At 42.4% G+C, this 288,358-nt stretch overlaps 17 protein-coding genes and 1 pseudogene across 25 annotated transcripts in view; 11 read left to right on the top strand and 7 right to left on the bottom strand.

The window, feature by feature from the left end:
- Positions 1-6,225: 6,225 nt before the first annotated feature.
- On the top strand, positions 6,226-7,838 carry LOC143423140 (cytochrome P450 9e2 pseudogene; annotated as a pseudogene).
- Positions 7,839-8,506: 668 nt separating this feature from the next.
- Positions 8,507-9,162, top strand: LOC143422661 (putative cytochrome P450 9f2). Its single transcript, XM_076893463.1, has one exon. The coding sequence runs from the start codon at positions 8,779-8,781 to the stop codon at positions 9,160-9,162; it is 384 nt and encodes a 127-aa protein (XP_076749578.1). The 5' UTR covers positions 8,507-8,778.
- Positions 9,163-11,804: 2,642 nt separating this feature from the next.
- LOC143423141 (cytochrome P450 9e2-like) lies at positions 11,805-13,641 on the bottom strand. The gene has a single exon (XM_076894239.1). The coding sequence runs from the start codon at positions 13,624-13,626 to the stop codon at positions 12,058-12,060; it is 1,569 nt and encodes a 522-aa protein (XP_076750354.1). The 5' UTR covers positions 13,627-13,641; the 3' UTR covers positions 11,805-12,057.
- Positions 13,642-54,062: 40,421 nt separating this feature from the next.
- Positions 54,063-104,571, bottom strand: LOC143422922 (membralin). The gene is made up of 13 exons (XM_076893902.1): positions 104,396-104,571; positions 103,382-103,770; positions 103,036-103,271; positions 102,495-102,714; positions 102,287-102,410; positions 101,889-102,123; positions 101,710-101,800; positions 99,164-99,221; positions 94,035-94,118; positions 85,027-85,159; positions 60,583-60,682; positions 56,234-56,585; positions 54,063-54,601 (listed from the first exon to the last, which is right to left on the bottom strand). Exons 2-13 carry the CDS (start codon positions 103,643-103,645, stop codon positions 54,393-54,395), a joined length of 2,106 nt encoding a protein of 701 aa, XP_076750017.1. The 5' UTR covers positions 103,646-103,770; positions 104,396-104,571; the 3' UTR covers positions 54,063-54,392.
- LOC143422923 (cytochrome P450 9e2) lies at positions 96,732-98,590 on the bottom strand. The gene has a single exon (XM_076893903.1). The coding sequence runs from the start codon at positions 98,298-98,300 to the stop codon at positions 96,747-96,749; it is 1,554 nt and encodes a 517-aa protein (XP_076750018.1). The 5' UTR covers positions 98,301-98,590; the 3' UTR covers positions 96,732-96,746.
- Positions 104,572-104,966: 395 nt separating the features above from the next.
- On the top strand, positions 104,967-107,166 carry LOC143422925 (rac guanine nucleotide exchange factor JJ). The gene is made up of 8 exons (XM_076893904.1): positions 104,967-105,075; positions 105,160-105,290; positions 105,374-105,595; positions 105,660-105,846; positions 105,946-106,358; positions 106,461-106,598; positions 106,681-106,845; positions 106,931-107,166. The coding sequence occupies exons 1-8, from the start codon at positions 104,979-104,981 to the stop codon at positions 107,093-107,095; spliced, it is 1,518 nt and encodes a 505-aa protein (XP_076750019.1). The 5' UTR covers positions 104,967-104,978; the 3' UTR covers positions 107,096-107,166.
- A 121-nt stretch (positions 107,167-107,287) lies between these two features.
- Sl (small wing phospholipase C gamma 1) lies at positions 107,288-115,155 on the top strand. 2 transcript variants are annotated; one of them, XM_076893898.1, is made up of 20 exons: positions 107,288-107,786; positions 108,434-108,629; positions 109,571-109,720; positions 109,811-109,949; positions 110,021-110,183; positions 110,266-110,582; positions 110,660-110,866; positions 110,963-111,383; positions 111,446-111,757; positions 111,846-112,027; positions 112,113-112,290; positions 112,372-112,437; positions 112,502-112,693; positions 112,769-112,990; positions 113,114-113,320; positions 113,378-113,759; positions 113,833-113,972; positions 114,043-114,150; positions 114,230-114,311; positions 114,398-115,155. In XM_076893898.1, exons 1-19 carry the CDS (start codon positions 107,775-107,777, stop codon positions 114,248-114,250), a joined length of 3,615 nt encoding a protein of 1,204 aa, XP_076750013.1. In that variant the 5' UTR covers positions 107,288-107,774; the 3' UTR covers positions 114,251-114,311; positions 114,398-115,155. The 2 variants fall into 2 exon arrangements, with proteins under 2 accessions (XP_076750013.1, XP_076750014.1); XM_076893899.1 differs by lacking the exons at positions 107,288-107,786; positions 108,434-108,629 and adding an exon at positions 108,855-108,974.
- Positions 115,156-116,066: 911 nt separating this feature from the next.
- Positions 116,067-117,846, bottom strand: Fer2lch (ferritin 2 light chain). The gene is made up of 4 exons (XM_076893906.1): positions 117,693-117,846; positions 116,935-117,042; positions 116,572-116,858; positions 116,067-116,483 (listed from the first exon to the last, which is right to left on the bottom strand). The coding sequence occupies exons 2-4, from the start codon at positions 117,035-117,037 to the stop codon at positions 116,193-116,195; spliced, it is 681 nt and encodes a 226-aa protein (XP_076750021.1). The 5' UTR covers positions 117,038-117,042; positions 117,693-117,846; the 3' UTR covers positions 116,067-116,192.
- A 39-nt stretch (positions 117,847-117,885) lies between these two features.
- Fer1hch (ferritin 1 heavy chain) lies at positions 117,886-121,048 on the top strand. Its single transcript, XM_076893905.1, has 5 exons — positions 117,886-118,150; positions 120,063-120,181; positions 120,259-120,417; positions 120,509-120,646; positions 120,729-121,048. The coding sequence occupies exons 1-5, from the start codon at positions 118,081-118,083 to the stop codon at positions 120,882-120,884; spliced, it is 642 nt and encodes a 213-aa protein (XP_076750020.1). The 5' UTR covers positions 117,886-118,080; the 3' UTR covers positions 120,885-121,048.
- Positions 121,049-121,922: 874 nt separating this feature from the next.
- On the top strand, positions 121,923-123,917 carry LOC143422686 (aurora kinase C). Its single transcript, XM_076893490.1, has 3 exons — positions 121,923-122,552; positions 122,689-123,214; positions 123,316-123,917. Exons 1-3 carry the CDS (start codon positions 121,996-121,998, stop codon positions 123,412-123,414), a joined length of 1,182 nt encoding a protein of 393 aa, XP_076749605.1. The 5' UTR covers positions 121,923-121,995; the 3' UTR covers positions 123,415-123,917.
- A 480-nt stretch (positions 123,918-124,397) lies between these two features.
- On the bottom strand, positions 124,398-128,702 carry Smid (nuclear valosin-containing protein-like smid). Its single transcript, XM_076893488.1, has 11 exons — positions 128,364-128,702; positions 127,817-128,038; positions 127,488-127,742; positions 127,008-127,349; positions 126,709-126,928; positions 126,332-126,614; positions 125,795-126,245; positions 125,540-125,707; positions 125,137-125,463; positions 124,829-125,050; positions 124,398-124,750 (listed from the first exon to the last, which is right to left on the bottom strand). Exons 1-11 carry the CDS (start codon positions 128,538-128,540, stop codon positions 124,625-124,627), a joined length of 2,793 nt encoding a protein of 930 aa, XP_076749603.1. The 5' UTR covers positions 128,541-128,702; the 3' UTR covers positions 124,398-124,624.
- A 715-nt stretch (positions 128,703-129,417) lies between these two features.
- On the top strand, positions 129,418-133,830 carry LOC143422952 (uncharacterized). Of its 6 annotated transcripts, none has more exons than XM_076893944.1 (10): positions 129,418-129,719; positions 130,232-130,297; positions 131,038-131,205; positions 131,269-131,431; positions 131,707-131,778; positions 131,973-132,092; positions 132,349-132,453; positions 133,124-133,414; positions 133,490-133,582; positions 133,694-133,830. In XM_076893944.1, the coding sequence occupies exons 1-10, from the start codon at positions 129,640-129,642 to the stop codon at positions 133,727-133,729; spliced, it is 1,194 nt and encodes a 397-aa protein (XP_076750059.1). In that variant the 5' UTR covers positions 129,418-129,639; the 3' UTR covers positions 133,730-133,830. The 6 variants fall into 6 exon arrangements, with proteins under 6 accessions (XP_076750059.1, XP_076750057.1, XP_076750058.1 ...); XM_076893942.1 differs by having other exon boundaries at positions 133,660-133,790; XM_076893947.1 differs by lacking the exon at positions 129,418-129,719 and adding an exon at positions 129,859-130,037 and having other exon boundaries at positions 133,660-133,790.
- Positions 133,831-136,503: 2,673 nt separating this feature from the next.
- Positions 136,504-138,147, top strand: Oscp1 (Organic solute carrier partner 1). Its single transcript, XM_076893868.1, has 4 exons — positions 136,504-136,768; positions 136,883-137,202; positions 137,280-137,557; positions 137,626-138,147. Exons 1-4 carry the CDS (start codon positions 136,657-136,659, stop codon positions 137,999-138,001), a joined length of 1,086 nt encoding a protein of 361 aa, XP_076749983.1. The 5' UTR covers positions 136,504-136,656; the 3' UTR covers positions 138,002-138,147.
- Positions 138,148-138,202: 55 nt separating this feature from the next.
- On the bottom strand, positions 138,203-139,858 carry LOC143422894 (enoyl-[acyl-carrier-protein] reductase, mitochondrial). The gene is made up of 5 exons (XM_076893867.1): positions 139,606-139,858; positions 139,279-139,515; positions 138,983-139,204; positions 138,683-138,913; positions 138,203-138,571 (listed from the first exon to the last, which is right to left on the bottom strand). The coding sequence occupies exons 1-5, from the start codon at positions 139,798-139,800 to the stop codon at positions 138,341-138,343; spliced, it is 1,116 nt and encodes a 371-aa protein (XP_076749982.1). The 5' UTR covers positions 139,801-139,858; the 3' UTR covers positions 138,203-138,340.
- A 957-nt stretch (positions 139,859-140,815) lies between these two features.
- LOC143422794 (solute carrier family 12 member 9) lies at positions 140,816-145,199 on the top strand. 2 transcript variants are annotated; one of them, XM_076893717.1, is made up of 10 exons: positions 140,816-140,938; positions 141,178-141,457; positions 141,561-141,695; positions 141,786-142,123; positions 142,200-142,413; positions 142,501-142,770; positions 142,852-143,059; positions 143,149-143,937; positions 144,013-144,444; positions 144,539-145,199. In XM_076893717.1, exons 2-10 carry the CDS (start codon positions 141,190-141,192, stop codon positions 144,735-144,737), a joined length of 2,853 nt encoding a protein of 950 aa, XP_076749832.1. In that variant the 5' UTR covers positions 140,816-140,938; positions 141,178-141,189; the 3' UTR covers positions 144,738-145,199. The 2 variants fall into 2 exon arrangements, with proteins under 2 accessions (XP_076749832.1, XP_076749833.1); XM_076893718.1 differs by having other exon boundaries at positions 140,818-140,927; positions 141,166-141,457.
- Positions 145,200-159,558: 14,359 nt separating this feature from the next.
- Positions 159,559-288,358, bottom strand: part of LOC143422921 (furin-like protease 1) — a 167,524-nt gene continuing 38,724 nt past the window's right edge. Inside the window, exons 2-12 of one of the 2 annotated variants that reach the window (XM_076893901.1) lie at positions 185,651-185,872; positions 185,325-185,453; positions 184,148-184,313; positions 183,752-183,924; positions 181,510-181,927; positions 181,311-181,428; positions 180,766-180,847; positions 180,273-180,483; positions 177,469-178,203; positions 174,286-174,570; positions 159,559-160,516 (exon numbers count right to left, since the gene is read on the bottom strand). In XM_076893901.1, the coding sequence (XP_076750016.1) occupies positions 160,071-160,516; positions 174,286-174,570; positions 177,469-178,203; positions 180,273-180,483; positions 180,766-180,847; positions 181,311-181,428; positions 181,510-181,927; positions 183,752-183,924; positions 184,148-184,313; positions 185,325-185,453; positions 185,651-185,872 (2,985 nt within the window). In that variant the 3' untranslated portion in view covers positions 159,559-160,070. The remainder of the gene's footprint in view (positions 160,517-174,285; positions 174,571-177,468; positions 178,204-180,272; positions 180,484-180,765; positions 180,848-181,310; positions 181,429-181,509; positions 181,928-183,751; positions 183,925-184,147; positions 184,314-185,324; positions 185,454-185,650; positions 185,873-288,358) is intronic. The other variant, XM_076893900.1, reaches the window with a different exon arrangement.
- LOC143423173 (dynein axonemal intermediate chain 2-like) lies at positions 191,291-194,128 on the top strand. The gene is made up of 7 exons (XM_076894298.1): positions 191,291-191,473; positions 191,576-191,737; positions 191,882-191,982; positions 192,487-192,647; positions 192,999-193,176; positions 193,256-193,684; positions 193,804-194,128. The coding sequence occupies exons 1-7, from the start codon at positions 191,291-191,293 to the stop codon at positions 194,126-194,128; spliced, it is 1,539 nt and encodes a 512-aa protein (XP_076750413.1).
- On the top strand, positions 201,855-208,596 carry LOC143423174 (dynein axonemal intermediate chain 2-like; the record flags this gene model as incomplete). The annotated part of the gene is made up of 10 exons (XM_076894299.1): positions 201,855-202,040; positions 203,494-203,655; positions 203,897-203,997; positions 204,281-204,438; positions 204,832-205,009; positions 205,105-205,533; positions 206,062-206,347; positions 206,639-206,923; positions 207,069-207,712; positions 208,275-208,596. Coding segments are annotated over 10 exons (2,751 nt in total), but the record flags the coding sequence as incomplete, so codon positions are not given.

Raw genomic sequence — 288,358 nt, forward strand, 5'->3', positions numbered from 1 at the left:
CGAGCCGACGCGGAGCCGACCGGGGTGTCTATTTTTATTACGTGGTTTAACCCAAGGGTGATCACACGGCCCGGAGACTGATCACATTTTTATACACGCCTGCGAGGCGATAAGAAAAATAAAAATAAAAAAACAAAAAGCTTGGCCACGCGCTGAAAATTAATATGGATCGTTTACCCCGCGCGTCTTGCGCCTCTTTAAATTCATTTATTCGAAACTCCCCTCAGAAACATACGAACCGACCCACGATCCATAGTAATCAAGTCGAAACGCGAGCGAAAAAGTGAAATTCTCAAAAAAAGAAATTCAGAAACCGAACCCCCTCGACGTCTTTGAGCTAAACGAGAGGAGAAGAAGGCTGGTCTACATTTCGCGCAATTAAAATCCTCCGGTAGCTGACAATTAAACAGGATGGTAACGAGATCAAGGAGGAAGGTATAAAAGACAGCTTGCTGTCCGTTAGAAAGGCGGCAGAAATCTGTCTCGTTCAATTTCTCTCCAACGAGCAGATCGTCCTCCCTCCTTTCTATTAACTCTCGCGGAGGACAGTGAAATACAGTCGTGTGATCTTCCCGTCGCAAAGAGGCAATTGGCGCTTGAAACGTGGACGCGAACAAGGCGCGGGCTGCCTAAACGAGGGGAGAGCAGCGAGAAAAATGGACGATCGCGAGCAGAGTGTCTCGACGATTCGCGCGAGAGCGAAGATCGGCCCAGGCGAGGACAAGGAAGAAAAAGTTGGGCGGAATGTGTATACAGGGGCGGGCGGTAGTCACGCGTCGCGGAATAAGTATGCATGAAGTTAACCCGGGGTTGTCTGAAATATTAAGCAGCCAGACTGTTGGCCGACTGAAGACTGGAAACTGTTTACCGTAGGGGGGTGGCTGCACGTAGGACGGCGGGCCGCGTTAAAATCCCGGCCGGCCTCCGGGACGCTGCCTCCTGCGTTTGATAAATAATGCGGCTCGCATTTTGCGCGGGAAAACTTTTGGATTGCACCGCGGCGGTACCATCCGGTCGAAAGTGAGAGAAAGCCAAGCGGAGGGGGGGTAGTCGAGGCGGTAAGGTGTAGCGTAAGAGTCGGCCTGCGTAAGCAATTCAATTCAGAGGCACCCTCGAAGCGAATTCTCATTCGAAACTTTTGCCGGGCTTTTAATGAAAAGAAGGACCTGCGATGAGAGCTGGTGCGAAATGTCATTTCGCTTGGCCGCCGCCGTTTCCGCTAGCTATCCGCTACCGTCGATTGGCGGGGTTGTAGTTCCACGGGGCATCGCGAGGATTTGCGGCGATTTGTTGGAACACGTTTTCTTCTTTTCCGACAAGTGGCGGAGTATGGAAATTAATTTAGGTATTAACCGTAGGAACGTTAACTTGACGCTCGAGCGCTCTGGGCTGAACCTCGGGGTTACTTAAAACGCCCCCAAATGAAGTCCGCGGCGGGGAGGACTCGGAGGCGCTAGGTATCAGGTTAAATATTAAAAATACGTAGCCAGCGTAGTAGTATCGCGTGGCAAAGATTGCGAAGTTTCGCAAAGGATTCCTTACAAAGTCCTGACTTATTTAGCCCCGGTGCCGGGTGTCTGGCTGTTTCCAGGGTCCCGTCCGCCCCCGCCAACCTACTTTCCGGCTGGCGTTGGTCCACGGTTCGACGACGGGTGGCAAGGGGGCGAGGGGTCGGTGAAACGGGCCGGGAGGTTGCAGGAGCGCGATGAAAGGACGAAATGCTCTTTTGTGGCCGCCCTCCACACCGGGAACTTTATTAATTGCGCGTTTTGTTATGCAGATGCCTGCAGACCGAGCCCAGCCACCTCTCACACCTCGCTTCCCTTTCTTCTGTCTTCGACAGGGTGAGGGGGTGCGAGTTTTCTCTCTACGGCTCGTGTGTCCAGGACCTTTAAAAGATTACTTTCTCCCTTGCTCTCTTCCTCTCCCAGCCGGGTGGTTCCGTCCTGGTTCCACCGCTCCTCGAATTCGTCGCCTTCAATTCGGGGAAAGTTCTTCTCCGCCATTTAGGTGCGCGCGAAAGTTTTCGAGCCTCGCGTTTGGTGACGTCCGGCGGTTGGGGTGAGAGAGGTGAATTATTAGCCTTCGCGCGTCGAACAACGCATCTCGAGGTTCTCGATCGGACGAGACCGTGCGCGAAGCGATCGTCCTCTGAAAAAATCGAGGATCGATTTTCTGTTGCCGTTTTGCGCAACGTCGCGTGTCGTTGATCCAAGGCTTAGCTCTCGTACATTATGTCGGCGTTTAAGAAGCGGACAGTGAGAAAAGAAATCCAGCCTTTGTTGAGAAACTTTACCCTCGGGAATTCCGGGCTCGGAACGAGGCAACATCCAGCTGCTTTTAATTTCCAGCCGGGGGAGGGCAAAAAAAAAGAAAGAAAGAAGAAGGGGGAAGAGAGAAAAATAAAGAATAGATCCTCGCGTCTCCTGGCGACTATTCGCGAAAATTGAACGTCACTCTTCCACAAACGAGACATTTAGCTTTTTTACGGACCTTTAAATAAGCAGGGAATTGCTGAAACTTTTGGCGACGGCGTACCATTAATCTGAATAATTTATCTGCTGCAGTTGTGACGAATTACTTTTATAATCGCATCGCCGTTGCGCGCTACGCTACTTATAATTGTTTGGTCCCCTTAAAAAGCGACAACGGAACGTTTATTATTTCTGTGGAGGGTAGATTAATTTTCTATGAAAACGAGCAACGCGATTGGAATATTTCAAGTGTGTATCGTTACTTTTTTCTTTTTTGATTCTATTCGCGCGATTAAAAAAATTACTGAAAGTACGAACGATAGGTTGTAATTAATAAAGATTGAACGGAGGAAAAGTAAGAGAAGAAGAGACGGTTGGAAAACGAAGCACTTAAAAGGCGCAAGTAATGATCGAGAGGAAGAAAGAGGAACGCCTCGCTCTTAAGTCGTTATTAGGGAGTATTTCCCGGAGGGATGTGTTTCATTTTAGCTCGTCTGCATCAGACCAGAAACAAATTTCTACGAATACAACAGCGTCGTCTCGTTTTTATACTTTTTAGTACATTATTCGAAGAACGTAACGCGATTGCATTTAAATGAATACCATCAACCCTTCGCTCGGTATTACCATTTTTATACATTTTTCATATTTACGGTTACGTTAAAAATATTTAATTTCTTCGATATTCACACCAGCACCAAAGCCATGCATATTTATTACTAATTATAATTACGATTATACGTAACAATTATAGCCTAGCCTTCTAATTTTTGCACACTGTAACAGTTGATCGAGATCAGAACTTATACGAGGCAAACGAAAAAGAGGTACCAACGAATTGCAGGTAGATTTTCAGATAAGTTCGAGATAACACTTGGGAAAAGTTTCAGAAAAAAACAACGCGTCGTCGATGCTCGCTCGTTAGTCATCGATGATCGAACAGCTACTCGTTCGTTGTTTAAATCAGCCGTGGCGTATCGAATAAATTGCGCAACTTTGGCATTCATTATTTTCGAATGCAATGCACGGGCACGTACAAAATTATACAGTAGCCGGTTTCTCTTTTGCGTTCGATTTCTTGCATAAAATCGGTTTTACGCCTTCGTAAATAATTGCAACAGTTGCGCATCGGGAAACGATTTTATCAGAAGACGCGCAATAATCGTCGCCACTGAGAAGAATATAAAACGGGTAAATGAGATACCGTGCAAACTTTCGATACGATTCGCTGTTGAGGAATTGCAGAGAGTAATTTAGGATTCAACGAGAGAGAAAAAAATAGCAGAAGCTACAAGAGCGGAAAACGGCTGAAAATTAGCAGCATTGTACCGGCTACTTGTCATTCGATCGAACGGCGTTCACGATTAACACCAAGTTATCAGAAAAGCATTCCTTGGCTCGCCTCGCGAGCGCAGACTGTTAATGTTTTCTGCAGCTTGTCGTATCGCGAGACCAAAGGCGCCAATGTGTTCCCTACAGTGCCGCTCTATACCGCCCACTCGTCCCCTCGCTTGTTGTATATTAAATGGCGTTCATGGTTCGCCAGTCAAATTGAATCCCAGGGTATTGGCAGATTCTCAATAAGGTCTAACAATGGAGTCCGTTACACGAGCCTCGCAACTTTCCGCCACCCTTCACGGCTGGCCTGGGCGTCTCGCTTTCGGCGCGGGCAACACCTTAGCTGGCGAACCCCTCCGCTCGTTTCCTCCGTCCCCGTTGTTGGCCTCCTTCAATCTCCGCGGACAAGGAAAGCCACGAGCGCGCGAACCTCTCGGAAATTGAAAATAAATCGCGATGATCGCTAAATATAGAAACCACGTAACGTGCTAATCGTTGCACACGATGGGAAGAACCTCGCGATGCGAATAGTTTCCCGACAGAATTCTTGACCGAAGCGAGCGCGTCTCGGCTGCCACGCTTTACGTTCAACCTTCTTTCCTCCCTCGAACAAGAAGGAAAAGAAAAAAAGCGAGACGAAGAGGAGGAAGAAGGAGGAGGAGAGTCGAGGCACGGGATAATTAAGCGATTACCGGCGGTCGGGTAAGGATTTTTCGTCATAGCGGTGATTTAATTGGTCGAGATGTAGCGAGGAAGATAGGCGGTTGCATTGTCTGGTGGATGTTAAGAGGGTTAGCCCTGGGAAGTGTAGGGCGGTGGGTGTGCAAGGGTGCCGGTGTAATGAAGAGCGACAGTGGCGCCCGGAGCCATCGCTAATTTGCCGCTAAGTGGCTGGCTTTGTTTCCGTACGTTGATCCCATCGTTCGCAATATCCTGGATCTGAAGCGACGTCCCAAGCCGCTCAGGAGAGGCATCCAAATAACCCGCGGCCGTCTCCGCGTCGCAATCCATTGCTGGCTAATTTCGCCGACCGGACCCGAACGGGGAAAAAAAAGGGATCGGAAACGGTTTCCGATGGTTGCGCTTGAGAACCGTCCAAGGAACAGACGATTTTTCGACTTCGCGTTTCACTCGACTATTTCCTTCTTCTTCTTCTTTTTCTTCGTAATCTCATCGTACAGTTTGATTTAATAATTATTCGGCTCTGTTGTTTCTGTTTCTGGATAAGGGATGAAGACGAGCCATAATTTCTTTCCCTCTTCCTTTTGTGTTTGCACTGTAACAAGAGCGATTTTAGATTAAAACTTCGGGTAACTCGGGAATTTTATATAGGTTATAGGAATGCTTTGAGATCGGAACTTTAGCAGCTTGAAAATTTTATATAGGTTATTGTTTTAATAAGTTATAATAATTTATGATGGCAGCTGCTGATGTTGAAGCAAAACTTTCCGATCCAGCCTTCGGCCCTTTCAGCATTTCCTTTAGATTATTAAAAAAAAACGATGACGGCAGTGGAAAACGGAAATTCTCCAGAATATTATGATAAACACCGCGTTGCTATTTATTTTCTTTTTCTTTTTTCGATCGCGACAGAGGCCGATCGATGGACAATCGTTTGAATAAAATCGAATATATCGGTTCACGCACTCTGGGCGCGAGATAGGATTCCGTTCAATGTAGTGTAAAATAATACGGCCCTCGATAAGAAACTGTTTTATAGCTTCCCATAATCTTTATACCGCGCAACTTTTCTTACAGCGGCTTCTGTTAAAATATCTTTTCGAGTAACCCGTTTTCTAGGAGTAGACGAAAAATGACGTTGCGCTTTGGTACTCGAACAAACGAAACGACGCGAACTTGGCCAATTAATAGAAACGATTGCATGCCAACTAACGAGCGACCCTTATTTAGAAGTAACCAACAATTCTTATCTACTAAGTGCGCAAGAAAGGCCGTTGCACGTTACGTGGCAATATTTTGTAATCAGGATGTCTTATCGTCTTGAAGTATATGATAAATTACTCTTTCAGTGTTTGCCCACTTCATCTTTGTGGTAAACATCCAGCCTTTAATTATAAGCCATACACGGTATGCTAGAAAAAAATTGCTCCTCTATCTTCCATCTAGATTTCATTCTAACAACGACACTCGCAAACCTCAAAGATCGCATCGAGATCGAACAGATTAGACTATCTATTGACCGATTGTCTAGTCGAGTACCGATTGATACCGCGACACATCCAATCGCATCGTGATAACCAAATCTCCGAATTGCGTAAACACACGACAGAATTGCAGGAGAGTCTCGGGTGTTGAATGGCCTCGAACCGGTCCTGCGTGTGAGGTTTGCTGCATCCCCTCTACATAAAAACGACACGACCCAGCAAAGAGAGTCAGTTCCTCCGTTAATCGGGCACGGTGAGCCTCGTCGAGATGGACTACGTATCCACCGCGCTGTTGCTAGCGGCAGTGTCGGTAGCCGTTTACTACTATATCACAAGGAACAACGACCTGTTCAAGAAACATGGCATCCCGCACGTTCCGCCTTCGCCACTGTTGGGAAACATGGGACCGCTGGTCACCAACAGGAAGACCATCAAGGATCTGATCGACGACATCTACAACTTCGCGCCAGAGGCGAAGTACGTGGGCTTCTACGAGTTCCTCACACCGTTGGTAATACTTCGCGACCTGGACCTGATCAAGGCGATCACCATGAAGAACTTCGACCAGTTTCCGGATCACAGGCCGTTCGTCAACGACAACTCGAACCCTCTGTTCGCCAACATGCTGTTCACTCAGAGGGGCGACCAATGGCGAGAGGAGCGGGCGATGCTGTCGCCCACGTTCACCTCCAGCAAGATCAAGAACATGTTCAAGCTGATGTCCAGCTGCGCGGAGAGATTCACGGACTGGCTGGTTAGTCTTCCGGAGAACGAGCGCGAGCAGGAGATGAAGGGGCTGCTGTCGATGTACACGAACGACGTGATCGCGAGGTGCGTCTACGGTGTGAGCGTGAACACCAGGAAGGAGCCGAAGAACGTGTTCTACGTGTACGGCAGGATAGCCACTACGTTCACCACTTTCACGGTGATGTTGAAGCTGCTGTTGTACAGAAACGCGCCGCGGATCGCGCAGGCGCTTCGATTGAGGTTCATCGGCTCTCACATCGAGAAGTTCTTCATGGACATAGTGAGCGAGACGGTGGAGAACAGGGATAAAACAGGCGTCCAACAGCCGGACGTGCTCCAGCTGATGATGAACACGAAGAGTAAAAAGGGCGAAGGCAGAGCGTTCAGCATCGACAAAATGGCCTCCCACGCGTTCACGTTCTTCTTTGGCGGTTTCGACAGCGTGTCCACGCAGTTCTGTTTCGTGGCGCACATACTGGCAGAGCATCCGGACGTGCAGCGGAAACTGCAGGAGGAGATCGACGAGGCGTTGGAGCAGGGCGAAGGGCACATCAGCTACGAGGTGATGCACGACATGAAGTATTTGGACGCTGTGATCAACGAGACGATGAGGCTCTTCACGATCGTCCCGTTCTTGGATAGAGTCTGCACCACTGAGTACGAATTACCACCAGCGGTACCTGGCGCCAAACCCTTCGTCGTGCGACCAGGGATGAACGTCTGGATTCCAGCTGTCTCGTTGCAACAGGACCCGAAATACTTCGAGAATCCACAAGTATTCGACCCTGAAAGGTTCTTGCAGGACGGGAAGAAGATTCTGAGCTCAGGCACGTTCCTCGCGTTTGGTATTGGGCCCAGGATGTGCATTGGTAACCGTTTCGCCTTGACAGAGATCAAGGTGTTGCTCTGTCATTTTCTTGCTCGATGTAACGTGGAGATCGGGTCGAAAACGACGGTTCCGTTCAAGTACAAGAAGGGAACGCTGAATTTGACGGCCAGCGATGGGTTCTGGTTGAAGCTCGAGCCTAGGAAGAATTTGCATCCCTCTATTCAGGTGAACGGAACCAATGGGGTAGCTAACGGTGCCGTTCATGCTTGAACGTGAGATGTTTTACTACAAATATTATATTTTAGCTGCAATTTAATTATCGAGTTCACTTCTACATGCGAACGACGACGTTCGATTGTTTGTAATATAGTAATCTATAGCAAGATGTACCAAATAAATGTAAATTTTTTTACACGAAACATGGGACGTCCGTTTCACTGGGAGTTCGATCAGATATTTCAGAGAAGTCGATAGTTTAACTTCTTCGCGTGTCACACACGTTCCAATGGTGTGATTGTACAAATGAAATAGATACATGAATTTTCGATACAAATTGATAGGATTATCCACTCGAGGAACGATGAATGATATCTTACGTTTATCGATACGCATTCATTTCCGATTAATATATCTTTGCACGTACATGGATATACGTGTCTTCTCCTAACAAAGGTATATTTACTAATAAAGTGTACCTGCAATACCTCGCAATCATTTTGTTGTAAAATGGGATCTAACTGTTTTGCACAACACGATAACACTTGAAATGGTTAATGCGTAACGCCACATGGCAATTATCACATCGATAAAATGTATCGCTTCTTTTTTTTCTGATAAACAAACTACACAACGCTTGCGCGTCCTCTTCGATGAAGTCGTTTCGATAAGCGTTGGAAAATGTTGACCGGTAGTTTTTCGTGGCAACGATGGACATGGTGTAAATCCTTCCAATCACCACTTTTCATTGACTGCGCGCTCAATATGCACGAGCATAACATGCGCATTGGTGATAAGTGCCTAAGGGAAATGCGCACATAAATGCGCTCTGGTGATAGTTGCCAGACAAAATTCGCGCATATATGCGCTTACGATGCAAATGGGTTAAAGGAAAGAAGTGATTATTAGTCATGCAAAACGTATGTACGGACGTAACTAGTCAGATTGAATACTTTCCTTGTGCATTATCCTCATTTCTATTTAAACGAGTTTGCTGCACGGAATAGTTATGCTCCAAGAACTTGTAACATCATTTCAAGACAATGACGCGGAAAGATTCGTGGACTCGCTGGTGAACCTTCCGGAGAACGAGCGCGAGCAAGAGTTGAAGGAGCTGCTGTCGATGTACACGAACGACGTGATCGTCAGGTGCGTGTACGGTGTGGATGTGAACACCAGGAAAGGGCTGAAGAACGAATTCTACGTGTACGGCAGGATAGCCACTTCGTTCACCAGTTTGCTGATGCTGTTGAAGCTGCTGTTGTACAGAAACGCGTCAACGCTGACCAAGGCGCTTGGGTTGAACTTAATGGACCTGAACGTCCGGAAGTTCTTTCTGGAGGTAGTGGCTGAAATTGTGAGGGACAGGGATCGAACAGACGTTCAACAGTAGGACGTGATCCAGCTGATGATGAACGCGAAGAGTAAAAAGGGCGATGGTAGATGAATTTCCATCCCCCTCTTCTGGTTAACGGAACCGCCAGTGGAATCTGATGTGACGACAATTGTACTTTAACTTCGATCTTGTTACTGAATTCACTTTTAGATGCGAACGACGACGCTCGATTCTTTTTAATATACCACTGCAAAAGGCAGAGAATAAATGTATATTTGTTCACGAGCCATAGGACGTCCACTTCACTGGTGGATCGATTAGATATTTCCGTGAAGTCGATAATTTTGCAACTCACGATTTAAATAATGTACGTTAGGATATTTAATTGCGATTTTTTTCAGACCATTACAAAACGTGTAATGTCATCGCTTACATGTTGGATACGAGTCTATGATGTGGTATTTATTTCCACCTTCCCTGGTGTAGATAATAATGTTTGCCAAACGATAGTAGTTATCGTAACGATAATTTTCGTTCGTTTCTGCGCGTACCACAATAATTGATTAGCACGTGTGCACTTCTCGGCATTAATCGGGACGTTATCACAACATGTTATCAGCGTCGCTGTTTTACTACAGCTTCGTAGTACATAACACGTCCACACGTTCAGTACACATGTCACAAACGCGGAAAGATTGATGTATTAGCATAATTATAACGTCCTAATACTAAAACCAAACATGGTACATTAAACGTCAACTCCTTGACAGATATATATTTATGTAAACGTTCCATCAACTTTACTGAACTTCGACTCGTCCAATAGATTAGAAAAAAAAGCAGTCGAGATTCCTATTCACTTTCAGCATTTCCTTTGGTTTCGCGGCTCTTTCCATTAACGCAAGACACAAGACAATACACCGCGCGGATTCACCCTTACGATCCTCGGTTCATTAATTCTGACCAAAAGCCGGTCGTGATAGCGTCGGTTCGATCGCTAACCTCCGTTCTCCGAGCCCTCGAGTTCGCCCCGCACCCTCGCCACAGCCGAAGAGTGAATTACATTCCCCGTCGAGGGTGGGGATAGGACGGACGGGTAAGTTTTATCGAGTCAACCTGCCAGATATTTCCTAGGGCAGCCAAGGACTGCTGGGTCGGAGAAAAGGGAGCTTCAACAACACTGCGAGAGGAAGTTCGCGCGATAATCCGTGGCCAGCGCGGATTGCTTCTCGCCTCGACGAATACGACGATTACGAAAATCTTCCTCGCGTCCTTCCTTCGCTTACTACTATCATTATCGTTCACCTCACGAATTCTCGCTGTTGAGTTAACTCAACTCGCATTCCTTTATCAAAATAGGTTAAAACATTTCGATCGACGCGTTCGTTGATCGAACCACAACATCTCCCTCGATCGAGTCGTCGATCTCGCAACACGGAAGAACTCAAACTGTCGTTCGACTCGCGCGACAGTCTCTCGTTAGAGACGGATGTATTGGAAATAACGGGAGATCCACGGTTTCTTGCGCCATCGGTACCAACTAGGTCACAGCCTCCTCCGGTAGCATCTCCGCGCGTTATTCAACGGCGTGCAACCGGTTCGCAGGGAACGGTGGAACCGGGCTGGGCTCCCGACGCGCACGGAATTCGCTCATTAAAGCAACATTCACAAGGTCGTATCGCGTCTTCGCCACTGGCCGATCACGTACCGGAATATATTATACGGCTGTTATACGTACCGCGACTCCCTGCTACGTGCTGGCCATGCAGACGAACCACCGACGTATTCACCCGAGGATGATAATTGAGATGGACACGTAACACGCGTCCATTACTGGAGACCTAACCGAAACCCGCCTCGCGACCTCGCCTCCCTCGTTTTTCCCCTCCGTTTTCTTCGTCGCGTCTGAACGAAGCGCTCGAACCTCCTTTTCGAGAACTCGAATCGTTTTATTTCGGTAACGAGCGGCCACGTTCTATTCTTTCCATTCGACAGCGACGCGAGGGAACTATTTCGATCGAAGCGGAAGATTAGAGAGCATCGCGTGCGAAAAGGAGCACTGGACGATGGAAGCGAAACGGGGAAGCGCAAAGTAGCGTTACGTAACCGGGGAATAATCGTTTGAGCGGGAAAGACAAATATGAGAATAATTTAAGAACCGAGATGGGATCTCGTCTTTCGATTTGGACCTTTCAAAGGGATAGGTGAAACTTTTGGATTCCATGTTTGTCGGGTATTCCAGATATGTGTATCGAGAATCGCTTTGAAGCGAGCGCAAGAGGCTCGATTCAATCGAATATTTTATTTTCGCTCAACTTTTTCCTCGTTTTTGTACTTGAATTCAAGAAATCCGCGTCCAACGGCTGACTGTTAATCGGTTTCTCGATCGTACATGACGTTACAGTGTGTACACTCGTATAGACAGTAAAGAGTATTTGTATATATAATTCGTGCGTACAAGCTGTTCGATGGCGCGATAAAATGTGTAAAAAGTAACGAATATCGATGAAAGTGATCTAACGTTGGAAACACGCGAAAAGTATTGTACATTCGACGAGAGCACGCTCTCCTTGATCTTCGCTACTGTAAACTACTTAATGGCACCGGAGTCACACAACGCTCAAGTGTAATCAAAATAAATAGAGCCATAAAGCCAATTTCATCGCCGCTGTCTGCAAAATAGCGACGCTCAAGCGAGGTTCACAAGAACGATCTCCTTTATTAATTCCAATTGTACAGTTCCTTACCATTTACGCGAAAAATTAGTTACGGTTTAATGGAAATCTACGAAGCTACGTTTACCAGCTACTCCGTCTGCTAAGTTGAATAAAAAAATATAAAAACATTTTAATATCAGAACGCTTTGGAGTTACAAATTCCTATGCACCCTCGATAGGAGTGCCCGTCTACCCTCCGACTGAAAGAGCTCGACGATTTTCTAGCAACGAGAGGTTATCCGGAAAGCACAGGCGACTCCAGGAGCAAAACTTTCTCGGTGTTCGCCTTCTTCTCGGCTCTCGGCACGATATCGAACCAGAATCCGTTCTCAGCGGTCATCGCGAACCCTCTCTTGCTCAGTTTCATCGGTATAGAGGTCTTCGAGTTCGGGACCAGGTTGCATTTGGCGAAGATGTGGAACAGCAACACCTTCGTCTCCAAAAGTGCGAACCTGTTGCCGATGCACATCCTCGGGCCCATACCAAACGCGAGGAACATGCCAGAGTTGGTCATCTGTTTGACGTTGTCGTAGAACCGTTCGGGCTTGAACTTGTCCGGCTCCGGATAGTAACGAGGATCGTAATGGTAACCGTAAATGGGTATCCAGAGGAATTCACCCTCCTGGACGACGTGCGGTTTGCCACCTGGCACAGCTGGCGGCAGCTCGAACTGTTTCACGCATACCCTGTCGACGGCCACGATCGTCGGGTACATCCTGAGCGCCTCGTGGATCACCGCGTCCAGGTACTTCATGTCGTTTATCGCGTCGTAGGTGACCGTGCCGTTGCAGTTCTCCAGCACCTGATCGATCTCCTCCTGCAGCCTCGTCTGGACCTCCTTGTTCACCCCGATCTCGTGGGCAGCGAAGCACATCAGCGTCGAGGTGCTCTCGAAACCGCCGAAGAAGAAGATGAACGCCTGCGCGGTTATGTCCTCGATGGTGAACTCCTTGCCTGGTCCCAGTTTCCCCTCCGTCTCCATCATCAACTGAATCATGTCGGGCCGCACGATGCCCTTCTCCTTCCTGGTGTTAACCGTGGTCGCCACCAGCTCCGTGAAAAAGTTCACTATCTTCTTTCTGATCATCTTGATGCCCAGCATCCGACACAGCGACGGGCTGCTCCTTATCAGGAAGAACTTGAGGGACTGCAGCCTGCCGAAATTCGTCGCCTCTCTACCGTAAACGTAGAACTTGTTCTCCTTGTCCTTCATCGAGTTCACGTTGATGCCAAACGCGCACGTGGCGATCACGTCGTTCGTGTATCTGGTGAACGCTTCCTTCAGCTCGATCGTGTTCTCTCCAGGCTTGATCGAGGCCAGATAATCCCCGTACTCGTTGGCACAGTCGCGCATCAGCAAGAACATGGACTTCATCTTGCTCGAGGTGAACGCTGGACTCAACAAGCCGCGCACTTCCTTCCATCGTTCACCGCGAAGGCCAAAGAGGTTCTTCGCGAACAGAGGATCGACAGTGTCGTCGACGAAGCTTCTGTGGTCCGTGAAGTGGTCGAAGTTCTTCACTGTGATCGATTTCAACAGCTCCAGGTCACGAATGGTGATCACTGGCGTCATAAAGTCGAAGAAACCGATGTACTTCGCGTCAGGGAACTGATCGTACATCTGCCTGACCAGGTCGGCGAACGTGGCCCGCAGCATCACCGCCTTCCAAATGTTTCCCAGAATCGGGATTGGACGCGAGTGAGGGATCCCTTTTTCCTCGAAGTAGTCGTAGATTCGATAGGATCGGTACATAACTACCCCGAGTACGGCGATCACCGCCACGATTATCGTCCACCAATCCATCGCGACTGATTTCGCTAGGATGCTACGATTCTTTTCGTCTTCTGTCACACACCACTCTGAACGATCGCGATTGTTGTTGAACGTTGTCTCACTGACGCAGTGGAATAACTTGTTGCGTTTTTAACTCGCGAATGTTTTCTTCGAAACTCTCGAATGACTCTCAACTTGAAAGCTGACAGAGTCTCGCGATAGCGTATCGAGGAGCCTCGGTCCGGGACGCCGTCTGCGTCGCGACTGTCTGCGCTGGAATGACGAAATCCACTTTTAATATCCACGCGAGCGGAACGCGTTCACGCGCGCATAAAAAGGGGAATGTAGCTTATCGAGTTTAACCGTGGCTGACGTTACTCGTTGCTCGCGTTGCTACGAATCTTCCTCAATTTAGTCTCCCGTTTCGTAAATGTTGCTCGTTAGATCTGTCTTTTACCTTTTATCTGTCGACGTTATCGTTTATGGTCGATCGACTTCGAATTTTCTTCGAGATCCGTATTTTCGCGCGAGGACTGTGATCTGGGCGATGTATTTGAAGGTGACTGAAGCCAGGGAGAAGAGGACTATTAGGAACAATGAACTGCGACTCTGCTCTATCCATGGCGTAAGCCTCAGGCCAAGCCCGGCTATCCAAACCGGTTTCTACATTTTAGAATGATTGGCATAGTTCAAGGTCTTCCCAGTGTGTCATCGGGATCTGCGTCGTAAAATTTTGCCAACGCGATGATACCATCGATCCGTTATCTCGCATAAACCTCCATGCTTATTTTTTGATAAACCGTTTCTGGCTTTTCGTTCGTGAGAACTCGAAAATCCCGCCAATCTCTTTCTTGATTAATTAACAGATATACTCGCTTCTGAATAAACGATCGATCCCAACGCGAAGCGTTTCTTGCATCATTCGGTTCGTGGCGTCGAAGACAGTACCAACAGGTTTCTGAAGCCCACCAAAAAAAGAACGCGAGTGTCTAGGCGGTGCCCTTGTCGATCCATTCCTCGTCTAATTTTCTGGTCAACACTTCCTCGACTTCAATCGTCGCGACAGCTAAACCGCTCCATCATTCGAGTCCATCACGCGGCATTTCGACGCAGATATCAAATCGTTATTCAAAGTACGCGATGACCGTGGCAGCGGTTACGTTCTATCTGCTCTCCGCCCACGATTCGCCTCTTCGCACGATCAACAAAACGTGGGGAAAACGACATTCTCGTATCTGAAACCGTACCAGATATCCTTCCTCCGTGAGATGCTTCGGTTCGTTGCAAAGATCGCCGAGTATTTTTGTCTTTTATTATTTTCGGCTGCCTCTGACGTCAGTTTACACGTGAACATCCGTCTCGTCCGGTCGTGCGAGTTGAAATTAACTCCGTGGATCGGGTATCGCGAGGAAATCCTTCAGCCTCGAGACGAGCGTGCTAATTCTTTTTTTTCATCACCTGACATCTAAGCACTTGCATTCTCGTTTCGTAAACCTGTGCGACGCACGCATCGAGTGCAGTCGCGAACAACAAACACGGGAACTCGTGCGAGACCAAGGCGACTCACTATTTTCCGCGAATGCGCTCACGTAACCATTATCCGCATACGTACATACGTGCAATGCACCATTGTAGTATCTGTCAGCGCAGACTCGCTGTGCATAAGAAAATTTTTTAATCGATTGTTTCCTACCAGAGCGGAAATCGTTTCGTACGAGTTGTTCGTTTAACGATTCCTCTTATGTTTAAATTGCGCTGGAAGGGTAGTTAATTGTAGCGTGATCGCATCTGCATTGATAGTAAATAAATTTGGATATGTAGTTTTTCTTCTTAAATAAACAGTCGCACATTTTTCTCGTACGATCGTCGTTTGAACAATCGTCCGCGTCGTTAAAATTCTTTTCCATGGCGTATGTACGCAGCGACTCGTGCGCGGTCGTTTCGAGTAAATGATTATACAATCGCGAGAAACATGCGCAGCTTCAGATAATTACCAGTAAGTCAATAACCGTGCGGCGGAGTCTTCTTTGGTATTTTATTTTTCCGCGATTTCAGAGGAAATGTATATAACAATTTCGTGGAAGTTCGATTACGTATGCGATGCGTGGACGTTCTACTTACGTCAGTTGGAGATCAGAAAGCGAAAGAAGTTGATAAAAAATTGTTTAGTGATCGCTACTATGTATAATCTTCGAGGTTACGATGAAGATGTATAGTCGAAGTCGATTTTATCTTAATGTTCCACGTCCTTTTATATAAGGAATAATACACAGTATGAATTGCGAGTGAAAACGAACGCGAACATCTTTTCATATCAACGTCCCCGTAGTAGCTAAAATAAAGGAGAACCAATTAAGAGCGGAAAATCGTTTCCAGGATAAAATTTGAGACTTCATTACCGTTTAGACTAATTATATGCACAAAGGGAAGAAAAATGTGGCCAATTTAGCGTGGAATGATGTCTGGTATACTTGAAACGAATTGAAACATCCTACGAGAAACATATTTCCAGAACAATGGTAAAGTGGAATTTAGCGATATTAGAGAACGAGAGGGGGAGAGGGGGAGAGAGAACGAGCGGGGAAATACGGATTTAAGATAGAACCGACACAGTTTCAAACTTATTTCGCGCGTTATAGAATTTACATTAATTTCGCGGTAAGCCCGTATACAAATTTAGATTTCCATGGATTATGGCCAGCGCCGTTCACCACGGCATTTATTTACATTGAATGAAACTTGATGAATCTAGAACCGTGACGTATCTAATTAAAATATTTGCATAAAATTTTACGCTCAAATTAGGGAAGGTAGTGGCGTTATTAATTAAAGGATAAACTGGCGTCGAAAATTATAACTTTCCGCTTCGCCTGACCCGTCGTTTCCTTCGACGGAACCTCGTGACAATTTTCGAATCTGCACCCTTCATCGAGATACGTAGAAAAATTCTCGATATCTGCATCCCTCTGCGAGCGAAATCCGCGCGAGTACAGCTGTACAATGGCACGCGTAGTGCGCGCGTTCCTTTTCTATCCACGGTCTAAACAACCCCTGTCGGATTCTCCTACGGCGATTAATAGAACTGAACCCGACCGCAATTTAATCGTAGCATCAACATCGTACCCGAAATTTTCATCGCGTGCGCAAACAATGGGCACCGTCCGTTTCGAGATACACATAGACAGATCCATCCACATATTACTGGCGAGGGCGCGAGGGCGAGCCCAGGGGGTTGCGCGTACGCAGACATCGGATCGGTTGGATCCACGGCAGCGTATTCTAAACGCAAGACATAATCTCTGCCGGCTTGATTTAGGCACGTATTCGAAGGTGGTGGACACCTACTGATTTCGAACAGCACAAACGAACCGTCTGAATAGGGGATAATGTTGCACATAATCCGATTACGAAGTTGCCTTAACAATATGGATCGAATATACGCAGGATAATACCGAACCATCGGTTTTCACGTGTTTCGACGTTTCCACGAGCGGATGCTGCGGCGCGCCACTTCACTTTCCCGCCGTTTGCTTTCTAAATAACCGCATCCGACTCTAATGCTGTCGAACAATTCGATTCTTATCGTTCCAGGGACAAAGAGAAATAAATACGCGTTCGATCATTCGTCGGAGAGAAGAAATCGCTGGATTATTTGCGAATTGAAAAGTAAACCTACGCGATCGATTCCAAATGGTCGGAAGGAAAAGTGCACGATGTAAAAAGATTCGTATCCCGTTCCTTTCTCGTTATTTTTTCTCGTGCCACCGAAAAATGCAGACGCACCCCCTCTCTTGCGCGCGAGGGAACGAGCTTTCTGGTCCAAAGTTCAAGGCAAATCTCGCGCTCTGACTTCCCGGCGAACGAGGAAGGGCGATAGGCAGCCAGCCTGCACACGGGGGTGGAACGAGGAATAGACGCGGGGGATGAAGCGTAGGGGGGCAGGAAAACGTGAGAGGGCTGGCGGAACAAAATTCATTTGGCCAAATTAAACAGAGTTTAGCAATTTACGCTTAATCCATTTGTCGGGGATGGAGCGTCCGTCAGTCCGTCCGTCTGCCTCCATCCCCCTCCTATTCCTCCTAGTCCCTGCTCTTAACACGACCACCGCTGTGTACCCTTTCCTTGCCGGCCCTTCCAACGTTTCACCTTACTCCTGTCGATACTAATCCCTCTGTTCCTCTCTCCTTCGCCACCCCCTGCAACCTGCGCCCACCCAGCCTCCGTTCAAACCTACACCCTCCGCTGCTCGTTCTCTTTCGCACGGGTGCCACTTTGAAACCGGTGTCTCGTGAATTTCCGGTACACACAAGAGCTGTTAATAAATTACGACCGTGTTCTACGCGATGGCTGCTATCAGCCGACAACGTGTAAACGGAAGTTTCGTTTCCAGGAGAACAGGCACGGGGCCAGAGGGCGACGGACCGAACCCAGCGGCCAGTCGGAGATTTCGAAACGGGCACGGTACGTGTCTGCGGGGGTAAGGTGAGGATTAGATGTCGCTGCTTTTTCCACCCGCGGAGGATCGAGGTACGTCTCGAAATTACGGACACGCGCTATTCGATGATAATGGTTATCGTGTTGCCTCAGCGGAATGTTTATTTACGTGTTTTTCTTTTCTTTTTCTTTTTATTTTCTTTCATCGACGAAATAAAAATTGAAGTTTGTTCGATGTGAGACGAAGAATGTTATCGATCGATAGCGCAAAGGCTTACCGAGGAAAATGTTATTTACTAGTGGAGTGATTTTTTCAAATTCGTTTACTCGTTCGGGAAAACACGTTATCGCGCATTATCGGTGTACTTCGTACGACACTAATCGTTTATTCATTTTTTTTTTTAGAAGCCAACGACAACCATGCACACACACGGGTGTTTGCCGGAGAAAATTGTAGGGGCACGATTTAAAAGTAGATGCAGCGGTGAAATTTATAGCGATGGAAAATTAAACAGGGACTAAACTGATTCGAAGATTGACCCACGGATCGCGTCAGCCTAATTTCTCGAGTGGTTCGAGCGCAATAAATCTACAACCGGGACGTGAAGGTATATATCATTCCGTGTTTCTTTCCGATACGCATCAAGCTTTACCATTTTCAGCTCGCATCGAAACACTGTCTCTCTCGTTCCTCGCGTACACGGACTTCACCTAATTACTTTGCCTTCTTACCAGCTAAAATCCGAGCAATGATAATCTGACGAAGCGTCGTACATTTCCAGACGCGCTGCCTCTCGGTTCGTTCGATCGGTTCTAAATAATAAAATGTGCATTTTTCTATCGCTGCAATCATTTGGTCATCGAGAAAACTTCGATACTTTGTACAACATATTTATTTACCTTTCTATAACCGTTTACGATTAAGATTATCTACGTTCCCAGAACACTCTCAGCGTTAAAGCGAGAAACATTTTCAAGCGTATGAAAACAGTGACTCGAAGACTATAATAAACTGTGCGTTCATGTCGATATCTGAATTAGCTTGAAAATAAACGAACGTACAATTCTTTCAAGTAACTTTTTATCAGCTCTCAAGATGCGAGAAAGCGGAAGGGGCTGCGAACGAATACGCAAGATGACCTAGATTTCCACTTGGAAATGTCGCACCTGCGCGCACAGTGACAGTTTAGTAATAGCCAAGGGGAAAGAATGATGCTTACCCCGTGTGCGTAACGGACCTGTAATAAAAATAGAAATGTAAAATCTTGACCCATATGCGGGGTTGTTGGTTCGGCGAACAGTGGGCTGCACCGCCGCAGTAGATTGTGGTCAGTTTGGTCGGACGCACACAGCGTTATTCAAAACTCGCTAAGCACCGGTGGTATTTTCCCAGAAGAAACATCGTCCGCAATATCCGACTGTTTAAAATGTTTGTAATTTCAATAGACCTGAAAAGTATTTGAAACGTTCGTCTTTTCCCTTCCGATCCATTCGCTCCCTTCTACCTTTTCCAAAAGAGTATCTTTCGTATAATCGAGCGTGATTAAAATAATCTCGTAAAGAAACTGGCGATGCATCGAAGGGTGTTTGCGCTTCGTCGAGAGGCCACGAAAGGAGAAGGTAACACGCGGAGAAACGAATGAAAAGTCGAAACTCCTCGTTCCATAAAACACATTTTATTCCTCCCCATCTGCACCCTACGCGAATCGAGTCTTTTAGCTACTGGTTTACATCGCAGGAACCAGCTTCTATCTTATCATCACGGAATTGTTTTCAACCCTCGTTCCCTGTCCCCCTTTTTGCCCCACGTCCTCTCGCCGCCCGTTTCCCTCCACCTTTTCTCCCCTCTACCGCTGTCGCTGAATCCTAACCCGAGATCACACTGTCTTCCTCACCCCTATTTAGAAAGGCAACGGCGAAGCCAACTTAAGTGTATTGGCAGTTGTGTCCACCTTTTATTTTCATCCAATCGGGCGAGGACCTTTAAGATCACTCCGTTGGAAACCGTAGAGTGCTCTTCGAACCGAATGTTTCGCAGTTTCGGAGACTCGAGAGACTCCGTTCGACTCTTAAATGCGCTGGATTCCAGCTGATTTTAAACCACCGTCCAAACTATCGAGGAAGTCCTCCTGCTCGAGATCTTCCGGTTATCGTCCCCTACTCCACTTCGCGTCTCGTCGCGCGTCGAACATGCATATCGATCCTTGACAAGTTTTTTCTCCTCGAGTTTCCCCCGCCTTTTACTTCCGAAAATGTTCGTTCGAATTTCCTTTCGCCATGTGTTTCAGTGTGAATCGGTTTATTGGAGTTCGAAAAAAAAAATTGAATGCGAAATCAGACCTTCGAACGATTTCTTCTTGATGGAAGACTAAAATGTTTCCTGTAGATTCATCCTGTAGAACGATAAAGACAGGAAGAGAGTCGACTGATTTTCAATTTGGAAAATGCGTCTCAGACTGAAGTTCGAACTGGAATTCCTCCACCTTATCGTCGTTTCCTCTCTCGTCATTACCTACATCCGGTCGGGATTGGCAACGACGAAATTAACTTCCAGCATAACCACGGAATTTTTAACTATGTTAAATCGAAAAACTTTCCTCCTCGATTTTGATTACCTTCAACAAGTAGAACCGCGGAAACGTCATTTTGTCGCGTACGTAACCAATTCCGCTCGATTCAATTTTCCTCGAGCGTCGCCCTTTTATTTTCGAAGAATGCCACAATCAAGGATGACAATTTCAATTTCTTTGGACAAAGTTGCACGAGCGAACGGCGCGAATTCAGCTTCATCGGGTTCCCAAAAACACACTTCATTAACCCGATTTGCCGCGGTGAAAATGGCCGCCTCTCCTCCAGCGATCTGATCGCGATTTCCGCGGCGTTCAACGCGTACTCGAAGCGTCATCGAACAAATGGTCCACTTTGTTATCGCTCGCTCTGTACGACGAGGCCAGGCGATTCCATCGATACTGAAAATTAGTCGACACGCGACACGCGAATTCGCGGAACGCAACAACAGGTTCCGATTAATTTTTCGGCAGCCGGGATCGCGGCGTATGTAAAACGAGACGGGGCCCTTAACGCGCTCGTAACCGACTCTCGACCGTGCGTCCCATTATCGTAGCCGATTTCGCCGGAATTCACGAGGGCTTGTGTGACGTTCTATGATCAGTTTGCGCCCACGGGTAAATTGCACCCTTGGCCCAGCTCGTTCTGTGATCGCGCGCGTTCATTTGTAACGCGAGCAACCTGGGCCACCCCCCCAGTTCGGCTAATCGAACGGCGGATCCACGATGGGGAACGATCGACCAGAAAAACGCTAGCTCGTTTTCCTTGCGGTGGTACTCCACGATTTTTAAGTCGTTCTCGATCGTTTGTCGCGTCTCGCGGAGGTTTCCAAATGTACCTGATTCCTGACTTCTCCATCGAGAGACAAATTTGAATATCGTCGATCGAATCGAGAGTGTTGGTCGATGGAATGATCGAACGCTTTAACAGGGAACAGAGAGACGCGCATATGATTAATTACACTTGCCAGTGTACACCTCGAGCGACAAGACTCGCGCACGAATGGACAGTCGATAAAAAGCGAGGTTCGACCGGCGTGCACGAAACAAAGATTCGAAGAAGCTCGTAAAAGGCGTCGTGTCGCGATACCGTCGCTCGATGGTAATAATATTCACCTCGCCAGCTATAATACCGAAGACACGAGTCGTATCTCCATAGTTTAGCCGCGATTCGAAACGTGTCCTCGACGGTAGCAACAGTGTGGACGAAACGCACGCGTGCATCGTGGCCAGAGACCTTTCGAACGGGACAGAGTTCTGGTACAACGATATTCCATTAGTTTTATGCACGAACCGCGCGCGTTCGATGGCGAGGAAAAAGGAAAGGGCTTCGTCAAGATCGAACCTGTGACAAGGTAATTACGGTTCGACTATACGTGGGATTTATCGCGTACGGGTGTTGATTAATTATTTTGTAGTACGTCAGCCGCCTCGCATTGGCTCGCGTCGCGGAGATTCTTCTGGTGTGCGTGCACAGGATGATCCAGCAATTGCTTTGTCGACGTTGTTTTTAATTATATGGTAGATGTTAAGGTATTATCGCGAACGAAGAGAAGAAGAGAGGAGAAGAAACTGGCAAGAGAATTGAAGACGAGAAACATTGCGGAGCATTAACGATATCATAGGCCAGGTTGGTGACGCGTATTCTTGGGGAATTAACACACATTTGCGCTGTTATTGCTTGAGAATACACGTAGTTTGCCTGGTCGTTCGCTTCTCGATATCCCAACGATCATCGGGCGTCATCGACGGTTCTCCAACGCAGGAACAGGACTATCCGTTCGTGATATGGTAAACTGGAAAGCGAATCGAGCAACTTTGTGCGACGATCTCTAATTCATCGTGCGATTATGCGATATTAGAATGAAAATTTACTCAACACCCGCGTAACGATGCGTGTAAGTAGTATCGTGCGATGAAAATTTTGTTTTCAAGACGAACAGATCGTTGCCTCGGTCGTTCGATCTTATTCGAGCAAATTGTTTTATATCTCGTTATTGCGAGCAGACGGAGAACGTTTCTTGTAAGAAAGTTATTGTGTAAACGTAAAATGAATAGGAGAAAGCAGAGAGCGAGGTACCTGCCCGATATTGCTCCTTTAATATTCCCTTTGTTTAAAAATCCTCCCGCGATGCCTATCTCTGGAATGGTCACAATAAATGGCGAGCAGAAACGGCAACGACGGAGTAATACACGAATCTACCAGTAATTGCGTCGTTAACGTGACAAATTGACAATAAGATACAATTATTTTACTTGCTACGACGTGCTGAATTCTCTCTGCTGTTCATCCTCTCGAAATACAACTACTTCGTGTATTATAACACTCGTTACTGTTACTTGCGTTACTTACAACGTGGAGTTAAAAGATACCAAGAAGCTGTACTAAATTATTTTAAATTATTACAACAACAACAATCGTATTCGAATCGATGCGAAATGTAATTTAATATAATGACAAATGGATTTTCGAAACAGCAACTGTCTTGACGCTTAACAAGCCTCACAGTTTCCGGTGCGTCCAGTTTCATTTAAATATTGTTCGCACGGCACACGCGCAATATCCATAAATTGCACTTTATTCGTCAACTTGTTCTCATTTAAAGTTCATTCGTTCAAACGAACTAGCGGCGAAACCGTGGCGCGAATTTTTAATAGCCAATACAAACTTTCTTGGCCTTAATCACGCGTGCAATAAATATGCGAAGCGACTCGTTCGATTCCCGTCCCCGATGTGTGCCCGTTTAAATGCCCAACGAGTCCCGCTTGTAACGGAAATCCTGATGGAACCTGTTCTCGATCGATCGAAATACGCTTCGACTAAAATTGCACGGGAACTTATTAACCTCGAGTCGCCGTTTCTGTCGCAACGGTGACGCGATCCAGCGGAACACACGCAGAGAGACCGCAACCACCCCTCGCGGAGCACTTCCGCTTAGAACCGCGTTCGCCAGTGGGACAAGTTCGCCAAGAACGGAAATAAGAGAACTCTGAAGAGAACGGAATCACCGGTGAGAGCTGCGTTCGTTTTTACCAGTGGCATTCATATACAACAAGCTCGTTACTTAACATCCCTGGGCGAAGAACTGGGCGAGAGCATTAAGTAAAAGCGGTACGCGATGGTGTCGGGTACAAGCGGCAGAGAGAACACGGTCCTCATTCCTCCGCCTGTTAACTTTTCAACGAACCTTGCTGCCAGACTCAAAAGCTCTCGGTAAAGCGTGATTTACACGTCACGGAAACTTACCCCGTATTTTCTCCCTCTTTACATCCGTTCTCCTTCCCTGGCCACCGCGATTCTTTCATTTTTTTTTTTTTTCACTTCTCGCCAGAGAAACTCGTCCGACTCCCCCTGTTCCTTTCCACGGGACGCGGAATGATTCGTTACCGTAAGCGTTTCGCCAGCCTTTATATCCGTGAATACGGGGATGTGTAACGTTTGATAAGTCGGATATTAACCATCCGCTGCGAGCAGAACTTTTCTCACGATCAACGTAACGTACAAGAAAGTGGTTTAACATTATCGACGACACTTCGAGGCGAGCAACGATTCTTGAAGATTATCGTCGAGAATCTTGCTTGTCCGTCGCGCGATCGTGATAGGAAGGATCGCAGTCTGAGACGGTATGCATGGCAAAGTGAGGGGAGATACTCGAAAGGCAAAGAAGTTTATAGAAAAATAGAGATGGGTTCGGTGACGTGTGTCGCGATTTCCTTGGTATCGAACCGTTTTCCCAGGCTCGCCAGCGGATCAAACGAAAAACATTCCTGGCTCGGTAGAATCGCGGGCTACGTGCACATAGGATTTCCAAAGGATCTGCAGACGCGTCTCAACGGAAAGTATTCGAGACCCGATGAATCCCGAATAAAGAAAGCGCAGCCGGAATGTCGGGGACCTAGTACAGTCGCGAGACAACGAATGCAGCTGGAATTTCCGCCGCGACTTGTGCCCCACTCGCCTTTTACACGGCTCGAAATACTTGTGCTCTTAGTTGCTTTATCATCGATCTGATTTTAATGAATTCATTCTTCCTCCCTACTCGAGCATCGAAATTATTTCACGATCGTCTCTGCCTTTACTCGAATACTTAATCAGTATCAGCTACCTTCTACGAACGACGAAATTGTTGTCGAAGCGTACGAATGATCGATGGAAAATATCAGATCGTCGAGCAGTTCGCGTGAACGAACAAAACGCGAGGACAAAGTATCGCTCTGTGAAATCATACCATATGCACTTTGCATTCCAAAGGAAATTCCGAGCAAACTGTAGCTGGCCAACTGAAATTATCAAAGACAACGGTACGCGATACCGTTGTACTGTTACCCAACTACCAGATCACAGGCAAACGCGAGAAACGATCCGGGATGGGACCAAAACTTACAATGAGATCAGCGCACCCGCCGATTCTGCATTTAAGTTAGCCCATTCGCAAACGATAAACTGTTACGCTCGAAAATTTAAAGAATAAACGAACCACAAGCAAAGATGATAGTGTGAATTCATTCTTATCTGTGGCGTTACGAGAACCAATTAGAAGAGACAATCGGTCAATCTGGAGCGATAGGTCTGACTGAAATCGTCACACGCTACTGTGACGGTTTCGACCACTGCTGGTTGACCTGTCAGCATTGCAAACGAGTTTAAGGGTTTCGCAAGAAGCAGAAATGTAAATTGAAATAGTATCTCGGCTAGGACAATATCTTTGGCTACTATAAAAATATAGTTTAGAACTAGTGGTTTATTTAGAGAAATGAAACGAAACGGCGAAACAAAGTGAAACGACGAATAGGGATTTCTAAGAAAACGAAATAAATCGAGATTCCAGGTCAGAGAGTAAAATAGTAGGTAGTTAGAAACAGCTAATTGATTGGAAGAGATGAATATAATGGCACACATACTGCGGAGGTAGTCCTTATGGATATATCCTCAATTACAAATCATCAAAGGGATTTAGCAGCCAGACCCGATTAGTTTAGGCATCTTGTAGCAGCAGACCAGAGATAGAATTGAGAGAGACGTTGGCGAGAGAGCAAGGATGGTTAATACTGCATGCAATACCAAATTAGGGACTAATTAGAGCTGAGTAGTCCTAATTATAACTGTACGCGCGGTACGTTGTACGCGATATATTCAAATATATCTGTACAAAATATTAGTCCATTTACGATCGTTCGACGCTATTTATTGATGTATCGCTGAGATATCTGATATCTCAGATACCGGTGATCCCACTGAATCTCTTGAGTTTCGGTTTCCTGTGAAATGGTACGGTCGATTCTGACAATTCCATCGGATAAACGCGGATTCGATCCAATCGATCATTTCTGTTCTACGAAATTTCAAGATTACTACAAGTTCGTCGTAAAAACAATTCGCTAATATCAATATCGAGTGTAATATCATTAATTAAAAATCTGATCGAGTGACAACTTCGATCTCGTCGAACGATACCCCGAGCCTTGTATCGCGAGAAAGCCATAAGAGCGTGAAAAAAATTTTCGCTCTCGATCGAATCGATCGCAGTTATTCGAAAGAAGAAAAAAAAAAACAAGAAAAAGAAAAAAAAATGAGAACGAAACGACACTAGCTATCGCACGTCTGCCGGGCATCGGTAATCCATTGGAGCGATACGGTAATTCGTATGCACTTTTCGAGGTGGCTCGGTCACGCCCGTTACCGGATACGGGCCAGCGTCCTGTGTTTCCGGGTGCGCTTCGTAAACCGTACTTTGCATATTTATTACCTCAGACGGTGGCACACGTCCCACGGGAGGCATTCCGCTTTAAACGGACGTCCCTTCGCGCGCGCCTTATATTTGCCGTCGCGGTGCACCGGGCAGACCGATCGATTCGCGAGAAGAGCACCACCGACGACGCCGTGCACGCGTCCGATAATTATTGCCTACCCGTACAAACGGGGGAGGCTAATTTTCATAGGTACGAGGCGTTCCTTTCTGCCGTTCGCGAACGAGTAGACCGCCCGCTGCCGTGGAAATTCTCCACGTTTCGACGGGGCGGACGTCCCTGAGCGACGCGGTGGTTCGCGGAACGCGCGTACGACGGTAGTTAGCCGTTGGAGAACGAAATTGGTTAAAGGGACGTTATCGATTTCCAACGGTTTACCCGGAGACAAGGTTCGTTCGGTGAAAACTGTCGACGAGCCAAGCCAGACAAACAGCACTGGGGCTGTGTATAATTTGTCTTGTATCGACTCGCGTAAACCTTTCCTTCCACTCCCGCTATTATTACGTCCCATAATGACGTTGGCCAGGTAGCTGAAAGCAGCCGCGCCTCATTTAATAAGAGCAAGAAGTGCACGCGCTCGCGCTCCAGCTCGCGTCTCGCTACAAAGCCGAGCTGTTTACCTACCCGGTGTGCTGCAATTATAATTATAATGCCATTGTTCTTGCATCCGTCGTACACACGATGGCTCGCGAGCTTTTCGAACCACGCCAGCCAACAACCGACGTCGTCCTCGAAGACGGCCGACCGAGTGGGAGGGTCGAGGACGCGGAACGTGGACGCGGAGGCCAGGCAAACCGGTGGAAACCGATGTCAAATTAGCAAATCAAATTTCCACGGGAATTATTTCAGCGCTAGCTGCTAAACAGCCAGCGGCGACCAACCGGTGTATGGAGGCATGGAAAGTCGGTGAATTTAATTCCCGTTCGCTGAGCAAGAAAATAAATACCCTCGCTCTCTCCGCGGAGCCTTACCACCGCCGTCAAATCCCAGATCCGTCCAGGGTGTACCCTTCGTTCGTCTAATTAATCGAACGCAGCTCTGTTTCGATACGCTCGAGAATTCCTTCGAGTTTCTTAAGCAATATCTCTATCAGCACGCGAAGCGTGAAAGTTGTAGGGTTCGATGGTCGAAATGACATACTCGCGTTGAGGAGGATACGCGAGACTTCGCTCCCTTAATTATATCGATAATGCGACCGAATTCGCAGCGGACAGCGCACATCTAATCCCAAAGGAACTAGATTAACACCCCGCCATTTACTTTCGCGTCACGACAGTGTAGACGTTGCCGCTCGTCCGATGCTTAAAGTTCCGAATCGGATTAATGAAATTAATATATGCGGACGTTCCGCGAGGACGGGGGGCGAGCAGGAGGGCGGATAGGACACCGAATCACCGGTTCTGAAAATGCAGGCCTATTTACTTTCTGACACGTGAGATTACGCTAGACCCGTATTACGTCGATTACAAAGACGTTCATGAATATTTAAATAGGATAGTGCAGTTCAATATCTCACGGCGGGCTGATGCGCCTGAATAGATAATGACGCCTACAATTTTCGAGCCGTCCAGCCGCACGAAATGTTACGTGCGCCCGGCTCTCCGTGAAAACGATTTCCATATCGCCGCTGATTCCCCCTGGCTACCACGGATTTTCTCGATCCCAGCAACTTTTCCCGTCCGCGAGCCGTTTCTTTTCGAAGCGCGACCAAACGGAAGATGTGGAAGGATAACGACGTCGAGTTCCGGTTTAGGCTTAACGTTCGTCGCGATTAATAGACAATCGCAAACCTCAGAAGAACTTCTCTTCTGTTTTTCTGTTTCTTTTCTGCCTTTTTTTTTATTCTTGCGAAAAGTGGAAAAAACTCTCCGCTCCGAGCGGTTGTAATTTTCGTTGGCTATCAAATTGCTGTTAATTACTGGAAAAGTATAATTACAAGGTAGAATACGTTTTCAAGCAAACCTCCGCGCGCCGTTCCTCATTAATTTGTAACGATAAAAGTGGATGAAAAATTTCGGGGCCGCTCAGAAACACCGTACTTCGGTGAACAAATAGAATCGCGCGGGTATACGCGGATGGTAACGATTTTTTTCGTGGAATAACCCAACCGGTAAGGATAATTCATCCCGGTGTAAATCGCGAGTCGTTATCGCGTTTAATTTCCGCACGGTCGCTATCCTGGGCGCGATTTCAGTTTCGAAACTGCGTAATTCGATCCGCGAAAAATCATTCCGTTTCCTTCGCCCGCCCGCCGCCCGGTTTCCCCGGTCGGCGAACGAAACTGGCTAACATAAGTGGATTCAAACATGTCGAATTTAGCAAGTTTGCCAACGCGACCGTCTGCCGCTCCGATGTAAGCGCTAACAAAACTCTAATGAGAACGAGGCCTCGAATTAAGCGGAACTCGGCGTAATTGAAATTGAACGAAATTGAAATTATCGAGAATTCGATTAACAGCGAACTCGAATCCCACCCGTGTGCTACTTTGCATCGCGCACTGGCGCGAGGAAACGCGTTCCTCGAGGCATCGACGAAGAAGAAGAACGTTCGGGTAAAAATGTCGAAAATACGATCGAGCATTTTTAACAAATTTCGAAGGTACCATTTTTTTTTTCCTCTGAAAGAAAAAGACTCGAGGACTTTATAAAACGGATCGTTGTGGTGGAGAACGTTTCGCGGTCTCAAAAATGCGATTCAATTTACCGAATCGAGCGCGTGGGGCTGCGACTCCAGCCTGGCTCGCGGTCCACGAGAGGGAAACGTGCTTTCAATCAGCTTAACGGCTAGTTATTTATTACACGGCTGTTTATTCGACGTGGATCGGAGGGCGTAGTAATTTTTGCGATTATTCGCGGTCGTCAAAATCAGGAGATAATTTGTCAGGAATATATATCGACGGCCTCTGGCTCCGTTTAAGCTACTGTTTTCGCGGTAAATGCGCATTGATATGCGATTGTATTTTCCCGGCCGGCGAGCCGCCTAAAAGCTCGCTTGATTTCCGTCTGTTATAAATGCGTACCAATTCGATTCGTGCCGGCCATAAATTGCACGATATTTCGAGCTGTAATTGTGGACACTAATTCTGTATTCGATTCGCGATAGGTCGGAAACAAGGGGACAGAATTCCGTCAGAAATTTCGCTCTCTTTTCGTGGCGTTTTCATTCACCAGTCACACGATTTGCCCGCCCGCTACGATATACTTATTACCGGCAAATTATTTTCGCTTATGGCCCGGAATTTATGCGCTGCCTGTCCGCGCGGTTACGCGGGACGTTTCGCGGTACAAATTCGTAAGAAACAACGCGAAAGTACTCGAATGAAGAAAAAATCGAGGGAAGCGTTTTCTCTCGAAACGACACCTCGGTTGGATATACAACAGATTCGCATGAATCTGAAGTAAATCAATTTGGATAGGTTCTGGGGGTGGAATCGAGAGAAGAGATCGTAGGACGAAGCGGATAAGGAAGGGTGGCGAGCGGTGGATCAAGAAAGAGGACAGCCGAACCACGTGAAATCATCGTCCCTGAGGGATCGACCAATCGTCGGTATACCAGCTTCCAAGATAAACTCTTGGCACGTCTTCATTAGAGTTTTCTAGTCTATTTACGGGCGTGGAGGGAGTTCTCTTATTACTGGACCAGAAACAACACGCTGGCTCATCGGCGGCCGTTCGATCCGCGTACTTCCGCCCCGTCCACTCTCCTCTGTCTGTCCGTCCGTCTCTCACCCCGTCTGTTTGTCCACGAGGACCAGGAATTTCTTTCACCCCGTCCGCGCTGCGCCCCACGTGCTCCCCACGGTTCCCACGTCGTTATTTGTATTTTCAAGATCGTGCGGGCCCGCGACGCGCAACGAAACCACCCACCCCTGGTTTAATGGTACTTTAGCCGAAACCATTTGCGACGGAGACGATGGGAACGCTCGAGGAACGAGCCAATAAAAGCATTCGCTTTCTTTAAGTAATCGTCTTCGCGAGATGACCGTTCCCGATGGGATACCGGTGCCCCGTCGACGGACCAGCGAATTGTTTGTCCGATAAAGTTCGTCGGGACGTCGTTCGGTACTGCGGGACAACGGCGACGATTTCGAAACATTTTTCGAGGAACGTCATCGTTCTCCTTTATTTCTTTCGATATTCGTAAAAGCTGATACTCTCCGTGTATTCGTAACGATCGCCTACGGACGGGGTGGCATCGGCGATGCAATCGACAGACAATTTTTACCGTGCAAGGTTGCCGTTTCGAAACTGCCCCTGGACGAAATGCATACAGTATGACAAGACTTCATCGAATAACGTCTGGTAATTGCAAAATACGTAATAAACAGGCTGATCAAATTAATTTGAATATAAGGAGACACGCAATGCGGGTAAATATTTATATAACGAAGCGGAGTAATCATACTGCATTAACGAACCCGCTGTTTGTTATCAAGGAAATATAATTTACTCGCGTTTAAACAAGTTTACATCGCTCCACGCTTGTTATAGACATCTTGTAATCTTCCATCACTCGTATGGCAAAACGATGAACGATGTCTAATTAATCTCGCTTTAATTTAATTTTTCAAAGATACGTATGCTTCTCTAGATACGAAAGAGGAAATTGCTTCGAATCTATTGAACAAAATTCATCCCGTTTATTTACCACGATATAATTTCGATAACCGTAATGTAATTCCAAAGCGCGGTTTTAAGTTTCTTTCAATTTTAATCCACCCCTATGAGCGAGCCACGATTTAATCCTCCGTTGAACGGGGATACGGGGCGTGTTAGAGTGGAAAGCGCGCTCATTTCCGGTAAAAATAAATATGTATGCCGCGTGCACTGTTCCCCACGTAATAAGGACCGATTTGCTCTATATTATACCCCACATTACCCCTGCAACGAGGGTTCACCTAATAACCAGCAACCTATTCTTCCGCGTAATACTATTATAGATTAACGATGTTAGACTGCAAGCACTTTGTCACGAAACTTTCACCCCCCGTGCGAAAGAAAAATTTAGTACGCGACGTCGCAACAATTTTCCAACGCGAACGTAAAATCCAGCAACGCGTTCCATCGGAACTTTCGCTTTCATTTCTCAACGCTCTCCGAATCTTTCCCTTCCAAGGATACAAATGAATAATATTTCAAGTTGAAAAGTAGCCGAAAAGAAGGATCAAAGCTCGCTGAACGCGGTAAGAAGCAACCTGGACCAAAACAAAGAAAAAAAAAAAAAAGAAAAAGAATCGCGCAAACGATATTAGCGCACAATAATCCCTTAAAAAGCGTGGCTCTGTCTCGAGAAGGGAACACGGATAATTATCCAGCCAGTATAGTAACGCGACACCGAACAACCGGCGGAACGGTTCGGAAATGAAAAGAGTCCGGAATCGCGGCTGAAAGCTCTGCAAAGCGCAACCGCCCCCGTCATTATTATCAGGCCAGCCGCGCGGTCTCTTTCCGCGCCCGTCTCCCTCCCGTCCAGCCCCTAAAGCTACAATTCCCTAACGACTTTTAACCAACGGGAACGAAGCCAGAGGCCGCGGGAACGCCGCGAACTCCGGGAGATCGAGAGTACTTTAAAGTAGGGCAGAAAAGGTACGTGGGCGCGAGCCGCAGAAATTGAACAAGAAAAATACTTCTTCCACGGGAAATTTCAATATCCTGGTTTGTGCTCCTTTTCTCTTCCCCTTTCTTTTTTTTTTCCTACCTAGCTCTACGATCCACGCGGGAGAGACAACCGGGGCGCGAGTAAGACAGCAGCGGCGGAGGGAGCGAGAACGCGAGTGGACAGGGTAAGGGGAAAGAATCGTGGCCGTCATGACACTCTCGAGAGGTTCTCCTTCGTTCGTGACTCCAGTAGACATCGGGGGATCACTTCTCTCCCCGGCTACCCGGCGAGAGCCGTCCTTCGTGGCGGCTAATTTAATTCTTAAACCGAGAATAAGGGTGGCCGAGTATGACGAAAAAGGAAGAGGCCGCGAGGCGAGCACCGTGGAACGCCGTTGCCTTTTACGGCCCCGCGTACAGTCTATGCTCGATGATAATTGGTATAAGTGTTACTCTCGCCGAGGGATGCGCTCTTTTGAGCCGCGCTATTTTCGCTGATTCGCTTTTTTATGTCGCCAGACACAGGACGGCGGTGTCTCGTCTACCCGTTTCTCGTTCGCTACTCTTTCTTCCTTTTTTCCTTTCTTTTTTTTAACAGTTCGAAATTATCGCTCGCTCGTGTTTAATTAACACAGTGGAACGAGTGATACGTTCGATGGCAACGATTTTTTCGAATACGCGCAACGATTGAAAAATACGTGCGTATCGGTATTGTTCCAGTCTATTATTGTTCGAATGCGTCTCGGTATGCTTCGGGAAAAAAACAGAGAGCGGAAGCACCGCAGAGGCTGAAACTGGAACTGGTACGTGTCAAAAGCGCATACGCAAAGACGGTTTCGCTTTAACTCGCGCAACTTCAACCAGCTACACCAAAACAATTTCCCTTTGAGGAGGGTCTATTGATGAAAAACAATTCATAAACGATATTACTGTCGAGCGTGCGAAGCAAATTGTTTGCCTCTCAGTGGATCGTCCGTGAATGCAATCAGAAACCAAAAACCTTGCGGAACGCGCGACAAAGAGGACATCCGAACGTAAACTAATTTCGTTTACGCGATCTTTTCCCTTTACCGATATTTGCTCCTACGCAAAGAGAAGTAAACCGATTTACAAACACTGAAAGTTGTTTTAATCGATCGTTATGGGAATTAATTATACGGAATAAGTAGCGAGCGTCTAAGGGTAGTTCGCGTCTGACCAAACTCCCCATAATCCACTGCGTCTCACCCTCGCAAGACTGAAACCGTGGCGAACGGATTAATCACATTCTAAAGATTACAGTTACATCATCGACTGTCATTCGCAGATCACTATAATTTCCACTGGACTTCGCAATGGCCACGTCTCCCTTCGAACACGACGCGGTATTTACACTCGCAGCGTCGTATATCGGCGTTCCAGGGACTCGAGCTTGGTAAAAGCGCTAATTTCAGCGTCGCGGGTTACCAAAATACCCGATCAATTGTTTGGCGCGCACAAAAGCCAGGGCAAGAGAAAAATATCGCCCAGCAATCTCGCATTGTTTCCCATGTGCTCGCCAGTCGCGAGAGAGACGCGATGGGGTGGGCCAACCCCGTGGCGGAGGAACGAAACGATGACGATGACAGCGCGAGGTCGATGGCAAGAGCATCAACGACAAGCCCGACGTCTGTTGCCGTGGAGCACAACGGAGGGCACGGCGGCTGCAACGGAGCACACCCGGACGAGATATTCTCTAACAAAGGCGACATAAGTTACGTAAAGTGGCCCTATACGCCCTCGCGCGACTGGCTATTCTTTACTGACTACTATACAGACCGGGACACGGTCGCGTAGCTGGGCGAGAGCCGTGCACACGACGACGTAGAGGCATTGCTTTACTCTCTCTCTCTCTCTCTCTCTCTCTCTACCTCTTTACGTGGTAGAGGGTAGAGTGTACAGGTGAAACAGCAGAGCTCGATGCGACATACAGGCGCGCCTCCGTCGATGTGTGCCCTTTCAGGAACAAGCTGAAGCGGAGAACCGTACAGAGAGCGAGAAAGGGGCGAGAGAGAAGGGCGGGAGGGAGTAATCCGTGTATATGTATGCCCGTATACAGGGTGTAACGCGGGTAACGAATGTTATTGATGTCCAGCACGATAGTACAGGATGGCACGCCCTTATTGTCATTTTATACGATACCTGCCTCCATTTTCGGTCACAAATATCGGATAACGGCGCGCCACTGTCGTACGGGACGTCCCTTTTTTCGGTGCGTCGTGCACGACGACGGCTATTGGCTTCGTACGGCAAATTGGACGACGACGGATCGTTTCGCCGTAGGAAAATCTGTTCCCGCCGACAGAAGGTGGTAACCGTTTCCCTTTCGCCGTCTGGCTTCTCTCGTTTACTCTCGCCTCTTTTTCGCATGCTCTTTCTCCCTTCTCACCATTTTTTTCTCTTTTTTTTTTAACCCTCCCTTCGATTTCATTTATAATGTATTCGCATAATTACCCCGTTGAAGAAGTAATTAACGTCTCTTCGGGTTTAAACGCGAGGTCCTAACGAAGCGTTGAGAGGCGTGGAAGAGATCGCGTTTGGACGTATGAAACGTTTACTAATCATTTGGGGAGAAACGAAAATTATTAAATTCCAGGTTTGCCACAATCCGTTTTCAAAAAACCGCAAAAGTATTCTCTTCTTTGTTCATCGATTGCAGATAGCAACAAATAAGTGTTGAATACACAGCATTTTTTGTCTCCTCTTTTTAATGCAACAGCGACCATGTATGAAAAGCCAGATTAACGAGAAAAAGTAAACAAAAACAGCATAATCGCGCATGAAAATACTGGTATTCTTAAATGTCCCGATCCGATTGATTTCAACCGGAACATTGAATTTCTCGCACGGCACACTAGCACTATTTGCGTGCTAAAATCGATATAAGCCGCCGATTCAACCTGTAACGCGTCACACAAACGCAATAAAATCACTGTGGGAAAGGATTACAATAAAACAATATAAAAACCACGATATTTACTACTTTACGCGTAAACATTTGAAAAATATATGTACGTACGTATGAAAGAATGTTTTTAATTTTTTCTCCCTTTCTTCTTTATCGAATGTTAACAAAATTTCCAAAAAACGATTAAAACATTAACCGCGAGGCTTACCGCTCATCCGATTTATGAAACAACCCTCGACTTTTGGGGTTCGAAAATCTGCGCCACAGTTTGCTCGTCTGTTCATCGAATTTCCCTCTCTTTTTTCGTTACATACCCGAAAAGTGACAGCGCGTTTCGATCGGGACGAAATTCAAACATTACGCGATATTCGGGAAAACATCCGGATCAAAGTTGCAAGACAAATATCGCTCTCCGCGCGGAGATAATTGCGGAAGCGCGACACTGGACTCTCTCCGCTGTAACAGTGGAGAAAGCTATCGCGAAGGGCAGCAATTTTGAAATCCTCCACTTTCGCGGACGCTCGTTCGACGAGAACGTGGAAAAACCCTAGGAGATAGTTTAATTTCGGGTATCACGCGCCTCTTATCGACGCGTTTTCATCGCGGTAACATTTTTCCGGCGAACGATCCCACGGCGCGGGGAAGGTATCGCAGAAAATACCGTGAGACACGAGCGAAATTGGTTACACCGACAGAAAATTCGGCGACATTCGATGCCCGAGCTAAAGCGAATTCTCGTTGTCTCCGGTGGGAGTTGGGTTCCGGGCGGAAGTCCCTCTCGGCTTGTGAAATGAGAAAGCCGCCCAGTCCCCTGCAGCGATGCAGTCGATATCCGCCATCCATCAGCCTCGAGACACCAAAAACAACGACTATTGGGTTTCGCGCTACCGCACATAACAACCAATCACCCGCAAAACAATCGGTTGTATATACACGGGCATCGTACAATTGATCGATACGCGGAACAATAAAGTAATTAATAAAAATCCACCCGCTTCGAGGCGGCGGTGTCGCGCCGATGATGATCTTCTTCCCTCGATGCGATCGGGTATTACCGGCGAATAATCGATTTAAATGGCTGTAATTCGGGGCCACGAGCAAACCGGATACTAATTGAGACTAATTAGCGGATTATATTGTTGATGGTGCTTGGCTAATTAGAACACCGGCCGCTAGAAATGAAATCCGACGGCGCTTCTTTGGAGACGGCTCAAGTGGAGAGAATTTCTTGTCGAACAGTACGATTATTATAGACATGGAATATCTAGAATTATTAATCGATTTTTTTGTTCTGTTTTTTGGAAATTTTAAGTAAAGATTACAGATTACACTCGCCTATCTCCTATTGAAACTTACTTAAAAATTAGTATCCCGATTCGAAATAGTAACAGGAAACAAATTGTACGTTTCGTTCTAATATTTCGTTGGGAAGATCCACGACTGTACCTACGTCGAGACCAGCGATAAACTGAAATTCACCATTCGCCTCGTAGCGGAACTGATTTACCCATGGAAAACCTTCATAGCAGCGCCAAACTTTTCTACTCCCCGAGCACTTTAAAACAATACTACGCGACGTTGCCTGTTTATCGGGGCTAACGAAGGCAAACACTAATAAGCAGAAATCTTGGGTAGCGAGTCTCGTTGTATAATTAGATCCGTTTCGAACTTTCATATAACGAGAAAACTCGGGAATAAGTAGGCCATCCGTTTAGTGCACATCACGGGACATTTATTGGTTGATGAAGGGGAGCAGAACGGTTGTAACGCTTGTTTAAATGTTTCCTCTCGCTTGCGCAGCGTTACGATTCGAAAAAGTCCAACTATTCCTACTTCGATTAATTATTAACTGTAATTTATAGCCGTAATCGAGGAAATCTATATCAGATTTATGATTACAGGATGAAGATAAACCAATTCTATCATTTTCGTCTAGATATTACCTAATGTACGCATGGATCGTTATTTATAGCTGTTCAACTCTTCGATAGAACGTAGACACTTTTAAGGAAATTACAGAGACATTATTTGGACGTTATTCGGCACATTCATGAAGGGTGAGCGCATCGAGTGCAATTGCTGAGGGCGCCCCTTATACTGCTCTTTGGAATTCCTTCACGAAAGACACGTGGGATCATTCCGCTGCTTCGACAAAGGACCTTCAGACCTTCACGAATACTAGACTTCGAGCTTCATCCACTTTGATGATTCCTGCTGGATCCGAGAGTTACGATCGAATATGAATTTTACAAATTGTAACACGATTTTTCTCGATAGTAACGATTTTCTGATACCAATACGTTTTATACAATTCGAGTACACGATGATTGACGAGATGTTAGTGTTATTTATGTAAGTCGCTGTTTCGTATGCGAGTGAAACGTTCTGAGATCGCGAAAAAATATTGTTTCGTTATTCGAGGGGGAATTATAAAAATCAGCAAAGCAGCAAGGTTACGACGTATGTGTACCGACTTTATGGCTCTTTTATAACGGACGCATCAGCTTGAAATAATAAACATTTATAGACCGTAACAGATTCTTTGTTGAAGACGCATAAACGTCGTCGCAATTTATGACCAGAAATTAGTCAATCACCGTTTTTTAATACCCCCGTTTTCCATAATTCCGCCGACTTCCTACGAAAACGTAGGGATGTAAAAATAGTGTCTGTTGTTCGTACAAAATTATTTTCACTTTGAAGAATTTCGCGAAACTGCTCGAGTTAAAATTCGCGAAAGCATTTTCCGTGCTTGCACGTTGCTCCGAGAGATGTTCTACGAACGTTTTGGGTCCTTTTTTTAAACACTTCTCGCCACCGTTGGTAATTTTTGTACCGAGTCAAGATTTTCGTGGAATCTCGCGATACTAATTAAATTTCACGTGGCATTAACTTGGCGATGTGTATCGCGAAACGAAGATAACCGATACTGTAGTTGTCGCCGATCGATCGACGAGTCAAATTGCGAACGAACGATAAGGAAAGGCCGCGAGCAGATAGTTGATGTTGAAGCGATTATACTAATTAGAGTGACAAATTACTGGCGAGATAATAGGTGAGAGAACGAAAAGGGGAAAGAAAGTGGCGGGTCGGGGATTGGAACGGGGAAGATTAAATTAATAGATAAGATTGGCTGAAAGGTTTGAAAGATTGAACGCGAGAGCGAGAAACCCCCAAGATAAAAAGAACAATCTGCCCGATTCGAGAAACAACCGGGGGAGAACGAGTCTCGCGATCGGCTACGAGATTCGAAATAAAATGCTGAACGGCGAATAGAATTTTCACTTTTCTCCTTAAATTACGAGTATTATATTCTACGTGTTTGCGGGTCTAACAAGACGAGCAGAAAGCTCAACTAATGTAACAAGAGAGGGCAACATTTCCTTAAAATTACGATAAGAGATTTATGAATTCTGCACATTTCGTAGAATTATTTAGAACTCTATAAAATAATTAGTCCTTTGTGCGTAATAATGAGTAAAAAAATTTCGTTCGCTTCCAAGTTCCAAGGTAATTAAAATTGAGAAAGAAAGGAATTAATCCTCGGAGATACGTTAAACATCACCTCATGATTCGAACAATTTAATGCTTAAACGTGAAACAACCGATGACTAAAATGTCCAATGATTAATTTAAAAATTTATGAACAACAGCCCAAATGCGAGACTTCGAATCGACGAGTGTCCATGCGTACGCGTAATCAGAACGGTATCAAATTTTTAATTAAAAATCGCCTAGTACGCGTACATAAAAACGGGAGCATGAATAATCTGAAAATGGGAGGACGACGGGAACCGAGGAAGAGGAAGATCGAAAATTCGTAATGGAACAACGGCTTCATTTTTGTAAACATGGAATCCATCCGTCTCCTCCCTTAGGCTCGTCCATTATTCCATTCCCGTGTGTATACAAATATCCAACTGTAATTTCACGTTTCCTTCATATCGAACTGCCTCTTCCAGGGTCCTCGTAAGATCTGGGGATATCGTACCGCGACTGTGCACGCCATTAAACCGCCGGTTACATGGTTACGTAATACGTCGCTGTAAGCGAGTTACCTTTCCATTTCCAGTTTCGGTTTCATCGATTTTTACCCAGCAAACAATAACTTCCTTGCCCCAACGCGCAGCGACGTAATCTAGTTGGCTCGCGATGCGCAAACAGTGCTCTCTTTCTAATTAACATTAAACAGCCTCCGCTGTTCAACATTTTCAACGTGGATGGTCCTATGCAGAGTAGCGCGATCATTTATTTACAACAAGTGTCGAGCGTGCAGAATTCGCTGGTAACAATTTCGAGATTACACGATCGCACGAATCATCGAAAACGTTTGGTACGTCAGAATGGAATAATTTCCTCGGGACGAACGCGAACAAGTGGAGCAAGTCGATCGCGCGCGAAACGGCCAAGGGGCTGGAACCGGTTCGTAAGTATGCGCCTACAAGAGGAATGACGCAGAGAAGGTAATTCGTACACGGCTCTCTTACAGGCAGCTCTTTAATATCAACCGATACGTCTTCCTGGCGATTAAACGAAAGCAGTTGTTTCTCGTTCGCACTCAGTTCCGTCTAGTTTCTCAACCCGGTAACAGATTGGAATCTAGGGTTGCCAAATTGATTGTTGCCGATCGATCACCAAGTTCGCGCCAGATCGAGTGGCAAGATATTGGTACCAGCGACAAAATGCATCGCACTGCGGATACTTGGCGTCTTCGCGCGATCGATCATCGGGAACCAGATGATCGATACGTTCGCCGCCGCCGCCACCGCCGCCGCCTGCGTGAGGGAACTTCCGCGCGAGGCCGGATACGCCGTCCGTCTGGACGCGAGGTTGACACCAGCCGACCAAGTATTTGCCAAATGACGATAGATAATCCATAATAATACAAAGTCAAGCATCGAACGTTCCCTATACACCGTTCCAGAAGAACGCGTTCACCGTGTAAAACGTCCTGGTACAGTTTGACGGGACGCGATAAGAGATATGGAGATTGGAACAATTTACGCGAGACACCGTCGCGTAATCGGCCGTGGGGATGAGGAATCCTGTAATTGGGGAAAGCGTTGAAAAAAAAAGAGAGTAATTTTAAGAAAGTAGACGCCCCGCCGGAATGAATCCCGAGGATAAGATAATATATTGGAGGCGAATTGCAATGGACAGAATCACCCCTTCGCAATTTGCTTCGAGGCATCCGGCCGAACTCGATCTTTCTCTCTTCCTATCTCTCTCTCTCTCTCTCTCTCTCTCTCTCTCTCTCTCTCTCGTCCTGATAGAGAACCTTCTGACAACCAATTATCCATCCAAGACGAGGCGAAAAAGAGATGCAGGCTATGAGATCAGCGGAATACTACGTGAAACGTAATCTGATTAATAAAAGTCTAATATCACACAAAGGGATAGTTCTAATAACAATCTCTTGCTCCTGTTCGCTATCCCAATTTCAGACGTTAAATGTTATCAAAAATTGCAGAATTATTTCTTCGACGCCACTCTCTCAAGATCATTGTTGCTTGAGACAGAGGGCTATCATAGCGCCGGTACCTATCCCTATTAAACGCCCTCGTGGACATGCATACAAGCGTACTTGTCTCTGATACAGACGATATCCACGCAATTACGAATAGCAACACCGAGTTTCCGCCATTGAGTCCTATGCGCTCGGCCGTGATGATAATTCTAATTAACGCATAACAGTAACAACAGCTATTGGTTGCGTACTGTGTAGGCCGTCTACCCAGACACGCCGTCTAATTCCTTTGAGTTTCTACGAAGAGTACTTCCGCTGAAACGGAACATAGCTGAGAACCCGGTTATTAAATCCGCTCATATACATGTTAGATCGCTCTATTGTCCATGCAACGGTTGGTAACTTGGCTCGAAACACGGATCTCGTGGTACCCGAGCGAACCTTCCGACGAGTTGTTGCCTTTAATGGGCCAATTATTCCGTGTAAATTACAAATCGGATCAGGTGCAATAGCAGAATTAGCGTAACGAATCGCGAGCTCGCGAGCTTCAGATTAAAATTGGCTCGACTTTTCTCGGAACCAGCTAACATCCGCCATCTTTCGTGGCCTCTATTTTAAATGAAATAATTCTAAAATTACGACGATTTTTAATAGAAGAAAAACAAGAAGGAACGTGAAATACAAGAAAATGTATGGTCAAATATTCGCTATTTCCAATAGAAAAGATTTTTCTTCGGGACAACCGCATAGATTTTCATACCGCGCGTTAAACAGTCTCACACCGTGGAACAGCGTTATTTGGACGGAACGACAGGTTCGGTTCACAATAAAACAGAGGCAAAGCGTGGAGAGGGAGAGTAAAGAGAAAAGAGAATTAGGATGGCTCGCAGCTGAGCGGATTCCGGCTTTTAGGGCAGGACTTTTCCGACTTATTGGCACTGCCTGAATAAATTTAATTCCGCCATTCTCGGCGGACGTCGCTCTTCTATTCTTGTCTGCTTCGCTAAGAATTTCATCTTTCTGCCCCTTTCGATACCCCCGTTTCAACCCGTAGACAATGTCCTTGAATAGGCGGATTCTTGTACAACTTCCTATGCTCCTTTTCTAATAACTGCAAATTTTTCTTTTCCACACGCCTACCGCCTTCTTTCCTACCCTTAGCCATCCCCCACACACCCCTACCCTCTTCTCACCTTTCGTCCTCCCGTTTTTTCATTTTTCATTTCCCCATGAACAACCATGAATACGAGGAGACTTTAATATAGGCCAGCGCGAAAGAAGGAGCCGAGGACTGCGTTTCCTTCGACACGAACGATCACTCTAATTTCTATTTGTATATTCAGGCGCGATCGCTCGTGAAACGCGCTCGATGAGGTATATTAAGATAAGACGGGTATTCCATTGTGCGATTAATTAAAATTCCATCGACAGTTACGGCACTTGGGGACGAATTTCTTTCAGGTTCGATACAACGCGATTTTATTTTACCTCCAGCACATGTTCGCTGGCCAAATGTACACGCCTCTGTGCGCGATTCATATGACACACGATATCCCGTTCTTTCGCGAATCTAGGATAATATTTTAACGAGATGGATTAATAAAAACTCTACTCGTTGGTAAAAAGGATATTTTTAATCTAGAATTAAATTTTTCTTCATATAGCTTAATGAGAGGACAGATTAATAAAAATTACCGTAAAAATGTGAGACGATGATTTTCACTGAACATTCGGAAAGGACAGAAATGGAAAAGATTCTACGAAGAAGGGCTTTATAAAAGGCAATTAAAAAAACTTCTATTTGTACGAATACACCGAGTTTCCTGACTCTATAACGACCGTGAAAGTAGATACAGTAGTACAACCAGAACATAGTCAGACAACCTACGCTAAAACACGCGCAGAGCCAAACGCCCTCAAAATTTACATTTACGAAATCTAATAAACTTCATGAAACGTCCATCGATCGAGCTAAAACACGAAAAGAAACTCAACAATCCTTTGCCCTATCACCCACGACCACGGACACCGAATAATCCAACCAGCATCTGAAACGCCCCTGCGTTTCTCCTCTCGCAAAGGGATAGAACGATAACTCTTAGTGTACAACAAAAACGACGATAACCCAGTGTGCATTTCCCGCATCCTCGTATCCTGACCGATGTCGGTAGCACGCGTACATTGACGAAAATGGTGTGATATACGAAGCGGTGCCGCGGCTTAACGCGGTCTGGCACACGTTGGTCTCGCGGAAGTAACGGAAAGGCAGGAAAGGCAGGGACGAAGGAAGGAAGGAAGAATGGAAGGGACGTCGCGTTATAAATAAAGCGACACCAGCTGGTACACACTGATAAACCCGGAAGGCTAGCCATGCGCGAAACAAAGGTTAACTTTGACGACCGCCAACCCTATACAACCGTATAGGTTCAGGCGGCTGGCGGCGATGAAGCAGCCGCGGGAAAACAGCCCGCCGTGATACCGGATGTACCTTCCGATACGTATTATAGATGCGTTTCCGTTCCACTCGCCGGTAAAGTATCGCGGTTCAAGCCGTTGGGAAATCGCCCGTTCGCCACCGGTTCTCTGTGATTGACGAGTGACTGAGTCCTGATGCCCGGTTCGATCCTGATCGTAGGGACCATTTCTAGACGGATTTAAGTTATGCTCGCGCGATGGATTTCCCGTTGGGATTAATTCACGTGATTTTCCAATGATAGAGTTAAATTTGGAAAAGTTCAATTTATGGTGGATCGTTTGAGACTCGAGTGGAAGTGATCGACGATTTAGTGCATGGACGGATGTTAAATTGTAATTTTATAAACAAGAATTTGTTTCGTAATGGTACTGAATGTTTGATAGGTAGATTTGCATGAATAAATTATAAACCGTTTCCAACGATATACAAGTCTGATCCGTTTCGTTATCCCGTTTTACTTTCAAGGGGAACAGGGGGGCTAAGAAATCGCGTCGCTTGCCGGTACGAATGGCACGGAAGGAGGAGAAATCCAAGCTGGGCTGTGCAATAGTTTGCCATTGGTAACGAGATAGAAAATACTCCCCCGGTAGATGGGTAGGGAAACTGAACGAAATACGATTCTCACCATTTGTAAGCATAATTCCAATTCCAATTTTTGTTAGAAACATCGACAAGTAACGAGAGATGTTTCATTCATAACGAGGACCTCCCTCGCCGTGTCTAATTTCGCTCGCTAACAGCCGCGCGCACAGAGGCGGGCACGTCGATGCGGAGTCGAGGTTCCACGAAAATACTTTGTCCCCGGGAAAGTCGCGCAATCAAAAGAGGGTGGCGAAAGAGAGAGAGAGGGAGAGAGAGAGAGAGAGAGAGAGAGAGAGAGAGAGGAATCGCGGCGGGCTCTGGTATATGATACAGCGGTAATGCGGCTAAGTAATACCATTTTCCGCTCGAACGTACGAGTTAATGCACTGACAATGCATCCAATGCACACGACTGCTTGATTTTCCGATAAACGCGCATATGATGGATTTAACGCGTCTGACTGGAAAACGTTATAAATCGGAAGTTTACCGTTTCGCACACGCTCCGATTTCCCCGTGAACGGAAATTTTCCGAGAGCCGATAACTGCTCGCACGGTATCGTTATGGATCCCCCAACCCCTCTCCATTTCTATCTTCGACGGTTATATATACCGTGATCGAGAACGAACGAAATTCGCTATTCGGATTCTTCGTTCGAACTCGACTCGGGGGCGAGTGACGCGCGCGAAAACTGCGACCGGCTCTGATCAATCGAGTGGATCCGAAACGGCGGCTGGAGACGAAAAAAGGAGGAGGGCGCGCGCGTGAATTTCTACCGCCGCGGCGTGAAACAAATTCAGTTTTATCTGCACCGCCCGTCCCACGTCAGTCGATTACATTGGGCCGGGGGTATTGAAGAGCACCGGTAGGTGCAGCACGGATCGTGGTTTGGATGCAGCATGGCACACATAATCATATTGGCATTCTATTAGGCAGCGTCTTCTCCCTGGCAGTCTCGCAGCTTCATCCCCTTCCGCTTAACACTCCCTCCGCGACCCCCTTTTCAGCTTCCGTATACCAGACTGTGCACACGTCAATCGATAGTACAACGTGATTATAATATCCGGCTCATCCAATGAAATAAAGACTCAACCCTATCCAGCCACCCCTTTCGTTGCCGCCTTCGTGTCAATGTACAGTGGATGAAGGAATCGTTTCTGGACGGCAGTTGAAAATTCATTAAAATTATTTACGAGCTTAATGAGAATCGTTCGATTTTCTCTTGTAATCTGGAATTCGCCATTTTATTTTGATAATGGAACAAGGAGCAACGAGGAAATAAGAACGTAATGGTAGTTAGATTTTCCAGAACGAGTAAAGAATTTAATATTATTGAACCAGCATCACTGAAAATAAACCTGTACAAGAATCGTGATCGCCTTTGAGGCTGAGCGGGCGGCAAATAATTGATAAAACGTCAGGAATGCGACGGGCGATGAGGAACGAGTAAAAGTCGATGGAAAGCATTTAGCAAACCACACACGAGGCACGGATGGGTAGGCGAAAATTGGTGCAAACACGCAAGAGATCAAAAGTTCCGCGGCCGTTTCTGTTCCGAGTCGAAAATGGAGTAGGTGTGTGGCGAAGGTTACTCGTCTTCAGCGAATTTGTCAATATTAAACCCGCCTCCATCTCGCGTATCTTCCATTAAAGCGGGCCGGCGCGTGCACGCGTGGAATACGTTCCGCGCCCACCCTCAAACGTTAATAAATACCTTTAATTTCCGCGGAATGAATCCGGCTGGATATCGTTTAACCAAGATCCCGCATTAATTGAGAGCCAGCTGGAAAGCAATCAAGACTCCGATCGATTTAAAATCAACATTATATCCGACGGAGAAACAACGGACGGCGACGCCTGCCGGCCGGGCTGCCCGCCCTCAAAAGGCCATTTTTATCCATCAATGAAATCAATTTCCACTACGCGTCGCTCGCTCTTTCCGGTCTCATGGCCACGAAAATGGTACAATATTAACGACGCGCCGTGGAACTCTCGCGTACACCGGCTCGAAACGGTTCCACGCGATCCATAAACGTTCAACCACCGGCGTGAAAACTTGCGAAACTGGGTTTATAATGCTACCGAAGACCAGACAATTTTCCGTGTCCGTTTCGCGATCATCGGAGTAACTACCGACTCGAATTCGAGGCGCTGTGAATTAAATCGTGTCGAAAACAAGAAGGGGTAAATAAATGCCGCGATGGATACGAGGGTCGACGGGGGTGAATAAATGAGAAACTCCATAGGAATCGAGATAAGGAAAAGGGTAGCTATGAAGGTGACGGGGGTGAGAGGGTGAAGGGAGTTCGTGTGATCGGCAGCGCGTAAAATTATTCAAAAAGCATTATTCGCGTTGGCAATCGTCAACACGGTTATGGCAACAACCCGAAATATGGAGATTATTACGCGGGAAACGTCGGAGCGTAGAATTCTCGAGGTATTTTAAGTACCTAAAAATGTTCAGTTAATCGTTTCTGAACGGAGAAAAAGATTTAAAAAAATTCGTCGAAAAAATTGTCCGCTCTAGCAAGTCTAGTGAATAATCGTTCCAAGATGCGGCCGAACCCATAATGGATTATGAAAATAACGTTGCCCGCGGCACGAACGGAGTTCGGCGTCCCATTAAATATTGCGGGAAATGGCGAAGACAGGGGGATGATTATTAACCAGATCATAAATATGGAAAATGGATCACCCTTACGGGGGTTCCATCCGTTCTGATTCAAGGGCTTGGGATCGCGAAAAGTACAAAAATTTGTCGCGCAATTTTTAACACGATCGAAGCAACAGCTGAACGAGAAACGAGCATGAATAGAAGCGACGCGAATCGATAATGGAACGGTACAAGCGAAGCGTATAAAAATTGCATTATCCATCCCTTGACGAACACCTCGTCGGATTTAATAATTTGACATCGACGATACGAATTTATAATTTCATTGCACTGTCTCCGAGCCTGAAATTACCAACCGGAAAATATGTTTAAAAACCAGCACTGCACTCTCCCCCATAATTATTACTTTTTTCACTATTCGGCTCCTTAGAATCGCGAGGAACGTACCATTTTTGTTATTCTCTCCGCGCGTCAATTTGTTAGACTCGATTATAAAATTCCACCCTGATTACGCACGTCGTCGCACGAATCGTACGTTAATCGAGTTCTAGTCGGCGCGTTGCAAGATATTACGAAAGAAACACTTTCGACACTCGTAGGGATGAAAAGGGGGTAAAAAAAGGAAGAAAAAAAGAGGAAAAGAGGCGGCTGAACCGAACGCCTCCCTGAAACAAGGGAGACAAACGTTTAGCATGCGAAAGCAGTAAACGTCGTTCATAAAGGGCAGGAGGAATCCACAATGAACCAATAAGCGAATAATACCGCGAGAACAAGCGAGGGTTGTGACGTACCGAAGAGGGATCGACGGCCGCGATACCATATAATGAAATCACATTATATTCTTTACGTATCGAGGGATACTTAAACGTCCCGAATAGAAAGAAATGTCCTGTCTAAAGATTTCGTTCTCTGGAGCGATCTCGATTGGCACCGGTGGGAGGCTTGACGAGAGAAACAAGTCTCTCCAGGCTTACATAAGTAATTACAGCGATCGATGAGGACCGCTTATAGAGCATCTAGGCGCAGGCTGGCTGGGGAGGCAAGTCGATTTAAGTAGAAACCCGAGTGCTTCGCCTTTGCAGTATTTTTCCAGCGTTACCCTGAATAAGTAGAGACAGTTCTAACAACCTACTCAAACATCAAACGCCTCCCTTTCACGTTCACGTCGACGGTGCACCCTCCATCGGCAATCTCTCCGGCCTTTTTAGAGCCGCGCGCACACACACTCCTCCATTATTCCGCCGTTTCCTTTCGCGATCGAGCAATTATATTCGCACCTCCGCGCCCTCGCAAAAGGATAGAAACTCGAGGATCGTCGCAGTCCGGAGCGACAACTTTTTCCCTCCGTCAGAAAGCTTTAAATTCGACTTTCAGATCCGACGAAAACGGGGGCAGGGTTTCCTTTTCACGGACGATAGATCTGGCAAACTACCGACGTCACGCGCGCTACCGCGAGAAACGAGGGATGCTCAGAAATTGGAAACAAACAGCAAACATAAATATCAATCCCTCTTTAATGAAAAAAGAAGAAAAAAAAAGGTAACTCCTCGCGCCTAGAGTGAAATGGCGGCGAAAGGCAAACGAGGCGAGGCGCAAATTCGAAAAGGCTGGATTACGAGTGCGAAAGACGAAACCTCGCCGCAATTCACGGGTTTACGGAGGAAAACTTGCCCTCAGAGAAGCGTGCTAATCGGTTTGATGTCGCTGCGAAGTTAATTACCAACCGAGACGCAGATCGTGGCCCGCTAAATTTGTGTTAATCGACCATTTGATGTTGTAATTACAATATTGTTGAAACCTCTCCCGTGCGCCACGGAGGAGCCCGGCTACCACCGGCGTTTAGTTTCCAACTTCGAGAATTATCGAGGGCCCGGCTTTATCCCTCCCTCCGTTGATTCGTCCGATGCATTTCGCAGGTATCGCGGAGGGAAAATGTTGCAAAACCTATCGGAACGCGGGAAATTTATTCGTCACCGGGACGGAAATACCGGAAAATATCGAACTCGGAAATACGGACCGCTGAAACGTGGAACGCATTTAACGTACGTTTTCATGTAACGTTCCGTATGAAATGATAATTAAAAGTACGACGCGTGAAGGGAATTTTTCGTAGCCGATAAAATCCGGGAGCAGATATTTCAATCCGAGCACCGTACAGCGGGCTGGCTCCCTAGCTGTGATTTTCGAAAAATCAAATCGAATTTATTTCCTTTAACTAAAAGCTAACTCTTTGTAAATTGAAACGCCAGGCGATTGATTCGATTAATCAGAAACAATATCGAGTCCAGATTCCGCGATATGGAATCCGGGGTTCGAGACGAGCCGGCGCGGCGAGTGCATAAAACGAACGGTAAACACGTTCCAGCCAGCAGACCCGTCACCACATCCGCCCTCGTTCTTACGAGGAAAATCTATCAGCGCAAACGTTCCAAGTAATTGGGCGCTATTAGCGCGCACATGTGAACGAACGATTCGATACGGAAGTATCGGTAGAACGTGCGCAACGAAAACGGATCGTGTGTGAAATTAGACATTCACGCGATTTGATTAGATTGGGAATGGATTAATTCGATCAAGTGGAACCTAGTGCCAGGCGGGGAGGTACGAAGTTGGCAACCTCGAGTGGAAATCAAGGGGAAAACCGTTGTCATAGGCGTAACGAATAGCCGGGATATCGCACGGAAATTTCTTCGATCGCGTTTTAAACGCGGAACAACTGTTCGCCGTGGAACTACGTGGTACCTCGCCAATTCAAGGGGAGTTTATTGTTAAGCGAGTTTATTTATTCTCTTCTCCGTAAATTGGACAAGAGTGAGTTTGTTACGGCGTTCGTTCGTTCACGGGACGAGATGAATTTTAGTTACATTTTCAATGGATATTTTTCAAGTACACAATTTTCATGATCAACGCGTTGCTATTGGGAATTTTAGATGAATCCGTATGTTTCTGTGTTACTCGTTTTCGATGGACGAATTTGTTGAAAGGAGAAGACTGAGAGCGTTGGTTACGCCTATGAAGTCTGAACCGACCCTTCATCATGTAGGGCTTAAGCTAGGTCGTATTTCTACTTAGTTTCGAATAAAGATGGATCGCGGAAAACAGTATCGCCTCGATTCAAGGCCCCTCTGGCCCTCGCAATTATCGACTAACAATCAAAGCGAAGTCACGGCTTTCTGTCATCGATTACAGCGACTCAAGTTTGCGATAATATAATTTACCAAATTTTTGCGACGTCCTGTACTTCGTACTAACATTTAAGTGCAACGAAAAATATTCTACCCAGCGATTGAACGTTTCATTTTCTATCCAATATCTTCGTACACTGCGTCGAAAGAAATGAAAGAAATATTTCAAGCTCTACATACAATATTACCCGTACGAATTTCAGGTGTGCTTCTAATTTATACTTTGTTACGTTATAATACGCACGGGGACGCAAGGCAACCGTGCCAGCCATTAGCTAATTAACAAAATATCCTGCAGTGACGTTCGCGAAGCTTAAAACGCGAGGAGAAGCACGTTTAATTCCCGTCGATATAAAATAGCCAATGTTTCACGAGCTAAACTCTCCTCTGCTCCTCGAGTTTCAAGCGACACTCAAAAGAAAGGCATCAGGATGCGTTAATATGCTAAAACAGCACAACGTTATTATCGCAACGGGCGTAGGACAAGGTTAAATAGAAAAGGGCGGTGCTATAAAAAGTTGCACTATATTTAACGCCTACGAGACGTGCGCGTAGGAGACATACGCAGAAAAACATTTTCATGTCGCGGGGAAAAAGCTTTTTCTTAATAAAAGAAAAGGAAAATCTTGGAGTTTGCAATATTCGCGTTTAGCTTCGAAGAAAATTAAGAAAAGCTCTATCTTCTTCGAACATACGTAGAATAAATACTAAAAGACAGCTAGTTATACCAACGATTATCTAAGTAACCCCGAATGAACGCATTTTCGATTATTGTCGATGAACGAGTGAGAATAGAAAATAATTGGATAAATAAAAAATAAGAAGTAAGAAGATAAATCATCTCGTACCTTGCTCATCCAGAATCCAGCCAAGAAAGAGTTCTCAAGGACAGCGAAGCCAAGGGGATACGTCGTGAAAATCGCTTAATAACGAGTGGAGCAAAGTAGATAGGACCGAGTACTTTAGCCTGGTGGTCTCTGTGATGCGTGGTTAGACTTGTGCTGCGAGCGACAGTCCATTGTTTCGTGGATAAGCCGTTTTTATTAAACCGGATGATTATTCCGACATCAAGCATCGCCAATGGACGTCGAAGAAAAAAATCGATCATCGTGTTTCAGGCGCGATCATTAACTCTTTCATTAGTGCCCAGGTATTACTATCGCCCGAGGTTCTGCGCTTCGTTTACAGCGTGGTTAACTATAGCCACTCGCCAAAATTTGCAACACTTTGCCGCCTAAAATATCGTAGAAATGCATGAATATCCGAATTGTCGATAATAGTTGTTAAATAATAAAAATGTCCGACACTCTATTAACGATGTTCAAGTTGAATTTTTCACGATACCCATTTTAAAAACACGGATCACTTTGTAGCACTAATAGTATTTGCCCGTGTGAATTCAGAGACTGGTTGCTGGTTCGTAAATATCAAACAAAAGGTATAATTGCCCACGATATTCGTTTAAACGCGAAGCAAATATTTTATTTACACTCTGGATATGAATGCAAATATTAAGCAATAAAGCTGTACGATAAACACTGAACGCAATAATCTCTTATTCGAAATACTCTGTTCTCTCCTGCAGCTCTCTAATTAATTTTTCTAATTTTTTCGAATACTCGAAAATCAAATATTGTCGTGATTAAACCCCGCAGTTCGACGGAAACAGAGATAAGTCGACTAACTCGTTAACTAGCAGAAAAAGGAAACCATCCATTGATGTTTACACAGACGATCGAAGCCTCGAAGAGGTGTTGCAAAGATTGATGCTCGCGCTACCCTTTCGCGACGTAAATCCGTATCGAGATGCAGAAGAAAATGTCCTAAGAAGACTTAAAAGGTTGCAGTGTGGTCTGCTGCAACATGGACCGTTTTCCTGATACTGAGTGCGATAAAGAAGAGGAACACGCGATCAATCGGGAAATGATCAGATCGACGATGACCATACGTGTGTCGACGAAAAAAAAGTAGCGACGAAGCATAATGAACGAGGAAGACGGCTATTAGAAAAAGACGAGGAAGAGTTGAATAAAAGAGCGGAAGGGAAATACGAAAATGTACTTTCCTGTGGGCTTGCGGAGGTAGAAGGCAACGCTGCGGGCAGCCAATCAAATAAAGTAGTCTGAGGTTGCTTTGCCGGATGCAAATTCGACCCCCGTGGGCTTTCTGTTTTCCCCTATTTCCTTCTCTCTCTTCCTCTTTCTCTCCCTCTCCACTGTTCGCTGCGTTTCTCACCCCCCTAACCCTACCGGAATCTGTACACGAGCTCCCGAGACGTACGAAAATCCTGTAGCTGCCCACCGACACGATGTACTCCCCATCTGCGAGCCCTTTTCAATTTCGATCTAGGAAAAACCGTTCTGCCCCGACCTTTCCGATTTACCCAGGAAATCACTTAAAACGTGGTGTTAATTTCGCAGAAAATGGTTTGATGCGTACCAAAGGCCTAGTCTCCTAGGCGGCTAACAGACTACGGATACCTTCGATAGCTTCAACCGACGGGTGTCCGTCTTTAAATCGTAGCAGGCACGGGGAGGCGAAGTTCGAGAGACGTGAGAGAACCGAATATCGAATCGCGGCTCTCGTTTCTGATTAATTTCTAATGGAAATAGATAGTTACATTTGTACGACTGTCGTGTCTCTTCGGGCAGGACCGTTCTTCTTTCCTGTTTCACTCTTTTCCCCATCGAGGAAAGGATTCCTCCCTTTTCTTCTGTTCTTTTTTTCTTTTCCTTTTCTAACCGGAACACAAGGCGTCTTCTCTGGCTTCCGTCACGCCACCTGTTTGATTCTCTCCAAGGTACATCCCGCTATCTATTTGTCTATTTCGGCGTTTCCACGCTTCCCACCCTGTTTGGAAGCCTCGTCTTCGACGAGATTCAACCTCCGACTTGTAGCCGGCATTCAACCCCGCCGCGCTGTCTCGCTTGAACAATCAATTCCAATTTCACAGGATTCTCTTTTAAATCTTGCATTCCCGGTGTCTCGGCCGCGGATCGTCGCCTAGGGTTTTCGTGGCCAGAGGAATTCGACTGGTGGAACGATATAAACTGCCTCCGTTCCAGGCGAGCTGCGTGCTGCTTTCCTTCTAACGCTCTACAAACAGAATTTTGTTCGCTGCTGGCGTTAAAAAGAAGAGACCATTCACTGCTAAACACTGGGCATCGATAATGGGTTTGCAAATACATTTACGAGTTGACCACGGCGTGGATGCTGCGTCCCTATAAACCTGAGAAAGAAAGTTAACGTGAATATTACAATCTACAACAGCGGTTGTTGTACGGTTATGAGGTTGTCCGGGAGGGATCGGTAATTATCTGAATCGATCAGGGGGAAAACAACTGAGAGGTTGAAAACGCTTTGTTTGAACAAATTTTTATGCTAACAACAAAGAAAACGAGATGCCACGGCGAAAAATACAAAAGAAGAACCGGGCCAGGTGTGACTACACCCAATTGCAACATCTTTACGTTTATTTGTATTCTATCAGTAAGAGCAGCAGTAATACAATTGTAATAGTAATAATCGTAGTGCAGTATTATGTACAACCAAAAAACAGTCTCTTACGACCTAATTAGTTTTAGGAAAATATTTTACACACACAGATCCAATCCAAGACATTAAAACAATGAACAAGCTCTCTTTTTCTCTCTCTCTTTCTCTCTCTCTCTCTTTCTCACTTTACAGCTCACAAAAGATCTATTCACCGACCTTTACGCGGAATCATGCGAATTTTACTCGTAACCGAAAAGAACGGGCACTCATTCTCGTTTCGAGGCATATTTGCATGTACACACTGATAGAAGAACGTTGATAGTAAAGAATAAATATTATATGTGCAGTAAGTATCTCTTAACAAGTTCTGTCACCAGTTTTTAACTGTCACTAACGTCTTACCCTTTACGACTCTGCTACCCTTTTAAAATTCATCTCGACGTCCGGTGCTCACGAACGTTGAAAAATTCATGTTCATCCTCGGCAGAAACGTTTATTCGAAATAAAATGGGGACAAAGAGAGGGGGAGAGGAGAGGAGGATATAACGAAGCGATGTACACCTCGTGTCACACCTCGGACGCAACGTACACGGTGAAGCTTATCTTACAATCATCAGCGATTAGAAACTTTACATCGACGTTAAGTAAAAGATATCCTCTGTCGCAAGGTGTCCACACATTCTCCGCGCTTTCCACGATTTTCCTCGTCGTTTTCGCCTGCGCAACGGTGAGCGACGTTACGCGTAACCATTTTCTAGAAGAACAGTCTACAAGAATTCTGGCAGACAAAACGCGTTTAAAATTGCACTATTTTATAAAACGTTCAGCGGTCAAAAATCTAAAAGAAGATGAGAATAGTAAAGGAGACTGCGTTGAATGAAGAAATCGGTGAGATCGTACGAAATCTAAAAAGTTGCTGGACATTTTTGATCGATACTGCACATCAACCTTTCGAAAGACGCGTTGAAACTCGATCGTGTCTTTGATGTCGCTCGTATTTGTTCGAATTATCGTTTGGCCGCTCATGACCGGTCTCGGTCAACAGGCACAGGTCCTCCTACGTGACGCAGAGCGAGCAAACAACGGAGAAGAAGGAATATTCACCGAAGGCACTCCAACTTGTTGCGCTCAGGAACTGCAGCCTCGCTGTTTCGGCGATGTTGTTACGCGTAATCGTCGCGTCCGTAGAAAACGCACGGCGGACGAAACCGTCCGTTTAAAATTCAAACGCGACGCTAGGACGCTCTCGAACGTCTGAAAAAAGCTCGCGCGTAGCCGTCTCGGATCTGAATGAAAAGATTCGAACTTCGAAACCCATCCGCTCGTACTCTGCCCCGTCTCGTTCGCGCTCGTCGTTTCTTGGTTCCTTCGTTCGCGTCCCTGCCGATTCTGAATCGCTGGCTACTCGTTAAAACCCAACGCCTGGCCATCTGCCTTCGAACCGAGCTACGAATCCGTCTCTGCCACAGGATGAACATTAGCCAGAATATTCGCTATCGATCGGTTCTACAATAAACGTTTAACCCGACGGTATGGTCCACGCTGAACGATACGATCATCTCCTCCGTCCAATTGTCCGCGATCCTCGAGGTCTTCGGCCCGAGACGCTCTGCACGGAGACGCAGCCGCGCTGAAACGACAACCTCTTCTTCCCCGGACTCTACCCGCTGTGCAACTGGCATGGCTCGAGGCGTTTAGCGTTTCTCTACTTGTCCTGACAGGATGTCGGTTCCTTCCGCGTCGCCTCCGTGGCCTCGATCACCTCGAAGCCTTCCGACGTAGAAGTATCGGTGGATGATCCATTGTCTATCGGTTTCGAGGAGGAAGCGCCGCTGCCAGATATCACCGGATCTGTTTTCGGTCTCGCGCCCTCCTCTGTGCCCGCCTTCGACGCTGTTGACGCCGTCGGACTCTCTGCCGTTAAGATTCAAATCAACGTTGAAGCTGGTGGTACGAGGGGGTGGCGGGGCTTCTAGGTAAGAGAGCGAGCTAACGAGAAAGCAGGCACTAGGCGGGGGAAATAAAGTGGCTAATTAGGGAACGGAACCGTGGCCCGATCGAGGCAAGGGTGAATGGTGAAACGTGGCGATCTTCCGGAGCGGAAACCTCCCGGAGTTAGTTTTAATGATGTAATGTTAACGGATAATTTTCTTTAATATCTCGTTCGCGATTATACGAACGACGCCGTCAATTTTATGCTTCTCTGGTTTCCTTGATTGTGACAGAAATCTTGGTATCCGAATAATTTACATTTTGTTACATCGATTTTTAAAGCAGCGAGGATAAGTATGAAAGTATCGAGGGTGCGTTAAAAATATTGAGAATGAAATAGTTTGTGACATCTTTTTAATAAATTCGAAAGTTCGATTACGAGTATTCGGATACCATTTTAGTCGCGTAAGACGGTCCCCGCAAGCATATCAAAGACAAACGTAACAGGAGTACGAAAATCACAAAGCGATTATGAAAATTAATACAACTGAATCGATAGAATAAAAGTAAAGTACAATGGACGTTCATTAAATCTGTGCAGTGTAAAATAATTTCTATCTAAAAATCGGGAACCAGGAGATACGTCATGCGAAAATCATGTATCGATGATTTTAGGTAAAATTGAAAAGTCAAAAGTCGTGACGAATAAAATTGATAGTCGTCTCTGTAACTTGAATGCTGGGAAGAATTCTATACCAATTGGATACGTTCACGAAATTACACGCTCCTAACGAGGTTATTTGAAATTCGAAATTTAAAGCCAAAGATTGCTACAGATGGAATTAAAAGGGTGGAAAATGAACGGTGCCAAATGAAATTCGGTGAAAACTGAACACGATCGTAAGGTATCATGTGCCAAACACTGCAATCGTTTCGGATAAACAACTATTAGTAACACAGGATCCACAAAATGTATGTTCCACATTGTTAAACAGCTAAAGCCCTTTCCTTTTCCCTTTTCAACCAAAAATCAGCAACATCAAACGCGTTAATTCGCATCTGCATAATTATATACACGTTTGCGTCAGAATTGTGCAGGAAAAATTACAAAAAAATTGTAGGAAACAATATCTGATGATACATGTAATAGAAATGCTATCTGGAACATAGGTCTCAGCCAAATTAATCTAATGAATCAACTGCATGCAAAGGATGGTGAGATTAGTTCCAACGATTAGCAACATGTTATACAGGGTGTGCCTACTGTTATCTGCAAAACGATGCCAGCATATTCAATCAATGAAAGTAACAGGAAAATATCGTATAAACAGCCATATAGCATCTTCCATTCTATTACGCACTGCAAACGCAACACAGCAATTAAGTAGAAGCTACAATTAGTTGCTAAGCTGGAAACAGAATAACAAATTCTCCACTAACAAATTTTATACACACAGACACGTTACAAGGTATTAAAAGAAAAACACACACAGAGCCAATAAAACGTATGAAATGTGAATCAATAAAAAATGTAAAAAGCTCCAAAAATATGATAAAATAGATTTAAGCAGAGCAGATGGGAAAGAAATACAAACAGTCGTTATTTCCACGTACCTTCGTTAGTTTGTTCCTGGACCGAGCGGGGAGTTTCTGCAGTGTCTTCGGTTTGTTCCTCAGGCTGAACACCGGTAGCGGTCGAGTTCGACTCGGACTGCGGTGGACTCGACGGGGTTGTTTCTTGCGTCTGTTCGAGCTCCCTGACAACTGCTGGTTCCCGTGCCGGTGCAGGGTCAGGTGTTGGCGTGGTGGTGGTTGTAGTTAGCGCCCGATTTAGACTAGGCGATGGTTCGGGCGACGGGTCGGCCATGCCAGCCTGCGGATGATTCCGGAACAGAAGGTGCTGCAACTGCGCCTGCTGTAGAATCACGGGCAGCTCGTAGTGGTGGAAGAAGTACAGCATCGAGTGCTGAAATTATAACGGAACCTTATGAAAATTTGGCCATCTTTGCAAAAATTAGCCAGACATATTTCGCACGCTTCCGACGAATTACGATTTCAATGATACACGAATTAATGAGCACGTTTAACGGATCGTTGACACGACGATGCATCGACACGATTAAACTTAGTCTGGGAATTTGCAGCGACCACAGTGGCCGGTATTGAAAGTATTAGATAGAGCACAGGTACGGAGCACAACGGTCTCCTGATATTGCCTATTTCTGCAAACTGTACGGACGTGTGTGCGTGTCGCTCGTGCACAGCAAATTTATATGGAAATTTGCCAAATTTGTTCTATACCGTTTCTCTCGTTCTCTTCGCACCCTTCGAAACCCCTCCTGTGTCATTCTGTCCCTCTTTCTCCCTCGCCCCGGTTCACCGTCGCTTTCGAACACCGCTACCGATCGCAATACCCTTACTCACCGTGGTTGCAAACATTCCGCGCGTGCATATGGGGTATGAATAATTTTCCGTTACGATAAAACAAATAAGAAAATTTCCGCCGACAGTACAACAAAATTGGATGTTCCAGATTTATCGGAATTCAACGCTCGAGAGGGTGCAACTTGTTGAATTGGGGCAAATATAAGAGAATCGTTCGATTGAAATGTACTATTCTTGTAATTGTTCCATTCTTGTTTCGCGAAAATTGCCATTACTGTGTTTTCAACGAGCGAACTTAGCGAAGAGTTACGTTTAACTAAATAAAGTGCGTAATACGTTTGAAAGATCCATCGAATACACTGGCGGGGTTAAAAGAAGAGATGTCGAGATTAGATTCGGTCATCTTATCAAGCGGAATATTACACCGCTATCGTACTCGATGGTACCTACGCACATTGGGGTCGACGACTGATTCTTAAGATCGCCTCAGATAACTCAATAACGCTTAATAACGCTTTCGAGTTATCGAAAGTAACGATTATCAACTCCGATAACTGTGATCCCGAAAATGTACCGAGGCTCGGTGCTCCAAGCAATTAATTCGAACGAACGGAAACGAAAAACGGTGACTTCCTAGAAGCATCATTTTCCAGCGCCGTTCGCGAGCCATCCGTAATATCCGTCGATCGATTCGTTCGCGCTCGAAGCGACGTAAAAATCAAGCGAGGATTCCCTGCCAGGGGAAGAGCAGTCCGGCTTTGAAATAGATAAAAAGGAAAAAAAAACAACGTCAAAATGAAACGCGCGCAAAACCGATAGCTTAACAGAACACGGATAAGGAGCAGAGATAGCGGTGGTGGGAGGACGGAGAGAAAAATGGGGGTGGAGACGGGAAAGGGTGGAAGCCAGGGAAATGGTTTGAATATGGAGGAGCAGATATCTCGAGACCCGGGCACCTGTCGTCGACACGAAGGAAATGGTAGACAAGGTGATTCGTCGGGTAGAACGAAACGAGTCCGCGTCGTTTCAGGAAAGGAACCGGTTCAGAAGGCACGGTAACAACTCGGATGCGAACGAGCGGAGGGGTGGGAAAAGGTATAGCCACGGTTAAAACGGTAGCCAGGGCGTAACGGGTTACCGAGGAAATCGGATTTTCGTTTGCTGGCTAATCAACGCCGATGACATCGATATCGGCCGACATATAATCACGCCGTGGGGCTAATCGCCTCGACTCTCTCGTTTATAGAGAAAAGCAGCACGAGAGTACGGCGAGGGGTACGGGCAAGGCAGAACAATCCGGTTTAGCCAATCGTGGCCTGTTGCCCGCCGGCTTTTCGAATTTTCCCGCTGCACGCTATATCCGCTAAACTCGTTCCCAAGAAAATGATCATCGACCGCTGCTTGACCACCTGATTCGTTGTTCCTCGTTAAAAAACCAACATTGACGAATGTTAATCGTAACTGGGACAAGAGCGATTCGATTTTGTCGGTCGTGGAATACCGTCGAGATTCGGTATAATTGGATCCATTGGATATTAGAGTAGAACCCTGTGCGTACCTTCACCGCACGAAATCCCTCTGCTCTTTTAATGCGCGGCATTGGCGCATCGTAAAATGGACATTCTTTTCGTGCATAACAGTCGAATCCGTTATTTATCCGCATCTTCTACCGACTAATTAGTCGGTCCATTACACTTTAATGGTATTTCATTTTTCCACGCGAAATGTATGTATGTGCATATAATATGTATAGGACGTAGTCATTAACGCAACAGTTAGCTATTTTAACGCCATTATAATAATAAGTGTTAATACGCGCATCGTGATCATTTAATTACGATTCATTGGATTATCGAAGTACGTTATACAATCCGACTAGCTAGCTAAATCTCTCATATAAATGACGTAGAATTTATTTTCCTGTACGACACTTGGAATCCTGCAATAAAAGGCTTAAAAATATATTTTCATGAAAAAAAGAAAGAAAATTCCTAGATATATGAATATTACTTTAATCAACGTGGAAAAAAAAAGACAAAGACGAGTAAATCCGGTTCAGGATTGTTAAGACACGTTTAAAGATGGATTTTATACGACAAACTAAGACCGAATGGTATTTATGCCCGCTCATTGAAATCCTAAGTTGGCATTAAATTATTCCCATCGATTGAACTGTCAAGTGCATTGTCCTGGTTACGTTTACGTAACTTAAGTTTGAGCGATGGCGGGTCTCGACTGCAAAGCAACGGCTCTTCATTCGCTACCGTTACTGTCAATAACAGGGCTTTCACCCTTGTAAAATATTCGCTTTTCGTTTTACCTCGTTGAACTCAACGGGCATCCGACCTCGCGCAACTAATTATCAACTTCTTTTCAGGATAAACGAACTCGACAACATTGCTCGACGTATTATACACGCGGGGAATGATTCGATATTCGTTTTCAAAAATTCCAGGTACCTCGTGTATTCCATAAAATTACACGATAAATATTTAGAATCATTTTTTCTTTCGACACTAAAAAATATGAAATTTCAAGAAACACTTTTCGACGAATATTCGAAAAAAGTTGTTAATACTAGACGCCATTAGCGGCCACTCTCGCTATCCAGGCCAATTGATCAAATTTTCAAGCATCCGCGCGTATTAACTTTCTAACCTGATATCTAATTACAGGAGGGAACAAAACCAACAGATTTGCATTTAATTACACCGCCTTGCCACCGCTCGCATTTTCTCTCGTCAATAAAACGAATCCACCCCCGCAGCGTTCGTCATTACGTTCCCATCGATTTAATTCAACCGGGCCGAGCGTCCAATCGAACGAGCTCTAGCCGCACGAGAGAAAACATATTTTCACGCACGGCGAACATCCGGGGCTAAGCAATTTGAAAGGCAAACACATTTGCAGCCCTCTTGAGAAATTCCTGGCGATCGATGTCAAGAGAGATGATCGATCGGTAGGCGGAACGCGAAAAGGGGGGGTGGGGTGGAGGGGGGAAGAAAAAAAGGTACGTCGTGACATAATTTCGAAACGTACGCCCATTGTTTGAACAGAGTTCTTTGATAAGTGCCGGCTAGCACGAAGCGTTAACTTCGCCCAGGAACATATTTATGCATTCGCTACCACCGCTGAGCATTCTTAAGTAGGTCGGGAAATATTCCTGATTAATGCCCATTTTCCACCGCGAGCCACCGACGGTACCATCGTGGAAGCTTTTTATATTCCTGTTGGACCGCGTACACGAGGCAGGGACAATTATATCCGCCATCCCTTTTGAAGGACTGCCTCGCTATCGTCTTAATCCACCGAACATTTTTACCTAAGCACGCGTTTTACCGCATCTCGAAATGTCCTCGCATTTTTCATCCCTTAAACCGGACTATTTGTCCGCGTGACAAAAATTGTATACCCGGGATCATTTGCTGTTAATACGTTTTAATTCGCTTTAATGCGCAATGCGCGGTGGTACGGTTTTCGCGCCGTTTATTCGCCTGCTATGGATTCCATGAAATTTAGTGTAACTGTTTGGCATTTATTTGGAGCGAAAAGTTCACGAATATTTGACCGAGACTTACCTGTATGAAAAACCAGGACGTGACGAGGGCCAGACTGCTGTACTGTCCGTTAAATCGGTAATGATACGCGTAGAATGAGAAGTGATAGAGGTAGAAGAACCTGAAACAAGAATGATATTTTTTGAATTAGCAAAAGCGTAATTTTTTACAGATACTTGCAGCGGCATCGAAGTTACTTAACAGATTGCACAACCCCACGATATTTACGGTATACTGCACGATAACCGTGCAACAACATGGACGCTTTATCGATCAGATCGTATCAAGTTCCTACCTATTGAAATATCGAGGCTGACGCGTTACACGAGACGTAATTAGTACGTGTAAAAATTGTACGCGAGGCGAAGTGAACGATCTCCTATGATTTTGGGGAATGTAAAGAGCTGACCGAATATCTGTTTAAAATGAAAAATTGATTAATCTCCATGGAATGATAAAATATGCTCGATACAGATAGAGCATCGCGATTTCGTGTCTCGAAAAAGACATAAAGCTCCTCGCCGCGGCAAGAATTAATCCACGTCCGCGTTTTATTCCGCGGTAAATAAAACGCAGACATTTTACCCTTCAATCTTCTTGTAACTTAATTATATCTTGCGGCAATTCGTGCTTTCTCGTTCGACGAACAAAATCGAATGGATCAGCCTCCTTTGTAATCATCCCTTAATTATTGTTCAACAGAATATCTTTAATCTGCTGGTAGAATTTTACAGACTATAATTCATGAAAAATGATAGTCTACAAAGCGTTAGGCTGAAAAAGGTAAAAAATAAAAAATGCAGCGGGAGCATCGGGGATAATAGAAACTTTTATCATCCGAAATTCCGCGTTTCTCTCAACGTACATAAAAAAATCATGGAATGACTGTTTTTACTTTCCGGTTCATTTTGCGGAGGCCCTCAAGGTGATAAGGGAGGGGTTGTAATCAAGTGATTTTTACGAGTAGCTGTTACCGCGGTCGCCAATATTTGCGGAACAGGGTGGGGTTCAAACTGCAACACACCAGCCTTAAGTGAGGAAAGGGTGGTCCCCGTGGTACGCGTGGAAAATGCCAAGAAAAATGGCTATTGTGTATCTGCTCGATAAACAAGCTGACTAATTTCCTAAAATATATGTAGAAACTTTCTTCGCCTCAACTTCCGGTAGCTCTTCGAAGGAATCCACAAATATTCTAGTAAACGCCGAGGGGATAACGAGATACGTCGCGTCGGGCACACATTTTGCGGTTTCTTTAACAAATCCATTTTAACTTGACTCTCGCCCGATTATCGTTCGATCGACGCGCGTTATTTATTCTTGATAAGTAATACGTGAAAATGTCCGCTGATACGGTTATTCCGTTCAATCGATTACGTTACGCCTCGAGCGCACAATAATGGAAACTATGTGATAAATTTAATTCAGAAGTAACTAATTTTACATATTAATGAAACCGTGTTACGACGAAGCAGTTGCATAATTATGTTTGACGTTCTATATGAATATTAAATGTATTCATTTTAAATAGTTATAATTAAACGTATGCAACATGCCGTTAGGAAACGCGACGCGAAAACGCTGCAAGCTAAACACCTCGAAATAATGTTCGCTGCATTTGATACTGTTGCGTACAATACAAGTCACCGAACTCACTATCACTTTACACTGTTCGTAAACTTACGGTTATTTAAAATAACTCGTGGCAAAAACGATAGAAGCGTATAAAATATTTGATAACGCGATATAAAGGGGACAATAATGGAAATAAACAGCTAATATCGTAAGTTTGATCGTCGCTGATGGGAGATAAAATTTTCTGCATGTTCGAATTACGTTCATAGCCGTTGGTTAAACGCCGATGACGCTGTTTCTGCATAAACGATTCCGTCTGAGCGTATAACGCGCCCGAAATCTTACACAGTACGAATTTATGTACGTCAAGCAACGGTCCAAAAGCGTTCTGCATTACGTTTTACGACGCTGCCAGTCGTAAAATGCAGTTTAGACGTCCGCTCGATTCCGTTTTCGGTGTAGTATACGAGTTACGCGAGCATCCAGTAGATCGAGACGAGCTTTGATCAGGCTGACGATAGCTCAAACTGCATAGCATAATAGACGTAGAACTTTACTACTTTCCCCCCGAGTGTCAAAGCGCAACGAGGGCGACGAGGGAAAAAATTGTTTAAAACTTAAACGCTGCTTTATACCATTATAGTACTGCATCGAAAAATAAATAAATGTTATTCTCAATTCCTTCGGAACTGCGAGTACAACAGCTACAAGGGAACGCGTTTCGATACCAGTCTCCAATGGATACAGTCGGGCGTTGGTCAGACGTAGAAGAATTCGTCGAAACACAGGGCGATAAATTCACCGTTTGCATAACGGTATAATTCGATTTTAGCGTAAGCGCCGAAAAAGCGGCGGGGTAGGGGCATAAAAATAAGAGGATAGAGTGCAGAAGGAAGAAGGATGAGAAAGAATGCACGTTCAAAATCCCGAGTTACGTATTCCGGGGACATAGCCTCTAAAGTGTCCCACGCTCAGGGAACCGCAACCATCCGACGACGATTCATACGTCTTTCCCGAGAATGGAAAAGGTAAAGAGGGGACTAGAGACTCTCCAAACGCATTCTGAATTCAGTGAATAGCACTGTCCCTTTTACGAATCACGTGGAGGGATACTTTCAGACGTTGAACCGAGATCTTTACAAGTTACCAACTTCCGATCCTTGGCTAAAGACGTCTGCCACTGTACGCTAGACATGACGCGTAATTACCGGCTAACATGTAATTCCACGGAAAATTCTGGGCTTGAGGATTCAACGATTAATTCGATCGTTCTAAAGCTGGCATTGAAGCGATCGCGTCCTCGCGAGTTAAATGTTAACAAACGTATGAGGAAGGATTTGCAATTTTCGGTTCATCGTTTCGCCGCCGTAAAGATTTACGATGCAATATAGGAGCCTCTTGGCACAGCAGATCACACGAAATGGATTCGCCAGGGTATACTTTGTCTTTCGCTCGCTTTCTCCGAGGGCGCGATTCGTGATAGCCCAGCATACCTGCAACGGATTTGCGACGCGAACACTCCGGCGAGCGCCTAAAAAAATCGTCACCGCGAAATATTGGGACGCCCTCCGTTACATCCGCTCGAGTAATCCGAGAAACGCGAGACAAACAAACTTCTAAATACACGAACAACTTGGGACCGAGGGCAACGCGTTGCGTAACGCCGGGAGGAGGCAGAGTTAAAAGGAGACCAGCCAGTCAATGGACGAAACAGATACCCTTCTATGCGTCCGCCTATTCACCGTTCGAGAAAAGAGTCTCTCGTCCTTATGCCCGTTATATTGCCAGAAAATGGTCCACTTAGTAGGAACGAAGGACGAAAAAAAAAAAGAAATAACAGAAAACGAAAACCATGGAGAGAAGGAACAGAGTATCCCGCGGTGTTGGCCCGTTACGGGAAGGAGGATCGCGTTAGATAGAGCCAGGGGCCAAGAGAATAGGCAGAAAAATAAGAGAATAAGTAAGGGGGAAGAAAGGAGACGAGGAAGGAAGTGGAGGAGAACAGAATGGCTGGGGGGAATGTGGCCGTCTCCATAACTGTACGGTCCACTCGACTAACGTAAGTATATTGTCAATCAATCCACGGTATAAAAGCAATCTGAGGTTCGGTCGACGGGGTGGCAGGATCCCGTGGGGCGTGGACGGTCCGACCGAGCCACGGATCCAACGGACGGAGAAAGGAGAGTGGCCCTGGGAAGGAGAAAAGGCCGCGAAGGAAGAGGGTAAAGAGTGCAAACAATTCCCTCTCGCTTCTAACAGGAGGACCGAGCGAGATAAGAAAGTTGATAGAAAAGGAGAAGTCCTTTACTCCGGCCACTCGAAGGACCCTGCCCAACAAGTAGGATGAAACGAAACTCCTGCCTGGCCGGGCGTTACGTACACCTACACTACTTGGACGGCAGTGTGCGCGCGCGACGCGGAGAAGGATGCATTTAAGGATGTGATCGCGGATATATCGAACTCTGCGCGGACCAACGGATATGGCCTATGCTAGAATATATCTGAAAACGTCACTCGAACGCCGGGTGTCGTCTACGAGAAGGCGACGCGTCCTGTTCTCGGAAGAGTTCCGAGTGCTAGGAAAATATAACGGTGCGATCAGTGGATGAGACAATGACAGAGGTAAAGAGAGATCTCCGGGATTTGTAGACATTCTAAGCTGACCAGTTTAGAAATCTCTCTCTTTTTTGACAAAAAATGTCAAAGTTCAAAGGCAGGGTTCTACTTGTATAAATAAAAATGCAGAGACTGAGAATATTACTCGGTACATCGCGATCGCTCTCTTTCTTGCGGGAGACGATGATACTGGAAGAAATAATTCCTATCCAGACGTGATACCGTGTATGATTTGAACCAGGCAGCAGCAAATAAGGTTACGTGGTCCAGGTGATCCAACGCGAACGTTGTCCCCGCAACGTCCAACGAGGGTGGCCTAGGCTAGCGGAAAATGAAATAATATCGGCGCGAACACACGGGACTGAACGCCAAAAAGGCTATGGATAAATACGTAAGAGAGTTTATGGGTGTAACAGTGGTAAAGGGAGGGTCGGAGGGGGAGTAGAGAGAGGAGAAATTGGAAAGCAAGGAGCGGAGGAAAAGAAAAGATACCGTCGTGGGATCGTATCACGTGGCAAAGCTCTCCGGATACCGCAGATTTTTCGACGTTGAAACGGATAGCAAATCTGGATAATGTATTTACAGAATCTTACGCCGTGACCCGTTGTATCCACATGAAAATTGCCCGTCCCATCTTCTCTGCGACACACCTGTTATTCTGATCTCATGGCTCGCATATCAATCTTGCTACTCGAGGACCACCGCGAACGGCATTTGTTAACTTTAAATAGGAAACATTTTTCCAAAATTCTATCCGCGAGTATAGAAATTAGTACGACGATGTCAATGTTGAGAAATCGAAGAGAGTATCCGAGGTTATCAAAACTGGTACCAGAATCGTTAAAATAGGAACGCGGACCCCACGAAATCCGTTGAGCGTGATAGAATGATCTGTTTCGAACGTGTCGAGCAAGTAAGGCGCTAGTTAGGATCATTAATCATGCGGATGCCACCACGTGGACCATCACGGGCCATACCCGAGAAATTCGAAAGAGAAGGACGAATAAGAGCAGAGTGGTACTGAAGCAGTCCTCCAAAGCTCGCGCCAGTTATTGTACGGTTGGCAGGTTTATCCGGCCTTTAATGCGCCCCACTGCATTATACCAGTTATATACAAGGTTCACGCTGTAATAATATAGAATAGAACGCGAAAATTGTTGATTATTCCGCGACAGTCCACTGGATTACCGTAGACTATGGCGTTGAATGTTACATTATGCCTCTGGCTGTGAAAAAAGTATCAAAACGACTAACGTTACTGGTATTGTCGTATTCGATGACAACCACGCGTGTGCAGGATTACATAGCGATGATAATTAAATATATTTGCAAAATGTATCAAATTTTCTTGATTCTTTGCCTTCTACTCTAACGGTTTGTATGTTTGTATATTTGGAGTTAGATGATAGTCGATCGCAAATGGAAAATATTGGTGGCGTGTGTACGTCTAAGCGAGCTTCAAAATTGGTCGAATCGAAGTGGGCATTAGTAACGCCCAATGGAGGATCTAGTACGCGAGTCACGAAATTCAAAACTTTCTCTAAAATGTACGAGATGGTAATCAACCGTCCCAGAGGATCATCATATCGATTGCCAGAGAACGAGGAGTCCCTTACGCATTTACGAACTCGTGACGGTCGCAAAGCAGATTCGAGAAGACCGACGATACTGTGACCCGATACGCGGAAATATCGTTAATATTTCATCGTGGCTACGTCCAGAAACTTTGCGGTCAGACGTCCATTCCGTCAGTTAAAGTACTCGCATGCACGAGATGATCAAATGTATAACTTCCCCTTTATCTTTAATGGTTATCGTTATACAGAGCAACAGCAAGATTGTACGCGTAATAATCTTTGAAAAGTATCTTCTACCATGTTAAAATTAATTTGTCAAAGATACAATCACGTGGAGTGTATTACAGATAAATGCTTTTACTACGGATATAAAAAACAATTCGTGGTGGCATCGATTGCGAGTTGATCGCTTTCCATAGGTCGGCTTTTACATCACCGAATAAAGGTAAAATTGCTTATTTTCCTGGACCCGATGGCAATAGAACCATAAAACGCGTCTTTGTAAGCACCATAGTGACCACTTCGAAACGGTCGGGTATGGCTGAATTAGAGTTTAAGAGATCGCTAGCTATTGGCAAGCTGCTCGTGCAAACCGCCGATGGTCTCGATTGGGCGGGTTTCCATGTCCTCCTAAACGACTGTAAATACGTCCGAGCATTTGCACGAATTTAACGCGTTCGCACGTAAAACAGACTTGCGAGACTCCAGCTTTTCCAGAATGTTCACTGAAATTTTTAAGAAACAACCAAACGCACAAAATGTTTTTTCTTCAGAGCCATCTATTCAGACTTGGAAACGCTGGACACAATTTTGTACGCTTCCTATATTATCGTCCTTTTCTCTTTTTCGACGTTTTCGTAATAAAATTAATGGCGAGGCAATATAAGGCACCCTCTTGTTTTCTAAGTGCACTGAAAAAAGCCAATCGCTGGGTGGTATATAGAATGACACGAACGGTGCATTACGTTCCGCTACTGGGACTTCTCTTATCATTAGATGACTTTTACTGGGTGACATATAAAATCGATATTACGCCCTTCGCCCTCTTTGTAAGGGGGAAAAAGCACTTGTTCCGGCTAAATTAACAGCTGCTACATATTTCTAAGCGTAGAAAATAATCGCGCAAAACGAGACTAAGACTGAACATTTTACAAGGCTATAAATGTGGCCTGATAATAAATAATGAAATCAAATATTATCCTTTTTAATCAGCAAATTAATTCTACGTTTTTACGATAATGTCCGCGCGTTATTTAAACAAACATAATTCATTAGTTGATGATCGCGTTAAAAAGACAAACAACATCGACAAAATGAAAAGAAAAAATACGCTGCGTACCCTATAGATCGGTAGATAAGCTGTTTTCATGGTGGAGAAGCAGAGGCGAGCAGAGTCGACAACGGCTTTCGTTGCGACGCGATACCACTCCACTAATTAGACATTAGCGCAACAAACAACCCCAAGGTACCGTGCACCCTGCTTCCACCCTGTCAACCACCTCCAGAAACCGCCCCAATCTCCCTGACGGAATGCTCAAGTTACAAATTAACTTGCAGAGATCATCCGTTTCCACCTCGACGCCAACGGTTGCCTATTTGGTTCTCGCTGAGCTCGCTCCGTTGGAAATTCAAACACAGACGGAAAAAGGAAAGCATTACGAACTTACACCCTCGCGGTTAGTTCGCCCGCGGGAATGTATTTTAAATTTTCACCGTTCAAAGCGGGAAAAAATATATCCCGGTCTGAAATCGGTCTTTCCCAGGTACATACGCACGTGGGAGTTCAGGGTAGTTCTGTGATTTACAATCAATTCTCGAAACTATCCATTGTTACACCCTCTCACAGATTTCATCGTGCGTTATAAGTTGAAATTAACATTTTTCTCCTCTTTTCCAATCTGCCTTTTCGCGGAATAAAATTTTCGTAGAAGAAAAAACTCTTGGCAAATGATCAATTAGCGAGACGTTTGGATTACGCAAGAAGTCGCGAAGGTAACAAGGATTCTGTCGATACATGTGTATATATTGCAATCATAGAAACGCGGTTTCTAACAGCCTGGGGAGAAGAAGAACAAAAGAGGAAGAAGCGCTAAGAGCCAGAAAGCCGTGAGAAATTCGAGAAATAATGGCCAGATTGAACGTTACCAATTATGAGATATCACACCTGGTCGCGTTCAAAATGTGAATTGGTGCGTTGATAGCTGCAAGTGTACGAGTTCCGTAGTTTCAAGTCTCGTGACGACTGTTACATAAGAATCTACTAATCACGTGAGAAGAGAGAAACACGCGTGTAAATTCATCTTACGATCAAAATCGGTAGAAAAGATACTTCTATCGAAACATAAAAATAATAAAGTGAAAAATATTACCGATTACCATAAAAAAAGTTTCACGTTTATCACGAAAGATACCGTAAAAATTGGAGGGCAGAGGATAAACCGGATTCTTCTAATTGGAAGAAGCTTCGATCCTCTGGGTGTGACGGTACCCTGGCAACCGATCCGAGGCTTGCCTTCTCGCAGAACCTTAGAAGAGCTGCGAGAAATGCGAGAACGGTGGAAGGGATGAAATTAAAAAGGAGAGAACGAAAGAGGGTGGGAGTGTGAGAGAGAAATGAAGAAGAACCTTCAATGCTCTCTTTACTTCCACCGATCTTCCCTCTCCGCAATCACCCCTTCGTAATTAACCTCCATTACGGCAGTTTTCTGTTACCCACCCGTTCCTGTTCGAGCAACCCAGGTCTGCAACCACCCCCTGCTCGATCCGCGCGAGGGATAGAGTTGCCTGTTTCCTAGGAAGCAGTAGGTATCGGTGATAGTTTATTATTCTTCTAATGGAAAGCTGCAGACATCCTCCGTAGTCATTTCCTCCTTTATCCCACCGACTACCCTCCTCACCCCTTACTCGCCGCCTTCAACCATCTTCACCCCGTTCATCGTCTTCATCGTCATTGGTGTCTACGGCATTGCCGTGTCGTAATCGTCTTACGCTTTTCGAGCAAGCTCCTAATTATCGCCAACTCCGTCGCGAGATACATTTCCATGGATATCTCGTACGGAGCATCGCGGATTTTCGCGGGGAGTCAAAGGTGAACGAGATAATTAGGATTATAACGAATAATTGGGGATCGCGACTCGTTGCTCCGGTAAGATTTAAGTCCGTCTTTCGATTGTCTTCCAACTGAGGAACACCGGCGTCGGCTCACAATGAGCTCCTAATTATCGCCAGCGTCCACCATTTCGCGCTTGAATTTATGTAACTTTAACTTTTCGTCACAAGTATCATGTGTACACATTTCGACTGTTTGGCCGTAATCTTCGCCGATCGTAGCGCGCCACGAAAGTCTGATAACTCTTGTACAATCCGACGAGATCATGGAACGAACGGGAGAGACTTCCTTCGACTCGAAGGCTTCCGTATCGGTATTTATACGTTTAAAGGGCGGCGAGGCATAGCGGAAGAGGGAAGGAAGAGGGGCTGGGGTGTGTGGGGTGTTGGGAAGGAAGCACGGCGCCATTACTATGCAAATAGATTCGGAGTGACACGACGAGAATGGGCCATACCCCGGTGCACCTAACTGGCGCCCGTCAGGACACCATTTAATAGTGTAGTTTCGCCTGCACACGCCGCCGCACTCGCCAACCGAGCCCTCTGGTCGAGCCACCCACACGAGGCACCCTCTTTCCGCCATCACGACCACCGGGTCAGCATCACCGAGCCCCGATACAGGTAATGAAATTGTCCATGCATGAACCGGCGGCGGCGTGGCGCGAACGTTTGTTCTGCGATCGAGCGAATACGTCGTTGCGTGCCTTTTGCGCAGCGAACCAGATTCCCGAGGATTTGCAGGAATTTCAGGTACACAAATGAGTACCTATATGCCGCGTGCACGCGTCCGCGTCAGAAACGCGATCCGACGCCACGGGGTTTTGAAACGGGGACTGGCCTGCCGGGGGGTCATCACGGCGAAACAGAGGGTGAGATGAAGAGAGAGAGAGAGAGGACACGGCCTGGACACGTTCCACGTACATAGAATCCCAAAGGATGGGTGGAAATAGACGTGATAAAAATATAAACGAGATGATGAGAGACGAATCGCGCGAGCAACACGAAACATCACGAAATTCCTCCACGGTAGATTTCCACCCAGCTTTTATACATCCACTACCTTTGCTAATGGCTTTCGTTCCGTTCCGTTCCGTTTCGGTCGGTTCCTTCCTTCCTTCCTTCCTTCCTTCCTTCCTTCCTTCCTTCCTTTCTTTCTTCCTTCCTTCCTTCCTTCCTATCTTCCTTCCTCCCTTTCTTCCATGTTTCCTTCCTTCCTTTCTTCCTTCCTATTGCTAACAATCCGTGTGGATTTTTCATTTAACCATCGTTCCTGTTCGCGCATGCTAAGATTTCCTGCCCTTACAATTACAGCGGAAACGGTTGCTCATTGAAAATGATGCGTACAAATGTGTAAAGATGCTGCGAAATTTGTACGCGACGCAATCGTTGTTGGAAATAACAATGTTGCGTTTCTCGCATGCCATTTTGGTATAATATTACTACCGTTATCTTCGTATGCATATGCGTAAAATGAATCGCGTGTATGGTACAGAAATAAAACGTGAAAAAGCATACACAAGGTGATGAGAGATGGATCACGAGCAGCAACACAAACATCGCGGAGCTTCTCTATCGTAGATTTACAGTTTGTTTGCGCACGCGTATTGTATTCTCTGTCGGTTTGTTTTCTCTTTGTTTGACTACGTGCGATTTTTAATATAATGAATCCTTGCGCGAATGTTCTGTACAAATACGCATGTATCATTTCAAATATCACACACAGGGGGGGTACTATCGAAAACGTGATATAAAAACCATGCATCGTTTTCATGTAAAACGGTGCAGTTCATTTTACGAGATTAGACTGGAGAAAATTGAAGTTCAGACGTGCAATTCAATTTGTGCCTCGAAATATTTCCTGCCTTTAACGAACTTCGAATTCTTCAGGTATGAAAATCAATTTTTAGATACTTCTTGAAATATTTACCGTACACGCTGCAAGAAAGTAACATTAAGGGATTAAAGGGAAACCCTGGGATGACAATCTCGAATGCAATCACTTTTCAGAATGCCGCTGGAGGAGTGTCCGAAATAAGCGTTAAACAAGTATCCTAAATCATACGCGCAACGCTGTACGTCTTGTAGACGCATGAAAATGTATCTCGCAATGAACATTTATGGCCTCCCTCCGATGGAAGCGATGCCATTTTGAACCACGCATACCATGAATAAACAGGAATTTCATTTTGACGATGTCGTAAAACTTGGCCGAGGCGCACACGCGCATTTCCAAACCAGCCGTGCCGATGCTTTTAATGACATGAGGAATTAAATATGCAGAAACGCCGGGCAATACGCGTTTCGACTGCTCTTTTCGAGAAAATACTTTAAACCGGAGTATCCAGGATTTGTCAAACGGGATGTTTATCGACAAACGTATATCCCTCCTATTTAGGATTGATTAAACGTTAAAGAGACATACTCCATCGTCGAAAATCCCTACGAAATTTCTCGCAAATCAGGCTGATTTGCACCGGGCTCATCCCCGTACCGCAGCGAATTTAAGACCGTCGATCAAATTTTATTGTGCATTATTTACCTTATTTTATACGTACCGATGAATACGATATAAACGATCCGGAATAAACAGGATTATCAATTTTGTGCAATATTTACCTCCATGAATAATATGAAATAATTACGAAAATCATCTTAATTCTACGCGATGATCCTGCATTAGCGTAAACGGGAATTGAACCGGGCAGTGTTTTAAAAGTCAGAAAGCGTACGCTCGAGCGAAATATTAAAAGGCTGCGAAACGGTTCATAAAATTTAGTAATATCATTGCAAATCGATGCCTTTCTACCTCCCTCTCTCTCTCTCTTTCTCTCCCTGTTCTCTCTACTTCCCCGTTCCTCTCGGTCCTCCCAAGTTAATTTGTTACAAAATATTTCATCGATCTTGCTTATTTCATTTCATCTGTACCTGCTCCTCGAAATGATATTTGCACATTGCGGAGGTCGCCCCAGCAATATTAATATTCCGATATTAACTACTTTGTGTTACCGCACATACACACGCGCGTACACTCGCAGGATGCATTAAAAATGGGTATTCGAACGGTCCTAGTTATTTCCAGTTGCGTTGAAACGTATTAAAAGTTCCTCCCGAGGAAAGAGTTAAGAGCAGTTAAAGGTTTTCAGAAAAGTGACAAAGAATGCTTGAAATACGGGAGCCACCGAGAGTGCTTCACGAGTCTACGATGGCCGGTCTGAGTTTTCGCGTACAAGTACACGGAACTTTTGATACTGATCAAGTTACTCTGCTAGGCAATCTCAAAAATGAAGTAGCTCTCGCCGTAAAGAGCTGGCCCAAAATAGGCTGAACATTTATGATTAACACTGAACGAAATTAAAGGAATTTTATCGAAACGCTATATTATGTATCTACGTAAGAATAATTTTTGGACTATAAGAAATGAAGCCGAAAAAAGGACTAGAAGCTATAGCCATTTATTTCCAACATTTTTCTGCTTCACAATACGCATACCTTCTCGTTCTCGACCCTTATCCGCAGTTAAAACATTGCAGATCTGTATTCATTTCGAAGCTTCCCCATCAGCAACGTTGCCTCGATGGCACGCGGAAAATATCACGGCGTGAAGATTGCTATCGCATCGTCGTTAATTCTCATTACCCTTTAATTTTATGAACATAACACAACGAACTCGAGATCGAACATTCCTTCTTTCGACCGCGTGAAACGCACACGCATCTTAGAAGAAGATGATGGAAAAATTGAATTTTCTCAACGAACCACGAATTTCCAAAAAATTATAATTAATAAATCAGATGAATTTGACCACGATTCTATCAAAGACAATTCTTTAACAATTTGCGAACGATATTTAGAATAATACAAGTAGCATAGGATCAATTATTCTTCTTTTCTTTTTTTGGACGAAGGACTTTCCTGAACACAACCAACGGTCTCTGTTTAGTATTCCAAACGGTGCTCCCCGTAGCCAAGAAAATTAATTATGTTGGCTAATTATCTTAGGGGGACTAATTTTCCATCCACTGTTTACGATTAATCACGCGTCCAGTGCGGTAAATAACGTACCTACGTTTTCGTTTCGGGGGGGAACTGAACGATATTCAACACCTTACTGTAATGGTATTTTCCCGTGGCTTTGAATAATTCAGATTCCACGAGAAATAACACTGAATTATAATTAAAGTTACACTGAGAACCCTCCAAAAAATTAATTTGCGAGAAAACAAAAAAAAAACCGCCAACCATAACACGAACCGAATGGAGGGGAAGGAGATCGCGTAGCGCGAACCTTGTCGATTCCCTTCGAACAAGTTGAAAAGTCCCAAACAAGGGATCATGATCGTATTCTTCTCGGCGGAATTTTTCACGCGAGCCGATATCGGTTTCATATCCAGGGCTATCGATCTTCGTAGTGGGGTAAGACGTAAATCCATACGTCCAGAGGTAAAAGGAACCCCCTGTGGAGGGTGTTTCGGCACCCTGTCGCGTGGACAAAAGCGTTGACCGATCGTATATAGACGGAATGCGAAAGGGCGATCCGTGGAAAATGAAGTCAGCTCTTGGTTCCGTCAGCGTCGGAGCCAGAGTACCGTTCGGCTGGCGCCTGTCTGACGCTCCTCCGCCTCCATGCATCCCGTATCACCGTCCTATCCCGGGATACCCGAGACGAACGCGACACCCTGATTAAAACGCCAACTCCGTGTGTATCGAGCTCCATGCCTCGCCATTTCCTTCCGAAGTCCACCTCTAGGAGGTAAACATCGGGGTGGAGCGGGTACGGGGCGGAAAGTAATTATAGCTTCTTGCGGAGGCTGCGCTCTTCGGCCGAATAAATGGCCGTACGTGCGTTAGAAAATTTTATTCAACAATACACGGGGCTCGATAAAGAGCGGAGTGTTGAAAGTCGAACGTGAAATGTCCTCGAAATAGAACGACGACAGGTAATTCTCCGAGTTACGACGAGGGTGCTTTTTTTTCGTTCGATGATTCTTTTCTTTTAAGAAACTAGGTTTATAGGATCTGTAAAGAATAATCACTGAGCACAACGGAGGAATTACGAGGTACTGATGCTGTTTATTTTCCTTCCCCGTTGAATGAGAAACGATCCAAAGGAAGAAAATATATGTGGTGGATGACAAACTATTTTAATTTGATTGAATATTAATATGTCGTTAAGGGGATGAAAAATCGTTCTTAAGTTTGCACAAGCAAATTTGAGAATAGCGAATGCTATTAACGCTGCTCGCGAATTATTCGCAATTTCTACTTCAACGCTCTGAATAATAATTATTCATGAGAGTATACGTGAGTGCTATCAACAAACACATATCGACAGTTTAAACCACGCGAATGAAATGTGACGCCTGATATCCTACAGCTAGAGATTATTGTATTAACAGTATACCTTTAAATAATGAATAAAAGAAATGAATTTTCCATTCTCGAGAAATCAATATTGGAAATGAAATAGAAAGGAAGTTAAACGCAAACACGAACACACCAACAATTATCATCCAATTACAATGAAAATAATTATCGTTTCGCGTGCTTTCTACTAGCTATTACACTTCCTACTCAGCGCAGAAACACTCGACCCACTAAATCGTATAGTAACGCCTACTAAACAGCAGACATCCGAATCTCATTTTTCATCCCTCGCGAGAAATTAATCACACTCGAGCTACCATTTCGCAAAGAACCGTGAAGGATTAAACTTCAACCTACCCCTTCGACTATATAGACTCGAGCATCGCCTTACCACCACCCGCGAGCGGGAAAATATAACGTTCTAATCAATTCTTCCAGGGCTTAAGCGCAATCTCGACGATGCTCATGAATTTTTACGCACCGTGTCAAGAAAGTGTCCCAACGCTGGTAGAGGATGGTCGAAAGGAAAAGGTTGAAACGAAGGCAATTCGAAATCATCGGCCCCACCTAACGGCGTATGTACATCAACTCGATGTGCCGAGGGCTCGCGATATACAGGTAGCCCTCCTCTAACACGGTATCTTATAACACGGTTTCGCTATAACACGATTCGTAAATTGCGGGAAACCTCCTACAACACGGTATCCTACAACACGTTTTCGCTATAACGCGATGAGAAAACTGCAAATCCTTTGTACATACAACACTGTATGTACTTATACAGCCGCGGCGAGGCTTGCTGTCCTAAAGATACATCGTTGCGGAAATGTATGTAGGTCTGATGCGTATTAGGTATCCCAAGGCATGGACCAGCACTTGAGACGTTCACCAACGGAGACTGTTTAGTATAAGAGTTTTCCGTGCGGTCTTAGCCTTAGACTAATTTACGACCGGGTAAAGTGCCCGACGCGGCTCTGCTAGCCACGTGCACGATGTCACTTCCAAATTGCTGGAAGAGCAAGACGGTTGTTCCTCTTATCGGGCCCTATGTCCCCCGTAGGACATTGGGGTACGCCCAGTTAGGGTGGGAACACACGATTGCTGCTTAATAATTAGGCAACGCCTACGATAGTTCTGGTTTAAAATGCGTGTGTTTTTTCCTCGAAGAGTCAGTCAGTCAGTTTTCCGTGTGGTTTTCGTACGTTCTTTACTTTCATCTCCGTGGCCTGAAAACAAAAGTGTCTCACGCTGCTACTCGGTAGTCTACGTCGCGCCACGGTGTGTTAAAGAACAATTTTTTTATCTTTAAGACATTAAGCTTCAGCCCCAAGCAATGTCAGGTAAAGATAAAACAACGTTCAAGAGAAAATTCATTTCTTTAGAAGTAAAGATTCAAATCTTGGATCGTCTATCGAAAGGAGAAAAAGCATCCCACATTGGGAAAAACCTTAATTTGAACGAAGCAACAATTAGAACAATCAAGAAAAATGAAAAAGAAATCAGAAGTGCAGTTGCCGCAGGATCTTCGACATCCGCAAAACGTTCAGCCCGCCCCAGACCAGCAATAATTGAGAAAATGGAAAAGGCCCTCAGCATTTGGATTGACGATTGCTGTCAAAAAAAAATTCCATTAGATGGCAATATTATAAAACAAAAAGGATTAAAAATTTACAACCATCTCAAACAACAAGGAGAATCCTCTGTCAATCCAGATTTTGTGGCGAGTAAAGGTTGGTTCGAGAAATTCAAAAAGCGTTTTGCGATTCATAGCATAAGAATCCAAGGAGAGTCTGCGTCGGCTGATCATGAAGCTGCTAGGACGTATCCAGAAAAAATTCAAAACATTATAGCCGAGCAAGGATACACAGCAGATCAAGTTTTCAATGCCGACGAAACTGGGCTTTGGTGGAAAAAAATGCCCAGTAAAACTTTCATATCGAAGACAGAAAAAACTGCACCCGGATTTAAGGTGTCCAAAGATCGTTTAACGCTCCTTTTGTGCAGTAATGCATCGGGGGACTTCATGACAAAACCGATGCTAGTGTACAGATCTTTGAATCCTCGTGCACTAAAAAACGTGAATAAAAACACCTTGCCGGTATACTGGACAGCAAATTCGAGAGCTTGGGTAACAGGACATTTATTTAGAGATTGGTTTTTGAATTGTTTTGTGCCAAGCGTTGAGCGGTATTTAAAGCGAAAAAATTTGAGCTGCAAGGCGCTGTTGCTATTAGATAATGCTCCATGCCACCCACAAGATTTAACACATCCCAACATCAAAATAATGTTCTTACCACCGAACACTACTTCGTTGCTCCAACCACTGGATCAAGGTATTATTTACACCTTTAAAACATATTACATAAGAAGATCGTTACAGTGGATTTTAGACGCAACCGATTCGCAATCAATTAGCGTAATGGAAGCATGGAAGAAATTTTCCATCAAGCACTGCATCGATATCATATCTTTGTCACTGAATGAAATAAAAACATCAACATTAAATGCGTGTTGGAAGAAGATATGGCCCTCTGCAATTGAAACGGAAAACATACGTGAAACATTAGAAAATGAAATTGGTGCGATATTAGAAGTCGCTAAATCAATCGGAGGCGAAGGTTTTGTGGATATGGCTTCCAAAGACATTGAAGATTTATTAGTGGAAGAAGAAGTTGACGAAGCGGAATTAATCGAAATGGCATCCCTAGATGCAAATCAAATCGATTTTGAGGACGTTAGCTCTGACGAAGATTGTGCAGTCAAGAATTTAACATTAAAAAAATTACAAGAAGGCCTATGCTTAGCGGAAAATCTGGAATCATTTTTCTTGAATGAAGACCCTTCGACGGAAAGAAGTCGAAAATTCAAAAGGGAGCTGCAAAACTGTTTAGCTCCATACCGGGAAATTTACAATGATCTAATAAGAACCAGCAAGCAAAGTTCCATTACAGATTTTTTTAAGAGGGGAAAACATACAAAAACTTTAAATAACGAAAAAAGTTCAGAAAGTGAAGGCGATGTCGTTCCACCGAAAAAACGTTCTCGGTTGATTATACTGAGCAGTGACGACGAGTAAATTCATTAAATTATGGTTGCGTTAGATTAAAATATTTTTTTTATACTTTGTGTTGTACATACATTTATATTTTTAATAAAAATTACATTGTTTATGTCGAATTAAGAAAAATATTTGTTTTTAATAAGTTTTTGGAACGTAACCCCCCCTTTTTGCACTAGCTCTGGGTCTCATGCAACACGGTTTCACACAACACGGCATTTTCTAGGAACCTAACTACCGTGTTATAGGAGGGTTGCCTGTATAGGTACAGGTTATGTTTGCACTGTAATTTTCCACCCAACTCGCTGGCGCCCCGGCTCAACAGCAAGCCGAGAGAATGAGAGAATGAGAGGAAGGAGAGAGAGAGAGAGAGAGAGAGAGAGAGAGAACCAACCCGTGGAACGAGTCATACCCCTGCATACTCACCACCCATCATGCTGAAATAACACCCCAAGCAGTCCAGCCGTACTCGTGGTATGCGTTTATGGGGCACCCTGTTCCGTCGGTGCGCCGCCTGCGTCGGTGTCCGTAGTGTGCTTGTTATTTATATAATTGCTCAATAGCCTCAATTACGGGACTTATTCAATCATAATCATCCTCCGGTGTTATTTGCGGACAAGCCCAGCTGATTGTAAGCACTTGACGCACCACTTGCGACCCGTGACGACACACGCGGCGTCCGACGCCAGTAATGGCGCCATGGACGACACCCGCGGTGGACTGCCTCCTGCGAGAGAACGATGCCTTTCGCGGGGTTAATTCGCCGCCAGCGAAATGTAAATACAGGACGGAGAATGGGACGGAAATGACGCGGCATGGCGGAACCGTTGCTCGAACCCCGACACAGTGGAATTGAAATTCAGTTCGATCGGGAACAACGGCTTCGACTATCGTTCCTCAGACATTTTCCGTATAAACACCTTTCTTCTCCTTTTGGTTTCCACATCGTGATATATTTGATAAAAAAAAGTGACGGAAATTCGAATGCTCGATATTCTTCGAAGAATCTCGTAGAATTCTCAGATAATTTGTTTCCCTCTCGTACCGCGTAATGCGAGTGTAAAATGCACAATGGAATTATAGCCACGCGAAGTCACAGTTTACTACCACTTTGCACCGAAATATAAATTAGAACTAAGAAAGTTGCACGTACACACACCGGCAACTTGGGGAATTATTCAGAAAATCTGAACAGCGCTGGGACGGCGACCTTGCATTAAGTTATTAAATTTTACCGTAGTCTTAAACGCTATGATTATTACAACCTGTGTTATGGCTAGAAAGTTACTCACGCACAGGCACGCTAATGAATTTCCTTCCAAATTTAATATAATTTATGACATGTTGCGTTTGGGATAGTTTATAAATGCACGACTAAAGAGATTTCCATGGAAATTATGGAACGGGTAAAATACAAGATACCCTGCAGCGTACATTCTAAACACGAAATATTTCTGCAATTTTATCTGGATGAAAATTCCGAACAAATTATTTCATTTATTTTCACTGTATCCGAGTTGAAACGATTTACCATAAAAGAAAAAAGGACACAGCGTACTGTAAATAGTAGTCTGGCGTTAAATTTTAGACCAGCAGGACCTATTAGATCAATTTAACGTAACGACACAATTATAGGAACCATTGTTCATTTAGCAACACGAGTAGACTGTAAATGGCAAGCTAAAGGATTAAAGGAGAGTATTATCCACTCTACAGTTAATATCTGCATGAATTCAACCTCGAGAAGGAATATCGTGTCTCTACGTGCACGCAGAGGCCGAATAAGTCAGCCCAAGGAAGAATCAACCCTTCTAGGCTCGAATGGGACTGAACGTGCGTTATCTACGAGCTGCCAAGAATCCAGACCCAGGTTGCGGATCGAAAGTAAAGTGCACACCCTTCGTGACACCCTAATATCGTCGCGTATCGTGAAACTAAGGCCTCCAGATCACGTCCTATCTCTCTGCTCTTTCTTTCCTTCATACATATTACCCACGTCAACTGAAAGTAAACGCTGGCAGACAAGATGAAAACAACGAGACCAATGCGAAAAAGTAAAACAAATTTGGACGTTTAATGACGATCGTATACATGTAACGGCATTAATTAGATTCCTGGTTGGCTTTCGATGATGCAGTGCAATATTTTACTGGCGTATCGCGAGGATCGTGTTGACCGGTATCAAACTTGAAACCAGAATGCGACATAATTTCGGTAATTTGTATAAACAGAGAATATTACAAATATTTGTACTGCTCGAGACTTGGTTCATAATAATGGAACATTATACTGTTAGAAATGACAATTCACTCAAGGATCAGTAATCCGAGACCATCCACGCCCTCGCATCAATCATACTCATCGCCCACTATTTCTTCCTAATTCTTTGTAATGGATCGCGCGTAATTTCTGTTCGAAAACGTATGCAGACATCACGCACGTTACATTCCAACCGAACCAATGGATTATTAAATATCTAATGATATTACTGCTTGTAAGCGCACCAATTTAATGTTCATGGAGAAATGTAAAGTAGCAGCGTTACAATTTTTCGCTACCCCATTTGAGAGAATCAAATGCGTAGAATAAGCGCGAATATACATATTTGCCTATAAAAACAAATGAGAAAAATGAGTGAGAGAATCACCATGAGCAAACGATAACACTAAAATGGAGAAGATGGAAGAATGGAAGCAAAGGGCGAACTAAGACCGCGGAAGGACTACAATACTTTAGCAGAATGATATTAAAAGCACGTTTGTCCTTAATTACCCGAAATTTACACTCGAGCTTCTCTCGAATTATTTACTTACTCGCTGCGCACGGGGCTGTATTAATTTACGTTTTACATTATGAACGAACTCACGAAGAAATAACAAAACAATTATTAACATACTACAATATCAACTTCAATCGGTTTTGAATGCAACAAATATTTACTCGGAAGTTAAGCGTCCGCAATGATGATATTTATATTCTGTTGGAACTGCGTTTCAAACCGATATGTTTTCCACTTGTTTTTATACCCGGACGCGACAAACAACCGACCATTTTTTGCTTTGACGACCGCAGATCGGACAAGGTACGGCGATCTTTTTTCGAGAATATGCATAGACGAAACGAACAAGTTCTTTGCCCAGAAATCAAATGTTCGACGGATATAATCCAACTGCATTCCATGAAACGCTTCGACAAAGCACTTTTCTAATTGTTTTCGATAACAAACGCGTACACACGCAGCTACCCGCGTGTGTACGGTTAGTCTACGAACAGCCACCCTTTTTAAATCGTTGAACAAATGGATGAAACTCTTACTACAGGGGGTTGAGGTTTCAACCGGCCGAGCCTGTGAATCCAATTGCTTGATTGCATTTATCCTCGGGTGTTTAAAGGAAATAAAAGTCCGTCGCAGATCAGTTCTTATGACGATTGCCGCGCGCATGACGAGCAATCGAGGCACGATTTTCCCTAAAGATTATTCTTTCTGAAGAATTTTTGTTGCGCGATCAGATGCGAAAACTGGAAACAAACAAACGAGAAAGAAGGATACGCGTGCATCGAAAGTCTGTGACTCCAGTATGTAAGGAAGGTAAGAAACATGCGGAAACAGCTAACTTCGCGTAGAATAGATATCAGACGTGGCAATCATTGAACTTTCGATAGCTTCCACCTCCCAGCAGTCGCTATCCTTGTAACAAAACGAAACGTCACATTGTGCACAACCATGATTTCGTTTCTCGAGTTTTGGATGCATACCAAAAGCGTATGTATACACGCGTCCAGGGATTTGACGACAAGTTACACGAATTAATTCTATGAGAAAACGCGTACGTTGTTATATTTCTATGTAACAAGTACTCCATACAGTAAAACGCGCGAAATACTCCGTTAAGCTTGCATCGATCTTAAAAAAGACATTTAACTTAATTCTTCCGCTCCGGAGCAATTAGTTAAAAATATAATACTACCGTTCTCTAGCCCTTTGAACCGTGAGTGCATATTTTTCTGTATCCAAGACAAAGAAACGTTTAATAGCACAAAAATTTTAATTATCTAATTAAAAACTTCGCTGGAAAACGCTATTCATATTTGCATACTGCTAAACCTTTACTCGAGCCAGTCTAAGAGTGCAGTGAAATATTTTAACGATAAACTGACTGTCCGAGAGCGATACGCGCAACGATCGTTCGTATGCTAGTGTAATCTATCTAAAAAAAAAATGTTTGCAACAAAAATTCTTGTATCGATTCTATTCCTCGGTATTAACAATTTTCTTCGTTTCCACCTGTATTCCCCGATAAAGGCTTTAGATTACGAATAATGGGAAAATGGGGACGGGAACCGAACACGAAGTATCGGATAAACCGCGTGTAAGCGGAAGTCGAGTTTCTAATTAAAACCGGATGACCCGTAGAAACAGTCAGTCGACGCTGCTCGGTGTTAGCTGCATACCAACCGTAACCCAAAGTCAGGCAACCAGAACCCCAAGAACCGAAGATCGTAAAGCAGTAAATTGAACCACGCTTACGTCCGATCTGCGAAACGACTTCAAATAGAAAACGCTTTACGTAACCGGAACACCCTCCGATTACTTTCATGTTCCTCTCGAACACCGTGCTCGTTAGCACCTTTCGATTCTCAAGCATAATCTAATAACTAACAGAGATGATATTATTCCACTTTATAATAATCCCGTTGGTACTGGTAAAAAAATACACTCTCTATTAACTTTTCTTATGTAAACCGACATACAACTTCATTTTCTGCTTCCGTTCTAGTCAACTTACTATAAGGTGATGTACAAATGTAAGTTTCGAGAAATTAATTGAAGTCACACATTGCCTAAGCTCCGAAGGAAGTGTAAAGTGCCATTTTTCGGGTGAAAAGGCAATTTTTCTAAAAGGAGCTATCGTCCTCCGTTAAATCTATAATATTTGCCTCGCGTGACGCAAATCGAACCGAGAAGCGAAACAGCTTCAACGCAGAAAGGAGGTCAGACGAAATACTACATAATTCTCCGCCGCTTTGTGGAAACTAATTTCTACGGAGAAAAAGAAGACGATTATCGTTTGTCGAATGCGTCCTGTTAATTCCGCAGCCGACGACATAGATTCGATATAATGGAACACGTAATTCGGATACTTAGAGGCGATACTACAGGAGTATTACCAGCGTCAGATCTGCTTAATTATTGTCTAATACCGGTTGTTCTAATGCCTCGTGTCTAACCTCGAACCTGCGTAAAGGAAACCTAACTGCCCTTACGACCGAGTTTCGCCAGAGAGCAAGCTGTATGCGTCTATCATCTACCCTCGATTGTTTCAGATTAAATTGATATCAAGCTAAGGATTATACCGATTAGAAGATGAGTAGAATACCAAAATCAATATTTGCTATTTCTAATCAGCCAAAAATGATTCTTTCCCAATATTTCATACGACAAACGTATACGCGAATAGATGAAAGTCCAGATTTATTATTTTTAATTAACAGAGTTAGCTTAGGATCCTTACTTCGTCTCTCTCTTTACTTCCAGTTTACCATTGTCAATTACTTTCACTATAGACTAAAAATAAAAGATTTATATCTCTTTTCAGCAATTTCTTTCAAGTAATTCCGTATAAGATAGCAAGAAGTGTTAACTCCGCCGCTCGCTTCGTCCCCGTTTCCAAGAAGCTCTATTTCCGTTTTTAATCGCTGTAAATACTCCCTTGTTTGATTTGCCCGTCAAAGTTTCACGACAATTTAAAATGCTCCACGTTAAACGCGCCGTCCCTCTGGGTGCGAGCAATTTCGTTGACCGTTCACTTGCGCGTCACCGGTCTGTTCAAACATTCGAGGCGACAAGTAGGGCCATCACCGGCGACAATTTTGTTTAATCGCCGTCTAATGCCCCTAATGTCTCGTTCCATACCTCTGCCGGTCTAAGGAAATTACAACCTTGTCTCTGTCTCTCCCTCTCTCTCTCTCTCTCTCTCTCTCTCTCTCTCTCTCTGTACGGTGAGACACATCGAGCGTAAAACTCGATTCCTATTACAAGAGGGATTCCATCCTGATCCCACTTTGACATCTGTACACAACCCACCGACGGAAATGTCGAATAGCTCGGGAACGCGACAAATTCTCGGTAGGTCCAGGTTGATCAGAAGTATTTATGCCAATGGAGCAGTAACCGAACCGACACGGAAAGGCGGTTCGCGTTGAACACCGTCGGCCGGCGTATCCAGAAATGAATCAAATGATCTGGGAACGGGCATAAACATGCGGGTACACTTCGTAAGCTTATCGTAGTGTAAACCGCAGTGTTTAATTAAGATTTCACTGCGCATACCGCATTCATGATCTGCACGCGTGGCGCGTGTATTCCATGACAATCAATAAACACCAATAATTGCAGAAGGTACGTACTCGCGTTCGACTGCACTGATCTCTATTAACGAAGACGAATTCCAACGTAATCGCTTAATTGATTAACTAATAAGGACTGGTATTTCTGCTATCATTAGAGAAATATCTAATAATAGACACTAGTAATAAACTATGGTCTCTAATAAACTCCAAGAATAACATTTTCTACAAGCTTTTAACCGATTGAGATAAATATTGCGAAGAGTGTGATACGTTATGGTCAAGCTTCGATCGATTTTTGTCACGGTCTACATTCAAAAACAAAAGCATCAACGTCCTCGTTCCTTTTTTTTTTCGTTCACAATCGTTGCATATTAAACTTCTGTTAGTCCTTTCGTAAAGTTCCTGCGACAAGCAAGTCGTTTTATCGTCGCGCAACAAAGGCTACTCCGAGGCAGAATAGATACTTTGATCGTTTCAGTTTTAGCCGGAGGTGCGCGGACGGCAGACTAAAGAGGAAAGACTGGGTCTCCCCATGTGCCCAGGACTACGACTGACTCGCTACTTAATACCGCTTAATCCTTTTTAATTAAATGCTCTTTCGATCATCCTTATCCCCGATCTAAAATGCGCGAGACCAACAACCGTCAAGATTTGTACGAATAAACTTATTATGGTCGCGAGTAATATTCAAATGACGTTTAGTTTACCTTCATACTTATATCCATAACTGCAATATCATTTTTCCGCTCCCACCAGGAAGTAGCAGAGAAACGAATATTAAAAATCGCTTATCATTGTTATGTTAGCGCAAAAACTTACCGCAGCCAGTGCCTCTTCGTAACAGGTGTGTGACAGCAAATGAAGTCATACTGATCAGCGATCCACACGATCAGTATGATGTAAAACGCAGTCGTAGTGTCGTTGAAGAATTCTGACATGATCGCCTCCATTCCTGTAATGAAATATTTTACCACTGAGCAAATCATTTAAAACAGTTTTTAATTACTCGAAACTATTTTTATAAATTCCGTAACTATATGCGAAAATTTAAGGTAAAAACGTCTTATAAGGGAAAAACGGAACGTATATGTTCAGACACTTATGAGAATGTCTGAACATGAAATTCAACAATATTTCATTTCCAACGTGATGTATTAAATGTTCAATAAAGCAGTATTTTCACTTTTTTCTTCACGCACGTATACGTAGATGATAGACAATATATTGGACTGCATACTTTGTTGTATACACGAAATTCATAAATAAACGAACTAGTCTGCACGAAATCTTGGCCAATTTGTGCACTTCCTCCCAAGATATTCTGGTATAAACGTGCCATATGTAGTAGAATATTGTGAATCTTACACACGTGCACAGATATATTATGTACATATACGAGGATGTGCACTATGTCTTGCACGGACGTACACATACATTTAGATGCAGTGTATAGCGTCTAAAGCTGCCTTGGACGCGTACGTTCTCTATTATGCGGTGGAAATTCTAAACCGAATTATACTGACGCGTAATCATCTGTCTTAAGCGTAAAATAGCTCTTTACACTGATGCCTTTCACGTCCACTATTTTGTGCATGCAGAAGGAACATTACCAAACCGGTGCACAATAATTTTAATAAAATTTCTACTTCGGTCGGCGAGATATTCACGATTGTTATAGACTACATTAATGAAGATGAAATTGCTCTCTAAAACTTACGAACCACTAACTCGAATAAATTTAGAAAAATGAAATAATCTCTCGTTAAAACATTTTTTGATTCTTCTGATAAATAAAATCTTACGAAGACTTATCCTCAGCACGAATATAGCAATTTATTCGATTTATTATGTACCTTGAATAATAAATTTGCTATTTCTTAGGATAATGTAGTTCCTTCCATGAAATGGCGAGTCCAAGGTCTAAAATACTATTTCTACCACGGTATATTTTTCTGCAAACAATATTCGGATGACATCTACATTCTTTATAATATTATACAATGAACACCGCCTGTGGTATAATTAGTAACAGCTTTATTCGCGATCATTTTAAAGTTAATCCTTCAGACGATCGTGTCCTCCTTTTTCCTTCGTCAAAGAGCAGTGCGCGTAGTCATTAATTAAAGCAGTTGCGCTTGAAAATTTAATTCGAATCAAACAGCCATGTATAAAAAACGGAGCAGAAATTTTCTTTCTCCGAGGAACTTTAGCAAGGCCGGGTCGACGATGTTGTTCGAGGCCACGTAATTTGACAACGGACAGCAAAAGCATCACCTGTTATTATTATAATTCGCGACAGCGGCGAGGCGTGGGCATTCGAGCTGTTTTAAAAACGGCGAAACAACCCCGCGGAATCGATACTCGCAATCGTCTGCTATCAAACCCGCAGACTCGTTCTATTAATCGAATAGTTTCCGCACAATTAAAAGTTCGCGGCACAGCGTGCAAGTCTCGACCTACGTAAATTTAATACCCACCCATGAACCATTATACCAGCTAAAACGATACGTTCGCTACGTACCGGCGGTCGTTTTTATTGTTTCGCAGGCGTTCAACGGCTGAAAGATCGTTCGAGTTATTCCGTGTGAAACAACTTTCCGTCAAACTAGCCGTGAACGAGAATCCAGATAACCGGTGACGAACACTAGGACACGGAAATGGCGATTGTATCAGATTCGCGGCAATTTGTCCCGCGATGCTCAACATTTTTTTCTACGTCGCTCGTGTAACAGTTCCGATTAATTCGTAAGGCGAAGACGTGTTCAGATGAATCTCGATTGTGAGAATTCGATCGTTTCCTTCTGATCGAAAACAAAAGCATGCAGGAACAACGTACTCTCGTAACATACTTTCCAGTGATCCGTTAGGGAAGGGTTCATGGAATGTAGAAAATAGAGTTAATGTATTTCATAGGAAGTATAGAACAATGTTGCACAGCTAGCGTGTTTCCTAATGAATTGCAACGATATGAAAACCCCCCGGGGACCGAGCGGAAATAATAAAAGTATCCCAGGGTGTGTCGTGGCCAGGTCACGAAAGTGGAAACCGACCTAGCTGAAATACAAGCTGCGGTGATTAATGACAACGTTGGAAGTTTCCTGCTGAAAAATCGACACGATATTTTCTCGATTAATCCGCGACGGGTTAGACTGTCAATTAGCATCCTGTTGAATTTCAGAAACGCGTCCCTTTAATAGATGAAAATATTGGCAAATACAATTAACAAAGTGCACTTAAGTTAATTGTAAATCATCAGTCACAGGGAACACGAGTTGAATCATAAACTGTGATATTATTACAAATTGTGATTTTAATATCTGTAATATTGCAATTTTTTTTATATCCCTTAACCTGTTATTTTCTTTAACGCTTACAGTATCACGTGAGAATAATATACTTTCATTACAGTATGCTTATTTCTTGCGGACACAATCGTTCTTAATGGTTACTAATGATACGAATAACGTGGACATATACATTATAAGATATTGTTTACTCGAGGTGATAATATCACGTACTAAATCAAATAATGCGTATCATAGTAAATTGGTGGCGAGGGAACTTTCGGTGAATATTGAATTGACAAATCAATTTCTATCAGATTTGTTGTACGCGAATAATATACACGAGGAGAACTATCCTCTCTTTAAAATCATACAACTATTGTTTTGCATACTTTTTCGCACAATGGATGGTTTATGGGTAATTCTGAGTCGTCAAGTTAAATGGATTACGGTCGACCAACATTAGACGGAAAAAGGGCGACACTCGGTATATTAAACAAAAGGTGGCGGATGAATGCGCTTCGTAACGAAAAGGATGAATGGTTTGTGGAGTAAAGGAACGACCTCGGATAATTAGTTTCCTGATCGGACACAGCGCGACGAAACAAGAAGAAAACAATGTGTTGCAGACTGTTAATGAGTATCCTGCCAACAGTTTACATCCCAAATGTACGCGACGTGGAGAAATACAAATCGACGAGCAGGCAAAGTGTGATGTTTCTCTTGCACACTAAAAATAACGTTGGAAAGGAGAAATATTCGTCGACAATTTGGTCTTTTAATTAGTGCAATCGTTGAGTAAATTAAAAATTGTATCCGATATAACGAAAACGGCTTATCGCTATTCTAAAAGCGATATCTAAACAATTTTATCTCTTTCTACTGCTCGAAGCACAGAAAATGAGAACTGATTTTTTTTTTAATTATTCTCATGAAAAATAGTTGGAATTTTCAACTGAAAAAAATGAAATTCGAATATCGGGCATGTTTTATTAATTCGTACCGATGCATTATTGAAATAATATCTACGCATCGAAACGTAATAATGCAGTTCGAATAAGCAACATAATTATGCGTGTTCAATCATCGGATATCTACCGATAATAACAATGGGCAATGAGCATAATTAGATATTGAATGTTGCAGTTTGACAGACGGACTAATTGCTGCTGAAAATTTATAAATGCCGATACGAAGTAGTATCGAATGCACGAAACGATGAAAGCCAAAAGGAGCCCATACCTAAACGATGATGACACGTTTTACACGTAACGGTGCACAGTTTGCAATAAACAGGATAAACGAAATTGGTGAACGTGGTAAATAAAACTACCCCTTCAGACCAACAGAGATACGTGAACATATCTTTCCAACGATAAGCTACCCGTAAAAGCGTTGCACGAATGCGTTGCGATAGGTACGAGATCGAGAAGAGTGATGTGGCAAATATCGTTATTTGGATAGCGACTTCGAGACGCATGAATCAGTTACATACCAGGCCTAGGTCGAAATGATCTTAACGGCCGGATAATGCACTCGTTTAAATGCATACTAGCCGGACATTACCTCAGCTCGGTAAGCCCGCCGCGGAGGCCCTAACCGAGTGTGCAGCAGAACTACGTCTTCGACATTTTCCTCTTCCTCTTGACTTTTATAAAGACGTTAAAATTCCTCGAGCAACTACGACGAACGCCCGATAATCTCGCACGGCGCTGAAATTGCACGGGAACGGTCCAATTTATGTCGCCAGCATTTTTCCACTACGAAAAAAACCGATCAAGGAGAACCCTCGTTACTTGAGAAAAATTTCTCCGTGTTTCGGGGGACGGCGAATGGGATCACTTGAAATTGTTAACAGAGAGGATACGACTTCCAAATAACAGACTCTATTTCAGATAGGTTCGTTTTTGTCGTGATTCACGATTGTTTAACAAGATATTTCACATATAGGAAGGTATCCATCGTTCTTCGAATAAGTAATTGAGTCCTTCGTGGAAGAAACGATATTATTCTTGGAAGGATGATATGATTAATACATTTTTAGGTATGGATCGTTTTCGAGGAAAGTTGTCGGCACAAGGTGCTTCTTGGATTGTATAGAAGTAAAGTAACGTATAAGAAAATTAAATGGAATATCACAAGTAACGTCGTTTTTCTTATCCCTATCCCTCTGTCAATAAATGTGACCATAAACCCGATCCATTTGCGAGCATATGTGTACTTGATCGATCGGAGATGTACATACGCCCGCGTCAACTAGACAATTTCAAGTAAAACCACTTCAAAGAAACAGAACATCGAATAAAGAGCAGTGTTCTCGATGGGTGATGGCAAATGTCTCCATTAATTTCATCGTAAATCAAATATCAATACTGTGATTCCCTGTTTGCACTGAAATATAATCTAAAATCAGTTTTTTAAAGGTAAACTACTCTAAAAGCAAATAGTGGCGTAACACCTGCCTATGCAACTTAACGACCTCACCTACAATTGCATAATAGGTTATAGGATGATCTTGAGCAAAGAAAAAATGACGAGTCACAAACTGTTAAGCGAAAACTATCGTAACCTAGATTTGGTTCATCGACTTTCGTGTACAGAACGGCCTGACTCACCGGTGGATGAGTAAACTGCGAAACACGTTAATGCCAATGACCTCCGTATTGGGAAACGAAAGTAAAGGAGATAATAATGACTTCAGTGTATGAGTTTTAATAAATCAGCTCTGTTAAAATATGTATATATACATGTATAAGAAATTTTTGAAGATCCGAAAGCTAGTATAACAAAAACAGTAGAAAACGATTTCTATTAACATGTATGTAGGCACATGACTTCGATATGATACAAAATAACAAGCAATGAATAGTTTCTCAAAATCGATGAACAGCACTATGCTGGTATTACTGGTAGGCCACCCTTAGCCTCCCGACCTCACATCGCTACTGAAGAGCCAGTGTTTGCATCGATATGTTATGTGCCTCGAGACACTTATCTAACATACACAAATATTATCCGATAGCATAAGATGCAGGTATCTGCGAAAGGAAGTAACCGCAATAAACTTTAAGCGGCAGAAGTAATCGAATAAGAATTGGATATTCTACAAATCTTGTGCTGTACGTGGATGGTTAATGGGAGGTGTTACATCGACGATGTAAAATTCCGGGTACAAATAATTGCCCACGGAGGGTGCAATATGCATCGATAAAGTTCGGAATCTCGGAAGTTTATCGGCATCGATGTTCATGCATCATCGACCGACATCGTCGTTTCGTGTGCGTAAATGCAAGAGCGTGTAAAACGGATGCGTCGCGTCCAAATACGTATGTACGTGTCACATGTGCCACCGACTGTACATCTATCTTCTCAATCATGATTCCGAATTAGTTTTGATTCACGGGACCGTTGTGCATCCAACGTGGCAGAAGTTATAATTACGACCATGGCTACCGTATATGTTAAACATATAATTCGAGCAATGAACGATATTACATTCTTGCATTTACGTAAAAATATTGTTCCTTGGTTCGTTGAAAAATATAATAATATTTCTAATATTCTGAAAAATCAGTGCGCAAACATTTAAAGTAATTAACAGTATCGCGGAACTTTTATTAAATAACGACGATTGTACGAAAGCTTTGGAACAAAAATGATTGACGAGTTCGTTTATGGTTATTAATTTAACAACATGACAAAATATGTATCTAACTGATAGCCTTATTAAAGCAGTTTTCGCATCTATACGTGTAACCATGCGGTATTTCATCTCTCCATGTTGGGCGGAAATGCGCTATGGAATCTGGAGTTGAGCAATAGTTACTGAGCGAGTTGTTAGGGTTAGATACATAGTTGAATCAACATACAGAGCGTCATTGATCTGCTCGCGTTCATAGAGCCTGAAACCTGTGTGCAGTATGCCTATACGTATTTCGGATAAAACAAACATACACTTACATCGATTTTCTCTATTTCTAACTCCTTTGTCCGTGTCTAACTTTGATACAATTTTCATAATTTCCATACCGGCTGATAAGTGTCAAAGCGGTACAGGATAAGATCATTTCCTCAACAAATTTCTGCGAATAGTATGCTAAAACGTAGTTAACGTCATATTTGACAGAGATAATTTAATTCTTGTTGGTACGAAATTCGATTTAACGGAACCGCACCAATGAGAAGCGCGTGCATGTTACACAGAAAAGTAAAATGCAATTTAAACACAAAGTTATTTAAACGAGGTGGTATTCAAACTGGCGTTTAAATTGCATTTTACTTTTCTACACAACAGGTAATAAAAACTCAATATTCAACAACGTTTAAGTGCTCGCTTTTTGATCGAACCGTAGTAATTCATTTAAAAGTCGTGAAAAAGCTTTTGTAGTTAACGTACTTGCGACGCCTTTTCGAAGTTTTTCAAATTTTTTTTACACTCTTCATTTAAACCAATGTTTCAGAAAAACTATAATTTTTTTGCAAAATCCTGATATTCCGTTGTCACAGGCAAAGTTATCAAAGTACAATCCATAAACAATTGTTAACCCCACGAAAGCGTCCCTTGCCGTACTTGCACCCCGATACGTATAAAGGGAAGTTGTTTCGACGGGGTCATAAGCAGATAAACGAAACGGCAGTGAGTGCAACATGTTCTGACCGTGGCTGAAAATGTGTTTACAGCATGTTAGGCGGTCGATCATGCGTCACTGATGCGCAGGGGCGCCGGTGACTCCGTTCTTTGACGTTCCATTATGCAAAATCGTCTTCGTGGCCGTTCCCGACGCCAAATGCCGCGCGACGCGTGGTCGATTTCACGTGAATTCACGCCGATGATACACAGGTCGCGACAAAATCACGAGGGCAGCAGCCGTGAACGACGAATGGAACAACGAGAATTTTTAAGAGACCGTACAAAGGGCGCACCGTCGACTCCAATGAGCATCCTTTTACAACAGATTATCCTTCGCAGGAATGGCAAGCAACAGACTCAAAAAGAATAGATGAAAAATTCTTGCTTTATCATCGGGGAATGTTGAGATAAATTTTAGCGAAGGATGACCGAAGATTCATATGGCGTTTGAACAACCCTAAATTGCACCCTGGATAGTTAAATTTTGGCATTTTCGAGAACGTCCGAGCAAAACGATAGAAATAATCTTTTCTTTGTTGAGAAGAAAAAAGAAATAGGGGAAGAAAATATGCCACGGATAGGACAGAGGGCTAGATGCGAGCACGAGAAGCTGAGAAATCGTAGAAGTACTCGCCAGAGAGAGCTGCAGGATGACGGATGGAGGGTAGGAAGCGACACAGGAACCGGAACCCATTACTCCAGATAACAACTTCCCCAAGGCTTCCTTTCCTTCTTCTACATCCACCGATAAACCCGATATACACACAAGTGTAGCGCGCATGGTCCTTCAAGTACGTATCCGGAAATTTACCACTTCTGTTGCCAGTTTGCTCGGATACAGACCGTGCAACTGGTGGCCCCGTGATATTCCATAAGCGTGAACAGAGTGGACCTCGTTTTTTACAAAAAATTGACCGTTGCAGTCATTACGTCTACGTTCAATTGTTTATGGCTATTTATACTGACCATTTCGTCCGAATAAATTGAACTTAGAAACGTGCGATACCTTCTAGGGCAGCTCAACACTTTACGTAGCAATATTAATACAGCACCAAATGTCTCAAGTAACCATAAACAGTCTCCAGTGGACCATTCGCGGTAACTTCCTGACATTTCGTTCGAAATTCCGTACTATCTATTATCCTCATAACGCGACATTTGAGAGGCGATGAAAATAAAGTGGAAGAAGCACAGGACAGAGGAGAATGAGACGGTGGACTTAAAATCTCGATGCATTAAATTTGATCAATGTTTTTGGAATCGTTGGATAGCCTTGCGGGGGAATTAGCGATATCGCACTTTATGCAGATCAATTGGATGGCGCTGACGGACATGCGAAGCGTGAAGAGGAGATTCAGGTTGAAATGGAAATGGGCGTCGCGGTGGTAGGGAAACCACCGACGCCGCCACCGTTACTAAATGGGCTCCGAGCGGGTTACCCAACTGTTGCGCCTTCATCAGAAATTTATGCAGAATCCTGGGTTAACCGTCCCGGCCAATCAGCTTTGTAACGGAGCTAACGTCGTATCAGCGAGGGAACAAAACCGAGAGAGGCTCTGATTTAGTAAAAAGGCTTTAATATTTTGCGCTTTTATGCCGTGCCGACACACGCACTCAACTTGTACCAGCTAGTACCGAGGATCTGCTGGATCGACATATTGCCAACCGAATGAATTATATTTCTGAGTTTCTAACGATATTTCTATAAAAATCATTAGTTGAAGAATTATATTATGAGAATTTTTGGCATGCACTCTTAAAATAAGATTTTTCTTGTCCACGTTAGAAATTCAACAATTTTTACTAAAAAAAATTCGAAAATATTCGAACATTTGACGATACTAACAATTCTTCACGAACAAACTGTTCGATACTCAAATTAAAAAGTAAAAAATGAAACTGGTATAACTCACCGACAAGAGCCAGGAGCACTGTGAGCAGAGATGCGGCAGGAAACGTTACCGTTAAGTTGAACTCCAACATTTGAAGCAGATCCACTGAAACAAAGGGAAAAGAAGTATATTTCACGTGAAAAATAGATAAAGCCATTCGTGCAGGCAGCTATTCGACTGATTGGTATTTTCCTTCTAAGCTGAACAGAAAAAGAAGAGGACAAAAGAAAAAATGGAAGCGTTTCAAAAATTCATAAAAACACACACTTTGTACTCCGTGCTATAAATACAGGACAGTACGATATTGTATCGAGATCGTTATGCTCGACGACGAACGTTTCAAATTTAATATTTATTAGATACTCCGTGACGAAAAGTTCCTGAGCGAAAGGTTATTACATAAGTTGAGGGCCGTGAAGAAATCGTGTCGCGTTCGACGAGTCGGTTCAAAGCTCAATAAGAATTAATTTCAAAACTTTCTGGATCTCGATTTAAGTTCTCGCAAACTTTCGATCGGCGACCCGAGACGAGAAACAAGGTTTCGCTTTCCTTACTACATTCAATCCATACACAACCTTGTTCCATTCGCTCTTTTTTACACCGAGGGACAATTATTACATTGTGAATAAAAATTTCAAATTAATTAGCACACTTTGATCGTATCAATTGTGACTGATGAATTAAAGAAATTGCTACATGATCGAAATTCCATTGCCTCAAATAAGCACTATATTTATCGAACGTACGGTAAATGCTCCATTTATAATAGTGAATTACGGCAGTAGGATGAGACAAATCAAGTGTAAATAGAGGAAATGAATTTTTTAATCAGCTGTAGAAAAAATGCTCGGTGCACGTTTGATTATTCAAGAATAACTTTCGTAAGAACACTTTCTGCTGTAACTTAGTTGGAGCGTAGCAATGTAATTACAAAGTTCAGCTATTCCCAAATGACGACGCATGTCGCATCTTCTTTATAATAGCCAAAGTATCGCTGCTTACAAATTTCTCCACAACCTTGGTGTTTCGATTTAATGAATTTTAGATTTCAAGATCACCTACTAAAACCACTTCCGTTGCTTATTAAAACTCCTCGGTTCTCCATCTTCTCCTATATAATCTGAACTCTGTCTAGCAGCAAGTACATCACGAAATTATTTTTTCATGTTCAACGCCATGTCCATTGTACTCTCTTTTTTGCTAAACTAATTTAACAAACTTTTCTCACATAATTCAGATATTAAATTACAGCTAATTCTCTCTCCCTCGCTCTCTCTTCTCTCAGATAAAAATGCGTTACTAAACATTTGACAAAAAAAATGAAATAAAATGAGATTTAGAAGAACGATAGAAAAGAGAAACTATATAAGAAAAACAAAGGAGAGGAAAGGGTTAGATGTAACGAAAACAGACTGCCAGGATTAAATACGAACAGAAGTCAAAAGACGAGAACTTTGACAACCCTAAAGCTGCCTAAAATACTTGAAACTCACTCGTGGAAGGGTAGAAGGTAGAACTCACCCCTACAGTGTTTTTCTATGCAAATTTGTATTTCAAACGATTAACCTGAGAAAATAACTCATCCTCTTCGCCCCATAGTTTAAACTTTCAAATTGGCCCACCCTCCTTCTTTTTTCCTCGTTTACGTAACCCCCGGATCTCTTAATAAATCCAAAAGGATAATTTAACAAGGAAAATCGGAACGTTGGAAAAAGCATTTGTTAGTACAAACGGACGCGCAATAATGGTGAGTACGAGATAATTTTCTAGTTACCATGGATTCGTTCGTTACGCAATACTAATCAGTAGTTACGTGGTTAATTGGAAACACTTGAACGAGAAGCGCTCCCAGGTATTTGAAGCAACGGGTTTTTATTTATATCACAATCATAACAACTGTTTTCGAACGATATCCAAAACGATACTCGTTAGGGATAACTGAGCTCGGATTATTACGATGCGGATGTAGTCACTGTTATGTTTGAGTAAAAAGAACATCGTGACGTACAACTCCTTCGAGGAAATCCATTCAAGTTGACTAAACACTAGAGATTACTAATTATTTTTCACAATTTGATGTTTGCAGAAAAAATCTCGTATCATTTGTAAGTTATCACTTATCAGGCTTACGACAAGGTTAAGCTTACGACAATATCTCGTTATTAGGATTCCAGGATACGTTTGAATAATATATTTTCTCTACTGTATCGTACTCTGAGTTAACTGACGTAGGTAACCCGCAGCGGAAGGATTAATACAGTAATAAAGGAAAGAATATGTGAAGAGACTAAGTATATTATGCATTCGAAAAATCCGATTCATTTCTAGCCACTAGCTTCTACTCGGGCGCAGATATCACTCTATCTTTTCACTTGATATAAAATCGATTAACGGAGTTAAAAATCGCACGTTTCCATAGATTAATCACGTTTAATGCTGTAAAACGCATTGCCACACACAATTATATCATTCTCGCATCATGTTCACACTGTTCTCAAAAAAGTAAAATCAGGCATATTTCATAATGCATACTGAATAAAAAAGATAAGAAAATAGGATAAAGCAAACGGAAGTAGATGCAGAATTTTATTTAAATTCAAATAATCGTAATAACAAACAAGGGAAATCCATTCCCTTGATAATAAAATATAAACTGTAAAAACAAATAGATAATTAAAACATAACAGATTGAAATTAAAATAAAAGTAAAACAACAAAAGTAACGATCTCTTATTAATCCACAGTTAACGAATTTCTTTTCTCCAACGTAAACCAGAATCCATCTTGCGGTGCTAATGTAAAACTACCTTTCTTATATACAAGAGGAACCGACGTTCTTTCGTTAGGTTTAATAACAAATTTCTGTATCAGATGAACTAATAAAACCTTCACTTCCATCAACGCGAATCGATTGCCAATGCATTTTCGAGGGCCTACTCCGAAAGGTATATACGCGTACGGATCGATCTTATGCATGTTTTCTTTATTAAAACGCTCGGGATCAAATTTCTCCGGATCGGAGAAGTATTTTGGATCATGATGAAGTGTATATATGGGGAACCAAATATTTTCACCAGGATGTACTGTCACGCTATTATAGCCAGGCCCAGCTGGGGGCAATTGGAACTGTTGCGTGCAAAGTCGATCGGTCAACATAGTTGCGGGATGCATTCTAAGCGATTCGGATATTACCATTTCCATGTACTCCATTTTCGACAGAGACTCGTAAGAGATTTCCCCGTTTCCTTCAATTAAGTAGCGATCCACTTCTTCTCTTAACCGTTCCTGAATGTCCTGATGCAAAGCTAGCTCGTAAATCGTATGGCTCAACACGGTAGAAACTGTATCGAAACCAGCCAGGAAGAAGATGAACGCCTGAGCCACGATATAATCGATGCTCATCTCGGATGAAGTGATCTCATCCGAGTTCTTGGCTTGCATTAAAAGATGAATCATATCTGGTCTGATGATACGTTGTTTCCGCCTTGTTCTCACAGTTTCAGTGATCAGATCCCAGAAAAACTTGGACGTTGCTTGAGATAGAAACGTGAACCCAACCATTCTTGTCAGATGTGGATTCAATCGGAACAGCATGAATTTTATTAAACGAAATACACCACTAAACCTCGAGACATCGAGTCCTTTCTTGTACAATTCGTTGTCTGGATCCTTCATCGAGTTCACGCTTATCCCTAAGGCTACCGTGGCGATCACGTCGTTTGTGTATCTGGTGAAGATATTTTTCGCCTCCACCATTGAGCAACAATCTGGATGATCGTGCAAATAGTTAACGAAATCACGAGAACAATTGGACACCAAATTGAACATGAATTTAATTTTACTAGTCGTGAAGGATGGGCTCAGTATGTTCCTCATGATCTTCCAACGTTCATCCTTCAAAGAGAACAGATTCTTCCCGAAAATCGGGTCCATTTCCTCGGTAACGAAACTTCGATGATTTGGGAAGTGCTCGAAACTCTTTACACCGATTTCTCTGATCAATTCTGGGTCTTTTATGACCACGGTTGGCGTTGCAAAATCCATCACCCCGACGTATCTTACGTCCGAGTAGTAATTGTAAATGAACGTACAGTAATCTCGGAAACTAATGCGTTGAAAAAGAAGCCTCCAAGCGGTGCCGAACACGGGAAATGCCCAAACGTATGGAACTTTGCTGTTCTTCCAATAACTGCATTGTCGATACACCATTGAAATGAACTTTGCCGAACCGATGACGATCAGACCGATCAGCAATAACTCGAAAGTTGTCAGAGGTAATACCTCCATCGTCACGAAGACGTATTAGAAACGACTGTCGGATACTACTAAGGAATCTTGCGATATAGCAAATCTATCCTTATATAAAGGTAACGAACAAGTAGGGAGGGTACAAATTTTGCAGAAGTTTCAAGAACACGGATAAGAGGTTATTGATCCCAGATTTTCAGATAAAGAATCCTTTTTATGATCTTCAGCAGATAATATATTTTTGAAAACAGTATTAACTTGAATTTTGTACTGCGCTAGATACGGAAATCAATTAATTCTGTCACTTAAAATTATCAGATATAGAGGGCATTTACCTTTTCGTATCAGAGATCGAAAGAGTGATAATTTGTTGAAAGAAAAGTGATAAAACCGAGCAAAGTATTACGTGTTACTTTAGCAATGAATTATTCAAAGTTAACTAGCAATAGAACTTTATTTTCCTTTATATTTAAACGTGGAAATGCTTACGAACGTGCTATTTCTGTACGCTAATCGACGAATGCGCGCATTTGTAATACCCAGGCTAAGTCATTCGTCGAGCATTAATAAATACTAAAAATGATAGTTTACACACGCATGCATGATAGAATGAAAGAAAATGTTTCTATAAAAATATATATGTTTGCATCAGATTGGTATAAAAATCTAATTTATCGGTGATATACGATACGTATGATAAGTTTAAGTGTAATCACATGCACAAAAGCGATTAAAAGCATGACATAGCGTAAGTCAACCATTATATCAATATTAAGAATATAACGCGAGTGCAATTCACGCATACATATAGACATGCACATACACAATGAATTCAATCAATTACTAAATTCGATCAAATTCAATTTTATTTATTAAAGAAATTGTAAAATGCAGTTACTTACCAATGAAGATAAAGATCTGATGGTGTGAATACCGTAGTAACATCGAAATGGAAACTGTCTGGAAAAACCAAATTGGACGTTACATTTCATTAAATACATCAGAGATAAGTACTTATTCGGATCAACTTTTGCATTAGTTGCCCTATCAAAATGGTATTTTATTATATAAGACCCAAATATTAGAAGTGTATTCCAACAATTACAAAAAAAATTTCCCTTTTTTTTTTAAATAACGACAATTAATACGTATCGAGGCGATAAAATTGTGTATTATTTTGTGGAAGGAAACTGCGATAAAGACAGAATGAGAGATAAATTGCAAACCGATCGGTCGCACTCGGTTACCGGGTTGAGAACGAATAGTGCAATTGAATTGCGAACAGTTCAGATTGAACTGGCACCTGACACCCCCAAGATAATTCACTATTTGCTATGGGCAATCTTGGTAACGGAAACGTTTAATCGTACTTCGCAGATGTGTTGGTGTTATTTACGAGGAACGCATTGAAAAAATGTCCCGTAGACTAGTGAAATTCTTTCTAAATATTCCCAGTATCTTTTGTGTTCAAAGCGAAAATAGATCAATTACTTTTTTAATAATGTACACGCATTGCCCACTAAATTTGTTAAAAATCAGGAATCACTCAAGACACCATTCATTTAAACAAAATAATTCTTTGAATAATTTAGGATGAATAATTTGTAATAGTTAATTGGACTTGAGTATGTCAAACTCGGTGTACAAAACATTGGTCCTTCTAAGAATGCAAAGAAAAACAAATACACGTTCAAATAGAAGGGAAAGACTGAAAATAATAGTATTTCAAACTATAGTGTGTTGTAACGGAGTGTATGTACCCGACGTCGTGTGCACATGACAGAGGAGATAGGGGGTTCATACATAGATGACGACAGTCCTGTACACGTGACTTTACGGTGGGCTAACCGAGGGTGGTTCCAAGTAGCACCCCAAGCACTGAAGTAACATTCACGTGTTGTGGCACGGGCTTCATTCATCTCCCCTCTCAACCGCAGACGATATTCGAACGTTTCCAATGTTTAACATGAAACATTACAATGAATCTCAATGGAAGAATGGATAACATATTTAGTTTCGAGTCCAACGAGAATGATGAATATCGAGTAAACTGTATACGTAGCGAATATACACAACGAAACGTCAATAATTTAAATTGCTATGCGGTATGTGATTCAATTTATATTGTTCACGTGATAAAAAATCCTTTTATGTACAAATATACCGTTTAATATTAAAATTGAAGTAATAAAGCTATAATACTGCTAAAAAAATAGGCAAATATTGTGCAGTATCTAATTGATCGTTGTATAATTCGTATTTGAATGTACGAGACGAGAGAGTGACTTAATGAATAATAAATTCTGCAAATATTCCACCATATATCGTATTTGAACATTTCTTCTAGTTAAATTATTCATGCATAGAGTAATTGGCTTTTCACTACATCCATCGTGAATATCTAGGTATCAACTGTAGATGTAGAGTGCCACACAATCCATTGCATTTGAATCATGGTTAGTAGTATGCAATATTACTCATTTGTTCGCTCGACGTAAACCCATTAAACACGAGTGGAGCTATTCGTTGGTCCGTATATGATCCAATCACTTCCTAACACCCGAGGAATATCCCGAAATTTCACAATCTATCTGGCATACGTGTTGTTTATGTTGAAATCTAACTGCTGATAATGCATCGACACGAAACGCTCCTACGTTTACGAAGCAAAATTAATCCATTAACGAGTACTTTGTCCAAAACGACAATTATTTATAAAAGAGGAAGATAATTGTAGATTTAATTTATAATTTCTTAATTAATATTTCTTTTTCATATAGACTGGAACTAATATACACCTGTCGATAAAAGTAATAGTCACTAATCATTTAAATCAATCTAGAATTTCTGATACCCATTATGAACCCTTATTAAACGTGAAAAAACGCATTTGAGAACAATTTGATACAAAATTACCGACTTGGGGCTGCTGTAACGAATATGATGCCTCTAATAACGTTGATTTATGCCCACCGGTTCAACTCCAAGGGGATCATGGGAACGTGGGGATATCAAGGGGTTGGAGGGTTACTTCAGTGCGTGGTTACTTTGAATTGATTGCCGTATCCTTTTACATGTACGGGCCTGTCATGTGGATACGTGTGATATCATCCCCTTGACGGAGAGGAATATATCCGGATCGAAAACACATAGCACATGAAACTAAATCTAATTCACACTTCCAGAATATTCTGGAATCATATTTATTACACTTTGATGTAATATCTAATCTTAATGCGCAACCGTGTTATAAATAAAGCAGTTTTTCGAACGTGAAAATAAGAAATAATTTAAATAAGAATAAGTTAAAAATTTACCAATTTATAACTCGTAATTCAATGATCATTCAGTTTTGTACGAGAAAAAATAAATTTTAATTTATTTTTTACATTTAATTGCAATAAACATTTATAAAAGTGCGTAATTATTAATAAAACATTGTACTTACGAAAACTAGCATGATGAAAAATGCCGCAAGATATGTTGTTCTGGCCATCCACATGTTAACAAATCGATAATGTTCTCCAGTCACCACATTTCTGCAAAATAAAATCCATATATAATGTCCTAATGTTTATGTTAAATAATATTAGAAAATTATTTAATAATAAATTAATATTTACATACCGTAAAAAGCCTTGATTATCTTCATGTTCTGCCAATGTCTTAATACTCGCCATTAATAAGTCGTCATATCCTAAGAATTCATCAAGTATTAATCTTGAAAAATCATCACCAAAGCATTTATCGTTAACAGGATCCAAAGTAACAATTTTTACAGGAATGTTTAATCTTTGCCGTGCTACAGGCGACAACCTTAAGAAACCATATTCTAATGAATACTCCACGATATAACCATCACCTAAAAAAAATAATTCCTTTATAAGGAAAAAATTATGATTTCGTTTTCATTATTATTGTTATTATAAATATTGTTATTTATGCTATCACTATTGTTAACATTTTTATATAATTAAATATAAAGTACTAAGAGAAAAATTCCTGAAAAATGATGGTAACTGTACCTTGCCTAACTTCAGGATTTTGCTCTTTCAAAGGTTGAACATCTTCTTTGTTAGATTTATTTGCATCTTGGCCTATAGTATTGTTTTGTGCATTTGTTAAACCTGCTACTTTCTCATCCAATGTCTGAAATATCAAAATTACAAATACAATTTAATATAAATTACTTTGCATTATACATATAACATTTATTTAAACATTTATATTTACTTCTTTGTTATCTATATTCATTTCATTCCACAGTTTTGTAGATAAGGAAGGACTTGTTGTATTATCTATACTTAAATTTGGATCTTGCACTTCTCCAGACACAGTGGCACCAATAAGAGTTTCTTTCCCAGGTAATGTTAAACCCTCGTGATTTTCTTCATTTGATGTATTAGCTGTGTCACGTTCTTCATCAACAGCAGATGGTTCAATATTAATAAACCTAAAAATAAAAGACAAAAAAGAAGTATTAAAAGGTAATCAATGTATAATGTATACACCTGTACACTGAGAAATCTTTTATTCATTAGCAAAATAACAAGTTTAATGATAAGAAAAACATACATGCAAGAAAAATTTCTTTTCACATATATATTATTTCTCTCACACAAAACTGAACATGATAAGTAAGGGAGACAAGGTGAAAAAGCTAAGTACAAATGTTGATAAATAGAACACTAATCTATCAAGATTTATGATAAGGTTCTTAAAAGAGGTTAATTTGGAAATATATGACAAAACAATACATGATTTTAATACTTACCCATCTCTAGTTAATATTCCTAAAGCACTAGTTAAATCATCAACTTTTTCTTGCCGCAATTTCTCTTCCTTTGCATAACTTTTTTCTATACTATAATCCTCGCCTCCATTTCTAAGTATTTCAACTCTTAATATACCATCCCGAGGCCAGTCGTCTCTTATATGCTCCAAACAGTTAGTTGGTGCTCGTGAAAATACTATGTGAATGTATGCCAACACAAAAAATGCTACTATAGCCTGGAAATTTATAAGACATGCTTAAGTTATATTGTAATAATATATATTAAAAAGTTATGTTGTAATCAAATTTGGTAAACAAATTAATAATGTTGAAATTTTAATTATACCTTTAATAAAACTATAAATTCTATAAATCTTCTGACAGGCCTTGGAAATGTCTTTGCATAAGTTAATGCAGCCTTAATAAATATTGCATGAAACAATCTATCCCGTACATTAACTAACTGGTTTTGATTATTATTATTCCTAGTAGTGTTCATGTTGTTGCTACTTAAAGTTGACCGAGTTGAACTACTTGTATTATGATTATGTACAGCTGTACCGTTCTGATTATTCCTTATTGGTACTGTAGCACCATCGACTTCTGGCATTTTAAATATTATATATATGTTTTTAATGAATAGTGCTGGAGTTAATTTTTTCTTGTATAATATTCATGCATGAAATTTTAACAAAAATTCCAGTATACATGTTTCTATATAAATTCTTATATGCCCTGGAACAGATAATGGTTATATTTAATCAAAAATTGTTGTACATTATTTTGCCATTATAGTAAACCGTTTTGATTATTTATTTTCTAAGCATAATTCTAACGTACTGTGTTAACACAATTTACATATACTTCTCAATGTTTTATGATGTTATATTTTACAAAATTCATTTGAATACGTGTTTCGTATACTTTCTGTATACCAAATTTATTATTAACAATTTCAAATTGAACGTAAAACATAACCTACGGTTCAATCACTGCATGTACCATAACCTATGTGGCAACTGTGTCCTCGTAGTACATGAACGTATATTAATAGTTAAAAATTTCCTATATATTGTACGGATAAAGTTTGATTTTATTTATATTGCAAATGGATAATCAGTTTTCGACGTATAAAAGAATAAATTAACGAGAAACTACATATGTCGTTACGTAATTAAGTAATTGAAACGTATAACAATTACACATTTCGAACAAATCTGAATAATATCAGAGATATTTTGTCATTTTCATAGACGTGTGACTTTCAAAATTAATTATTATTCACAGAATGTATCACACTTCACAGCTGGCACATAAATTGGTACATTTTTTAGGTACAGACAGATCAACAGTAACGTACTTCCTTCAGAAATGAATATTACGTTGTATATTTGACGTATTATCGTTCCTTTACGTGTCACTGTAGATAATAATAACAGATTTGTAAAAATACACGTTGCGAATATTGAGAAATTCACTTCTCGTCAAATTGTCACTTCATCATCATATATATTTTGGTATTGTACAACTTGTATAATAGTTCCTAACTGTTACAATGCCGCCAACATTATAACGGAAATACAAAAATGCACTAATTTAAAAAGTCTCTATTCCATTTCAACACTAATGTATTCAATATTTATTTTTGATCAACGAAAAAGAACAAGTAGCAGAAGTAAATATTCATAGATGTGTTCTCTAATTTTATCTTCAAATAAAGTATTTAACTGGTAGAAAGCACTACAAATAAATGTAAAGGTTTTAATTTCAACAAGTATCTAAATGCACTGTATGTATACAATATTTTTTAAAGAAATATAAAGTTAATATGATACTGAAAGTTCATTACTGTGAAAAGTATATTGAGTGTAAGTATTCAAATAAATTCATGTTAAAATATGGAATTTAATGTTTAGAATTGATCGGAAATACCAGTGAAAATTATGAATACTCCAAGATCTCCACAAATTCTTCTAAGTTCTGAATTAAAGAAAGTAATAAACGATAGAAATGTTTTAAGTATGCGAAGCCGTATGAGAGGTATAACATTAACAAATTATTTACTTCATTCATAATTAAATAGTTTGTAAAACATGAAATCAAAATTAAAATCTGTACTTCCAGTTTTAAATAGTTTAAATGAAGACAATCAAAAACAATTTGAAGAGAAGGAGAAAAATTTAAGATTTCAAGCTATCCAAGAAATTTTAACAACAGAAGTTACTTACTTGAGGCAATTAGAAATCTTGATGGAGGTATTTTTCATAATTATAATATAGTATTACATATATATGTGTATGTATATATTTGTTGATAATAAAAATATTATCTTTTCCAGTTTTTTATACAGCCTCTGTTTGAGAGAAACTTATTAAATCACAGCTTACTTTCAACATTATCTGAAAATGTAAAAACATTATACAATGTTAGCGGAGAATTAGTAAAAGAATTAAAACGAGATCCACAAAATATTGCTGGTGCATTTCACAAACTTGCTCCATTTTTTAAATTATACTCTGTTTATGCTTATGATTACGAGCAAGTTTTATCATTGCTACAGGTATTATATTATACCTATATCTACTAACTGAATTTTATTCTTATAAAGCAAAATTTCCTTGCAGGCTAAACAAGAAAATGATTTTGTATTTAAAGATTTTATTAATGGGCAAGAAACAAGACCAGAAGTTGGTAAAAAATTACCTTCACTACTAATTACACCAATACAAAGGGTACCGAGGTATAAGTTACTCTTGCAGGAAGTTCTTCAACATACACCTGTTAAACATAAAGAATATAATCTCTTACAAGGTAGAATAATAATCAAATCAGTTTATAACATAAAATAATGCTATTTCATTTTTAAATATTCTACAGTGTATAAATTTATTTACTCCTCTTTTTTTTTAGTATGCTTAGTAGAAGTTGAGAAAGCTGCAAGGCACATAAATACCTTAATTGAGCAACACGAGGAGACACAGAAGTTATTGAAGCTTCAAAAATATATTGCGAATCCAATTAATTTGATAAAGCCTGGAAGAAAATTAATTAAGCAAGGAGCATTAATGAGAGTCTCAAGACGAGGAAGTTCTGCATACAGAAGATATTTTGTTCTTCTTAATGATACTTTATTGTACTGTAAAGGTGATCCAGAAAATACCTTGACCATTTGTTGTGTTTTACCATTAAACAAATGCAAGGTTGAATCTGTCCTGAGTGGTGGACTGTTTCGCGTTACTTGTTTAAATGAAACTCTCTTATTATATTCTGAAAAAGATGATAGCAATTTATGGATAGAAGCAATGCAGAGTGCTATAAAAAAGGTAGATGAAAATAAAATGAACAATATACTACTTTCAACAACATACTATTTTCTATTTCAATTTTATGTTCAACAAATAAACTAACTTACATTTTTAATTCAGTATGTAGAATGTAGACAAACATTAAGGAAAGACAGTAGCTCAAGAAAACCATTAAGGCATAGCAATCTCAATCTATTTCCATCTGACAGTATACCAGTAGTTGCTGGTAAAAGAAAAAGATCAAATGAAGAAACTGAGGTTTGTATGAAATTCTTATCGATTTACAAACTTGCAGGTTTTCTCCTCAAATAAATCTCTTGAAAAAATATTACATTAACAGGTCAATCTAGATGCGTCAAAAATTATGTATCTAAAGAAAGATAATGAAGCAGATGCAGATATTCAATCAGAAAACAGTTGTTTACTATTTTTACAAAAATTTAAAAGATTTAAAACTGATAACAGTTCTAATCACATTGAATGTTACAAACAAAATTTCAATTATGTAAGTTCGGCATCATCAGTACTGTTTGTCTATAAGTGAAAAGTGCTGAAAATACTATAATAATGCATGTTCATCTTTTTTCTAGAGAATTACAGATAAAGAAAATGTACATTTAACAAAATACAATGTACCATGTTTGTCTCCTACTACTTCCACAAGTTTTAAACAAGATTCATCAACGTTCAAATCTATCAGTGAGTTCTTTGTTTCTCTCGGTTCATCTTTGAAAGAATTCTTTAGGTTTAGATGATACAATTTTATTGGTGAATAGATAAATGATTTAATAAAATTGATAAAGAAAAGAAATATATAATTCAGAATTTAAATATTTCCTTAGTTAATAACTCCTATAGAGAGGTAATCTCTTGTATTCTGATGCTTCGTGTGGCGCTATATAAACGCGGTTCTATCTAGTAATATTATTTTTCATTGGTAAGTTGCGTTTATACAGCCAGTAATATTGCACGAGGCGCTGAAATCCACGCGTGGTACTATTGTCTGCGGCATAGAATCTTATAAAATAGATGGGAATACTATTTTTTGAAATGTCACTCGAGAGGCAGATGTGAGGTTGACAAGATCACTGAATAGCGGTGTACATACATACGTATGTACAAATGATAAGAAAATTGAATTTCTTATCGTACATGTAATTAAGAAAATATAATTTCTAAGCCAGGTATGATAGATCATTAAGTCTGTAACAAAAAATAAGGAGAATATAAGATCTCATAAGGAAGATAAATAATGTATAACACCAAATGATAAACCTGTTACTTACTTTTCATTAGAAGTTAGTTGCTAGAAGTAAGAAGAGATTACACTTTTTAAAAATCTTTTTAATTTAATTGAATATGTATCATATTGATGTCCTTTAATAATACTCATTGCTTTTAAAATTTATTCCCTAAAGTATATAAAAAATTCAAATGATTTTCACGGTAGGTTATGTTTATATTCTTTAATGAAAATATGATATGTATACATAATATTCTGACAAAAAATTACAATTGCTTTCAAATTCTATATGTTTTCTTCTATCTTAAAAGTAATTAAATAATAGTATGTTTCAAGAAAATGTAAGCAAAGTTAAAAAGATGTATATTTTTTTTTCTAAGTTGAAATCTGATACATATGGTAGAAAAATGTATTTCTATTAATGTAAGAGTAATATGTTACACAAATGTATGTAATTAATTTACACGTTATTAAGAAAATAATCAAATTCGACAGTTGTTAATTTTTATATAATTATAGCTTGTCTGTTCCTCTCTTTTTTTTATAAATTTTGCAAACTAGTATTTTGCATACAAACAAGTTAAAAATAGAAATTTCTATGTTTTAAACATATATCATACTCCTTGTATCATCTACTTATTATATGTGAAAAGTGTATATTTGTATATATATATTATAGTAATTATTTATAAATTTATTATACATTATTATATAGATTCATAATTTATTAAACTAGTACACGCGAATGAATGTAATATTTTGATCATATTTAAAAAATCTGAGAAATGTAATTTCAGAAAGAATAAAAATACTATATAGATTATGAATGAGAATATGTGGTTTATTATAGCATAAACATAATATTACAAACATGAATGGCATAATACCTGAAATGGAACAGATCATCAGTCAACTTGAAAGAGGGACTGTAGTAACAAAATTCTTTTCAAGAAAGAGACCTGAAAAAAAGACTCTTATGATACGAAGAGAGACTAGACAAATTGTATGGTCAAGAAGTGCAACATTCAGACCTTTTGATGGTTCAGGTAAAAGTACTTTAGACGTTAAACAAAATTACAATATAATCTATTATTACTGGAATGTATTATTCTATGTTCCAAAGGAAACATTAAGAAATTTTCATTTACTAATTATTAAACATCTAGTAGATGTACTGATTGAGAATATTAACAAATATATATATCTTAGTACATCCAAAAACATTTGGTTGACAGCAATGCAATTCAAATAAATTTACACCTAACATTTTTAGGCATGCATAACGTGGTTATGAAGATATATCTACAGCAAAAATGGGCAAAATGTTATCTGAGGATACTAGTTATAGGTCAAAAACCTGAAGGAAAGGTCCTTGTGAATAATGTATATGGGTGAGTTTATGATAAAGATACAATCTAAATCAGTTAATGACTTGCATTTATAGTAAGCTTTTATTTATGTTTTATATATTTGATATTTAATTAAATTATATTTTTTCTGGCCTGATTGTTGTGTACAATTTGTTCACATTGAATTAAATATATAGATATATATACATATCTTAGTGGACATTTCCTTCATTTTTGGTCTACAAACAAATGTGCCCATAGATACTGTTGATATATTGGATCAGCCCTATTGGAAATCATGGGTATTTGGTTAAAAACAAAACTATTGTACTAAATGTTATGCACTAATTGTACATATTATAGCGAAACATTCATATATAACACATTAATTGGAAAAATATACTTCCTAAAACTGCTTTTCTATTTCTTTAAATGCTTAATATTTGTAGCTATATTTTTGCACAATATGCTGTTATACAATTTTATACTATTGATACATATGCGCATACACATACACAAACATTTAAAATTCAATTTATAATACTATATTATGTTTCTGTTGTTGTTCATTAAATATATTACAGATAAATATATATCTACATATGCAATAAACGAAATTTTACATTTTTTAATTTTAGTTGAAATAAGAGAAATTAAAGAAATCAAAGTAGGAAAGCATTCTAAGGATTTTGAAAAATGGCCTGAAGATGCGAAGAGAATAGAAAATCTTAGGTGTTTCGTTGTATACTATGGTTCCGAATTTCGTCTTAAAACCCTGTCAATTTCTGGTAAATATATTCTTATATATTTTTATCATTCATGAAAATATCTTTTCTGCTATGATATTGTATGTGTTTGTTTTTATATATTTATTTTAGCTCTCAGTGAGAAAGAATGTGAGCTTTGGGTTAAAGGGTTACGCCGTTTAGTTCAAGACACTATAAAAGCACCTTATCCTTTACAAGTAGAGAGATGGCTGAGAAAAGAATTTTATGCAATGGAAAATTCGAGAGAAACGTAAAAATTCATATTTTATTTATAATTCCGAGCTTTTTCAAGACATTAATCTGATATCTCATATTTTTCAGAGTTACTCTAAAAGATATAAAAGCATTCTTACCTAGAATTAATTGTAAAGTAGCAACAAATAAACTTAGAGAAATTTTTCAAGAGATAGATACAAGAAACAAAAATGAACTTGGTTTCGACGATTTTGTTGTACTTTATCATAAGCTCATGTTTGATCAAAGTGTAAGTACAAATTCTAAATTCAGCAGTGCTACTAATATTTGTATATCTTTTTATTATGTATTATTTTTTTCTATTTCTGTAGAACTGTCTTGCAGATTGGAATATATTACTTACCTATTCTAAAACGGGGCAAATTGTCACCGTGAAAGATTTTCAAAATTTCTTAATAACTGAACAGCGCGATCCCTTGGGGAATAATGAAGTTGAAGTATCATGTTTTATTAGAGATTATCTGCAAGATCCTCAAAGAGATGTACAAGAACCACATTTCACCTTTTCGGAGTTCATCGATTACTTATTTTCAAAACAGAATTCTGTTTGGGATTCAAAGTACTCCCGAATATATCAAGACATGACTAAACCTCTTTCACATTATTGGATAGCTTCGTCGCATAATACGTAAATATATTTTACAGATTTTCATATAGAATTATAGATATAGATATGTTATTTAATTAAATAAAATACTCTTATAGGTATCTAATGGGAGATCAAATTAGTAGTGAAAGCAGTTGTCAAGCTTATGTTCGTGCACTGAGGGCAGGATGTAGATGTATAGAACTTGATTGTTGGGATGGACCAGATGGAATGCCCTTTATTTTCCATGGGCATACCCTCACTACAAAAATCAAATTTTTAGATGTTGTTAAAACCATTAAAGAACATGCTTTTGCCACATCTGAGTAAGTATCAAGAAGTACTTGCTTAACCTTTTTTCTTTTACTTTAATACAAATATTCAAATATATAAATATAATTCGATCTTTAATTTTTATGTAGCTACCCTGTTATTTTATCCATCGAAGATAATTGTACATTACCACAACAGCGTAAAATGGCAATTACAATGCAGGAAGTGTTTGGCGATATGTTATTAGTACAACCTGTAGATAAAAATGAAACTTGTTTGCCATCACCTCATGTGCTGAGGAGGAAAATTATATTAAAACACAAAAAATTGCCCGATGGAGTTGATGAAACATCATTTCTTATTCGAAATGATGAGAATAGGCCAGAGATGGACCTCAGGAATACGGTTAAAAACGGCATTCTATATCTCGAAGATCCTGTTGATAGAGAATGGAATCCACATTTTTTTGTATTAACGCAACAAAAATTGTTCTATACAGATACCTTTTCTAGAACACAAGAGACTGAACATGACGATGATGAGGAAGGTGTAGTTCGCCGACCAACTGATGTATGTATATACTAGTAAAATTTGCTTCATATTTTAGTAAATTATTAAATTTTGTGCTTTAGGGAATACCAAATGATGAATTGCATTTTGGAGAAAAATGGTTTCACGGGAAACTAGCGAGAGGAAGAGAGGAAGCGGAAGAATTGCTACGACGTTATTCACACCTCGGTGATGGTACCTTTTTGGTTAGGCAATGTGTTACTTTTGTAGGTGATTACTGCCTATCTTTTTGGCGTAAAGGAAAAGTAAATCATTGTCGTATTAAACTCAAGCAAGAAATGGGTCAAACGCAATATTATCTTATTGATACAAATTGCTTTGACAGTTTATACAGTTTAATTACACACTACCGTAATCATCCTTTAAGAAGTCAAGTAAGTATAAACAAAATTTTTGATTCTGATATTAAAAAATCCTTCTACTAACCGTTTACTTACTTCTTTCTTTTTATTGAACCAACAGGAATTTTTAATCACACTTCAAGAACCTGTTCCACAACCAAATAAACACGAAGAGAAAGAATGGTGGCATGCCGATTGCACACGGTCTTTAGCCGAGGAAATGTTAAAACGAATTCCCACAGATGGTGCATTTTTAGTAAGACCAAGCGAAAAAGAAAACAATTCTTATGCTATATCTTTTAGGTAAAGCACTACGAATTATTATTAATGTTAAATTGTCTCTTAGTTAGGTAGTTTAGACTTCTTTCTTATTCTCTCTTCATTTCAGAGCGGAGAAGAAAATTAAACATTGTAGAATTAAACAGGAAGGTCGTTTGTATACTATTGGTAGTGTACAGTTTGAAAGTTTAGTTGAATTAGTTAATTATTATGAAAGGCATCCATTATATAAAAAAATAAATCTAAGTTTTCCAGTAAATCAGGACATTATTAGAAGAATAGAATTGGTATGTACGATTGTTCCGAATATTTTTATTTTTTAACTGTTTTTTCATTTATATGTAATTAAAATATTGTATCATGTTCAGGATGTAGATGACGGGTCTGTATATGGCATTCCTGGTTATATGGATCCTACAAGTTTTACTTCAAAAGTAAGTTTTAATAATGAGATAATGAATTATGTATAATGTAAAAGAAATTTAATTTATTTTAAAGGTAACTGTAAAAGCTATATATGATTACAAAGCAAGAAGAGATGACGAATTGACATTGGTAAAACATGCTATAATAACAAATGTGCATCAGCAAAGCGGTGGATGGTGGCTGGGTGATTACGGCGGTAAAAAGCAACATTGGTTCCCAGCAAATTATGTTGAAGAAGTAGAACCACAAGATAACCAGGGAGATGTAAGTTGTTTTATTTATGTATTATATTTTTTTATCCGAAATATTAATCGTAATTGAATTTATTCTTGATTCCAGTCACCAGATTCTATGATGTTTGGTAGTCTACAAAAGGGTTCATTGGACATTATGGGTGCTGTTGTTGAATTAAGAGTAGGTGGAAGACCTGGATTAGAATGGATATTAAGAATACAAAATCCTAGTATGTGTTCAGTGTTTGAAGTAGCAACTTCTTCAAAAGATACAGCGCTAGAATGGATGTCTAGCATTAAAGAAACTGCCCAAAATGCTAGTGTTAGGGTAAAAATACAGTTTTTCATTGTTAAAAAACTATCTAGTAACATATAGACTTCATAACTATTTACTTTACACATTTCATCAAATCATTTTGTGTACTACTGTTTTTTTCTTTTGTCTTGCTAGGAAAATCAGCATAAAGAAATGGAACGAGCATGGAGAATAGCTAAAGAAATGTCGAATTTAATAGTTTACTGCAGATCCGTTGCATTTAACTTAGACAGAATAAAAACAAAAGGTTTTATATTTCATGAAATGAGCAGCTTTCCTGAAACGAAAGCTGAGAAACTTATGTGTCAGCAAGAAAACAGGTTTTTCATAAAATATCATCAGGTAAAAATAACGAAATTGACGATGTGAAGAGAAATACTTATAGTTATAACTTTTCAGGTTCAATTTAGTAGAGTATATCCGAAGGGACAACGTATCGATTCATCAAATTATAATCCCGTACCAATGTGGAATGCTGGCTGTCAGATGGTAGCATTAAATTATCAAACTGGTGATAAATCAATGCAACTTAATCAAGCAAGATTTAGAGAAAACGGAAATTGCGGTTATATTTTAAAACCCGAATTTATGCTAAGAGAAGATTTTAATCCATATGATAAAACTTGTTTACATGGAATAGAATCACTTAAATTCTCTTTAAAAGTTATTTGTGCAAGGCATTTAATTAGATCAGGAAGAGGTATAGCTAGCCCTTTCGTTGAAATTGAAATTATAGGAGCAGATTTTGATTCTGGTACAAAGCTAATAACAAGAACGATAAGTAAGTACGGGAATATGTTTTGTACTTTTATATGTTTTAGTAAACGGATATTAATTATATAAAAATTGCTTAGCTGATAACGGATTCAATCCCATGTGGAATGAATCTTGTGAATTCGAAATTTTTAATCCGTACTTCGCATTCATACGATTCGTAGTTCAGGATGAAGATATGTTCGGTGATAGTAATTTTATCGGACAAGCAACTTATCCTGTAAGTAGCCGATATTGTTTTTAAATTACTAATTAAATGTTTTAGTACTTTGAATAAATTTTATATTTAGGTCCGATGTTTAAGATCAGGATATAGAAGTGTTCCTTTAAAAAACAATTACAGTGAAGATCTTGAACTCGCATCATTATTAATACATCTTCGAATTACATCCTCGGGAGTAAGTGTAAAATATAATTACCATTAGATTTTTTACTTTTCTTAAACATATTTTTAATATTAAAAAATATATATTACAGGCTCATTCGCATAACTTATAAAACTAATTTCAAATTATATAGCATCCTTAAGATGTTTTATACATATCAGAATTGAAAGGAGGTAAATGTTACACTTTCTAAAATTATTCTTACTTTTATTTTCCTTTAGGCCCTTAATATTGTATAATTTAAACTTTATTATTTTAGATCACTATTTAGCATAAGTACCACTATATGAAATACTTTCATCAGAATTCAAAATTTAATAAATCTCAGTGTTATAGAAGACTGATAATCTACGAGGATTTAAGTCTTCAAACTAACTTCAACGATTATAAGAAGAAGTATGTCATTATTTGTGTCACTAGTTACATAGATTAGAAACATGTGAAGAACCTTAGATAGGTGTTAAATACAAAATATGCAATATCTTTAAAAACACAAGTGGTATATCGCGAACATTTATCACATAAGAAGATTTCAAAGAAATCTTGAACATATTCTTTTATTTAGTTAAGAGTTCTTATAAATCATTTAGGTTAAAGGAGTAAATGATATATCAATATCAATGAAGATCAATGTGATTTTGAGTAGATTATTTTCTTTTGATATACTTTAGATTAAATTTTTTTATATAAAAAAAGATAACATCAAATAATAACGTGTCAATATATGTTTATATTTAAGTTATACTTATATTTAGTAAAAGAAAAAAAGAAATAGATGCAAAATAGCAAGGCCTTAACCTATGATATATTTTAGACTGAAATAATATGCACAATACGCTTTCAATTCTTTTAATTAGAGACATATTTTCCATTCACTAATGCTATTTATTTATTATTGCAAAGATACATAGTTTAAGCTTAACCACATGGCATGAAAAAATATTGAAAGGCTGATTATTAAATTAAATGATACAATTATACACAAATCGTTGCTTTTTATATAAAAACGTAAATTTTGCGCTAATGCAGGACATAATATACATAATGTATAACAAAATTATATATCTATCGTGAAAACAGTAAAAGAAAAACTAGAGATTACTATTTAGGGTTAAACAATTTTTAGCATATATTACATCAGAATACTATTTACTATTTTTTATTTTCATTTAACTACATATTTTATATTTCATACTTTTTTTATCATTATTTTTATGAATACATATTTGTATAACAAAAATTAATATTACCATAAACTTTGTTCGATACCAGTTGTTTTATATACTCTATAATACACACTACTTACTTTCATCATAATGAATTTATATTTTGCATTGTAACAGATCAATTTTAATTTATTCTAATTGTAACAAAAAAATAACTAAATATAGCATTTTATGTAATTTAACTTCCTTTTTTTTTTATAAAAGTATTACACTTATATCAACTATCTTGCTACCATTATACTATTATGTCTTCAGTTTGTAATTGCCTACTTAAATATATTAAAGTAAACGTATTGATTGAGTGTATTTGCCTTTTGAAATGACATATGTCATTGGAATGATAAAGTGTTTTAATGCTACTATGCTATCAAAAATATTTACAGATGTATATTAAATATAATTACATATAATGTACATACGCAATATATGCATCAAAATAAAAAGGGAATATTACTAATATCTCTTTATTCGTTCTCATTATTATACACAATTATCATCTTTTACAAAGTTAGATGAAATTTTAATTTTGAAAATGTTAAAAAAATAGTTTTTCAATTATATTAAGTGATTTGATATTTAGATTGCCATGTCTCTTTTCTGTTTGAATGTACTTATTAATAAAATATACTTTCCAACCGCATTCGTAATTATAATTTTCTTTTAAGAACTCTTTTTAACATATAAAGAAACAATAGGATGAAATATGTCTCAAAAATTATTATTATATTTAACTAAAACAAAATGTATATTTGTTATGGGCAAAACTTATTTATATAGATAATAGACATGAAATTCTGATTTGTGTTTGTTCAATTTTGATTATAAATATTATAAACTTTTCTGAAGATATTCATCAAACAAGAATAAACATAATGTTGGATCATGTTCTGCTAATAAATGTTTCAAATCAGTTATATAGCCTGCTAGATCTCGTATACGTTCTGCCTGTGATTCTAAGAATCGCTCTTCAACATAATGAGCAACAGAGGCATCATGTTTGCTGTGAAGTTGCGCTCTTGAATGTATACGCAATGCCTCGTTTGCTATCTGCTTTTGAATATCAAGTGCTTTTGCTAAACTTTCAATTTCATTCAACTCAATAACCCTGGCTTCGGCGATCTGGTAGAAAAAAAGAGATATATGAAAAAATTGATTAATAGTCTGTGCAATTGTAAATATAAATTGTAAAGTAGACAACAACACATACTGTTGGAACCTTAAACTGTGAGAATTTATAGAAATCCATTGTGCCACCTCGTTTGGTAATAAACTTGATTAAATGAATTGCATCCTCCCACATTTGGTCAGAGTATTTACGATATAACTTTTTAAATCCTTCACGTTGGTTTTCATAATTCCCAAAGTAACTAGATAATAATAGGAACTCAAAACTGGAATCAATATTAACATTTGCATATCCTTGGAGATCAACTAAAAGTCCATCAATAGCCCCATAAGTCGCATTACACTTATCTTTTACGCTATCATCTAAAACTTTAAATCAATCCATTCGTGAGTCAACATCAATTCCAATACATATTGGCTTTTAAAATATTAAGCACTTTCATACCACTGGTTTTAGAATTTGCCTGACACGCAGAATACATTTCACTATAGCATTCTTCGGCAGAGGTAACTGCCAAAAGAATCGATAATATCCCAAAGAGCAACATCTTTCCTAAAATTTTAAACAATGATGTCAATTAACTATTTCTGTTAATGATAAATTATTCAAATCTTATCTAATGTTACTTCATTTAAAATTGTTTAAAGTAACTAAGATCAATTTCTATTTTTACTTTTTAAAATTAGTTTGGTAGAGAGGAAAGTTAAAAGGAATAACGTTAACTTTAACATGTGTTACGTATGTACGTATATACCTAGAAGATGTAGATAATAGTATGTTAAATTTGAAGTATGTAATACGCATACATGAAAAAAATAATCGTTAACAATGAAAACGTAATAATACAAATATAAAAGCCCAGTTACGAGTATAGTTTAATATAGATATAACATAACTCAAGATACAAAGCAATCACTATAGATTAGAATGTAATCTATATAAGTCGCACGCCTGTGTAGAGAAAATTTTATGTTGCTCTGCTACTGATTGTAGATATCAGTGACATTTTGGTAATTACGTTGAAATGCGTAGTATCTTGCATACCAAGTGGAAAAAAAAAAGAAGAAAACAAGAGTAGAAATATAATCATACGCAAATGCAGTCGCAGTTGTGTTAATTTTATATGCCCTACTTATATGTGAAATACAAAAATAAAACAATATTATATCGAAGAAAATTGAAATTGCGCATATATTACAAACCTTGTTCAACGGACGTATTCGTTTTAGCGGAAGGAACGTGAATACTCTCGCTTCGACGATCTTCCAACAATGAACATCGAACAATCGCGTTCGTTGGTAGTTTTCACACAGTCATAGTTAGCTGATAGGTTAAGCGCATGCGTTATAGAAACAGAATGGAAAATTCCAGTTAGTCCCCGTCGATTGTAGTACGAATGGTAACATACGCATTTGTTGGTCAATTATTAAATGATCGATGATCGTACATCGTGTTTAGTTCACGCACGTTCTCTTATCAAAAACTTCACTAAAAGCAGCCTTCTATATCAGTGCATATAAAGGTTGCTTCCGAAAGAGGCAAATAACAAGTACTCGTGAAATAAATTACTACTTCTAAAAGTAATCAACAATGAAGGTACTTTACGCTTTTCTCATCGCTGCCCTTTGCATCAGTGGATCGCTACTAACTAAATTACAATGTAAGTTTTACGTTTATTTTACATTATAATTAGTATCGATACTTAATATACTTTAATCTCGTGATATTTCTGTACGAAACCATACATTTGAGGTTAATATCGTATCTTTCGATAAATTCTATTTTCATTGTTCTTTTGTCTCCTATTGCCCTTGAACGCGCAGTTTTGTATTGGGATGTATTAAACCTATATATTTATTATTATTATTAAACTGTTTATGTCTGTCTCTCAAGTTACATATAAATAAAAGAGCACAAATATCATCTATGCACAGTATAATACAAGTGCTTCTTGTTAGCGGCTTACTTTTTTTTTTTCTACAAGTAATCGTATCTCTTTGTATCAGCGTATATTTTTATTTCGTCCTCTTTTTAAATTTAGACATATATTTCAGCAAATACAACGCAATGTGCTTTAAAGAGTAGCACTAAAAATAGCATGATCCTAAGAGCAAATGTTAGTGACCTGTAATTATAAACATTCATTTGCTCCGTATTGCTTTAGCTTGAACATAATGGTGTATTAAAGTAGAGTATTGTATTCTAGTCTTTCTGGAAGTATAAGTTAAAAATTTAACTATCTTGTATTTGTTTTTCACATTGTAGAGAAGCAGTAAGTTTGAACTTTGTTCCTTCTTGTTTTTATAGTTTTTTAATTAATCTCGATAATTTCAGTTATTAGTCACAGCGTAAAATCACAGTTTTCATTGTGTCATTTACATTTATAGACATTATCAGAAATTTGTCATACGGTACTTTCCACAAATGGTTAGTGTTATATGATGCAATTTTTATAACTGTGTCATATTTGCATCTCTTTGTTATATTCGTATTCATTGTACTAATTATTTTCAAAGCTTTAACTTTATTCTTATCTAGAAGTATTTTATATTTTCATGTTGTATGATTATGGTTTTTAATAGTTCCATGACCTAATTGTGATTTATCACATTATATGCATAAAAAAAGATAAAATTTAATCGTTATACCATTGCTACAGATTTACCAATAAAATAATACGATGGAATATTAATTTTGCATTTTATGCTTCTACCACTTGATTTCTAATTAAAGTTATTTAATGAAAATCATATTAAGTTAAATACTAAAAAGAGATATGAGCATTATATTTGATTTTCAAAACAAGCTATAAAGATGTATATGAAAGCTTTTATGATTTTAGACTGTTAATTAGTGGCTATTGCTGACAATCTTGTTTGTATAATGATAAAATTTGATAAGCTTTACGTGACAATGTAAACGTATTGATTACTGCATGTTCTAAAGTCCACATTCAGTATATGAGTGTATTGTGCGTACATTGTCCTAAGAAGTCGGATAATTTAATCAAAACTAGTTTATATCGTTCATTTCCTTCTCTATTGTCGCATAAAATTTTGCTTTAGTTTAAAATGAAAATGTTTGACAATTCTTTCAATTGATGATCATTATTATTATTATTATTGGTATAATTATTAATTATACAGATATTTTTTTATGTTTGTGGTTATATATATAGTATATATATCATATCATATATTTTCACGTATTCTATATCAGATGAATTTACAGATAGTATAGAAAATAAAGTGCTAATCAAATAACACTTATAATTATCTACAGTTATACATGTTTTTATAATTATGAGTGATATAAGAACAAAATCGTATCTTTGATAAAAAGTCTTATTACTATTGATAAATGGCGCTAATTGATTTATTATCTATTTATAATTTTAATACTTAATTAGCTGTAATCTATATCAATGATATGTCATACGCAGCTTGTGTTAATTTTACTGAAATTAGAATTAATATGCAATACAAACTATTCAGTTTTTATTTAATAGCACATTTAAAGGATAAAAATATCTTTATGCACATTATATAATGTATTATCATTGATATTCATAGGTACACTTAAAGGTGGGAAAACACCAAAATCATGGTTGGATATGGTGAGTCCTTGCACTATAATGTTGGAGGTACAGCTACGAAATGAAACTGCAGCAGCTATGACTTATCTTGCAATGGTAATTACATTTATTTTTATTATTTACTATTGTAGTTTGTTAACAATGGCATATTTATATATTATGCTTTATTTTAGGGTGCCCATTTTGCTCGTGATACAATTAATCGTCCTGGATTTAGTAAATTCTTCTTCACTTCTGCCAATGAAGAAAGAGAACATGCAATAAAAATTATTGAATACCTGTTAATGCGAGGACAATTAACAAGTAATAGGACACTTTTAGAATTCCCCTTGGTATGCATTCAATATTATTTTACAAATTATAAATTTTCTTTTATTTCAATTTACGTTTTAACAAATCAAACATTTAAATTGATACTTTTAGAAACCATTACAAGAAGAGTGGGACAATGGATTGGATGCTCTTACAAATGCACTCGAATTGGAAGCTAATATTACCCGTAGAATTCATAGTATTAACAGAAAATGTGAAAAAGTTAGCACCAGATTTACTGATTATCATGTAAGTTAAACTATTGTTGTATGAGCTGCTCTAAATATTATTTTAAATGCATTTCATTTTATCATAAATAATATAACTTCAGGTGGTGGACTATCTTACTGAAGAATTCTTAGATGAACAATATAAAGGTGAGCGTGATTTAGCTGGAAAGATTTCAACTTTAAGCAAAATGAACGCAATGCATGGATCATTGGGAGAATTTCTGTTTGATAAAAAACTATTGAATGGTGAAGTTTAATCTTCCATTTAAATAACTAAAACATTATTTCGAAAAATGTATATGAAGTTATGGCCATATTTAGAGTGAACTATGTAACTTATATATTCTGATTTAATTTTAAGTTGATACGAGAGAAATAATTTTTGTTTTACATAAAATATTTTTCTAAATGTGGTCTGTAATATAGACATACTTTTTATAACCCAAATCCAATCCTAATTAATAAGTATCTGTTCTTACTATAATTAGTATATTATACTGCTAGCAAATAAATACCATATTTTAAGATTCATATGAAACATTTTACATATTTCATTTTTATATTTATTATTGTAATGCTCAAGAGATATACATGTACATAATCTTTTCATTGAACATAATTTTTAGAAGTTTCATAGTGCATATTTTCAACTTGGTACTAGTACAGATAGAAAAAATTTAATGGCTTATGTAATAAAAAATAAAGAGTGATTACATTTGTTCAAAAATGTTCAAGTAGATTTTAACTAAAATACTTCATGACTATTGCACAAAGTAATTACTCGAATTGTAAGTCATACCATTATCGACAGTGAACTATTTACCTGGTTGCGCTATCTATGTGAGAAGCACTGAAACTTATGTTTGACTAGTGACTGTCTGACCACGAAACATATATTTTTGTAGAAGTAATATTCTCACCACATTCTTGATCTCTTCATTTTGCGTCTTTGTCACATTGATACAGTATATTCAATAATCTTTAATCTTAGCAGGTAAACAAATCGAGTTACTTAATCAATGCAATGGCTTTAGTTATTAATTATCAATATAGAATCTCTTTCTTATAACATTTCTTTAACTATAGAATATATAGGTAGCGCTGTTAGCCGAGTTCATATTTTGTAGTAGACTTAACTATCATATCTATTTCGTACCTCTAAATCCTGACCTATCAGAAGAAAGTAAGCACAAATTCGTTATTTTGAAATTGAACTGAAAATTTGCTTGTTACGGAATTGGTGACTTCGCTTCAGTGTGTAAATACTCGATTTTAAGTTTCTCTCTACTGGTACGTAAAAATTAGTTTTCGATTTATCAAGAATATCATTCAGTTAAATCATTTTTCACCGTTGACGATATATGAAAAATGATGAAGGACAAAAAAGGTAATCCTCAAACGCAAAAAGCATTCCTGCAAATGGAAAATAATCTTGAACAGTTAAAGATTTCTAAAGTGCCTTTGGTGTCAATAGAAAATACATCGAATAATACGGAAAATGTTAGAACTGTAAAAAATCACACAAATACATGTCTAGCAAATGTTAAAGGAAACGAGTGCAGCTCCAAAAAGTCAACAGATCTGATGCCTCCACCTAGGTTGCCTCCAACTTCCAAAACGACAGAATGTACCCAAACTAAGACTGACGACACAAATAGCAAAGAGAATAAAAATGAAAAGGAAGTAAAAAATGATAAACAAAATGATACAAAGGATAATAAAAGCCAAAGTGAAAAGAAATGGGTTTTAACAGATTTTGATATTGGACGTCCTCTGGGTAAAGGAAAATTTGGAAATGTCTATCTAGCTAGAGAAAAGAAATCGAAATTCATCATTGCTATGAAGGTGTTATTTAAATCTCAGATACAGAAAGCTGATGTGGAACATCAAGTTAGAAGAGAAATTGAAATTCAAACGCATTTAAGGTGAAAAATCTCAAATGTTTACCCCAAGAATGCATTAAGAATCTTGATAACATAATTTAGCATACATTTTACTGTATCTATTTTAGTAATTGTTACTTTTGGTTTAAATAACATATTTATTGCACTTTCTATACAGGCATCCAAATATTTTAAAAATGTATGGCTATTTTCATGATGATAAAAGGGTTTATCTAATTCTTGAATATGCTCCAAATGGAGAATTATTTAAAGAATTAAATGCTCAACCTGAAAAACGCTTTGACGAAGTTAGAACAGCAACATATGTATCGCAATTAGCAGATGCATTAATATATTGTCACAGTAAAAAAGTAATACATCGTGATATCAAACCTGAAAATTTATTACTTGGGATAAAGGGCGAGTTGAAAGTAGCTGACTTTGGGTGGTCTGTTCATGCGCCATCTTCTAGAAGGAATACACTGTGTGGAACATTAGATTATTTGCCACCAGAAATGGTTGCAGGGAAAACGCATGATTATACTGTAGACTTATGGGGACTTGGTGTTTTCTGTTATGAGTGTTTAGTTGGAACCCCTCCCTTTATGGCTGAAACTTACGAAGAAACGTACATGAGAATTAAAAAAGCTCAGTATAATTTTCCAACGTATGTCAGCGAAGGTGCTAGAAATTTAATATCTAAGGTAAACTGTACTTCTATGTTTGATAGTATAGCACTATTAACGAAATTAAATAGTCCTAGTATAATATTGATAAATATTAAGCTTGTATTTTTATTTTCTAGTTGTTAGTAGTGGAGCCACATCAAAGATTACCTTTAGAGGATGTTTTAAAACATCCTTGGATTATGAAAAATCGGACAACAGAACCACATACTCAATAACGATTAAAAAATTGACTATATCTCTCATAATATTATTCCTTTGTTGTAATTATAGTTCAATTTGACACAACTATTATTGCAATTATTATACAAGCAAGTTTCAGCACTATCCTAGATATTTTTTTACATTACTCTTAATATTGTTATGGGCAGGCTTACATAATATTCCTTAGGGTTTTATTCTGTTGGCAATTTAATTATTGTCCAATATATAATCATCATCTTTAACACAAGGCAATCAGTTATTAAATTCATTATTTTTAATAGTTTAATTTTTACAATTTAATTTATTCATATCACATTGGAACTTGGTTATAGTATATGTTTTAATAATGAGTTAAATAATAGTTTAAAATAGTAAAATATATTGTATAAAAGATGTACATATATCAAACATTTTAATATTAATAAAACGTTTGTGAATGGAGAATTGCATATGTGACTTATCGGAATATCTCTAAGGGAAATATATTGTTCCCGTACGAAAAATGTACAATGTACATGTCGTAATCTATAAGTCTCTAAATACATGGTGAGATGATAGATATGTTCAGTATAAGCATCATCGGGAAACAAAAAATGCCTAAACGTTTTTCCATAAATATTTCCGAAACTATCAGAGATCGTCCATTAAGCTATTAGGGAAAGTTCCGTATAATAATGTCCTTAATAACATGTGTGAAAGCCAACGCAATTAAAGCTACTTCCCCGAATGTAAATAATTATTAAAATAAATAGTTATAAAATCTTATTTATTGACAATAATTAATATTTGAATGAAATATTTTATAAACGAAACTTTGCATACGTAATGAAATAAACATTGTTCTTGATAAATTAACGGAAATTCTTTAAATTAATTAAAATTATATTGAACAAAAATTTTATTTAGATTTACAAAATTGTTATAAACATATATTTATATATAGAAAACAAACAACTTTTACACTACAGATATCTAGAATTTGAAAATGAAAAACAGTATAGACTTTAAGTTTTATTTTAGCATCATAAGTCGAAAAAGTAAAATCCTAATTACATTCTCAATTAAAAAGAAAGAAGGAGATGAACAGAAATATACCTAAATTATAAAAATAAAGTTCAAACGTATAATATGTATAGATTTGCATAAAAGTTGCGATTATTTCTTTCTTAAAGTACTTTGTAATGGAAGAATTTTTACATACTTCTTTATTTAAATATCTTTATTTCACGTTTCCATGGGTTCCATGATTACATCCACTATAGGTGTATCTATCGGAGTTTCCATAGATGTATCATCAGATTTTTTTTTAATTGAATATAATCTTTTTAATTTTTCATAGTGTTTGACATCCTACAAGTTATATAATTATATTAATTACATATGTAAGAGAATATTTGGTTTAATTAATAAATAATTTAAAATATTTACCTTTTCGTGCACGGACGGTCTTATTTTATCAAACGCAGCTAAGATATGCCGCATAGAGATTTCTGGTTCAGTATAATGCATGTCCATAAATTCTCTTAATGCTTCTATTCCAGCTTCTCTGATTAAAGCTGCCATATCAGCGCCAGTATAGCCATCGCATTTACTATTATATCCAATTTCTTCAAGACTTATATCTGCAGCTAATTTTGGCTTAGTTCCATTCTGTAAATATTAATTTACTTTTAAAAGATAAAATTTAGGAGAAACATCTTTTTCTAACTAATATGTTTTAATTGCAGGCACAATACCTTAGTTAATGCTCTTAATATATCAACACGGTCAGAGGAAGTAGGCAAATCAACATATAAAATTTTATCCAATCTTCCTGGTCTTAAAACTGCAGGATCAATAATATCAGGACGATTACTCGCAGCCATTAAAAATACTCCTTGTCGTCCTTCAACTCCATCCATTTCGGTAAGCATTTGATTTACTACACGTGATGTAGCAGAATTATCACCTTCTGATCGTTTTGGACATAACGCATCTAATTCGTCAAAAAATATAACACATGGTGCAGAATTTCTAGCTCTAATGAAACACTGTCGAACAGCTCTTTCACTTTCACCAACATACTGTAATTAAAGTAATGATCGGTTTCTAATAATTTTTCTTATATTAATTACTTATTCTATTACTTAAAATGATTACCATATTTAAAAGTTCAGGTCCTTTAACAGAAATAAAATTAATACCAGCTTCATTTGCAATAGCTTTAGCTAATAATGTTTTTCCACAACCAGGTGGTCCACATAATAATACTCCAGTTGGTGTTGTTAATCCTAGCGCTGCAAAATGTTCAGAATGTCGAACTGGTGCCTGGATCAAACAAAAAAAGAAAAATATTTTACATATATATGCATGCACACCCCCATTCAAAGCTATTAGGATATTTTAATAACTTACAAGTATAGCCATTTGCAATTCTTCTCTAATATCTCTCAAAGATCCAATGTCGTCCCAGGTAACATCAGGGACTGTTACAAAGCCTTCTCTTTTGGCTGATGGCTGAACAATACGAAGAGCAGTTACAAAATCATTGTGTTCAATGCACAAGTTTGATAGTCGTTCTGAAGAAAGTGGTGGATCATTACGTAACCAAGTAAGTAACCCTGCTAAATCTGGAGATTTTGTATTTTCTTGTATTACATCCATTTCTGTTTGAAGACTTTCTGGACTACTTGTCCTTTCTAATTTAGGAACATCGTTTTGATCTGAGGTAGATGGTTTAATCTTTACTTCTTCAACTAAATTATTGCAATTTTCAAAATGTTGTATTTCTTTTTCAGCTTTTTCATGTTTACCTTCTGTTATCTCTGACGATTTAACCGATATTGATCTTAAATCTTCGAGCGTCCTAATTAAATATTCAATACATGTAAAATAATTTGTTATATTATATTATATTAATATATTTATCGAATAATTGTTTGCAAAAGTTACCTGTCCACAGCAGCCATAGCTGCCTCCCTAATTAAAGCAACTAAATCGGCGCCAACAAAACCCGGTGTAAGTGAGGCTATTGTAGATAAACTAACGTCTGGAGCCAGTGCTACCTTTTCCGTGTGCACAGCTAAAATTTTTGTTCTTGCATCTCGATCCGGTATTCCCAAACACACTTCATGATCGAAACGACCAGCTCTTCTTAATGCTGGATCTAATGAATCAGGTCGATTTGTTGCACCAAGTACTAATACTCTAGTGCCATTTTCCTTCAGACTTAAATCTGTTTAATAAGTTGTTATTTTTCATTTGAAGATTTTAATAGAATTTACAATAATATAATAAATTTATAATATATAATAACAATAATAATGTACCATCCAAACAGGATAATAACTGTGCAACAATTCTTCTCTCCATTTCTCTCTGTGCCGTTGCTCTATGTGGTGCTACAGCATCGATTTCATCTAAGAAAATAAGACACGGTGCAATTGCAAGTGCCTGTTCAAACAATTCGCGAATTCTTGCTTCACTTTCGCCGGATACGCCTGCCACTAGCTCAGGTGCTGCTACTTTCAACAATGGTATCCCTAATTCCTAATTTTTAAAAGTATAAAATAATTGATTGAGAATAAGAGTATATCAACTATTTACAGCCAAACGGTCAACATCTTACTCCTGCAATAGCATGTGCTAATAAGGTTTTCCCACATCCAGGTGGACCATGAAGTAAAAATCCTCTTGGAGGCGATATACCAAGTTGCTTGAAAATTTCTGGATGTTTCATGTGTGCTAGTAATTTACATACAATTTTTAAAACTTTATCATTCCCTCCTATATCTAAAAATGTGACTTTTGATTCAGTAACAGTTATCCCTTTGGATTTTTTCATTGACATGAATATACTGCTGTCAATATCTCTTTCACGCTGCCGCTTTCTACTTGGTTGTTCTATTGCTGATGTTACAGCTATACTAGCTGTCCCAGTTGTTTTATTTTGTTCTGTTTCTTTTGCCGGCTATAAAAAGTAGTATCAGATAAAACAATGTTTCAACAATAACTCTATTTTAAAAAAAATTTTATATTGATATCAATGGATATCAAAATACAATAAATTTAAGAAATTAAATAGAAATAAATAGAGTTTAAAATTAACCGTTTTTCGTTGTTCAATTTCTTTAGGAAGAAGAGGCTTTACTATACATGAAGATGGGCTTGGTTTTTCTTGTTGATTCTTTTCCATAGTCTCTGGTTCATTTATCATAATAGAATTTGATTCCATTTTATTCACATCATCATCACTGCTGATGTCTATAAGTTCTTTATCGCTAGAATTTCCATTTTGTTTACTTTGTGATTTTTTATACATTTTTAACAGCATGCCATCCAACATAGTATTTTGAGGATCTGACTGAAAGCAGTAGACATCATTTAAGGTTTATTTAACAAATATATATTACATTATAATAAAACATGTACGAATACCTCAACATCTACTTCTTCTTCATCTTCTTCATCGTCATAAGTGGGCCACTCACGAGAAGGCTTTTTTTTTGCATACATTTCTGTGAGTTCATCATATGCTTTGCGCACTAATGCTCTAAATGGGCCCCGTTTTTTAACACGGTAATCTTTATATTGTTTTTGTAACGCATCTGCCATTTCGTTAACATCAATATAAACTTTATTTTCATTCTCATGCATATACTAAAGGAATAAAAATATTAATTATTTAGAGGAATTAAGACTACACGGATACAGTTTCTCAAATAATAAACTATAATTAATTTAATATTTTTGTGCAAAGTCTTAACATTAAATTTTATAGTTTAACATTGATATTTTTAATGTTGGTAAATTTTGCCACTGTTTATGCAAGAATATTTTATGTGTGTAACAAACTTGCTGCGTTCTATTTTTTAAAACTAATATATAAGTTTGCCGCGCAACCTACGTATTGTAAAAGATATGTCGGGTTAAGATATTTGGTTATATTCTAAGGATTGTAAACATTGTAAAAAGGTTTAATTACCGCTTGTACACGTGAAACTAATAATTGGTCACGCAAATATTTATGGGGAGAATCAGTTTTATGTTTATTATTCATGATTTTCGGTTTGTAATCGCCGCTGGATCCTTGCAATGGAATAATGTCAATCGAAGAATTCAATTTTCCGACTTTCTGCATTTCGCTAATGTCTGGAGTCATAAGCACTCTTCCAGTAATCAAATGATTCTTAGTCGTTTATTTCTACTTTCTTATCGTTTTGACACGTGTTATGTGTAAATATTTTCCACCGCAAGTGCGTCTTCGATTTTACGAAACTTCAATTCTTAAACAACAATAAGAGGAAGAGAGCGTATCATTCTAACAAACTGGATTAATTTCCCTAGCAAGTTAAACAACTAGAAATACAAAAAAAGAATATAATTAAAGAGTACAATGAAGTGAAACGTTATTTGAGATTTCCATTATTGGATGTATTATAATAAATGAACGGTTTATTACATTGCAAAATATAATGAAAATTTGTAATATTTGATTTGTCTACGTTATACAATTTTTAAGTACCCTTGTACATACATCTATGTAAATTGTTTATATAAATACAGTTTAGACAATTAAAAGGCCGAAAATTAATTGCATATCAATATTATATCATTGATCATAATATTTGTCGCTGCTTTTGTTTTTTAAGTAGAGCGTTACTAGCAATGGCATTTCTATCTATGTACGATACGTGAAGTACTCTCTGTTACACATCCGATGAAAAGTAATGGTACTAAATAAAATCATTTTTCCTTAAAGGACCATACATGTCATGTGTTTGAATTAATAAAGCAGAATGAATGCTTCTACTTGCAACATATCCATTCTACTGAAATGTTCCACTGTTACATTGACTTTGATCAATCTGACCAATGAGAAATAGCTGTATTCAGTAGAAGCACTTCTCATTGGTCAACCGTTAACTCGTGATTAGATTGGTCGGAATCGACGTGACAGGCTATATATATACGTACAATACTTTGTGTTAAAGGTATTACTTTGTGAAAGCTGTCTCTTTCTCTCTCACTCTCCCTCTCTCTGTTCCACGGTCTGTCTTTCTCTCTTCTTACCATAGTTTTCAACTAATCGACAGAACACCATCATGGTGATCCGCTTTGGTTGCGTCTTTCATGTACAATTGAAAAATTTATCGTAATGGTCTGATCGTATTTTTTTTTGTAATTATTTCTAATATCCGAGGAGAGCCTTTCGTCATTACTTTGTTTCAACTATTTTTCTATGAATTACGAATTTCATTATGGTGAAGTTAACAGAGGAAATGGTCGTGGCTCGGACGCGAATGTCCGATTTCTCTGCTGTAAAAAAACTTAATTGTTGGTGAGTATTTACAAAGGTATTACATTTTACAGAGAAGCTGTTGTTTGTTCTATTGTTCAACAACTTTTTCCTGTCGCTATATTAAAATGACACGTTTTATACATACACGTTTCTCGCTGTAGATGTAACTGTACGGTTTATAGTATTTTATCGTGTTTCTATTGCTAAGTAGCTTACACAATTAATTCATTATAAATATTTCATCATTCCATTTCATTTCCTATTAGAAACTATAAACTGCTTTCGAATTGCATTTAATTCAAATAAGAGGATTGCATACGTTTCACTAGTAAGAAATTGATGTTTGATACTTATCAGGTACAAAATTATCTAGTCGTGCTACGTTAGCTGAGTAAAATTTCAACTGTACAAATGTTTGACTATCGCATTACTTTTTATTTAATTAAAATAATTGAAATAATGTTCAGAAATCGCAAGCATTGTAAGAATATATATATGAATGTATAATACAATTTAGATATCATATTTACATTAATGTGTTGTCGATATAGGGGTACAGAATTAACTGATGTGAGCATTTTGAGGAAAATGAAAAATGTTGAAGTATTGTCACTAAGGTAAACAATCAAAATTATTTATTATTTTCTAACGTATTACTTGTTTATGTATAGAAATGTTACTTAGATATTGTTATTTTGTAAGAAAACCATTAGTGATAATAGTGAGGCTACTTATAGGAATGATCTCAGTTGTTTATAACTTTTAATATTCCAGAAACCCTAATGCAGTCCTACTATGGACAGGTTTATATAAACCTCAAGATCATAGGCACAACCCACAACTTTAGAAGTTGTTCTACCCACGCGTTTTGAATACATTTAAATACATTTCAATGCTGTCAGAGAAAAATTAGTCTGATCCAATACAATTGTACAGGCACGTAATCTTCCTTGAGAGACAAATATAATTCTTATATTTGAATTTATACTATTTGAGAAATAGTAAATAATTTTCTTATATAATTGTTAAGGTGGTTAATGTTGACAGTTGTAAATTATGATAATGGAACATTTAGAAATGTAGACGTATAATGGAATAAAGTAATATGTATATTATTTTTTGATTTATACATTTGTAAAATGATATAAATCACCTAGTCACATTCCAATTGTTATATTTATGTGCCTTTCTGTACAAAATAATTAAATTTGGCTTTAATAATTTTTTATATCTTGATAATTATGATTGTTATGTAAAAATTTTCAAATTTGGAAAGAATACATTTCTATACATAAAAAGTAATAGGAAAATTTATGTTAATATTATCATCTTGAAGTTATTTTCATTTTTGTTGTAGTGTTAATCAAATTAATACCCTTGCCGACTTTCAATATTGCTTAAGCCTGCAAGAGTTATTTGTTAGAAATAATAATATTGAAGATTTAAATGAAGTTTGCTACCTTCAAGGTTTACCAAATTTAAGAAATTTATGGCTTGGTGAAAATCCTTGTGCTGAAAAAGAAGGGTATGCATTAAATGATATGAGTAATTATTTGAATAGACTTTGAAACAGTTAACGTGTTTTTAGGTATCGATTAGCAGTTCTAAGAGCTCTACCAAATCTACAAAAGCTTGACAATGAAGTAGTATCACCCGAGGAAGTGCAAACTGCATTGGCAAGAGGCCGTGTTTTGGTCCATCCTCTTGATGTGTATAATTCTCCACCACAGTCAGATGCAGTTAGTCCAGAAGTAAGACCAGTAAAATTATATTTTATAGAATAGTCATGTAATCATCTGACATTACTTTGTCCCATGACATATTCATTAAAATATCCACTTGGTTTTGTTAATAATGTGTGCTGTATGGTTTTGTTAATAATGTATGTTGTTAATTGAATCTGGTACCCAATTTTAATCTGTGATTTTTTTAACTCTATTATTATAAGTTTATAAAAGAAGCATTATGATATGTTAACATATTTTTAACAAATGTTCTAACATTTCAATAACATTTACATAATTAGGATATTGCTACTGAATATATTGAAGAGACTGAAGTGATACAACATCGAAGATATAGTTCCTCTAGTGATCAGGTAATATAAAGTTTAAACTATTCCATCCGATTTTATAATAATTTAATTTCTAATAAGTTTATAACATTTTTCAATAATTTTGTTTAAAAAATTACACTATTCATTATATTATCATTGGGGCTATATAATACGTAGAATAGAAAATATTTACTTAATAAAGGAAGACAACTGCTCATATAAATATTTGATCATAGAGAAGTTTTGAGGAAACGCAACATACTCAGGAAGAATACCACGATCCAGACCATAGAAATGCAAATTATAATGCATCACCGTCGCATCATTATTCACAGAATAATCAGTACACGTATGAGGTAAGCCAATTAATGAAATATTTATTTTGCATGTAAATAGATTTATGCCATTATGTTTATAAATGTAATGAAAATGTAAACAAGACTGAATATTCTATGTATATAGGGTTTTAATGAATTGCTTAAATTTTTCTGTTAAAAGATATAATTAATTTTCTCTCTTAGTAATATTGTCGAGTACATTATTTAAATTAATATTTAACGAATAAGCATGATTATATTATTGCTCCTTTTATCTGCTATCGTATACTGACAGCTACAGAATGGACAGTCAAAGAGTCAAAGCAAAGATGACACTGTACATACAGAGTCTCGCAGCGTCAGTGAAAACGTGGCCACTAATACTATTGAAATGATTAAGGTACATCTTATAGAGTGCAGAAACGTTTGTGCAATGTAGTAATTTGTTTATAGCATTATCATTTAATAGTATTATCTTGTGTTTACCAGTACTTAAATGTATATATTATTTACAATTACTCAATTAGTGGCATTATAATTTTCAATAATTTTCTTTAGTAACAGTAGGATAATAAAACTTAGTAAATTAAATAAGAAGTATACATATAGGAAGTACACATTTTGAATGTATTTATGCAGTCAGGAATAAAATTGAATAAATAATTTAGTATAAAAAAATTCACTGAATTATGACATATTTACTTATAATAAACAAGAGTCTTTTATATCAGTTTTTTTCCTGACTGTATGTACGAGATACACTGATTTATCTAAGACTGGAATCTAAAAGGTATCAAAGAAATTATGTTTAATTCGTATTTTCAAGAAAATTGTATTATATTACTGTATGATGACATTTAAATATTTGTACAAGTAGCCCTAATTTACGAGGATAGTAGTTTAGATTCCTATTTTAGGTAGCTAATTGTTTCTAGTGCTTTTTCAGAATAAGCTACATGTACATAATTTTTTAAACTAATTTAAGTGTCGGAAAAATACTTATAAATATAAATATATAGCACTGTTATTAAAGAAGTAATTAAAACTTCTTATATTAATATTACTTTTAGGAATACGATGAACGACCCGCAATACCGAGACATAACGGAGACTATGATGAGAGAAGAAGTTATGTAGAATATACTAACAATGATACATCGCAACGTTCATATGCACCAACATCTCCGAGAACACAGTACTCTGCCAATGAAACTATAGACGACAGACGTTCAGAAAGAAACAGCTATGATTATGATAATAGGTTGAAGTCCGAGTATAAAGAGCATCATGATCACAGGATAAAGTCAGACTTTGAAGAGCAGCCACCAGCCAGACGAGTGGCAGTTCATAATGCAGAAAGGGTTAGAATTAAAACAATTATTAATATTAATTTGAATCTTTTTTTTTTTAAATAATACTTTTTAACATCACAACAGGAAGATTCTAACCAAGTGCCTGGATGGGTAAGGCATTCTGACAAGGACAAGTGTAGGTCGCAATTTCATTACCATAGAAGACCTGTTACAAGAGTACGTTTCTTTTATTATCTTACATAAATTTTGAAATACGAACCAAAGGTAACGCGTAATACATATTTTTATTTTAGAATTCAAATATATTATCAGCTGTGTTATGCTTAGTTAAGGAGCTCGATTACCCGAGTTTGGAAGTGGTAGAAATGACTGTTAGGAATCGAATGGATGAATTGGAAGAATGATGTTTCTGACACCGTCCCCAGACTACTCAGGGGACGGTTTCATTCTCCCATACGGGTAGTGTTTCTTCAATACCAAGTCCAGAATTTTCGGATTCTCTCGATAGTACGGTAATTCCTTGTCAGTATGTTGATAATGATGCAAATTGTAATCTCGACAACACACACGATCGACATTTAATTGAGGACAACGTAGAGAAGCGTCAAGTTCGTCATAACGGATGTATGGATACTGGTTTGGTGCGAAGTCCAAAAAATGTATCTGCCAATACAAGGTATTTTGGAAATAATCAATGTGCATATAAGCTTAGGGATTCTGTACCGGACAACTTAATGTCAGTTGGCAATTGTGAGGAAAAGAAGCCTATTGACGTCAGAAGGGTAGCAAGTAGCGACAGCATCCCTCGTGGTAGTTTTAACGGTTTAACTTTAAGTCCAGGATGCAGGGTTTTAAGTCAAGATTGCGTGAGAAGATCAAAAAGTCCTGACATTAGAAATTCGATCGTCCCTCTCCGTTACATTCAATCAGCAAAAGGTACTTGGACGTATAATTTGTAAACTTAATTACAAATGACATACTCTTTTGAAATAGAAAGATTTGTTTCAGAAATGTGTCTCGAAATGTTCACAAACATTATTAAGATAATCATTGCATAAATAAAAAGAAATGACATAGTATCGTCCAGTTTTTGGGAAATATAAATATAGATATTAATATACATATACATACGCATACATTATCTCTGGTTTAACTGTATACATGTTATCATTTTTCTAATTATTGGAAATTTGAAACAATTTTTCATATGAAAATATTTTTATATCCGAAAGAAACGTAACAGAATATTTAAATTTTTGTTTTAGTTATTGTTTAAATAATAAACTTGGCCTTCGCCATCGATATCCGTATAAGTTATTTTTATTGAAACATATACTATGTTAATATTAAACTAACTTCAAATAATAATTAGTACGAGTCTAAATACTCTATCGAAGTCTCTATCTAACAAAAGAGCTCTCATATGACAAATTTTTCTGTAATTTTCAATAGTTAGAATAGTAAATAATGTGCGTACATTTAAATTAAATAGATTGTATATATATATATGAAATTAGAAACAATTGTGATATTTCTCCGAGAAGTGAAAAAATTGAACTTCAATGTAATTATTTCGATTTTATAGTTATATTTCAAAAAACTAGTATGAAAATAAGAAATAATGAATTTTACATTTTTCGAAATAAATTTGATATTTATTGCAGCGATACAACTTATTATGTTGAATATGCAATGTTTCTTGATGTTATATATCAATTTCGGTATAATGTTATTCAAGATTTTCATAAATATAAACGAAGTTGTATTTTTTATATAGTTCTTTATAGCATTTGTTTCAAATGTTGCAGGACTGTTATCCATTTTCAAAGATTTTCTATAAATTGCAACGCTACACGACATACTTAAACTATAATTTGTACATAAAGCATACAATCAAAGATGAATTTATGCAAGAATTAGATATTTTTAAAAATGCTCTAGATAACTTTAAGTTAAGTAAAATACTTTACTTACGTTCGATATATGTAAAACTTGTACCTTTCTAATGTGCAATAATTTATAAAGTAAAGTGTTTACGCAGATGTGCGTGTGCAAGGTACATGTAAAGTTCGTATAACAATATCTTTAAGAATTTTTTTAAGTATTATCAAATACGCCACTAAATTCTCTCTACACTTGCTTTCTTGACATATACTTTTTGTACATGTTCATATTTATTTAAAAAGCATTAAGATTCATGTATAGAAACGTTATGTAGTGTTAATATTTTGTATTTTCTTTATTATTTCTATCATCGAATTCATGTACGCATTAGCGAACTATAAATACATTTAACGAGTTCACTGACATTAATTGAATCGTAAGTGGAAAGAAGAAAACTGTACTTAAAAGTAATCGAAAATAGTCTAATGAGGAAATAAATATATATTGAGAATAAGTCCGAGCAGTGGCCCGTACTATATATAGATAATTATTAGACTGACAAATACGTATGACATATTTTTTGGAACGAAACCTTCGTACATTACAAAATGGATAAACGGTAAAATGGTAACAACAATAGAGTCACTAAATTCTTTCTACAATTAAAACCGTTCCACTTAACTGTAAGCCAATTTTCAACATAGACTTAAGATATTTTATAAAAGTGCGGTATACAATATCTTTTGTTATATGTAACCGTCCAATTGTATTATTTTATGAACAATTAATGTTATTGTTATTTAATACTGTTACAAGAGTGATCATTATGATTAATTGCTTAATATCTGATTTGCAGTAAGGTTCACATACATATATTTAATCCCATATTTTCTTCAACTTAATCAATTTTTTAGCTAAATCATGTATAATTTAAGAGAAAAGTTGTAACACGTGTCTTTCATTCCGGATATATATATATACTTGTATTATCAATATTTTAGACTGAAACCAAGGAAATTAAATATTGTTACTTAAAAATTTGTTACTTGATAAATACTCTGTTTGTTGAGAACTAATTATTTATTGATATTAGTTAGATTTATCCTGATTAATGTACACAGTGAAAATATTAATGTGTTTTGGAAAATAAATTAATTATAAAGGCGATTAGGGTATATTGATCCTTCAAATAATTTGTTCCTTCGTTTGTGAAACATGTTAAAAAGAATGTTATTTAGGTCTAGTTTAGTATGAAATGTCGCGCAGTCTCGTTAAAGATACTGCGTCAATTAATTTTATGTACACGTTTGTCGCTAGGACAACGGTATTGGTAAACTAAATCATACGTGTTCTTCAAACTTGCGAGGATACTTCGCATTTAGATGTAAAAGTGAACACTTGCAAAAATGTCATTATATGCAACACCATTACTTTATTTAAATATGGGTGGTGAAATGTTATACGTTTTACGACAAAGATTGAAGGCACAAAGAATAAGCGTTAATAAAACTGTACAAGGCTAGTATAAAGAAAAATATTCAGTTTACAATTAATTGATATAAAGTGATTCCAGTTTTGTATATGTGCATATATATTTTGATTAATTTTGTGATATATTTATCTAATTTCTAGTTTTAGACGATATTACTGCTGCTTTACTTAATCCCGAAATATTGTCTTCTGTATTCGAGGAAAAGACTTTGACTGAAATACCTACTCTACGGTCTACTTTAGAATGTGTTGTATTGTCTTCAATAATGAGACTTGATAAGAATAGTATGAATAAACTGTTTGATCTAATGATTATGATGGTTAAATATCAGTTGACTGTAGCTACTGGCCCTGTAGAAGTTGTACTATTAACGCTGAATCATACAGACGCAATGTACGATATGGTTAGCAGTCCAAGTGCTCAACATTGTGTTGGATTGGTACACCGAATGGTAACTGATGTAAGCATTTTGTTTATAAATTTATTTATTTGCTTACCTCTGATCTATGAGACAAACTTATACTGATAATTCGACAGTATTACGGTACTTTAACTTTTGAAGAAGTTTGGAATGCCAGAAATGATTGTTTGAAAGAATTAGGATCATACTGTGTGAGAGTATCTATTCTTTTAAGACTTGGTTTACAAAATGATGATGGCAATTTTAATTCAACTTATCATAAATACAATGAAAAGTATGAAGGGAATAAAGCTCGTCTTTCTGGTACAAAGTTGTGTGATGTGGATCTCAAAACTTATTGTGATGGTTCCTTCAATCCTTTTGAAGAACGTGGTACAATACTTGGTAAAAATATGTAAGTGCAAAGTTGAAAACCGCAATACTCTTGATAAAGTAGAACTATACAGAGAAAATGTTATGCAGGTACTCAATGTCATATGGTATATCAAAATTAACTTCTGAACAAGAAAATGATAATTATATTAAAGATTGTGGTACAAAAGCGGAACTTGGTATGTTAGCTGTTCAGCTGGGAACTGAAGAAACTTCCTACAAACGACCTTTTACTTTGAACTTACTTTCAAACGAAGATAATGATAATGAAATTATAGACAGAAAGAAGTTTGATACTGACAAGGATAGTCAAAGTAATATAACAATCACAAAACAACAAAAACCTAGATTTAATGAGGATTATAAAATGAAACTCGATAATATTCGCACTGATCTTTTCGAAGATCAACATGAAGAAATAAAACATAATCTGGATTTATTGGAACTTTTAGATAAAACAGAATAATTTTATTGAATTTGTTTTTTAATTACACTTTTATAATTGTGTAAAATAAGAATCCGTTCGTATAATTTCTTTTACAATTATGTATAAATATTTTGCAGTGCAAATATATCTCTTGCTAAACATGGTTTTTATACCAATATAATTTAGAGCACAGTAATATTAATATTACATTTTAATGATTTTTACGTTATTATTTTATTTTGAAACGCACTATTATTTCCTTTAATATATATATGTATAAAATACAAAGTACGAAAAATGCATGTTCTAGGTAAGGTAATTAGACCTCTCCTTCTTCCTCTCTCGTAATAAATTATCAAGCTTGTAACAAAATTTATTTTAAACTTTACTCATATCTAAAATATATTTTAATCCAGTTTTACCATCGGTGCTAAGTGCATTTAAAACAGCTTCTTGATACTGACAAAAGGGAACTAACTTATGTGGCGGAGCTTTTAACTTTTTATCCTTGAATAATGTCCCTAATTCAGAGAACATATTTTCACGTTCCTTAGAATTCATGTTTGCCTTCGTCCATGCTGTCATCCAAAATCCTTTCAAAGTTATATCCTATTAATAAATTTCAAATTTAAAAAAAATATCAATGATTTCATTGCACTTTAATTAGAGTATTTTACTTTAATGTTTACTTTAATTTTACAAACTTAAATATCAAGATACCTTAAAAATAAGTGCAGAAGTTGGAACTGTCAATGGTTCTCTGGACATGCCACCATAAGTTACCATAATACCTCCATGTGCTAAGTGTCTCAGAACTTCTAATGCATTTTGTCCACATATACAATTAAGGGCCAATTTTGGAGAAGGTAACTTTTTACTTTTAAAGATCTGAGTTTTCCTTATTTCAGCTTCAGTAAGGATTTCATCTGCACCCAAATTCGTCAAATGATCCTATAAAGATTATTAACAATAGGGAAATGGAACTAAATGAAGCTTTAAATTTTTGCTATGTTTTTGTACCCTCAATTCTTGTATATTTGGTCTGTCTCTCACAACGCTAACTGATTTGTAATTCCATAGTTTACACAATTGTATAACCATCTGTCCAACTGCTGAATTTCCACCATTTTGGATCACAGTGTCTCCAGGTTTTAGTGCTACAAAATCTTTAAGCATTCTGTACGCAGTGCATGGATTTACGTTTAACATGCTAGCTTCTATAGGGCCAACATCTTTTGGAATCTAAAATCGCATTCAAGGTAATTAAGAAGAATAGTTTTTTGATTAACTTTTTATTACTTAAAAGTAGTTTATACCTTCAGGAGTTCCTCTGAAGTATAAGTCGCATGTGTCCTCCATGTTCCTAAATTTACACCATTGGGTACAACTCTGTCACCAATGCTTAAATGTTTTACGCCAGATCCAACAGCTATTACCTCTCCTACTCCTTCATTTCCTGGAATAGCTGGTAACGGTGGTTTACTTGGATATTTGCCTTGTATTGTGTTTATGTCGGCTGGATTAACAGGTGCTAGCAACCATTTCACAGAAACCTTTAAAACGAATACAATTCAACTAATTTCTTTATTAATGCTTTCAAGGAATAACAAGTTACCAAACTACTGTTTATTCAATTAAATTACCTGATTATTTTCTGGTTGGTTAATCGGTTGCGTGCTGAATTGTAAAACATCTATAGGTTCACCATATTCTTTGTAAAATAATGATTTTACATCATCCTTTCTAGCAGTTACACTCATTCGGCGAATTGATGTAAGATTAGTTGTAACTGATCGAGAATAGAATGGTAAAACTAAACTTCTCATGCATGTAACCATTTCGTTGCTTTATATAATTATACTTGTTTCTTCTCTTCCTTCAAGTATATCCTCTTTCTAAAATAATATAACCTTCTTGATTGATTATAATAACGACTAAGAGGTCATGAAGTAAATTAGTGGATCAATTGTACTCTTAATCATCTATTAATCTATGCGTTTTTATTAAAACAATTTATATTGCGAGAAAACTCGGCTAACAATTTCATTTAATACGAGTTAACCAACAGAGATATTGAGGTTAGGTGTTATTTATCTAAACACTAAAGAATTACACTTTTCAAGTCAATTGGGATCAACATTTATTTCATACATGTCTGTTAAACATTTTTCCACGTTTACAGACCACGTTTACAATTAATTACAAAAATAATCTACTCGAGACGTGATTACAAATCGGGGAATCGACACAGATTATTTACCATTGCAATCAGCTGTCATATTATGTACCTCCTGCAAAATTTCATTTTACTACCTGTGGCGCCATCTCTGTGAAAAGTGCTCAAACTGGTCGCACATCGTTATCGACAGTAAAGTACACCCTCGAGAACTGGTGGCGCCATCTCTGTGAAAAGTGCTCAAACTGGTCGCACAGCTTTATCGACAGCGAAGTGAACTACTGAAGAACTACTAGCGCCATCTCTTAGAGAAAAGCTGAAACTTTTAGCCGACTAGTTTCAGCACTTTTCACAGAGATGGCGCCACCACTCTTCGAGGAGTCTACTACGTGTTTCCGTTGGTGTCGCTAGAGGTTAGAGAAATCACTAGTTAATTACGACTGTTCTATATTATTATCAGTGTTACCAAGCGTGAATCGAGAATTTCCGTAAATAGAGATAGGGAATGTATTAAATACGGATGGGAAGAAAGTTAACAAACATTATGATAATTTTTTAATCTTGATAAACGGTATCAGCGAAAATTATATGTACGTTTGCATTGTTCGCATGCAGTCACTGACATGTGTCTAGCTTCTCTTGATTTGTATGTGTGCGTGATAAATTATATCGTTGTGATTTGACGTTTTCACAGATGACATCATATCAGAAGTTTCTAATTTAATTATGCTTGCTTGACAATGGTTTGATACATTATCATGTAAATACAAGATCGATACGTGCGTTAATCTAATATCAAGGTAATTTTCTAAACAGACTTTACGTTTAGATATCACCATCTGTGCCACGTTAATATTCCATATAGTTCTGTTTACTGCAAGTTGGCGATTTTTCAATGATATCAATCGATGACGAAGTTATAGCTTAGATTGATTGCAGTCAGTTTAATTTAGTGACTGCTAGGATTATGTAAAGTGTAATGAAGTTAATTATATATATATATTATTTATGTACGTGATTTTGTAACTTGTCGTTTTAGAAAATTTTCAAAATGATCGCACCAGAGTTGGGTTCAACGAACAACGAGCCTGTACATATTAAAATTAACAGCGAGAAGGCTCCTTTGATCAATGGAAGAAGCGTCCTTTACAGATTAAGTAATTTCTTTAAATTTGGAAGAACTCAACAAGCAGAAGGAGATGGATACGTGGAATTTGGTAGCTTGGGCACGGATAGCAGCCGTACTTTGGGAACATTCGCCGGTGTATTCAGCCCCGTTACATTATCCATGTTCAGTGCCTTAGTTTTTATACGAATGGGTACAAAGCATACAAAAATACATTATTTTTTAATAATTCCTTTAATTTTACTGTTAGGTGTAAACAATAAAGTTGACATACTTTTAAACGCTTAATATTGCAGGATATATTGTGGGCAATGCTGGATTACTTGTCACATTGACGCAATTCATAATTGCATATGGAATTTTAGTATTTACTGTAGCATCTGTGTGTGCGATTTCAACAAACGGGGCAGTTGAGGGAGGAGGTGCTTACTGTATCCTTGGATAAAAAGTGTTCTATTATGAAATATGTTTAATGCGTTTAGCAATGATTGATTTATTATTCCTTATTAATTATTGGATAGTCATGATCAGTCGTACGTTAGGACCAGAATTTGGCGGCTCGATCGGTACATTATTCTTTATGGCTAATATCGTGTCGAGTGCTCTTTGCATCTCTGGGTTTGCTGAAGGTTTAATAGAAAATTTTGGACCTTCCGGGTATTTGGCCGGTGCAAGCGGTCTGATACCAGATGGTAGATGGTGGAGATTTTTATACTGTTCCGTATTAAATACTGCCAATTTAGTGGTGTGCCTGACAGGAGCAGCCATGTTCGCAAAAACTAGCGTTGCAATTTTGGCAGTTGTATGTGTTTGTTTAACAAGTGTTTTTGTAAGCTTTTTGGCACAAGGATACATGGAGGTAATTGCATGGAAAATTCAGTATCTACTATTAATTAAGGAACAACCACAATTTCAACAAATATTATCTATTACAGATACCAATTCCAGATGCAAATGATCTAGTTCAAAATGCAACAGAGCACGTTAGTGGCGCTTATACAGGGTTACTGTCCTCTACTCTTATTAGTAATCTTTATTCAGATTACAGTCGCGATTATTCAAGCAAAGGTGTAATGACTGATTTTGCAAGTGTTTTTGGTGTATTATTTAGTGGTGTCACTGGTATAATGGCTGGAGCGAATATGAGTGGTACTTATAAAATATAATTGTTAAATGAAAAATGATTTACATTTTATATATACGTACAAAATTAAAATATTTAATGATTATCTCTAGGTGAATTAAAAAATCCAGGAAGGAACATTCCACGTGGCACATTGTCAGCAGTATTATTCACATTCATCTGTTACATTCTCTTATCTATTCTTACTGCTGCAACTACAAGTCGATTTTTATTGCAAAATAATTTTATGTATATGATGCCAATTAACATTTGGCCGCCATTTGTGGCAGTTGGGATACTAACGGCAACATTTAGTGCTGGTTTAAGTAACTTGATAGGTTCTAGTAGAGTGTTAGAAGCTCTGGCGAAAGATAACGTATTCGGTGAGTAAGCGATAGTTCTGATTTTATGAAAATTCAGAATCTATCGTCCAGTAATAAATTTCCGTACGATTTTTCTTTAAGGATCTGGCTTAAACTTTATAACACAAGGAACATGGAAGGGAAATCCAATTGCTGCAGTTTTAACTTCATGGACTTTAGTACAAATAATTTTACTAATAGGTTCTTTAAATATTATTGCTCAGATTAATTCTGTATTATTTTTATTGAGTTATTTGGCTACTAATTTAGCTTGTCTTGGACTTGAGCTTGCAAGCGCTCCAAACTTCAGGTATAACTTCTCTCAAAGTGATCAAAAGTACATTCTAATCTGAATTTTCTAAATGTTGAGGTTAAAATATTTTTATCTATTTTTCGCAGACCAACGTTTAATTATTTTACATGGTACACAGCAACAATAGGACTCCTTGGCACATTAATAATGATGTTTGTTATAAATAGTATATACGCTTCCAGTAGTATAATACTATGCTTAATTCTAATTATTGTGTTGCACTTATTTTCTCCAAGTAAAAATGCTCCTTGGGGAAGCATATCTCAAGCACTGATATTCCATCAGGTTAGGAAGTACTTGTTAATGTTAGATTCACGTAAAGACCATGTAAAGTTCTGGCGACCACAGATGCTCTTAATGGTGGCGTCTCCACGATCAGCGTGCCCGCTTATAGATTTTGTAAATGATTTGAAAAAAGGTGGGCTTTACGTAATAGGACACGTAAAAGTTGGCGAATTTTTAGGCCAGAACATTGATCCCACTATAGAAGAGTATCCGCACTGGTTGAGCTTAGTTGATCATATGAAAGTGAAAGCGTTTGTCGAGTTAACAGTCACGAGAACTGTACGCGAAGGACTACATCATTTAATTAGATTATCCGGTATGGGAGCAATGAAACCAAACACAATTATTCTTGGCTTCTACGATGAAGAGGCACCCATAAATTTCTTTAAGAATTCCCAGTATGCAACAGATATGTTTGAAAATGTTTCGACATTACCAAATAGCGCCGCGTTTCCTTTGAGACAGACAAATGCAGAGAAGAATCTAGATCCAGTGCAATATGTGGGAATGTGCTCTGATGTACTAAAAATGAAGAAAAACTTGTGTTTGTGTCGAAATTTTCATTTGTTAAATAAATCACAGATAACTAAGTAAGTATACCATCGGTATCGCATCGGCTTAAATCGTTCTCTTATTTTTATTATAAATAATATCTTTCTTTGTAGAAATTCCTCGTTAAAGTACATTGATGTGTGGCCTGTGAACTTTTTCCAGCCAACAGATCAGGATCCATTTGATACGACATCATTATTTATGCTTCAGCTTGCGTGTATTATTAATATGGTACCTGTGTGGAAAAACTTGCATCTTAGGGTGTTCCATTGTGAAATTTCAGACAGCAGCACGAGTTTGAGCGTTTCAGATTCACAGAATTCGATTAGCGAATTTCCGAGAGTTTCCAATGAGCATCGTATAAGAAAATTATTGAATATGTTAAGAATATCCGCTTCTATTAAGAAAATTCCTGATTGGGGGGCACAGGTACGTGGATTAGAAGGCCACTCCCTTATTGAGTCGAGAGTAGAAAGTCAGTTCGAATCGAGTACGGAAAGTAGCGACAGTATATTAAGCAATGTTTCACGTGCTTATATTTTGAGGTATGCTATATAATTATAGTACCGCATTCGATATCTGATATTTAACAAATGTTTTCATTAATTTTTACTATTAATTTATTAATTTCACTTTTAGCGTGAATCAGTTAATTAGACAACATTCTTCTCAAACTGCGACGACATTTATTTATTTGCCCGCGCCCCCGGCAACAAACACGTGGGATGAAAATATTGTGTACCGTCAATATCTTCAACTATTAACAGAGTTAACAGCAGACTTACCGCCTATAGTATTAGTGCACGGCGTAAGTGCCGTTACATCGACAACGTTATAACGAAACGTGAATATAAGGTACAATGTGGAAATACTTATACGGTCTTTATAGAAAAGAAAGTATTATTTAATGTGTAATTTATACAGGAATTAAATTATTTTTATACTTCCTACAGTCTTCGGAAGTTCAGTATCATATCGGTATTAAAAAAAAAAAGAAAACTACATCAAGAAACTTTTATTTAATTCATAATAACAAGCTGTTTCGCGATCAGCAATAATAATACTTTCTTATTAACATAAAAAGTCTTAACCTTTAAACAAATATAGTTTAGTAGTACAAGATAATGCTATAAGAGAGTCTTCAAAAGTAAATATTTTTTAAATATGTCTTCACTAAAACACCTGTAAGCTGTATCTTAACACGCATATATGGATATATCTTATACGGAACTATTTCTATACAAACTTTTTATATTACACCTACTGTTGAAATAAATGCAATTTAAAGCCAAAAATAAAACCGGACACCGTTGGTAATATATAATTTGCAAGCTAAAGAACGCTGCAAACTGCTTAATAATTAGTGTTAGTTTATTAGCATGTAACGACAGATAAAATAGATAGATTATCATCTCTTCTGATAGTGTTGCGATTTGTAAATATTGATCGATCGTTTTCACATAGGATATAAAATGTTCCGGAGCTTGTTCTCTCGTTTTTATATTAGCACTTCTCTACGTTTCAAGTTACTCCCATAGAAATCAACATCGTCAGGCGCGCGAAGTGAATCTGTCGAGTAATCTCAACGATTCTCCTAACTCTCTGCTTATCCTTTCTACGAAATAAATAAACAAGTTGCGACTGTCTGATTTTATCGCGGATGTCTACCGGTGGGTTAATACTCCATCCAATCTCGTCGAGTCGGTTTCCAACAAAGTGGATCCCTCCGTCTGAGTTTCTTTTATCTCTGTACGTGTCTGACTAGCTTGCACAATCTCCCGCTTCAACTACTCTATTCTCATTTTCCTCTCCGTTTTCTTCTTCCTTTCCCACGCAAATATTCCACGTATCGTTCTTCATTATTCCTCGTTTCGTTCTTTCTCGTTCGTTCGCGAAGATCTGATACTTAATCGTTTTATCATAAATTTAGTCGACTGCTTCGTTAGCTAAAAGCAATTACTACACGTACACTCATATTCTTCTACTTCTTCCTTCCATTTTTTCGTGCGTCCCTCGTCGTATCGATGTCGCAACTGTTTCGATATACGTGAAAAATAAAAGGTACTCGTAACTAGACCCTGTCGCACTTAATAAACCATCTAGCTCAGTGTCAGTTTTAATGTTTAGCTCGAATTAAGTCAGTCAATTAAACGGCTTGCCTGGTAGCGACAGCTCGCAGCCATCCGCTGTTCCGAACAATATAGCTTACGTATGGTAATTCGAAATAGCACCCCCGTGAGCACCATATGTCAGCGACATGGAATTAATTATCACCATGGGTTCCCCTTGCTACTTCCCCCTCGTTTCGTTCGTCCGTTCTATCCGCGTAACGGTGTCATCCGTTATTTCTACGTTTCGTTTCCTGCCCTCAAGTATCAGAGAGCGTTCAATACTCCTGCGTTTCGTACGCCCATTGTATGATAGCACAATGTAAGCTAACGTAATAGCGTCTTCCGTAGGTGTTTCGTGTAACAATGCTCGGGTGTTCGCAAGTGAACAACGATGGTTAGAACTTGTTAAGCTGGTTGCGATGTACCGGATTTGGTCGAACCACGATGCGTTTGGTACAAGTGCTCAAGATATTTATCACTTAAACGTATTTCAGCTTCGATCGAGTTTCCGTTGAAAGGACAGAAAATTGTTTGCACGTGCGTATTACTAAAATTTGCCCTCGCGAAGGAATAATACGGTCCGTTGAAAATGACGGTCTTCCGCTGTTAAGGGTGGGTTATTTTGCACCGCTCGCAACTGGTTTCCGATGGAAAGATAAATAAACGGGATTCCTGCCGATTCAATTTACAACTTTGCAAGCGTCGTATCGATTACAGCGCGAAGTAAATAGCAGTAAAAACTGGGGAAATGAACATTTTCCAGGGGGTTGAGCAACGCGAAACGCGTGTACGATATTTGCTCGTGTATCGAATTCTATTAACGTCCTTGACCGACGTCGAATTCCATGGTAGATACTTTGATGTACCGTATTTACGGCTAATAAATTCGTAAAGCAGAAAATTTGTACAAATTCTCCATACTCGGTCAGGGGGTTGAATCTTCCACCTCGAAGCGTACCCGTGTGTCTCGATATTCTATCGTGCCTGTACCCATTCTTTCTGGTTTCATCATCAGTGATCAGTTTTTATGTTTCGATTACGATTCATAAATAATAATTTCATTTCGTTCCTACAGGGGAAACGATGATTGCACGTTTCGCGATTTTACGTTATGTTTGCTTTGATTCAACTTTTTACGTTATTGCATCGGTATTTACTGCCTGGCTATGGCTAGTAATTCGTTAAATCACAAGATCTGCTCTCGATACTCGATCGTATCGGTACATGTACTTGTTTGTCATAGATAAAGAAACGATAAAAGGAGATAATTTTATCACGGACAACATACATATCTAATCAATATATTCCTCGATAGGTCTGACAAGACATAATAAATGATCGTATTGGAATGAATTTTTTTTATACGCAGATACAGTGATCGATATAGAGCTGGTGGCATAACTCGAATTACCGCAATAATTCATTGTTATATTGCGATCCTTACAATGGCCTGCAGTGCGTAGTCATGCTAGCATGTACTACACCCGCGAAGATCAATTGTACTTGCTTTTGGACCCTCCATTTATTGCCCGGACATCCCCTAAATTCGTACACGGGCGTCGATTTATTGGCGCGGAGTACAATGTAAGGGATCCGTGTGCATTATTAATGGAAAAAGTTTCTGGCACAATATGGCAACAAAAACGACACTTCGCGTTCAGTTTCCATCCAGCCCTTTAATGAACCTGGAATGAAGCTCTATACATCACAAATAGGGCTTTCCAACACTCCCGCGTAATTATAATAAATTTCTGCGGTGAGACTCGTTAATAGAGTTTCTGTACGCTGTACATGGCTTGTTTTAACGCTTTATTTTTGGCCCTCCATTCGTTAGAAATTATTCCTTGGAGGGATTTTTACCACTTTCCTTTGTATTAGCTTCTCCCGCGTTTAATTTGCACAGGAGCTCTTTTCGTTCTGCGCTTCGGCAATTTAATTAACGTGGATACGAAAGTATTCAAGTTTGATTACGTACGTATCGTAGGATATTAAAAAGTTTGAGGAATTTCATTTCGAGCTCAAATTCATTTCTGTATTAAAGATTAATTTTAATTTTCTCTTCACCCCGACAAAGTTCGCACCCTACTGTAACTTATAACATTTGACGTTTCACGCCATTCGTACGATTTTATTTTTCCTGGAAGTTTAAACGTACGTACGAACGTAACGCCGAATTTCGGTATACGTGTGATTTCATTCGATTATCTGCAGCGGTTTCATCAGATTACTCTGAAAATTCAATGGAATATTAAAACAATCGAGCAAATAGCTCTTCAAATTAGAAGTATTTAACAGAGGAAAGGGAGTATTTCAACAAGAGTACGCTCGTGTAAATTTTGCGTTTGCAAATTAAATAATTTTTCTTGTTTAGCAATCCAAGAGAAAATCGCGGAGCACTGCCTACCTACCTGCTGGTGGTGAAGTGAGTTTCTGAGTTAAGAGGAAGGGCTGGTTGGTTGGTTGGTTGGCGTTTATAATGAACTCTTGAAAAGAGGACTAGCTTGCTTACTATTTAGATGTACGTACAAATGTACGTACACCAAATAGCTACACCAAGTGAACTTTCATGTTTTCACAAGAATATGAGCCGTGTATATAACGTTTGGTTACACCTGAGCGTTAATGGAAGATCAAACTGGATCTGATAGTTTCTAATCAACGTCCACATTTTGTAGTTTTAAGATCACAAAATACACCGAATTGTATTCCATTTTTATAACCCAATTGAGCGCAGATATTTTCTTAATAATGGGAGATAATTCAAATGTTCCGTGAAGCGGTGACTCCTCGAAAGCCAGTCATAGAATGCTGTCTTCCGCTCAATTACCTTCATTCGTACTCTATAGATCCTCGATGTTCGTTAAGAAATTCATCTTTATTTGTATTAGCGTCAGCTTAATTTCTCCTAAGCTTAGGAGAGCTTTCGTAGTAATGAAAGATTTCTCGTTTTATTTAAACTAAATATATGATTGGATACCTTTTCGTCAAAGCAAACAATATTTCTTCGTACGTATTCAGTAAACAATTAGAGTACGTTTCCTTGTTATTATTGGTATGGTGAATTATCAAATGATTCCGAGTTCCGGCGAAGTTCGTAATGGTAATTATCCAAGTTCCTGGATGGATACTACTGTCCCAATTTAGTTGGATCAGACTTTGGCTCTGTACCATGAACTTCGGGAGCCATTTATGTAGGCTACGCGTTGCTTCGAAACATTTGCGTACGCCTTGGAATTCGTTGGATTACTTCCTGATCCCCTGGCCGAAGTTGAATTCACTCTTCCGTCACGTGTGCTGCTCTTGTACGAAATCGCGAACCATAAATCATTTAGCTATTTCGAGTAGAATAGAATCGAGGCGACGCGATATGATTTTCCCAGGAAAAGATGTAACCGAGGATCGATTCACCCCGGTAACACCGTGGCCTAAAGTTGGCGTTGACGTGACAGGGAGGAAACGAGAGGTCAACTTAGGTACGCGAACCGATGGAAGTTTCAGCTTGGCTGGGAACTTCGCGTTTCAGGAAGCGCCGTTAAATCGGGGGGCGGTTGAAATTATCGATTCGGTATAATTGCAACCCTCGATAATTGGCTGTGTCAGCGGAATCGCAATGCATGGTAAACTAGTTACATGGGGTAGAAGTAACAACTTCATTAACGCATCAACGCGTTGCACTTTCGTGTTTCGCGTGGTCGTGGGGCTCTGTTTCGAAATGTTCCACTTGAAACAGGGCTGCGTGATCCCGCGTACCTTTGGGCAGAGGGTGAGAATCGGGAAAAAACGAACAGAATGAACGTTGCAGCGCGGTGGACATCAAGTTTTGATGAACGTGACTGGTCGTATGCATTACAGCGTTGCGCTATGATGGACGTCGCAATGACCGTCGTAACGTCCGGTTTTCCAACACTGGTTGACCATGCCTATATCGTGCCACTATAATGTGAAAGTATTATGACCTGTACGGATGGTAAAAAAAATCGCTATAATTTAAACCCCGCTCGAGGCTTGGAAACTCTTTCAACTGAAGTAAAATGACAGATATCTAAATGTAAACGATGCGGTTTCAAGTAACTTGATTGATCCGTGTGAATGAGGCTTAAAGAAAAGGATTAAAGTTTGTACGTACATATAGAGATATATTTGCTTTAATATAATACAACATTAATAAAATTATCAGCACACGCCTAACCAGCACGTCTGTTGGCAAGCCTATCCCACACGTCTGACCATATATCGATTTCTACTACTTAAACCTGTATTCCATGCGAAGTACGGCCGATACTTTGCACATACGCGATATTTCTTCGTATCAACTGTCAATTCTGGTGTCACTGGGTGTCGCCAATGGCGCACTATTTTATCTCAGGTCGCAAACAGTTTATAAAAGTCTTCGAGAAGAGATTGTCGCGTAAGTTACGAGCCTCGGGAAGACATTAATAAAAAGCACCGTCACCCCTCCAGGTATTTTATTCTTCCGGGCATTCTGTCAGCTTTACGCTCGCAAAAATACGCATCCGCCGGACAGGATCCTCCTGTACGCTTGATATTCCCGTGTACATCCGTTCCTCGGTGTAAATCACCGTGGCCAGTGAACAGTCCGTGGGTTTCTGGCCGGCGTGTAAGGTACAAGGGGGATAGCTTTGAAGTGAGTTAGATCAGGCCGATGCACGCGACGTGGTATCGTGGCTGGCAGCGGGAACCTAGTGTTCGTTGATCTACGAGCGGCCGGAAACGAGAGGATGCACGGTTAAAGCCACCGATAGAAGAAACCGGAAGCGTGCGCAGTCCTGGCGAGATACACCGCGATGAAAACGTAGGAGCAAAGGGTAGAAAAAGGGTGGCGTGGCCATAGCTGCGTGCGTTCAGGGGATTTGGCGGTGGTGGCTGGGTTCAGCGGGGCCACGAGGGGGGTTGAAATAGCCCTGCCGCGGCTACCAGTGGAAATGTTTGCGAAATGGGAGGCAGAGTCGTTTTCAAGATGCGATTGCGAGGTTGCGAGAGCCGCGTTTCATCGATCGTATTATACAGCCGCGATATACACGGTTTACGCGGCGATAACATTGCGCGGCATTGTTCTTCGGAGGGTCGGAACTTTTTTAAGTGGAAAAATAAATCCACCTCCAACCCCCTCCCCCCGTTACGGTTTACCGAATCTTTCAATACGATCAATTGTCTTGTTTGCTCGAAGTAAGTTTCTAATTCTGGGAAAAACAAACGTTCGTTTGGTAGGAAGATGGCGTGTATTAGTAATCCTTTTCGTTCGAATCAGGGGGAAGGAGGGTCGCGAGAAAACGATTTGATCATTTTGCCGATATTGGATCTATACGTTACGCGCGGTACATGATTCTGTGATATATGAATGCATACGTGAAAGCAATAAACATCTGCGAGATATATTCGTGCTGCGAAAAGATACCTAAGAATACGATGCTCGCGGACACGTGTACTGCACATTTGGGGTAATTTCGGAATTCTACAGCCTTTCTGGTAGCCAGAAACCACAATTTTGACGGACATGGCTCGCGATGACGCAATAAGTGGATGCAGATTTCCAATTTTTTACTAATAACAAGCTACCCTAAAATAAAAAAGGAGTTTCTGTTTGCATATCTACTTTCTGATACTTTGTATTCGTTCGTATTGCACTGTTAAATATGCATTTATCCGTCGTCTAAATACTTTCAGCATTTCTTTTCTCGCTACAATTCAGGCACTTTTTCCCTCATCTCTTTACCTACGTTTCCATGCATTCATTCTTCTGCTTTCACACGCATATCGTGCTGGAAGACGACGGAATAATTTCTGCAAGTTCCCAGCGAGGGTTTCGCTCGTTCATCCGGAATATCTCGTCTTCTTGCATCACCGCTTTGAATCAACGGAGCACTTGAATAATGTTTATACGACATTGATTGCCCATAAAGATATTCACGAAGATTCGTGGAGATTTCAAACTTTCTGATTCATTACCGGGGAAAGTTTCTTTAGAATTTAAACGTGGCTCTGTGTGCGCATTCCTAGTCGAAATCAGCGGATGTTCCTTTTGTAATTTTTCCTGTTAAATACTTTCGAATTTATTGGGAAACTCGTAAGCGAATTCTTCGATTCTTTTTATACCACTTGTAGATTGTTCTTTAATTTTCTTTGGATCTTACGAAATGTAAATTTCATATTTATAAGGGTTTTTCCGTCGTCCGAGGCAGGTACACCGTATTTTCTTTCTCGCGATGCCGGTGAAAAAGGAGTTAATGGAACGGGAGGGGTGGATTTATCGAACGTAAGCATTGGCGGGTGCCGGCACTAAATCATAATGCGATTTTAAAGGGGCGGTTCGATTCTGAATGCAGGTTATCCAGACAAAAGAGAAGTAAAACCGAGTAGAACCATCTCTTTTCTTAAAGTTTTCTGATTTACTTTCCAATTTAGGTGCTGTTCGCGGTATTCTTTTTACATACTCAATTTTATAATTCCCTCTACGTTTATTCACGTGTCCGGAACGGGGGTGGAGACTGATTTGAAATGAAAATTGCCCGTTTCGAGTATCGTACGTATTTCCCAGCTTTTATCCAGGTAATTTTTCTATCGATTCGAAATTTACACTGCATCAAACGGCAAAAACTCTGGTCGTTAATGTAGAATTACAACCGATCGAATCTGCAACGTGAATGCGGGTTGTTGCGGTCACTTCGTGTTATACAAACGCTGTAAGCATCGTCGCATGGGAGATCAAAGGACAAGCTGCGTGAATTTCGTTTGATCCGTGCTGTACACGCGAGAGTATCAACGTGGTTGTAAAAATACCTGTTCAAAAAACTGTTTAACAGTATCACGATGATAACCGCGATAGCAGTTAATCGAGTTTAAAGGGGCAAGCGGTTTTACGTGGATGAAAGTAATAAAGTGACAGACATCGAGATTAGTCATGACTAAAAAGTTTCCCCTTAGGATATAGGGGGAAGTTCCTCGACTTTATCCACAAAGTAAGCGTTTAAATTCAAACTACATTTCCACGGGTGCGGTGGCGGGCTTCACAGAGGCACAGCTGCTCGATTGTCTTCCACTGGTGCACCGCTTTCAGCTTCCTCCTTTGGAGAGGCACAGAAGAATACGGTCACGGCCTGCGCTTCATAATGCAAAGTGTCATTACATATATGTACAATCGATGCCACGATGAGTATCATCCGGATGCCGGTTGCTTTCGAGGTCAATTACAAGTCATTCCTTAAGCAACCGCCGTCGATACGATCTTACGCCTGATTTCCATACTGGGTTCTAATTAACATATCAGACGCCAACTCTGCCCTGGTACCTATCCGTAGATATCTTTCATCCGATTCTAAATTGTTCTTTGTCGAACCAGTTTCCTCTCACTTGATGCATATTTAACTGGAAAAATATCGTTCTAATTCTATTATTAGTTTTACGAAACAAATCAATTTTCCATTAAGATCAATTTTTGTTCAAGATCTTAAGGTTCATCTTCTGTAACAGATAATTTTCTGATCGATTAGTTGTTCCATAATTAAAGAACTGCGAGGCTGACTTTGATGGAACAGGGAAAAAACGGAGGGAACGAAAGAAGGTCGCAGATCGTCTGAGAGAAGATTTCATAGAGTCGTAGACGAAGCAGCAGAGGAGATTTTCGTTACAAATGAAACACTATCAATTAAAGACCGTTGGCCCATGACCGGGATGTTCAATTTTGTGTTCAAACTGTTATACTTTGGACTCCGGTGCCATTACTGGAATTGCTCGGTATACGTAGTTACACACGTGTCCCGTGTCATTTCGAAAGTTCCGAATTTATTAAACTTCCCGTCACGCGCGGCGGATTTTTCATTTGCCTAGCGCGAGCGTGACAATTATTAACCGACCCGCTGGATTCCTCTGCATCCGACAGCGATTAATCATCCCCCAAAAATATATATCTTAGACAAACCGGCTCGTAATTGGTTAACGGGAGGGAAAATCATCAAATGGAACGTGACAGTGTAATTTCTCAAATGTGTCTACCGCACGAGCTAATAGTATTTTGATGGGAATGTTCGAAAGAACGGAACCAATCTATTACTTGCAAGCTGACCTTTTTTTCATGTGGATTGTAACTAATTTATGTAAATTTTGTTTTTAGGTGTGTCCGCGAGGTTTGCACTTGGAGCGTCAGCGTTCTAGACGTTAACGCAAACACAGGCGCCATTCGGTTCAAGTGTAGAATCCCTCACTTATTTATATGTACTCAGTTAGCCCGAAAGGACCCTTTTGACCTTACCTAGCTTCAGACTCTCTTCCATTCATTTGTAGCCCACCAAAGGCTGCATTCGTATTTCTTGGGAAACGTCGACATCGGATTTTCGCCGGCGGCTGTCTGACATTGCCTCTTTTTACGGCCACGCAGCGAAGAACGACTTCGAAGGGTGGATTGCGAGACAGGATGGATCTTGCTCGAAAAGACCTGAGTCGTGCATTTAATTCGTTCCGTTTCCAGATCTGTCAATCGAGCAGAATTATTTTGCTCGAGACATGTTAATTACATTGAGAAAATCAATTGATAACTTCAATTTGTTACAGTAGCGAAGTTGTACCATCGACGACGCTGCGAGATGTTCCGTTCAATAAGTACGGATATCAGCATGAGAAATTCGCAAACTACACTCCAAGGTCACAATACGACGGAGCTAGAAAACTTGGGGATCTGGATGAAACGATACGAGTCCTCTGGGAACCGCCTTACAGTAGGTATACCAATGTTCTCCGCGTCCTATTGAATAACTCAACGTTAACATCAACCTCCACCCTGCACCCTTCTCTTTGCACACGCTGCTTCTCACCCTCTGCCATTTGGGAGATATCAGGGCGGAGTCCAGGAAACGAAAACAATCATTCCCCAGCACGCGAGTGCAACCCTCGCCGATACCATCATGTTTGCTCGCAACGCGGAAATTGTTTGTTCAATTTTGCATTATGTTTATTGCATGTCTCAGGTAATCTGTGTGAAAGTATTATTTTTTTACGAACATTCTTTCGTGTGAACGAGATTCGTAGAGGTGGAATACTAATTTCTTAACTAATAAAGGAGATCCTGAATTTAGTTCATTTTGGGGCGAATCGAAGGATATAATGATATATAGGGACGCTGCTATCTATGAGATTAGAATTCCAATCACAGTTGGGATGCATAAAGGGACGAACGTGAGCTGGGAATAGATTTCAATTCGATTTATTAGATTTTAACCGGTTAGAGAGTAGATCAAGATCGAGCTAGGTACCAGTGAGGTATTCAAATTCGTCTGATCTTATGCTTGATCCTTCCTCGCGAGATTAATCGATGGATTATCTTTGAGCGTGGCTGTTTACAGATAACAGTGCAATAAAATCCATGTAATTCTGTGTTTCTTCTAATTCGACGGTACAATTTTAAGGAATAGGATCGTTTATGTTTAAGAGAAGTTTAAGAGAACGACAGAAGTCGCATACAAATGTTCGATGTACTGAATTATCGTTGCGTCGCGCAAGGATCGCGGCAGCCTTGCAGTTTCACAGTTTCGCGGCATGAGAATTGCGAATTTGGTGAAACTTCGTTTCCATTTCCGTTATAACCTTATCCGATATTCGAAGCTGGTGGGATCGTTGAAACGGACGAGCACACACGTACGGTTATTTCGTTGCATTCAATGCGTACATCGAACACTCGGATGGCATTCTACACCCGCGACTCCTATTGTTCCATTACCGTCTGCTCCTTCTTCTTTCCGCCATTACGGGCGCCTCAGAGCGGTAATGTTCACTTTCCTCGGGATAACTTTCAAGGTGGTACTTCCCTCGTGCCAACAGAAACTTGCTAAGGGTAGATTTATTCGTACATTATGCAGGGCGGACCGGTAAAAATCACCTCCTTGAATATTCTTTGAATATGTCAACTGTGAAGGTACGAGAAGAATTTGTCATACGAAACTTATTTGGTACAAGATGGTTTGCGATGATTCTTTCGCGAGTGAAGTTGTTTACGAGATGTGCGGACAGCGAGTTATTTTTATTTAAAAGGTTTTTCATGTTATTTACGATATTAAAGAGGCATTAAAAACTGAGCGTCGAGTTTAGTGAAATTGTAACGAGAGATAATTAAATGAATCGTTGCACCTGCGATGGATCTCCATTGTTTATAACATACCGACGGGCATGGTTAAAAATTGATTTTCGATGTGTTCGATTACATTTCGTTTGTACTCCCCCGAAGTAGCGGCGGTATGTTATTCCGGACGATGAAATACGACGTAGTTAATGGCAATCGATAAGTTTTATGGAGCAGACCATATGAAAGGAAGACAAAAGGTAAACGAAGCAACATTTATTACACGCTTTGACATCTGAGAACATTTATCAATGATTAATGTTGTATTACCGACCGGTTTTTGTTCACCCAAGTGGTAGATCCCGTTTGAAATATGAGCGCGAGGGTGAATAACTTGGCGAATTAAAACTATAAAATAAATAACGTGTGAACGTACAACAATATCGGTGAACAACGAAAGAGTAGACGAATTAATGTTTTATGCATACATTTTTCAAGGCTTAAAAGGGAGAGAGAGGGAGATTAAGCAGAGGCTTTAAACTTTCTATCGCTTCATTTTTTTATTCCATTAAAAAACTCATAAGCCGAAGCTTATGACGGAACGTGATGGAAAACGTAACGGGAAGCTGGCAGAATTTTCGAAAGCTGGTCACGACAGTCTTCGCTGTACACTCGACGGGATGGTTTTGTATGCGCATAATATTTCGTAGCTCGGTGACTTTCAGCACGTAGAGAAGTTACTCATAGGTGGCGAAACAAATGAAGGGCCTACACGTCCTGGTAGCTTTAGAGCTCGGCAATTCACCAGGGAGTCTCCTTCTTTCCTCGTCCCCTTTGACTCGTCCTCGCATACAGCTCCCCCTGCTCTCGTCTGTTCTCTCCCGATCCGAAACTCGACATGAAATAAGAAGAGAGTAAATACTCGGAGTCGTCTCCGAGTACATGGACGTTTGGCACGAAACCAAATTCCAGAAGGCAGAAGGTGCATCATCGCCGGCAAGCGAGAATATATATACGGTTGCCCGTTTCGAATCTCTCGTTCGTACAGTTTATTTCGAGGCGACGATACGGGGGTAACGAGATTTCGTTCTGGAAGTTGTTGCACACCGATCGACACGTTCGATTTCGCTGAGTGGAAGTCGAAAATCTGATCGCTCGCTGGACTCATGTAAGAATGTTGGAAATAACTTCGGGACATTGCACTTGCCGATTGTTTTCCTATTTTGGCACAATTATTTTCGACATGTTAAATTATTTGTGTGATGAACGTGATAAAAAGGAAGAGGATGCAGCCGTAGAAGGATTTATTCGTTGGGTTAATGTTTACCTAGGAATTTCATTAATTTTGTAATTAATAAATTAATTATAAACATAGTTTGCAGTTTTTAGGAATGATACTGAGGGGAAATTATATTCATCAATGAATTGCTTCATTTACACCAATGAAATGTTCAATATGTTTCGCTGGGACCAATCACAGTTGTGCCACAGTGGAAAAGCCCAATATGTAGTCAGACAGTCATCCTTACAGCGTACGTATATTAACATGGGATAAATTATATAGCAATGTACATAACGATATTATATTAAGCGAAATTAGATGAATATATATTAGTTTACTTTAGATTGGGAGCAACGATGTACTAGAAAATTAATAATATTGTTAATTTCCACGAACGTAGACTTTGTCTGCCTTGCAGTTCTTTTTATCAGACCAAAAGCGAACGAAAGGCAGGCGGAAATAAAAATAAAAATTGACACTAGGAATATCAAGCAAATTAATTAAAAGCTTTATAAATTTTTCATCAATTTCATGGTTAAATGGAAATATTTCCAGTGAGACACCGGATGCAAATAATTTATGCACGACATATTGCTAGCAATATCGCGGTTTACGAAATGCAGGCAAGAGCGTGGTCAAACTGAGAAGGCCGCTCGCAACAGTTTGCTAATTATCGCCAATTAATTTGACTGTACGGTCTTTATTCATCTGTCATTGCGCTGCGATATGCGGACACGCTGTTATAACGACGTGTTTCAGTGGATCGCATTCATTATTGACCATTTGGCTATTGGACTTGGCTCATACGATAGATTTTGCAACGTCAATTACTGAAATCCTTTAATTAACGTTATATTTATTAACGGGAATCAATTTCAGCTTGAAAAAATATTTTTCGAGAGTTAATTGCAGTTTGTTAAATTCCATAGCTGTAAATTCAGTTATGATATTTGACACGTAACGTGTGCAACAAATGTAATAATAAATCTATATATATTAAAATATTAAATTGCAAATTAAAATTAATCATTGAAGAAACAAATATTAAAGAACTCTGTATGTGCAATAGTGTTTATTTAAGTATTAATTGTGCCCTTACTACTAAATGTGTGCAACTATGTATAATAAAATACTCGAACCATTATGTGTTACTGTTGTTATGGATAGTGTTTGTTGCATATTGGTTGTTCCATGACACGGCTAAGCTGTAAAGAAAAATGTTTACAGTCATTGATCGTACGAAAATAAAGATTATCGATTGACTTGTTGTGAATTTATTATATTTTAATGTAATATCACCATAGAATAGTGTGCTTTAACGCGACATATCATAAAAATAAAAATAATTGTTTATAATTTTCAGAAGGTGGGATAGTGACAGGATTGTCTTCAATTTTAATGATACTCTTATTTAATATCTCAATTGTTTTACAATATTAACAAAAATAATTGACATAAAAATTTGTTCACGTACTTCGAACGGCACGTGTACACAAAAATTGCTAGATTTGCAAATTGTTAATTTTTGTGCAGTATAATAATTGTTTATCAAACTTACAGAACGTATTATAGAAAATATGTTAAACATTCGCATGTTATTTAATTTCTGATGTTATTAGTTACTCTAACTGAGCAATCGTGCCACGGTGTGAAGTCTTTGGTTGTTAGGAAATGCTGTTTATACTTTATTGCGTTTCGTATGTTTTAACGTAACGTACATAAATAGTATCGGATAGTAATTTCACTGGTATATAAATTACAACGTGCTCTATGCAGTTAGGAACTCGGACAGCGCAAATTGTGTTGCAGTTAGTTACAGAACATAATTTAATTATTCTAATTTTGATTATCGACGAGCACAGGACACTAGGTAGCATAATTTAGTTCCTCTCCGTATATCGGCGATGCAAAATTAACTACGTGTACTTTACAATTAACTATTAATTGTTAGTTAGCTGAGAAGCCCAACTTAGTAAGCGTATTTCCATCGCGATACAATCCTCCGTATCGCAATCAATTATGATTCTGATACTCTAGACCGCCAAATCTAAATTAGAGAGTTCAACATTTTACTCCGCTAGAGGACTTACATTTCTACAGAAACACAATTTGGTTAAATATAATGAAATGACGTTATAAATAACAGAAACATTAACAAATAAGCCTATTTCAATAACGTTAATTCCGCGCTACTTTTACTCGACTATACCAGTGAGAATTGCTCGTAAAGATATTCGGGTGCACTTGATCGATGGTTCATCTGCGTCCGTATAATGCTCACTGGGAAATCACAAACAAGTTAATTCGCGGTCGCGAATTGGAATGTGTTAAAGAAAAGGACGGCATCCTCCCGAGGATTATCATCATTCTTAAAAATACTGTTACAATGTTACAAACGTCACTGGTAGATCTGTTCGTACCTAAAATCATTGAATGAAAAAATAGAAAGACAAAAAGGAATGATGGAAAGATTTCACGACAGCCAGTTATCACTGCGCTTGATATCACACGCTCCGCTCTCGCCCCGTTCCGTTATCCGTTGGCATTCGAATCGAGGAAGTATCCGCCTAGAATTCCAGAAAACCTCTCAAGCATGCAGTTCCCGAAATTTCTCTTCCTTCCTCCGTACCCATCCCCGTAGATCAATGACACCGGATTTCTCCATCCATAGACCAGCCCGCATCGACCGCTAGTTCAAGTAGCACGTCTCCTTTACTCGCTATCAGATACATAGGCATTTTCCTGCAACCTGTCGATATCTTTGTGCGCGTCCCAGTTGCTCGAGAAGGAAACTTTGTTGTATCTGTACATCAGCGTGTTCCTTTTCCGTAAATACCATTTGGCCGCCGCGTAAATGGTCAGAACGAGGAAAATGGCCGCGTTCACGGAGAACAAAATGGTCATCCTGTAGTACCACAGGGTGGACTGCATCGTCCACGAAACCTCTCGTAGTACGCACACGGATTCGTTCAGATTCGTCGAGATTTCCGCGTCCTCGTGGCAACTGGTGCACTCGGTATTCGAGGGTCCTGAACAAGTTAGGCAGGAGTAATGGCAGTTGGAGCAGACTGCCTTCGTCTCGTCGGAAACCCCGTAGGTCTTGGCTGGGCACTCGTACACGCAGTTCCCTTCGTAGTAGTACCAGTTCAGCTTGCATTCTGAAAAATTACATACATCTTTGATGCTCTTCTTCTCGCCCTGTCGCATGCGATCGTATGTTCCGATGTGTTGTTCGTTTCTCTTTTAGTTTACGTGTTTTCTGTAGTGTGTTGTACAAAATAGCCTCGAAGACATACGGATGACAATGACGGATTCGTTCGTCGTGGCCCATCTCAGTCTGGACGTCGCGACGCAGGTGCAATTCACTTTTCGATACACGATGCGCTGTTACGCTGTCGACGTGAGTTTAGTTTTGCGTTGCTGGGAGCGCAAGTTTGTTGTCAAACTGTCGGACCATGCATAAACAATTTATAATTCACCGGGGCCTTGCGGTCGGTGTGCGAAGTTTTCAGATTATCTTGCAATGTAACTTGCATTTTCAAGTAGTCTGTCCGTGAGGAGCAAGTTTCGAACAGTCCTAAGACGAGAGGCATGTTTAGAGCACACCTTGATGAAGTTGATGCCAATATTGGTAAACCTATGCTTTACGAGGAGCGACCGAGTAATTTGAATAACTGTTGTAATCGATGGTCCTGGAAGTCAGGAGCATCTGATTCCGTGCGATACGGTATCTGAATTATCACCGACGATAACGTTCCAATTTTTAATTGTCATCCATACGTTACTCGTGAATATTTAATGTACTGTACTGTGTTCGTGGTTTCAATACATTGTACTCGTGTAAGCTATTAAATTATAGCTTATGTTAAAACATGGATATTTTTAGTTGAACATCAATTTTCGCTATGACTAGATACATATGATATGCAATATATATATATAAGCGATCATTAATGTAATAATAATAAAAAATAAATATTACATTCACTGTATACATTAGGGTTTTGTGAATAAAAAATCGATCGGTCGTAAATACGGTAAACACTTTGGTGAATGTTCGAAGTACACGTTACTATTTGCGGTCTAACTTAAAAAAAAAATAAGCAAGGAGGATGAAATCGAAAACCATTCACTTTTTCTAGCTGTTACTTACAAAAGTTATAGAATACAGATTTATGGTGCATGCTGAAGCATATGTTTGCTGTTTAATTTAAGAGATTTAAGTGCACAATAAAAAGTAGTAAGTATGAAATACGTGGAATAATTATACTGAAAGAAGAATGCTTGTGATTTTATAACATAAGAAAATGATAACTCATAATGACTTTTTATTAGGTTACTGTTGAATAAGACTATAGATTTTGAAACCGAAATTTCCATTTCATTCTCATAATTGAGCAAGCAACAAAGCACATATGAAACACCATAACCTTTCCCCCAATCGTGAAAGATAATAATACACGTAATTCGTACATTATTCCAAGAGGAACCATTTTAAGCACTGCACAAGAATAAAATGAACTCTATTCGATTAATAATATCGAAAATTAATAAATGAATACCAAATTTGCATTTTAGATTTTGTTTTCTATCGCTTATACGTATTCATTAATAATTGATCGGAAGAAAAAAGAATAATGAAAGAAACGTTAGTACTACTCAATCTAACAGGTCGATTACATTTCATATATTACCTCTAATGAAAAAAAAAATGCAATACAGGGTTAATACTGTTGTTACTAATATTATGCAGTACGTTGGCTACGATTCAGGACACTCAATTCAAAATTACAGCGTTTAAAGCCAAAAAAGGATACAAATAGGAACATTGTAGAACGATAGAGAAGTAAGACTCACCGTGCTGGTGAAGCGATCAGGGATAGGTCTTTTTATTTTTAATTGGTTGTAGATGTGTGGTTGTGGATGTGGATGTGGTTGGTGATGGTAGTTGGCTGGTCTGAGAAAATCCGCACCGCAACTCGCCCATGGAGAGCCCAAGTACCTAAATACGTTTTCGGATCCTGCTATGGAGTAGAAGGATAAAGCGATACGTGACACTTTAGGACGAGTAACCTTTTCATTTCACTCCATTGACGAGAATTCAATTTTGATCTCCTGGATAAGCGGCACGATCATCTTTTCTCTCGACGCGACCGATTTCCAGGCTTTTCTTTCGAAAATTCGGTTCGTTTCATATAGTACAAATTGCTCGTATAATATTACAGTCAGGGCATTATTTCTGTAGACTACACGTGATCGTGAACAACCCCTGTGTCGATCGATGGGTATTTTACATGCGATTGAAATTTCGTAACAATCAAGGTATTACAGTTGATTGATAGAGGGAGAAAGAGGGGGCGAAGAAAATAATATTGAAATTTTTAAACAAAAAATGTCTGCGCGAAGGAGATACTTTCTTGTTCGCATTAAAGGCAACTGAACTTTTATGTAGAGGTAGGACACTCGAGATGGGTAGAGAGATTAACTTTTGTTCCACTCTAGGAAAAAGAAACGTGAAAAAAAAGTAGAAACAAAAGGATACGTAAGAAGAAAGAGACAATCGTAATAGTAGCATTGATTGTTAAACATTAATAAAGCAATGCTATAATCGAAATGGAATTTAGATTAAATATTTAAGTTTTGAAGGGAAAAATATTATTTAGTGAACAAAATAAAAAAGAGAAACACACACACACACACTCGTTCAGATACCAATATACAGAATGCATATTATTTTGACCAGCACGTAGTTTATCCTAATAATTATTCAACTAATTATTCATGATCTCGCTACGTGGTTACAGAGACGTGAAAAAAGGGAAATTACTAAAAGAATCGTATCAGAATTGCAAATACATTTGGTGAAAATTAGTCTTGTGTTATTGTGTGCAAGTCGCATAAATATAAAGTGCAATCAAGAAAGTTCAATGAAGAACTCGAATTATTTTAAATAAACGGAAAGAAAACATTTAATTATTTACATATCATTTTATAGCATGCAGGACAAGACACTGAAAAATAAAGTACAGTATTTTGGCGATACATTCATTTTGTGCAGCGAAGATCGTATGCAAAATTGTGCAACAGCGAGACGTTTTAAAAAACAACTTCTTGCGAACGAAGTTTAGAAAGAAGTGTTCCATTGTTTTATCTACAAAGTAACTATTACATAATCGTAATGCACCTCTAGGAGAACATCTACATATTATGCTATGCTCATAATCCAGTTCTAGAACGTAATTCAATTACGATGGCAAAGAATTGAGAACTTGGAATTATTAATATACATAGTTCTTGTACGTATGCGCGAAGTTTTGTTAACCGTTAGATAATGCTGCTTAAGCAGACAAACTACTAAATATCTTTATTATTCAAATGTTGGCATTATAAAGCCCTTCCCAGAGTTCACATTAAAGTTCACTGAATTATTCATGAAGTGCAAGCAGAAAAGTTTGCGTACACACGAAAGTTAAATTAAAATCTATTTCTCTGTTAACTTTTAACAGTTCCACTACCTGTGCAGCCTGTTTCGTCTTCTTGCGCCCGAATCTTTTCAGATCCCTTAATTAACATTCAGTTACCCGTTCGATTCGTTACGAGCGGATGCCTAAATCTACTTGGTCAGGATTTTTCAAAAGGATAGTAAATTTATTTTCAAGCCTTGTACGACAGAGACAAACGAACATTTGCATTTTTATAGATTTACTATCCCCTTTCCTCCAACGATACAATTCGCTCTAGTCACAAATAATTCTACGAAAAGACTCCAATTGCACATCTAGGCTTTTTTCCATTTTCCAATCGAGCCATCGATCATGCGACGATTTAATTACGGCCACATAACTATATAAATGTACTAAACATGCAAATCGACCAGCGCTACACGTTGTACACGTCCGTTACTCGCCATCCACTTAAAAACTCGATAGAAGCATGCTTCATTGGCACATACCTGATTCTCCCATAAATAAAAAAAGAAAATCAAGTCAGCGTGTGCGTCCCGTTGTCAGTGCTAGTCGAATTTGTCAACCACTCGACGTAGCTTTCTCTCTTTTTTTTCTATTCTCGTTAACAAAAATTCGTTCGATATGAATAACGATCTTGAATTTCTTATTCAGGATATTCTCCTCTTTTAATTCATCCATGATATACAAATTTCAATGTCGCATATAATGGTTCATAGTAGTTGCAATTACTTATACAATATATTATGTATATGTGTACATAAATGTACGTGGCAAGCCCTGAACACCGTTTTCAACGCCGATTCTCTTCCCTCTCGTCGCTTTTTCATCTTTTTTTTTTTTCTTTTCAGTTTCTTCTTTTTTTTTCTCTAGTTTTCTCATTGCACAAAAGACTTTTTACGAGAGATCCTTCTTGCCCCTTCTCTAACAGGATCTTTCGAGCACTGTTCGAGAGATGAAAGAGATCGACAGGCGGGAAAGAATGAAATGGCGTGAAGTTGTGGACACGTCGGGCCCTTCGCACCTTACATCCCGTTCTTCTTATCTCAGAACTCTATAACTTAGGATATGTCGCCATTTCAAGCAAAGATACATTTTACATTTTACATACAAACATTTACAATAGATATATTAACAATATGGTGGACCGAGCCACCGCTGGACAGTTACCGAGATCCGATCGTGGACGAAAAGTTTCTCCTTTTTCTTTTTTTCTCCATTCGAAAGTAGTCAAGCTTTGAAATGAACAACACGATTTCGATAGTCGACGTAAGCATCTAGCGTCTTAGGTTCTACGAGTCAGAAGTTAAACAGATTTTCACTCTCATACGTGTAACAGAGGATCTTCAATTTTGTAAAAATTGCGTTGAAAGACTTTCATTAAGTACAAAGAACATCGTAGTGTCAAGTATGCCGAGGAACATAATAAATAACGAAGTAGAATTCTAATTTGTATTGGGACACAAGAATTTAGTTGGATTTTAATTACTTCTTGTGGGAAGTAAATTAAATCGTAGTCACGGATAAAATTAAGGAAACACTCGTCTGATGAAGATAAAAGATTTACGTACTTTAGTTGTCCTAATTAATAAATATTTACAGGAAACGAAGACGTTCGGTCAGTTTTGTATAGTCTACGTATTATTTCGTTCGTATTCTGTGTTTGAGGTATCACCTTATCCAGGATAAATCCGATTGTTGTGTCAAATTATTAAAATTCATTCGTATATAATAAGCAACATATAAAAATAGAAGTTAGTCAAAGAAAATCACTGACTGATAATGTCTACTTAATTCTGTGTTCTATATTAAACAATAGTATAAGCAAAGTTTGTTGAACAATAACGAAACGGAAGGGAAACATTTGCTCTTGAAGTGCAGCGGGATAAAACTGATGTTTCATTGTTGATAGATTGAAATGTACGTTTCTGAAATGGAAAATCCGAAACTGCGAGAAATCATTGACCGAAATTACCGTGTATATTTAATTCTCCCGGGCTAATATTTATCTCATTCATAGCGCGTAAAATATAGTTTATTATTGTCATACGGAAACCGCACACGACGATTCGCAGCATTAAATTTACTCCTACCACCGATCACAACACGAACATCAAAAATCGTTTCTATCAAGCTATTAAGTACTCGATGATAATCACGTTGTTAGCCCGTCGATACGCCCTTAACTACTTACGTTCACGTTAATCACCATCGAAACGATTATCATTTACAAAATTAAATTTCCCGTGATGCGATCCTTCAAATTCTGACTCCTCCGCGCGATATTCTCGCGTCCTTGGAAATCGATCTTCCAACGGGGACGAAGAAATCTCGGCAATAAAAATACCCGCGAGACGCTTTTGAAAGAATGTCCGATCGTCGCGAAGCGAAATAATGTTACGGTAATACCGGAAGTTCGGCTGTCCAGCCGTGTCGTCTGAAGTATTGTACATCTTGGAAGATACTTTTCACACCTGAACGAATCGAAACACATCCAAAATTCTGCGTGGTATCCACGTGTTTATACCATTCGTTTCCCTCTCACTTTACTACCACCAACAGCCGTCCACGCTGATTAGAATAATTGACTCTTATTTTAAGAACCCAATACAGGTTGCCTGGTAGATCGTAGTACTATCAAGACGGGAACGAGGTGGTTGCTCGTAAAAATGAAGATAAATGAGAAATGTAAGAAGCGTGGAATGTTTTCATCGCTTCGGCTGGTTTACGAGCGAAATAATCTTGAATGCAGTGGTACCAGCGATTAATTAGTATAAGACACGTTTCCTTTGCCATTTAAATTACGTTACGCGATGTTATCGTTCAATGTCGATGTCCGCCATGCACATTCCCGATTTCAATCTAGAATCTCGCGTACATCCGTAGAAACGATCCTGATGCACAGGCTACTTATAACCCGATGTGTGTACTTTCGTTTCGAGCCTCGTTTCATTTTCACCTATCGCTCTACAAATCTCATTCATCGCTATCATTCGCAAGTTTTGTTCGTTTCTACGATGTCATCGTCGAACAATAACACTGTGCAACGCAATTCAAACTAACTGTTCGATCAGCACTCTATTCCCACGTTAGAAATCATATCTCTCGAAGAGCCAACCGAGCGATCGAAAAATACTTTCTTCTACAGTTTTCATTTATTTTGTAATTGTACCTCTTCGTCGATTGTACTACGACATACCCGTGTATACGTATAGTCGGGATGTACTTTCGTTTCTTAGGATTTCCGAACTCGATGGAGTCCGCTCGTTTTTACCTCGAAAGTTTCTTTCAAGCTTTATACCTTTTCTCCTCATCGTGGAGCAAGGTTCTTCGGTTGAATGTTGTAAATATTAAAATATTAAAGATTTTACGTTTCGAGACCAAATCCAAGCTTCTCGATTCCCGATCGTCTGTTCTTTTTTTTTTAAGATTCTTTCGAAGGCAGAAATTGAACCGAGACGTTCCGTGGCGTTCTTCGAAAGTTGCGAAGCATCGCGAAGCGCGCGTCTAGTAGACTCGTATAAAATATAATTGTTACTCCTAATTTGTTGAAAGGTTCTCCGTTAGGTTCGACAGCGACTTCTCTTTTTGCGTTGCGTTTTTTTCTCGATCTCATTGATACTGTGCCTCCTCTTGTGGAATTCGTAGTAACGTCGAAGGAACGATAGTCGACAGCTGCCTGATTAAAATCACCTCGTGTATGCTTGATTCGTATCGGTATTTCGTCCATTATTGCACGTATATACACAATTATACAACATTCACTTACGGGGTGCGCGCAATTAACCCTCCATAACCCAAAGCACTTGTTCTCCAGTTTGAAACGGCGAGTCGTGGCTGCGAACTTCTTCTTCGGCGGAACAAAATCAATTACGGAGTGACACGTAACTTTAAATTTACAATATTGTACATACACGGTCGATTAGAAGTTTCTAGTGGATTATAGAGAGTTGGACAAGAGCGCAGACGTAATGGCATAGAAGAACGTTGACGGTAACGAAAACGATTGGAAGTTATTATCGGATTCTCTTAACGAAATAATTTGATCATTCTCTACCTTGACTCAATCAACTCAATTAACGATTAGAAATGAATAATATCGCGGGCGTTCGTTTTAATCAATTAACCAGCTCTCTGATTGTCTGGAAGCAATTCCATATTTACAAAATACGAAGACATTTCACTATATATTATTAACATCGTAATATAATTAGTGGTTAATTGCCGCACTGTTTAATTGTCCCAGAAGATACTGTGCATTTCGAGACTGCAGTTTACGAAGACGTGGCTGAGACCAAAAATATATCATCGCGAATATCGATGCGAGGAACCGTTTAAACGATATACCATGTACTACACACGCTTCATTTCGAGATGGACAGCTTAAAAAATGATTTCGAGCAGCGACTGAAACGTGTGGCAGATCGTATAATGTAGTAATCACGCTATTCGTGGAATTTTTCACGAATAGCGTGAACCCCTTTCAGCGTTCCACCCTTTTATGCCAATTACGTATGGACTCTCTCGTATTTTATACATCCGGATTATGCTGCCATGCGATATTTATACAACTAATAAATTAAAAGCTAAATATACATATTCGGAACTGTAGCTTCTCTATTCGAAATGATCGCGAACGGTAAACGATACCCCAAAAAGAACCGATCGCCTTTCCTAAGAACCCGTGTCTCTAAGTACACGCGAATGAAAGCTCAACGAATATAACAGTGTAACGATCTCTTTAAAAAAGCGTCAATTGTTAATATATTTATATATTTATTTATTTATTTATTTATTTATTTATTTATATATATATATGTTTCTATATATATATAGAAGCGTATTTGTTGCTTTGATCGTCGCGATTTTTTCCGTCAGATGCAAACTTCGTCGATGCTCGATTGTTCTTCGTCTATTGAACGAATGGCTGTGTGCGAAAGATTTTCGAAACGCGTTCACTTCGCGGTTGACAATCCGAGGTGAGAATTTCGAGGAACTGTTTGTGCGTATGGTAACTACTTGGAGTCGATCAATTACCGTAAGTACATGAAACGGTTCGCGTTTGAGCGCAGGCTGTGTGTACTCGACTTAACACGCGATCAACTGATCCGCTAAAAATTCGCTAACTACGAACGTATAATAACACGAAGCTGGATAGAATAACAATTACACTTTGGCCAGAGTTATCGTTGCCTTCGACGCCCCCTCACGCCTTCGATGGAGTGCATTGTTTAATCGTTGCGGCTTGATTTAACGAGCGCGCGCTCGAAGGTAACGACGAGTCTGTTGGAAGTATATTTCGAAGTTGTATCGCTTGGGAGGGTCTCTACCGATCGATCGTGACGCCGATTAGGTATTATCGTGTCGTTCGAAACTTGGAGGAATTCGAAATGAAAGTTTTTTAATCGCGGAACGAACGTAAACTCGGCCGACCGAACGAAAAGTTAATGGTCGCTCGAATTCAGTATAGAAATGCCCCCTCGCAATGGAAAATGATATGTGCCCGACAGCGTACTCGGTCGATCGCGTCGAATGCTTTTCGCGTTAAGTGAAAACGACGACGATAACACGTCGTGCACCACGCGACACTATTGTTCACCATACGGTTACAGTGATATGATTTGTAATACAATAACAACGGATAACAAATAGACGATGCTGCTGCAAGACAGATGATAAAAAGAATGATAACAATTGACAGCCTCGACCTAGACATACCTACTCGCTAATAAAAAATATATGTATATATATATGTATATTATATCACTATTAGTTCGGTGTATTCTATAAACGAACCAAGGAACCATTTTTGATGTAGACTGATAAAAGGAAGTTGACATTCGAGACGATTGGTTGAAGAGATTGCGAATGGAGTATGTTAACAAGTGATCTCGTCTTTTTTTTTCTTTAAATTTCAGAATATTTGCTTTTTGAAATGTAAATCCGCAGGAGGCGTGCGTACGAGACGCTAGAATTCAATCACAGACGATAATTAAGTATGACAGAATACGTGGTATTGCAGAAGTTACGTGATTTGTGCGTTTTCAAGGGTGTATAGATTGAAAATATCGATTCATTTTCCACGATGAATAGGAAGACAGCTAATCTGACAGTGTTGCGTGAATCAGCTTTTGATCTTTGTAAATCTGATCAATTATGCGGAGGAATAACGCGGTTCACGTACGTATAGAGTAGTTGTTAAATGAACGTAAAAAATTTGTGACTCTGTATCGTAATAGCAGCCAAAGGAAATTACAGTTAATCTCGTCAGATTATCATTCGTAATATCTAAAAACAACAATATTAAACTAAGCTATAATATTAGCAATGTAAAGACGATATGTAATAATGAAACTCGAGGTACGTTGCCACAATCAAGAGAAAAAGGAAATTGATATCACCGCGAGTCGATCATCGTATCCCATGTGGCTCGAATCTTGATGGAACTTAATTTCAATTTTTACGTAGCAAAGTTCCTTTCAATGAAAGAGTAATTAGATAGTATTTACCGTTCGGCTCTTTGTAGGTGGCCTGCAGCGATGCCAATTATTGGCAAAGTAGGTCGTCCGAACTTGCGCTGGCTTAGTCGTTTCTTTCCTTTTTTTTTTTTTTTATTTTAATTTCATATCTACCACTTGGAGTAAATTTTTTGCTGTCCAATATCTTTACGCGTCGCGTATCGAATCTCTCTCCAGAAACAAATTTATTTGGACATTTTTGGATATGTACTACATCGCTAATACAAATCCTTCGTTTCGCGAATTATTACAAATCAAACAGATTGTTCACGTAGATTCTATTCGCGACATTTTAAACTCAATATTATTTTTCCCAAGTTTTCCTCCTCTGCCACGTTACGTGCACTTTTTTCCTCCAAACAGTTCAGTCCACGATCATTTTACTAGATCGAGTCGTGCGCTCCTCGAGCGTGTGTAAACCTATTGCAATTCGAATAGCTATTGCTGGAATGCTCTTATCGGAATCACGAAGCAGCCTTTTAATTAAAATCTCTCCACCGTTTAAACGCGAAAATTAATTTTATAAATTTCGATATGGAGATCAAAGCACCGTGCTCCGTATGTATTATTTGCTCCTCTTAACGAAACTGAGATTTCATAAACATTATTAGGGCGTAATGAAATTTGGCATTCGTTCACGTGAATCCACAGTGAGGTCCTCGTCCATTCGTGCAAAAACTCTGCTGGTTAAACGATCCCTACCGTTTAAACGAACAGTGATCCAGGCCCTAAAACCACTTCAATTAGAAATTGCCCATCCTAACGTATCCTAGTTTCATGGAGCTTCGCAAACGGAGAACCGAACGTCCAATTCGTCGTACGTAAACGATGCCCTTTTCGAGTCCACGAGTTGAGTTGCTCGGACCTTGTCTTTTTTATGGATCGTACTTTACGAGATTTTTCTTCTAATTTGTGTTCGTCAAGCGAAAGCTCGGCGAGTTTTATTAGCTTCCTGGTTGATGCAATTTTAAATAGCTGAAATTGACTTTCCGCCACGAAAATGGCCGGCAAATTAATTCGCAGCAGGGTATTTTTATAAACCTTATGAGCCTTTTTCATTTGTACATATGGAACTATTTTGTAACCGGCTAGCGAACAATACGGATCTCCCTTGTTCGTGTTTCCATTTATTTGCGATAAGGCTGTGAATCACTGATTGCAGCTCCAACGGCAATATCTATTTTTCGTACGTAAATGAAGAGATTATCGTATATAACGTGAGATAGAAGTTAATATTTTCGAATGATAAAATTTTATGAACGCCAATATTGTAACTTCGGTTCGCAAACAACCTCGCTTCATTTTCCGTGTTTATTATCGTGTTGTACACGACACTCCGATCGCGTTTCATTTCATTTCCACTTCGTCATTTTCGTATAGCCAATTTATTATCAACACGTACATCGATGGATTTTACTCGAATCCTTGAAATTTTATTTGTACGTTTAGAATGGCGGTGTGAACATTTAGTAGCCGACGTTTCCGTAATTTGTTTTACCTTTCAGGTGTAGCTGAAGCAAAGCTCGCGTTGCTGGAAACAAACACTCGGGTTTATAAAAGTACCGGATACTTCCGTCTGATCTCTGGACGTTGAAAACGGCTTCAAAAGTTTGGTGTAACATTCAATTTTCGAGTCCAGTTCAAATACCAGAGCGTGTCAAGATTTATAAAATATCATTTTCTACGAAAATATCGTTCCATTCAAATGCATCTCGATTCTTACAGAACTACTTGTCCCTTAAAACTTGTCAGGGGTAAGTTACGGGGGTGTTTAGCGAGCCAGTGCCGAGTGTTCCATTTCGAATCGAAGTCTAGTAACGCAGTCGAGGTTCCACAGTTTTTTAGGGGGCCAGCATTAGAGGGTATCGCGAATCTTCTCTGTTTGCACCAGTCGCCGGTAAACGCTCTGTTACCTTTTTGTTACGGCAGTGCTGATGGCCCCAGCTGGGGTTCCCTCCCTACCCCCCTGGGTAAGCTACGGTCTAGAGAAGGCGAGGGAGAAAGTTCGACAGAAAGAAACTGAAGCAAAGGGACACAGTGGAATCGTAGCGAGCACTGTGAAGGAAGAAACGGGGAAGATAAAAGTGAAACGTCTGCAAAAAAAAAAAAAAGAAGCGAACCGACGCGACTCAGAGGAAGCGAAAGGGATGAAAGAGACGCGAAGGGAAACACTCTGGAACACGTACGGTTGTTTCGTCAATCGATACGTTGTGAAAAACCTATTGTTACCTCTAGTACGGATATTTGAGAACGTTACGAGATTACTAAAATATCGTTTTCCCGTCTTTTTCCGAATATTTTTCACGTGAATTTCATTCACTTGTGCACGGTAAAGGAAGAAGATTCAGTTTCAGTTTTTTAAACGAGACACAGCAATGGGTCGCGAAGCTGCGAGGCTGATGCATCTTGCTTTTTCTTCTGACCGTCGATCGAATTTATAAGAAACTGAGCGGAGGATACGGTTTCGGGGTAGATGACAGTGGTAACGTTATAGTTACGCGAGGCAAGTTTCCTAGGATCGTCCTGTGTGCACGAAATTAGCGAGGAATCGAATCGAACCTCGCGTTTAGATGCGACCCTTCGATTTCTAATTCCCGTAGTGGCAGTTTCGCGTGGCTCCCTTATCGTATCGTACAAAAGTGCGAGAGATGTTATCGAATAATACGGAACGGCGCGGCGTATCGAACGTGGTTACTCTGCTGAAACGTAGCAATGTTGCCCCGGATGGAGCACGGAGGAAATCGAGCAACGCTCTCGCTGAAATTATCACATTTTGTGATAACAAACAGAACTGAACAACGGAGCTGTCTATTAGCTCACTCTTGGCTATGCAACCGGATGGAAAATTGTTATTGAAACGTATCCTTTTCGGGGCGCGCGTTCACCGGCAGTTGGAATATCCATTCTGAATAATTCATCGCGATGAAAACTCAAGGGATCGCTGCATATTCAAGGGAATCGAATGATAAACACTTTACTTTGTATTCGTTCGATCTGATTCGCGGGATGGATCGACCTCCTCCGTGCTCGATCTCGATCCATCGTCCACACCCTAGTCCCATGTTCACCAACGAATGAGGTTACCGCTGGCGCTCCTCTCGAACGTCCCCAGATAACTCTTCCTATACGCATACCAGTCACAGAAATCTCTCATAGACGACACTTAATTGAACTAATCCTAACCCTAGAACGACATATGTACGTTAAAGGTGTCTATCCGCTTGAGCGTTTGCTGCGAGCGAGCAACCGGAAGTTCGTTTGTTCGTTCGTTGTTCTCCACCCCGACACCGGCAGGCGACCGATTTCTGACCCGAATTAAAATGAGCCTGCGTACTCCGCCAGGTCCCTGCCAGTGTCGGACGCGAACAAGCTGTTTGCACGTCTGTTCGTTGATCGCTCGTGGCAAATGGTCAAGCGTATGCACACTTTCAGTGAGCGATCGGGCCGCCCGCGCAGCTGGTAGCAACCGAGCGAGCCCGTAGGACATTTTTAAGCTCGATGTTTAGCACATCCTTCAGAGTCCTTTCTCCGGACGGGCGAAGAAGCGTCAAAGGAGAAAGCAGCTGACCCGACGGCCGACTCTGACATCTCCGTCGACTCACGGCTAGGGAATCACAACACACAATGTTCGAAGAAACGCGTCGACACTTGGCGCGCGCCTCCTGCATCCCGTTTAAATCGTACATAGCGTGGCCAACGTGTCGATCGTCCGTGGACATCATCATGAGCACCATGGGGCGCCCGATGATCTGCCGATCGCCGAGGTTGCGTCGCACGCCGCCTTTTGTTCGCGCGACACCCTCGAGGATGAGCCCAAGGTGTTGCTGTCCACCTTGAGGTCACTCTCGTTCCCGACACTCGACGGCTCCTGCCAGCTGGCTACCAGGTTCCACCAGCTGGCACTACCGAGCAGGTAGGCTAGAAGGAGTAGAATGAGGCACCCACCTAGGCACCTGCGACTTCCTGGATCGATGCTACTGCAACCGCTCGTCTGGTTCTCCGTGGTCGGTCTTTGCACTTCCGGATGCGATACGCGCTCTACCTGTTGGCTACCCGTCCAGGGATCGCGCTCTGTGTGCACGATGTTCTGCCTGACGCCGATCGCCGTGTTGTCCTGGCCGACGTCCTGGTGGTTCACAGGCGGTAACAGTTTGTCCTGGTCCAGGTCGTCGTCGAACTCTAAAGACGTCTCCGTGCCGTAGAATATCAGCTTGAATTCCTTTAGAGTGTCTGGAACATTATGGCTGGTTTTTATGGTGGGTTTTTTTTTTTTTTTTTATTCAGGACGTGGCTTGTTCGCATTTGTGAAACCGAGATGCGGTACTCTGTTTGGGGTTTCTGTATGAAAATCAAGCGGATGTTTTATCGAATGCTATCGTTTGTTTGAAATTGATTGCAGCTCGGTTTCACTTGTTGCGGTCTACGAAATCATAAAGGGAATAATAGTACTGTCTATCCTAAAAGAAATTGTTGCTTGCAAGCATTAACAAAATTATAGATAATCTTAGAATATTATGTATATATGTGTATCAAGATTTCAGGATTATAATCACCAAAAAAAGAAAAAAAAATCAAGACGTGATAGGTAATTATTTGTAAAAACAAGGAAAAATCAATTATATCTTCAGCATGCTGACATAACAAGAAATTGTGTATTCCAACAATACATTTTACGCAATATAAAGAGTAAGTTGCCTAATAATAAATGTAAGAGTAAATCGTAAAACAAGCAGAATCGTGCTTGAATAAAAATAGAGGATCTAGAAAATGTAAGATAATGTTGTTCCGCGGTAGATAACGGGAAGAAATTACTCACGGTTTTAGTTTTTTATTTCACGATGCGGCATACAGTAATTAAACACACAAGATATCTCTGAAATGTGTACCTCGCGCGGAGAGTTTTTTTTTTTTTCATCAAAAGAACTCGAATTATTATTTAATTCCCTGCGTTACAATGATTCTTGGTCACCTTTATGAAGCGGAGCTTGAACGATTTAAAAGGAAGATAAGAATTTATCAAGGTGACGTTAAAATTATTTATCCTTGAAAATAATTAAACAGACAGGAAAGTCATTAATAACGAGAGATTAAACTCGTTCGGAATCATTTATCTTTTCAGTGCGATTTATTTTCGTTCCATTCGTCTATTTCGACGAGAACCTCATTCACAAGAACGACAGAGATTATCGGAAATAATTTGCAGCAATTTATAGTCTGAATTGCCATCTTACTGCCTTTTCACGTGAAATGACAGGATATTGATGATAGGAAGCTCTCCATATTTATATGAAATTGAAAACCTTATCAGATAGATTAAATTCGGATGAAAGACGTTTTAAAGGGCGTTACTGTTCAGTAACCAAAAACTCCAATTTCTTAAATATTTTCCCCTCATCGAGTGGAATACTTGCTATCTCAATGCAAGAGAAATTATTCCTCCACTATCAATAAACATTCGCGTTTAAATTACGTCTAAATTTTTCGTTACTCGAGTACATTATCTGAATGGTGTGTTTATAAATCTTAATAACACATTGGGTACTTTCACGAGTACATCCTTAAAGTGAAATGGATGCTCCCATTCCACGAATGTCATAAGTGCACTTTGCATTATCCACGCATACGAACCTGTGCGTGGCATCTACAATGTACGTTCATTCACGCGAAGGACTATGTTTCATCCATGAGATACTTCGTGTACTCGATGTCTCGAAGCGTGAGTCTCGGGAAGACAGCGACAGTGAAACGGGGACGGCGGAAATGGTGTCAATGTCGTTGGCGGCGGAAAATTGATAATGCGTCAGAATGTTCCCTCGAGAATTTCGTTTTCGTCTTGAAGGATGGAGAGTTATATTATGATAAAGCGAATAACGATAGGGTACGGTTACGCAAACAATATTAAGTTAGTGCATATCTGTTATATCAATAACAAGGTAGGAAATTTAGACTCGAGGGAAAATCTTTCGATGTCTCCAAAGTATTTGGACACTGTTACATCGTGAAGTCTCGAAGAATGTAATTTTGGGATAAAATTTAGGTGTACGGACGGTGTAAATAAATGTTGTACGCGTTCACTCAAGGAGGAATACCGTGTTAAAGCTGAACTTGAAATAAAGAAAAAAGACGGTTTTCACGTAAATAAATATTCTGTTGGTGTGTTACAAAATGTGAGTACATGTGTGCAACGTTCTTATTGTACAAAATAATACTCAAATAATTAATAATATTCTGTGCGCTATGTGTTTAAAGGATGTTCTTACTAAACACACATTTTCATGCATACAAGCGAATCACGCAGGGAAAGCATTTTCCAGAACGAAGTCACTGGAAGTTTTGATTAAATGATACGGCTTGCGTGCTTCTACTTTAAGAGCTTCAACAACTTCGTAGCCACAGTGACTCTCGTTCGGTAATATCAATAATTAAATTGAAAAAGCATGCAGTAAGGCTTACTTAAATTTTCTTCAACGCGAGACTAATATTTAATCAAAAAGATACTGGCATTATACAAATGAATAACGTTTTGGTGAAAATATAAATTGTGACGAAACGATACGATCGTATATTTGCGATTACTTCAGGTAGAAAATATTTGAAAAAATATATATTATAGGAACGTTTTGAAATCGTTTCAGTGACGCAAACGCCACCATAAAATAAATAATATAACAGTTCAGTGGAACTGATTCATCCCAAAGAAATATCCAAATATCGTCTCACAGGATACATACGAACAAGCAATAAGAAAAACTAAGGGCAGGTGAACAAAATTAATAACGATTATAATGAAGTGCAATCAGAGTAACAATATACGGTACGAAAAAGAAAACTAAATCATATAAAATTCACTTAATTCCGTAAAATGGATGCACTTCTACCGTTCACATTTTACTACTGTGACGAGATGCAGTGAAATTAACCGCATGTAACGTGCAACCGTGGATGTAAATGCAACTATCTCTAATCATTTGAATCCAAAAAAAATTAAAAAAAAATCCAATCCTGTTCTCAGAAAAAAAAAGGTTACTTTAAATAGATACCACAACATTATCTCATCTCATTAATCGTATTATCCACGGACTGCCCATTACACGAGCACAGATCCACAGGTCAATGAAAGCAGAATACCCTTGTCCAAGTTCTTCGAATCGAACTGCTCGTCCTGGACGAAGTCGAGGCCCTTAGCTCTGGTCTCGTGCTGTCCAGCTCCCCTCGCACCGCCGTATATAGGATAGAGGGGATAGAGTTGTTGGATTTTCGGGTATTGCTGGAATATAGCTGGCACGTTGTTGATGGCAGATTTCGCTGGCGGTTTCATGAGGATCAAGCCTCTCTGAAGAGGCGAGGCAGTTACTATGTCGACGATTCTTTGTCTGCTGGCCACTTTGGTGGTCGAAGTCGTGGTAGGCGGGCTGGTTTGGGTGACGGTAGTAGCGATGGGACTTGGGGTGCTCCTTCCGCGTGGCCTCGACGTGATCAGCCGAACTTCGCCAGCGGCATTAGGTCCTCTGGCCGCGTTCAACCCTCGCAACGTCTGCACGGTAGGCTTGGGTGTGGGTTTGTTCGCGGATTTCCCGTTTTTGTGCTGACCACGCGACTTTCCCTTTCGCTGCGGTTGTATAGGCGCGTTCACTATGTAAGGAGGGCTGAGACTACCCGGTTTGTCGATCTTGTGTTGAGTCTGCTTGTTCTTCGAGCTCATCAGGGAGTTCTGCGCCTTCGAGAAGGTCGTTTCGCGTGATTTCACGAACGGCCTCCTGGGTATGTTCAAACCGGCAGGATTGTACAGGGCGTATTCCGTGCGATCGGGCAGCGTCGATGTCCCGTAAAAGATCAGCGCCCATTCGTGAAGCGTCGCACGACCTGATGGTTCGTCGTTTCGCAGGAGGAGAGACAGAGGGGAAATCGGAGAGCTTTATTATAGCCTCAGTAATGATCAACATTCGATAAATGATATAGCAAGAACATTGAAATATATATGGAGTATTTTCCAATAATTAATTTCAGTGACTGTAACCGCGACGCAGAGACAAGCTGCGACTAAGCTTTACTTTCGTCCTCGTTTCTAGCGGAGTCTAAGTGTTAGCTTGATCGTTGGGACCAACTCGTACACAGTTTGCTATTCGTCGCGAACGAAACGATGTCTTATCCGAATCCTTCTCCCTTCGTCTACGATAGTACCGACGAAACGTAACGTCAAGGGATGCGAATAATACCGCAGAGGGATGCCAAGTTTATTAGCGGTCGGGGATCAGAAAATCATCGGCGACCAACAGGTGCGATTCTCGGGTAACACAATATTGTGCTTGGGCAACGACAACGGAGCGGATCTCGTAGCAATGTGCGAGGGAATCAACGCAAACACGACGTGTAATGGTTTGAATACCTGTACTTGGAATGTACCCTGCATATTACGTGGCATAATAGGGCAGTGTTCTATCTTGCGCGTGGATACACCAGGCTACAAGGGCGCAAGGGAGTACGAGCCGGCGTTAACTCGAACTTTATGCACATATCGGCTTTAACGGGGTTCCTAGCGTGAAGTGCTTCTGACGGTTCCACCCTGTACAAGGTCAGCTTCCCCTAGCGCACCGCGAGACTCGTGGCTGCCGGATGGAGTCGCAAGAGAACAGGCCTCGAATATGGAATTATACCCCTGGGAGGTAATACAGCAGCTTACGTGCTCCCACATGTACGGTTTACGAGAACTCCCTTTATGTCCTTCGAGATGAGTCGATAAGATAGCAGCTGGCTGCACTGTTACTGCTTCGGATTAGGTGTTAGAAGCTACAGGACTGATGGTACACCGTGTACCATCCCTTGTGTTGCAATTTTACGGAAAGTTTCCTCTGTGATTGCAAGCGAAACGGATCTCTACGCTTATCTACAATATGTCTATGCCACATATCGAAGTATACGTAAGAAAAGCTGCGGTTATGATCGTTTTAAAATTCTTCTTTATTAATATTTCCTCGCCAGTTGTTCGAAGCGAAGGTTCGCCTTGTATTCTGATTTCTTTCAGTGGGAATACTCAGTTCGATGGTCGAGTGTTATAGAGTTTCGAACTTTAGATATCTTCTCAGCTGTCTCGTCATAATATATCGTTTTAATGATGATAAAGGTGACGCGCGAGCACCTGCACCCCGAATACACCCGACAGACGAAAGAAGTTGTTGGAAACTTGTGATTCATGGGTACAACGAGCAGAGATGCATCGTCCGGGAGCAAATTTTATGGAACGAAGTTTACGTGGCTATCAACTTTAAAGGATCTATAAAAGCAACCTGAAGTGGTCTTAATACTTACACAAGGTCAATTACTTTTCTTAGCGAGTGAAAGCTATCTCACTGAAAGGGTAGTGCGGGTTTGAGATCAGCTGAGAGACCAACTCGATGAACTTCGTCACTCGCGATAACGATTACTCTGTGTAGCCTATCTAATTTTGGAATATCATTCAGAACGATTCGGTTACAACACGGTTAAAGATTTTTAATGTTGGGAAAATTGAGTTCATCTCTTTCCTTCATTCCTGACGTTGGAACCTTTGAAAGAGTAAAATGTTTGGAAGGTGTATCGCTCATATGCTTATTAATTGCATATGAAATTTTTCCCTGAATATGACAGAGACATATGCATATGTTTTAAGGATTCAAAGAGCATGGATTAAAAATTCTTATGAAAGTGAAAATGTTAATTTTATGCTGCTATTCATTTTAAAAATATTATCTCCAATATTGGTACTCTGTAATGGAAATGAATTACAGGAGATACTTTATTCGACAAAATTTCGTTTGCAATTTAACGTTTCCGTAAGGTATGCGATCCAATGCAGAATGTCATAAAAATTTTTAACACGAATATAACTCGATGTATCCGGGAGCTCTGTACGCGATAAAAGGAAGGAACAAAAAGACCCATAACAATGGACTTACCTTGATATCGACCCTCATTGTGGATTTCGAGTTTCCACGTGCCGTGTGGTCTTTCTCCCCAAGTGTGAACCGACATAAATGGCCATTGATTGAAACCAGCCTTCGAGACGTCGTGAGGCCTTTTCGCGAGGAGGACACTTCTCGTACCTTGAGGTGACGTTAGTTGTATCTGAAGATCTCCTCTTCTCGAGGCCAAGAGCGAGACCTTTGCCTATGACACATAATCGCACCGTACAAATAATTAACTTAATCCTTTCACTGATAATAAAAAAAAATGCTGTACAGGCTGGGCTCGGAATTAAGTTCGATACTTTTAATTAAAAACGTGAAAAATAATTTCGCGTTCCGCATATGCGTTCGTGTCACTTTCGAGCAAATGTTACATCGGGCAAGGAAACACGTGAACCAATTCCACGCATCAAACTGATTGAAACATTTCCAGAAGAAAACGATTAATTACCCTAGCTACTTACGCGAGTGATGTAGTACTTACCTGTACGTGCTCGAGAAAATTAACATCGCTACACTCCTTGACGTGCAATTCCAGAGTTAGCTGACTCTTTGGCGGTATTGGCCTACAACGCACACGTGAAATGTAGGTCAGTCGCAGATACCAACAGCACGCGATTTTTTAATTTCATTTTTAATTATATATATATTAAAGATTTCGTTAAGAGTATCATCGCGTGTTCGTTACTTTTATTATCGATCAAATTTCGTTATATTACGCCAAGGCAAACGGGATTGGAATCGTCCGTATTAAATCAGGTGCCGTGCACTGCAGAAGCTATTTCCTGGGGATCAGTTTATCGTCATCGGAGGAGGGCAAAGCGAGCTGTACGTGGTGGAAATATTGATAGATCGTATTGCGTCGTCACGTCTCACATAGTAATTTATTTCACAAAAGTATTGCTCTATAAATTGTATCTCCGATACCTTCTGCCGACTTGATATTTAATTAGAGAACGTACGGTGTCGACGAGAAATTCGTGTTATCGAGTTACATTAAACCATCGCGAGAATTATGTGGTAACTAACCTGCCCATGTGTGGTGCTGAAACCTCGCACTTGTGCTGCTCCGGTACCGTTCGCCATTTTCTGGCCACGCGCACCATGGCTGCTGCATCCATCAGTCCGTAGCCGAAGCTGTGGCTCACTGAAGAAAAAGATTCGAACATTCTCACTCTCCTAAAGTGTTATCGATTCGTTTCTTATCTTGTGTTATCCGTGAACTCACCGTTCCTTCCGACACCGTTGGTGACCCAGTCCATGGCTTTCAGGTTGGCGGGTTTCGCCGTTCTAACGACGATGTGCTGCATGTCTCTCCAAGTGAGCTCTTTGTTCGCCTCGAGGGCAAGGGCGCAGATACCAGCAGCCAGGGGTGCGGAAGCGGACGTGCCCGTGTGGCTGCTCGTACAAAGATGATGCAGGTCAGTGGTCACGACTTGTTTCTCCCCCGACGAGCCGGAACTGTAGGTGGTAGCGAGCGTCGAGGAACAGGCCTCGCTGTACCAAGGCACCTGACCGTTCTCCGTCGCGCTGCTGATGGACAGCGTCCAGATGCTGTTCGTATAACCGTCGCAATTGCAGTTGTCGTGATCCCTGCCACCGTTTCCCGACGCCCACACGAAAATTGACCCTTTACCGTTGCGACCCTGACGATCAAAGGGGCGAACTTAGCAACGCGTCACGCGTCTGGTCAAAGAGCCTTTCAGAGACTCTGTTAAAAGGTTCGATTGATCGGCTAGACTTAAGCGAACACTTTTTCTCATCGTATTTATACGATACCACTGTATCGAGCGTTTATCACACAGGATAATTACATTTTTTTCTTGGATATTTTTATTTCATACGAACTTATTGTGAATCAATAATGGTTCTCTTTTACTAATGATTAGGTACTGATACGAGACTGAACTCTAGTGTTCGATTTTTGAATCAGATAGAGAGTTTATGCAGTTACCGATGCTACTACTACAGTTTCTGTTGGTCCAAGGATTGTTCCATCATAGACATAATTGGATTAGTTAATATTCTGTGTTAAGTGCAATCCTGAGGCACCTAAATACATAATTAAAACCATGACCTCCTTTCAGACAGAGTTGTGTTCCATATACCGCGGGCGTTACTAAATGACAGTTTCAATTTCAATTTCTTTCATATAATGTATCAATTTTCAAGACTACAATTTAACATTATCGGTAGTTTTACTCGTAATAGGCAGAGAGAGAAAGAGGTCTACGTTCAAGTCTATTGAAACAACCGCGATAGAATAAAATTGAAGGAGAGCACTATTTAAATAATCGAGTTTAAAAGTTATTATGCAACTTTCGCTATGACGATTCCGTCGAAGTATTCGTTGGAAATTTCAAAGTATTTAGCGCACACCGAGTATCGCGGGGAGTACTGCCAACAGTAACTGTCTTTATGAATATTTAACGGTTAACGTTGAATCGAGCAAACGCGATTTAAATTCAGAAGTAAGAGTAATTATACTGGAAAGATAAATTCATATTTCGGTGCAATACCAGCGGGGAATATCATTGAGTTAATAAGAAAATCGAAGGTAAAATATATTCGCGTGATATTCAAATGTCGTCGAACACGAAAGTGATTCCCTTGAGATACGCTAAAGATAGCGAACATAGCGAAAAACGAGGGACAGTGAAAGTAACGTCCAAAGCAGTAGGAAAATTCGCAATTTTTCTTCACGTCTCCATCGCACACGGAACGGTTGCGACGGTTAATCAACGAGGCGTTACTTCTGCAGCCCCGGTGGCTTTGTAAAATCTTACCCCCCGTTGGAATTCTATTTTCCGACAGTTCCGTTTTAACGAGGTCACCGGTCGCAAAAGCAGCTTCCGATATTTGCATATGACTTACGAGCACCTCGCAGTAAGTAAGCTTGAAATGGTAATGCGTGCAGGTACAGAGGCCCGGGGTGCTCGCTTAAAAGCACCAATTTGGGAACTTTCTGAGGATTGACCTCGTCGACCGAGTCTGTTAAGCCCGGTCTAGGCAAAGAAGTTCCTCGTTCTGCGGCGTGATCGAGTTACGGTTGACCCGGGCAACGGAGCCACGTCGCCGGACGCAGGAATCATTTTTCGATCGGTCGGGTAATTATCGGGGCCATTAACGTTCGCGGCTAAGGACAATTACCGGACACCTTGCTCCTTTTACGTCGCGTCACCGCATCCGTCGAAAGCGAGCTTCCGCCTCGTGCAATTTCGATCTATCATTGCCTCCAGAGACTCTTGGCGAATAAAATCAAGAACATTTACCTAACCGTTCGTTTATCGCGTTTAAAAAATGGAAGAATGCAAATTTTATTAGAGCCACATTTGAAACGAAAGGAGATGTTTCGATTTAAAGGCTGAGAGAGAGAGAGAGAGGCGAATTTTCAGAACGCGAATTAAAAGTGTGCATCAGTGACGAAAATCTGGTTCGATTTGCGGTAAATAGGTTGAATATTTAACCACCTTCGTGATTCCTTCGATGAAAGCTCTAGTGGCAAGTTCACCGGGACCATCGACGGTTTTTCCATCGTCGTCCGGTCCCCAGGAGGCACTGTAAATGTCAATATGCTGGGGGTTCAAGCTCAGAGATCTCGCCTCGACGGCATCCGTTACGTCCCCATCCAGCATTTTCACTCCTTTATTATACAAACAGAATAAAAAAAATGCTTAATTAAATTGCTCAGCTGGAATCGAACGTTCGTATTATAGTTTTACGAATAATACAACGTGCAGATGATAGGACGGAATTACTGTTCGCAATCGTAAAACTAGTTTTAATCGCGAAATTGCCCGTACGAGACAGACATTCGCGTGGATACGTATTTTAATAGTCGAACTCTATTCTTCGAGTACACTCACCCCCAACGCCAGCCCCAAACGCGACTCCCACAGCGCACATGGAATTGTTAGCGGTGGCTGCCACTTCACCAGCACATCTGGTACCATGTCGATTACTGTCTAAAACATCGTACCGTGGCATGGGATCTTCGTCGTGGTTATTGACATCGTAACTGGCTTGTGGGTCCTGGAATAATTATTTTATTTTTCCTCGTCAAGTATCGCACGTTACCCTCAACGGTACTGGACACTTACGGTTATTAAATCAATTAAATAAATACACCAGAGAAGATAGTAAAAACTGTGCAAACGACTGTCACCAGAGAGAACTGAACAGTTTAACAGGACTATTTCCAACCCACGTATCAATTTAAAATTCTTTTTCGAATATCTCGTTTACGTCGATATCGAGAGCTGCTGCTGGGTGCGTCTGATCACGGAGGCTCGTATCCACTGTCGGATTATGGGAGCTCGATACACATTTCTCTGCGGTTGCCTTATTAACCCCGGTCTTCGCCAGTAAACATACGCGGTTCCCTGGTGCGGTCCAAGTTTCGAGCTTCTACTGTTTAACTCGTCGGTTGATTCCCAGCTCTAATCCAGTAACTTTAACAATTTCGGTATTACGGCACGAACTCGCTATTTGCGCCACGGTAGACTCGATCTTCCGAGTATTTCTCGGTTTACTTTATTGCGGACGGTAGTTCGTACAGAGCAATCGTACCTAACATGTTTCTTTACGATAATTCTACACGGAACGACGTTACCCGTGGCAACTAGTTCGAATTAAACGTTTAGTATGTCGGAGAGTACCCTCGCAAGAGTTTCCAAATACCAGAGCAGTTTTTGGCACGGCTGCCACGCTCGGATACCCTCCGTATTCCCGTACAGTTTGATCCGCCCTGTCCGCGCTGTTTGCTTTACAGCCACTCTCGATCCTCGTGTTACGTCGAACGGATCCTGATAAATTACTGGAGAACCGTATATACCACGCTCTCCCTTCGTCACGACACCGTGTTCTTTTTTTTTTTTTTTTGCTTCTTTTAATTCCGATCAAATGAGAGAAGTTCCAAATGCGTGTAGGTACAATTGAAAGCGATCGTGATGGATGGAGTCGAGCAGACTCTGGCTACACAGATCGATCCGTTTGATCCGTTTTCCTTTTTATTAACTCGAGCCAGGAAACGTCGATACTTACGTAATTTTTATACAGGTCTGGATGATTTTTTTCCAATCCATCGTCGAGGATCGTGACCACGATTCCGCGTCCCGTTATTCCTTCTGCCCAAGCCTCCTGCACGTTCATGTCCAATCCCTTTCCCCTATTCTGAAACAACCGATCGACGATCGTATAGTAACGTGCAATTCATACTAATTGAACAGATCTAAGCATTAATTATTTTTTAATATTCTCCGTCACGTATCAGTGAAAAGACAGATATGTTTAATGTCAGAACATTATCAGTCGAGTGTTAACTAAACTTGCGCGTTGCGCAGCCGTGGGTGAATGAAATGTTCACTAACCAAATACCACATTTGAGGCCACATCTCATCGTTCAGAACAATTTTCAGGTTGGACGGGCCGCGTTTGATTATCAGATCCCGTTTCGTTCGTGACTTCACCCGTTGCTGTTCTGCCCGACGCACTCTGCGGTCTTCCATTAGTCTTTGGTGCACGCCGAGATGCGGCTCCGCGGACCGTTTCACCACCGACGAGTGCACCATGTGGTACCAGTCGTCGACTATCTGCAACAAAGAACGATCTCATATTAATACCACTCGACCTGTAATCGCGTAGCAGTCTGCTTGGATAATTAGTTTCGCATAATGTACCGGTAACAAACGAATTTTCGTACGAGACATCGTTTCTGAATCGCGGCTGTCCGCTTCATGCCAGATACAATTTCCGTTTCACGTTTCACCCCCGCGTGTGTGTGTACGTACATTCGTGGCTGGTTGCTTCAGCTGAAGAAACTTAATGATATTCAGAGACTAGTCGCGTCGTTAAAATAAACGTACGACTGGAAAGAGCCGTTAGAATACTATACACGCGTATAGAATTCTCGTGAAGAAATGAATAAACAGATCTTCCAGGATATTCCAAGGATACTCGAGGAAGATTTTAATAATTTTTTTTCGAATTGGATTTTCAAGTCGAGGATTATTTCCGCGCTTGTAAGGACTTCGCACAATTTGTCAGGGAACTTGTATGGATTTTGTTCAGTTTGTAAAAGAACCGGACTTTGTGCGAATTCAATGGACTTCAGAGAATTTATTGAGCTTCAGCGAACTGTATTGAACTTCTGAACTATATTAAACTTTCGCTCAACCCGGCACTTGGGACTTCATGTTACTTCGCCGCGTGTACATGTATTATATTATTATATTACATTTCATATTACTATTATTGGTGTCGTTCGCATATCTCGACGAATGAATACAAACGTTAGCGTTAAAACTAGAAATTCAGAGATTCGCCATTTGCTTCGTCAAAGAGATCTATATTCTGTCTGAGTAGGAAACAGTCACAGAACATCAAGAAGGAAACCGACAATTTAGGAGCTACGAGGGCGCGAACGCGTCTTTGACCTTTTCAATTTTTCCCTCTTCTTCTCCGTGGCTTCCGCTATGCGCTTCTTAGTCTTCTCGACGTCGACATTAAGACCGTGCTTAGGGGGACACGCGCTCCTCAGGAACTTTGACATCTCACGATTCACAGGGCTTAGCCGCGGCTTCTTTATCTCCTCCACGGAGTAACGATCGCGTCTGACTTCCGTTACCACAGGTGGCTGCGGGTCCAAGTTGTTGCGCGACTTGAAAATTTTCAGTTGCACCAGATATTTCTGTCTCTTCCATTCGCCGCTCGCTTTGCACGGTTCCGCGTTAACTTCGAGTGACGCGCGATCGCGAGTTCCCGTTTCCTCGATCGCAGGACGCTTGCTCGAACTGCACTTCCGGGTGGACGCGTTAGGTCTCGAGTCGTCGCTGACATTCTCTATCTCTTTCTTCGGCTTCGCCTGGGTTTTGCCTTCGTGTACAGAAGAAACATCGCGTTTTACACCTTCTGGTGGCGGATGACAAGGTCCTTTAGTGGGCATACACACCTTCGACGAAGACTTGCGAGAGTCACCGCTGGATTGGCCCCTGGTTCGATGCTTCGTACACGAAGACGGATCCATCGACGAAGATTTGGAACTGTCACGCGCCAGGTTTCGTTTACTGGATTTTTCGTAAGGGACGAACAACATTGGGGAAGAACTGCTCGATGAGCAACGTTTTTTATACCGCTGCTTCGTGTTGATCTTCTCAGACCAGTGAACAGACTTTGGGGGTGGTGGGTCAGGTATTTCCTCCCTTTCCTTCGGAAGATTCATTAAATCAGGATGTTTTACCTTGCCACATGTATCCTTGGGCGATTTTGCGTACTTGGGCTCCTTCGATTTTTCAATTTCGCAGTCTTTGAACGCGTCGCGTTCAGAACTTCGCACGTAACACATTACTCTGTCCATTTTCGAAGGCTCGCGTTTGCGTCTATGCGTATCAGACGCTGTGGTATTTTTGGCAGACATTTTCTCACTTTGAGAGCTTCTAGTTTGATTGGATTCAATTTTTTGGGACTCGTGTTTCTTGGTACTTTCTAACGATTTTTTAGCTTCATCGAAACACTTTGTTTCCGTCTGCTCATTGCTGTATCTTGCTGGTTTATCGGAGTGTAATGGAGTTGATGTTTGTATCGAATGATAATATTCAGCGTTTGTATCTCGCGTGTCAGTTTGGCAATCATTTTTTGCAGGTTGCTTTAAAGTGTGATCTGGTGTTTTGGAACATTCTTGTCTAGAAGATTTCTGAGAATTATCTGGAACCTCTGTCGATTTAGTCTCTAATGATTTCTGACAATCAGATCCTTTATTTCCTTTGGAATTTCTTTTGACAAGCTTGAAAGGAACGTTTCTGCTCGAGGAACTAATTGTTCGTGGCACGTTCAATAGTCTCAGATACACAGCCAGTTTCTGAGAAAAGATACGATTAGAAAATTGCACGCCTGCTGGGACAATTCGTTTCCCAGTTGAATTGAAATTCTGACAGTCGATGCCAAAATTGTATGGTTTCCTTACAGCTGTACGTTTCGCGAAAGCGATTCTGAACGTGTCGTTTAATGCTGTTATGGAAGGCAATCTTTTGCTCGAGATGAAATCAACTATTGCTTGTGAATTGTATTCTTGAAACCCGGGTAAACGTGCAAGGATATCCTTCTTGGAATTATTTGCCAAGTCCTTTGCTTCGTAGACTCGTGTATATTCATTGCAGGGATTTCTGATTTTTCGCAGCGACGATTGTGCTTTCGAGCATATCTATCAAATTAAATAAACGATGATAAATAGCAATCTCGAAGCACAAGATAATAAAATCGCAAAATCTCTAAGCTACTCTGCTCCAAGTATTTATTTCCTACTTCGAATGAAATCAGAAAAATAAATAACCCTAATATTTGCTCCTCAACGATTAACCTTTTCATCTAAAATAGATCGTTGTGAGCTTCCCAGTGAAATGAAGTGTTTCATTAAAAGAAAACCGTTCTTTGATCCCCTTTACGACAATGCGGCAGCATATCGTCGAATACAACCGGCCTTAATTACGAGGCTTTCCCGTCGGTCTCGATGAATTTGCGAGGAGTATCGTGGCGAGTCAAGATGCCTCTCACGCTCTTTGACGCGGAGGACAGCTTTACCTTTCGAAATAGAAGTCCCAACATTTCCTGCGACGAGTCGTCGATGTATCTTACGTCGAGACCTCACATTTTTCCCCTTCTTTTCTCGTCTCTCGCAACCGCTCCCTCAGTTTAGCCGCTGGCCCCTTTTCATTATTAGAATAACGATTTCGGGACACGAAGAGTATCAGATGAGGTTTCTATTGCCTTTTAAGGTTAATTACATAGATATTGGCGTATCGAATACCCTCTGCTTAACGGAAGTTAGCACGGGTATCTCGTTCTTTGACGAATCTTCACGGAAAATTTATTTACCCTGACATAGTTCCTTGAATGAAATGTACTTACGATGACAATTTTACTGAGAATTTTTACGCTGTCATAATGGATACGAATGATCAAGTGGCTTCCACTTGTTCGCACCTTCAAGTCGAAGACACAGAATTATCCTGAAACGCGAAGAAACCATTCTCTATCGATTGCTTCACAAAATCGCACAGTGGAATAATTCCACTGTTTTATGGCCTCGAATAAAAATAAAATAACCGATGAAATCCACTTGGTCGCTCTGCGAGCTGTTCTCAATGCTTTTCCGTCACGCCGTATCTACGTAGAGAGCTTTGCGCTGTACCAGCAAAGCTGACCAGCGGCGAGCAACAGCGGGGAACCGGAAACCGTGCGACAGTCCCTAAAAATTTAATCATTTAAGCCTCGTTGCACAATGCATCGGAATCCCATCGATGTATACCGCCGCGCTGAATAGTTAAATTCTACGCGAACTTCCTCCGCCATAGGACGTTTCGGAATTCAATCCTAGATTGCTTTAGTTCCGGGACCAGGGGGTTCATCTACGATATGTGGTACGACATACGCAGACACCGGTCGATTTGATTCATCACTGGTACAGCTTATAGCTCTCTCTTTCCCCCCCTCTCTCTCTCTCTCTCTCTCTCTCTCTCTCTCTCTCGCTCGTATCAATGCAGACGTATTCAGAGACATCCGTCAGACATCGTCCGCTATAAATTCGCTTTTCCGAGTCACTCACGACGCGACTGAACAGAAAGCTGCGCGACGTACGCACAGATTCGTCAAAGTACTAGTTAAACCCCTCTGTACACGGATAAAACGGTATACCAATGTAGGATAATATTTTTCGTTCGATACTCCGTGGATTCGTGTGTAGGGGAGAAAAGCGTGTTTCACGTGCACTCCGTTCGAGCTCGATATCAATCGTTCTAATTGATTAGGAATGGGATCCTGGCTCGTATCTGCGCGATGGCCGCTGATTAGACGCTTTCATCCCCCATTCCCAGAATTTCATCGAGCACAGGATCATCAGCAGTTCTTCGCTTCGATTCAGCGCAGAGTGAACGAATTAATCAACAAATGCGATCGAGTGGGATTCGAAAGGTTCGTCGAAAGCTGACGATGTAACGCGGTACATCAGGTACATGTTCCAGAATGAATTTTTCGCATAAACGCGTCTGAATGGCCGACAGAGGCCAAGCGAAAATTCAATCGCGGATCATTGTCAAGTCCAGCGTTCATTCCGGCTTACGCGTTTACCGCGTCCACGGGGCAATCGATCATGATTTCGACCGCGACTGCATCAAATATGATTTACTGGGAGGTAGGGAGCCCTCTTCGCATGGCTTACGCGATTTACGGATTCGTGCGAAAGCATTGATTGCCGGATTTTCGGTTCCCAGCGAGCCGATCGGCAGAAATTGCGGAAGGTCACGAAGGGATAACGCGATGACGGAGCCGAGTAGCGCTGCGCCCGATGGTAATTCCCGTAAAGTGAATTGCCAGCGGTGGCGGTCGAGTAGCGGGCGAAAATTGAATCTTTGACGCGCGAAAGAAACGAGGTTCAGGAAATTAGCGGCCACGAAGAAATCGGTGACGCGACGGAGGGAAGGTAAAAGCGGCGGCGCTTTAAAAGGGCCAACGGATCGGAGAACGGGGCGGGCAGCGGGTTTCGCGCCGCGTTAAATCCCTCGAGAATGGAAATTCGAAGGGAAATTGTGGTTCGCGTTGAAACATTCACGAATGTATCGGGTGCCGCGGTCTCCGCTGCTACTATCCGGGGACCAAGGCGCAGGGACGCTGGAATTTTTAACCATGTTGATCGCAAATCGAATATTTATCTATTCACGTGCGTTACGGTTCGAAATTGCTTTGAAAATCTGCCTTAGACGCGTGTGTATTAAATATGAACGGTTCGATAAGACGATGCGACGCGCGATGAAGCTTTACGATGTCGAGGATCGAGCATCGTTTCGATTTTCACGTGTTTCGATGAAACGTCACCTTGGTCAGTTTCACGTCGACCATCTTCTCGTTCGGACGATTTATGTTTCGATCATTTATTTTTTTGTGCCCCTTTTTATTTTGTAATTCGTGTGTATGTATTATTTTATAATACGACTGCGGTTCAATGAGAGCCAGTAACGAGGATGCTGACCCAATACACTTACATCAGACAGAGGCATCAGTTTGGAAAGCAATGCGTGTTCACGGACGCCTACAATGTCGCGGAAGAGAGCATCCCTCCGGAATCGGAACTCATGCAGAATTATATTATGCGCCCGCAGTGTCATCGCGGCGTCCAAGTGTCCACGCAGTACGCAGGCCACGAGGTAACACGTAATTAACAATCTTATTAAGATGTTTTACGTTACACGCATTTATTATTCTAATCAAAACGCAGTAAATAAGCAAAAAAAAATATATCGTTTCAGGCGCAAATATCGAGAAAAGCTGTTACGAATACTGGAATGTATCACGCTGAGGGTGGCTGGCCAAAGGAGATCAACCCACGAGACACAGAAGTTGTTCAAAGATTTCGTCGACGCGTAGAGAAGGACGATCATTGGCCTTTAAGTATGAAACCTCTTCTCACGGTGAGCTTCTGAGGTCTGGATACCTCGATATACTTGAATATTCTTTCATATTCGAATCGAATCCTAATTACAACGCTGGAAGTCGATCTGAATAGCTGAATGGAAAGTACGATAAGAATTTCAAAGAGTATCGCGTGTACACAGATAATGGAGCGGCACGTGCTCCAAAACAACGCCATGGACATCTATCAAAACTTTTTCGACGATCTGATTCCAACATCCATGGTCAGAGAGTACAGTATAAGGTGCGTATCTCATAATTGAAACAACTCACTGTCATCAATCGAACAGGAAACCGTACAATTCTATGCCACGTTAAGAATATAATGGATCGAAAGCCATGGATACGTACACACTACTGCCTCGTGCAATTTCTGAACTCATCCGCTGAGTCAACGTATCTCTCGTATTAAAGTTACTAATCCAAACGACTGCCGCCTCCACCCATTAAACCGTGAGTGGTGTGTGCGTTACGGGCACTTCCACATAAATTCCGTGGCAAAAAGTGTAGTTCGCGATCGCGTTTCGATCTGGCAATAAAAATCCGTAGGGTCGTTAAATTAACGAGCGAAGTGTGCTTTGTCGCGATAACACGGGCCCCCTTGATATATACGTTCATTACGCGATCTATATACGCGTGTATACACACGTGTACGCGTATATGTACACACTTGTTCCCCACGGTTTTATCGGACATCCGTCCCATCCATTGACCTCTCGCCCGCCCATTTTTCTCCCTATTTATTCAGGGTCACGAACTTGTACGAAGATCCGCAGGCGAAAGCTAGGCCGATCAGGCACTTATCCTGGTCCCCCAACGGTTTGGATCGATTGGCAGCGGCGTACGGGTTTCTGGAATTCCAAGAGCATCCGGTCGACGTGAGTCCGTACTCCTACGTATGGGACATCGGTACTCTGATATTCCTTATGTTATTCGATGACTAACCGCGTTTGGTCGACGTTATTTACCACGACGGCACCTCCGAGCGGGATGCTATTCCATCGATTCAATTCTGCGCGCGTTTGTGCACGGAGAAATTTGATATTGTTTCGTCGATCTCTGAGGGAGATGTTCCTCCAAACGTTTCTCACGGGAATTCTGTTCTTTTTGCGTGCTCTCGTTATTTTTTGTCGTCGACGGACATTTTTGTCGTTCGCCTCTACCTCCGCGAGTTAATTAAAAGTTCATGTACCGCTTGCGAAGACGCAAGTTTGCGTACGAGTGATTCGAGGCACTGAAGTATCGGTCGATCCTGCGCAGAGAATCCTAACAAGGCTATCAACACGTTGAAATCGTCATCCCCCTTGATGACAGTCGAATTTAATACTCGAGATCCGGTGTTGTTGGTCAGTGGTTTGTTGTCTGGACAGGTGTGCTGCTGGGACATTCGAACGAGCGACAAACCAGTGCAAACGTCTCACATCTACACCAGTCACAGGTACAATAATCTTCGTATCCTGCTCTCGACTGTCTAAATTAGAGGCTGCAAAGTAGCGACGATTCTGTCTTTCTCGAAGGCAACCAGCGATTCAGGCGTTGTGGATCCCCACGAAATCCAACAACGACTTCTTCTCCTCCTCCACGGATGGCATGGTCAAATGGTGGGACATGAGGTACTTAAAGAAACCCACGGAAGTGCTGGTGATGGATCTGGACGATCCAGGAAGAGCAGATATCCTGAAGGCTGTTGGGGTCACGGCGCTTCAATACGAGCCGACGATGAGCAGCAGATTCCTAGCCGGCACTGAGAACGGTATAGTCGTCAACGTGAATAGAAGGACCAGCAATCCTGTCGAGAAGCTGGCGATAAAGTTCGAATGTTACACCGGGCCTGTCATTGTCATCGACAGAAATCCCATCTACGCGAAGAACTTTTTAACGATCGGCGATTGGTCTGCTAAAATATGGGCGGACGACACGAAGGAGGGATGCTTCCTGTCTACCTGGTACGATTCTCGGTTTATTCGATTGGTTTTTGTTCAATTGATATGTATAAAATTATTATTGAGGACTGGTACAAATTATCGTTCAGAGATCGACAGAATTTCGATTTTTCCATGCACAGTGACAAGGACGTCGATTTAAGTGGTGGCTGTTGGAGCAACTCGAGGTGCTCCGTATTTTTCACCATAAATATAGAAGGCACCCTGGAAGCGTACGACGTTTTAGCAAGCGTAAAAGCCCCGTTGACCGCCATCCGGGTCTGCAGAGACGGCTTAACCGCGATTAGATCCCACGAAGGTGGCGAATATCTCGCAGTCGGAAGCAGAAACGGTAACGTGTACTTGCTGGAGTGTTCCGACGACTTTGAGCTGTTCACCAAGGAGGACAGAGTCGCTTTGAGTAACGTGAGACACAATTCTTCTCATCAGTTTAACTCGACGATTTAACGGCAAATATTCTAATCGTGGCGACTCGTCTCGCGAAATTCGATCGCCTAGATCGTTCTTTGAATTTAACGTTGACTGAACAAATTGAATTTCTGGCTTTCGCATCGAGGCGAGACTTTCTTCGACAGAAGACAATTGGAAAATTTCATTTTTCCGTCCGCAGTATCTGGAAAGATGCAGTCGATACGAGAAAGCGATCGACACTCGATTGAAGGAGATACGCCTGGTCCACGGACCCGCGTTGGACACGCGAGTGACGATCAAACGAGACTCGAAGGGAAAGGTCAGAAAAAAGGAGCACAAGGAGAAGAAGAAGGAGAAACACGCGGACGTGGACAAAGAAAAGGCGGAGAAAGCAGATGCGCACAAGAAACCGAGAGCAACTAAGGTGAAGGGGAAGAGTACCATCAAGACGAGCTACCCAGAGCTCATCAACGCTGAGGTCGAATATTTCAACAAAGTGGACGAGGTAGATTATAAAATTCGTCGTAATTCGCCGCAAAAAACATATTCGTCTCTTAATTTCGATAGAGATACATTTTTCGTGAGGTAAAGGTAGGATAAATGATATGATTCATATAAAATTTGATGTCTCGAACGATTCTGAGAAGTTTATCGAGGTCGTATCTAATACAAATACGTGCAATTCTGTAAAAAGGAGGCCAAGAAGTACACGGAACTTGACCCAGCGGACGTGGAAGCGGCGCATGCATTGTTGAGGGAAAGAAAAGCCCCGAAGCTGGTGGAGGAGGAGGCCGATTCGGAGAAGGAAGACCCCAAAAGACGAAGATCGATCAGAAAGATCAAGACTCGGACGAAGGCAATAAAAACACCGCGGAAGAGCGCCGATGTAATAGAGGAGGAGCAGGTTGACGATACCGATTTAGAGTCGACCAAGTCAGTGGGCAAAAAGCAGCGAGCGAAAAGGATTCTGAGGAAGAGTTGCGCGAAGGTAGTTTGCAAGCCGGAAATTTGTTGCATGGATATGGAAGGTAAGATCGCATCGATCGAAACTCTTTTCTTCGAACCAGACTATCTCTTCTTTCCCTTCTCTTCTCTTCATTCGTTGTTACATTTTCTAACGCGAACCCGTCGAACTTCCCACGTGTCTGCTCTCGCATCGATCGAAACTCTTTTCTTCGAACCAGACTATCTCTTCTTTCCCTTCTCTTCTCTTCATTCGCTGTTACATTTTCTAACGCGAACCCGTCGAACTTCCCACGTGTCTGCTCGCGTTCTTACGTCGTTCTGCGTCCCAGTGTCGACTCGTAACACGTTCCCAAAGAAAAGTGGCAAGTTTTTCTTAGATCGATTGCAATTTCTCAGAGAGTCGACGTCGTAGCGGCGTGCGATGCGCGGGAGAGAGGCGTAACCGGGCGCGCTTTTAAGATAATACTCGCGGAGCGGTGGGAACTCGTTCACAGTTGCCTCGAAGCTACTCGATAATTTCCGGGGAATTTCATTTCACGCTTCTCGGGAGCAGGCGAAATTTTCTGAAACTTTCGCGGGTCGTCGCCGCGTCTGCACGCTCACTTGTAAATTCTACAATCGCGGTGGGGTGGCTGCAAACAGGGCGCACGGTCTGTCGCGGTTCTATCACAGGACCAGGCGAATTAATTCCGTACCGCGTTCTCCGGTACTCCAGCGGTTACTCCCAAGTCGCCTTCGCCGTCGAGTTCGCCGTTAGTTACAATTAACTCGGAATAACGCGCCGGAAGTCGCTTAAACGATCGCCTCGAAGTTAATAAATGTGTAACGGGCCACGGGTGCGCCACCGCTGTCGTTTCAGGTGACTTATCGTTACTTACCGTTTAAGTAACTTCGCGGACAACTACACACCGCGGGTCACGGCTGTGCCCGAACACTGAGTCGATTAAAATGGTATCTCGTATTCCGTAAGGAAATTTCAACGGAATTCCTCTGTTACCTCTCACTTCCATCGTCTTCTGTTATTTGTGGAGTAGTTCTATTAGTTCCAGGGAACTTCGAAAGAATTTCTCGTTTTCTGCAACGAGCAACTCCTGAGAGATCTTGTAATAATGAAGGCGGGTATGATAAATACGCGAAGAATGTAACAAAACATTTTCGATGGTCCGCGAAAGTTAATGGCAACGACAGATCTAATTTAGCGACGATCGACGTTGCAAACAGCGAGTGGTCTGTTTCGATAGCGCGTCTCTGTCCGTCGGATGTTTCGCTTATGCATTCAGGAATTTTGTTCTCCTCAGGCGATGCAAAATTTCGGTCGCAATATCGGTCGTAACCGGTCCCCACTTTTTTCTCCCTTTCTCCTGTTCCTGCTGCTTTCATAACGCAGGATAAAAATTAATTCGAGATTATGCAGATGAGAGATCGGCAGGTCTCCCGGGAGTCGCAAAGAACAGCGTGGTCGCTGAACGAGTATCGCGATTACAAATTGGGTCGGGATTGATTAGTGTCGGGTGGAAAAAATTGCCCGCAAGGGGGAATAATTGGTTCGCAGTTCCGATGGAAATCGCGATTCCTATTCGTGGTACGGCGGTATCGATCCTCTGCTAGAAATCAGGATTCCAGGGAACACGTTTAATTTCCCCGCTGGCAATTTATTTATCGCGTTCCAGAGAAACGCAAAGCTGGACGGTCGCGCGAACTGCAGAGGAAATCCAGAGTTCCAGAACAGCCGCCTGTGAGAAGCAGATCGTTCATCGTGGATAACAAGTGGTTCAGAAGGTTAACCGATTACATCGTGGAGATTCCTCAGCCGACGCGTGCGTTCAGGAGAAAAATCATGGCGCTGAAGGATACCCCGCCGAATGTGCTTCGCAAGGAGCTCGAGCAGGCGAAGAGGGAAGTTCGCGTCTGGCAGGAGAGAGCAATCGCGAGGACGCTCAGCTCGTGGGCGGTTGAGAGGAGACTCGAGGACGCGGGGTCCTCCGTGAGAAGGATCGAGAGCAAGGACGAAACGGCGAAGCCTGAGGAGCCTGAGAGGCGTGTCAGCCTGTCGAAGGACGAGCCGAAGCGCTTGGCCAAGGATGACGCGCCGGTTAAAGGGAAGCAGTCGCGCAAAGCCAGAAAGGTGAAACTGACGCGAGAGGACATCGAGAGGCAGGAGGAGGAAAGGCAGAGGGAGCTGTGGGAGAAGCTTAAGCGGAAGGTGAAGCAGTACGACGAACAGCAGAAGCAGAGGCAGAAAGAGTTCTACCCCAGGATATCCGCTGCTTTCGTGCGATCATCTTCCGACGACTTGATCGACGAGGACCAAGAGAAGAAATAGTCAACGATCAATCGATGAAGATACTGAAATTATGAACGTACAGTCTCGCGACACTTATATCAAAGGCGTATCCGAACTAGAAATTATTCCAGCATAAGGATAGGGTAGAAGTTTTAAATGAATGATCAAAGAGATTCGAGCTGGACCGTCGAATCGAATTCGACGGAATTCAACGGGAATCAGTCGCATTAGAATTCACCGTGGCGTCTCGAAGGAAAAAGCTGTCGCTTAAGCGTTCGCCGCTCGCATTCAGGTCACCAGCGGCGAGCCAGAAAACCGCGGGGCGGAGGGTGGCGAGGTAAACAATCTCGTCAAAAAGTTTTGTCGTGAAAGAAATCTAAGAGGCTCGGTCAAGAGTCTTCCCTTCTCTCTCTCCACGGTCGAGGCAACTTCTCCACGGCGTTATTACGTATTCGTCGAACGAAACCGCGGCGCAGGCCGAGGCGAGTACTCGTCGAGCGACGTGCGCGAACGGCAGGAAAGTTTTCCCCGCTTCCTGCTCGTGGCTCCTCGCGGAAATTTGCCCGCTTTCGGCGACAGCATTAAATTCTGGTTAGAAACAGGTGGTTCGTGCGTGCTAGACGCTCTCGACGGCCGCCGTCTCTCGCGGAATTATCGGACGGGGTGCAACAGCGCGAAGAAGGGACGCTCGAGGACGGCGAGGGTGGTTCGATCCGGCGGAAACGCCGCGAAAGTTTATCGCCTCTCTTGTCGACGACGATCCAGAGGAGCCGCGGCAGCTTTTCATTTATTGCCGGAGTTTAAGCAATCGTTCTTTCGAAGTTGCGCGAGAACACGACCGGTCACGGGGGGTGGGGGATGAACGCGAGGATCCGCTGGAATTTCGCGGGATGAATGACGAACTTATGATGAGCATCTCGAGGAAAGTTTTTGCCATTCCCATCGCTCCGTGGAAGCGACTGGTTGTTGGGCTGGTCTCGATCGCAGGGATGGGAATATTCCCATCCATGGACTAACGGATTTTTTATACAGAAAATTGTAAGAACTATTATATTGAATTGTTTTTATTTGTATGAGTATATTGATATTCTTAACTGGGGGATACTTCGAAGAGAGAGATCGTGAAATCTTTCCTTGGAAAAGTTTCGCTGTTACGAATGAAAGGATGCCTGGGATAAGTTATAATCGAGTACACGAAGGAAACCGTGGATAGAAACGCGAAAGGGGATCGCGTGAATCCAAGTTGATTATCAATGCGTTGATTCTCAGGTAAATTATGTATAACTAGATGCTCGACTGACCGTGTGATTTACAAGTTCCGGCTGAAAGTCTCGAGTTCCAGTTGCCGCGGTCGATCTCGAGCCGCCTCTCGCGGTTAATTAGGACGCTTCATTCTCGTTACTAATTAACAACTGTCTTTCTTATTGAAAACTCTCGAACGCCGCGTATTTGAAATTTTTTCAGAGCCCTTGATACGCGCCTGTTTTACAACGGATTTTCGACTGCTCTTACCTGAATTTATTTGTGCCTTTTATCAACGATTGTTAATTGGTAGCATCTATTGATGGCTTTTTAATTGGAATCGAAGAAATTTTGTAGCATTTACAGATGAATTATTTATAATATACCGCATTCCTTTTCTATCCTTATACAAGCAATTAATATTCCGATTACATTTAATATCGAAAGCCGAGAATTAACTACATTCTCGATCCGCGTGATTCGTTCAATTAATGTACATTTCGTGCATCGAGCGTAAAATATGAAATTCAACCGATGTATCCAAAGAATGATAATAATAATAATAATAATAAACCAGCATCGATAAAGTACTACCCTAATATTTCGAATCACTGCTATAAAATCAATACCGTTGATACCCCCGCGCACGTACACTGAATTAATTATTCATGTAAAATAATCTCGCATTATAATGTAAACAACATGTTAATATTCATTAATACCGATATAAAATGCATTAATATTAATCGACGTGTATCGTGGGGACCAATGGAAAGCAGAAGGGTGTGGGTTCGTTTCAACAGACAATGGCATTGTTTTCAACCGTTCTGTACATTTGGCGTGCGATTAGATCGGTGCTAATAACCCTCCTCCACGCGTGTCTCCTATCGCGAGACCGGATCGAAGTCTGTGACCCGATCGCGGATTAACCCTCGCGCCAGGCGAACACAGGAATGATTACCCCGATACAATACTTCGAACCAACGTAACGTTCCAGCTATAAAGCCGCTCGATGGCCTCTGTATCACGCTGCGAGCAAGCAGCACAGGAGAAACCGAATTTCTGCACGGCTTCGATCTCACCGTTTCGATTACAATTTCACGGGCTTATCCAGCCTGGAGGGCGAGGGTCGAGGCAAAAAAGATTCGATCGCTCGAAGCAATCGAAGTCCCCGGTATCTTTTTTTTTTTCCACCACTTTTTCTCTTTCTCCTCGCGCGATTTACAACGCGCTCGAGCGACAACAAGGAAGCAGACAAACCGTGGACACGCGTGTGCATTAGCTGATGAGAGAGCAACGGTTCATCGGGCTCCACGAGCGGGGTCGTTGTTCACTGCGAGAAAGGGTTGAGAGAAAGAACGTGAAAGGGGATGAATTAAAACAGTACCACGGTGGAGGAATAAATGGTAGCGGGCGGTGCGATCATGGGCGAGAGGCTCGACTCTTGATCGCGAATAATTTTCTCGCTCGAACACGGCGGAAAACACGGAAGCGGTGGACAGAAAAAATAGTGCCAGTTTCAGAATCGATCCGAATGTGTTTTCGATGTTCCTGATCGCTGGCCCCGGTGTATTTTTCAATGGAAATTTCGGAATCGTCGGTTGTTACAAGTGCATGCTCGTGTATGGATGCATGGAAGATGTATCGCGATAGAACGCTTAGCTTCTGTCCGCTCGAGTGGCGTGCACGCGCGTTCGTTCCAATGGAGCTCGTACGCGATCGTTGCTTTCTGTTTTCGGCTTTCATCGTCGAGGGATGCTCGCGAAGAGCGAACAGGGGAATCGTAGAGTGTCTGTTCCTGGTAATAATTGATCGAGTACGTGCCAAGTCTGCGGTTCGGTTAAGAAGGTAATTAGAGCGTTGGTAGAGTCGTACACCCTCGAGATACGAAGTTTATACGATAGCTCTTAAGCGAGGCATGCTTCGAATGCCACGGAAATCGTTTGATTCCGTTACCAGTGAGACTGAGAATATCAAATGAATTCACGACTCGTTAAAGCTATCATTTTGTTCAACAAGCGTGGCAAGAATAAGATGATAGGTGGCTAGAGAATTTTCATTTCTCTACACGATCTCATTTATCCTGAAAAACGAACGCGACAGCAACGAAGCTCGATAATATGCAACGATCGATTCGTTAAGACAGAATGATTGCATCAGCGGTTCTTGATGAACCAAGTATTAGCAAAGAATCGAGAAGCCTTGATTACAATCTTCCATCAGTCGTCCCCGTTTTCTTCTCCTCGATTGGGCCAGTCTTGCGGATTGCTCGTATCCAGAATAGAAAAAGGAACAAGAGAGACAGTCAATTGATTTTTCATGGAATAGTCGCCATATTCTTTTCGTATCGACGGATAGAACTGTAAGAAGATATCCGCTCAAATATCCTCAGAGTCGCGCTTAATTTCTCGATAAACCCCCCAGTATAGTTGAAACAGCATCGACAGATAGAGACAGCTCAAACATTTGTCCGCAGTTATTCACCTTCGTCCTCGCAACGAAGTTTCGTCGACGAGTCACCTCTTCGCACTTCAGTCCCCACGGGCTATCGGAATGTCAGCTGGTATCGATTCGAAAGCCTACGTGGGAATCGTGGCCGCGTTCAAGTTAAAGCGAAGGACGTGTGCAAAAGCCAGGGGGTGCGCTTGATCCCGTCGAGATAAGTTTGATCGAGCCCTGGCCATCGCCCGTGCGTTCTCTCTGTTTATGCCCGATTCACACGTAAAGAGGGATCTTCGCAGGGGGTGGAAAGGTAGGGCGCGCGAGCCTTCGCCAGAGAGTTGCCCGCGTGTTTGCTGAAACAAGACAAATATCGTCCTTCCGGCGGCAACTTTGTCCGTTTCGTGGATCCATGAATCTTTCACCACTTGCTGACGCTCTCCTTCTCTTGTGGAACCAGCGCACCAGTGGAAGCGTTACAAACAGCCGAATTATCGTGGCGCACGAATTCACCCCTTGGCTGGTTGGCTATTGGACGTAGAAGGTCCTGAAGCTTTCTTTCTTTCAGACGACGCGTGCCTCTTTGAAGATTGCATTCTTTCTGTCGATTCAGGTTAGAGTTTGCTGGTCAAGTCAATTTTTATGGCACACGTGTATGCATTTTTTCTTTAGTGGATAGTTCTGCAAAATTTTCGTACGTTTTATGAGAACAGAATATTATTTTCCAGGACGTATCGTTCGAATGTTCGCTTGATGGGGATATAAACTAGACCACAGCAACGAACTGATTTACCAGCTACTTTTTGTAGTACCGGTTCGAAATAACCTGTCGCGATGGAGATTAAACGGGTGTACGTGAAAACGCGAGCCGAGTTCGGCAAGCAATGCGTCTTTGACCAGCTGGGACCTCTCCTGAACGTCGATATCGCGCCGCATCCGGCTGGCATGAACGATTACATCTGGAGGAGCCATCGTCACATCGGTGTACAGCACTCAAAGCAATTGGCGTTGCACGAGGTAAGCTCGAACGTCATTAGAGGGATTATACGGACGCGATGTTTGGCTCTCTCTTCATTCGCTGCGTCTGCATCCGCGCGCGCGGGCCAAACCGAATCGACTCGAGCATTGTCCGCGACGAAGAACTTCTTTTCTCTTTAGGCGCACGGTTACGCGACAGACGACGTTGCATTTTCCATGCGGTCTCATTAATTCGTATGCACGTTCCACCGTGGTCGTGTCGCGTTAAGGATCGTCGTTTGAAATATTTTATTAACGACAGAACTCGAACCTGCGACGATCCTTTGAGTATCGTCGACCGTGGATGAGAAATACGAGGGTTGCCAACAGGGGGTTGAAGAATATGATAATATACGCGATTGAAAATTAAGATCGTGGCCAATTAATGATTTATATGAGGATATCTATGAAATAATAACTAATATCGAAATAGTATTGTTTCACGGATTAAATTCCACGGTATTACAGCTGAAGCAAGAATGATCCATGTTTTTCTGTACGCATTCGTATTTCCGTACAGAGTGAAAGAGTAACGATTAACAATGCGTCGAGGGGATGCCCCAATTAACTTTTATTTTCATTCGAGTGGCGAACGGTTAAGATAAAACTCGATATCGCAGCGCGACGAGTACCTCTAGACCGGAAACGCGTAACGCCCGAGGTCGACAGGCCGCTGAATCGCGTATCCAGATATCTTTTGTGCTCCCGTTCCTCGACGGGTCGGATGGCTTCGTATCCCTTGCTTCGACGAACGGACGAAAGCAGTCGTAAAATGAGAAACGAAAGAGAAAGAAAAAGGGAATATCAGAAGGAACTCGAAAACAAAGCGAAGGATTCGCGCAAATTGGAGGAGGAGCTCGCGTGCGTTCGCCGCTTTGATAACGACGGGGAAGCTTATTTGTACCGTTCACGGTGCTCGTCCCGTGTTACGGTAACAAAAGTAGTATCAACTTGTTGAAAGCTCCGCCAGCCGAACGGATGGGACGACGGGTGCACAACAAGTCCGCCGAAAACTTTGTTACTTGATGCGCTGAGCATGCAATTTTGCGACTACTTTCCACCGTTACGCCCTATAGATTTCTGCCGCACTCTCTGTTGTTCCCAGGCAGAGCACCGTTTGTGGAAACCTATGTAGAACAATGTTCCATCCAGTTCGAACTGCACGGATACGTTCCACGGTATCAACAAATGCGACGATGAAAGTAATCATTTTTTAAAGGAAAAGAAAATTGTGATATTAGGAGATTGTTGGATAAATTGTTAAGAAAAAGGAAAGGACGAATCGGAGAGTCCTCGAATAGTACAATTGCAATGTTCGCGCGATAAATTTCAGCGAATTGTATAACGTTATACAGATTATTTGGCGAGCTGACTGGTCCCGTTAAAATCTCCGTTTAAATCGTGTCTCTCTAGGCTTTTTTTCCGCTTCGACACATTCTACGTTGAAATTTAGGTGCAAACTGAATTTAAAGCGACGAAGAACTCCGGGATGTTTCACTTCGAGGGTGGATGGCCAAAGGAGATCAACCCTAGGGACGAGGAGACCACCGCGCGGTATCGAAGGAGGATCGAGAAGGATGAAGATTGGGCACCGAAACTACGTAACTTGTTCGAGGTGAGTTATCGCCGATCGATTCGGTTTCAGATTCGTCTCTACGATTCGAAGAAGCTCGAGTGGCAACGCTCGAGCGGCCAAGCTACGTAAACGTGAACGCGAAATCGGCGGAATTAATTTTTAGATCGATTTTACTGCTCGTCGGTAATTGGTGCTAATAATTACTCGGTACTGTAAAACCGTCGTACCCGTACGAGTGTGTAAGTAATTAAGCAGAACGTTAAATGAAGTGGTCTCGCAGGTGATGGAGCAGACTGTTCTTCAGAACGGTGCCATGGACATTTACCAACACTACTTCGACGACATGATAGCGACTCCATTGGTGCAACCGCTGGGTTTAAGGCGAGCGATGTTAAACTGTACCATAATTAAATCCAATTTAGTTTGAGCACGCTACCCGTATAGAATCTTCCGCGTGTAATGGCGGCTCTTTGCGGAGTAATTTTCTTAATAGGGATCAAAAGCTTTCCCGTTGAAATCTCTTAAAATCACTACGAAACGATCTCCTCAGACGCGAAATAATTCATCTCTCGCACGTTTTTCCTCTCTTATAATTATTCACCTATTCCTTTGCTACGTATGCATTTTTCTCATTTGGCAGATCGTAAGCGTTATCGAATTTCAGGACCGTGAACCTGTACACGGATCCAGAAACACCAAAGAGGACAGTGACCAATATCTCGTGGACGCCGGATGCTGGCACAAGAATAGCGGTCTGTTACTGCTTCTTGGACTACGGGAGGCCGTTGGATTACAGTAAAAGAGCGTACATCTGGCAGGTCGGTAGGTAAAAGAAGTATGTTGGTACACGTTTCACCATTTACGCGACATTAGTGGGATCGCGGGGCATTTGCATCGCTTTGCATCCCTTTGCGTACGGCTCCTTGCGACGAGAAAGTAAATTGAGTGCCTTGCGTGAATTTTCAAGCTTCCATTCTGACCTCTACCAGTCTGCAACGAGAAGTGGCGAACACTTTACTTCGAGCACCTATAAATTACCAACCGCGCAATTTTTGTAAAAGACACTCGCATAGATCACTCAAATCCAAGTGCAGACGTTCGTCACCACGATTCGATGCGCTTCAACACTCGACGAAAATCGTAACGCATGCGAGAACCTTCTCTCCCCCTCGAGTTTAATCCAGATTAGAAAGAGATCGTCATTTTTCTGAACAGAAAACCCGAACCATCCTTACATGGGCCTGGATCCCTACAGCCCGTGCGTGGCTTGCGAATTCAATCCTCTGGACCCGTCTATCCTCGCCAGTGGCCTGATGACGGGTCAAGTCTGTAGTTGGGACATCAGGACAGGCAACACCCCTGTCCAATACTCTCATTTGCTGCTCAGTCACAGGTGAGTTAACATCGAACTTCAACAATCTGAAGTCCAACACTCTGAATTCTCAGGTTTTTCGATGTCTCAATAAAAAAAGAGTTTCTTGAATTCAGAGAATTCGCGAACGCAGTGAAATGGGTGCCAACGAAGAGCAACACGGAGTTCTTCTCGACGTCGACGGACGGCCGCGTGATGTGGTGGGACACGCGGCACCTTCGAGGGCCAACCGAGATCCTGATGTTCGACCTGGAATATCCGAACGAGCCGCACATCGACAGAGCGATTGGCGTCACCTGCTTGAATTTCGGCCCGATGGTTGGCACGAAGTTCATGGTCGGCCTGGAGAACGGCATCATCATAACCGGCTCGAGGAGGATGAGGACGAACGCGGAGAAGCTGGCGAACCGATTCGACGCCCATTACGCGCAGGTCTTCTCCGTCGATCGCAACAACCTAAACCCATCGATATTCCTCAGCGTCGGTGGCTGGAGGGCTCGAATCTGGGCGGAGGACACCAGGGAGGGAAATTTGATTTCCACTCCGTATGTTAGTTTTCGTTCGATATTAATCCCTTCCTCTGGCTGACTATGTATCTACCTCACTACTCGCGAAGGCAGCTAATCTTATCATTTTTCATTATACTCTCGTTAAAGTCAGAGTTATTGTACAGAACGAGTGAGATATTCTCAATCATTTGTATAGCAAATACTAAGATTCACGATTCTGTAAAAAAGATTTGGTGGTGTGAATTTGGAAACGTTCAGAATTCATAATTAGCGTTTCTATTGTATGCATAGAGCAAGTGATACATTCTCAACTATATGTATAGTAAATACTAAGATTCACGATTCTGTAAAAAAGACTTTTGGTGGTGTGAATTTGAAAACGTTCAGAATTCATAATTAGCGTTTCTATTTTACGCATAGAACTCATGATACATTCTTAACCATTTGCATAGCAAATACTAAGATTCACGATTCTGTAAAAGGAGAGACTCAATGGTGTGAATTTGGAAACGTTGAGAATTCATAAATAGCTTCACTATTTTATTGGAAAATTCTGTGGGACAGATACCTGCGGGATTATCCGACGGCTGGATGTTGGAACAAGGCGAGGTATTCGGTTTTCTACGTGACGACTGGCACCGGACGGCTGTTAGTCTGGGACGTTCTGGATAGCCTGCGGAAGCCCGTATTCACGTTGAAGTTATGCGACGAGAAGCTCACGTCGATCGCGCCCTGCGAGGAGGGGCCACCCCTTCTGGCCATTGGCAACTGCGTCGGAGAAGTGTACCTCGTCGAACCGACGGACTTCTTTCGGACGTTCAGCAAGAAGGAGAGGGCGTTCTTCTCGGAGGTAAGCGAGCGTGAAACGAAGGGTGCGCGCCCCTCTCTTTCCTGTTCGAGAGACGCGTATCAAGAGCCCTTCCTTCTTTTTAATCGACGACTGCTCTGAGAGCACGCGACAAGACGCGACAAGAGCACGCGAGATCCGCGTTCAAAACCGTTTCACGGGAATTTTATGTCGCGTATAGATCGCGGGAATGATTTGATTACGAGACGTAGCTGCGCGACTTCCGATCTCGAGATTCCTCCTCAAACCCTGCCACTCTGTAGCTTCAAAGGAGACAAATGTTTCTCGCCCCAGTATCTAGAGAGATGTTCGAAGCTGACGAAGGCGGTGGACGTGCGATTAAGAGAGATTAAACTGACGCAAAAGATCATGGCCAAAGAGGAGCGAGCGGTGGCCGCGAAGGCGGGGGTGAAGTCGAGGCTTACGAGACTCAGCAAGTCCAAGAAGAAAAAGACGTCGAAAGGCAGTGAATCGGGAACGAACAAGGAGAGAATGGTGCAGAAGGAGAAGAAGAAGATACGGGACGAGGACCCCGATCTCGTAGCAGCCGAGATGAGATACTTCGAAGCCGTACAAAAAGTAAAACGATGAACTCGACGCCTTTTCGCTTACGTTAGATATTTATATCAGAAAACTGTTCAGAAACTTAGTCCTGCGCGAAATAAAATATAGAAGTTAAACGCGAATACTTAAGTATCGATCTGTATCAATGATTCCTTGCCAGGGATTGGAGGCTTACGAGAAGCAAAGCGATCCAAAGGTGCATCCATCCTTTCAACTCCAACCAGGCCTGAAGAAGGTCGAGAAGAAACGAAAATCGTCGCGCGCAAGTGTGAACGATCGTGCTGAATCTCGTTCGAAGAAAGACGCTGGAAAGATCGTCGAAGAAAAATCGAGCAAGACAGCGACGAAGACGAAATCAGTGACGCGATCTTCCGCGGAGCTCGCGCACTTATTGAAGGAGCTGGATGACGCGAGGACGCTAACCTCGAGGCTGGACGAGGACACGGATCAGACGAGAAAAACGCTGGAGCCAAAGAGCTTGTTTAAACTACCGGTTCCTTGCAAGAGAAAAGTGTGTCGACCGAGAGTCTGCTGTTGGAGGACCGGGAAGAAAGCAAGGAGGAAAGGAAGAAAATCGAGAGTCAGCAAGAAAGCGTTCATGGACCATTCCACCGTTTCATCCAGGAAGCCAATGGATGGATCGAAGAGTCGCAGCACGACGAGCAGGCTGGTTAAGGAAATGTTGGAACCACCTACGGTACTGAGCGAAGACGTGGCGAGAGCCAAGATGGAGATTAGGACTGTGGGTCTGTTGAGCGAGAGATTGAGGAGGAAGTATACGATGGAGGAGTCTGCGAAGCACAGGTAAACGTTTCTAACGTGTCGTTCGAATTTGTAAAGCTTCGCGTTTCACTCTTGGGACAAGGTATTCGGGTAAAAGAATGAGGCAGAGGTGGAAAAATTAGTGTTTGAACTGGTACAGGTACATAAAAGGGGACGCGAAGTTCCCTCGACTCATGCTCGGGAAGTTTAAGTGATTCCACAACACGCGAATTTTTGCGCGATCCATCCAGAGAGCTGCGCCGTTTTGTCATGCATAGTACGCAATTTGAATTGGTGATTCGAGAAAAACTTTCATTTATTTCCCTGCGAAGAAAACCAGGGAGAGATCGACGTCGGGAAAAAGCTAATCGAAATTTTAGCCCCGCTGGTCGTTCGCGTCTCTTAACAGATGAACGGACGCGTCTCGAAATTGCAGGTTTCATCGGTACATAGTGATTTATGCGTTTCTTATCTCGTAAATAGAAAGCAAATCTGTGTCTTCGTTAAACGCGCAACATCCACGTGGATCTTTGGAGAGCTGCACGTTGCAGATTTTATTTCAATTTTATTGCATGAATATCACGATAAATATTACCGTCATTAGAAAAGTCCAGACAAGAAGAACAAAACCGAGGCGCGGATTCAAGGTCCTCGAGGCGCCTGGGGCGGAAGAGGAGGAAGAGCGCGAGGAAGACTGGAGGTCGGAGGAAGACGAGATAGAAGAGAAGCGGAAGGTTATTCCGGATCCGTGCAGCGCGCCTCCGGGGAGGAATATTAAGGAACAGTTTTCCACGATCTTCGGCATTTCCACGGCAGAATTAACAAGGAAAAAGAAGAAGAAGCCCGGGAAAAGTTACTTGGGGGCGTACAAACGCGCTCTGCAGAGAGATTATCCACGAATTTCGGAGTTCGGCCAAGTCGAGTGATGGTCGAACGGGTGGCACTCGCCGTAGCGGAGTTTCCAGCCACTTTGCCGGCTGAAAAGAGCTACGAAACGACGGGAGGACGAGTGGTAATCGATTCTTGCGATTCCTTCCGTACAGTTTCCCACGATTTTGGCGACGATCGAGCCGTATAAAGGACGCGTGGCTTCTAATTTTATCTTCAGCCGCGTATCCGCGCAATCGTGGATTTAGCGTTTCCTTCTATTTATCGCAGATTCGATCTCCGGGGGCTGCAGCCCCCCAGGGGATGCATCAGACGGGGTTCGCGGTTTGTTAATAATCCGCACGGTTCAGGGGGACGTTTCTTCGCGTCGCGTAATTTATTCCAGCGCGGTGTGGAAGAGCGCCAAGCGGCGCGCGATTTTACTTACCAGACATTTATCGCGTTCCGTTTTGTTCCTCGAGAATTTGAATTAAATTCCGCGCGGCTAAGTCCCCCCGCCCCCCCACCCATTTTTTTTATTCTTCTTCTTTCTGTTTTCCTTCCTCCACGCCATCGTTCGTTACAGTGCGAACGTAGAGATTTAGAATTTAAGGGAAAAAAAGCCGCGCGATGTCAGTGATAAAAATTCTTCCGGAACGAACGAGAAAAGTTTACGAATATTCATGTTAATTAGTTGTATTAGTTTTAGAAGAATGATTCGAGCTTAATTACGTGTATATAATTGTGTAAGCGTATTAGTGAGTGAGACGAAATGAAAAATATATTTTATCGACGTTCCTCCTAATCTGTTTCCAACTGTTACGGGGTAACAAAAATGGCGATCGAACACGCAAGTACGAACGCTTCTTGCGCCGTATGGGCAGCTGTTTTGTTGCTTCTAGAGTTCCTCGAAGTAAAGAAGGAAAGCTTTGGTAAAGCTCCAGACCGTAACCAGAGCGACCGTATGATAAATTCGAACAGGAAGGTCTGGACAATCAAAGGCTGGTCCCGGGTAGCAACGCAAGAAGGCATTTTCCCGGGTTTCGTCCACGGCCGTGTCCAGACCAACTTCCGGAATACTGGGGCAACTTGCATACAAAGACAGGGCAAGGTACATGCACGGGATCGGTGAAAAACTGCGATCAAAGGTAGCCAGCTTGAAGTTGCGCTTAAATTCGCTCTGCAAATTGATGCTACCGTTCGAAAACCCCCGGGAAGTTGAATGAAAAACTCTCGCAAGTAAACCTACCCTTGTGTCCACTCGCTGACTCGTTGGTTGCAAAATTGTTGCCAAGTTACAATGTTATACACGCGATATACTTACAATACATTATAAAATTAATACTTGAAGATACGATATGGAAATCTGGCGACGAGTTGAGAAAAAGAGGTTTCCAAATATCGTAAAATAAAATTTCAATGGTTGCTAAAAAAAAAAAAAAACTAGCAACGATACAGAAAACAACTGTTTCAGCTCAGGAAGATTGCGTTCATAGACCAGTTCATTAAGAACGCGCAACACTTAAAAAAAAGTCACAGGAACTTTATTAAAGGATTACTGTTCTACCCAGATTTTCTCAGATTGCCTGGAAAACAATCGTTATCCTTTCGCTGGTTTCCACGCTCGTCCTCGGTTGGTTCAACGGATTCCGTCCTAGAAGCGCGCGTCGCGCAAGCGTTACGACGAGCGATCCGATTAATTCGCACGAAAATATCTCTGGCGGGCGTTAAAGAAAACGCGGAAGGAAAGCCACCGCGGATGTAAAAATACGAGATCGGCGAAGCGTTCTGGCGGCGATCCAAATTCCAGGACGGATGCATGGCCGTGGCCCAGCGAGCAAATCCTTCTCTTGAGACGGGGCTTCCTCGTAATCACCGATTTCCTCTCCAGAGAATATTCAATTTCGAGGAGCGTACGATTTTAAACGACGCCGGCAGACAGGAAACGCTCATTGCTTCGTTTATCGGGACGAGTTTAGTCGCATGATCGAAAGCCCCGCCCCAGAGAGGGGGGAATCTCGAATTCGATTAGGGAATTTTCGAGATTCGAATCTAATCGTCCCTCTACATAACAAGATTTTTACTTGCTCCTCGAAAGGGAATTCCGATGGCAGAAATAAATGGACAACCCTTACGTAAATCGAGTGCTGATAAAATACCAGCCATTCGTTAGAGAATTAATATACGTTCGAGTGAGATATGCATCGATTATTTCACTCGATCATTGCGTTAAACGTATGATTATAATTTTGCAAAATTGATCGCGTTTCGTTGATAAATTATACACGCGATAAATACGATAAATCGACGCGCGACACAGCGTTCGAGGAGTCTGAATAATGACGCGAACTCTGTGCGCGATACTTTTACCCCTCGAACAGCTGACTCATACAGAGCGAACGAGAGGGGGTGCGTCTACAATGGGGATGACAGAGATTAAACAGTTCGTGTCAATCATAGAGATCAATGATTTCAACGAACTCGTATAAGGCGGGACAATTAAGCAAAATGACGATGATAATCGATACCAAACGACGCTCGATCTTATAACGGCGAACTCGATCGCGTCGACGCGGAGTCCTCCGCGAGCGACGTCGCCCCATTGTGCGACGAATCAAACGGGGGGTGGTTTCACTCGAGCGTTCCTCCGCGTAAAGAGCAATCACGACCTACTTCTGGGACGCGGTCCTCGACCAATTTACGGCTTTCCAAGCGATTCAATGGCGCCTAAATACGCGCAGAGACCATCCGTCGGTGGCGAACGAATGCTGGAGGAGACGACGTTATATCAACCTCTCAGGATTAAATGGTAAAATCGTTGGTTGCGATCCGCGAGTGTCCACAGGCGTGGAGTAGGCGAACGTTGCGGCTCGGTTATCGATTGTATTAATGTCGCGCGGTGGTGGTTCGCGATTACCGGTGCCAGGGGGTAGTTCCGTGCACCTGCGGGTGTGCACGGAACTGACCGCTCCTCGTTTATCGCGAAGAATTCGTTCGATTTAGTGGCCTGGGAGCGTGGAAATCTCCGGGTTCAATGGGAATTGCCGTTGGTTGTTGCTTTGGTGCTTGCCGCGCGATAACAGGTTATTGCCTTCCATTCGTTTGGGGGACCGCGGAGGGGTGGAACGAAGCTCGCGACTACTGGTTTTCGTTGTTCGAAAATTGTTGCGGGATCTATGGAGAGTATATCGTAATTTAATGAGAACAGTGTGTGCTTTTAAAAATGAATGCTGGAAGGGGTGAATATGGAAGGGGTGGAGGATGAGGACAGCGAGGAATATGATTTGAAGCTAAAACTAAGTGGTGGCGAGGTTTAGATTAGAGTTTAGTCACGAAAGTAGCGTTTAGAGTCGTCCGTGAGCGTTCGAGGACAGCTTTAGAGCATTGTTCGAGTCCTGATCGCATCGGTTGCGTCGAACTGTCGATCATTCATACCTGTTCGAGGGGGTGATTCCCGCGAGTAATATCGACGGAATGAACGTCTCGATACACGGCCACCGAATCGAGAGCGCGGCTCGAAACTCTGAACAATGCTGTATTGCGGTGCAGGGGACGTAACGAGTTCCGAACAGAAATCATCGGCGCAAACACGACAAAGGCGGGACGGTTTTTCCGTCGTATTCGAAAAATAACGAAGCGGAACGCTCGGATTTCGTTATGTTCCGGTTTCCTTCCGGCTTACGGCGAAATGATACGAATCGAGAAGCGATAAGCAAAGAGACGCGGCTCGCTTTACTTCCGGGATTATACGATGCCTTCGAGCGATACCCTTTGATTCGTTACTGTCACTCCTTCGCTGTGATCCGCTCGCTACCAGGAAGGAGGCTGTTCAGGATGAATCAAAGGCTCAAAGGCCTCGAATTCCTATCACTGCCGGAGGAAAAATAGTCGGACAAGACGTAACGAGATAACGGACGAGTAATAACGTGGTGGGTGTAAATGTTTATCATCGACCAGTCCCGATATCGTCGGCTCTTCGATTGGAAACTGGGTCATAATTAATATAATATTTAACATTAATTATGCATTGTATAATGATATTGGATGAGCGTTATTTAATGTTGTTTAACGCACGTTAACCGGCACCACTTTCCTTCCCAGGCATTTGCTCTCATAATTACGCTCATCTGAATATACTTGGATTACCATGGACACTCTCCATTTACGCTACAATCTCGACTACTTTATCTTCAAATTCTTCTTTAGCGGGCTCAACGTATTTAATTAAATTCTCCACGTTCCTACGATCATCCGACTCAGATATTCCTCAGTCATACCTGAAACTTTAGCCACTCTCTGGGGTCTTATAAATATTCACGCGAAATGTTGAAAACGCACGGATTTCCATATTATTGAATCGTCGAATCGATCTGTCAAGATTGCAATTTTTCAATTCTCTCGAATTAATAATTCTCGTCGAGAGGGTTGATGGATTCTGATGGTCGAATTTTTGGTCAGATTTTCCATTGGCGTTCGCTTCTCATTTCGTTGTCAGACGCGACGAAATAAGAGAATTTGTTATTCTATTCTCGCATGGCAATCCTTCTGGCAGTCAGAAAGGAAATCAGGTTGTATCCAGTTCGAAAAGGATGTAGAGCGCGAGGCTAATACACTGAAATGCGCATTTTACAGGCATTCAGCGTCCGACACGGTGCAAGACGTTGAAAAATCTCGTACACGGGGGAATTATGTAAATCGCGAGCCTCGTTCACGATCCACCCTCGACGTTTGACGTCGATTTAAAGTCGATTATGACGCTTCCAGCACTAACGCGAGCACGAGACGACGCTACAGGTAGAACGGGTTGCATTAACCTCAGAGATATCGCCTTTGTCTCTAGTCGAGCATCCCCCGTACCAAAGATTTCGCGATTCTCATCGTTTTCTTCCTTCACCTTTATCTCCCTGCCTGTTAAATTATGCAAATTTTCGGTAATGCCGCGAAATTTCCTTCGCAAAAGAAACGCGCGTCTTGGATTTCTCCAGACAAAAGTATGCGAGCGCACGGATTTCTTCAATTTCCAAGGAAAGTAGCGTCTTTTTAATTTCTCGCCAGCAGCTGCACGTATTTCTCGCCTCTTATTTTCTAGACGATAATACTTTGAAAAATTCTTGCAAGCATACGTGTACCTTGGAACACTTCCAGGATGAATTCTCCTCGTCCCCTTGCGAACCACCCTGTTCATTAAAACCGAGAGGAATTAGGCTGTCCTAACGACAAGAGCGGGGAATAATTTTAAGCAATAACGAGGATAATATTAAAAGAATTGCTTGGTCGCAGCAGTGCGAAAACCGACTGCACGCTACATGGAGGCTTACAGTGTCTCCACTTTTCGACCTTTCGCGATCACCGACTGCACGCGATTGCCTCTCGCCTTTGTCCGCCTACACCCTCTCGCACGCACCGCATAGGTCAATCGATTTCACCGTTGTCGGATCAAACGCACCGTGAAGAGCCGTTGGCCGGATACCACGGTCCCATATCGAACGTTCGCCTGCAACACCCCTCGCATCGATGTTATTCTACAAATATATAAAAGTTGTAGATATTTTTAAAACACTCTAAAAATACGATTATGTCGTGGACGCTCGTAGACTGCGGGTAGTTTGCGAATATTCACCCTGGATTGTGATTAGAAACGAAGGCTTTGGAATTAATAAAAATTGTTGGTCCTCAATAAGACGTATTATTCCTTGGATTTTAGAAGGTGAAATATTTTCGTCCTTTTTGTTTTAATATACATATACAGAGTATCTTCTTGACTCGTTGCTGGCTCGCGAACTCCTCTCGTATTCCTTCGAGAGAGAGTAAACACTTTTCTAATTTCTCGCGAGTGAACGTCCCGTCTGAACTGGTCGATAAAAAGGATGCGATCACGATGGGAATTAGCGCGAGTCACGGATGAAATATTGCGAAATTCGAAGAGCGGTCTTGATTAGCCTCGTTTCAGAGGATTACACGCGGGACAGCAGTTTCGAGTTGGCGAAAGCAAACTAATTTTCGGCTGGCTAGCAAAAGAAAGTTGGATTAAATTCTTAACGAGGCGGGTCTGTATCAGCATGGATTTAGTTCTATTCCGTCGAGCGAAGCTTGTACAAGTTATCGCGGTACTTTGGCGGGAGAAGCGGCTGCGGAATTAGCCGCATTGTGTGCTAAAAGCTTAAATTAAGAAACGCGCGATTTAAGTGCCGCGTCGTGATTTAGGATTTCGTCCACGGGACAAAGGCGACTCCATCGTCGCTGCCGCCATTTTTTAATGCGGGACTAACAGAGCTCCCCGCGTTCGCCATCCGCGAACCGCGTTGTTTTTAATTAGATTCAGCGCAGACGGCCAAGAGAAAGGGGTTTTAAAAAAGATTACAAAATCCTTTCGTTCGTTACATTTTCAGAAACACAAAGGTACGTTGCGATACGAGGAATTTAAAACTGTAAAAACCTGACGTTTAAGTTTTCACGGCTGAGAACTGCTTATTAAAAAATACGAGAGCGATATTAGGAATTCTCGTTGCTCGCGGGAATCGAATTTATTTCCAGCTACGTGTCAAAGAATTTTTCATTAACAACAATTACTCCGTTCTGTTTTATGGAAAGGAATCGTCATTAAGTAATGCGCGAATGGATTCCACGGGTAGGGTGGTTTCACGTAACTCATTCCGGGTCGTTTTGTTTTCACGGGACATTCTTTATCAGCGGACAGCTCGTTGCATTAAGCAGATTCGCAATTTTTCAGGAGCCGTCCGGTGGCGTGAAAAAAAAAGCCTCACGGCCGGTATTATGTAAATTACCGAAGTATGGGAGGGGCCATTAAAACGGGACGTAACGAATGACGCCGATGGTGGCACCTGCGGTAGTCCTTTAAGGATAATGACTGGTATCCGGTGTACAGAGGGATAAAAACCACGTATCCGCGACAGATTAAACCCGTGGACGCGTTAAACGCTCCCGACTCTTTAATTAAGTTATTAAGGGCGTGCAATTTTGACTCATCCCTCGAAGAAGACGTGGCGTGTTCCGACATAATGCGATGTCGATTGTTGTACTGTAAATTATTCTCGTCGTGCGTTATTTAAAATTTCGAACACGCTGTGCGATCCCCTTTTTCACGTACGTGAATATCTTAAAGGTGGACATAATTATATGTTCCATCTATAGAAATTTACTTAGAATATTCAGCTTTGGGTTTGTTTGAAAGAAATATGTTTCGATTCTACTATAGCTTTCTGAAATAAGCGTACTTCGTTTGGAACGAGTTCTATTATGCCATCATTTGCATAGCAGAGTGTCCTCACCTCTTACAACTATTATTTAACGAGAGACAGGTAGTTACAGTCTATTTTGATTCGCCCATTGGGTCACTCGTGTTATCCTTGGTGCACGGTTTTCGGTGGAACAATAACCGAGCAGGGTAGAAAAGTAATCCGCGGCGGCACTGGCTAAACCATTAAAATTAAATATCGTTTATCAAATTACCCCAATGAAACGAAAATGACGACGTCAAAGGGCCTTTGTAGCAAAATTCTGATACGCAATAATGCAACCACCGTCCATCAACGCTAATAGACATCGATGGGGTAGGCAGACTATAAATGGAATACTCGATGTTTCGTTACATTGAAAATTAACGAACCGACACTCCAAGCCACGCTTCGCCAGCCTAGAAAACGTGCTTTGAATACGGTCGAACGCTTTCGTTTCAGCGTTTGTCGTCGAATTTGTTCGACGTTCGACCAACAAATGGGCGAGGCATTTAACGCCACGAGGCGACGCTTCGATTAGCCAGGTAACTACGCGAGAGTGGACGAAAGGTTCTGTTGCAAGGGCGGACATATTGTTCGAGCGTCTGCTTATCGTCGTCTCTCGCGAGGAGAAGGCTCTTTGGGGAACTTGGTTCGACGCGAACTGCGACGGACGTCTTGTCACTCTCATTACCAGTAATTATCGATCATTTCCACGCGCGGCGTTCTAAGCGCGCACTTGGCCAATCGAGGAGAGGGCGAGCCGCGTCTCTCGTTTTGACATGGACGCTCGCACGCTCGCCGCGGCCGCGTGAACAGGGCTGCAATAGATGCAGCGACATCGAGTGCATGTCCTGCCTGGGCGAAGTACACCGGCAGGCCACTTCCTAAAGCGCTTACTTCGCACACGGTGAATTCGATTTTCCGTTGCGTAATCCCGGCTCGATCACGTTCCCTGTCCGGTGCAGCCTGTCTCCTTTTCACCGGTTACGCGAGCCGCTCGAGCACTCTGAAAATGGCGACGAGCTTCGCCTCGTTCCGCTCGCAACTGGAGAACGCGATGGAATCCTCGTTGAATGTTATGCAGCCAACTATCGAGAAGGCTTCGAATGTTCCGAATAAAGAACGGAGGAGTGGGCGGACATTTGTGGCGAACAGAATTTTTTATTTCAAGCGTTCCTGGTTTCGAGCGTTCCTGGTAACGTTGCTCGAATTTCTGTCGAGAGTAAAGCGTTTAAGGCGTCGATAAACGTCACTGATCACCAAGAACGATTAATTTTCGAATCGCGTAGGTCGAGTCGATGATTTTAAAGCAACTCCTGGTTCGAACTCCCTGTCTTTAGTCGGATCGACCAGGTCCAGTCGTCAACTTCTTCATAACTCGCTTCGAGTGATGTTAGCGAGATTTCAATAGCATTTCCACGGGGGACGAAGTTCGCAGCCATTCTGTACTCGGAATTAAGAACGGCTTGAACTCGCGGACCGAACGAAACTTTCCGCTGTCCCGCCCTTTCTGCTCTCATTAATGGAGTTTAATTAAAGTTCAGCTGACCAGCGGCGGCGTCGCATTGTGATCGACGGTGCCGCCTCGGATCACCGACGATTTTCCTGGGCTGAATAAAAGCGACCGCCGGACGGGGCCACCTGAATATCGAACTTTGTGGTTCCAGCCGGACGGGACTGCAGATTTCTATTGTACGAGCCAGCGAAATTGGCCTTCAATCGGCGGGTATCGCGATTTATGGGGCTGTTCGATGGTGATTCTTTGGAGTGACGGTTGGCGTGTGCGTGTCTCCATAGAATTACACACATTAAACCGTTCCAATTTTCATTTTACGCGCGACGAACGTTGAAACGGCGAAACACCGTGAACGCGAGGTAAGCGTTCTTTGCGCGCGGATTTTTCACCAGCTAGAGAAAAAGAGAGGCCGGAGAAAAATCGTGAAAAATGAACCTCCGTAAAATTAAGTGACGAACCAGCAATCTCGACTGCTTTGGCAGTTCTACCGTGAAATTCGCCACCGGAAACACCGAAAGAGTAATTTTCCAAATGTATCTCGCGACCCGCTAAGCCGTAGAATGAATCCCATCAGTTTCGAAGCGACATCCACCGTCTCCTCTGCTCTCGTTTCCCGATACGGATCCCACTAGTTTCCGGTACGATCAACGGGAAACAGCGGTCGCTTGTAAAGGGGTTAACAAGCGCGCACACGGTTCAAATAAGAGAGGAAAAGTCCACGGCTGACGGAGACAGAATTGACAACCCTGCGAACGCAGTTTTTCACCGCGTTGGTAGTAAACTACTCTCTCTTTCTCTCTCTCTCTCTCTCTCTGGCCGTTACCACCCTTTACCGCGTCGCCTTTGAACGCCACACGGCGGTGGTGCCGTGGCTGCGCGGTATTGTCCCGCCTCTAAATCCTTCTACCGTTTCCGGTGTCGATGCAATTTGCTAAACATCCGAATACGCGATTTCCTCTGACGGACACCGTGGAACGTCGACGATTTAAATTCGGTTAGAAGTTCGCGTGCAGCTCATTTTCATGGAAGGCTCGCGGGGGTTGTAACTCAGAACTGCGAGTGGTAATTGCTGTAGTTCAACCAGCTGGCTTTCTGCACGGTTCGTTCAATTTATCCTCCGTGGTACGAGTGCCATTTCAATTTTCGTACTTATTTACAGTACGCGAGCGTAGAAATTTCGTGATGTCTCTCAGAGGTTTGTTTTCTGCGTCGTTAAGGTATAGATCGCGAGAGCAATCGATCGAGGATCGTCGAGTTTCCATAAAATTACGATGAAGGCTGCGGGGGTTGTAACTCAGAATTGCGAGTGGTAATTGGTGTAGTTCAACCAGCTGGCTTTCCACACGGTTTTTTCAATTTATTCTCCGTGGTACGAGTGCCATTTCAATTTTCGTACTTATTTACTGTCCGTGGATGTAGAAATTTCGTGGTGTCTCTCAGAGGTTTGTTTTCTGCGTCGTTAAGGTATAGATCGCGAGAGAAATCGAACGACGATCGTCGAGTTTCCATAAAATTACGATGGTTCAACTTGAGGAACTCGAAATTTCCGCGCCACGGTTCGCCTATTCGTCAGAGTTGAACCTCGACAGCGAGGTTCGCGTGGATGTAACCAGCGCGCCATAGAACCGTGGGAATCGTCGTAGACGCGGAGGCGGTCGTACAGTGTTTGGCTTGTTTCGTCGGGTTTATGCAAATGCGGCCCGCTTCGGGGATGCGGCGGAGTACGCGCCGCTGGCACGTCGCGCAACGATGAACGAGACTTGGACGCGATTACTTTTAACATCTCTGCCCTCTCTCGCTCCTCCTCGTTCAAAGTGTCGTAGAACCGCTGCTTTATGGAGTGAAGAACCATGTTGGCGCTTCGACACTTTTTCTTCACCGGGTGAGATTAATCTTCTCGCTGTGACGTGCAAGAGGGCTCGATACGCGACGCTGTGCTCGCGAGGAACGGTGGGACGATCGAAGTCTTTGTTTAAAAACCGAGGGCGTCAACCGTGCATTGTCAACCGATTGAATGGACCCATTACGGTAATGGCCATTGTGGCCATGCTTGCGTATCATTTTTGCAATTCCTTCGTATCGGATATTTAAAGAAAACACGTTGCTTCGTTTGGAAATTACACGATTTAGCAACCAGAGAATCACGTCGACAATTTTCGCCAGCGTTTCTGAAAACTGACCGTCTTCATGTTCCTCAGGATTCGCGAAAGTGACCATAATTCCTTGTGGTGTATTTTCGCAAGCGTCTGATAATAGGGATGATAATAGCGGGGTTGTAAAAACACGCGGAAGCTGAGGCATCGCTACGCTCTGTCGAACAATGGCACAAATATGTTTCTGTCAACGGCATTCGGCTCAGAAGGAATTCTGATCTCGGATGCTTTACAAAGGGCAGCCAGCTGTGGCCTCGTGCGTCTTCGCACGCCAACGCCATTGTTGAATTCGCGGTTATTGCGAAATTATATAACTTTTTCGCGTGTATTTACGTATTTTATAAATTGCATCCTATGTGGAACTAAACTGCGAGAGGACCACGGCGTATTTTCATTTAATCCGTGCTCGCCACTCCTCATCGGTTTATCCGGTTTAGATTGCAATCACGGTAAATAAATAAAATTATAATTAAATGAACAGCCTATTACCCTCACCCTATTAACCATCGCCTCTACGCTGTATTTCATCTTCTTTAGCTCTCATTATTTCAGAGCACAAGTTAGTCTGATTTATGCTGGACGCAGTTTGGCCAGAACGAATCAAGTTCCCAGTAATTCTCGTTAGAATCGAATTTCCTCGCGCGACGATTAAATCGTAAGAGGCAAACTAAATTTCACTGGTATTTTCAATAAAAATTGCAACGCAACTCGGATAGAAAAAGACACTATCGACTGTAGAACGTGTTGGAACTTTTTACCATTGCCAAAGGGTTTCAGACAAACTTCATTCGATAACTTTCACGTTAGAAAGTGACATACCGACGCAGGCACGAATCGAGGAATATAAAAGGGCAAACAGTTTAAACAGTATCGGAAAAGTGGGTAGACGCGCGCGCACACAGACGCGAGTTTCTTTGCCGATCCGAAGAATTACTTCCTTGGAAACTTTTCGCCTGAAACTTGCTGCCTGAAATGTAATGCTCGCGACACCGGTTGTCGAGCATCGAGGGGAAGGGACTCTTATACCCGTGCTTTCATTTTACTTACTTTCTGGGGAACTTTGATCAGCCGCGATCAGAATTTTTTAGTTTGTTAAACGAGTTGCCGCGCTCGCTTAAAACAGAAGAACCAACTTCCCATTAACGCGTGCATACCAAAAAAGAGGATGTAAAACGCGCGCATATGCATCGTTAAAACGCGATCTCTTTTAACAAGAAAGTTGGTCCTTTTATTTAGTAAAAGCGCGACTTTTCTCGTTACACTCGAGGTGGATGAAAGTTTGTTTCGTAATACGCGAAAAAAAATTGATATCTTGTAAAATGTCGGTCCATTTTCTGTGCGTGTATGAATTATAAAGCGAGACTGAAATTTTTGCTCGCGTACGTAGCTCGCGCGCGAAGATATTGCGATCGTTCGAGAAAAATGGCGCTGAAAATCTATTCTCTAGTTCCCGTGCATTAGTGGTAAGAGCCCATTGCCAGAGCGCGACGTATGACGAAAATCCTACGTGACTGGGCGCGAGTACTCGCATTATACAGCCAATGGGCTCTCGCCATTACCCCACCGACAATTCATACATTTTCGAAGTCGTTTTTCTCGAAAAACGGAGCCTCGAGTGTATACTTCACTCCTGTTTCTCCGCCCAGAAGTTCGCTGCCCGCATTTTCCATCGAACGATTATCAGCCACGCGGTGTAAACCTGTTCTCCACCAACCGCAGGTGTTTTACGATTAATTTACAATTAATTACTACATCACGATAATTAAATTACAACTGTGAATGTAACGCCTCTGATATATCAGAGAGGGTTCACCAGCATTATTTAATTAACGTGCAAATTATCAAGTGCTTTCTACGATTAAATTCTAGTTCACCAACTGCTTTGGGGTTTAAACTACAATTTAATTATCCGCGAACGTTCGTAGCTGGCGCGAACGGTTCGAAGACTAATTTTTCTTCGAAAGTAACGATAGACGAGAAATGGAATAGATCGTTGGCAATTTGATCGAACACCGTCGTGAGTCTGCAAACAACTAAATCGCGACGAGGAAGGCATAATATTTGCCAATTACAGCTTACTGTCCATAAATTTCGCCAGCATACGTATCGTAGATCTGTCTGCTTGCTTCGCGCGTTGACGAGCGTTTGTGGACATCGACGAACGTCTACTCGAATGATCCGCACTCGAACGGATCTTCGTTAATTGCAATTTACATCCCAGACGGTCTTTAGTTAATTGCAATCTAATGCTCAAAGAAGATCGACAAATTGGCTATTAAACATCAGCCAGCGTTGGCGGATTGAAATTTGAACGTCGCTGGTATCCAATGAATCAGAAACCGATCGATCGAAAATCATTGCCAAGTCGCGAGCCAATAAGAGCAAGTTCGCCATTCGACGATGGCAATTTGCGCGCTGGTCGACGACAGAAACTCGAACGTTCGAATCGAAGTTTAATTGGCAAATTAATAGAGAGATAATAATAATCACAAACGAAACTGAGCATCCGAAACCACGCGTCTGACCATACACAGGAAAAACTACTTCGTCCAAACTATTCATCGCTGTAAAAGTTCCATTACAATTTCTTCAGATTTCTTCATTCTATATTTCACACCAACGAAAGAGCAAAGTAGTAGCAAATAATAGACAAGAAAGTATTTTCATTTTTCTAGAAAAAATCGCAGCACTGTCTACACGTGAACGCTGAAAATGGCCACACTTTCTGGTCGAACCAACAATGGTTAACACAATTTCACGCATCGCTACGAGAGCACAGAAGTGCGATTCATCGTGGAATTCCAGATCAATTAAAACCCGTTCGAATTCACGTGTAAAGTGACATCAGATAGCGTGGAGATCGAAACGTTGGAAGCGAGGCGAGGCAGCCGGAGGCACCCAAAGCCGCCTATTATAAGAGTTCACCGAGTGATTATATTACTGTTACAACAGCGATCCTGAACTCGCGTCGCGCAGAGACCGTTCAGCTCAATCAGACGATCGTACCGCCTAGCAGCATTGTATTAATTCTGAAAGCCTATCGTAGCCGGAACCATCGAGTCTAACGCATACTCGCGCTAACTATGCTCATGATTATGTGTACCCTTGTATTCGGAATTTCCCTTTGCACGCGCGCTCCAGCACTAACCTCTATGGTTCCTCAGCAACGCTGCACGCCCACTGTTGGAACAATATCGCTGGTTGCCGTCGAATGTTCCCAGAATCGTAGAATCGCGTACCACTGTCTGAACGGTGGTAAAACTCTTGCGAAACTCATACGGACTTGACAGTCGAACGTCTCTTAATTTTAATAACGCTGGTTATTGAATTCCGCATCGCGAGTTTTGCCGTTCGTTAATTATCGATACGCGTTTCATCGCGAGCTGCACATCTCGCGCAATCGGATTGTCGTAACGTAATTTTCGTTATTAATTGTAGAGTCGCGACGGGGGGAAACGCGCGTATCGTTCGACGGATTTTTGCGCACGATGCGAAGCTCTGGGAAAGAGTTATGAACGATCTACCGGAAGGATCGTCGGGAAATCGGTTAATGTCTCCGTTCGCGTCCGGTTCCGTGGCCGTGATGGATTTCAAAGCGCGGCTGCCGTGAAGAATACAGGCGTGCATCGATTTCGCATTAGCGGCGGCCAATTACCGCGCGTTTGCAAACGAACCGTGTACGTATCGATGCCCCATTGATTTTCCATTATCGGACGCCGTGTAAAAAGTTTCTCTGATCCGCGGCGACATTCAGGGGACGACGACGCGAACGAGTCCTCGTGCGATCAGGAAAATCACGAGTACGAATAAAATGTATTCGTCATTTCGCAGCAATCGTTGCTCATTTTTCTCTACGCGGATTATGCTCGTCTCTCGTGCATCGTAATTTTATCCGTTACATTAAAGAAGTTTACTCGAAAACGTTATCGACGATCTTCGAGAGGAGTAGCTTCTCTTTCGCCCCGAAAAGATACGTGTTCCAATCCCATCGATGGAACTAATTGGCACAGTTTTAATTGCCAGTATAACTCTTGAAGAAACTTCCCACGCTTTATCATTCCGTGCTATTTTACAGCGCGAACGATAATTGAAGAGAAGTTTCTCTTTGCGAGTCGTTCAATGAATCATTCCGTGCGTTCCAGAGATTGCAATAACACCGTACAAGAAAGTATCTCCTTAATGGAGGATTTCATACTCATTAAACGAGGCAATTGATTACGTTTACCTTATTAACTCCCATTTCTCATGGCCGTACTTCCTTTCCCTCGACGAATTCATTTAAATCGCGTTAAGCATTATCTGATCGCGTAAAAAGTGCAACGCGATCGTCAACAAATGATGGATAATAAATAACGAACGATTCGAGACATCGTCGTAACGTCGATCTTCACTCGACTGAGTATCAAACTTAATAGAAACGAATAACCTTTCAACGTGTTCGCTCTTTAACTCGACGCGGTTCATCTCGAGCGAGATCGCTGCAGCAGCGACTCGCGGGTCCGCGTCAGCGCGTAATTATCCTGTTACTCGCTGGACGCTGCCTGCCGCGGTTGTTCCGTCGTCGACGAGACAGAGGAAGAGCCGGTGGTGTTTTGTCGTTTCTGTTATTAGCGGAAGGCCAGCGAGACGAGCTTTGTCCGTAGCAACAATAAGTAGCGAGGCAGCTTTGTCCTTCCGCCGGTGTTGTTTTCGATTAATCGCGCCGGGGCCATTCGCCCGGGCAGAAAGAATTATTCTACCGGTCGCTTTGTCTCCGAGGTGTGGCATCTGTCATTTCTGCGTCCACGTAACAGCGTAAATGTACGTACCTCGTACCTCGTATTGTCTCCACGTTCCTCCTTTTTCTATCTCCCCCTACGTTCCTCTTGCCTGCTCCATCGCTGGACCAGTCGCGATTACGCGTCTGATGAATTCGAGACGCTCGTCAAGATTCGTGGTACGTCTTTGCATCCTTGACGTCTTTTCGAGAGAAGAAAACTGTAAAAGTTGCACGTTTCATCTCGAATCGCGGATATTGGGATGTTTCGCGAGTCAAGAAGCAGAATTAAAATTCTTCGTCCATAATCTCGTTTAAACGTATATTATTGGCGGATATTGGGACGTTTTGCGAGTCAAGAAGCAAAATTGAAGTCCTTCGTCCATCGATCATCGAGGTTCCGCGTTTCGATGGCAAAAGCTGAACGAGAGAGCAGGTTTTATCAGCGGCGGTTAGGTAGACCGCAGGCAGTCGCAGGTAATTAGCAGCAGCTCATATTCATAATTGCGAACGCACGGAACGGAGACGGCGACAAAGATGGTGGCTGGCGGCGGCGTCGCGACGTCCTTTCCGCTTGGGATTATCGCTGATTCAATATAAACGCGAGGTAATGATACGTCGGCTGGGAAGGATCGCTACCCCGTTTCCAACCCTCCCCCGCCGCTGGAGCCGCTTCCAAAATATTTGCTTCGAATAACGCCGCCGCGCGGCCTTAACGTCGCTGAATTAATTAAACCGCTTGCGAGCTCGCGTGTAAAAGCGAACGATGCGCGCGGGCTCGCGCCGGTTTTAATTAAGGCGGCCCGCTTCTCCGGCCGTGGTGAACGTAAATTTGAAAAATAACACCGAGGCGAAGCTGGATTCAATTCGCGACAACGTTTTCTGGGGCATACACCTTTCATCAGGCTCTGCAAATCTGCGTTGGTCTTTCTTTTTCCTCTCTTTCCCTCTCCTTTCGTGCCCCGCTGTCGGGTGGAATAAAAATTGGGCGATGCGAAATTGCCCTCTTCGCCTCGTTTGGATCAAGAAATTCGCGAGAGACGCGCGAAGATATCCCAACGCGTCTCTATCGATCGCAGCGCGTAGAAATAATTCGCAGAGGGTCGAGACGAAAGCAGGAATTGAAAAATAGCAGCAGGACTCGAAGGCATCGCGACGCGGTGGTTCGCAGACGGGAAAATCGATCGCGGACGGTGTCAGATAATGTGGCTCGTCAGTGGTAGACTCGAAGGGAGACACGTAGCTGTCCCGTGTCAACGTTAGCCGGTGGCACGGACGATGGTCGAGGGAATGGGGCGGAAGGGTGGTTGAAATTTCGGTGCGCGGCGAAATTAACGTGTCCCGGCCCGCTATCATTTCGCAGCCCGTCCCGTGTAATTTTCCCGGCGCGCTTTTACGTCTTTCGAATCCCGACGGCCGCCGTAAACATGGCCGTCCGACGGACGGGTACAGCGGCAACCCTTTTACGATGGCGGCGAGTAATGGTCGACGCGGACTTCTCATCACCGCCAATTTTCGACGACGACTCCACGCGTAATGCTTCTCATCGAATCTTTGATCGACCTCGAAAACCGATTCTCGACGATACGTCTGCAATGAAACATCGAGAATCCCTTTAAACTGTTAACCCTTTGCATTTAGACGTTTCCTTCGAGGAAACTTATACTTAATCCGTCGTAACTTTTCGAGAAACGCATGTTTTCTATTGAAATAACAATTTTTTACTCTACTACATTATCAGAGATAGTTTCTATTGGTAACGTCGAATGCAAACGGTTCAAAGTAAAGCTAAACGCGAACCAAGTACTTCGGTGGTGCACGATCCCTCGGTTACGTGAAAAACACCAATAGATCCTCGAGAGAAAGGTGTCCAATTTCGAGGCGCGCGAGACGGTCACGTTGTCGCAAAAACAAGGGTGGAAAGGAAATAATAAGGTCCGTGCCAATAAGAGCGGGCTGGCTGGGAATCGTTCCTCCCTCGGCAGTCAGCTTTATTGTATCCCCTGTACGCGTCGCGTGGGGCACACGGGGGTGAGACACGGGACGCGTAATGATGGCCAGGGTGCGTTAATGTGGGTCCACGGTTGTAATAAAACTGCAAGGAGGGTGGTCCGCGTTCCAGGCCCACCGTGCACCCGGTCTCTCCCTTTCAGCCTCTCCCATTAGTCCCTCGAAATGGAATCTCGCGACGACGAGGAGCGAGCGAGACCAGCCGTGCCTTTGTAGCCACGAGTGTCGTAGATCATAGACATGACCGCTGAGAGTAATGGTCTCGCGTGTCTCTTCTTTTTTTCTCTTTCCACTTTTTCCTTTTTCCTTATCCCCGCGAAATAAAGACAGGGGGAAACGAGAAGCGAGGATGGAATTTGCACAATTTCCTCTTCCCAGTTTCATTCTTCGTTTCGTACAACCCGGGTGTACACGAGTCTCTCGAATCTTTCGCGTCATTTTTACCATCGAGATCCACGTTCAAACACACTCTCTCTCTCTCTCTCTCTTTTCGACGTCCCTTATTAAGTATACACCCGGCGGAATTATTCCGCGAGGACGTTTGCGCCGAAAATTATCGCGTCCAGTCCCGCGAACGGTTCGTCCTGTTTGCCTTGAATCCCATCATGACTCGGTCATACAGCAAATGTGTTTGCGCAATGGCAGCGGATGCACATGAAGAGTCATTAACGCTCGCGCGTGTGTAGCGCCGCCTCGGAAGCATTCGTTGCAGCCCGCTGCCGTGCTCTGATCGATTGTGTTTGCGCTGACGTGCGGTCGTAAACGGCTCACCGCGATACCCGGACCAGGTAAACGTCCAGGTGGTCTATTTACGCGGACGAGGACTACTTTCCCGCGGCGTTCGTTCGATTTTTTTCACTTTTAATCCCGATTCCCCGAGCGCTCGCGAGCCACGAATTGTTAACGTAACGTCGACAGGTAACACGAGTGAACAAAAATTCTCTCTCAATTCATTTTTTCAGCAACACAATGCAGCGTCCGAGTACAAGTTCACGAGGAGGACCCTCGAAACTTTTAATTATGTTCCTCAGGAAGAGCTTCGCAATAAAAGATCCAGTGAATCTACTCAACGGCGCGGATAAAATCAACCGAAAGATGGGACGAAGAACGATAACGCCCCTCTCGTATACAGAGCCGTCTAATCAAGACTCGTGCGAGTCCATCCCCCTGACCCAACCCAAGAAATCGACTTACCCTCTCGCTAAATAAAATCGCTGGTCCCGTTTTTCTCTTAATCCGTCGTTCATCCTTCTAATCGTCCCCATCGATCCCACAATTTTCTATCGCGCGACCATCGAGCTGGTAGCCGTAACCTGGCCGGAAACCCTCGCAAGCCCTCGAGAGTGGGTCGGTCCCGGGTCCACGGCCAGTTTAAATACGATGATCGCAACTATGCCATCGCGTGGCCCGGTTTTCCGCGCTGATATTTCGCGCGGTTCTACGCCCGGATCGCTTTGATTAGCGATGCGGATTATTGGCGGCGCGATGCGTTTAGGTAATAAACTTCCGATATTCCCGCCGCTGGAGGTGCCCTCGCGCGCGCATTCGTAGATATCGAGCGACATCCGGGGCCGCGCCTCTCCGCCACGCCGTTTAATGTTTCACAGCGAGTTTTCCCTCGTTATGGATTTTCACCTTTCCCTTTTTTCCCTGACGTCTCTCGCCACTCTCCTTCCCGGTTCCTTTGACACCCTCCTCCCTGCCACGCCTCGTTTGCAGAATTTTCGGTCCCCCTTTGAGCGCGCTCGTCCGTTCGACTCGTTTCGCGTCGTCGTCGCGTTTTCTCGCTCCGCGTGGCTTCAATTCGGGAGGATCCGACGAGTTTTGGTGTCACGGTGGACGAGTCCTCGCGCGATTAAATCGAAACTGGCGCGCTGGGATGGGAATCAGAGGGATCGAAAAAAATTAGGGGATGAAATGTTTCTCGCGTAGCAAATTTTGCGAGCATCTCCACGTGTGTCACGAACGTAAACTCGCCGAATTGCTGGTGGAAACGAAGAGAAATTCCGTGTGGAACGTTCGACGATCCCATCGACCGGGTCTGGCCGATTCTATTACGATTTTTCGGGGGCGGACCAGCGGTGCACCCCCTCTGGCAGAGATCTAATTTCAGAGCGAACCTAATATCTTCCGCTAGGTTGACCGTATTTCGTAGGGGCCTACCTCGCCCTCGCGAAATATCAGCGAGAATGACGAGGGGCGGCGCTCGTAAAGATGTGGCGCGGGGTAACAACCCCTAAACGTTGCCCCGGCTACTTAGACGAGGGTCGCGAGCCTTGTTTTTCCCGACTTTCTCGCGACGATCGAACTCTCGACAATCACGGCGAAAATACGCCGCGTTCTGCGAAAAACCCTTTCCCCCCATTCCCCTTCGCCACGTTTTTGTTAAATGGATTTTCGTTGCCCAGCGTACACAAGTATTTATTTACGCGGAACGAGGCTGAGAGCATATTTCTGCGATTTTTCAAGCGCGATTGCGCTCGTTGTATTCGCCTACGAACAAATAGACGAGAATGCGATTCGAAGCTCGCGCTACGTGTTTACCGAATGAAAACAACCGGGGCGATGAAAAAATGGGGGAGAAAAATTGGATAGTTAGAAGCGTTTCCGGTTACCGCGGAGAAAAGTATGGAATCTCGACGAGGTTTCGGACCATTGATCGAAAAAGCGTGCGGGTGCTTTAAAATAAACGTGGCCCCGTTTCTGGACAGAATTTCCCCGCGTGTTTCTTTGATGTCTCGCGGCAACGCGTGCCGCTGAATTAAAATCGGGGCGGCAGCGTGAAATTAGTCGATGTAACGAGAGAGCGGATGGAAGCTGTTTGAATTCATTAAAAACGCGTGCTCACCGAATGGGAACTGAACATCTAAATTTGCACGATGATCGCGGCTCAAAGGAGTGACAGTTCCGGGATCAATTAGCTCAAATTGGCTGAGGATGTTAAATACAAGCGGGATCGTTTGTGCGGCCGTACGCAGAGATCGCAATTTACACGCGCGCGGCGCCGCACTCGCTTCAATCTATACGCGCGTATTGTTTTTTAATTAATCTCGCCCAGCGCGTGCAATTTGCGCGTTGAAATTTTTCAGCTTTAAGAAATTCCCCGCCGCTTTATGGCGGCAATCATTCGCATGGCGTGCGACGGATGTAATAATTACGCACACGGCGGCGTTTTAATTTACATTTAATTCGCGTCGAACGCGTTTCGTGCGCCCCGGTTAATTATGAATTATTTTCTAACAATTCCACGATACGCAACATTCAATTATCGGTCGTAATCGAACGTAAAAATGTACGTTCCCAGCAATAATGTTGCTTTTTCGAATAAAGCGTTTATCCTTTTGTTTTCACTCTTGGCGCACGCTGGAGTGTCGTTTTGCAGGGAAAAAAGTGGGATCCCGCTGTATCTGCTCTCATTTACAAAATAGCGTTTGAATTATGTCGCTGTTACCGTGCGGGTAAACAAGCGGAGTGTATGCATATAATATGCAAAAATATACAAAATATTCAAAGTAATCTGCATGTTAGAATTCTCAACGGGCGAAACGAATTGCTGTTTGGTCTCTATTTCGAAATCCTAGTTCTTAGAGATACGAATTTGCGCTCCATCGAAATGAGCCTGCGATTCGCTGATAATTCTATTCCTGACGAACGTTCGACGACGCAACGCTAATCAATCGTTGGCATAAAATCGAGCGAAACGAATCGGTAACTCTCGCCAGAGATTCAGCCGTTTAATTCCAGCAACCGAACTCCGTGCAAAAGTTGGAAAACCAACGTCAGCGTTACCATCAATTTCGAGGCGCCATGGTTTCCCGTTTTATCCCTCTCTTTCACGTGGCGTAGCCGCGAAACGTTCGCGGGCTTTATCGTCGATCTGTGAAATAAAGCGAAAGTCCATAAATTCGAGGTTAGAGAAAAGATTTCGGCAGAGCTGCGCGCCGCGTGGTTCCACCCCGCGGAATATCAGGCGTCCACCGTTCGAGACATTTATGGGGATTACGTCGGTGAAACTTTTGATAGGCGCTCGAGGCCATCCCTCTTCGTAACACGGGAACCGATGTCGAAGCTGGGAAAAAGCGATTGCTAAGCGCTTCGACGTTCGCAAGTTCGGCTCTAAGTAGCGAGAGCACGCGATGCGTCAGACGTAACCACTGATCGTCGAGCATCGGGAACGAAATAGCTGAAACAACTACGGTTTCGCTGGGAATATTCATGCCAAATGGAGAATGGTGCGTTTGAGTAGAATATTAAATTTGTAAATTACTATCGTCGAATGGTAGATTTAAATCGTTCTATCTCTTAGTGAAATAATTTCCTTTTCAACGTGTAATTATCCGTGTCGGTCTCGCAGTTATCAGAGAAGAATACGAGTACCTGATAAAATCGGAAAGTCTCGGCTGAACCAGTACAAACTTCCTATAATGAGAACTTTATACCGCGCGAGTAGTACAAGTGCGCCAAGTATCCGACACAATTGCAAGAGCAGCGAGCGCGATAATTGTTGAGGATTTCCTGGCTGTCACGATAACCTGTTGGACTTTGATAACAGGCATCATGCCAAGTCAGACAATGGCTGTCATTAATGCTCGTAACTTTTGTCGTAAACCGATGGCTTTAGTTGCGTAAAATACTTTTCGAAAAACGCGATACTCCCTGAAAGTACTGGCAGCTGTTTTATGGGGCGGACGTTACACGCGGGTATAACGCGATCTTTGAATTTTTCATTTATCCTTGCGATATTTATCGACTGTCTCAACGCACGGACGCGCGTGTTTGGATAATAGAAAAGTTGGAGTTCAGAGGAATTTTCGCAAAACTGATTTGATCGATCGAGCGAAGAACATTTTCCAGCCAGCGTGTCGCCGCAAATTTCTCATCAATTTCACAGCCGTCCACGGCGTCTCGTTTCTATCTCGAGAATTGGGTTTATCAAACAACGCTGATCTCGATCGCTCCAGAGATCGTTCGCATTTTCCAGCCGAGCCACTTGTCGTCGTCCTCGAGAATTGAGTTTCGACTTATGCCAGCGGAGCGACGGATGGCGTATCCTGGCGGAACGGATACGAAATTGGTGGAACGCGCAGGTATTCGATGTAACGGCGAGTCTCGCCTGTGACGCGCGGTCCTGCACGGATTCCTCGAGTTCAGGTGACGCTCGGATTGCCTCGCCCCGCACCCCAGGTTATCGAGTTTCCAAGTAACCAATAAGACGCACTGGAAAAATCTTCCTCTACGACTCTAAGCCTCGTTCTCCCGTTTCAAAGCTTCATTATACCTGTGCCGCTAGTTCCAATTAACCCAATTAATCCCTGCGAGCGTCGCGCGGCCTTCGTCGCGCGAGTCCATCATGGCGTCTAAATCGCGACGAGCGTTCAAACCTCCGATCGAGCTGAAAATCAACGGGAGATAAAATCGCGATCGTCGAACAAAATGTTTTTCGTCAATTAAAAAATCGACGAGAATGCATGTAAAATTATTCAGTTCGGCGAACCGAATGGCGGGGCACAGAGGCATGGATTATTTTTTTCTTCTTTTGGCCAACGACTTTCCTCGAGCATTTTCACTTTGATATGCTTCCACGGTATAATTTTTCCACGTCATTACTTTCCTTCAATACACGCGCGCTGTCTTCTTTAAATCCAGACGCGCTCGTTAGCCGCAACACTGAAGCGTTACACGGCTGTTCCTCCTTTGACAGACATCCGCCACGGTCTTTTGTAGTATTTTAACAAATCTTGAATCCAACGTTATGTTCTTTTCGCTTGTTTTCTCTCGGATCGTCCTGGTCGAATGTGAATACAGAACGAGGCAAATGCTATCGAATCGACGACACGTAACGATTCGCAGAAGTAACAAGAGGCGAGCGTGTATTTCCGGAAATGCAGCCGACTGAAGGGCTATATACCGCTCGATTTTCAAGGAAGGAAGCGTTCTCGTAATAAAATCGTCGTCGAAGCGCAGATGCCCATTAATTCCATCGAGCATCGCGTATCAGGCAGGATCGAGGTCCTCCGCGTCCCAACAGCGCCGCAGCGCGCGACTCTTCCGGTTTATTGCTCAATAATTCGCGTATTCAGAACGTCCACGGTGGCCAAAGAAACGCGCTAAGTGCTCCGTTGGCTCGGATTCCTTAACGGCCAGCAGAGCATCGCGAATGCCCCGAGGACACCATAAACACGCAGTTTGCCGCCGACAATTGCCGAATAATGCTTTCCCCGGCCAATCTCGCCAGTCGCCGTCCCTTTAACCGTTGCCTTCTTTGTACGAGGCATTTCCCCATGACTCTAGTTTATTGCCACGTTCCTATTCAGAAGGGACTGAAACAACTTCCGACCAGCGATGCTCCATCGTCTCACGTCGGCCGGATTATGCGCGTTGATCGATCGTCGGCTAACTGATCTCGAGACTGGTTGAAACGGTGGTTCGAACGGCGATTGCTTGGGAAAATAACAGATCCCACGAAGAGTATCGATTTGCAAATCGACTTCACCTTCACTTACAGGATACCAAACGAAAATATATGTACGTAAAAGTTATGGAAGCTTCTCGTCTAAATTCTCTGCATCCCATAAAGACAGAACCACGGGAGAGGAGTAATGAAATATCCAGAAAAATTCCTCGTTAAAAGAGAAGCGGAGAAAAGGCGAGACGAAGTGGGAACAAAGGGTTGGAAGAGAACGCGCGAGGATGTCAATCTCCCGGAGGACACCATGGCGATATTTAATAAGTCGAAGGGAACGCCGTTGGCCTTTATTTTCGCGGCTACGGCACCGCGTGTAATCATTATACGCCAGCGAAAGGTAACGCCTAGGGGAGTCCATTACGAGTTTCATAAATTGCGTGCCGAGCCCCCGGGAGTAATCTTAAATAACGAGCATGAAAACGGCCTTTAGCGGAAGCGGCGAGGTCCGCGGCACTTCCTCGAGGACGTTTAACGCGGCTTCTTCCAGCCTTTGCTGAGACGACGATCCACTTTAGCCGCAAATACACTGCCGCGACGGGGGTACGTTCCTTGGAAACGACAAGCTTGTCCACTCGTTCGCCACTGCGATCATTTTCGATGTGCCACGTTTCACTTTGGCCAAAGGGATCGTTGGTAACGAGGATTCGAACGTTTCCTGGAAGCGTTCTTTAAATCGAATCAGTTGATTGCGTGGAAGGAAAACTGCTGTAACTTTAAATCCATACTCTGCTTTCTAACGGACAGCGAAATACAGCGTATGCTTGGAATATATCCTTCTGTGCCACGACGAGTGTAATAAATCAGAGAACGGTAACAAGGACGAGGGTCCAAGGAGGGCCAAAGACGAAGTTTGGCCTCTGCAGCTACCTGGTCTTCCAAGGGCGTCCGTCAGAAACGATCCCTCGCACCCAGCGTGATTTACAGCCGAGCAATCCCTCCGATTATAAAGCTCGATCTCCCGTGGCTGGTCTTCGCCTCGCCATCGACGAATCGCGAGGATCACCGCCGCGAAGACGCGACAGAAAGAGAAACAGAGAAGAGCAGAGGGAGGAGTCTCTCGCGCGGAAAGGAAATTGCCTTTTTATAGGCACGTCGGGGGTGGCTGGATGCCGTTCGAGAAGGGAACGATGGCTTTATATCGAGGGCCATCAACGTGTAGGCGTCGCTTCGACTGCGATTCCGGTATCGATTCGCGAGCGTCCACGCGCGCACAGCAAGAATATTTCTTTATCGGTTTTATTATCTGCCTCTCCTTTGCTTGGCCCCTCTCGAATGGTAAACGCGGAGATCGCAGACGGCACGAGAGTTGCGCCACCCTTTTTCTACAATTTTCCAACCCCCGTCCTGAAACGCTGCTAACCCCTTCGATACCGCGTTGGCCACCGTTGGGGTTCTAAACAAATATATTTCTCTTCCTCCGTGACGTTCTGCGTGGTGATTTTTCATTTGCGTCGACGGGGACACAAACGCGCGCTTTTATTTCGAGGATAACCAGATGCTGTTTTTGGTTCGTGTCTCTTGGCCATGATCTGCTGGTTTTGTTCACCATTTCTTGTCTAGGCTATGGGGTGCAATGGTACGTCAAAGAGAGGAAGAATCTATCGAATAATGAAATCTTGTATTTGTTCGATATTATTAATATCAGAATTGCTATTTAGTTCGACGATTTTCGATCATCCGTCATCATCGAAAGGTCAATGGTGATAGATTGGACTGTTCCAGTTCGAAGATCCTACAAGCTGGTTTATTCTAGCGTGATGGAATGAATCTTTCAACTGTTTTAATCAGAAAGCGAACATTTCCACTCGTGAAAGTCGTAGAGTATTATTTTATAATTTACTCTGTAGTTTCTGGGGTAATTTTTTTTTTGTAATACCTTTCCAATTTTTGGTGCGCTCGTGATTGGCTAAATAATCGTTGATTTAATCGCGAGCACCTCTCCGGGGCCAGTGAAATTTCGGCTGAACTATGCTGTAATTCTGCAAGAATGTCGACTGTAATATTCCAACCGAAACGGCGCGCTATATTCATCAACGTGTTCCAAATTATTATTAACGACTTACATTAACATAGCTTGTCGAAAATTCCGAGGCTGCTGCAACATCTTCATTATCCGAGTTGAACGCGAGAGCATCCACCGCGAATTGTTCGTCAGAAATGCCGTGAACTTCATTTTCACTTTGGCACAGAATGCAAAAAAAAAAAAAAAATGGGAAATTACGTATCTCTTGTCAAATATAATTTCTCTCTGCTAGTACCAGAGTAACGATCGATCTCTACGCGTGGAAATTCGAAATTTTCTCCGACTGCGTTCGAAGCAAGAATTTTCACCCCTCAGAAGAGAAACACTTTCCACCCTCTTCTATATCGAGGCAACAACGATCGATAACAGCAGACGGAACGGAACAATTTTTTACGATCCCCGACTACTTTATCCCTCCCCTTATTGCCAAGATTTTGCACCACTGCTTGCGCCAACATTTTGTCAGCTGTTTGATATTTAAGACAGCTAAACTGGGGTGCTATTAGAGCAATGGAGAACGCGATATAAAAATTACAATTTCTACCTCTATGCACGCTTTCGCGACGAGATAGGCGTTTTGCGGAGGCGCGTGGAAGCGGACTCGGAGGTACAAATTAAACGGAGCCGGATTATATCCGACTTAGGCGTTGGTTCGCAGGCGAACAGCTGCGGCTATTGACCGTAAGATGAGCCGGGAGGAGGAATTCCATGGCGAAAGCCAGTTTCTACGCCAGCCACCCTTCGATTTCCTTCTTGCACCAGTTTCCTCCCTTCTTCAAAGGACACCCCAATCAGCTTGCACGCAAACAGCTTCGGGGTCGGCCCTTCCTACTACATTTTCCTGGATTTTCTACCCTCCCTCGGAATGAAACAGAGGCCATCTAGCGCGCACCATCGTCCGAGCGGTGAACATTTTTGCGGAGAAGACGAGCGTGAATTCGAGCAATTTCGGGGAAATAAAAGCGAGCAGGAAAGTTGAATTCAGAGGGATGAATCATCATGATTTCTGAGTGATCGATCTGTCGACTTTGATGTACGATTCTAGTTCAGCTTCAGTTTCTTATTATCAGCTTCGCGAAGGGCCACACGCGACGTCCAGGAAAATTCCATCGCGAACCTTGCGACACCAATCTCAAAGTGTAATCAAGTTATCCAAGTTTCTCATTTTGCTGGCAAACCAAAATTAATAGACTCGCCGCGAGTTTCGAACTAGTTCGTTCGAGTCAATATTGAAGCTAAACAAATATTTCTTTAAAATCAATTCCTTTGAAAATCGCTGCCTTTCCCGCCGCCGCCCTTATTCCCTCAATTACTTTAACCGTAAAATTGAATTCAATTACGCGGCGCTTCGTCAAACAGATCGATGCGCGTCTTTCGATCCTCGAGTGCAGACATTTTCCGTGATGCTTCAGTTGTGCAAGAAATTTCGACGCTCGATCGGAAGTGCTGGCCGCCATTGCGACACCGATCCCATTGTCCTCTTCGTCCGCGCACTCCTGTTCGATCGTCTGGCAGATCCGTCCTGGTCGAACAAGTTAAAGTGCCTTCGATGCTTACCAGCGACTTGCATCGACTAATTGTCCACTTGATCCATACGTCACTGGTGAAACACGATACACACTTCTGCAATGGACACAGGCTGCCTGTGTGCGCGTCTATGCAGACCGTGTGCACGATTCGGTAATCGATAGCGGGGCGAAGTCGATGTCGATTGTCGAAACTCGTCGATTAAATTACTGTCTGAACAATTTTCGACTCGCGCACGGGGAAGTTTATCGAGGCGGACTCCGTGATCGGTGTTGGCTACCAGGGAAATCTGCTTGTTCGTCCTGGACGGCGATTAATCGGTCCTGATTGAAAGTCGTTAATGGCGATCGATGCTCCACGCCCAGCGGATAGATCGTTGGAATACTTTCAACGACGCTGACGATTCCAAGTGCCGTTCAAGACGTCTCTCTACCATGATTAATCGATAAACTCATAACTTCATCGATTTCACTTTATCCCTTGACAATTGCGAACTTCTCGTCGCCGAGTATAATTCACAGCGTCAATTTTAACGCTAATAAATGAGAGACAAACATTCGAGCAAGAGTTTAAAGAATTTTCGTCCCGATTTTCTAAAAGGTACAGCTAAATCTTGTCCCTCCGCATCGACGCAGTTGTACACTTTGGAGCCACGGCTTGTATATCCGATCCAGCGTTCCCTGTTTATAACAGCGTCCCCTGGCGCGGTTCTAAGATGATCTCCACAGCAACGCGCCGCCTGCAACCCCATAAATCCGGTTACATTTCCCTTGATGCTTAATCGCGGCTCTGCTCCGAAATATCGGACGCGCTTTCGAGTCACCGTGGCGGAGGTATTATCTCGAGCCTCTGGATTCCATTACCAGACGAGTAGACCAGGGCTGAGTTTGAATTAATTGCCCTCCGTCCAGGGAGAATCGCCGCCTTTTTCCCCACTACCCCAGTTTATTATCGTTTCAACGCGAGAAAACGAGGGGGTTCGCGTTTCTTTGCTGGTTTAACGTGGCGCGCTGTGTATCGTTAGCGACGAAAGTCGAACGAAGTGCGAGACGAAATAGGGTGTTGGTTTCGTTGGGGTCGTTGCTTGGTTCTATTCGAGGATTAACCGGTTCGTTTACGAACGAACGAGGGCGATTCGGTGAACTGCGCGTTTAAAACATTTCGTGAAGAATGCGATCTTAATTTTGTAGAGGTTCGATGTGTTGGTCTCTTTGGAAACTCGTGACAGAACGCGACCAATCTAGAGCCACGGCGCAATTCATATCCTGCTGGCGAAGGGTTGATCTCGCGACTCTGTCGCAGCGAGCGTTTCATCCATTATTATCTCCCTTTGTTTGCAGACTTCCTTGAGAGAGCGCAAGTGCTCGCGACTTCTTATCTTCCTCGAGGTAGACGACTGCTCTTTTTTCTATTTATGACAGCGATTCGTTGTTGGGAGCAGATGAATACGACCGATGCACGGGCTGAGAATTCGTGGTGTGACGATATAACAGACTCGAAGCCATCAGTCGTGTTTAAGAAAATAAAGGTACGAATTCGATGCCTCTTCTTATTGATAAGATATCAACTATGGTTTGTAAGATTTTCAGATCGTTCGATAATCAAAATTTCTCTTGGAAGGTCTTCGATGGCGCGCCATCGAGTAAGCCAAAGACTTCTGGTTTTATCGACTTTTTCCAGGGGCGGACAATTCGTCGAATTAAGGCGAACGCCGTCGAGCGATTAATTTTCCATCAGCTGGGTCTAGTTCTTAATTAACCGCACGTTTCGCGTCCCGTTATTCCGCGGAGACGTATAAACGGCTCGGCGTTCCGGTTAATTATTCGAGGCTCGCGCCATGCGACGAGGAGGACGCGCGTCTCTCGCGTGTACCAGCCGCTCGCGCATCGAATAACGAGATTATTTTAATTAACTCAGGAGGAACGAGGACACTTAACAGCCCACGATGACGGCGCGACTCGTTGGGACGCCAAAGTTCTCGCGCTGGCGAACCTTCCGTTTCCGCTTCCGTAGAACGCGCGAGCGAATTTCGATGCGCTTTTGCGTACCTCGAAGGTGTTAGAAAGATCGATTTGCTTCGATGATCGACGCTAGAATTGTATCGGCACTACTCGAATATCTTCGTCGGTTCGTCTCTCGACTGCAAACGATTTGAAAAAAAGAATGAGAAATGGAAGCTGAGTATTTAAAAAACTCTGAATATCTTTTTAAATAAATCGCTACGATTTTATAGATCTTTTCAAAATTATGCTGTCGTATTGTGAAGTGAGAAAAGGGCAACGAAGCGACTTTGAACATCGAAATAGAACAATAACGTTATTTAAAGGTATCCTCGGGGTTAGAAACCTTCCTTTGATTAATCGAGAAGAAGAATTTCGTTATGTTCTTTGCAGATGGTGCGAGTTACGAACTCATAAAGGCCACGAGTTTGATAAACACGCGGAAAACGATCGAAAGTTGCAGTTTAATAAGCTGCCTTTATAGCACGAGGCTATAAACGAAGATTCCAGTTTCTGGTACACGACCGGCTATATTGGTCGGGCCGCTTCAAATTTATTATCACAACATAATGGGAAACTTGATGCAATTCGGGCCCGTAAATGTTCAGGGGGAGGATGTAAAACTATATTTCAACATTAACCGGCTTTGTTCTAATTTTAGAGCACCGCGAAGATTAAAACCGATCGAGCCTCTCGCATCGTCGCTCGTCGAGGAACGTTTGCTCGCCTTCGAAAGAGCAGGTTCTTTCGAGAGCAGTCTCTAATCAGCCGTGAGATTTAGTGTTTAATTCGATCGTGTCCGCTCGAGTTCGCGCAAAAACTAATGCAACGTCGTCGACTAACCGAGATGCAGCGACACGCGCAACGATAATTCAGCAGGACTATAAATGGGCCTCGCGTCTTGCCTCGCGACTATAAATCTCACCCCCTGACGGCGGGTAGAAATATGCAAATGACGAATCGCGAGCTTTAAGGCGAAGCCCGCCTGGCCATTGTTGGGTGAAATATCGGAGGACACCTCGCAGAAATTAATATTGTCTCGTGCGCTCGCTTTCAGTCCGATAATTCGATTCGAGGAAACTATATTAGGGGAGGGGACCGTTTTTCGAGAAACTAGGAGGCAGAAAACTTGACGAACAACAGGGAGAGGCGCAGTACTTCTGTTTGAATTAAAATCACGAAAGAGAGCGAAAAAGCAGTTCGTACGCCGAGGTTATAGGATTATGCAAAGTTTTCACCCGGAGGAGAAAACTTTCGTGGCGGTTATAAAATGCGAACGCGTAAAAAGCGAGCAAAGAGGCTCGAATTTAAATAAAACAATAAAGTATAAATTGCGCAGCAGGCTTAACCGAGTGGAAAAAAAGGTAGTTTGCTTCCCGTGATGTCCAATATAACCCCTTGTTTCCAAACGCAAAATTATTCAACCCCAAGCGACAACCCCTTTGCCTCGGATAACAAGAGGGTGCCACCGCCGATGAATTCGGCTCCCTGTCCATAGTTAAACCAAACTAATTCGACGATTAATCAATCATATCGCTAATACCTCGTTGTCTGCTCTGAAGACCATACGCGCACATATAAATTACACGTTTATCTATTCATACATCTGAGATTCCATTACGACTCGAACCTGTAAGAGACGACGTCGACTTGGGTTCCAGGGACGATAAGAATACGCGGGACCGTGTTCGAACGAGGGGGTGGAGATTCGATCGGTCGAAACAAGCAGACACACAGTGTTCTCGCATCTGAAAACGATGCGTCTTCGCGGCTAGGAAATATTATCGAACGCTCGATTCCGTTCCGGAGAACGGCGGTCGTTTCCTGGCGCGGACCGATACCAGGCGACGGTGTTCATAAAAGGCAACTGGCGCGACCAGATGCCGTTCATTCGATTCGGCTCTCTCGAAGAAACGGCGTGACGAGAGAAGAAAGCGACGACGGAGGTGGAGGCGGCGGAGAAAATTGGAAAAGCATTGTTTCTGGATCCGAGGAGAGGAGCACCGTCGGTGGCCTCGTTCGCGCGAGAACGACGCGGTCGTTAAAGGGTTATTTCGGCACCCCCGATGACATCGGACACTCATTACCGCGACGGAATGGCGGTAGCGATTACTCGGTGATTTTTGTCCAACGAACGAGAGAACGTCGCTTCGACGGCCATTCTTCCCTTCCGATACGAATTATTATAGCCATCAGGTGGCCTCTTCGATGATTATCTGGCGATAATGTCTGCTGCGACCTGGTCTCCTTTTTTCGTGGATTTCATTCTGTAATTTTACACTGTGATGTTATCGAGAGTATTATTTGTAGCGTCTGATCGCTATGAATGATGAATGCAATGATTATTGGCAATATAGCACTGATAAATATTGGCCAATTTGTTAAATCGAACTCTGGTATCGCCAATGAAGCTCTATTTTGTTGGGACGACTGCTCAGTTTCGAACGAACAGTTCCATGTTCAGCTCCATGTTCGTTCGAAGCTGTGTTCGAATAAGTACATTGAAAATTGTAAACTGAAAGTGTACGAATCGGAAGGCGATTAAATCAGAATCGCTAGCAGAGATGAGACTTAATGAAATAAACACGACAATGGTAAGCGATGATAACGAGTAGCTTAAGTAGTTATATCCTAAACTTTTCTGTATCCCATGGCGAACGCTAACTTCGTTAACAAACTTCCAGCGTTCGCTGATAAACGTCTCGCTTTAACTTTCAAAGCGATTGCAAGATTTTCAGGAACGATTTTCGAGAGCGCTGGCAGATTCGTCGCGATGAATGCGAGACGCAGAGATTCTTGCCCTTGAATTTACGATACGCTCGTTTAAAAGGCTGCATTTTACTTGATATTAAGCAACAGTGTTCTCTCGAAGAATCGATCATCGTCGTGGTCACGTATAACCGGTGGATCGACGACGAAAACCGACCGGAAACTCGATAAGACCATCCGGCTGGGCCGCGTCGAAGCCGTGCGCCGCGGTTTCAGTATGCAGGAGGGCCACCCTCGATTTCTGCAGCCATCCTCAAGGTACGGCCCTGACAGGAGCTACCTGTTGATTTAACCGAGCCACCTAGGTAACTCGAGTTACCTTACGAGATATATGTAACTTACTTCTAGACGTGCCTGGTGTACGCGCACCTGCAGACGCTTCTTATTTGTCGCCGTTTCCGTCTTCCGCGTGCGAGCTATTTTATTATATAACGCGCTCAAACGAACCTTTACGCCATCGATCACGACGCCACCTCTGCCACCCTCTTCGTCTACCCCATCGCCACGCTATTTTCCCTCTGTCCCTGCCGATTAAACGCGAAACGCTCTTTTCACCGCGTTCTATTTAGAACCCCCGCGTTATTCACTGTAACTTCTTTCCTTTTTTGTATTATTATTATTATTATTATTATTTTTATCGATCCTTTTCTCTCTTCCACGAGCACTCTCTTTTTCTTCGCGTTACATCGAGAACGCTGAAAAGAGGAATTGAATATCGGTTGCAGGCGAACGGCACAAACGACGCTTTTCACGGAGAGGTTGCTTTCGATTAATTAAAATGCCTATTAATCGAATAGGCTGGCGAGTATTTTTTATTAATATCGACACGGGGAATTCCTTTTTCGCGAGGCTCGCCGCGAACGAGCGCACTTTCATTCGTTGACCTTTTGACGAATGGTACGTTCTCTATTGCGAGACATCGATGCGTGCCTTAAATGTCATCTCTACATTAATTGGCGTCCGCTCTATCCCCGTTGGGAGCGTCTAAACAGTCGTCGAGCTCGCGGACGATTTTAAACGCGGTGCACTTTTCACGCCTCGCTAAATTCCGATCGTGCCCGCGGAACGAAATCGCGGGATAAATTTCGTCGACGAAATTTAAACCGACTGTTTCTCGCGCGCGAGACCCGCGAAAAAGCTCGGCTATCCGAACGGAAGCTTACGTTTTTTTAAAATATTCATCGCAGACGAAGAGGAGGATTGAATAAAAATCGCATACGCGGTCGAGAAAGTACCCGTCAGAGCCGCACCTTTTCGAAATCAGCTAATTTCAGTGGGAATTTTAATTCAACCTCGTTCAGTATCGCGTCGCGCATTCCCTTTACACGAGTTAACATTTCACTCTTAATAACCAAAAAACTTCCAACATTTTACGTGGTCAAAACGGAGCTGGCCAATTTCGATTGCATTCAACTACTGTACAAATTTTAAAATCGCGTGCAGGTCAGACGTGAATTAAAAAAGGAATAAAAGAAAGTCGCATCCTTCGAAGGACGCGTGGACGCAGGAGTTGATCGCGCACGAACGCACTCCTACCAAAGCCAAAAGGATAATTCACGCCGACACTTTGTTCTCCACAGCGTGCACGTTTATTCTCGATGACTACGCGATGTTGCTTAATCGATAGCGAATCAGAGCGTGGTAACGTTTCTTTCGAGAAGGCCTGATTGCCCTCGTCGACCAGCCATCGAAATTCCTCGTCGATCTTTCCGCGTCGTCGCGCGTTCCTCCTCGCCTTATCGTCCGCGATCGATCCGGATTACACGGTTGCGCCTTCGTTTGTCATCCGTACCGAGCCCGTTGTCGTTTAATCGAGTCGATCAGAATTTCAACCGGAACCCACCTCGATACATCGACCGGAACAGCCGTGGCGCGCGGCGATAAATCAAAAACCAATTAAGAGAGTAATTGCTATTCGCTTAAGAGCGGGACGCCCACGACGGAACTCGCAGCGGCGAACTCGAGGGGGGTGGAATATCTACACGGGCTGGATAGGACTTTGAACAGTTTCGCAGTTTATGGATAAAGGGGGGGGGGGGGGGGGTAGGAGAGGGTTCGATTTATTCGATTAAACGGCGACGAGTCGGCCTGACGACGGTCGCGATTAAAAGCCGGGTCCTCGTACGTATTCGGACCGGATGCAGGAATTAATTCGCGATCTCTTTTTCTTCTCCATCGATAAATGGTATTTAGAAGGCACTTAGCGTTCGATCGATTCGCGGAGGAATCTGTTGCTTCGTCAAAAGGTCGCTTCTAGTTTTTTTAAGCTACATTGCGATCGAATTTGCTAACTAAAAGTTGCAATTGGGATTTATTTTTACGCTGCTTGAGAGGAAATTCATCTCTGATTGCCTGTTAAATGTGCGATCGTAGCAGGGTTTTAGTAGAGTTTCATTTGGCGATCTACAAGTCGCCTAATCGCGTTACACGGGATACGATTGATCGTATAGAGTCGTTTCATTCTTGAAGGTACTCCCTCGACTCGTGGTAGCGGCAGAATTTATTGCTCGCCAAATTTATCGGTATTAATTAATAAAAGGAGAAACGCTGTCTCGTTAATCCACTTATTTCCGTGTATAACCAATGATCTCTCTCCCGTTCAATCCCGTAATTGGTTATTCTCTCTATAAAACGCGAAAATTCCCTCTGTCCACGACCGGTGGAATATTAAATCGGGGAATATTCAACAAGATATACGCGAGGCAAGATACTCCGCGGTGCGGTCTTCCGTGACATTTTTCAATTTTCCACGTCCACACGGTTGCGTCGGTACGTACGTTACGAGGGGGTGGAAGTACGCGAAAAAAAAAAACAAGCGGGAAACAAAAGAAACGGCTGTGCACACAAATCAACGGTTTATCATTGTTTCCCTGTCAACCAAATACCACCAGCTTTTTCCATTTCTAATTCTATTTTCCCTGTTTAGCGGATCGTTAATTCGCGATTCGAATAACACCAGCGCACCCCTGGTCGCGTTCTGCTCCCGGATATTTGCGAGACGTTACAATAATACGATAAATTCTGGGCCGTATAATAAACTCGAAACTCGACATCGCTGTATAATTATACGCAATTGCCCAAAGAGTAGCGTACAGTTGCATTATGCTCGACACTCGTATGATATTACGTGGTATCGCTGTTTTCCCCGCTTATTTCTCGGAAAATTAGCGCCAGATAATGGCCACTGGTAATTAACAATCAATAATTACATACCTCCGAGTGTGGTACACGATAATAGTATCGACGTGTCGTACGAATTGTAAACGATTCCGAAATTGGCGTTTGATCGTTCGATTTAAGAAGTTTCACACGTGGATCAATTGTTCCCTTACCTGCAACAAAAGAAATTGAAACAAATTAGAATTAACACAGCACAGAAACGTCATCGAGTCGCGGATAATCTTTCGTTGATCCATCGAAGCCTCCTACCCGACGTCTATCGCTCGCAGGTATACGTATCAATTTATGCAGGCGAGATTACTCGAAACATGGAAAACCAGGGATAAAACAAAGACGCGAGGGATTCAGGAACGATGTATTTCCGTTTCGTTTATGTTCTATCTCGTCATCTCCGCGGCTTTCTCTCCGCGCGTGGTTGAAACGCTGAAGAATCGCGGCACACGAGGAGCCAGGGAAATGGCGACGACGCGAGCCAAGTTTTAAGTTGCCCGGGACATTGTAACGTGAATACTTTATCGTTTTCTTCCACCATTTGTCGGTCCTCGCCCACCGTTTCCGCCGCTGTGAAACTGCCGCGAAACGTTCCATTCCGCTGCAACATTGATACAGCGCCCCAGCTCGTAATCTCTCGTATCAATGTTTAAGTTACAAATGCACCGCACAGACACCAAGGGACGCGAAATGCAATTGGAAACGAAATCAAATTTAAATCTCCGATTTCGGGTATCGACGAACCGTGGATATTTCTATTAAAAGTGACTCGTGTATCGTGCTTGAATACCGATACGAGCATTCAAGGGTTTCCTCGCTGGAGGGCAGTTTCAGTAGAACGACCGCGCTATGGTCAGACAGGCCTAATCTTCTCGGTTTTACCAAGCATTCTACTCGATGCTTTCATGCGAAACGATATTAAATTATATATAATTCGAGTACTTTTTATATAAATAGAAAACAGTGTAATTTTTATCAGCTGTGATCGATTTTTACGCGACGACATTTTTCCACCCCTTCGAAACCAGACGCTGCGAGGAGTTTAATTGAGTTTAGATTAAAATTGACGAAAAACCTGCACGCTTCTTTCCGTGCTTTTGTCTCTCCTCGTCTCGCGGACGTGGTCGATTGATTTCTCGCAATTGCTTCGCTTGTTTTGCTTCAAATAATTTCCACCGTGCAGAGTGGTCTCGAATAATGCACGTACCAACTTCCGTGTCTGGCGCAAACACAACCCGCGTGTACACCGCGACGTGTATCCCGTTTTAAGAGTCTTCGTCCGCGCGTCTATCGTTCAGACCCAAACACTCTTGACACGCTTGAAAATTCTATTGTTCCGACGATACTCCGATAATGCACGCGCGGCACTCGCAGAGAATCGTTCGCAAAAGGTTTCTCTTTTTCTTGGCTGCCTTTCGAAGCGGGAGCGGGTGAAAGAAAAAAAAAGAAAAGAAAAAAAATTGCACCCCTCTTTGAAAGCTGCGTAAAACGCTTCTCTCCCTTCGGGCGACTTTGGACCTCGCGTCGACTTTTTTTCCCGCACCCTCTTCCGTGGCTTTTTCACTGGCAAATCGTTTCGAAAACAGCCCCGCGAACTCGAGCAACTTCGCAGAGATTTTCAAATATATTTTTCAGCTTTGTAATTTCTGTCGATTCTTCTCTGTTCCTTCTTTTGTCAAGTAGTATAGGCGTATCATTTAATTTCTACTGTTCTGCAAGTCTTTTCTCACGTCAAATCGTAAGGTGGATGCGTAACGAGAAGCACGACTGTTTAAAATTCCGCAACGATTAGTTAACAGGTTCTTCATCGACGATTAACGTGCCCATAAATCTGAAATATCCCGTGGCTAACAGTGACTACATCTCGTTTGCTTCAGAGTCTGTTTTACCAGTGGATACAATAATCCATACTGACTCTGGTAAGCCTTTAATACCTTCACAAGTTTCGATCGATAGGAATTAGGGATCCGTTCCTAACGGCGGCAACCCATAGAAGATGCACGGAAGATTAATACGTACACAGTGCACTTGGCGTCTTTCGCGTAACCATAGCTTCTTAATTAACGGTAAAACGCCCAAATTAAACGCAGTCACCTGAATTTCTCCTTCGAATCGTCGCTCGATTCGAAACAATTTCGAATCTTTACTTCGTTGGACCGAACGAGGCACTAACGCTTCAATTATCGCGGTCTATTAGAGCCTGAACAGTGGTGTGTGTGGGCAACTCATTAGCAGTCTTGATAAGTGCTCCGTTATTAGATTTCCCAGGCCCAGCCACATTCTGCCGCGCTCGTACACGCTGCTAAGCGCGTCATTTGCATCTGTCAGCGCGGTGCCTAACTCCGGAGTTAGCTTCGATGATAAATTAAATATTCACGGCTACACGCATCGTATTAGCGAGAGGCGCAACAAACTTTAGACGCGTTCAACCGCCGCGTGCTAATTTTAAATGCACGCGAGACTAAAATTGTTCCAGGCGCGTGTCGCGTATCCTTCGACGCTCTTTCGAAGGCGCTCGCACTCGTCGCCACTGACATTGCCCATTTCCTGGTTTCACGGACGTAGAGAAAAAACAAAAAGCGTCCATTATCGATTTGGTTTCCAATTGCAACGAGATTTTCATCGTCCCAAACATCGCTGCAAACATTTCGAGCGGATCAATCGCGCGGCTGTCGATGAAGCCGCGCAAGATGGCGGTCGCAAGTTCCGATGCGTCAGTGTAATTGGAAAATTGCAGTAATCGTCGAACGGCGGATAACAGGAAGGCAGATGTTCGTAATTTTACAATTTGCGCTCCTAATTTTACGACGCCAGGCTATTAGCTCCGTTAAGCGGTAAGCACTGCGCTAAGTGCTAGGTTAATTCCGCAGCCCGTTTCCCAATGGCGGCCGCGCAGGCGTAATCCTTCTGAATTATCTAGGGTGCAAGGTGATTCGTCATCCATCTGGCGTTCAATTTCGTTTCCAAAATTGCAGCCTCACTCCGCGCTCGAGTTTACTGTTTTCAGTAATAATTCCTGGGGGTTCTCCGCGTGGCTACAGGACTCTTCAGGATGCCAGCAGGGTGATTCCTCTACTTTCGAGCGTGCATTCGCATTCACTCGCGGTTACTTGAGATCCGGTCGACCGGTTTCGAGCAATTTCAGCTGGACACACGTCGATTGAGCGTTCGTTGGAGACTGCAATTACCAGCCCGTGGGTCTAATTAGTGTCGCCAACGCCCTTTCGCCGGATCTTTGGCGTGTTTACGTTCGGGACGGTGGCTCGAGAGGCGGCGCGAAATTTGGCAACGCCACGGGATTTCCTGCTGGTTGACTTCTTGGTCAGCGGCTCGTTACAATCAGAGATGTAACCAGTTGGGCAAATGGTGCTGGTTCGAGCCGAGTTCTGCAGCTGTCCGTGCAAGCGTGCAGGCAAGAATATCCGAGGAATTCGAGAGTCCTCCCTTCCCGGGAATAATCTACAATTGCTGGATAGTCGGATAAGAAGTTATCGCGGGGAGGCGAAAGAGGCGAGAGCGGGGAACGAGAATTGTTTAATTAAAAAAAATAGCCCTCGAACACTCCGTTCGACGGCACCGCGCCGCGGTTCGATCGATTTTTTGTTAATTACAACACGTTCGCGTTTCGATGCCCATCGTCTCGAGGCCAGCTTCGAGCCAGTAATTAACCGATCCGAGAGGAGTTGCGAGCGCCCGCGGAACTTTTCACGGGATTCGCTTCGAAGATTACAAACGAGTTTTCGGTTTGGGTAAACCCGTTGCAAAGGGCGGCTTTCCTCTTGCTCGCGCGGGGAAATCCGGGCTGGACGAGCCGGGGAAACCAGTCGAATGGGAGAACTTTCGGGGCGGGTGTAAAAAAAAAAAAAAAAAAAAGAGTAGGAACGCGAGCGTGCGCGGGAAATTATGCGGCTGGAGGTAAAGATCGCGCGGGAAATAATGAATCTTTAAATAAAGATTGCTTGCCAGCCACGGGTAATCTAAACGGTTCCCTCTGAAAATTACCATTTCTCTCGCTAGCCTGAATAATTCATTCCAACTAATTTCAACGAGCCAGATTTCTCTGATACCATTAAACATCCTGAAGCGATTCTGCAAAATTTTGCCAACTAATTGATTTTAAGTCGCGAGACATTATTTTATTCCCACTTCCAATTAAGTAACAATAAACTAACCATTTCCAAACATTCGCTGCTATGCTCTCTTAAATTTCGAAACGTGTCCCACGTTCTCTCTAAATCGCGATAATCTCGATCACGAATCGCGAATCCTCCCCCAAAAATGGTAGGAAATATCGTAGTGGTCTAGCCATAGACGTCGAACAGACTGAGAAGTTTCTCAGGCAAAGTGTCGAGAGAGTCGAGAGCTGCGTTTTGGGCCACGTTCGTCGTTCTCCGGCTACATTGGGGATTCCGGTTGCGTTCGCTGGTTCCTTGTTCATTTTTCCCAGCATGATTCTTCGAGCGCCGAAAAGGAAAATGGCTGGGTATAGCCTAGCTCCAGGTTCGAACCGGCGCAAATATTGCACACGAGGTGAGACGTGAGCCGATGGAAGCTGCCAGCGACCAAGAAACCGAAGAGGGGGTGGTAGAAGAAAAAAAGGAGCGAGGGAACCAACGGAAAGGAAGGGAAAATTGCTGACGGTACCACCGCGGAATGCGAGCATGTCGCGAGCAATGAACTTTACGGGGAACGAGCGGGGAGGAAGCGAAGAAACAAGACTGATGAATGAGCGCATACACGGTGTGGCTGCATAAACGGGACAGATGCATCGAATAAAGGATGATGCGACGCTTCGTTGAAGCTCAATTGACGCGACTGCAGGGAAGATTCCCGATCGGCGTATTCAATTTCTTGTTCAGCTGTGACACTTTCATCGATATTTAATTCTGTCGAATCGATAAGATAAAGTTAGCAGACGTCATCGACGAACTGAAGTAGTTGCAAATAGCACAGGGTGCGCGACGAGTATTCGAGAGCTTAATCTTGCGCGACCATAGAAGGATTAAAGCGACTCGCGTGAATTATCGTTCTATAAATTGAAAACGATCGTCGATATTGCTTGTATCGTCGGGTATAAAAATCTGTTGGAAACTTTAAACATCCTGTGGATCATTAATCATGCATCGAGGAGTGCGCCATTACCGATCCATCGCGCGAGAACTGAAACTGAAATTAAATACCCCGTCTTAGGAATCTTATTGCTCGTTTTAAATCCCTTTTTATTATTTCAGTGAAGCGACAATTAAGCCATGCGACGAGACATCCAACGCAGCGTTCAATGAATGCGAATTAACAAAAAATGAAAGGGCTGAGGGATGAAAATAATTCGCAGTCTGATCAATCAATCTTTCAGAATTCAAATTCCTGCTCGCTCAAAAAATCTCAACCTACCCAAGTCTATATATTTCGAAACTAACACGAATCGAGGAAAAAGATAAAAGACACGAGATCTTGTAACAGTGTACCGAGCCATCGCGTAAATTGCACGCGGACGAAGGAAAGGGGGTGCGCTGTAGATTCGCCGCCAGGCTGACTGGCGATAAACAGTAAATTCCCGGAAAAAAATCGCAACAAACCAAGGAACGCGGCAGGGTGAGCCGGTGATTAATTTCGGACAAGCTCTGTAGAGCGGCATTAATGGAACTGTCTGTTCGTACGTCACCGGATCCCCGCATCGTAGCTTACATCGGCTTGTCATCCGAAACGAGGTCCATTTCCGCGATGCGCACAGATATATACGTATATCCGCACCGAATGTTCCCCACAGTGGACCCAGAAATGTTTTGCGAGATTACATTCGAAAATTATCGTTTCTCACCGTTTAACACGCACGGATATTCGCAAGAATAAACTAAACCGCTCGATAACGATCACTTTAGCCGCGAGTAACAGAGAAAGGAGAAGACGTTTCGATACTCGCGCGACGAATGTCTCTCTGGGAACCACATTCCACGTAAGTTTCACAAAAATCGACGAACCACTCAGAAACGAGACGCAGGGGATGAAGGCTGGTCGAAAATCTGTCGAGAATTTACGTTCGCGGACGTATTCGACGACCGTCCAGATCAATCGGTCAGAGGCTGGTGTTATTCGATGTACAACGGAGCCAGAGTTCAGAAATTCGCATCGAGATCCATAAATCTCGACTATCCTCGCGCGCATACATCCGTATCTCATCGTCGTACGTCGTGTGTCAGCCGTCGTTCTGGTTTTCTCCGTTTCCACCCCCCGTTCCACGGATACAGTAATCTTTCGCCTGCTTCCTGCGTGCGTTACACACGATCCTCCGCCACCCCTTCTACGCCCGTCAGCCTCGCCACCCTCCATTCTACCGTTCTCCACCTGCATTGTCACCTGTCGCCCCGCTAACGCTGCTCTGCTACCGATTTTTCTCCCTTTCCCTCTCTCACGGTCATTCTCTCCGTCTCTGTGCCAGGGTTTTTCGAAATTGCTATTTTTTGCTCGGATAATCGAACAGGTGTATCTTTTTTTTTATCGTGGCTTTTTCAGAAGTTGGTTTGTTAGGCAATTTCGCCGCGTCCAATCAGTTATTTGAAGTCCACTAATAAAATACGAAATGTATACACCGCGTTTTTAGAATGAGGTTTTTTTTTTGTTTCGTTTTTTCGTACCCTTTATTGTGTTTCTGTCGAGCTTTTCGCGTATCCGTTACACACCGTGGATATAATTTTCTACGGACAATGCAAATCCGTTCGACATTCAAATGGATTGTAATTTATCGCTCGATACTCTTCTATTATCTCGCGTTACGTCGTTTGTTGGTATCGCGAAAAAGTTTATATCGGTTTCAAAAACGAACGGCAGCGCGCGTTTTCACAACGAAATAATTTATTCCCGCGATCGAATCGTCCAAGTGTTTTCCCCCTGAAGATTTACTACCCCGCGGAGAGTTTATCACTGTCTCGTAAATAATTTCTATCTCCGTCGTATCAAGATTCGATAAATTACGAAAACCAATTTGTATAATCTGCGTATTGTGAAGGAATCGCGTGGGATTAGTAACAACTGATCCTGGCGATAGATCGAAGAATACCTCTAGCAAATAAGCAAATCTCTTATTCGACGCTTATTAATCGCGCGATAAATTTTGTTACTGCAACGAAAGAATCGTGAGTTAACCCCTTTGTCGACTGGGTAATTTTAAAGCAACGCGAAAAAGGATCGAAATCAACGATCGACGACTGATAAATGTAGTAAAAAAACAGCTGATTTCCCCGAACAAATCGCAGCGAACGTACCCCCAAATAACCGCGAAATCCACGGTTTAAAGTCACGCGTGGAGGGTGAGAGAAGGGGTGTAATCGATTTTCACAACACCGAATCCAATATCGTCCAACCTAATGTCCCGAAAAACGGAGCCGCGTAAAGACAACAAAAACTGCGGAAAAATAAGCAAACAATCTGCAAATACGCCGGCTGTCAACGTCGAAGGCTATTGAAATCGGGCAAACTCGAGCGATCGCGGTGTTTGCGATCGTCGAACGCCGGACAGCGCTCGCATTATGGTTCGTTCATTAAATATTTGCGGATTCTCGGACGCGAAAACGCTGGAATAGCCAGCGACGAAAATTGTAAAGGCTGTTTATCGGTCCCGCAGCCTCGCTGCTCGATCGAGCGTCGTTGTTTACGGATTATTCGAGCAGGCACAGGATCTTTCGTCGATCTCACCTGCGACTTCCTGCCAGGTTACACGTCGACACCGATATTCGTCGATATCCGCGACGAATCAACCCTCTCGAAACCGACTGCTGGCTGGCTCTGTTCCCCTGTCGCGATTTCCGCTCGTTTATTGTTCGCGAGCTCGCGCGAGCCTGTCAGGATTCGTTCTGGGTTTATTTGGAAGAATAACGATGCCACGCCACGCCCGCTGGGCTTTCCGAGTAGACATCCATTGAATGCTAAATAGCATTTCGGCCGGTGTTCGCGGTTCGAAGTGGCCTCGAATGGAGCCGCTGCTGGATTTATTGGCGCGTGAAGGAGGGAATTTGAAGATTTGTTCAAAAGTGACCGAAAATGTTTTTTTCTTTTTTTTTGTGTGTGTGGAACATATCGAATTTCGTAGCGCAGAGGCGAGCATTACGACACGTGCACACAAGTGTAATTAATCATTTACTTGTCACGCTTCGAAGAGCAAAGGAACTGACGCGTATTTTGTCCAGATTCCATGGTACCCCTCGTGTTTTATATTTCTTTCGAATCCACATGGTTTTTCTGGATACGTTCATGGTAGACAGGTTTCTTTTTCTATTTTGTCCGCGTGTTGAAAAATCTCTGCTGAAAGTACCGCGAATTCCGCGAGCTTCCATTCGAGATCGAATTTCTACGGCGAAATAAAAACGGTAACAACGTCACGATCCCCCCGTGGGCGTATTAGAAATTCAAATGCATCAGGCAATCGGAAGCGATCGAGTATAATATCGGCGCAAAGTGCATGGAATGGGTTGCCCGCTCCTCGCTAGAACTTTTAATTAAAATCGCGGCCAATTGAGCCTGTAATGATGAAAGTTCGCGGGGGTGAAATCGTTTTATGCAGATTATGTTTACGCGTACGTAGCCTCGCCGGCGTCCTCTCTCGCTCGAATATGCTAGATTTAATTTGCACCGGTGCTCTCAATCGATGACATGTACAGTGCTCTGTACACGGAACCCCTTCGAAAGAATAAAAATAGCTCGAGCGCGATGGAACGAACGAAATTTGCCGGAATAACCATCGCTGACGATTAATCTTCCTCCCTGTACAGTGTTTAGAAATTTACTACAAGTATTCATACGCAGCGAGCTTTCAAATTCACGCAGCCATACTTTTTCCTGTACAATTTCGAGACCCAACTCTGTCGTACTCGAACGTATTTTTTACTGAAAAAACGCAAAGTTCTAACGCAAATCAGTTTGATATTAACAACGAACGGCACTTTCGACGCTGAGGGATGATAAATAATATTGGATTAATCTTTGGAATAATTTTCTGTTGATCCCACGATAGGAAACAGGACCGAACGAAGGCTCTCTCTCCGGGTAATGCTAATGTTAACAGGCTAAACACAAAACTTCGTCTGGAAGTGGCAATTTCCACTCAAACAAGAACCCCCCTGAGATTATTCTCATCTTGCAAATGCGACGGTGCGCGAAGACACACACGAGTTCTGGAACAAACAATTTCCTCTTTGGAACGCGAGGAAGGAAACAAGCCAACTTCTTGTCGATACACGCGAAATTAACAGGCTCCCGGCAAGTTCTCTGCGAAAAACTTTCAATTCGCTGCGCGTACCCGGCGTTTCTGTTTGACTTGCCGCCAGATTTCGAAATTTCCGATCATCAAATGGATCCTCGTCTTCGACTCTCGTCTTCGACTCGCGCTCTCAGCGTTTTCGCCAGCTGTTCTCTGCCTCTTCTCGATTTTCCACGGTATTCGATGTTATTAAATATTCGACGTCGAGGGGAAATCTTTTTTGGGTTTCGCCCACGAAATCCGCTTATGAGCGGCGAACAATCCTCTTGACGATGCACGATTTTGCGACAGCCACGCAACCCTCTGACTCCCCTCTCGAACCTACCCTCGCAGCGCTTCATAATATTCTGTCGTGCAACATTTTTCACTCGGCCGCGATCATCGCTTAGCCGCTTATCCGATATCCGATATTCGTTAATCCAACCAGAGGCACAAGACCGAAATGCTGGAAACCATCTAACGCTCGGGACAAATCAAGCAGAAATATTCGTTGTGATGTTCGAAAAGAGGGAGAGAGAGAGAGAGAGAGAGAGAAAAAAATGAATTCCCGACGAATCGCGCGAAATGAAAATACAGGACTTTTGTTCCGCATCGTGGAGATGCGTTTTTTCCCGTACATTTTTATGATAAAAGCGACGCGTTGTTTTTAAAGCAATAAACCGCGAATCCACGTCGCGATGCAACGATACGTAGTTGCACGCTGAAACGAAAGACTCGCGAGCGATTTATCGCGGATAACCGACTGAGGCGTTTGTACATTGATACCATTTTGTGTACTTGGGTATCTTTGGGGCCATTTTATGAAGCACGCGAAACGACGCGTTCATTCAGGTTAAATACTTCAGAATTGCTCGGATGTTGAACGTATCAGACAGAATTCGAACTCGAGTTTCACCCGTTCAATTTCCATCGAATATTTTATTAAACGGTAACTCTGAATCAGCGTGCAAATTACATTTCTCTCTCGCGATTTCTTTGACATTCCAAAATCAACGAAACACGAGTAAAGTAATCGAACAAGTATTTCGAGCATGCGAAATAGTAATAAAAGAAATGCGTAAATAACTTCGAAGAAACCACTACTGTAACACACCATCGCGTAATAAAACCGTAATATGTCTCGAATCGAAAAAAATGGTAATCGAATCGAAATGGCAACGTTTCGAACTCGCGCGTCAGAGTACAGTACAGCGCAGAGTGTAAAAAGCGTGTAAATTAATTTCGTTATCGACGCGGCTGTTGCATGGGAGGCTAAATCAAAAGCAGCGGGGACAGTTAAAAATAATCTTCTGCCTCGTAAAGTTCCTACGCGCGCGTAACATTGGCATTTTGCGCGGGGCTGAATTTAAATACGACAAAGCCGTCGCGAACGGGCTTCCGTTCGCGACGGCCGTACAAAATCGGTATCGAAACCGAATTTCCGCCTGGTCTATTAATTATCCAAGTAATTAAGGATAGATTACATCATCGTAACGTATACGCACCGCAAGGTGTAATCGATCAGGCGACATCAATGGCCAGGGACGGTCAATTAACTAACGGACAAGTGATATTACAGCGATATAATGGAAAACCTGATAATCATTTGGGACGCGCCATTATTACGAGCCTCCGCTCTCGCTGCTTCTACAGTGGATCGCGTCGTTTATTATTTAACGAGCGTGCGACGGAGGTAAAAAAGTTTTCAGGGCTGCAGGCGATCTCGCGCTGGGGAAGGAACTCGAGAAGATCGTCGCTCTTCCTATCGATTGCCGCTTCCGTTTCCCGCGAAGGCGCGTGGGTCTGCAATTTCTTGTCAAACTCTTCCTTAATCCCCTGTCGAGGTTCGTAATTGAATTCAATGCAGGATAATTAAACACTGATACGATACCAATAACGGGAGATAAATTATTCTTCCCTTCAGGTATCGCGAATTATTTTATTTTATATCGTAACTAGTTTTTATATCTTGTGGAAAGTACGATCTACGTGCAGATGATAATTCTGGGCTAATTAATTCTGTTGTACGCGGTATGCAACGAAATGTTTGAATTGCCAGAGGATTTCGGTAGTTTAGTTCAGGAGCAAGTAGTGCAGGAGCGTAATTAGTCAGACGTAACTCTGTTATCCGCTGTAACTATTTTATAGGACGTCGAATTTAATGTATTCTACTGATGCGAAGAAAAAATCACTCTGCTGGTCACTTTAAGAGAGACAGAGAGAGAGAGAGAGAGATTTGAATCGTACAATTAAACAAGCTTCGCAATGGACTGTTAAAATAGAGCCGGAAAAGCTTATTTGCCAACGTTATTTTCGCAATAACAACAACGACGCCTTCGACGGTAATTAATTTCTGCACCCCGGCTAAGTTGCGTGCACGTAATTTCCATCGTTCCACGGTTTGAACTTCTCATTAGTAAGTAACATAGTTTTCGACTTAAGGCTCAACTCCCTCTAAACTTCGAGACGCCCCGGTCGTACCATCTGACGTCGAATTCGTTTAGGGCTATGATCAGGCTGCATTTGCATCCGAGTTTCGCAACGGCGCATTCCGTAACCGACATGCCGAAGTGGAGACGAAATTGATTATCCGTTACGCCTAAGACGGCGCACCAGATTCACTCTAATGACCCGTAAAGGCACCGATATCACCTGTCTACTTCCTCCAACTGTCGGTTACCAACGGTTCGCTCGTAGAATACCAACAGATCTATTCGGTTGGACGACGAACGAAATGAGAGAACGCAAAAAATTGAAGCATTAATCATTTTTCAGTGAAAAAACGAACCCTCAGACATTATTTTCACCGATTTCCATCGAGTTTCCAATGAAAATCGAAGAGAAAATAAATATTTAAATCTACCAAAATATATGGATAAGTACTCTCGACTCTATATTTTGCGTTGTTTTATTCTATATTTTTTTTTTTTTTTTTTGTCAGTGCGATATCTTTTTTTGAAAAGCCGTACCAGTTACAAAGGGATGATACTGCCAAATAAAAAAAAAAAATAGGAATACGCTGGCGCACAGCTGCCAAAGCGCATTCCTGCAAATTCCTAGTGGTCACCTGTTGAAAGTGAGCTCCAGTATCTGCGAAACTATTACGAGTCCATTGATCAATCGCGGCAAGTTTGTCGTTCGGATGTCGCTCTTTTTCCAGTGCAAGATTTCGCTAACTTCTCCGCTCGTTAAAAGGGTTACGGGTCCCTTGAACGTGTTTCGAAGCTGAAATCTACGGCCAGGTGCGATAAATCGTTTCAATTGATACGTGTCCCGAGCGACGAGTGCTCGAAATTTCGAAACGAGGAACGAAGTCGCGCGTAATTACAATCGTGCGCTGGCGTTTAATTAATCTTACCTATCGTTCGCTCGATTTCACGTTATCCCTAGAACCGATCGCGCAATCCGACCCTCGCTACTCGATTTTTCCCATTAATCCAGATGATTCGTATTAATATAATTCACAATTAATTATTTGTCTCTGACACCGATATCGCGCAACTTGTTTCACAATCCCCACCGAAATGTCATTAAATATCCGAATAAACCCGGCAAATTATGCACAGCAGTTCTGTTTCCTGTATTATTAATCCAGTACAACCCCAATTCACCAGCTTCCCATCGCAACCGCAGAAATAAACAACCGCAACTGTACATACACACGATAGGATAGATAACCAGCAAGCCGCGTTGCGTTCTTATAATCGACTCATTATCCCCGACCCAAATCGAGGGAGCCAGACCACCCTGGGCTCTCGAAATTATCGAACTCTCCCGCGATCGAGAGAAAACTTCTCGAGGATCGTTCAGAAGGACAGCAGCGTCGAGAGAGTGGCCATCGAAAATAATTTTTCGTAATCGAATCTTCCCCACTCGAAGGGAAACTCTTGAAGGGGTGGCTCTCGAGGGGTGTTCCGACGAGGCTCGTCACCTCGTCACCGCGAGGACGCGTCCTTTTTGCAACGAGTCCGATGAAGCATCGACTGCCGCGAGTCGAAACGACGATATGACGCCACCCTCGACGCAGATTGATGAGGCCACGGACGCGTGTTCCGTTTCCACTGGGGCGTCACGTTGCGTTTACCCCCCAGCTGGAGCCTTACGACGCGATTCGATGTATCGGCATCGATGCCACCCTTGTTGTACTCCCGCAGTGAGGCGTGTTCTTGGTCGCTGATCGATATTTAAACAGTCTCGAAACGAATCGAATTCACAGAGAGGATGCATTGTAATTTACAGGGTAGGTTTCTCATCACCTCGAGTGACTAGTTTGTTTTCCCAGGAATTTCTTTAGCCTCGCTTAGCGATGAGAAGTGCGAGCGCAAGTTTTCACCCTAAGCATCCACATAACTTTTAGAAAAAACGACTGCAGGGAGCGACTGGCATAAGAGAGAGAGAGAGAGAGAGAGGACATTTCTCTTGGGTACACAACGTTTATGTAGCGTCCTCGAGAATCGGGGATGTATTAAAGGGGCTGAAGAAGCGCTACTCTAGAATATTGCCAATTAATTCTTAAATCTGCGCCGTACTCGAGGAAGCGCAACACGAAAACAAGCCCGCGCTCCGCGACACACACACACGCGCACACGCGCGCACGCTCGCTTCAAACTACCCCATCCCGCAACGAAATAAACCCAGCTGCTCCGCGAAGAAAAGCTGCTGCCCTACATCTCGGAGATCATAACAACGCTCGTGCCTCCGCGTATCTCCTCGACAACTGCCCGAAAGAATCAACGTTTCAAGGGTGCTATTCATTTCTCTGCGCCGCCCTGCCCCTCTCCAGCCCCGAATAATAATTCGTCGTGAGCCACGGAAAGCAGGAGGGAGCCTGAACGTTCTAACTTCCGCTTAACAAACTTTTCTAATCAGCAAAACCCCAGAAACGCCTCTACGAAATGGCGAAACCTCCCAACAGAAAGGAAGAAAAAATAAGAGATAGAATGCGAGCGGATCGAGAACGATCGAAGAATCATGGCAGATTTAAAAAGGATACAGCTGGTACGTGTTTATCCATTTTTGCTCGAATTTCAGACGTGAAACTCTGTGAAAGGACGTGATCCTGGCTCGTAACGTTATCCAGAAGCTGACAGAATGCCGTATATCCCGAGCGCGGGTGCCTTCGTCGAAGCCAGGGCCGTAGCAACGTCGCGGAGCCTCGCAGTGGCATAATACGTATATCTGGGCACGGTGCCAGTGCTCCCGGGAACAACGTTCGATCCGATCCCCCGCTGCCACCCCTCGCGAAACATTGACCCGGTTCGACTGAAAATTTCTATCAGACCCGGAAGACGTGTGGCGGCGACCGCGAACGCGGCGTGCGCCCCTCACAGAGAAAACGCTCGACGGAAGTTTTAGGTATGGGGGAAGGCGCGCGATAAACTTCATCGTGGCTGCGTGCTTTATCCGTGATTCTTCTGAGAAATGCTGGGATCGCGGCATCTCGCCCTATCTATCGCATCCTCCATCTTCTGAAGAAGTCGTTTGCGTGACGCTGCGCGGAGGTTCGCTCAGATTCGTTCGGATAGGGGATGAAGTTAGCAGAGGAGACGAGGGGACGTTGGAGGCGCTGCGACGCTCTATGCACGCTGAACGAGTTGATTGAAATTAGTTTTTACCTTCGTTGGTCCCGGTCGAGCGCGCGCTGAAACGACAAAGCGTAACAGCTGGTAACACGGTCCAAATAGCACGGTCTCGAAATTAAGATGCTCGCGCGAGACGTCTCTCCCTCGTCAGGCAAAGAAACGCGCCCGGATACCAGCCGTTCTAATCCAATAACCCCACCGAGAATATTCGACCCCGATGAAATTCCGTGAGACGTTCATCTAACCGGTCTTATTATCCAGCCGCGGCGATATCCACCAGAGGGATCAACGAATGCGATGAGAATAATTTCCCAAGCGTCAGACTTTTCTATCGCCTCAAATTTCCCCGCTTAATTCGCGAGAGGAAGGAAAAAAGGGGACCAAGAGGTATCTCGCAGTGTCCGTAACGAGGGGAAAAAAGACGTCGATCGGGGAGTCGACTAACCCCGGACGAGTCTTGTGAAAGAAATAAAAAAGAGAAAGAAGAAATAAAAAGAGGGCGAGGATCCCCGCAAGCGACGCAAAAAGACGGAGAAAAATCGGGTCCGTTCTGGTGGACAGCAGTCGTGTAAATCGCGACGAAAGCCGCGCGAGACACACGCGTGCACAGATGTGTGTGCACAGATCCGCAGAGGAACGACGGGGTGGTTCCACGAGGGTCGCATGTCCTGAGTGTAATTACAGAGCTGGCTAAATAACGCTTTCCCGTAGCCCTGTAATCTTGCACACGGCTCCCATAAGGGCACCAAAGTTCCTCCACATACGTTACGAAAGACGCGCGGAAATACCTACCCTGCATATTAACTGGCTTAAATTGAGGCTAGTTTATGGGGGTTGGTGATTGAGGCCTCCGCAGTCGCGGGGTGTGGCGATCGTTTCGCGATATTGTTGTCGCAACTGCTTCGTCGATTGGTCACCGATTATCCGTTGAAAATATGCATTCGTCTGGTGGGATCCAGGAGGATTGAAATGTTTTGGTGAATATCTGGCTTCTCGAATTTTTCCATGATTTTATTCGAGCAGAAGCAATTGTGTTCTTTAATTAAGCGAGGCTCAGATTTGCCAGAGAATTGAAATTTGTAGTTCTCAAATTTCATCTAACATTCTTTCAGCGGTAACAGATACACGGAAACGAGCGTAAGAGAGTTGCGAATTCGAGTCGAATAAATAGGAGGCAGGAATATTTTTCAACGCGTTAAATAACGATGCAATCAATTTTCTAACGGTATAGTGCAGTTAATTACGCTGCGATAAAGTTGTTTGCATCGGAGGGTGAACAGAAAAAAAAAGAGAGGAAAGGAAAAAAAGATACAAATTGTCCAGCGAACTCTTTCAACGAGGTATCGATCGTTTTTTTTTTTTTTCTCTCTAATAACAATCAGTGCCCTGGATAAAACCGTCATAGACAAATGACGAATCAATCCCTTCCAATCGACAGCACCCGTTCGCCCGCGTGTTTTATCTGCTCATCCTTTATTAATAAATCGCGTTCAACAATCGGGATAAATATTGCCTCGCGTACTACTTTCCGAGCAGAAATAAATTGCACTCGCTGATGACAAACGAATCGCGAGTTGGTAATGAAAAACGAGATATGCGCGTTATGCCTTCGATCGGCCATTAAAATCGTGTTCAATTAAAAAAGCTCGTGCCAAATGAAATATAATTAAAGGCCTTCTTGGCTGAAAAATTTCAAGCGGACGATTCGACATCGTTGATGCCAATTAACTTTCGAAAGAGAAATATTTTCGAAAAACTTCGACAACGCTGGTGTCGATCGTCTACCTTTTCAGACGCACTTTATCGAGGACGCGCGTACCTTCTGCGCTTTAAGTGGAGGAATAATAGATTAATGTTCGCTTGGCGTTGAAATCGCCGATGCGTCGATTAAAGGAACGATGTTACGCGAGCGATGGCGGGGCGCGCATTATATTGCATTCCTAAAGTCCTAACACGATCAAAGATCCAATAATGGGCAGGGTGCTTCGAAGCGAGTATAAAGTCTACGTTCCACGGCACGATCAACGTGGCAATAATAACCACACACGCGACCGCCCTTCTCCTCGAAGAATCGATGGTAATTGCTCGTCGCCAAGTGAAAATTACCGATGAATCAAATTTTCCCTCCAACAAACTATCAGCTAACCATTAACCCATTAAAATACATCTTTCTGATACGCCTCGCGTGTACGTGCGACGCTGCGATATCGCGATCGTAAAGCCGCGCAACTATGATCATTAACAATTAGCTATTTAAATGGAAATTCACCATCCAACGTGTGCACGTGTACGCACGCTGTACGCGCATCTACGCACGCCAGATTCCACGCGCGTGGCTTTATAACGCGCGGTCCATCGTGCGTCCAGCGGTTGCCAAGAGCATAATCGACAGGAAAGCACAAATAATCAAGGAACGTCGAAATACTTCCTACGACAATGCTTTGGATTAAAGACGGAACGGAACTTGGACCGTCTACAAACAACCGTTGCACAGTATCCGCATTTGCGCTTAAATCGCTCGTCGGTCATTGCACCGTTCCCAGCGTTCATAATTCCTGAAATCTGGAACAGTCCCTTGGACACGGTCCTCCGCCTGTTTTTGTTCTCACACGTACCCCCGTCTCGAAAAAAAATATTCCATCCTCCATGGAAAATTCTATCAGAACAATCTTCGCGATTCAATCAATCAAGAACTAACAAACGATAGTTCACTCTTGATCTGTTTAAAAATGACCAAACATACCTCTGTCGAATCAATATAAAAAAATAGCGCAATAACAAACGATAAACATCGACTCTTGACTCTTGGTAAGAAAAAAAAAGATGCGAAAAGAATTGAAAAATGCAGGCACAGACCACGGCTAGCCCGCATTTCGAAAATGTGAACGCGCGCGTACGAGTTGCGATGGAAATCGCGCGTGGATTTCGGCTCGCGAGGGGCTGGGGGTGGGTCCGTTCGATAAAGGGCGCAATCAGAAATCGGCGATTTGGAATTCTTTTGTGTCAGTGATAGCGAAGGGGGGCGGGTTTCGGTGCTCCGTTTCGCAGCAGCCGGCACCGCGGTGGCGGACAGTCGCATTTGAATTTAAATAACCCACCCCGTGTCGCCGGCAGGGCCGGAAACCGGTGTACGCGCTCGAGAAGGAGCCGCTGGCTATTTGCACTCCGCAATACTCCCTTTGTATCGGCCGTTGCTAATATCAGGGATTTGTAATTAAGCTCGCTATAACCGGTGACGAATTATTGTGTTACCGGGGCCGCGTTTACGCCCTTTGTCGCCGACAAAGGGGTAACAACCCCTCCCGCCTGCGTTTCTTATTCGCGTTCGTTACACACTGGTGAATGGACCTGACGGTGGAACGATTCGAACGAACGAAACAGGCGGTATTAAATGTTCTTAAACGCTCGCGCGGTGTTCCACGCGAAATTTGAATTAACGCCTCCGGGGGATGCTGACTTCTGGTCTCGCGTTCACCTCTTTTTTTTTCAGACGGTCGCAGCGGATGAAAGCCGTGGGACATTGCGAGGATTCAATTTTCGAATGAATCTTTTCATACAGCAGGATTATTAATTATCCGCACATTGTTAGTGTTTCGATTGTTATTAGCGTCTGCTGAAATGAAATTGTTCGTGAGTTCGAATATCAAACAGTTTCACCGGGGAAATATCGCGCGCGACGTGTAAATTGTACAACGCGATTCGAAATTCGCCGCGGTTCGTAGCGAAATTCGAAAATTTAATTCTTTCCAGAGGCGTGGGTGGGGGGGAAAAACGTAGTTAATTTAAATTTGACCCATTCGGTAGTTTTACGTTACGCGGAAAGGATATACGATGGGAAGTTGCAGAGAGGAGCACGGTTGTACCCGTTGTTTGCGCTATTTCCCGGTGACACACGGCAATCCCTAAAGTACAATCGCCGCGCGTTACTTTTAACTCGATTTTCATTGTTTCAATGAAATACCGGAATTGCATCCAAAATTGATTGTTTTACTGCGCCCGAGTTTTAACGCCGCCGCCCCGTCGCTTTATTCCAACGAACTGTAAATCCACGCGTGCCCCGCCTATTTTTCCTACCTGTTCGACATTATCAATTCCTCTTTGACGAACGGAAACCGAATTACTTCTGAAATTTCCTGCGCGTTTCCGAGAGCGCGAGGAAAGCGACGTTTTCATCTTTCGCGCTAAAATAAAAAAAATATCGCGATCCCTGCTACTCGTTTCGCATTATTTTCGCGAACAATCGGATCCGACGAGAGAGAGCAGCAAAAATAATTCGTCGAGGAAATTTATTAAAATCGTGAGAAGATTTCACGCTGGGAACAATCCTTCGCTGATCAATGTTCCAAGAGCGATCGTGTGTTTCGTATTGTTTCAGGATTGTAACTGGAATCGTAGGATTAGAGTACACGAAGGAAATCCTTATTCGACCTGCGCAACGTAATTCACTGCTATCCCAGGACTACGAAGCCTTTCGCTGCCGAGAAGACCGAACGACTTATTTTCCTTGAGATCCTCGGAAATTCCAAGACTTTCCAGACGAATTTCAACTTGTATCCTCTAACAGTGTCCTCCTTTTCCTATTTTAAGGATCACAGTGAAGGATGAAGAGCGAACGTAAAGGTATCTCGTGTTTCTAATAGAATTCGTTAAATGATAATAACCCATTATAAAGTTGTTCGATTGCTCGAGATATAGTAGTCGTTCGTGTCTTTAAAATGTGACAGAAGGAACGAGGAATGGTAATCTACTAATTGGCTCGAGCTCGCCGATCAGATCGTGAGGGATGAAATTTATGGCGGATTAAACTGTTTCCAATTCACCGATCCAAGAAATCCTGAAAAGGGAAATTTATACCCTGCTAACTGCTCCGGAAATCGGATTTACAACTTAGCAACCGGCTGAGACGCAGGCAGCTCGACAAATCCCCGGAAGTCGCCTCTCGGCGCGATCCAAAATGCATCTTTAAACTCATCCATTCGCAATCGAGGCCTCGACGATCTCTCGCGATCCTCGCGATCGCTACGTTTTCATCCCTTTACATCGAGACAGGCTCTCCAACCTCTTTTCGTAACTATTAAATTTATGAGAAAATACCTTCCACCACCTTCTTCCAGATAATCCTAGAGCAACAACAAATAAATCATAAAAATACTTAAATCACCCACGAGTCTCGAAAAGAACTCGCAGCGTCGAAACGAGAGTCGACGATGGATCTGAATCTTCCATTGATCGACGATCGACGCGTTCGTTTCTCGAAACGTATCGACGTGAAATATCGCTGGACGCGAAACTCTCGCGTGAGAATAATCCGCGATGGTTACCCGTCCACCATCGTCCGAAAAATTGCCTAGCGTCACCGGATTTCCGTTCGTTTAGCGTCTCGAACTGTTGGTAATTGCGCGACGAAACGATCCACGCGCGGGGGTGAACGCGATCCTGGCGTTTAAAGGGTTGCTCGCGCTTGGCCAGCAATTACCAGCCGCGGTAGTGTCTGACCCGTCGCTTACTCGCGACCTGGCAGTTAATACCGCCTTTTGTGTGTCCGTTTTTCGCGGGAAACCGGGTCTCGAATGACATTAACGGCGGTTAACGGAAACGACGCGTTTAAGAGGAGCGCGGCAATTGCGTTTCTGGCCGTGGTCTACAATTATCGCGAAACTCGAGCGCCACGCGAGTAATAACACCGCGGTGGCACTGGCAGATATAGAAACCCGCGTAAATTGCGAGCTGTCCATGGCGTGCGCGTGTGTGTCAGTCCGCCCAAGTACGCGTGCAAAAAGTGACACGTTTCGTCGGTAATACCGGGTATTGGGGAACAGGGAAACACTATTTTCGTACGCGACGCGAATCCGCGATCCTGAAAATCGCTGCCACCGAATTTCCCTCTGTTACCCTGGGCGAGCGAGCTCTACTTTCGTTCAGTGGATCGATTTTTCGCGTCGAGCCTCTCGCGTTAGTTTCGACGACCTGGTAATTACCGCGTATAATCGTAATCGTCGACGGTAAATTAATTAAAAATCGTGGGTCTCGCGCGTTCGACGGGACGGAATAACCAGAGATTTCATTCGCCAGGATAATCCTCGTCGTCGTCTCCGAGAAATTGTCATAATTGAACGAGATTCGCTCGATTTTCGGGCACGGCTGGCAAAGGGGATCGTGATCCTTCGTTCGTTCATTTCAGACACCTGCGTCGCGTTTAGCGCGGTCAAAGCCTCGAGTTCTGGCCGGGAAATAGATCAGTCATTGCACCTCTTAGTGGGTCGATTAACTAGATGGCACGAAAACGTGGAAGCTTTTCGGTTACGCGCAAGTCGCCGGCCGAAAATACACTCGTCGAACATTTAACGAGCCAAGTTCCGTTGTTATGAGACACGGTCGCCGTTAATTGCGCCCATTACGCGGTATTAAACAATATGGTGTCGCGCGGTCGCTGCGAAACGAATGAAATGGATATGAGGATGGCGAACGCGAGGCGTTTCTGCGCTCGTTTAGTCGCAGGAAACAGAGGGGTGGGTCGTGGAGAATCTACGGGAAATTTGGAGGTGAGACGCGAGGGGTGAGTTCGCGGTGCGTCTAAATTTTTCAATTTAGAAATTCCGCCAGTTACTCCAGTGTTATCAAATTTCCATATATTTACAGGGAATTTCCCAGGCAAATTTCAAACCATATAGACCGTCCCTCGACTGTATGTACCTTGGTAAAACGTTTCTTTATCGGCTCGACTGTATCAACAGCCCAACGCGAATCTAGAAAACGTAACACCCTCGACTTGGCTCGAGTGGTAACGTCTCGAGAAAAATAACAACGATAATGACAATCGTGATCGCGCGTTGACGAGAGATCTACGTGGAATTCGAGGGTGCAGCGTTTCTTCCCTTCGCTGAGGGGGTTGAAAGGATCGATGGAGCACGGAAAATTGGTTTTCAAGAATGTAATCGCATCGGACGAGTGAGAGAGGGAGACAGAGAATTATCAGCTGCTTTATTAACTGTGATATCAATTGGTATACGAGCGTTGGACCGGTGAACGTGCAATTTTCTTTGATTCCGGCTAGTTGAACTCTCGAAGAAGCGCGAAGAAACGCAACCACCCCCGATTGGCGGTTCGATTTCATGAATGCATCGAATTCCATGGCGTCGATCTGCCTGGCGGCTTGAAAATAAATTAACCTCGATATCGGTGCCACGAGAAGGAATCCCGAAGAATCGATAAACTGCCTTACAATGGCTAGAGCTGTCCTCCTCTCTTTAACTCCTCTTCCACCCCCTCTTCTTGTCCCCAAATGCTAAATAAACGTTTCAACACCTTCGCGTGGCGTATTCGATTCGTTGTACCTCGTTTTCGTTAATATTTTATGAGAAACAAATTGTGGTAAAAAGTTATGGGTTCGAGCGGATATACGTGTGTTTGTATAAAATTAACGTGGACAGAGATTTATGGATATATTGCGGTTGTAGGCTTATTAATGATAAAGTAGCGCTGTTTACAGGAAAGTGATAAATGCAGGTTAATTTCGATATATTTCGTTATCGAGAGTAATCACGTCGGATGAGCCTAATATTGACCGAACGAGACTTAATTTAACGCGACTGGTGCGAAATCGAGTTGATAATTAATATCGACGAAAATATATATGTTTTATCTTCGCGATGCACTACTTTTATACAAAATTTATTTATTTTCCAACGAAGGCAACGCGGTCAAAGATGAAGTGTTCATCACGCGCGACGATTACAGTCGCGTTTAAAGAATTGTTATCTTCATGCTGTGGTGTTGAGAAACAAATTGTCGAACATCTCGAACAGCTTCAATCATAATGCGACCTCGACTGGAGAAATGCAAACTAGCGTAGACAGAGTTATTCCAAACGATACGCAAGACTTGGGTACAAATTGTTATCGAGATTCGCTTTGAGATCGTTCCTATTAACCTGATTATCGATTAGGTATCTGCCTAATTCCGGGTTCCTGTCAATCGAGGGCAAACATTTGCCTCGATGATTGCGAATGCGATCTTATCGCGTCTCGAAAGCATCGTGCACTCGCAAAGAACCAGGGAGCGAGTAGAATTTAATTGAGAACGAGCTCTCTCGAGGACCCCGCGTCTCGAAGAGACGAACAAAAAATAAAGCTTCCAAATTCCTTCGAAAATCTCTGAAACGTCGCAGACTGTCGTAAAATTCTATCACCAGCTGTGAGCCTAAGGTGTACGCACGGACCGAAAGAAACGAGAGACAGCTGATTCCAATTTATGGGTTCAATTGCGAGAAAATCGAAGCATTCTCGCGCGGGGAAACATCGACGCGCGCCTCGATGATCGTAAAGAAAGCGAAGTGTGAGCTTTTCCCTCGAAGGACACCGGCGGAGACCAGAATCCAAGACAAAGCGGACCCAACGACCTGTACTTAAATGGCGGCGAATAGGGGCAATTTAGAAAAAAAAGAGGGAGAAAAAAGGGAAAAAGAAATCAATGGGACCGAGGAAACGCGACCTTATTTCTCTCAGCGGCGAGGAAACCGGCCCCCGGGGTTGGTCAATCGTCTCGTTTCATCCCGGTCGGCCAATTATCTCGCTGTTCACTTTTACTGGAAACCGCGAGGGATCAGCAGGTCTCGTGGGAGAAACTCGCTCGTAAACCAGTAACCGCGATCGAGGTCTGTGTAATCGTTAACCGGTTTATTGCGATCGATTCTGTGGCCACCGGCTGGGTTTCGCGAGGAATTCACGAAAGACGGATCCGAGCGGGACCGAGGCAGTCGTCTAACCAGTCGCATAATTTGTTAAACCCCGGACGATTCGATTTCTACGGGGATCAACTCGTGGCCCGTTTGTACACGAGTCGATTAATCCCGATAGGTGGCTGTCGTCCGATCGAATCCGCCATTTACTTTAAACGGTCGACGATCGTGCCTTGACGCGCGATCGTTAATTAATTGCCATCCAGACGTAACGTTTGTCCAGCAGGAAAATTGATAAATTCAATTCGTTATCAATTCGACCGGTTCAAACCAGTCGAACACGTGTCAGAGGATAAATAATTCCAGCGACGCATTGTTAATTGCGCGGAGAGTGTATTTAAAACAAAATTAACTGCTGGTCCGCAGTCTAAGGGGGTGCGAGTCGAGGCACCGTGGAACTTAATTATTTCCCATCGAAAATTCGATTTCCATCGCGGTAACGAACAAAGAGCGGCGTAAAGGGTCTGAGCGTAGAAATGAAATTTTAAAGACATTCGACAAAGTGCTCCGGTAATTAGCATCCCAGAAAAAAAGACGGGCGCGCGGCGGTGTTGGGGGGAGTGGGCGACGTAAGTTTTCTATGCGAAATTAAACCGTCCCTCGGACTGAACGTGCACGGGCATCCATGAAATTCATAAAGCGCGCCAGTAAAACGGAAGCGTCGCATTAAATCGACGTTCGCCGTGTTTTAGAAAAGCAGGGGCGGCGTTTTCTCGCCCGCCCCGCCGCGCGCCCGACAGGGGCTTTAATTAGCCCTCCGCGCGCGGTGGAATACAATTTGATTCAATAAAGAAAAGAAAGAAAAGTGGTAGAGGGACGAGTGAAAGTGGAGAAGGAGGAAAGAAGGGGAATAATCCCGCGGCAATCGGAGCTGCGGGACGGAATTAATTGTGAGCGTTGAACGCCTACGACCTGGACGCGTTTAAGATCCGGGAACAGCTGACACGCGTGACTGCGCATCCGATTCATTTTTATTGTTACAGACTTCTCGCGAGCCTGTAAAGTCCACTTGCAAGGATTCTGACTTGTGTAAAGTGGGTTTTGAATGGACGTCAATCAGTCTTTGATGATTATTATTTTATTTTTTATAGTGTACTATAAAGTTAAGCATCCGATTCATTTTTATTCTTACAGACATCTCGTCAGCCTGTAAAATACACTTGCAAGGATTCTGACTTGTGTATAGTGGGTCTTGAACGGACGTCGATTAGTCTTAGATGATTATTTTATTTTTCATGGTGTATTATAAAGTTAAGTACGAGCGCGACCGTTGTATTTGCGCGATGCGAGTAAGAAGCCTCGCTTGGATGGCGCAAGCTTCTAACTCGAACTGTTGACGCTGTACGACCGCACCATCTGATAAACGTTTGTGGAAAGTTCGATAATGGGTTGAAATTAATTAACGAACAGATGCATTAGCTCGCGGAATGAAATCTGATTTCGCGCGAAACGCACGCCGTTCGACTAAATAGTTCGAGCGCGATCGGGTTACGAATCGAGGATGGCTATTTAATTGAGCACGCTCGTCTATCGCCGGCTGAAATCAGACGAGTGGAATAATTGATTATACTTTGCCGCGTGTCATTTATTTTCCACGTCGAACCGCGGCGATCGCGATTTCGAAAGCGATCCGAGACCGAACGGGGATAAAAGGCGTCTCGATTAACCCTGGTTTCATATCCGTCAGCGTGAAATTCCGAGACGATTAGCGAGTGAAAAATGCGGCGAACGAAGCCGTGCCCGCAAAGTATTAATCACTTGCTCTTCCACTGGCTCTCGTGGCTGCGAGATAAACCGTTTACACGGGGATCTCTCTCGAAGATAGCCATCCGTCTGCGGTGGCTCGCGCGCGAAATTACCGCCAATTAATCGGCAAGTAGTGTAAAATCGGAAAACTCTAGTTAGCGCGGGGGTAAACACGGCGTCGCGCGCGTCCCCAGCGCGGAGGGGCGCTCCGCAATCGCTGAAAGCCGATTAAACGCTCGGATAAATTGCCGTGTTTGGAAATCGCCTCATCGGATAATGATTTCAATTAATTAGCTTTGAAATATCGCCGATTCGACTGGCGAAAGACTCACTTACATCTGCGCGACCCGCGTTTAAGCTCGTTCGGTGGATTAAGGCTCGACGAGTGATGGACTCGAAACGATTCGTCCCTCTCTGTTCGATTTAAATTCATCGATTCGCTAGAATAATTATACGCGCGATCTGATAAACTCTGCAATACGCGTGACATAAAAATTAAAAAATCCAATCGCTCCAACCACGAAATTTTCATAATCAACTTTCGTAGCAATTGGATCAAACGTTTGGGGTAGGAGTTAAATATATTAGTACCAGATTGAAGTTAGCCACGTTCCATCCACTCGACGATAAAACAATCGTAATCAACAATAGCCGTAGCCGTGAAAACTGGGGGAGAAATTTGGTGAAATTGTCAGGAGGCGAGGGTGGAAAGTGGATAGCGAAAGAAAAAAAAAAAGAAGCGTGCGCTAAGTCGTTTAAAGAGGGAGAAAGTGGGACAAGGTACGGGTCTACGCATTCGGTAGTTGGTTGGTTAGTGAAAAATGGAACGTTCGTGAAAGCACTGTTTCCCGGGAGGGCGATAAAGCTGATGTGAATATTTAACATTGAACTCCGTTCGCGCTGTTTCGTCCGGAGCACTCGGTTTAATGCCTCGCCGTGCGCTGCGTTGATTAAATCAGCTTCTGAAACGGCCCACGCCTTCGCTTTCCGCGGATTTCCTGACCAAGTGACGCGAGAGGGAACCTCGCAGAAGTTCCAAGTCGCGAAAAATTTTACGAATTCATACTTCCAATCTGGCACGTGTACCAAGGAAATAAGAAAAAAATTCCGTGATGCCAATATAGGCGAGAAAAATCTTCAGCCTGCACAATACATTACTAAGTTCCAGCATCGAACGAACGATGCATCGATTACTTCCTCGAGAAAGTGAAGCAGAGAAATAATCCGCGACAAGAAGAAATCCACGACGACCAGCGAACCATCGTCCTTTCGCTCGATCGCAATCTCTCCCCGCAACAACCCTCGTCTCTCCTTCTTTTACAGCCCCTTTAGGGTTCACGAGGGGCGAGATCTAATCGGAGGCTCGTTCCTCGAAGGTGTCCCGGGAGATGGATGTAAAACAAGCCCGGTTAAATCCGTCTAACCGATCCCAGGCTGAAAATTCGGCTCGAAAAGTGGATCGAACGGGCTGCTTTCGACCGCGACGAATCACAGCCGATTTAAATCGTATCAGTTCGACTCGCTATCAGAGCCACGGGGATCGCAGCTGCCCGAACGGGCCTAGCCGCAGTGTTCGCTGATCGAAAAGCCCATTTCTCTTATTTCCTGCATTTTATCCGAACGGCCACCGCCGTCCAGTTTATCCCTCTCTCGACCTTTTTCCACCCCTCTCGAACCACCCCACGAGCACATTTCCGGTCCGCGCCACTGTCTCTTTTAAAGCGTCGCTCTTTATAATCAAGCTGGGTCCCTGCGCGCCGCCTTTGGCCCTCGCACGAACGGAAATGAACCTGGTTTAAAAGGGAAAACTGCTGGCGACGCTGCGCGTGGAAAAGGCTGGCGATTTAAATGAAAATACAGGGAACAGCACCGCGTGGTACAAGTCGGGTATTTATTTTTACGCTGAGGGCAACAACGACTGAAATGTGCGTATTTAAGAGGCACGTAATGCGAAGGAAATAAACGTTTGCGTAGATTTGGTTACTTTTTTTTTCAGAGAGAGAGGGGAAACGAAAATATTTCGTTAGCTTCTTTTTCAGCGTGGTTTATGTTACGAGAAAGGAACTTTAGACGTCGAGAAAGCGAAATAATGATTTTTAAACTCGCGCACGTGAGATAAGTAGGATTAAGTACTGTATAATGGAAGGAGACGGACGTTTATGCAGTCTTTTTGAAAAACTGCGATTACTTCGTTACGCCGTTCCTGTGCGTTTCACTTTGCGGGGATGAAGAAGCTCAGACCGCGGGGTAATCATTTTTAAAGTCGCGCGTTGCAACGCACTCTGGTTTAAATATTATACCATATAACTTTTTAAACATCTTAACATTTGTATGGAATACCTTTCTTTACTTTTACTATAAAAGTTACATTTTTGCGAATTCAATTAACTATCGTTCGCTTCGATCGAATCTGTTTTCGCGTTCGTTTTACGTGGCCGCTGGTCTGTTAATTCGCGTGATTTCCCGACACCCACGATACAATCGAGCATGTTTTTCCGTTCGCGTCGAGCTCCGAGTTTCTTCGAAAGGCGAAACCAATTGCCCACCCCTATCGTTATTTCGCGACGAGTCAATATAATTTCGATTAGCCCGACGCTTAAACGTTTTGCTCGCGTGTAATATCCTATTGTTCTCGATTAACATCGAAACGCACGCAAATTGTTTCCACCCCTCTTTTTCTGAACAACGCGTACGCGTAATTACGTTGCACACGTGCGCGTTGGGCACGTTCTGGAACTCGCTGATCGAACTTTCCACCGCCAGATTTTTCCTAATTATTCACGGACAATGCGAAATCAGAAAAAGCATTAAATCTGATTGAATTCACGTGGCGGTGAAAAATATCGACTTTGTAAACTATCGAATCGAGGACACGATTCCCTTGATTCCCCCTCGTCCACCCACAAGCGCGTTTATCACAGGCAGATCTTTCCGTCGAATGGATGAACAGTTCTTTTTTTTTCAAATGCAGGTAAACTAGAAATTCAGGCCACGATCGCAATCGAGATCGATGGACGCGCATCCACGTTGTTATTATACGCGATTGCGATCTGTTACTCGCTTCGCGTTGCGACCAACAATTATGCGGCAAATCCAAGGACACCCACTTCCATCTCGCGTATCTAAAAAAAAAAAAACTATTCCCTCAGAAATCGCAAAAGATATGAAGAAATTAGAGGATTACCCCTACAAATTTATCCACGTTGAAAAAATTTGATTGTTCCTCATTCAACAATCGGTCAATTCTTGCGCGAGTCGTTGACTGTAATTAAGTCCCGAACGAAACGGTCACCGAGCAACAGAACAATTATCAATCCTCAATCAACGCGATAATTGCGTTCGCGACACGATTATTATGCAGACGGCGGAAAAAGTGTCTCGCTCGAAAATATGAATGAGAAGGTAACGCGATTAACGCAGTTCTCGCAGGGGGATCCGCCACTTCCCAGCGAATAAAATTTCCATTCATTGCGCCGCGATATAAAACAATCGCGGTCGCAAACGGTGAATATGAACAGGCAAGGATCCAGATTTTCCCGCGTGCGTCGAAAAGTGAATAATTAAAGGGAACAGAAGCGAAACCGTGCCGCGATAGGGGCGCGCGTCCACCCCCTGCGTCGATCTCGATCTTCGTCCCAACCCTCTGACTTAGAATATCGCAAAACGTGTACACGCGTGTCGTGTTCCCGCGTGTACGGTGAAAATTCCATTTCACAGGCCGAAAAACATTTCAGACGAGCGAATCGTGCATTTAATAGAAGGCTCGCTCGATTCCCTGTACGCAGCCCGCCGTTTTTCGTTCGCGTAATTGGATCTCGCGCTCGTCTAATTGGATCACCAGCGCGCACGCAGATCTGGCCACTTCGAAATCGTGGTGGACGTTGCGGGGCACGCGTAATTCGGATGATCGGCAGCGAACAGCTTACGGTCCTCTGGGTTATCCAGAAATAACGCGTTTCTATCATCTCGTTGCGACGATAATCGTGCGTTATGCAAAAATATGCAAAATTTATGTATACTCTCTTTCTCTCGCTTGCACGGTATGCAAAAATATATTGTACATTGTGAATGACAATGACGCGACAGGGTGTTCTCGCTGGATGTCGCGTGGAATTTTCATTACGCGTCGCTGCGCCGAGTTTCCGTCAGCAATGCGTATATACGTGTACATTTGATGTAACTTCATTAGTCTTCTGTTATTTTCTGAATCATCTGTTGACATTTTTTCGAGAGACCAGACCTGAAATTACCTCTTCTTTCGCAAATTTATTAGTCTCATAAGTCTGTCGTTGTAATTCGAAGTTACGCGTCTGTGCGTTGAACGAAGAGCGATGGTACGCGAACTCGAGTAACCGATTTGCGAGAAACGAAAAAATATAGGTTCGCGTAAGCAACCTACTTGACGATCGTCACGCGGAGATATTGAGTCGTGGGGGTTGCAAATCCTCGTCGAGAACAAGAGGGATGCGCGGTCCCGCTAACGGCTCGTCGCAGATGGATTATTTTCCAAACCCCGGCGAGCGTGTAGCGGCCGCGGGCGCAACGGAATCGTCTCATGTATTTTATGGCCGAAAGAGGAAGTCGTAATTCACCGGCAGTTTTTCAACCGGCGTAGCTGAAATTTCAGCGGCAACGATATTCGCAGTTCCCCCGTTTTTCCACCGGAAAGCGCCGGTTCCCCGCTCGTTTTCCCAATTGCCGCGTCGTTACAAGCCTGCCTTCGAACACACGCGAAACTCGATTCACTGAAACAGAATTTCGATGTCGTTCTTTAAACCCCCCTCGATGAATTCTCTTAAAACGAAACCTGGAGTTCGTCAGCGAGGGTTTCGCGTTCCTTCGACGCTTCGTAGCAATTTTAAATAGAACTTAAGAAACGATCGTGCCTCTGAAATGGCAGAGAATTCTGTAATTAACAGCGAAGTGCCTCGATGTTATATTCTGTCGATAATAATTGCAGACAACATCGTGTGATTAACGAGTTCTGTGCGTCGAATGAGACCTCGAACCCATTAATCAGACACAGTTTCCACATGTAAATCCCACGTAACGATCTCGACGTAATTTTTCAAATTAATACTTCCGTAACGCGAGAGGTATATTAAAAAAAAAAAAAACAAAAAAAGGAGCACGGCGTAACGAAAATGTAATGTGCGAAAGGAAATGATAGATCGATGGAAGTAATTGACAATTTCTGAAATGCATCCGTCAGCAAGGAGCGATATTTCACTCGGTGGAGAACGAGTCACCCCCTCGTTGGCTCGCGAGGGCAACAACGGACTGGTGCAATTTCTTTGATCTAAGAGACAGTTGCACGTTTCACCTGTCGGTGAAAATAGCTGGCGAACACGATAAGTCAGCCGCGTATCGCGATACCCGCGTGTCCCTCCGTGCCTACGCGAGCCGCTATCATAAGCGTGTTATTAAGGTCAACAGGGTAATGGCGTTCGCCTTGACGGGACGGTCGTTCGCGGTTCGTTCGGTAATACAACAATTATACGGTGTTACGTTCCACTGAGAGCGACTGGAACTTTTCCCCATTAACAGGCGCACGATCGAACGAAAGCTGCGTGTACCAGTGGCGCTTACGTAAAAGAATCGACACGCGTACTTACGTAAATACCGGATGGTTACGCGGAGGCCTCCGCCAGTAGGATTCGGCACCGTTTCTTACCTGAAACACCATGAGAACGACGTATGGTTAGAATGTTTGTTCAAATTGCAACATCGAACTGACGAAACGCATTTAACTGGTGATATTCTGCAATCTGAAATTGAGGAGAAACGTAGAAACAGATGGGAAGTTATTATGTAAGCAATCGCGATTAACGAACCCCCATAAAGATAATGAATTTTAACAATTGTGCTTTCTCATTAACGGTTCGCGAGAGAGAGTAGATCAGACAGAGTAGATCGTGGAAAAGGGAATTTTCGACGAGATGCACCTTCAGACCACTACGAATTTGTCTGAGGTGTCTATATAGTAACAGAAGCTGGTCCATTCTGCTGTTTTTCCTCGTTTGAAAAGCGTTCTGACGTCTTGGCAGCGTCGCGGGTTCATCAGTGGGTTCTGATGACGCACTAATACCAGCGTCTGGCGATGACGCCTTGATGAAGGCGGCTTCAATGCCAGCGGAAACGTTGGGACGCCGTTCCAACGGGACATTGCGCCCTGCACCCCCAGGCGGTGTTAACGGTAAGAAGACGAGGGAGACGACGCGCAGCTCTGAAACGTCCGACTCCGTCGACTAACGAGCTACCATTTTCTAATCTTCGTAGTTAATTCCTAAGTGGTCCGGATCACTGTGTTTCGAATACGATATACACCCAACGCGTCGACCCTCGTCACCAGGAATTACGATTACCCTCGTTAAGCGCTTCTTCCTCTCTTTTATTGCTCTTTTTCTTTTTTACGACTCGCTACGCGTACCACGCGTGGAGATTTCGATCGCAACGTTCGAACGAGGCTTAAATCTGATGTAACGCGGACGAGATACTGTCGAGACTGATAGAATATATCGTTGAATCCTTGCTGCTCTGATGAAAAACGTATCGCTGTTACGGAGACTGTTACGAAACCGAGGCCAATTACGAGGGAACGTGAAAAATTTTACGAGAAAAACACCGGGAATGCGATTTGGTCGTGTAACGGAGCACAGCAGCGTCAAGGGTAATCTTATTGTATCGTTAATGACGAATATATTGATTAATTTATGCGGTTAGAAGAGTTTTATACGAAGGTCGAGCTGTGGGCAGGCGATTACAGAGGAGGGTGCGAACCAGCTATCAGAAATTGACCCAACACAATTTGTCGCGACCAGGATAATAAAATCTGTGGACGTGGTCAAGCGGTTAATTAACTGCGCTTGGCTATCATTGTTGGATCGTTGAAATTAAGATTCCACTGTTTTTCAACCGTTCTTCACTCGTCTCCAAACTTCGATCTGAATAATTAAATATTTGCATACTTGTGCCATTTATTAGATAGCGATTTTTAAGCATCACTTGGCAACTAAAACTTGCATCAGAAATGGAAGAGAACGACGCGTAAGGGCTTGGAAAAATCTGTTCGTAAAAGGCTGGTAACCCACTTCGATCAATTACGCGAGCAAGCAGCGATCGTCCTGGACGCGTACAAATGGTACCAGCGATCTTTCCCTATTCGTGGAGTAATTCTGGATCGCAGAAACCGATATCGACGCTATTGCGATCTCGATAAATAAATAATATCAACCGTCGACAGTGGAAACGGTACCAGCCAACTATCTTCGTACGCAGAAATCCGTTTAGGCCGCCAGCTCGCTTTTCGCGCGAATTTTCTCCAGGATTTCGCGTGCCACGGCACTTCGTCCGACCTAATAACGTTCGCATTCCCCATGAGAGCGCGCCGTTGAAACAACAACAATTTGCTGGCCGATTAACCGCGCGGGAGAGAGAGAAAGAGAATGGTGAAAAAGAGAGAAAAAAAGAAATCGCGGTGATCCCAAGCGGAACGGAAAATAGGCTCAGTGTATTCGTTAAACACAGTTATAATTACCGGAAAAGTGATTCTTTCCCGTGGAAATAGTACCATTCTTAAGACTAGGTTATTTAATAACCACTCTGGTATTTGGAGCGAGTAAAGCGCGCATTATCTTTTCCTTTCGAAAGTTTTTCCAATCGCTGTTTGTACTACACTCTGTCGCTAATAAAATATATGATTCGTACTCAAATTACACAACGTCGAAGTAAAATAAGAAAATCGCAAACAGATGCTTAATCACGACAGAAAATTCTGCGAAATCGAGACAAATCCAATAAACGAGCGCGAAAGAGCGCGCGCGCTCGAGATTCCTCCTAAGCGAAGGGTTGCGCGCAGGGGGTGCAGTTTGCTGGAGCAAACTCGACGAGGCGATCGAGTCGCGGGCCGCGCTTCGTCGGCGGGAAATCGCTTCCGCCATTTCGATTACATATTTAATTATCGAAAGTCCGCGCGACGCGCAACGAGGTCGTCGCCAGTCGCGGCTGAAGGGAGTGGGCGACGAGGGGTGAAAAAAAGGGCAGAAATGCACTCAGCGGCGCGGGACAGAAAACGAAACGCGACCCAGTTTCGCTTCAACAGCGGGCTATGCGCGAGTGTGTACATATTTTGTTCCATACCGACGCGAACGAGGCCGAGCATCGCGAATTCCACGACTTCCGACGTATCCCATTTCCTTTTTCCGAAACCACCCTCGGACGGGAATCAAATGATCCGGTTCGATCGGTTTCCAGCGCTCGCGGCTCCACGATTTCGGCTGCGATTCGCCTCGCGTGCCAGCTTGCGCCTCGTATCCGTGCATCCTGTAGAGAATGTAGTATTCGATTTCGCTTATCGGTTTAATTGTTATCATCCGATCGAGCTGCACTCCCGACAAGTTCGCGAGGATCGATAAATGCGAGATTTTCGAACATATCTGATTAGACGTAATAATTATGAACGCAAACATCTGATACTGGAACGAAAAGGTTGGCGACCTGTATTTGGTAGCTAATCGATGAGATTAAATTAGAAGAGGGTTTCGAAGTTTTCGAGTGCGAGGTCTGCTGAAAATTTCACTCGAAGCTTTCGAGGTACGTGGGTTCATATAAGTAACGCGAGACGCTTGGAATAAACAGGTTCCCTCATAAGAGGATCAGATTTAACGAAACATTGTAACTTAACGAACGAATAGATCAAAGACTCGCTGGGTATTTTTGTCGTTGACTGTTAATAGCGCAGCTGCTGTTGCGAAAGGGTCTCGCTGGATCAAAATCTCTCTTAAAAGCTACGAATTTAAACGCCACCTTCGAGAGAGCAGTTTACAGTTTTTGCGTTACGCGTCGCGTTTCCGGGCAACGAGATTTTTAATTAAATTAGCCTCGCATCCGAGGCTTCCGCATCGCGGCGGAAACGCGCGCTGGACGACGATCGCGGAGAAAAAAGGATTTACGGCTCTCGAAGCGGATTCGAGATTTCAGAGCCACGCGCAACGCGTGCACACTTCGCAGCGCGCGTGGTACCAAAAGTTCGCGCAGCCATTTGCTCGAAATTCCGAGTCACGAGCGCAGCGACTAAGCCAGCGATGCTTAGCGATTTTTCAACCAGCGCGCTGAGAAATCGATGCGATCCTACGACGGATAAAAGGACTTTTTCTGTTACGTTCCACGAACTGAAATAACATAGGCAGTCTGTTACTCTGGTGAGAAATGTTTGCTCGGAGAAACTCGCGCGTCGTTTCTATCCTTTCCAAGTATCAGTTCGATAGAGTGTTATTCCACGGACAGATCTACACGGATATCCATACGCATCTGTGCGATATTTTGCGCGATCAACAGACGTCGCGACGTGTCTCGACACTCGTAACGTTTCCATAGAAATGGTGCGTCAAAAATGCAATCATTTCGACGGCGTTCAGACGCGATTCGCTGAGGCCCTCATTTCGTCCAACGAGGAGACTCGAAACGAAACGAGACGAGACGCGGGATTCATTAAGGGCTGGCAAAGGGCGTGAACCTCCGCGAGATTAACGAGGGGTCGTCGTTGAAACCGCGGACGGATCGCCACGCGGTTAGTTTCACTGCGGATACGCTTTGAACCGTATCACCGACCTTGGCTCCTTCTCCACGCGGACACTACGAAAGATCTACTTTTACCAAGCGACCTCGCAGAAAAGATCCGGTTTTTGTTAAATCCTAATGACCGACTGCGTGCAGTTTCATTGCGAGCAGAAGGTGAAAAACTGGCGTTACCCTTTTGTCCGTCCGCGGGTACCACTGAAACCGTCTCAGCCGCTCGAAATTGATGGGGAGAACCTCGTTCAGGCAAAAAACCACCGATACAGTTCATCTCTACGGTGGTCGTTACCAATTTTCGCGCGATCGCATCGTTGGACATGGAGGATCTCGATTCACGATCTCGCGCGTTGTTTGGAACGCCAGAGGGGGCTGGAGAAATCGTTCGCGATCGTTGCAGCCGTTTTACCAATTAAATCACACTTTCCACGCGGCTTCTAGAATTCGAACATAATCTCCACCCACCGTAAAATCCCTCTCGCGATGACAATATCCGATTATTTATCTTTAACGAACAGCCGCATTCTACGTCAGCTTCTAACGCCTTTCACGACGTCGTAAAGGCGATATTAGACGATAAAACGAGCGGCCTGCGAGGTGTAATTTCGGTATCGAGCGGGAAACAAGTCGAGCTTAATAATGCCTCGTTGCCTTTGGATCGCCACGGTATCTTGCCTCCGTAATTATCCGAGCCGCGATCGGTGACGAAGATAAGTAACGCGACGGAAAATGCAAGGGTTGATCGTAGAATGTGAAGCCAGCCGGAAATCGACGAGAGAAAAATCCTGTTCTGGACTTTATGTCCAAGGAGAACGACTGCGAATGGTGCGACCACCGTGAAACAATGGCGTACGATGGAAATCCCATCGCCCAGTGTCGCCCTTGTGACTGACTTTTACCACTGGTGGCGAGTCTACCCCTTTGGATCTTTCGGCTAAGAAGCCTCCCTCAGGGCAGAACGAAGGTTGAATCTTTTTAATTTAAGTTTTTCATCTCGTTTTGTGCATCGTAATCGTCGATTCACAGATCATGAATTTCTTAAACGGGTAAAAATTCAACCGCGATAAAGAAAATTGTTGTTAACGTTTGTTATCGATAACGCGAAGTTCCAAGAGGATGTGTCTGGGAATTTACAAATAGATTCGACTCGCTGTAATTTCGATCGCGCTCGAAAGCAGCGTTCCCATTAGACGGAGTAAAAAAGTATTCCGGGTGTGCCGGGGGGTTAATCGAAGTCATTTTCATTCGCGCTCGATTATCAGATGAAAACGCGATCCACGTTGCGTATCAGATTCCGGGCATTAATTTTGCAGGATGCATTCTCCCATTTGCAAATGGGAGCGTGCTGATATATAGACAAGGATGCATTACCGTGATGAATCCTTGTACCAAAAATTAGCTAATCCGCGATTAACCAGCCTCGCCCCGCGTCTTACTCGAGCCGCGCTCGTTGATTATGGCTCGCTTAAACGCATCGCTCGTGGCTCGAATAAAATCGCTGCTCTTCTCAGCTGTTTAACAATTGTTAACACAACTTTCTTCCATACAAAGAGGAGAAAGAGGCATGGAAAATGGAGCAAAAATCCGGTTCCCACTGTAAACGAACGATGCGTCGAGCGGATAGAAATCTCCGTGGATCATAAAATCGTTCTTTCGCGGTTGATGAATCGTATGAATACAAAGGAGCGATACGATCCGCTTTGCGCGAGTTAAAAAAAAAATCGCTGACCAGCTGGAAGCAGTCTCGACAGGTATTCCCGTGAATTATCAGTCGGTCTGGCCACGTCAAAGCACGTCCGTGCACTTTTAATTAACCGACGTTTCGAATAACGGACGTAACAGTGACTCTCTCTCTCTCTCTTTCTCTTTGGTCTCTCAATGGAAGAAGGCTCGTTCCCGCTGTCGAAACAGAATGGATGGAATCTGAAAAAAATGCGCGAAAGAATCGAAGGAATCGCGTATTCCCCGTCGAACACCGCCAGATATCCTAATCGATAGTTATTATTCGGGGAAAGTTGTTTCGCAGCGAATCAGGCCGGTGCTTTTAATCACGCGACGCGAGACCCAACCAAGCCTGTGGGTTCAACCTTGCGTCTGGCTCGTCTCTCGTTTTGTTCGCCCTCGAAACTGGGATAAGCCTTTAATAAAATGCTAATTGACGCGGTCGCAGTCAAGAGCCGCTTCCTGGTGCGCTGCATTAACGGGGAGAACCTGTTCGCGACGTGAAAAAATTTCAATCAACCATTGCTGGTATTTATAGCCGATGTACAGTTACGACAGGGAAGAGGGACTCGTGATTTTAGGTAATTCCCTCAATTTTTACTCTCTCTCTCTGTATATCCGTTAATAATAATAATATCTTTAGATCTAATAACCTAAACTAATCTAATATAGCTCTAGAATTAGTTGTTCAACAAGATCTGCGCGAAGCCTGTTCGATTTTGGCGCAAGACTCCTCGCAAAACTGCTCGTCAGACCCCAATCAAACCTCAGACTATGATTAGACCCCGATTAGACTATGGTTTCAACGTCGATTAGATTACAGCAGGGAGTCTCTAATTAGACAGTGGAAATTTTTACGACACTCCAGTAAACAGCTTGACCCTCTGTCCGCCACGAAACACAGGAATCGTCCATTTTACGTGGAACTGTTCGTCTCGTTTATCGTAACCGTGTAACGTAGGCGAGATGTATGCGAGTATATAAAACACTGCGTTCAATTAACGCGTTACGAAATGTATCTGCCCGCGGAATCGCGGTCGAGCGGAAATAATCGCAGCCGGGCGTAAACGTCGATTTAATCGGAAAATGGTCGATTCGAGGGGGACGATAAAATGGCGCGCGTCTCGTTCTGTCATCCGCAGCGTTGCTAGACGGAATTTCATCGAAACGAACGCTGTGACGCGTGCTCCATATAAATGGAAATGTAACTGGCACGATCTTAATGCGAGACTCATTCCACGCGCCAGACGAAATACCACGAATTACGAAAAACGTCGCTGGTACCATCGTTCGTGGCCATTGGAAGCGAAATCCACGGGGATCGTTGTCCGTCGATGCTGTTTCATAAACGAATCGATCCGCGTCGCGGCTGCCTACGCCGGAATTAACTTTTCGCGGCTCGATTCGTATCGCGTTATTTATCGTCGGTTTTATTGCGGTATCGATTTATCGGCTGGGCGTACGTGACGTTCGCGGTTACCAGAATTACCAAAGACAATCGCCTTTCCATTAGGCGGACCAGATCCAGGCATGAATCACGCGGCGTGCTCGCTGGAAAAGTACGAGGGCCACGCTGGACGCGTGCATCGCCTAAGTCCACGGTCTTAGAAACGGGTCACCGCTATATCGAACGAGAGAGAGTGCAGGCTTCAACGATGTCTGCGTAGAAGAAGAAAGTTTTAGAAAGGGAACCTCCATATCTGCTTCGAGTTTAGGCGAACTTCGTCGACTTTCTGTTTCCCAAATCTCGCGCGCGCAAAGATCGCTGCTGTTCTTCAGCGCTCGAGAACGATTTTCGTTGCAGATCTTCTCTTGCAGATGACTCGTTTCGCGAGCTAACCGTAATCCTGTTTATCGATGGTTACACTGGAACCGTTTTAAACGGTTCAAGTTGAACCTGGCGCAAATTCGAGCAAAGTAAAGTCGCACGTAGGGATAAGGCAAGTCGTGCTTCGTATTTTCGCGGCTTAGCAAAGGTTCGTTTCTTCCCTGTTTTCACGCAGCTGCTGTTGCACATTTACGCGATGTTTCTATGGAAGAAAATGATCAAGTTGTAGAACGCGAATAAATCTTCCGTTTAAGATATTTTATCGTCAACTAGGTTCGAGGTAAAAAATAAATCTGCAGTCGCAGGAGGAATGCCATTGAGCTTCCTCCTCGTTTAACGAAGCAGGCATTTGCATACCTTTAGCGTCTCGTCTCATTCATCGCGTAAACGGCGCGGCGGCTTTCACTTTCGAAATCGCGAGGGCAACCATCCGCGGAGAGGACAGGGATTTTAGCGAGATCGTCAACGAGTCCCCGTTGCGTAACGCCGTTGATTATGTCGATCCCTTCGCGGAATCGATCGAGGCCCGTGAAATAATCCCACTTCGACGAGCAGATTTATTTTATTCCACCCTCGCCAATGAGCTGTTCCCGCTCGTAACCAGTTATGGACTTCGCGCAAAAATATACCGATCGTCGAGATCGCGCCTTCGAAAGTGAACGCGAACAATGGCGCGATAATTTCTGCGCTACGTTTTCAATTATTCGGCTCGTTTGTCGTGGAACGGTTAGTCGCGAGTGGCCAGGTTTATCGCCGCTATCGAGAGAGAAACTGATGAATTTCTTAATCACCTTCTCGCGATTTCTATCGCGCGTGATCTTAAGTGCAAGCGTTGTCTGCGGGCGGTGCGCTATTCGCGTTCGTCAACGATATTTCCTGGACGCGATAGCAATTAAAATCTGCTCTGATATTCGAGCAATTACGGGTACTTGAATAACGGACTAAACAATGGCAAGCGTCTACGTAGCTCGCTGCAATTCCGATCGTCGCGACCGGTAAATAGCGTTTCCGTTCGAGCGTTAAATTGAATCAAACGCTGGTTAAATAACCGTCAGTTTCGCGCAGGTAAAAAGCAACCGATGCCTCGGACGCGATTCAACGGGGACAATTAAAACACATTCGATTATGAAGCTCGTTTCTCCAGGCGTGGTCTCGTTAAAGCAACGTTATTAGAGAACGCCGCGCTCGCTCGCGTTTCCGTTGAACACGGGAATTCATCGATTTTTCACCGCATACGCGCCACCTTGATTAACGATCGATGCACGTCGCTCTGGAAGACTGGTCAGCCGACGCTCGAAGGTGGAGAAAAAAAAAAAAAAAAAAAAAAGAAAAGAAACACGTGAAAGAACAGAAAGAGACGCGATAAGACAGGGACGCGAGAGAAGGCGAAAAAGGAGGAAAAGGAAGCGGAAGAACGCGACGGGGTCGAAAAAGGCAGCGAGGAAAATAGTTGGAAAGTGGAACACCTGGACGATATCGCGCGTCCTTCCGGTCAACAAGTCCTTATCGCGTTGATAATGTACGAGCCCCCGAGTTCCAACCTCGCCGCTGATTGCATCGACTAATTACCGCGGCTGACGCGTAAAACGTGCTGGGACACGGTTCCGCCTTCTGGACGCGATTAGAGAACGATGGAAATTCCATTTGCTAAATGGCTTTATCGAATTAGGGTCGAGGATGGCTTGTCCGCGGGTACGCGCACGCTCTTGCGCGTTTCCCAAAGTCCACTGCGAACGCAACTGTCTCAATTATTTTCCAAACGTTCGATGCAAGACTCGTGCGAGAGCAACGAAAGGATGGACAAATCTGTGCACAGTTATCACGTATGTAATCGACTGCGAATCTTTTTTCCCAGTGGATTTCTTCGAGTAGCGATTCGCGCAATCGTCCGACTGGCAATTCTGCGCGGTGTCGATCCTCGAACGATCGAGAGAAATCGAACGGATGAGTTGCAAAACCGTCGATTGGCTGTTGCTCGATCTTCGTGGTAAATTGAGACACCAGCTGTGAGAGTCTCGATTCATAGGTGCATTATGATTTTAATAAATGCTGAACATTTTAATTATCGTAACGACTTGTTGAGATGATAAGGTTGAACCTCGTTATCATCGACCTGGTTACAGTTCAGCTATCAATTGGTGTAAATATGCAATCCTTTTTCGTGTTTTCCCTGGCCCTCGCTTTAATCGTATTCATGAATCGCGAAAGCAATCACGAATCAACTCCGACAGCAGAACAGCAGCGGATCCCACGGAAGTCAATTATCATAAATTAAGCTGGGGATTATCTAGTTGGCCGTGACCGAAATTTTCGCCTCTGTTTCACTCGCTTCAACGAGGGACGTCTTCGTTCCGGAGCAGCGTCGAACTTTCGTTAAGAATTTCTATAAATTACGCGGAAACTTCCCAGTTGCTGAGACTTTCGATCGCCACTGTTCGATGTAACGAATTATTCGCGAGTTTTTCAAGCTCGCAGCCTCCTTCTCCACGGAAATTCCTTCGAGATCGCTGCCGTCGAACCTACCCTCTCCACGCGTCAAACTCTTAAAACTGACTCGCAACACAGTGGAACCACTGTGCAGAGACAGTCCTCTTTATTGACGCTAAAAATGTGCAAGCTCGAAGAGATAATGGCAACTGCGAACAATGCATCGAACACGTGCGACACAGAGCATCCATCCGATCCGTCAGATTTTCTAATTATCCCTGGTTCTCCCTCATTGTATCCAGCATCCAATCTCTTGGAGCAAGTCGACCAGCAAACTACCACTTACATACGGAGTTCGCAACAACGGCAGCGGTGGTCTACATGCCCAGGCCTGTACGTAATTCCGGGTATACATCGGACGCGAGCCGGTCCCGTGTCGAACAGCCGATTTTACACGGTTAGACGTCGCAATTTGGTCGGCGCTCGCGAGCCAACCAGCGTCCTCCGCCTATTAATTTCGCGACTCGCGTACCACCAGGCATGCTTAGTCGACGGTTAATTCCGTTGCGACTGCATTCCTCGTCGTCGCTGCTCGTCTATTCTGTAATCGAGCGACTGGCGGAGTAGAGGTTCGCGTTTAATCGTCCGTTTTTCGAGGAGCGTCGCCTTTCGCTTCGATCCGCGGCTGAGAGGCGGCTCGAGGTACCCGCGAGGATCAACGGAAACGGAGGATCAATCCGCGCGTGCACGTCTGCGGATGTCGCCGCGGAACGGCGAGTAATTTGTCTGCGAGGATCTCGCGAGGAATTGGTGTGGCATCTCGTGGATGTCTGCTAGCGATTTCGTAGGTCGTTGGGGAGGTTCGCACTCGCGCAGGCAAATTTGGAATATTCTGGCGGAAATGTGTGATCGATGGAACCAAGAAATACCAGGCGCTGGCTAATGACATTTTTTCTTGCGAATTTCTGCGACGAATTTCGTCTTTTATCTACCTTAGCTATCTAGAAATTATTCACTCGTTCAGTCGAACAGTGCCAGAAGAAAAATGTAATTATTTATCTACCATCGATGATGCAGCAATCACAATGTTCCAATTCAGAGAAACAGTCGTCGGATGAACGAAATGCGAGTGCAATTTAAGAGCATCGAGTCGTTAGTTCGAGGAATTCGTGAAACGGTGAAAAACAGCTGAGAGTGGAGTCGGATGGGGGATTTTTTCGAAAGAAGAGAGTCAGAGGAGGAAACTATAGGGGCGTCTCGATAATTGCAACTGCAGCGAGGGCAACGATCAGTCATTCGGAACGGCAGGTCGCGCTGTCGTACTTTTAAGCCGATTTCTCACGGGAACGAGATGTTTCGCCGTTGTTGCCGTTGACGTAACACCGGTCAACGCGTGCCGGTTGATGAATTCATAACTCGTATCGGGTGTAACCGAGCGACCCCGAAATGTTCCGGACCTCGTGTCAGCGCCATGTGTGACAACGTTCTATCATATCAAATAGAGGCGATTATTAAATCGATTTGTTTTCGGATCGCATCGACGTGTCCGTACAACGTCGATCTGCATTAATTTCCCCGGCACAATTGATCGGCATCAGAGCGTAAACGTTCGATGAAACGCCATTCATTTACCCTGGCGATAACTTTACTCGATCCTCGTTTCGATATCAATTTTGCAGTAACCAGTTACCAGAATTCTGCGCGACGATTCGAGTGGTCCAACATTTTCTCGTCGCTTCTATCAGCTGGAGTTAACAAAATTCAGCAACCACAGAGAGTGCAAACCATTCGATCGCGAAAGGTTAAGTTGTTCAAATTTAAATATTATTATTCGCGCCAATCTGCAGATCTCTCGATATTGCTCAATTTCTACTTGCCTCGCGTCCATTTAGCCAGGCGCTATTATCCGCGTCCATTATCGGTACCGATGCGATTCCCCGTCTGGCCTCGACATTAGCAGATTAAAAATGGTCGCGCGCGCGAGACGATGTAAATGCACCGGGAGATATCGCGGCTGGTAAATCGTATCTACGTTCGAATCAATGAAAGAAACCGACGGGTCCCCTTTTTCCACGAGCCAGGGTTAAACGAGTACGAGCACTATGGTCCGCGTAAGTGCATGCTATCATCCTGATTCACCGTTAGCCGCGTCTAGAGGGCGGAAAATGATAGCCCCCCTCCATCCCCCTCGCGTAATTGCGAGCCAGGCCTCAAAGGGACAGGCCCAGGCTCGAAGAACTGTAATCGAGAAATAGATACGGTCTTTATCCAGTGTCTACATGGAACCTGTAACGTACATATGCGCCGCGATGCATGTGGCCCTTTTTTTGCCGATCTCTCGACGATGATCCTCGAGGCGCGAGTTAATTGCTTCTCCCATGGGAAAATCGAGAGTCGAGTAATTCCGTGAACGCTTCTCTTTCCCAGTGCTTGCATTAGTGAACGCGTGTAACGTTGAAATTGTGACGAATTTTATTTTTCATTTCGATTTCTTTCATTCTTGATTAAACAGTCGAGGTTGTCGATGGCACGCGGTTCGATAGTTGTTAGAGAAATGGTAGCTTCTCTTTCCCAGTGCTTGCATTGGTGAACGCGTGTAACGTTGAGATTGTGAGGAATCTTATTTTTCGTTTCGATTTCTTTCGCTGTTGATTGAATAGTTCGATAGTTGTTAGAGAAATGGTAAAAGTGGTGGTTGACAAAAGTGGATCGTTTGTCAGGAAAATGACGGAAGACGAGTCGAAACTCGCGGTGGCTGATGAAGGAGGTTCGATTGAAGTGTTCGGGTGTATTTGTAATTCGGATTTTAGGCCAGGACGCGGGAGGGTTTGCCGATGAAACGGCGACACACGCGCTTACACTAATACGGCCTGACGTGGATTGGAAATTACAACACGCTGGACACACGTCCCTGCCGGAATATTCATGAAATTCTATTGATTTATACCGCGCACAACGGATTATTTAGCTAGGGACGAGCGAAAATCGATGGATCCCAAGTATTATCGACGCCATTTGCGCGGAACGAACGTTTGTCGGCTGGAATTTACAGCGTGTCCGAGATTTGTCTCGCCTGCGCTCGCGATCGCGTGTTTAGAATACTCGAAACCTCCAACCATAGAAAATATCATAGTCAAAATTTTCTAATTGCACGCAGAATTCGCAGCTAACTTTACCTCGCCAATGTACGAGTTTCAAACATGAAAATTTAATTAAAAGGATTTTATGCATTTTCTCTCAGCAGAGTTCAAACGATAATTTTCTCCCTGCGTGGAATCTTAAAAAAAAAAATGAAACGCTCGCTTGAAATTCAAAGTTTATTTTAAAATCAATCGGTCAACCTCGCCC

This window comes from Xylocopa sonorina, chromosome 4 (assembly GCF_050948175.1).
Source record: "Xylocopa sonorina isolate GNS202 chromosome 4, iyXylSono1_principal, whole genome shotgun sequence".
In the NCBI taxonomy this organism is placed as follows: domain Eukaryota; kingdom Metazoa; phylum Arthropoda; class Insecta; order Hymenoptera; family Apidae; genus Xylocopa; species Xylocopa sonorina.

Coding starts and splice junctions, on each gene's coding strand:
- Sl (XM_076893898.1), top strand. Junction 110,867..110,962: donor CATGCTTTTGCCACATCTGA/GTAAGTATCAAG, acceptor ATTTTTATGTAG/CTACCCTGTTATTTTATCCA. Junction 113,973..114,042: donor TCGGACAAGCAACTTATCCT/GTAAGTAGCCGA, acceptor TTTTATATTTAG/GTCCGATGTTTAAGATCAGG.
- Smid (XM_076893488.1), bottom strand. CDS start 128,540: ATGACTCCAGACATTAGCGAAATGCAGAAAGTCGGAAAATTGAATTCT. Junction 126,929..127,007: donor TAGCACATGCTATTGCAGGA/GTAAGATGTTGA, acceptor TTTAAAAATTAG/GAATTAGGGATACCATTGTT. Junction 126,246..126,331: donor GCTATGGCTGCTGTGGACAG/GTAACTTTTGCA, acceptor ATATTTAATTAG/GACGCTCGAAGATTTAAGAT.
- Fer2lch (XM_076893906.1), bottom strand. CDS start 117,037: ATGTTGCTCTTTGGGATATTATCGATTCTTTTGGCAGTTACCTCTGCC. Junction 116,859..116,934: donor GGCAAATTCTAAAACCAGTG/GTATGAAAGTGC, acceptor ATTGATTTAAAG/TTTTAGATGATAGCGTAAAA. Junction 116,484..116,571: donor CACAGTTTAAGGTTCCAACA/GTATGTGTTGTT, acceptor TTTTTCTACCAG/ATCGCCGAAGCCAGGGTTAT.
- LOC143422952 (XM_076893942.1), top strand. CDS start 129,640: ATGGTGAAGTTAACAGAGGAAATGGTCGTGGCTCGGACGCGAATGTCC. Junction 131,432..131,706: donor CAGATGCAGTTAGTCCAGAA/GTAAGACCAGTA, acceptor TTACATAATTAG/GATATTGCTACTGAATATAT. Junction 133,583..133,659: donor ATAGAAGACCTGTTACAAGA/GTACGTTTCTTT, acceptor TTTTTATTTTAG/AATTCAAATATATTATCAGC.
- LOC143422686 (XM_076893490.1), top strand. CDS start 121,996: ATGATGAAGGACAAAAAAGGTAATCCTCAAACGCAAAAAGCATTCCTG. Junction 122,553..122,688: donor GAAATTCAAACGCATTTAAG/GTGAAAAATCTC, acceptor CTTTCTATACAG/GCATCCAAATATTTTAAAAA. Junction 123,215..123,315: donor CTAGAAATTTAATATCTAAG/GTAAACTGTACT, acceptor TTTATTTTCTAG/TTGTTAGTAGTGGAGCCACA.
- LOC143422794 (XM_076893717.1), top strand. CDS start 141,190: ATGATCGCACCAGAGTTGGGTTCAACGAACAACGAGCCTGTACATATT. Junction 141,458..141,560: donor CTTAGTTTTTATACGAATGG/GTACAAAGCATA, acceptor TTAATATTGCAG/GATATATTGTGGGCAATGCT. Junction 142,124..142,199: donor TGGCACAAGGATACATGGAG/GTAATTGCATGG, acceptor TATCTATTACAG/ATACCAATTCCAGATGCAAA.
- LOC143423141 (XM_076894239.1), bottom strand. CDS start 13,626: ATGGATTGGTGGACGATAATCGTGGCGGTGATCGCCGTACTCGGGGTA.
- LOC143423173 (XM_076894298.1), top strand. CDS start 191,291: ATGCTGACCCAATACACTTACATCAGACAGAGGCATCAGTTTGGAAAG. Junction 191,474..191,575: donor CGCAGTACGCAGGCCACGAG/GTAACACGTAAT, acceptor ATATCGTTTCAG/GCGCAAATATCGAGAAAAGC. Junction 191,983..192,486: donor GTCAGAGAGTACAGTATAAG/GTGCGTATCTCA, acceptor CTATTTATTCAG/GGTCACGAACTTGTACGAAG.
- LOC143422894 (XM_076893867.1), bottom strand. CDS start 139,800: ATGGTTACATGCATGAGAAGTTTAGTTTTACCATTCTATTCTCGATCA. Junction 139,516..139,605: donor ACCAACCAGAAAATAATCAG/GTAATTTAATTG, acceptor TTCGTTTTAAAG/GTTTCTGTGAAATGGTTGCT. Junction 138,914..138,982: donor CAAATATACAAGAATTGAGG/GTACAAAAACAT, acceptor TAATCTTTATAG/GATCATTTGACGAATTTGGG.
- Fer1hch (XM_076893905.1), top strand. CDS start 118,081: ATGAAGGTACTTTACGCTTTTCTCATCGCTGCCCTTTGCATCAGTGGA. Junction 120,418..120,508: donor CACTTTTAGAATTCCCCTTG/GTATGCATTCAA, acceptor TGATACTTTTAG/AAACCATTACAAGAAGAGTG. Junction 120,647..120,728: donor CCAGATTTACTGATTATCAT/GTAAGTTAAACT, acceptor ATATAACTTCAG/GTGGTGGACTATCTTACTGA.
- Oscp1 (XM_076893868.1), top strand. CDS start 136,657: ATGTCATTATATGCAACACCATTACTTTATTTAAATATGGGTGGTGAA. Junction 136,769..136,882: donor CGTTAATAAAACTGTACAAG/GCTAGTATAAAG, acceptor TCTAATTTCTAG/TTTTAGACGATATTACTGCT. Junction 137,558..137,625: donor ACAATACTTGGTAAAAATAT/GTAAGTGCAAAG, acceptor AATGTTATGCAG/GTACTCAATGTCATATGGTA.
- LOC143422661 (XM_076893463.1), top strand. CDS start 8,779: ATGCTCCAAGAACTTGTAACATCATTTCAAGACAATGACGCGGAAAGA.
- LOC143422922 (XM_076893902.1), bottom strand. CDS start 103,645: ATGCCAGAAGTCGATGGTGCTACAGTACCAATAAGGAATAATCAGAAC. Junction 94,119..99,163: donor TCAGATCTTTATCTTCATTG/GTAAGTAACTGC, acceptor CCTTTGTTTCAG/TGGATCTGCTTCAAATGTTG. Junction 60,683..85,026: donor ACGAAGAGGCACTGGCTGCG/GTAAGTTTTTGC, acceptor TTCTTGTTTCAG/GTTCTTCTACCTCTATCACT.
- LOC143422925 (XM_076893904.1), top strand. CDS start 104,979: ATGAATACTCCAAGATCTCCACAAATTCTTCTAAGTTCTGAATTAAAG. Junction 105,076..105,159: donor TATGCGAAGCCGTATGAGAG/GTATAACATTAA, acceptor CTGTACTTCCAG/TTTTAAATAGTTTAAATGAA. Junction 106,599..106,680: donor GATCAAATGAAGAAACTGAG/GTTTGTATGAAA, acceptor TTACATTAACAG/GTCAATCTAGATGCGTCAAA.
- LOC143422923 (XM_076893903.1), bottom strand. CDS start 98,300: ATGGAGGTATTACCTCTGACAACTTTCGAGTTATTGCTGATCGGTCTG.